The sequence below is a fragment of the Pangasianodon hypophthalmus genome, chromosome 12 (genome assembly GCF_027358585.1).
Source record: "Pangasianodon hypophthalmus isolate fPanHyp1 chromosome 12, fPanHyp1.pri, whole genome shotgun sequence".
Classification (NCBI taxonomy): Eukaryota; Metazoa; Chordata; class Actinopteri; order Siluriformes; family Pangasiidae; genus Pangasianodon; species Pangasianodon hypophthalmus.
This window is the reverse complement of record NC_069721.1, coordinates 2688908-2977265: the sequence shown is the minus strand read 5'-3', so window position 1 is coordinate 2977265 and position 288358 is coordinate 2688908. Positions and strand designations below refer to the sequence as shown.

Sequence of the window (288358 nt, the reverse complement as noted above, 5' to 3'; positions counted from 1 at the left end):
TGCTCTCACTCTCTGTCTCTCTCTTTAGGGAACTCAAAGCAGGGTCTGCGCTGCAAGACATGTAAACTAGCAGCACATCTGTGGTGCTCATCTGAACTTTCACAGCAGGTGTGCAATGGAAAGGTGAGTCTCTGTCTCTCACTCACACACACACACTTTTGCTGGTCCTCAAGTTTACATATTCTTTTTTTTTTATCACATTTACCAAACTTGATAAAAAAAAAAAAGTAGCCTCATTAGTTCCTCATGGACCAGAACCACCAAGAAGATATACAGTATGTGATGTTTTAGCGCAAAAATAACAAATATATTTATAACATACATATTAACAGATATTATCTCAATGTATTGTTAAAAATATATTTAAATATATTTCCGGTGCTTATGGGAACCTTAAACAAGCATGACACTCCTAATTCCTGCCTTGAACATTTAATACACACTCTTTGTGGGAGCATTTTTCATTCCCATGAAGAAATGAACACACACACATACACGCACACACTCTCTCTCTCTCTCTCTCTCTCTCTCTCTCTCTTTCTGACCTTATCAGCATCTTCTATTCTGTGCGCTGACAGTGAATCATCCTCCAAAGTGGTTTACTCCTGACACACAACCACACACACACACACACATACACATACACACACACACACACACACACTCAGTCATGCATAAAAAAGTCTATTTTCCGTGTCTCTTACGTTGATATTCCACCCTCTCCAGAAATAGCACAATTAATAACACCATTCTGCTTCCAGATCGCACTCCTATTCCTGACTACACTTGACTACACTAGTGTTTTATTTGTCTTTAGAAATACCATTTTAGATGGATGCTGCAATAACCAGTGTGTGTCCTTGAAGACTTATCAGACCTATTAGGAGTCACAGAAGAAAAACTGCTAACTAAAGAGCTAGGATAACAAACAAAATAAGACCTATTACTGTAAATGCTATAACATCTGCATTCAAATACTGGCTTTCAATTCAAAAACATTGACGGAAACTTTCTTTTTGCTCTTGTTCATAAAAGAACATAGCAGTGCTGAAGTTACTATTGTCAGAGAACACCTTCTGACCAATCAGGCTGACATGGTTAGACTTTTTGCAACAGAGGGCGAATACACCAATACTTTGGTGACCAGGGGGATTTTTATTATATACCATGATATTTGAGTGGTTTGGGGCTAGAGACCAAAACAGATTAGCCAAGGGTGAACAGCACCTGGAGCAGTGTGTTCAGTTTAGTGGGAAGTTTCGCTTTCCTGACAATACGATTTGATTTAAATTCAGCTTTTCGTGATAAAGCTGTAGCTCCAGGAGGAGATGTCTGATGTGATTTCTTTGTTGTGTTTACATTAAAGGATTTAATCTTGGCGTAACAGGTTTGGCAAACTGCAAAAGTCTTGTCAAGCTTTTCTTTACTGTCAGCCTCAGAAAACCCAAAGTGTTCCCAAATGTCAGCTTTTAAAAAAGAAAATGCTGGTTTGACTTCTTGCTGCAAATGTTTCTTACTACTTGCGGCATCTCTCTCCCTCTCTCTCTCTCTCACATTTTGAATGTAAACACGACTTCTGGAACTAGCCACAGGGGTTCCTGAATGGACTGAATTAAAAAAAAAGAAAAAAGTTAAAAAGCCTGTTGAGGATTGTGTTTTTAATAATCGATTCTTACAGTAAGTTTCTTGCAGAAACTTGCAAGAAAGCACTGAGATGCATTGTAAAAAAATTTTCAATACGTTTACATTCAAAACGTTGTTTATTTCCCCCTCTTTAAGTTGTAAGTGGCTGTTGTTGTTCATCTCTTTAAAAAAAAAAAAAAAGTTAACATAGGGCTTCTTGTACCAGTGGGAAGCAAGGGACATGACATAAATCAAAGAGACCAGACACTGAAATTGTGTTTTGGATGTACACATATTGAAAAATATAATAAAGAAGCTGTGGAGAATTAGCGTTGGGGTCAGTAATCCCAAAATAATAAACAAAACAACATTGCTGCCTGAGATTTGTAAGAAAACAAAAATACATCTTCTCTTTCACCTGATCTAAACCAAAAACATAAGAAAACAGCATGATTCCCAAAGGAAATGGCACCCCTAACTGTAAAGGTCACCACTATCCAGTATTTACAGAGTGCAACCAGTGATAGTGATATTTACAGAAGAAACTGATAAAGTTTTAAAGTTTATATATGTCAAGTATATGTGACTATAGTGCTTCTATACCTAATTCACATAGCTTGCATAAAGCTACAGAATTTATGAGCTGAAAATCGAGTGAAAAACCTAGCTCAAAGATTTGATAAAGTATGAAGCTAGCATAAAGCTGTAAAGAAATGTCAGCTGTTAGTGTGACTGATTTGGTGCGCTCAAACATGCTTTCGTTCTCACCAGCAATGCTTCTACATTTGTTTATTGCAAAGACCTCATTCCCAATCTGCCAGTTCCTGCATCGGATCTGGTTCTCTTCTTGGAAATCTTAAACACCATAGTAGAGAGAGAGATAAACAGAAAGCCAAAATACATCCAGGGATGTAATGCTATATATATTCCTAGTGTTATCTCATTGCTTCCATCGCCTTATTGTTCGATCTGCTGCGACTGCCTTACAAATTGGCTCTAACTGCATTATCAGTGTTTTAAATAATCCCGCTCAACATTCATGTTTATAGTGTCATTAATGATCACTCAGCATCACAAATTTTAGGGCATGTGGAGGCACAAACATGGAGAAATGTGATAAAAGTGATGTCGCCCTTCCAGATCCAGTAATGTCACCCTTCCAATTGATCTTAACACATTCTATGCTCGCTTTGATTGTGGAAACACAGAACCACCAAACAAAGCTGAGCTCCCACCTGATGACCTGCCACTCACATTCTCCACCAGTGATGTGTGCTCCACCCTGATCAGGGTAAATGCACATTAAGCTGCTGGCCCTGATGGCATCCCAGGCCGTGTGCTCAGGACCTGTGCAGAGCAGTTGGCTGAGGTCTTCACTGACATTTTCAACTTGTCCTTGGTCCAGGCAGTTGTCCCTACCTGCTTCAAGACCATTGTACCAGTACCTGAACATGCTGCTGCACTGACCCTCAACGACTTCCGCCCCATCGCTCTCACTCCTATCATTGCCAAGTGTTTTGAGAGACTGGTCCTCTCTCACCTGAAAACATGACAGACCCAACACTGGACCCATATCAGTTCGCCTACAGACCCAACAGGTCAACTGAGGATGCCATCACTTCAGCTCTCCACTCTGCCCTTACTCACCTAGACAATAGCAACACCTGTGTCAGGATGTTGTTTGTTGATTTCAGTTCTGCCTTCAATACTGTCATTCCATCCAAGCTGATCTTCAAGCTCATTGATTTTGGCATCAGCATCTGCAATTCGACCTTGGACTTTCTTACTAAGTCTGTTAGGCTTGACAACCACAACTCCTCCACCCTCATTCTGAACACTGGCATACCACAGGGCTGTGTGCTGAACCCAATCTTCTACTCTCTCTTCACCCACGATTGCATACCTGTGCATGGCACTAACTCCATAATCAGGTTTGCAGATGACACCAAGATGGTAGGCCTGATTAGTGGCGACAGTGAGACGGCCTACAGGGAAGAGGTTCAGCAACTGGTAGCATGGTGTGCCAACAACAATCTTGCACTCAACACTCAGAAGACCAAAGAGCTTATTGTGGACCACTGGAGGACAAGAAGGGGCCATACACACACCCATCCACATTGATGGGTTGGAAGTGGAGCATGTGACCGGCTTCAAGTTTCTGGGTGTCTATATCTCTGAGGATCTTTCCTGGGCACTCAACACATCCACACTGATCAAAAAGGCCCAACAGTGCCTTTACTTCCTTAAGAAACTAAGGAAAGCTCACTTATCCCCCAGATACTACTGAACTCTTACCACTGCACTATTAAGACCATCTTAACAAACTGCTTCACAGTGTGGTATGGCAATTGCACTGTCTCAGTTCAGAAGGCCCTCCAGGGGGTGGTGAAAACTGCCCAATACATCATTGGTGTCCAACTTTCCACCAAAGACAATCATCACAAACTCTGCTTAGAGAGGGCGAGAAGTATAACGACACCTCTACCATCTGGGAAACGCTACAGGAGTCTTCGCTGTCGCACTAGTAGACTCAGGAACAGTTTCTTCCCATCAGCTGTCAGCTTTCTGAATTCTGAACTCAGGCACTGAGTACACCCCTATTCTAACCCATGTTTTAAAAAAAATGTACTGTACAATATTAATGCTGTTTGCACTCTTAAATACCATCTATATCTTGTCATTTGCACTACCATGGTAACTTGCCCTTACACTTCAGTCAGAACTTGCCTCCTTGCACATTAATGTCTAATTACTACATGCATCTTCTATATTTGCACTGAGCTGGTCTCAACTTTCTCTACCAGATATATCTCTGTACAATGCACCTTGTATATTTGTACACATTGTCATTTGCACTCAGCTGGTCTCTACTTTCTCTACTTCATACCTTGCACGTGTATATACATAAATATATATATTTATAGACATACTGCTATTTGCACTTCTGGTTAGATGCTAAACTGCATTTTGTTGGCTCTGTACTTGTACTCTGCACAATGACAATAAAGTTGAATTTCATCTAATCTAAAAAAAAAACAAAAAAAAAAACAAAGAATTACTGCAAGAAATTGAAATGGACTCATTGCTCTTCTATCCCATAATCCCTTGCACATATATGATTTAGTGAATACAATGTTAGTGAGAGAGAGAGAGTGTGTGTGTGTGTGTGTGTGTGTAAGAAGAAGTGAGTGAGTGAGAGAGTGGCAGAAACAGAAATAATGAATAAAATTATTTGAAATGAGCATGAGTTTGTGTTGGAGAATGACAGACAAGTTCAGGTTGGACGGCTGATAATGAGACTCTTTTTATCATGCTCTTTTCCATTCTGAGCAGTTCTTTCTCTCTCTCTCTTTCTCTTTCTCTCTGTCCTTTCTCTCCTTGTCTCATTATCAGCACAGAGTGTCTCCAGTATCGCTTGTAATTCACAGATGGCCCACATTCATAAATTAACATGTCCAATTGTATTAAATTAAATAAATGTGTTTATTCCCAGGGAGGCAATTAGTTGTGGAAGAGACATGCATAAAATTGACATCACACAGTCAGTTTTTGTTGCACTAAATCAGCCAAACCTTTTTAAATGTAATCTTTTAAATGGAATCCTTCTTAAATGTGGATTTCCCATAAAAACATCAAAATTGTCAAGCAGAAATACAGACACAGGTGCACATAAATAAAAGCTTTATTTATCAAGCTTGCAGACAGGTCCAAAACATGTGACAAAAACAAGGTTAGAGAGAAAGCAAAGGTCAGACAATGTATGATCAGCATAAACAGGGCTAGACAATGAGCAAAAATGTGAAAACCAGAAATGAGATCAAAACCAGAAGAGACTATGACTAAATACAAGGCTTGGTAACAACTGGTACGAGAACACAGAGCATATACTTCGCAATGACTGGTTGGTGTGAGAGTACTGTGTGGCTGTGATTAGTGATCAAGTTCAGGTGTGTGTTGTCAGTAAGCTGGTGAACGTGAATGTGACAGTTTCTGTGATTGTTTGGTGTTGTAGTCTGTGGCGGCAATATCTGTAGGACTCCCCCCTGGGCTGTGGACCTGTGAGTCCATTTATTCATTGTAGAATCTTGAACAGACCAACGTAGTGACGTGCTAGCTCTACAACCCTCTGTGATGCAGATGTCCTTGGTGGATAACCAAACTCGGTCACCTGGTTCATAGGGGGTCTCCTGATCTGCGAACTCTTTGGTTACTTGGGCTGTGTGTTTGAGCTGTCAGTGGGCTTGTTCGCATACTTGCTCACTCCACCTGAACCATTCATCCACTGCTGGTAAGTCAGTCAGGTTGGCATTCCATGGGAACAGTGGTGGCTGGTATCCTAGAACACACTGGAAGGGGTTTAACTTGGTGTCTGGACACCGGAGGGAGTTCTGCACATGCTCTGCCCATGAAAGGAATTGTGCTTATCCTCCTGATTGTTGGTGCAAAATGTGCATAGGAATTGCCCTGTTTCTTGCTTGGCTCTTTCTACTTGGTCATTAGCCTAGGGGTGATAACCTGACATCAGGCTCACTGTTATGCCAAGTTTCTCCAAGAATCTTCCCCATAAACGCAATGTGAACTGCGCTCCCTGGGCACTCACAATGTCCTCAAAGATGCCAAAGTATTTGAACGCTTGGTTAAATATTAGTTCCACTGTTTCAAATGCTGATGGCAGGCCGGATAGGGGAAGCAGGCAAAGGGACTTTGAGAGGTCGATGATTACCATGATGACTGTGTTGTTCTGTGATGGAGGGAGATCAGTGACGAAGTCAATTTCTAGATGTGACCATGGTCTCTGAGGCATAGGTAGCGGGAGGAGTTTCCCAGTGGGTAAATAATGAAGTACTTTGGCTTGGGCACAGGTGGAGCAAGAGGAGATTAATCTGTGAATATCTCGGAGCATTTGGGGCCACCAATACTTGCCTTGGAGGAGTTGGTGGGTCTGGTGAGTGCCAATGTGTCTGGTGGCCAGGGAGCCATGAGCCCAAGTGATGCGGGGCAGGACATGGGAGTTCTCACTGCTGGGGTGTTCTCGATTTCTTGATCGATGTCCCAAGGTATCGCTCCTACAAACATGACTGTGGTAAAATGCACTCATCAGTGGTATCTTTGGTAGGGGCTGGGTATAGTCGCAAGAGAGAGTCTGCTTTGATGTTCTTCAATCCAGGCCGATATGAGATGGTGAAATCAAACTCGGTGGAGAACAGAGACTAGCGCGCTTGATGTGAGTTTAATCTTTTGGTTATCTTGATATACTCAAGGTTTTTATGGTCCATGAAGGTGGTGAATGGGTGAATTGCTAGTGTCACCATTCCTCAAGCTCCAGTTTGACTGCAAGAAGCTCCCAGTTGTCGATGTCATAATCGCATTCTGCTGGGGACAGCTTCTGAGAGAAAGCGGCCACTGGATGGAGCTTGGGCTTTTCCCCAAACCGCTGTGAGCAGATGACCCCCACCCCGTCTCAAAGACATCTACCTCCACTATGAAAGACTTTGAGGGATTGGGATATTTCAGAATGGGGCTGAGGTGAACGCTTCCTTGAGGCATTTGAAAGCTTGGTCCGCTGCAGAATTCCACTGCAGCTTATGGGTCCCTTCTTCAGCAGAGCTGTAAGGGGTGGGGCAATGATCCTGAACCCTCTAATGGACATCCTATAGAAGTTTGCAAATCAAAGGAAGCATTGCAGATCTTTGATAGTTTGTGGTGGAGGCCAGTTTGTGACACCTGAGACCTTGTCTTGATCCATGAGCCTCCCCTGTAGTCCAATGAGGGAACCAAGGAAAGCAACTTTCGACACATGGAACTCACTCTTTGACGTAAAGTTGGTTGGCGAGAAGTTTGGCTAGCACCTGTTTGATATGAGCGACGTGTCTTTGTCTGGGGAGTAAATAAGGATATCATCAATGTAAGTGATGAAGAATTTTCCCTGCCTGTCCCGTAGGATATCAGATCAGATAATGAAATACTGCGGGTGCTGAAGATAGCCTATACAGCATGACACAGTATTCGTAGTGGCCAGAGGTGGCACTAGTGGCCATTTTTTTACTGTGACTTGGTTGAGGCTTCAATAGTCAATACATGGGCATAGACTGACCCTTTTCTTCTCCAAGAAAAAGAAGCCGGCGGATGCTGTTGATGTCGAAGGGTGAATATATCCCTGATGTACTCATTTATGACTTGAGTCTCCTTGGTTGACAAGGGGTAAATGCATTTACGAGGTGGTGTGGATCCGGCCAGGAGCTCGATGGGACAGTTGTAGGGACAGTGTGGTGGTAGTCCACTGACTTTATTCTTGCTGAAAACCTCCTTGAATTTGTGGCATTCAACAGGAATTTCCATTTGGGACTGAGTTTTAGGGCTTGTAGTGGTTGTGGAGGTGATGCGGAGACACTTCATAGGTCTGCATCCAGGGGAACCTGAGACCCACAGAGAACTTGGTATTGACTGTGACGAGGAGTGAGATCCGTTCCTGGTGCATGGTGCTGACGTGGAGGGTTATGGGTTTGGTGCAGTGGGTGATAGACCCCCCTCCAATGGGGTCCAGTGCTTGGAAGGAATGCATGGAGAGGGTTTTGCACTGGCTGAAGGAGTAGCTGGAGCTTTTCGGCAGGGGTGCCATCTATGAATTTTCCAGTGGAGCCTAAGTCAATCCAAGCTGTAACAGGCATTCTCTGAGTGCGTGATCTGAATGGGGAGTACAAAATTCTGGTGAGAGAAGAATTTGGAGTGACTCACTGTGTGGGAGCGAGAGGTGGAGGGTGCTTGCTCGTGATTCAGCTGTGGTGCCTTGGTCTACGACCTAGAGGAGCAGTGTGCTACTTGATACTGAGGGCTGCCACAGTAATAGCACAGTTTCTCCTTCAGATGCCCTTGGCATTCCACAGGGGTTAGCTTGGCTTGGCAGAGTTGCATGGGTTCTGTGGGGTGGATTTAGGGATTCAGGATGGTCGTGGCTTTCATTCTATTAGGTTTGGTTTGGTTTTACACTGCACATATTTAAACAAAACAAAACAAAAAAAAACACTGTCTGCCAGCTGTATAGGGCTATAAACAATCTTCCTAAAATTCTTTCATTCATTGGTCAGAAATACAGTAACAAAGACAAACAATATTGTATTAGAATGAGCGCATTAATATAAACTTGTAAACGTGTAATGTAAACTTGCAGCTACAGTCCTGTCAGATCTGCTGTTATAGAAAATGAATCAACACCTTCTGACCAATCAGAATCCAGAACTCAACTGCTATGTATATAAGCAGCTTGCTATATTTTGGCGTAAGATTCACAAACTGAGAATTATTATGGCTGCATGGTTTTATATCAAATTGAGTGCGAGTTATTTTTCACACTGTAGTGCGTGAGGATTATAATGAAGAGCTGAGTAAGACCATCTAGAAACATCTCCCTCTCTCTCTCTCTTTCTCTCTCTCTCTCTCACACACACACACACACACATACACAAGCTTCTGCTTTATCATACACTTTTTTCTGTCCATATCAGCAGTTATACACCATTGCTGACCTCATGCTGTTTTTTTCCACCGTCCCTCATGGATGTTATTTTAAACAAGAGATACTGAGCTCTGCAGCTGCCTTCCATTATTACTCACTGATGTTTGGACTTTTTGCCTCTCTCTGTTTTTTTTTTTCAGTTACACCAAATCATTTGACACTGTTTATAAAACCTGCTGAGTAAGCATGTGCATGTGCTGATAATCCAGTGTGTGAGTGTGTGAGTGCTTCTAGGTGAGTGTACACTGCTGTCGCTTCTCACCAAACGTTTATTTATTTAATTTAATTGTTTTTTTTTTTTTTAAATTGGTGTGTTGTTTTTGGTCATTGTTGGTCGTGTCCCTGTTTGGTGCTGGCATTCTTCGAGGTTCAGGCTGTGTCATGGCTTCTCGACCCCCATGAAACATTTTCACTTTTAATCCTTTGGAGGCAGGGCCTAAGGGGCGGGGGGGCAGAATGTATCCAACCTGTGCAAATTCTGTGTTCACGTCGTATGGCAAAATAGGTTGACTTCACCTCGACATTCTGGCTGGGAAAAAGTGTCCATATTGAACTATGAGTTGGGAATTCCAAGTAAACACATTTCATTACTGGCCAGAGTGGTGGTTTATTGTAAAACATGAAAGTATCCAATTTATGTCATATTATTATATACCATTATAACTGCCTAGAAATGTGCATACAAGTAGAAACACACACACTGAGAGATACAGTATTTATTATTTATTTATATCCAGTTTCTCTCTCTTTGTCATTCTGTCACTCCTCATCCTGCTCCTCTCTGTCCTCTACCTGTTTTGTCAGTCAGGGACGTTCAAGCGGAACTTCAGCTCTCCATTGCTCACTAACGAGCTGTTTACAGTCATTAAGGAAGCCCCGCCCACTCAAGGTGAGAACTCTCCACCCGCTGATGTCCCTGTCTTCTTGATGTGAGCGCTGATCTCTTGTGTACGGTAATACATTATTGTGTGTGTGTGTGTGTGTGTGTGTGTGTGTATGTGTAGAACAGGGAAAAGGCACAGTGGACCCCGTATATGAAGCCTTGCGATACGGAACATCTCTCGCGCAAATGAGCCGATCGACATTCAATAGCATCTCAGAGTCGCCATGTCTTCAGGTGAGACTATCCTTCAAACTGGCGACATGTTTTCTTTACAAGGGAGTGAATTAAATTTCACAGAACATTGACATTATTTTTTGTTTGTATTTATATTTGTAAATGAAGCATGTTGTAATGAAATGTGTGTCTCTGTCTGTCTGTCTGTCTGTCTGTCTCTCTGGTCCAGAGTGAAGAAGGACAGGAGAAGTTGGACAGTGAAGCTGTTGCTGTAGAAGAGAGCGTTCCTGAATCTGAGGGTAAGACAACAATGTGATCCACTCACACAGAACTTCTTTAACACAGTGAACCCCTTTAACGGAAATCTATCTCTTTCTATTTCCTCTCTCTCCCTCTGTCTGTGTATCCATCTCCCTCTCTCTGTCGTCCTCTGGTTCTCACCGTCTTTCTGTAGTGTGTTTGGCTGAGAGTGAGAAGAGTGTGACAGAGGACAAGATCAGTTTACAGGTGAGAGATTTTTTGCGTGTATGTAGAAAACTTACGCTGTTTAAATGTCTGGAAATTTTTAATGGAGTCAGGTCCATAAGTATGAGGACAGTAACACAGTTTTTGTAATTCTGCCTCTGTACTCCACCACAGTGGATTTGAAATGAAGCAATCAAAGATGTGATTAAAGTGTAGACGTTCAGCTTTAATTCAAGGGGATTAAAAAAATACTGTATTAACCGTTTAGGAATTACGGCCATTTTTTACAGAGTACCTCCATTTTCACAGGCTCAAAAGTAATTGCACAAACTAACATAATCATAAATATTAGGATTATTTTTAATACTTGGATGCAAATCCTTTGCAGTCAATGACTGCCTGAAGTCTCCCTGGAGATGTTTTGCCAGGCCTTTACAGCTGCCTTCAGTTGCTGCTTGTTTGTGGGGCTTTCTGCCTTCAGTTTTGTCTTCAGTAAGTGAAAAGCAGCGCTGTCCTATCAGTTTCACAATATTTGACTGAGTCTGATCGGAAAGTATAGCTCTATACACATCAGAATTCATCTTGCTACTACTATCAGCAGTCACATCATCAATAAATACCAGTGACCCAGTTCCATTGGCAGCCGTACATGTTCATGCCATAACACTGCCTCCAAATGTTTGACAGATGATGTGGTTTGCTTTGGATCATGAGCCCTTACTTTCCTTTTCCATACTGTTCTCTTCCCATCATTCTGGTATAAGTTAATCTTGCATCAGAACTGGTCAGGCTTTGTTTAGAGGTTCTTTAGCAAAGTCTAATCTGGCCTTTCTGTTCTTGAATGTTACCAGTAGTTTGCATCTTGAGGTAAACCGTCTGTATTTACATTCATGAAGGTGTCTCTTGATTATAGACTTTGCAATGCCTACCTCTTTGAGAGTGTTCTTGACTTGATGTTGTGAAGGGGAATTCTGCGATCTCTATAGTTGTCTTCCGTGTTCATCGAGACCTTTTGGTGTTGCTGAGCTCACTGTGCATTCCTTTTTCCAAGAATGTAAAAAAATGGTTATTTGGCCACTCCTAAATTTTCTGCTATCTCTCTGATGGGTCTGTTTTGTTTTTTCAGCCTAATGATGGCCTAATGATGTACAGCTACCAAATGCAAATTCACTTGGAATCAACTCCAGACCTTTTATCTCCTTAATTTGTCATGAAATAACAAGGAAACAGGCCACATCTGGCCATTAAACTGCTTATCAGTCAATTGACCAATTACTTTTGAGCCTGTGAAAATGTAGGTACTATGTAAAAAATGGCTGTATATATATATATATATATATATATATATATATATATATATATATATATATATATATACAAAATATATATATATATATATATATATATATATATATATATATATATATATATATATATATATATTTTTTTTTTTTTTTTTTTTTTTTTTTTTTTTTTGTAAAAAGCATGTTCTGGTGTAACATTGAAGGCCATTAATGTAATATGACAAATTGTAAATTTGTGACACTCCATGGTAAACTTGAGCACAAAATATTAAAAATTCATTCAAACTAAATTCAATTTTCAAAATTACAACTAAATTCTTTTTCTGTTTTTATTCTGCAAAAAACTGATGATAATCAGACTGGCTTTAATGGGTGCTCGTAGTGACCAAGTCATCTGTGGAGCTATTTCTTGGCTTTTTTTTAGCCTAAGTGCATGAAGACACACCCGTGTCCTTTTTATGAACACTGTGAAAACCCAGGATCTAAATGTAGGGATGTCATGATGTCCCTAATTTATTAGTGCTCATTTCGGTGTCAGTATCGATATCAGTTTCAAAGAGTACCAAAAAACATGTACTAGTGGTCTGGTGAAAAAATGGTAATGATGCATCCCTAATCAGGAACATTTTGGAACATTAATAAACTTCATGCATTATATTCAAAACATCCAGAACAGATAAACATAATAGAATATTAGGCCAAATCCAACTGACACTTCTCAGGTCAGTTACATAATTGTCTATTTTTTTAATTCACACGTTGTTGAGGTTTATTATAATATTATAACAAATGTAAAAACAACTTTGTCTTGATTACAGATGCTATGAGTTTCCAACACATCCTCACAGCTCCAAACGTTAGGCCGTGTAGATACTACAAGAGTTTCTAAACCTCATAAGAACTGAAATGCTCACAGTACACGACAATCACCTGGAGAGATCCTGATTTCTCACAAATTTACACATGATGGCTGTCTATCATGCAATTTTGTGACTGGTTATTTCTGTACTAAGAGAAGTAAGAGAAAAATGAAGAGGAAAGATTGGTTAGGGAGATGCGGGCAGTGAGGATTGTCTGTTCTACAAAAAGAACATAGAGGTATAGGGAAAAGAAACATAGCCATTTTTATACTGTTCACCACCAGGAATCAGCAGTCATATCTGTTTTTATTTTTGCTGTTCCTAACATCCATTTGGGTATGACATGGCAAATCATTTCTTATAGATGCATTATTATTGGGCTTGCATTTTGTCCTTGCTCTCCAACACAACCAGCTGGATGATAAACTGGATTCAGGGATCTGCTGCACACGAGAGGAGATGAATTTGATTTCGGACTCTCGTTGGCTATTACACATAGTGGTGCTGTTTTTGCTGCTTGTCATAGAGGTGCTCATGCTACACAATTCATTGCTGAGAATGTCAAATATGCTTGAAAATATCAGATCATCTGAGACACCTCGCAGACAGTGAAAATTGTGTCGTTGACCCACTCACACTACACAAGCGATCAGAATGGGGGAGCACATCAATTTGTCACTGAGCTGTAGGGACTGTCGCAGATCCCCAAATTTATTCGTTGACAAGGAAATCAGTGCTAGAATCTTGTAGTGTGCACTTGGCTTTACTGACAAATACAGCGGATCTGTGTGTGTGTGTGTGTGTTTCCAGCCTCCCAGGCGTATTGAGCTTCGCGCCATTCACACCTATGTGGTGTTGTACAAGTTCCTGCCTCAGGAGAAAAACGACCTTGAGCTTCAGTAAGTAATACTGTGTGTGTCTTTGTGCATGTGTGTGTGTGTGTGTGTGTGTGTGTGGTTCTCCATGTGTGGATTTAGTTTTTCCCCCCTCTGTTTTACACACACACACACAGTCATTATCAGGGCTCATTGTGGTATGAAATTTTGATGAGGAAATAAAAAGTGACCTCCCAATAGAGGTTTTTCATTTGCATTTCTACTCTGAAAAAAATACCATCTCATCATCTCAGGCTGTTTCTGACAACAGCTGTAACCTTTAGGTTAAAATACCTCATTATATATATGCTGGTCAGCCATAACATTAAAACCACTGACATGTGAAGTCAATAACATTGATTATCTTGTTAGAGTGGCACCTATCAAGGAATGGGATATATTAGGCAGCAAGTTACCAGTCAGTTCTCGAATTCGATGTGTTGGAAGCAGTAAAAATGGGCAAGCGTAAGGATCTGAGCAACTTTGACAAGGGCCAAATTATGATGGTTAGACAACTGGGTCAGAGCATCTCCAAAACGGCAGGTCTTGTGGGGTGTTCCCGGTATGCAGTGGTTAGTACCTACCAAAAGCGGTCCAAGGAAGGACAACAAGTGAACCGGCGACAGGATCGTGGGGGCCCAAGGCTCATTGATGTGCGTGGGGAGTAAAGGCTAGCCCACAGAAGAGCTTCTGTAGCACAAATTGCTGAAAAGGTTAATGAGGGTTAAGATAGAACGTCAGAACACACAGTGCATCGCAGCTTGCTGCGTAACAGCAGACTGGTCAGAGTGCCCCATGCTGAGCCCTGTCCATTGCTGAAAGTGCCTACAATGGGCACCTGAGCATCAGAACTGGACCATGGAGCAATGGAAGAAGGTGGCCTGATCTGATGAATCACATGGCACCAGGAAGACATGGCACCAGGTTGCATTATGGGAAGAAGGCAAGCTGGCGAAGGCAGTGTGATGCTCTTGGCAATGTTCTGCTGGGAAACCTTGGGTCCTGGAATTCATGTGGATGTTACTTTGACACGTACCACCTACGTAAACATTGCTGCAGACCAAGTACACCCCTTCATCGCAAGAGTATTCCCTAATGGCAGGGGCCTCTTTCAGCAGGATAATGCTCCCTGCCACACTGCAAAAATTGTTTAGGAATGGTTTGAGGAGCATGACAAAGAATTCAAGGTGTTGGCCTCCAAATTCCCCAGATCTCAGTCCGATCGATGTGCTGGATAAACAAGTCCGATCCATGGAGGTCTCACATCGCAACTTAGAGGACTTAAAGGATCTGCTCCTAACATCTTGGTGCTAGATACCACAGCACACCTTCAGAGGTCTCGTGGAGTCCATGCCTCGATGGGTCAGAGCTGCTTTCGTGCCTCAACGGGGAACTATATACATATATATATAATTGCAAAAATTGTTTTTAGTTGAAATTTACCTTATAAACAAATAGAGGTCTATATGCAGAAGAACATGAACAGTCCCTGTGGATTATATCAGTTTGCACCAAATTACACTCCTATACACAGATTTGCCAGTTTTCTTGTGAAATCCCATAATGCACTGCATATAGTAAATAGGATGTGTGATTTGGGACAATATCAAAGTGTGCTCATTATATAATATTAGGTCACACCCACAGTTCAACTGAAGTTTGAGCATTTTATCACATTTCTATCTTTTGTTGTTGTTGTTGTTGTTTCATTCAAACTTTGCTGTGATGTGTAACAGAATGCAGAGGTCTGGTGTAATAATTTTGTTACTGTGTAACTCCTCCATTTTCTCTGTGTTTGTCTTAAGGCCGGGTGATCGTGTTCAGGTAATCGACGACTCAAACGAGGACTGGTGGAAGGTGAGAGCAGCTCATTTTCTTTAATGTACCAATTTTATTTAAATAAAACACATTTTTTAATTTAATTTGATTCATTTTCTGTAAGGTACCGCTATCTAACAGCTTGATGTAGCCACAACATGTCACCCTGAAATTTGTGTTTTGGCTATAAATACACTCTGAAAATTATGGCAGGCCATTTAAGACTATTAAATACATAAACGTGACGCTATTTATTAATTAATAGTATCATCCCTTTAAAGGCCATAAAAGGTTTTTTTCCTGTAGAGGAGTTTGGAGGACGTGCATCTTAATCAAAGACATTGCTTGTCAGGAGGAGTAAGTTTTTTATGAATAAATTTCTGAATTAACTTAAAGTGAGCTGTAAGCATGGCAGATGAGTGTTGGGTCAGCTTATCCTTTAAATTGTGTGAAGGTTTTCTTTGAATCGATTTAGCACTATTTATTCATTTTAAATATCAAAATAGTGAATTAAATGTGTGATGAAATAGTAATATCCCTCTTAAAATAAACAAGCTGTTGACTATTAATAGACTGTATTACTTTTTTATTGAATAAAACCTCTTTATTACAGTATCACAACTTTCCACAGCATAATGTGAGCATGTTGGTCTCCCAGGATTTAGTCAGGATCTCTAAGTGAATAGACGATTTCTGTTCCACCGCTTTTTTAAAGGTCTCACAGACTGTCTAGGGACTAAGAGGACTTAAGAAATGAAAATAAGTCTCACTCCCTGAACTCAATTCCTGAAGCACCATCTTTCTACTTTCAAGTAGAATCCCTTCAAATCCCTTCCAAATCCACCACCATTCAAGTCACACCTCCAGTTTTCATGATCATGTTACCAAAATAAGCTTCATGACATCACTGGTCTAAGAGCAGCTCTTTCTGTCATGCCTCCATAATCTGCTTCACCTCAGTGTAATCACTGTGGATGTAAATTTTCAAAAAAAAAAAAAAAACATTCCATGTTAATAACTAGAAGATAGAGAAATAAATTTTTGTCATTTTCATAGCTCAAATACTCCAAAATGAGTGATTGCTTTAATTCACAGGAGCTGATCACAACTTTATAAAGCCTGTTGTGTTTGTGCTCTAGCCAAAACTTACAGAACTAGCATTCAAAGTCTCTCTGCTAGTAACGCATCTTGTGTCTCTCTCATGTTTTAATTTTTTTCTCTGTAGAGAGAAATAACTTCAAGCTTATAACAAGAGTGGTCTTCATTAGTTCACAGTTGTGGAAGCAGTGACGCAATCAAAAGAAAACTCATCTTACCTGTTAAACCTAGACTACACCCAAGTCCACTATCTCTCATAGTTGTGCCTCTTTCACCGGCGCATGTTCTGTTATTTATTTATGCAGAACAGTTACACTGGGTTGCCAGGTATGCATAAATAAATCAGTCCTGCAGCTATTAAAACCAGCTTAAACCATGAATCAGTAAACATGTCTGTCACCACAGTCTTAATATATATATACATGAGAATAATTAGAACAGTTTACTGAAGTATAAAATAATACATTCATACATGTAAGAATGAAAGAAGAATATTAAGAAAAGAAAAAAAATATAGGAGTTAATATATAACATGAAAAAGTTAAAAAGGCAACAAATATAATTTAAAAAGAAAGAAAAAAATATTTTTGGTTGTGTCACGAAATGGTAGCGGAGGCAGATGCAAGTGCAGATAGAGTTTATTTACAGTAAAAACACACAACACAAAGGCTATGAACATGAAAACAGCATGGGCTAGGTGACATACAATGCGACTACAAAAGATAAGACAAAAGCTAGACAGTGAGTGCTATACAAGACTTGAATACTAGTGTTCATTAAACATAAACATGAATGAGGTGCACAGTCATGTGACGTGAGTGTCGTAATCATGTGATGTGCAGTGGCTGATGGAAGTCGTAGCCCTGTGCCGTATTCCGTGCAACCATGACAGAACCCCCCATTTAACATGCAGCTCCTGAAGCATGATATGTCTTCAAGAGGGGGTCCTGGGCAACCAAGCACAAAGTCTCTCCGTTTCTGGAGACCCTTGGGTCAGCAAGGAGTGGTACTCTCCACTGAGCAGTGGGGAGGAACGATCTCCTCCACATAGCTAAGGAGTGGCACGACATTCAAGGTGGCACCTGAGAGCGGGAGTGATGGCCACCGCAAAGCCAGTGGAGAGAGCGAAGCCCCAGGCAGAGGCAGAGGAGGGAGCAACATCCACCACAAAGCCAGAGGGGGGGGCAACATCCTCCGCAGAGACAGAGAGGGGATGACGTCCTCCATGAAGCAAGAGGGGGGAGCGTTGTACACCGCAAAGCAAGGGGAAGGAGCAGTGTCCTCAGTGGAGCAAGGAGGTAGAGTGACGCTCTTAGCCAAGCAAGGAGTCAGAGTGACATCCTCAGTGGAGCAAGGAGGCAGAGCAATGTCCTCAGTGGAGCCGGAAGGCGTAGAAACGCCTGAAGCGGGGCCGGATGGCATAGTGACGTCCAAAGTGGAGCAGCGAGACGAAGTTACACCCGTGGCGAGGCCATGAGCCATACTGGTGTCCTCTATTGGGCAGGGGGGTAGAGGGATGTCCTCTGCCAAGCAGGAGTGGTGTCATCAGTGGGGCAGGGAGGGTGGGAGACGGTTCCACCCTGGTCGGGAGCCCCCTCCTCAAAAAATTTCCTAAATGGGCACATGGCTTCGAGTCATTCCAGCATGATGCTGACCCATTCTCCCCTCCCCTGTGGATCCCACATCAGGCAGTTCTTCTCCAGGAGTTCCTGTTGGCCCTTGAAAAAAATCTGCTGCATCCATTTGTAGGTCTAGCTTTCTGTCACAGAATTATGGCGGAGGTGGATGCAAGTGCAGATTGAGTTTATTTACAGTAAAACACGTGAAAACAAAGGCTATGAACATGAAACAAAAACAAGAACTCGATACACATGGCAAGAATATGAACACAACATGAGCTAGGTGATGTACAATGTGACTACAAAAGATAAAACTAGACAATGAGTGCTATACAAGACATGACTTAAATACTAGTGCTCATTAAACATAAATGTGAATCAGGTGCAGTCATGTGACATGAGTGTCATTATCATGTGATGTGCAGTGGCTGATGGGAGTCGTAGTCCTGTGCCATATTTGGCACAACCATGACAGGTTGATACATATTCTGATTCACTTGGAATTGTCAGTGATGTAACACGGGGCCACCATCAAACACCCTCATCCTCACCCTCATCCGGGCGACCCAGCCAGTTTTGGTGGCTCAGGCCTTTCAGCCCTGTCTGCAACACTCAAGAACCAAGTCTGTATATTTTGCTGTTTTCTGCTCATCGGCCTCCTCTGTCCTCTCTTCCCATGGGACAGTCAGTTCTAGCATGACCACCTGTCTTGATGTTTCTGACACTGGGCTCATATCTGGCCTAGGCAGTGTTTACGAGAAACTTAAATTGTGGTCATAGCAATGTCTTAGGGAAACTTGAGAGTTGGTCCACTTTCAGTTGCCAGTCATATGCTCCCAGCATACCAGCTGAGACTGGACTAGAAACTTAATGGACTGGGTATTGGCCAGTCAGAGCTTAGACCATGTGATCTTGTCCATCGCAGGCTCCTATCTTATCCATGTTCAATGCTGGCTCCCAGCTTGCCCATTCTCTGTATTGGAGGGGAGCCCTAAGAAGTAAAGTAGTGGCTCTTCTTGAAGCTCTCGACTGTGGAGAGTGGGACATCATACACCAGCACAAGAAACGTAATGGGATGCTGTGCTGGTAAATCCAAACTTTTAACTTCCTTACTATACTTGATTTGTCCATTTCCAGGAGCTTGAGTCAATGTTGGATGGATACAGTGTCCCTCAGGGAGCAATTCTAGGTCTTCCCCAGACTCTTATTTGAATCATCAAAGATGGTGGGGACTGGGGTACCTCTCACAGAGAGGTAGAACTTGTTGACCAACTTCACTTTCTTCAGTACCAGACATCTTGGCAGACTTGAAGCACATTCATGCCCAGGTCATAAGCCTCACTAAACCCTGGTGAATCCATCTGCATCTTGGCACTGACCATCTTGGCACAGCTGTTAGAGTAAAGTCATCCACGAAGGCTTTGATGGGGAGTGTCAAATGACATGGACCAGAGTTCTAAAAACCCCTCCCACTAAAGATTTCCTGCCACCTTATACTGGCGCTTCAGTGATCTCAGTTCTTGCCATATTTGGCTGATATTAGCTGCTCTGTGGTTCAAACTACAGGGGGTCTTGGTGGTCTGCCTTTCCTCTGTGCCAAATGTGTTGGCTCTCAAACTCACAGTGATCAGTGTCATTACATGGAGCCTCTGGTCTGCATCGCCCTTTGCTGTAGCTTAAAGGATTCTGTCCATGTCCTTATCAGTGTGGAGTCAGGCCTTCTTCTTGCTAGCAGGTAGTCACTTCACCCTTCTTTGTAATGGCATTTATTCTGCCTGGAGCTGATGTCTGTGTTACACAGAGGTTCTTGGTACTGTGAGGTGACTTCAAGTTTGACTCTACCTGCATCTCACCAGGTTTTTGCAGATCTTGCTGCACACATGCTCCATGTTCCCCATCCAGCTGGGATGCTCATCCCCATTCCCTTTCATGGTCATCATCTAGCCTCTCCCTGGTGGTCAGGAAAAAATATTATAAATATTATAATATTAAGAAAACAAAGAAAGTAATAAGAAAAGAAAGAAAAATACTCCATACTGTTTAAATCCAGAGTTTGAACCTCCATTCTTCACTTGTGCTCCATCACTGATGCAGTTTGAGTCCTCGTCCATGATGAAAGAACATAATGGACTAAAATAGTACTTTATGAAATATGAATGAACATTTCTTCCCATTTAATGGAAGAAAGAAGTGCTGACTCTCACTGGAACAAACAGCACACTGAGTTATTTTCTCCCACTGCATCACTATCTGACATAATACCATACTATTACATGTGAGCCGGTTTTTGAGAACAATTAGGTTCACAGCAGATTTACTTCTTATACAGTTATCTGTTTTATTAATGTGCTGGTTTGATAAGCACGAGGTCTATTTCTGTGGGGGGTTTTTACCCAGTGTCTAAATGCCGGGTGTACAGAATACATCCTCTGACCATTTGCTTCGGCTCAAACATTACTAATGTGAGATGGAAGGGGGGGTCATGGCTGGTGGGGGGCTGTCAGAGAGTTTAAAACATGTTGATTGGCTCATCTGCCATTTTATTTTGGAAAAAAAGACTTCTCTCTTTGTTCATTAATAGTGATAGCTCATTAATAATAATAATGTTTATAAAATATAATAGTGAAAAACTTTATAATTAATTATTTTGGTAGATATAAAACACTTCATCATCTTATGTCTTATCTTTCTACAGTTATAATAAAACTGTATGGCAGAGTGTTCCAGACGGTTTGATTGACAGGTCTACATTGACATTGACAGTGAAAATGCAAACAAGACTGCAGAGGTTCTTTATTTTTGGCCAAGTTGTAGCATGAGGATAGGAAAAGTGCAATATTGAATGTACAGATTACTGATTCAATACTTATTACTGATTCAATATGGCATAAATAAAAAAAAAATGAAATGTTGAAATAGACGTTCCATTTGCATTTTAATTTTGAATTAGAATTATGTCTGAGATTATCGGAAAGCGAAATGTAATTTTAGATGCATGTGGAATTAACACATTCTAATTAGCATTTAAATTTGAATAAAGTCTGGCATATGCTGTCATAAACTGAGATAGAGGGATGTTTTCAAAGTGCTGTTTTTCTGATATTTTTCCTACACTTAACTCACCATTCACACCTTGCTGTGTAGAGAACAATTTCCCTTTTATTTCTCTCTCTCTCTCTCTCTCTCTTTCTCTCTCTCGCTGTCTCTCTTTCATTCTGTCTCTGACTTTCTCTTTGATTCATTGGCCGCATGATTGGAGGTTGGAAAAACACACATAAAAATGTTCTGCCAGCAATATACCACACACATATACGCACACAAGAGCAATAGGAAAAGATCACCATTGAAGAGTTGGAGAGGGAGATAGGAATACTGAAAAATGAAATGGTTGGTCAGAATCTCACAGGAAAGAAGTAAAGAACAATGCATTAGGTTGCTATCTTCACAAGCAAGCTAAAGGAGCTCTCATCAGAGCCCAAATTTCCAGCATGTTCCAACCATGGAGAACCAGAATTCAAAATCAGATGCTGTCCTAGAGTCCTGGAAGAGTCTGACTGCACTAAGCCAGGAGAAGGAAATCCAGTCCCATTGTCTGCTGCAGAGAGTGCTTACAGAGGTGATCCTGGCACTGCCTCCAGGACTTAGGGAGGATATACACTATATTACCAAAAGTATTCGGTCACCCATCCAAATGATCAGAATCAGGTGTCCTAATCACTTGGCCTGGCCACAGGTGTATAAAATCAAGCACTTAGGCATGCAGACTGTTTTTACAAACATTTGTGAAAGAATGGGCCGCTCTCAGGAGCTCAGTGAATTCCAGCGTGGAACTGTCATAGGATGCCACCTGTGCAACAAATCCAGTCGTGAAATTTCCTCGCTCCTAAATATTCCACAGTCAACTGTCAGCTTTATCATAACAAAATGGAAGAGTTTGGGAACAACAGCAACTCAGCCACGAAGTAGTAGGCCACGTAAACTGACGGAGAGGGGTCAGCGGATGCTGAAGCGCATAGTGCAAAGAGGTCATCGACTTTCTTCACAGTCAATTGCTACAGAGCTCTAAACTTCATGTGACCTTCAGATTAGCCCAAGTACAGTACGCAGAGAGCTTCATGGAATGGGTTTCCATGGCCGAGCAGCTGCATCCAAGCCACACATCACCAAGTGCAATGCAAAGCGTCGGATGCAGTGGTGTAAAGCACGCCGCCACTGGACTCTAGAGACGCATTCTCTGGAGTGATGAATCACGCTTTTCCATCTGGCAATCTGATGGACGAGTCTGGGTTTGGAGGTTGCCAGGAGAACGGTACATTTCGGACTGCATTGTGCCGAGTGTGAAATTTGGTGGAGGAGGAATTATGGTGTGGGGTTGTTTTTCAGGAGCTGGGCTTGGCCCCTTAGTTCCAGTGAAAGGAACTTTGAATGCTTCAGGATACCAAAACATTTTGGACAATTCCATGCTCCCAACCTTGTGGGAACAGTTTGGAGCGGGCCCCTTCCTCTTCCAACATGACTGTGCACCAGTGCACAAAGCAAGGTCCATAAAGACATGGATGACAGAGTCTGGTGTGGATGAGCTTGACTGGCCTGCACAGAGTCCTGACCTGAACCCGATAGAACACCTTTGGGATGAATTAGAGCGGAGACTGAGACCCAGGCCTTCTCGACCAACATCAGTGTGTGACCTCACCAATGCGCTTTTGGAAGAATGGTCAAAAATTCCTATAAACACACTCCTCAACCTTGTGGACAGCCTTCCCAGAAGAGTTGAAGCTGTAATAGCTGCAAAAGGTGGACCGACATCATATTGAACCCTATGGGTTAGGAATGGGATGGCACTTAAGTTCATATGTGAGTCAAGGCAGGTGACCGAATACTTTTGGTAATATAGTGTAGATGGGGAATCTGGAGATGGACAGTGTTTCCCTTCTCTCTCCATCTCTGCGGCAGTGGAACAGTAGGAGGAAGAAGAATCATTACTCTCTTTCAGAACACCACAGCTGACACTGTAAACAATTAAGTCAAAAAGACTTTGTATGCTGTCAGTGTTAAGGTCACCCATTCAAACTGGTGTTCAGGCTTGCTGGTGCCAGGCTCTTCTCCAAGAGGCTGCTGGAGGTCACTGTACAAACCCCCCATAGGGAAGTGATCATCGGCGCGGTCGTACATGGGGCCGTAGCATACAATATGCCTGTTCTGTGCCAGGGCGGAAATGCTAGCTCACTTATTCCGTGATGTTCATTACTCTGAGAGTTTGGGTGGAGAAATTTGGCAAAACACTGATAGGGAGCTTGTTCATTTTGGGCCAAAATATTCAGCTGCTCAGAAAGAAAGGATCTCTTTGCTTAATTTTCTAGTAAGCCAGGCCAAACTAGCCACCTGGTTCACACGGAGAAATAAAATGAAAGGCAGTCAGGCACTGAATCCTTAACTAATGCGTAAAAACCCCACTGAAGGTCAGACTGAGAACTGAATTTGCTTATTTCGTATTTTAACTGACACACAGACTGTAGGACTTCTGAAAGGTTTGGGGACCGGGTTGTATGCGCTTGAAAATAAATCCTTCATGTTGTTATTTTTTTTAACAGAAGTACTCATTCTTTAATCAGATGTTTTTATGGATAAATGTTGCATAGGAAAATGTGTGTGTATAGGAAGATTATTGTCTTCTTTCCTTCTATTTTTTCATCCTCCATCACTTTAATCATGAACATTTCAATAAATATATGCTTCTTGCAGGGCACTTCAAGGACTTTCCACACACTCAATTTGTTTCACTGATGATGGATTGCATAATTTATTATTTCATCATTGACTCAGACTGGAATGTTATTTAATATCTCTATAACTGAAGCACTTTTTAGTCTTTCAGTTAAATCAAGTATTTCACTTTGTATAAACACTATTTTCTGATATTAAACACAGTGGGGAGGTAAATGAATATGAATACGTTGCACAAAAAATGTGTTCTAATTGCATATAAATACAGATATGAATAGCAGGTGCAATATTTTTTTTTTTATTTGTTTGTTCTGGTTGGTTTTGTTTTTTTAGAAAGCTTGCGGGAGGTTTTTACTTTCATGTGATGTGGGCTTGAGCCAAGTTCATTAAGATTTTTGTTTTGTTTTATTTATTTATTTTTTTTGGCAGTGCTAGCTCCATAGCTCCAAAATAAAATCTTATTTATACCATACAAACTGGCACAAAATTCACATTCATTTAAATGATCATTCTCCATCATTATTAAAAAAATCTTCCTGGAAAATCATACCATTTTGACTAACAGCAGCACTGCATCCCAGCTTCTTAGTAGATTCTGATAGCTTGTTCATCTAACTTTTCTGATCTTTTTGGAATGTAACCAACCCCAAAACTGATGTAAATCTGCTAAAATATTATTAGGTGGCTATTGTTGTCAGCTATAAGCAAAAGTTCCCTGATTTGGGAAAGATGTTAAGATGTAGATCTATGTATTGGCATTGCAGAACCATAAGGGTTTTTTTTTGTTTGGTTTTTTTCTTTTTTTCTTGGTTTAATTATGACGCCCATCTTTGTGTCATAGAAACTTCAGTATTTCAGCTCAAGATGGTCCTGGCTCCTTGGAAAAAACAACTGATCTCTAGAGCACATTACAAGGTTTTTTTGTATATAAATATTTTTGCACGTTCTTGTTCCTTAGACTTAGAACTGAAGTTCGAATGCTCAAGATTGCTCACAGTTCCACTTTTAGGGTGAATTTATAATGGGAAGAGTCTTCATTTTTTTAGGGGTACCTAGGTAAGTATTGTGTGCATGCAGAACATTTCAGGTTTGAGATTTCTCTTTTTTTAGGGGGTGAGAAAGTGCAATATATTCATGCATTTTGAGAAATGAACAGTGGAATCTCAAACTCAAACATTTTATAGCAGAATGCTACTATAGAAGACTTATTTCTGTGAAAATTTCAGGTTCCCCACCAGAGATATTCAACCCGAAATTGAGGGGAACTTTAAAAAATTATACTTTCTCACCCCCATAAAAAAATAAGTCCATTATATTTGGACTTAAATTCTAATTCTAAGGAACAAGAAAGTGTAAAATGTTTATAAATGTCCATGTACCTTGGTAATGTGCGATCAGTTTTTGTTCCAAGGAGCCAGGACCATCCTGAGCCAAGATATTGAGGTTTCCGTAAACAGCTGTATAACCAAAATTTGTTGTGTGCCATGACACAAAGATGGCCATCGTACTTAAACCAAGTAAAATTTAAAAAAGAACCTGGTGGTTTTGCAATGCCAATACATAGAGGTAATCACTCAAAAAAAAATTAGGAAAATTAAAAACGTTCAAGCAACCTATATTGGAATGGAATGACACCCAAGTGTAAAAGCAGCCTTACTTGACTAAAACACAATATCATATCTGTGTATATTCTGATGATTTTTTGAATGTACACATGGGTTGATTGTACACACATTCAATCCGAAATTATGGGGAACTTTAAATTACACTTTCTCACCCCCATAAAAAAAAATATTATTGTGTTTTATTGAGGGACAAATATCAAAAGCAGGATTAGAATGAACTCGACTCCAGTGCTAGCCGATAATCCGAATGTCACAGAGAAAACACTGTGATTTTTAACTAGCCAGACGTAACGTTAATAGTTATGTAGCAAGAAAAAAAGTTATAGCCTACATACTGACAAAGTCTACAGAAATATAATTTCAAAAGGTTCACCTAAATAAAAATGTACATTTCCTGCAATTGCAGTTGCAACACTGTGACTTTCAGGTCAATATCCCTGACCCAGCATACTGAGTTTCCCATTATCAAGCCAATTTGGGTCACATCGACCCGACATCCTGAGCCAGCAAGCTAAGCCCCACACCTGAGCGGTAAAAAAAAAAAAAAAAAAAAAAGCATTTTTAGAGTGTAGCCACAATGCGACTCTGCTGATAGAAAATATCAGCTTTTTGTTATCAATTTTAATGCACTATTATTTTAAACAGTAATTGGCAGTTGGCTTCTCTGGAATTTTAGATAAAATTATGGTTGTATGTGTTTTTATACTGTTTTCCTCAGAACAAAAAACATAAGTTTGGCCATTTTGGAAGCTTCACTGCATGTTGTGATAGTGCTGATTAAGTTCATCATGTATGTGTGAATTCTTACTGTTTTTCTCTCTAATATAATGCAAATGACGAGTCTAATGCTCAAATACATTGCTAAACATGGGAAAACTTCACCTGCCTGTTTGCGTTAGCCATTCCAAAAGAAAAATCTCAAAATACAATACTAACAGATAGGAATAAAAGATAAAACTGATCTTTTGACTAATTTGATGCATATTTAATTTGAGGAAGTGTGTCATGACTCATACAATGTAGAGAACAAAAAAATCTCTGAACCTTGCTGGTGGGGGTTGCTATGGTGACTGTCTCACTTGAGCGTGTGTGTGTGTGTGTGTGTGTGTGTGTGTGTGTGCGTGTTTGTCTCAGGGGAAGAGTCAAGACAAAGTCGGATTTTTCCCTGCTAACTTTGTGCAGCGGGTGCGTCCTGGAGAACGAGTATGGAAGGTCACTCAGGGTTTCCATGGCAACCGCGAGAAAGGTCAAATGACTGTAAAAGAGTTACAGGTGAGCCCACACACACACCCAAAATTTTCATTTTCCATTTTCCTTTTAGCCTCTGTCCTGTTTGACCCCAATTTTTACTTTAGTGCACTTTCACACCTGTTATTTTGTTCGTTGAGTTCAAATCTGAATGAAATTAATACTTTGATTTCTTTGCTGTTTGATTCAATTAGGTTTCACATTGCACATAATTACATGACAACCAAAAAAAAAACAAAAGTGTTGGCTGAGAAGCATGTAGTGGTGAAAACATCTTTGTAAAACGGTGACGGAAAACTAACCTCGTGAATAGAGTTTTTCTTTTTCTAGTTTTGTGTAACCTACTTGTCATCTGTCAATCTTCTTGTCAGCCGCCAGCAGCACACTGTCATATATTGATATTAGGGCGATTTTATAGTAATTACATCCTATTTCTGAAGATTTGTATCACCATTTGTTTTGTGAGCTGCAGACCATTTAGGTGGCACCTGTCAAACAGCATGCGATAACCGTGGAGACATCCCAGTCTCTTGAATTGGCTAGCAGTGAAACTGACCACCTGTTTAAGATCACTAGCGTGTCCACAGTGGGATAGCCGCAGATTTCTAAGTTACCTTCTCAAGTGACAGATACTAATTTGAAAAATGTCTAGCACTGACAAACATACAGCTAAATAGATGGATGGACGAATTGATGGATGGATAGATGTACTTTATTGACCCCAAAGGGGAAATTTGGGAAAAAATAGGGTTGAATTCCACTGGGTCAAACACCCAGGACACTGGAGCTATAAGTCAGCAACATTATCACTGCGCCAGCTATTTCCTCTTATATCAGTCTCTGGTTAAAGTAACAACGGATGTGTTTATCCATGATGTACAACATGTATCTCTAACCATACATTTAAACATCTTGAGAATTTCTGAGTTCTATTTAAATCTACAGATCTAACGATTTTGGATTGTCACCCTCTCAGGGATAAAAATGTTATTGCAACTCATTAAAATCAAAGCATTAGCATCGCCTAATTCTCAGTATACAAACTATAGAATGAACTAGCTATCTTCCTCTGGATAAATGGAGAGTTGCCTTTCTCTGCGCTTCACATGATGCTTTTTCCGTTTACATTAATTTTCATTCATTCGCACAGTCTTGCCTGAAATTTCACTTACAAACCTCCTGAAGTGGCGGTGAAGGTGTTCCCGCTGAGCCACAGAGTTTCTCACCAGGCTCTTGTTTATTTTTGGATATTTGACTTTTAGGTTAGTCATTTTTAATCATAAAGGGAATAAAGTGCACTACTGCAGCTCTGGCTTCTGCTTGCCTCAAAAATGATGAAAAAAAAAACATTTCTTTTTTCAGTTCCTGTAACAAACACAAAATAAGTCCAAATTTACATTTGTTGTACCTATATGCCACACCTCTGTCTATACCTACAGCTGAGAGCAAAGGTTTGTAGTGATGAATCCAGCAAGACATTATTATTACGATTTTACACAGTTATCAGAGTAAAGTTAGAAGCTAAAACAGGTTCGTCTGCCATTTCTGAAAACTACATCAGATATCACAATGCTTTGGGAGTTGTAACGGTGGTCTAATGCACTGAACTTCAGCTGATACATTATCAGAGAGATTAAGATGAATGACTTAATGACTTAACCAAGGGGAAGTGAGTAGAAGGAGAAGTGGACGAGGGTATGTTGAAATTAAATAAGCATCGGGGCTGTAACTGCACTTGTTCTGTTTCAGATCTGCGTTGGGAAATCGGAGGAAACAGATGGATTTTTCAAGCTGACCAGCGGTAAGAAGAGAGGACTCGTACCTTCAAAGTGTGTAGTGGAGATATGAACAACCTCCTCGCCATACAGACACACAACAACGGCAGGGACACACTCTCACACACCAGCAAGCACCCTGGAATGGAAGTGCACTTGCTTCGCTCACTTCATTTCACACGGCTTTGAGAATGAGACATAAAGGAAGCCATCTGACTGGCCGATTCTGACCTCTGACCTCAGACACACATGACCAGTGGAACAGTTTTGGTTTGGATGATGGCACTGTAACTGTCTGGTGTGTGTGCGTGTGTTTGTGTGTGTGTGTGAGTATGTTCACTCAAACATTACAGTAGCAAACAGGATCTGTGTCAAATCATGTGTGTCAGTGAACATCACTGAGAGACAGGAACAGATGCAGTGCAGGAAAAAAGAGACACATGAAGTGATTTTGCATTTACCTGTCCCATCATGCACCACTGAATGAAATGGGAGGGGATTGTAGGAGACCCGTCATGGAGAACACTGGCTAAACATAAAAAGCTGTAAAAGGTGTTGGCTGGCTAAGGGAATGTTATTGAATTAGTTTAGTTAAACCTTAGTTAAAGATGTCCCACGTTATACTGAACAGTCTCTAATACCTGTGTGTTTATTACTGAGTTTATACACACTGTTCCACATTTCTGCACAATCATATGAACCACCTTTATACACTTAAAAAAAGTGAACGCTTCCTGTGTGTTAGAGATGTAACTGACTATGTTATTCGGATTGAATAGACGATATGCTCTAAAGCGATACCTTGAGTCTTCACTTCTAGGTACGGTCATGACTGGAGGATGTAGCTGAGGTTGAGGAACTGTGAGAGCCTGTCACACCATGCTGATACTGCTGATATTTATACAGGAGGTTTCAGGTGTTTTCCAGTGTTTCCTGGGGGCAAAGTGATTGGATTCATATTTAATTGAAAAAAAAATGAATTTAGGTTTAGGCCATGCCCACTTTCAATTTTAAATCTAAATGCAGATATTTGGATCACTAAACAGACACAGACACAGATAGTGTCATCGTGTTACACCCCTACCGTTTAGTCACAATGTGTACTTACCCCAGACAAACCAGAGCTTGATTCATGTGTATTTACGTGTGATGCATAAATCTTGAGGTGTAACATTACAGTTCCATGTGTAGTTTATTAGAGATATAAAGCTCTTGATATAAAACTAAACAAAATAATCTGCTGTCATTCTACAACAATCACCATCACCATCACTGCTGTTAACGTATTAACTTCGTCTGTTTACATTTAATAAACCCACTTTATGTATGTTTTTCTACATGACTACATGTAGTATTTCAGTATTAGATCACAGTGTGAGATTTGAGACACATCGTGTTATTAAATGAATAAAATAAAATTAAATTCTTTTTACTTTTTTTTTTTCTTTTTTTGGAGAACAAAGCATGGTCAGATTTTACACACAGGATTTCCTACACAGTGGGTGTGTCTGAATGTTAAGTAAGGAATAAAATACAATGGACCATGCTAATTTTCCTATAACCACTGCTGGGGAATTGTTAGCTACACATAGCAACGCTACTAGCCTGACTACAGTTTTCAGTAGTGTGGCAGTAGATGAACTATTTTCAGAATAATGTAGCTTTTCGAATACAAGGCTACTTTTTTCATCCACAAAAATAGAAAACTGTTTCAACTGAGTATGACAGCTGACCTGTCATATTAGGTATATAGCCTAATATGCTTAAACATAGCTATTTAATATTATATACTATAGATAATCGTCTGCACAGTAACATTACCTGTGTAGATTTTTCCAGAAAGCTGAGGAGGGTAGCAAATTTAAAAAGTCTTTAATATCTCGTGGTTATTCAGTCATTCCTAGAGTTAAAAATACGATTTAATTAGTTACAATTTTTATTAATTAAAAAAAAGGCACATTTTGAATGCTATTTATTTATTCATGTTGTGGAACATTCAAAAGACTAGTTTCTGTTCTCATTAACGTTATAGCAGCTGTAAACAATCCTTCCCTCACCAGCCTCTCTTTTCTTCACTCTCTTGTAGTTGATAGAACAAATAATGTTACAGCAAAACATTACTTAAACCTATAATTTGAATTACAGCTGCATTAGTGGCAGAGCTGCTGTTCTAGGAAATTGATCAACACCTTCTGACCAATCAGAATCCAGAATTCAACAGCGCTGAGATGATGAAATATAATCAGTCTTTGGTTTGGTGCTGGAGTCAGACTTTTGGACTTCAGTGTACACCATTAAGACTTTCGTGGGAATCTTTTTACTCCTGAATTTACTGTTTCAACTGTTTAAAGAAAAATCAGAAGATCTCAGGTGTCCAAAGGGTGTACTTACAGTATATATACTGTATACACACACACACACACATAATTTATATATATAAATTCCTGAATGTCTGTTCCCTTCGCTGACACATGGTTAAAGAAAATTATAGAAAAAAATACACTAAAAAAAAAATCTAAATATCTAAATGTGATGTTATTTCCCACAAAGAGTGTCTTTAATGCAAGGTAAGTCATTTATTTATTCATTCATCTGTCCATTTTCCTTTTCCTGGTGGCTGAGAAGGTCAGTCCAGTGTTCTTTATCATCAGCCACAGACTCCATCTCCTCCTGTGGGAGTCCAAGATGTTCCCAAGCCAGGTGTGAGATCTTGGGTCTTGAGTCTGCTCCAGGGTCTCCATCTAGTGGGACGAGCTTGATGCAGTTCTAGCAGAAGACAATCAGGGGTGCCCTTGTAAGGTGCCCAAACCACCTCAAATGGTTCCTGGTGCTATATTCCAACACACTTCCTGATTGCTGAGCTCTTCACCCTATCACAGAGCGTAAGTCCAGCAACCCTGTGGAGGAACCTCTTTTCTGTGTACGTGTATACACTGTGTGTACACACAGCCATACACAGTCACACAGAGAGACAGGCATCTATTTTATTTCTGTGCATGTGCACAAATAGTTAGGCACAGGCCGCGACAGTGTAAAAATGAAAAAGGGCACATCAGACTGAGGCAGTGATGCAGCTGTGGACTGAAAACGCTCCAAATTTAGACGAACAGAAAAAAACGCAACCACTTCTGCACAGCATTAGCATTAGAGATGATGAAAAATCCACATTTTCATATTAATAGCATGAACATGTTAATAAATGTGTCTGTCCCAGATGCTGTTCGCAGCTGATTCATTCATGAGGTTTAGAGAAAAGGACTGCACACTGGATTCACACTTTATCAGTATCAACATCAGCCCACTCCACCCGCTTCACTCAGCCATCAGTTGCTCCAACCACTTCTCTCAACCATCGGTTGTTCCCCCCCACTTCACTTAGACATCTCCCAGCTCCGCCCGCTTCACTCAGCCACCAGTTGCTCCACCCATTTCACTCAGCCATTGCCCAGCTCCACCCACTTCACTTAGCCATCTCCCAGCTCCACCCACTTCACACAGCCACTAGTTGCTCCACCCACTTCACACAGCCACTATTGCTCCACCCACTTCACACAGCCACTAGTTGCTCCACCCACTTCCCAGCCATCACTAGGCCCCACCCACTTAGCTACTGGTTGCTGTACCCTCCTGTCTTTATTTCTTTCCTTTATATATGCTGTTGAAATGCTGTGTAATATAGACACAATGATTGAACCTTTCAATATGCTCAAAGATTCACATGAACACACACACATACACATACTATCTCTCTTGTGCTGAGCGGAAAATGAGACACTTTGCAAGTCAATATGAGATTGTGTTGAATTACAACATAATAAAACCCCTGTTATTAGCAAGCAGCTTCACATAGAGCAGTAAACCCAGGCTCACCTCTTCACACAGTCACACACTATTCTTATAATACACAATGTTCTGATAACACACAGTGCGACTATAAAACTGCTGACTAGCACAATTTAAATTCGTTTGAAACAGAACATCTGGCTGCTGTAAAACCTTGACCACACAGAGAGAGACACAGCACATCCTCACACAGTGATCCAGAAATAATACACTTATCCATTAAAAATTCATTTTGAAAATGTTTATGGATTTATGAGCACAACGTTCGTACACAGTGTGTCTCTCTCCCAGGAATAAAAATTATTTATGGCCAGAGCACAGATCAGAAGCTCACAAGCACGTCTCACGGAGCAGATCCTCTGTATCACAGAGTCTCTGTTTCTAAAATCACATCCAAAAAGCACAGAAAGTGTTTTTAATACAGAAAACTGGAGCAGTTTCACTAAAACATGACATTAAAATGGAGCTGTGTTTTTTTTTTTCAGATTAGACCAATTAGGACAATTTTAGTAGTGTACCTCAAACTGGATACCATGCTTCCTTTTATACTACAGTGCTTTTTAGTTCTCAAATGTGATTGGTCAGAAGGTGTTGATTAACAGGGACTTAAAAATGTGTTCTTATTTAACAAGGAAGAAGCATACTTGTTAATATGGTGAAATTTTCTGTAAGGACACATTTATTAACGATTTGCGGTTTCTCAGTAACATGACTAGCTGCTGGCTTTTTTGGTCTTTTTAACTGCAAGAGAAAGAAAAAAGAGAGGCAGATGAGGGAATTACTGTTTATAGCTGCTATAACATAAGTGAGAATAGGAACTACCCTGTATTGAGCTTCATTCCATAACATAAAATGTAAAGATAAACAGCTAAAACACACGTCTCTTATTATGACATCATCTGTCTTCGTTTTGTGTTAATCTGCATGTGAAAGAATTCTGTTGTATTCTGTTGATATGGTGATGCATAAAAAGAGAGCACAGTGTTTTTACATTGTTCTGATAAACTACTGAAACTGTAAGCAGTGATCACAATGTGCACCTCTTTATTTTCTGTGGAATATAAATCAGGCGATTTTGGACCTGATTTGCTTCAGAAAAATGACAAGCAGCAGATCTTCCTCTTGTTCCTCTTGTTTTTTGGGGTGTTTTTTGTTTGTTTGTTTGTTTGTTTGTTTCAGAGAGAAGACACCTCAGCCCCACTCTCTGGTTTTCTTGACTTGAAATTACTGTAGAAGTTTCACTACAGCCTTACAGCTGTTAATATGGCCCACTTCCTACTTCTTAACAAGCATAAACTGAAGTGTGTGTGTGTGTGTGTGTGTGTGTGTGTGTGTGTGATGTAGGCAGTCACAGTTTGCTTCTTCATTAGTAAAAGGTAGCAACATTTCCCCAGCCTTAATGAACCTTAATTAAGCTATTAGTCCTTTAATTAGATTAAAGTTAATTAGTCCTTTGTGCTTTTCAGTAATTCACCATTGTGCCATAATGCCAAGGAGAAGACCAAAGCCAGAAACTTTGTTTCTTTCTATGGCTTTCTACTTTCTTTCTTCAGCTTCACATCTGAACATTTAGAACACCATTTTATGAGAAGGCATGCTGTTTTGTTGCCCATATCAGATTACTTCAGAGAAATATCTAGTAACTAATCTTGGAAAGCTATGGAAGATGTGGTTGAGGAAAGTGTGGAATGCTAAGGAACACATGCTTGGAACAGGACCCAAGTGTGTATACTCGGCATGTGTTTTAACAAAACAATTGACAAGACAACAGGGTATAAATAAGCAAACTAATTAACACAGAACAGGTGCACACAGTGAGGAAGAAACCAATGACAAGACAGGGGTGGAGACAGGACTGGAACCAAAAGCAAATGCACTTGGAGGATGAAACACAAAAGCAAGAAGCATTCACTACACTGGGAACCGCAACTCAGACTGAGAGAGGGAATTCATGGCAGAATGAAATATAGAACATTTCTACAGAGTTCTTTTAGAACTTAAAGGATTTTGAAAAATCTGCTGAAGGAGTTCCTTCGGGAAGTGTGATCACTCCAACAGAAATTTTGTTGGTTTTTTGCTTTCTGCTATGAATATGCTGAATGTGAGTCAGCAATAAGTCAACAATAAATACACACACCGCCGTATTTGCATAATTAGTGATTGTACCCCAAACAATTTTACCTCAGTACGTAAAGTTCATAAAGTTACAGAGAAACTGAGTGTTTCAAACAAATATTTGTAAACTAATAATCAGGCAAGAAACACAACCAGGCTATTTTGTCTGACCTAAGTATCGCCAAACAAATAAAACCTTTATGTCAGGAATAAAACATTTTTAAAAAATCCTGTGATGAAGCTAAGTTACTGTTACTGCTCCAAAGTTGATCATTTTCCAGTAACAGTACATCTTCAAATGTTTTACTCCTCTTATACCAAAGCAATTTGCTAACAATTACAATTTTTTTCATTGAAGAATGACATGTACTTTTTGTCCATTTATAGTTACATTTAATGTTGTCGAACACAAAGCATAAACTCCTCTGGCCTGAAGAAGTTGGAAAACTTAAAGTTACAGTTTTACCTCTGAATGTTACAAAGCACCGACGCTGGAGAAATGGGCACGGCTGCATGATTGGCCACCTCTGGCCACCAACCAGTCCCCACCATCACAGGATCTAATTAGCCACCCTAGTGGCCCCCACCTTCCAAATGGATTTATGAATGTGGAAGTGTAAGCAGTAGCGTTTCAAAATATCCAGCGAGATAGTGAACAATGGCAGCAAATGCAGCTCGCAATCACTGCAGCATCCCTAAATACACAAATAATTCCACAATCCACTAGCCATAAACACCAGAAACATGGGCTATACCCTCTTGATTTGAACGGGCAGATCAAATATCTGTTGTCCAGCAAAATGTTTGTGACAAACTCAAAAAGCCAGCAGTGTGTGTGGGACCTGTTCCTGCTGCAGACCACAACTATGCAACTGTTCCTCCTCCAGATAAGTGAGCTAACTAAATATATACACCAATCAGGCATAACATTAAAACCACTGACAGGTGAAGTGAATAACTTTTATTATCTCATTACAGTGGCACCTGTCAGGGAATGGGATATATTAGGCAGCATGTGAACAGTCAGTTCTCGAAGTTGATTTGTTGGAAGCAGGGAAAATGGGCAAGCGTAAGGATCCGAGCAACTTTGACAAGGGCCAAATTGTGATGGCTAGAAGACTGGGTCAGATCATCTTGAAAACGGCAGGTATTGGTGGGGTGTTCCCGGCATGCAGTGGTTAGTACCTACCAAAAGTGGTCCAAGGAAGGATAACCGGTGAACTGGAGACATTGCTGCGTGTGGGGCTGCGTAGCCACAGACTGGTCAGAGTGCCCATGCTGACCCCTGTACACCACCGAAAGCACCTACAGTGGGCATGTGAGCATCAGAACTGGACCATGGAGCAATGGAAGAAGGTGGCCTGGTCTGAAGAATCATGTTTTCTTTTACATCATGTGGATGGCTGGGTGCATGGGCGTTGCTTATCTGAAGAAGAGATGGCACCAGGTTGCATTATGGGAAGAAGGCAAGCCAGCGGAGACAGTGTGATGCTCTGGGCAATGCTCTGCTGGGAAACCTTGGGTCCTGGAATTAATGTGGATGTCACTTTGACACATACCACCTACCTAAACATTGCTGCAGACCAGGTAAACCTCTTCATTGCAACAGTATTCTCTAATGGCAGTGGCCTCTTTCAGCTGGATAATGCTCCCTGCCACACTGCAAAAATTGTTCAGGAATGGTTTGAGGAACATGACAAAGAGGTCAAGGTGTTGATTTGGCCTCCAAATTCCCCAGATCTCAATCAGATTGAGCATCTGTGGGATGTGCTGGACAAAGAAGTCCGATCCATGGAGGACCCACCTCGCAACTTACAGGACTTAAAGTATCTGCTGCTAACATCTTGGTGCCAGATACCACAGCACACCTTCAGAGGTTTTGTGGAGTCCATGCCTCAACGAGTCAGAGCTGTTTTGGCGGCACATGGGGAACCTGCACAATATTAGGCAGGTGGTTTTAATGTTATGGCTGATTGGTGTATGTTAAAAATACTATAAAGTGACAATTTCCATCTCACTCTGCACAGGCTAGCTATAAAAGGTTGCCAAAGATATAAGCTAACTATAGCTACCACTTTTGTTTGGTAAAATGCATTTGAAACCATGTTAAATTGAGCTAAATCAACACCTCCTGACCAATCAGAATCTAGAATTCAACAGCATGTGATTGCTGTTATTAGACACAAGTGTTCCATGATTTAAAAAAAAAAAAAAAGCTTTTATTTATTTATTTATTTTTTAAATTAAGTTCTAAAATGTGTATGGATTATAAAATACTCCCTGCGTAACATCTTAGTTTCTGGCCCTGTGTTAAACCACTTCTCTAGCTAAAAATATCAAAAACAAACATTATGTTTTCACTGATGTAACACAAGGCTGATCACTTTTATTTTCCTTGTATAGAGGATGGAGTCAGTGTTCATAGCTCTGGAGGTTATTTACGGCTCTATATATCTGTAACTCCAGATAATGATTCTGAACTGGTAACCTGATGATCCAGCCTTGTTTGCCAATTTTCTAAGACTAAATGAGGAGAAGTCATCAATAGTAAAGTGTGGAGAGAGAAGGATTGGAATTCTGACTCTTCAGATAAACAGTAACAAACAGGGGTTGAGTCATGAGTGAAATCATTTTGAAATAAATAACCCATGAGTATTTATCAGTTGCATTTGGGAGCATCATATTTTGAAATAGTTGCCTCCTCTTGTCAGGATTGCAGTCAAGGTCAGAAACAAGAACACACAGAGGAAAGTCATCCTCAGCCCATTTAATTATTACTCGGGTTAATCATGTTTCCATTTCCCTGAGCTGCACTTGGAGGAGTTCTGGTTTTTAAAGGAATATTGCACTGTTTTTCAACCTGATCTCTATGTTTCCCTGTACTGAGTGGGAACAGAAAACAGAAGATCATGTATGTAAGCATGATTATATAATCTGACTGAGTGGAGGACCGAGTCACCTTCAGAGCCTTCAATGGAGTTTTCCGAGTATCAATAATACATTGTGTTATACGAATAGCCTATTAAAGCTCTTCGTTATTCCCCGCTCTCTCCTGGTCATTCTTGTCAACCCGAGTGACCCAGGGGGCCCCGGCTGTCCTCCACTCAGTGGCAGAAACACAGCTACATATGTAACCTTCTGTTTTACTTCTTGTTGTTCCAGACTGCCAGGGCAGTTTCCTTTGGAATAGTGTTGTCGTCACAACAGTTCATAATGTGTCCTGATCGTGTAGCCTGGCAGACTATAACAACCAGCGTGCATAAATAGTGCTAAAAGTTCTAATAGTGTTCTCTATTGAGAATAAAAATCACCACAGCTATGGACAAACTGGAATTTTGTGGACCCCCCTTCTGGGATGCAATTGTCACCACACTTCACCCCAGTAGTGACCCTGCCAGAATGTAAGTCGAAGTGGTTGAGAGTATTTTATAGAATTTTATATTTTAATTAACTCTTCTGTATATATAAATAAAGCTATAAATGTGTAGAGTTCTTTCCAAAGAATTTGTGGTGTATGAATACCACCATATGCCATGCCTTTCATTACCATATAAACAAAAACCTCTCTTTAAACCTCTCTAATGATCCTTTTCACTATTTCCTGGGTGCGATTCCCCAGAAGACAAACATTTAGGGCTCCCCTTTTACCTCCTTCAGCTTATGTTGCTCATTATATATTTATTTTGTGAGAAAAACATCTGTTCGTCTCTCGTCTCTAGGGAACTACAGGCGCAAAATGTCACATGCGGAATAATTCCTTCGTTCTTTCTGTTCAAATGTCAAAACATCAGAGAAGAAATGAGAAAGAAAGAAAAGCCGTTGCACCCTTTTTTTTGTTCCATAGGAGTCTGTCTCTGTTCCTTTTGGAGTCATTAGCCTAGTTTTCATTGACTCTATGTGCATAAAGCATTAAAAATTTACCTTTTTGAACTGTTCTGGCATCAGCTCATTTCCAATAAATAGCCATTTTGTGATTAAAGTGCTTTACATAATGGCCTCGATTCCTTCAGAGGCCTGCTTTGCTTTGTCAGTAAAAAAAAAAGTTGCATTTGACACATTTTCATCAAGACTGTCACAATCTTTATGATGTTTTTCCTGTGATAAAAAAAAAAAAAAAAAAAACCATAATGGACAGAATCTAGAGACTGCAGATTTACAGCACACTGATTAATACTGAACAGTCATCATTCTTCTGTCTGCAGAATTTTCACATGACTCCAGATGACACATGAAATTACAAACACTATTTGTTTAACGTGCTGTAGTTTACTATCATATAAAGACAACAAATGGAATGGAGGCAACACACAGGAAGATTTCAGCACATCATTGGCATTCTGTTGCTTTGTTGGTTTGTTGTAGCAGAGGCACATCATAAATGATGCCATATGACACTAAATTTATGGATATTCGCTGTGCTTTTCCTGTCAGAAATGTTTACATTAGCATGTCTCACACTATAACACGTATCAGCGTCTGAGTGGCACGACACGAATGCATTCACCCTATCATTCGGAGATCATGAGTTTGAATCCTGATGCAAAATTGCCCACACTTTCTGGACGGGAGGGATAACATTCCTTCTCTCCCCTGTCGGTCAGAGTGACACTAACAAATTGTGGGTGTCTTTGAGCTCATGTACGCAGAAGAGGGCAGATTGCTCATCCTCAAACCGAGCAGTTCGAAAAGTTGTGGTATTGGATTCACATGCCTCAGAAGAAGCATGACACATGATTTAGCTTTCACTCTCCCTAGGTGGTAGTAAGAGGGGTGAGCGAGCTGGTGGGTGGGTGGAAACTGGCAGATGACCAAACTAGGGATTAAAATGGGAAAATGGACATGGCCAGGCTAATAGTTTGTTTATATTTTTGGAAATGCAACCAACTAAGTTGGTTAAAAATATATTGCAGGAAAGTACAAACAAAAGTAACTGTGAGAGCGGGACTAAGAAAACAGTCCCACTTACATCTCTAGTTGAGATCACTTATAAACTCGAGTGACGTAGCTGAGGTTGAGGAACCGTCAGAGCCAGAATTCACTCATCATGCTGACACTCATCTTGGATTTTTCCAGTGTTTTCCTCAGGGGCATAGTGGTAAGATCCAGAAAGAAAGAAAGAAAGAAAAAGAAAGAAACCATCTGTTCTGGTTTAGGTCACACCCACTTTGGGTTTAAATACAAATCCAGAAACAGATATATGGAGCATTAAAACAGATACAGATATAGATAGAGTGGTATTGTGTTACTTCACACAGATATAAATCAAAAATAAAAAACCGTTGCGCTGCTGGGATCTGCTGCACTTGACATATTGAAAAGTTCAGCATTATAACTGCAGTGCTTTGAGATGTCTAAACAACAGCTCATATGCAGTAAATGTAGACTTGTTACTCATCAAGTCTCTCAAATGAATGTGCTACACTGTGGTGAATGGCTGTTTGTCATTTTCTTTTTTTATTTCCTCACAAGCTTGTTCTTCTTCACGACATGACGTGGTTTCATCCCCTCTTCACCTCCTGCTGCTTTCCATTAAAGGTAAATATTTTCCCAGAGGAGAACAGGAGGAAATGACAGGCTCTGAGCTGACATGTCTCATTGCAGTCAGCTCCGTATGATTTTTTTTTATTTATATGGAGATGCAGCAGTAAAAATGGCACACGCTGAAACACTGAAGAGAAATATGAGCTTGGATGCACACAGTGTTCTGAAGAAGATTTTTTTCATAATCTTCATAAGAAACACACATTAGCGGAAACATCTTGTGTAACAGCGTATGTCTGATGTTTAAAATCTGTATTTATTTATTTATTTATTTATTTTAAAAGGACTAAAATGCCAAAGATACACATATAATATTTACATTACCCCACTTTCCAATGGAAAAACTTAAGCTGCTTCAGATAAAAGTAGCAGTCAAATGTAAATGTAATGAGAAAAGGAATTTTTTTTTACAAATGCTTTTGTATAAAATTGACTACACTGTTTCTACAATAATCACAATAAACATTAGCCTGATTTTTTTCTGACAGTCTATTATATATAAGAAAAAGAAAAAATTATTTTACACATACACACACACACACACACACACACACACACACACACACACACACACCCCTGTTGATGGCAGATGTTGTGAAGTAAATAAATGAAATATAAAATTTATATCCTGAATTTATATATCTCTGTAATTGTAATTAATTCATTAATCAAATAATTTTTATATGTTGTAATTTCACACTGAAGGTGGGAAAAGTTCTGATATGATTTAACTTGGTTTCATTTTTTTTTACATCACAAAAACCTGCCATTTTTAACAGGGGTGTGTAGACTTTTCCTATCCACTGTATATCAGTGAGTAAAAATGTCAGGTAGCTTTGGGTCTGAAACTGAATGTTAAAGTTGCAATGGCGAAGGACGTGAAGGTTTAATGAAATAAAATTAAGCCTAAATGCTGAAGTTCAGCTGGTGCACTAATCGAAGATCTTTCAGCTCGTTATTTTTAAGGGTTATTATGCAAATGAATTCAATGTGCAGGTGTTTCCTGAACCCCGCTGCGTCAGCTCTGCGTGCTCAGTGTACGCGTCTCTCAGAAACACTGAAATATAAAAATCACACAGGACCATGGGGTTTAATCTGTAGTGCTGCTTCAACACAAACAAGGTAACCCCAGTGAACTGCTACGCCTCCATACATCCACAACACGCCTCACATTCATAAAGCACTACACACCAAAGTTATGATTGGTTTAGCACAGGGTGGGAGGCGGGGCTAGTGTAATAGGCTTAATAATAACAGTGATGACTAATTAACTAGTAAAAATTAGTGTTTTCGTGTGGGCTTATACTGTTGTAGTCGAGCCATTTCTAGGTTTGGTGTGCTCTGAGATGCTTTTCTGTTCACCACCGTTGTAAAGAGTCATTATTCGAACCACGTCTGGCCATTCTCCTTTAACCTCTCTCTTCCACTAGGTGTTTCTGCTCACAGGACTGTCTTACTTGATGGCTTTTGGAGGTTTTTTCGCCTCACCATTCTGTGTAAACTCAAGAGATTCTGTGTTCTTGACCTGTATCTGCATGATTTTATGCATTGTCCTGCTGCCACATAATGAATTTTTTTTTTTTTCTTTAAAAGAGGTAATGAAACAGGGTCCAGGCCTGGGCCAGGGGCTCGAGTTACATACATAACCTTGTGGCAGCATGAGCTACTCAAGTTATTACATATTTATGTAAAAGTTGGAAAGGAAATGCAAAGCAGTTTTATTTCTGTTTTGTTTTTATTCAGCAAAAAATAGGAGCGTATTCCCTCGGTTAATGTTCAGGAATGGCTGCTCACCACTGTTTACTATACTATTAATGAAATCCCCAGGACACACACACACACACACACACACACAGAGTTTGTTTCTTTTCTAAAGACCACTGTAATTCCCACAGGAAATGTTGGTTTTCAGTGCATTTCAGTAAAGTAAACAGACTCAGTGCTGTTTCTGAAAAAGTCAAGGTCACTTAGTTTTCTAAAGGGACATTTAGCATCTGTGACGAAGATGAGACAGGTCTCTCGACACATCTGCATCTTTATTACACAGTTAATAGTCTGAGCACTCAAACACCAAGACTGTAATTACTGTCGCCAAATCATCACAGCACTGAAACATAACTGAAATAAACCTCTTCAAGGGATAAAACCTGGAGAGTCACATTCAGCTTTAATGAGCTGCTGTTTCATAGCAGACAGGATTGTGTATCCTGTTCAAGGAAAACACAGGAGTCTGTAAAAATGAAATAAAAATAAAGCTGGACACACAATACAGATATGTAGCTAGGGTGGAGTTCATGTCTGAATCCCCTGAAATATTTTCTGACAATTCTGACAAATGCTTCCAAACACATCAGATAACACTGTTTTTACCCAGTAATGGCACAATAATGATGCTAAAAGCTAAAGCTACTCAAATGCTGCTCAGAGTTCTCCTCAGCATGATTCCCCTAACTGTTCCATCACTGAGGCACGTTTGGGTCTCAGCCTTTATCCTTTTCCCAGCTGTTAGAAGAGATTTGAAAGACTCCCGTGGGTTTAGACGACTCCTCCGACGCTCACCGCTCTTTTCATTTGGCTGAAGCGTGAGTTCGTTGTGCAGTGAATAAAGTTAATTAGCGAGGAAGGTGTTATGAAGCTCGGTCTGGTGACTCAGCAGTGATTCAGCGTCTGCGTGGAGGGAAGGAGCTCACAGGTCGCGCGCGTGCGGATCACAGGGCCAACGTTTAAGGCTTAGCATGATGAAATAGTCAAAGAATTAGACAAAATGATCTGAGAGAAGAAATGAAATTTTAAAAGATTTAAAAATAGGGAAAATCTCAAAGTGTCTTGATTGAGGTTTGAATGGTTCCTTGTTCACTATTCCTCACATTGGAAAATTACATAGACCTGCATAGACCTTTATTCTAGGGAACAGAATTAGTGGCTGAAGTAAATGATTTTGTAGACTTCATTACACTGTTCAAGATTAGATTGGATTCGATTAGATTTATTATATTTTTGTGCAGCGTACAATCACAAATCCAACAAAATGTAGTTAGCATCTAACCAGAATGGCATGATGTATGAGTAACATACATGAGTCCAGAGACATGGATGAATGTCCCGAGACAGCACAGTACACCTGAGACGAAGGTGTACATTTAAACATTAAAGCAATAATGACACTTGTCATGAGGTGTATGGAGGAAAATTTCTGACTATATTACATTAATATATAAAAGTTACACTTCTGTAATGTGACTAAATAATTCTAAAATGCAAAGTGAGCATAAACAACAAAATGTTGCACAATATTTTTCTCTGTCTGTTCCCCCAGAAGTTAGGTGGGTCTTGTGACATGAAACTTCCCTGCTGAAAAAAATTAGAAACCATCAATGATTTCTGGCAGTTCATAATGGATTTTTGTTTTAGGTCATCTGTAATTGTTCATAATGGATTTTTATATATTTTAGGTCATCTGTAATTGTAAATTAATGGAATGTGTTATTTCTAACAGTTCCTAAAGACTTATCTACCTCTCAGGTAGTAAACACTTATCGTATTTTATTATTTAATGTCACAAAATAAAACCTATGCTGTTGAAAAAAAATCATGCGTCCTACACTCCATCTAGTGGCTCCACTTTATAACTGCAGCTGATATTAAACCCCAAGACAAAACAGCAGACAGAACCTGTGTTCAAAGCTCCATTTTACACACACCCTTGCATTTGCAACATTGTAAAGCCTCACATTTATACCATCTGAAGGAAAAAAAAAAAAAAAAAAAGTCAATGACTTATGTTTTGAAATTTTAAATCATGACTTCATGTTTTTTTCCCCCCAAATGGCACAAACAGGTTCCCACAGCAAGGCTAATCCTGTTTTTATATTTCTAAATAAGTGTGAATAAGAAAGATCACACAACTTTCAGCAAATCTGAGATATTTTAAAAAGTTATGCTCAACCACAAAAAAAGTGTTCACATCACTGCTCTGTGGCACTCAGCCAATCAGAAACGGAGGTGGTCATTTCTGATTGGCTGACTTGTTCAGCCACAATGTAATAGAGCAGAATGTAACAGAACAGCTAGCTTAGATAGTGACAGCGAATGTTGTTTCGACAAGCATACCCTAGAATGATCGCACCTCAGTAGCTAGTGCAGTACTAGTACATGATCTGAGATGTAGCCATGTTTTTCTATCTAGAGGGTGCTGTAGGGGAGAAAAACCCCACATCAGTTGTTATCCATGTACTCATCACAAAACGATTATAGACGGTGTAGGACAGGTTTGGATTCAGTGTCAATAAAGAAAAGACTCAGACAGATGAGTTTTACTTTTGTGGGTGGTTTATTAGAATAAACAATGTATGGAGGTTTATTTCTTGCCCTCCTCCTCCTTGGACAGGTTCTTGATGATCTCTTCCTTCTTGGCTTGCAGTCGCTCCTCACGGCGTTTACGTGCCTCACGGGTCTTTGAGCGACGAGCCTCAGCCTGGTCACTGCACAGAGACAAGAGATACGTTAACGGCTGCTCAAATGCAATTCTAAAAACTCAAGTAAATGTCCCCCTTTTTGCCCACAGGCTTCAGAACATTGAAGATAGCAGTCTGACTCTGTCCCTGCTGGAAATCATTAACAGAAGGGTGTATACGCTGAAATGCGGGGAACCAAACACTGAACATTTCTGAGCAAGAGTGAATAAGCCTGCAGGAAAAGTCTGATTGGTCATGAAACATCAAATTGCCTGTGTGAGAAAGTGGTTCTTGATCATATTTTTTGATTGCCTCTAGTGACTCACCATTCTGAATAGCGAGACTACATATAATGAATCTAATGCTTAAAAAATTTAACTATGCACAGAAATAAATAACTACACATGAGGAGAGAATATTTTTATAAACTACGTCACGCTGTGCAGTGCTGGCACAAAAAAACACGGCACACTGCTTTTCTGTTAACACACAGTTACTGATTCACAAGCTCGACTGCATCTATTTTTCTGTCAACCACAAGCCTGTCCCCTTCCATGCAGAGGTGCATGATGCCAAAATTAAGTGCTCCAACATCAAGAAAACGCTAAAACGCTTTAAATTCCCCAAAAATCTGCAAAGTGCCCCTTAAGCTTAAGATGAACTATATTGGTACTTCTGTAGTACCAGAGATCCTGATTCTGTACTTAAACCTGTACAGTTTAAAGAAACCTATTTTTCGTTCCAGCTCTTAGACAAACGTGCAGCTAACTCGACTAAACGTGACATGTTAGGACCACAATGTTCTTAGTCTCCCATCGTTCTTATCTTTGTGCTGATGGTAACCAGCGTTTCAGCCGTGTGAGATGCGAGACCATGTGCAGGACATGGACTAACGCTACGGGTCTGATGTGAATCGTAGCTAGTGTGAATAATGTTGAGTAGCAGCGTATTACAGGTCGTTTCAATATTCATTTTTTCTCCTACAAGTTCCTGCGGACCGAATGAGACGTGCCTCGAGTTTGACGCAAGTGCAGTGAGCTGTGTGGTGCAACTTACGAGAGGAGCTTCTTGCGGGCTCGGTCAGCCTTCAGCTTGTGGATGTGCTCCATGAGGATGCGCTTGTTCTTGAACACATTACCTTTAGCCCTCAGATACAGGCTGTGGTACCTGCACACAGGTGAGACATTTACATAGCATTAATTAAACACTACCACAGGCTTCAGCTGCTACATGCTGTTCAAAAAAAATAGTGTCTCTTCTGATTTTTATCTAACAATCCCAAGATCCCATCAGATCATGTTTAGCCACCTGTAAGACGTGTTGGGCTTTTATACTCTTAGCAGCATACAAGCTTTGAATTATCCACATAACTTAATATGCCAATTAATATTCATCACAGCAGCCGTGTTTCTTGACTGTTGAAAGTGCACTAACTATCACACACAAGGGTGAACCAGTAGAGGGCTCTGAAGTGCTGTTTTAAATTTGGCACAGCAAATACAACTGGATGGTGTTTTCATGACCTGCAGTGAAGTATGGATGAGGGCTGAGCAATGTGACCATATAATAGTGATATCACGATAAATGATGTTAGAGTACACTGTGCTGAAACAATGCAGGTCTTGATATTTTAACATTCAACAATTATAAACTGATTAGAAGCAGCTGTTGTCCTGAAGTTTTACAAAATTCTACATTTGAAAATATCTCTCTCTCCACCTCAGTTTTAAATTAAATTTATAAATGTAATTTATTTTTTTTAGGTAAAGTTTTTGGGGCTTTTTTTTTTTTTTTTTTTTTTTAAAGAAACATTACTGTTTGGTGGGCAGTTTGTTACATTTGTCTTAAAAAGATCATATTGATACTTTTCTATCATCCACACTTACTGTGCACATTAATATTTTCTAAGCACCTGTGTGTGAGACAGAGCGACCTTTAGCCTGAAAGCTACAATAAAGCTATAAACTAACCTAAATAAAGTACACTAGCCCTACCCTAACCCCCACCAATGGAGACAATTCCAAAACTTTGTGTCTAAGTCGGTCAGATACTGGGCCATACATGTGCCTGTCGATCTTCTTGGACTCCCTGTAGCGACGCAGCAGGCGGCGCAGGATTCGCATACGGCGCATCCAGCAAAGCTTCTCGGGCATACGAGCGTTTGCTGTACCCTTCCTCTTACCTGCACACAGACACACAGAGAGACATCAAGAACCAATATCAAAGGCAGTATGGTAACAGAATCACTGCTCTCAGATCAGTATTGCACAGACCGATGCCCATGTGGCGACCCTTGCGGCGAGCCAGCGTGTTTTTGCGGCAGCGGGCGCGAGAGTGCACCGTGACGGGCTTCTTGATGATGAGACCATCTTTCACCAGCTTCCTGATTGCCTGACCTGCAACACACACAAACGCGTCAAAACACAAACTAAACTACCGAAGATATATAAGCCTTTCACACGAAAGACCGACTGAACTCTGAAACCTGATTAAAGGGCCAAAAGACAATTAGCGCGGGACTCACGAGAGTTGGCGTTGGCGATCTCATTGGTTTCATTGGGATCAAGCCAGACCTTCTTTTTGCCACAGCGCAAGACGCTGGAGGCCAAGCGCTTCTGGAGCCTGAGCATGCTGAAACATACACACAGCAGTGTTAAAGAAACGGCAACCACATTTATCTGCTCTGAATAAAAAAAACTCTTATATTAAAAGCATTTCAGCATATTAAAGTGGGGGAAAAGCAGGTCACTGACATTTGGCACCAGTCCTATAGCTTATAACTGATTATCTTTACACGCCTAAGTGCTTTGCTCCTTCACACTGAGGAAAATGAACACTGCAGTGTTTCTAACGCTACAGAGACAAGAGTGACACAGAAAACGGGTTTTTAATACACACACCCAACATGCGCAAAAAATGTGATGGCTTTACTGTATACTGATGCTAACTGTGACGTAGATGATTACACAAACGTAACACACACTATAGGCACCGAATTAACTATTAATAAGTGGATTTTTCATGCCGCGAGAGACTGGTGTCTGTAAAACTTTCCTCACGCTCAACTAACCCGGCTAAGCGTCAGGACTGCTAGCTAGCAGAAGCTAACGCGGCTAGTTGGGGAAATAAGACGTCAACATTAGAAAGTCGACGCTGTACAGGTTTACAACATATTAAAAACCTCAGGTAAATCCCAAACCACTCCACAACACTTTTTTTCGACCCAAACATGCTTCAGAAAACACCTTCATCTGACAGGAATAAAAAGCCGTTAGCTGGAGAGCTGCGCGAGCCACGATACAACTCGAGGCCTTGCGCGTGCGAACCTTTTTTCGCACTAAAAACATTTTCCAGTCAAATCTATTAACTGCTTAAAGTCAAATTCAGTCCACATTAAGTATAACATTCATATTTTACAACAACTTCTGAAGTTAAGTGACGTTTTAAACATATTTGTGGGCATTTTTAGCCGGAGCTGGACACAGCTTCTTACCTCATGGCTGCAGATCTTAGAGAGAAAGGAAGGAGCATGGGCCCCGGAGCCTACCATTATAACAGACAGGCGCACTCTGCAAACGTGAAACGAGACAGAAAATCATGTAGAAAGATCAAAAAGTGAAAACAGCTTTCTAATGATATTGTTTTATGTGGGTAAAACTTGAATATATCCACATTTCATATTAAAAAAAAGGAATAGCGTTCATTTTAAACCGTGAGGAATGGTCTTACCCCCTATGTTCGGTCAAAGTGGTACGTTCCAAAAATAAAGTCTCGCGAGGGGACCGGATGAGGAAAATTCTACTAATCCCCACAAGGAGGCGCTTTGTGCTGGACTTCCACATCCCTACACTTCTAATAAATAATAGATAATAAAATAACAAAATAATAAAAAATGAATAGATTAAAACGATATATATATATATATATATATATATATATATATATATATATATATATATATATATATATATATATATATATATATATATATAATTATTTAATATATACAACTATTCATTACTTTCTATCAATTCTATCATAATTGTGGCATATTTAGATTTCATTATTTTTAAGGAACAATGTAAATTAATTGAAGGAGGTAACAAGGAGGGGTATGCTTTTACTAAATCTCAGCCTGATTTCTATAATACATTCATATAATATGACATTTATACAATCTCAAATTTCCCCTTGGGGATCAATAAAGTCTATCTATCTATCTATCTATCTATCTATCTATCTATTTATCTATCTGTCTGTCTGTCTGTACACTGATCAGCCATAACATTAAAACCACTGAGAGGTGAAGTGAATAATATTGATTATCTCATTACAGCAGCACCTGTCAGCAATGTGAACAGTCAGTTCTCTAACTTGATGAGTTGGAAGCAGGAAAAATGGGCAAGCGTAAGGATCTGTGCGACTTTGACAAGGGCCACATTGTGATGGCTAGACGACTGAGTCAGAGCATCTCCAAAACGGCAGGTGTTGTGGGGTGTTCCTGGTATGCAGTGGTTAGTACCATCTGGTCCGATCACACAGAATTCAATTCAATTCAATTTTATTTGTATATCACTTTTAACAATGGACATTGTCACAAAACGGCTCTACAGAAATAAATACATTCAAATTAAATTAAACCAAAATAAATTGTAAATATATGAATTTATCCCTAATGAGCGAGCCAGAGGTGACGATGGTGAGGAAAAACTCTCTGAGACGATATGAGGAAGAAACCTTGACAGGAACGAGATTCAAAAGGGAACCCATCCTGATCTGGGTGCTAATGGATAGTGCAATTAAAAATAAATCCCTTCTATAACTGTGTACTACATGGACAAATAGTGCAATTATGCAACCAGTAAATTCAGTACAGTTTTCACAAGAAGTCCAGTTTGTTAAACCTATCCACTGTCCACTGATGGAGTCCTGAGTACAAAGCGGCACGTGGCAACCGCAGCCCCAAAGCCACCACAGCAATCGCAGTCCCAAGCCATTACAGTACAGCTCCCCATATGAGATCCCCAAGCCATCTCCATGGCACCCAAGCGGTACCATCCCCAGCAATCCTCAATGATCACTTGTGTCTCAGGAGTAGCATGTGTAGCTTGAGAGAGAGAAGGAGCGAGAGGGAGAGAGAGGGAGAGAGATGGAGAGATTGTTAGGTAAGCTTTTTTCCCGTAATGGTTATGGACAATGTACTTTGCATGCAGGGTGCAAGCAGGGACTCCGACAGGACTAGCTCTGACAGCATAACTAAAAGGGAGAGCCAGAAGGTAACACAGACATGAAGGCACCCTGGGACATAAGTCAGCCAGCCACTCCACCGTTGACAAACCTGAGTGAACGCGTGAGAGTGGGGGGGCGACAGCATCCAAACATCCCAGTTCACCACAACACTCTATGCCTGTGAAACCTCCAGACCTGCCCCTGTACCTAAGAAAAAACTATTCACAAAAGGCTTGACTAAACAAATATGTTTTCAGCCTAGACTTAAACACTGAGACTGTGTCTGAGCCCCGAACACTAAGTGGAAGGCTGTTCCATAACTGTGGGGCTTTGTAAGAGAAAGCTCTACCCCCAGCTGTAGCCCGCACTATTCGAGGTACCAACAAATAGCCTGCACCTTTTGATCTGAGTAGACGTGGCGGATCATAAAAGACCAAAAGTTCACTCAGGTCCTGTCCGCGAGACCATTTAGTGCTTTATAGGTCAATAGTAGTATTTTATAAAATGCAGTGTGGATAAGATAGGGGTGATGTGGTCATATCTTCTGATTCTAGTAAGGACTCTCGCTGCTGCATTCTGGACTAACTGGAGCTTGTTTATGCACCTACTGGAACATCCAGACAGTAAGGCATTACAATAATCCAACCTAGAGGTAACAAAAGCATGAACTAATTTTTCTGCATCATGTAGTGACAATAAATTTCGTATCTTAGCAATATTTCTGAGATGAAAGAAAGCTATCTTGGTAATATTATCTACATGAGCTTCAAATGAAAGACTAGAGTCAATAATCACACCAAGGTCTTTTACTGCTGCACATGAGGAAACAGAAAGGCCATCCAGAGATATGTAATCAGAAAGCTTACTTCTAGCTATATGTTGTCCTAGTACAAGTACTTCTGTCTTGTCAGAGTTAAGTAAAAGGAAGTTAATAAGCATCCAATGTCTAATGTCCTTTACACATTCCTCAACTATATTAAGCTGGTTTCTGTCATCTGGCTTTGCTGAAACATACAACTGTATGTGGGGAAGTGGTAGCTTAGTGGTTAAGTCGCTGGACTCCTGATCGGTTGAAGGTTGAGAGTTCAAATCCCAGCACCACCAGGCTACCACTGCTAGGCCCTTGAGCAAGGCCCTTAACCCTCAACTGCTCAGTTGTATAAATAAGATAATTGTAAGGGATAAGGGCATCTGCCAAATGCTGTAAATGTCATCAACATAACAGTGGAAGCTAATGCCACGCTTGCAAATAATTTTGCCCAGAGGTAGCATATATATAGAAAAGAGCAGTGGGCCTAAAACAGAACCTTGTGGAACACCAAACTTTACCTTAGTATGCTTAGAGAAGTCAAATTTTTCCACAAGCAAGGAGACACAGCCCTGATCAGAGGCCAGTAGTAGGTCATTTACCACTTTAACCTGACAGATACATTTCATGAATGTTATTCCTATGTAAGTATGAGCATAGCTGCTGTGCTACAACCTTTTCTAGGATCTTGGAGATAAAGGGGTGGTTTGATATTGGCCTATAGATGGACAATTGACAGGGGTGGAGGTTACGTTTTTTTAACCAGGGGTTTGATCACTGCTAGTTTAAAAAATTTAGGTATATAGTCAGTGCTAAGGGAAGAATTGATTATCTTTAGAAGAGGTTTGAGTGTTTCTGGAATTATCTGTTTGAAGAAACATGTAGGTAAGGGATCTAGTACACAGGTTGATGATTTTGATGATGAAATTAGTGAAATTAGTTCAGGCTCCCTAAGGGGAGTAAAACATTCTAATTGTTGATCTGATATCATTATGCTATTACATGCATTACAGGGTTATTTATAAAACTGTCTGGTTTTAAATTAATAGTTTGAATTTTGTGCCTGATATTTTCAATTTTACCATTGAAAAAATTCATGAAGTCATCACTGCTTATCAGTAAACTCTGGGAGATTACTGATAAAACTCTGTGCAGTTGCTGACATGAATGTATGTTTGACATGGTGACGTGGCAAGGTGCATATATTATTATTGAGATACATTTTAAATGAGATGAGATAACGATCTGAGATAGCTTCAGACTGCGGAAATGTGGCTATATTTTCTATATTTAATCCGAATGTTAGTATTAAATCAAGAGTGTGACCAACACTCTATGAGTGGGTCCTATTACATTCTGATTAACTCCTACTGAATCAAGAATGGACACAACTGCTGCTCTCAGAGGGTCTTCTGGATTATCAAAATGAATATTAAAGTCTCCAACAATTGTGCTGGCTGTGTATTCGGTATGATTTAATTTTATGTTAATTAGGTTACTAAAACAAACTTTCTGGGTATTTCTACATTTTCATTTAGCTCAGGGAACAGACACTGCCTCAATATGTTGGAACTTGAGTGTCGACTCAGTGCAGCTAGCAGATGGTCGGTTTAGCCTGCTTGTCTGCCCCCTGGCCTTGGCTCTGGATTGTCACTGATTAACTAGGCCTGTTCTGAGACTATGTGCTATGCTACAAGAAATGAGAGCAGCACCTTCCCGAGTGGGATGGATATCATCCTGCCCAAACAGGCCAACTTTGCCCTCAAAACTACTCCAATTATCTATAAAGCCCACATTGTTTTCGCAGCACCACCTGGACATCCAGCAGCATTGGGATGGGGCCAGAGCATACTACTGCATCGGACATCGCCTTCACTAATTTACACACCTCTTCAATGTTACTCTTAGTAACCTCTAACTGACGAAGGCATATATCATTATCTCCTACATGAATAACTATCTTTGAGAACCTGTGCTTGCCTAAGCCCTAAGATTACCTGCTATGTCCGGCACCCTGGCTCCCAGTATACAACTAACTAGTGCTGCTGGTGACCCTAAAGGCCTAGCTAATTTCACATACCTTAAGATAGAGTTTCCTATAACCAGAGCCCTTTCAGGTTTCTCAGCGTGTGCTTCACTGAGGAGAGCAAACCTGTTAGACACATGAAGCGGAGAGGAGTGGTGCTCCTGTGGGTGAGCCTTAGAGTTGTCAGTGATTCGCCCCGCTGTGAGGGCTCTAATGCCGGAGTTGGGGGATTGCTAATGGCTAAGGCATCCAGACTTTCCCCTACAGAAACTACACTGCTCTCACTCTCACTAACCCTCTCTAGAGTCTGGATGTGCACCACTAATGCTGCAAACTTCTCCAACAGAGAGCTAACTAATATACACTTAGCACAGATAAAGCTATTACTAACGATGGAGGAAGAATGACTAAACATTCTGCACTCAACACGCTGAACAAGCTGAATTTTTGACATGTTTAACGTACCTTAGTCATGGATTAGTTGATATTATTTTAGATGGCATGGATGGCCTCCGCTCACTATCTTGACAGAAAAATAAAAAGCGTTCTTTGAAAAAAGGAAAATATGGCAGAAGGGAAAGTGAAAAATACAGCAGATGAAAGAAGCAGTATAGTTTAAACGCAGACATAGGCAAGAAACTCCTGGCAAATGATTCAAAAACGGAAGAGCTTCTGTACCACAAATTGCTGAAAAAGTTAATGCTGCCTATGCTAGGAAGGTGTCAGAACACACAATGCATCGCAGCTTGCTGTGTATGGGGCTGCGTAGCCACAGACTGGTCAGAGTGCCCATGCTGACCTCTGTACACCACCGAAAGCACCTACAGTGGGCACGTGAGCATCAGAACTGGACCATGGAGCAATGGAAGAAAGTGGCCTGGTCTGATAAATCATATTTTCTTTTACATCATGTGGATGGCCGGGCGCGTGTGTGTCTCTTACTTGGGGAAGAGATGGAACCAGGATGCACTATGGGAAGAAGGCAAGCTGGAGGAGGCAGTGTGATGCTCTGGGCAATGTTCTGCTGGGAAACCTTGGGTCCTGGAATTCATGTGGATGTTACTTTGACACGTACCACCTACCTAAACATTGCTGCAGACCAAGTAAACCTCTTCATTGCAATGGTATTCCCTAATAGCAGTGGCCTCTTTCAGCAGGATAATGCGCCCTGACACACTGTAAAAATTGTTCAGAATGGTTTGAGGAACATGACAAAGAGCTCAAGGTGTTGATTTGGCCTCCAAATTCCCCAGATCTCAATCCGATTGAGCATCTGTGGCATGTGCTGGACAAATAAGTCCAATCCATGGAGGACCCACCTCACAACTTAAAGGACTTAAAGGATCTGCTGCTAATGTCTTGGTGTCAGATACCACAGCACACCTTCAGAGGTCTAGTGGAATCCATGCCTCGACAGGTCAGAGCTGTTTTGGTGGAACACGGGGAACCTGCACAATATTAGGCAGACGGTTTTAACGTTATGGCTGATTGATGTATGTCTATCCAAGCTTAAGCCTGAGTTTCGGTCATTTTTTGACTATTATATATGACTATTATATATATTTTTTGTATTAATAGTTTCTACATTATTAGTCAAACTGCCATTGTGAAGTCCAAGACAAGTCCGAGACCAGGACTAGCCGAGCTTAAGTCAAGGCAGAGGTCTTAAGGGAGTCAATATCGAATCCAAATGAAAGCGAGACTGGGTCAAGATTGAGACCAAACAATATCAAGATGTTTTCAAGGCCAAGCCTTTACTTCAATTTGATGGCTTCATTTGTGCATTGCACCAATGATTAGGCTGTTTTCTAGAAGAAGAAATGAATTCTGTTCAAATTAATTGTGAATGCAAAAAGAAAAGACAACACAAACATTATTTTTATGTATTCATGGTCAAGACCAAGACCATATTTAGTGAGACCGACTGAGGCAAGTCTAGGTCAATACAGAAAATTTCTCAAGAACAGACTCGAGTCCTACATCCTTGTGTTCTACATAAAACTGGTTCTGTGTCTTTAGTTGAATACCATAAATCGTTTAAGGAATCATTGGATATTTGAGAAGCTTGTGCCTCAGAGTATTGTTATATTCTTTATGAGTAAAAACGATATTTATTAAAAGATCAGGAATTTTTAATGCTCTATTAAAATTACGTTCATGCAGAGATCTCACTGGAGTCATCCGGCCATCAGTGCATTCAAGGCGAGCTTACCTTCAAGACATGTAGTACTCCCACTGAAGTAATCGTTAGCAAAAATGCAGTCTTTAGAGAGACTAATTTCATTTTGGTATCCTATAGGAGCTCATAAGGGGGGAGGTCTTATGGGACAAGAGTGAAATCCCACACTTGGCTCTTGGGGAGTGTGGCAGAGGAATGTGACTCACACCCTTCAGAAAGGCTGTGACAAGTTTCCGACCCCCCAGCAAGACACCATCCATAGTTGTGACACTCTGCAATCTCCACCACATATACGTTCAACGTAAATGAGGACTTTCCACTATCTAGTAGTCCCTGCAGGAAGGGTACTTCTTTGGGAACTGGGCAGTGCACTGGATTCAGACGACAAAGTGCACACCATTCGCAGAACAGTTTCCACCTGAGAGCACTAGGAGCTTTCGCATTTCCCCAAAATATAAACAAACTTGTAGCTAAATTTAAAAAACCGCAACCCTGACCACGCAGTTACTATGGAAGAATGAATGAAGTCTGTAAATACATTGTGCAAGCACAGCACGTTCATGTTCATGGTCTTTGTCCTGCGAGCTTCATATCTGATCACTTGCACCTGCATAAAATCATTGGCTTCCGAGTGTTAACAGTAACTCTACTTCATTATACACATTTATTTATTTAAAACCAGTCAGGACTGTCACAGTGTTCTGTTATTGTGTCAGTGTAAGAATCTTGTCAGTGTTACATCTATTTTTTGGCCCATTTACATGTTTATTATCAAAGCACGTTGGCTTTTTTTTTTTTTTTTTTTTTCCTTTTTTTCTTAATAAAGTGCGAGACTTCATACAGTATCATATAGCCACCATGTCAGAACGGTCTCCTCACCTGATAACATGTCTGGTGTTAACATTAATAATAACTGTGAGAGTATAGATCTGCTGATGATTGCACAGTCTGAGCTCGTTAACACAAGTGATTTAATGTTGATCTCACAGTTTAACGGTATTAATCGATCATTTAAAACACACAAGTCGGTTGTGAAAATGAAAGGAAAAATTTATTACAAAATCATTGTACATCCTTGTATATACAACAAAACTCAAAAAGAAACAAAAAGCTCAAATCCCCTAATTTTTTTCTTTCTTAGAAAGACTTTTTCATAAAATCTCTTAAAATGTCAGCATTTGTCACACTGCGGTCATAATCTGAAAAAGACAGCGCTGTGAAGAAAGCCGGCACGCTGAGTAAAAACAAAACAAAACAAAATAAACCTCCACTGTGACACCAATCCAGTCTTGCATCGTGTATGTTATGTTCAGTCCGACTCCAAATGTCCAAGTAAACACACCTCCTATACTCTTAAACTAAATTAGCACCCAGACTCTGGGCGATGTGAGTCTGCTGGTGTTTTTTGTAATTGCTTGAGTGGCTGAAGCGTTTTCCACACGTGCTGCAGGCGTACGGTTTCTCTCCCGTGTGGTAGCGCTGATGGATCTTCAGATACCCCGACTGGCTGAAACGTTTCCCACACAGCGTACACAGGTACGGCTTCTCGCCAGTGTGTACGCGCTTGTGCTTCTTAAAGTCGCCGGCGTGGCTGAAAGTGCGGCCGCAGAGTGCACAGCAGAAGCGCTTCTCCGCCCGCCGCACGCGGAAGCCACACCCACTCCTCCGGTACGATAAACCGTTTAACAGCTCGTCACGTCCCGCCTCTGTGCTGTCTAAAACGGCGCCGATCTGCTCCATGTCTTCAGTCATGAGTCTCTGTAAAGAGCCGTTGAGTGCAAACGGGACGATGGCGCAGGACGGCGGCGTGCTCTGCGTCATCTGCTCTGTTTGGTAAATTAAAGTTTGTGAAGCGTAATTGTGATACTCCTCACTTTCCGCTTCGGTTTTGATTACACTCAGTGTGTGATCTGTAGCTACGTGCTTTGTTGGTTCAGGTGATGGTGCATTATGGGAAATGTAGTGCGACATTGAGACCTCGGCTCGGAGACTGAATTGCGATGGAGTGGTTGGAACTTTTGGCTCTGAAGCTTCAAAGCAAGGCTGAGATGAATGCACGACGTGAGAAACCACAGGACTTGTGTGTGGTCCATCTTTGTCAGTTCCCGTCTCATGCTTGACCTCGTCGTCCTTCTGAGTGACGTTGTTTCGTCCGCTTAATAAAGAATCTGATTCGGTCAGTTTCACTACATTATGGTTAACGGCTTCCTCTGTACCTGTAAAACACAGAGACAGTCACACCATATAACCTGCTAATAAGTGTAGGCTATTGCCTGAAACGTCACTGATTCTCACCGGAGTGTCTGTTGGACGTGAGCTCCTGCAGCTCCTGTAACCGTCGCCTCAGTCGCTCGTTCTCCCTCTGAGTCCGAGCCGTTTTCTCCTGATACTCGGACACCGTCTCCCTCACGGCCTCCAGCACCTCCTGCACCGCCACCGCCAGCAGCTTACTGACCCGAGCATTCAGACGCTCCACCTTCGACATGACTGAAGTTTAATTCACACAGCGATAACAGTAATTCCCGGTATCACACGGTACCGCCGATGACGTCACAGTACCAGCGACTGAATCGTACCGGACCTCGTCTAAAGCTTTCACTTTCCTGAGTGCGCTGTTTTTTTACAGTACAACGTTAATATTTTAGCATTAATCTCCTCACGTATATTACACAGCAAACGAAGCACGAGGACCTAACGAGCTGTCTGGTCGGTTATTGTTACAAGCTAAACTAGCTAGCTAGCGTTATTTGGCTAAATTGATATCGTGTTAACCACGAAGCTAGCTTGGCTAAAAATAATGGAGAATTATTTTAGCTTCTCACGACAAGCATCTTCCTCTTTCTATTCTTATTTTGGGGTTATATGTCTCTAAACATGTCGTACTTTCAGCTAAATAACATGAAATTAGCGCCTACTGCAGCTTTTGCTCATTTACTGCGAACTAAAACCATCTCCGGCTAAAGACCACGGCCGAATCCTAAAGAGCTCCGCTTTAAATGAATACTGAACTACTTAGGATGCAGAAGCAATGATTATTTCACAGCGATAGTGCACATGTGTGAGGAGTAGACTGCCATTTGGGACACGGCCTCTCGCTGCTCGCCTCAACGGGGCACCGCTGCCTCCAAGCCGGGGTGGGTTGCCAGATTATTCCAAACTAAATCACTCAGTTGATTTAAAGACGCCGCAGGGTTGCCAGTGCGTGTGTAAAGTGATACGAAAATAATCATGATAACACCCCGAAGCGGATTATTTTCATATAACCGCAAGTTCTGGAGTGTTTTATTCATCTTATATCACAGAGATTACAATTGTCTAGTTTGTTAATGAACGACACATTGCACTCTTTAACAGATTATATTTAATGCTGCGGAACATCCGTGAGACATGTCCGTCCATCCATCCATCCTCTGTACCGCTTAAACTACACAGGGTCACGGGGAGCCGGGAGCCAATCCCAGGGGACTCAGGGCACAAGGCACTGGACAGGGTGCCAGTCCATCACAGGGCACAATCTCACACACACACTCACACCCATTTACACACAACAAACAATTTAGAAGAGCCAATCAGCCTACAGTGCATGTCTTTGGACTGGGGAGGAAACCAGAGTACCTGGAGGAAACCCCCGAAGCACAGGGAGAACATGCAAACTCTGCACACACAGGGCAGAGGCGCGAATCAAACCCCCAACCCCTGAGGTGTGAAGCAACAGTGCCGTGAGACGTGCTAGTTCCTGTTATCACTTACATTATTGCAACAATAAACACTCTCTCTCTCTCTCTCTCTCTCTCTCTCTCTCTCTCTCTCTCTGTTAGCTGTTATTTTAAAACCAGTGCATTAATACAAACCTTCCTTTCATGTTACAGCCAGAACTATTGTCCGAGCCGTGCTGTTATACAAAATAATGCACACCTTCTGACTAATCAGATTTGAGAATTCAACCATGTTGTGACATACACATGTTTTTACACCATTTATAGTTTTTATATACACCAATCAGCCATAACATTATGACCACCTGCCTAATATTGTGTTGGTCCCCCTTTTGCTGCCAAAACAGCTCTGACCCATCGAGGCATGGACTCCACTAGATCCCTGAATTTGTGCTGTGGTATCTGGCACCAAGACGTTAACAGCAGATCCTTTAAGTCCTGTAAGTTGTGAGATAACTGCCATTAGGGAATACGGTTGCCATGAAGGGGTGTATCTGGTCTGCAGTAATGTTTAGGTAGGTGGTACGTGTCAAAATAGCATCCACATGAATGCCAGGACCCAAGGTTTGCCAGCAGAACATTGCCCAGAGCATCACACTGCCTCCGCCAGCTTGCCTTCTTCCCATAGTGCATCAAGGTGCCATCTCTTCCCCAGGTAAACGATGCACACGGACCTGATGCTCACCTGTCCATTGTAGGCACTTTTGGCAGTGGACAGGGGTCAGCATGGGCTCTCTGACAGGTCTGTGGCTACGCAGCCCCATACGCAGCAAGCTGTGATGCACTGTGTGTTCTGACACCTTTCTATCATAGCCAGCTTTAACTTTTCAGCACTTTGTGCTACAATAGTTCTTCTGTGGGATCAGACCAGACGGACTAGCGTTCACTCCTAGTTCACTGGTTGTCCTTCCTTGGACCACTTTTGGTAGGTACTAACCACTGCATACCGGGAACACCCCACAAGGCCTGCCGTTTTAAAGATGCTCTGACCCAGTCATCTAGCCATCACAATTCGGCCATTGTCAAAGTCTCTCTAATCCTTACGCTTGCCCATTTTTCCTGTTTCCAACACGTCAACTTCGAGAACCGACTGGTCACTTGCTGCCTAATATATCTCAACCCTTGACAGGTGCTATTGTAATGAGATAATCAATATTATTCACTTCACCTGTCAGTGGTCATAATGTTATGGCTGATCAGTGTATTTTATTAAACCCAGCTCCAGGGTCCTGGGTTACTGTCAGTGCAGAGTATCGCATATTCTCCCTGTTTGTGTGGGTTTCCTCTCACTGTCCAAAAACATGAAAGTAACTGGATTAGCTATGCTAAATTGCACCTAGGTGTGAATGTGTGTGTGTGTGTGTGTGCGTGGTGCTATATGATGGACTGGCATCAGTGTTCCCGATCTGAATTGTCCATACTGGCTGGAAGATCTTATAGTCATCAACTGGCAGACCGTGGTCTGGATTTCTCCGGTTTACACCGAGCACTCAAAGATACCGTTGCAGAGCCGATCAATGTAGTCTATAAAAAACTGTCTGTAGTTCAGCAACTCAAGTTTTTAAACATGAACCATCACAGCTTCTGTAGATCCTCTGGTGCAGTTGATCCAATTTCATGCATTTATAGAAATTATTTTCCTGAAGGGAGGTTATTAGACTAAAGAGAGTTAGAGAGAATGTTTATTAAACCGCAGGATGGTCAAGGAGCTCTCAATGAATTAAATACAGACTTTTGTGAAGAGCTAATTGGATGGCTTCTTCCCTAATTACCGTGAGGTCTTATTTAAAAAAAAGCTGCTTATCTGTTGATGGTTTTGTTGTGTATCGTGTTTTACAATGGCCTGGTGGTCTCAGTGTTGTGGTCTGCAGGAGATCTGTGGTGTGTTCATTTGGACAAAAACACACTGATTTGGCAAAGCAGCAACACGACACAGCGCAGATGAATTTGATCTTTAGTCATCAACAGCTTCACAAATGATACACAAGGGTTAACACAATCATCACAAAAGTCCACATTTAGAGTTTAAAAAAACCCAGCAACATTAGATGCAATTCACCATTCTGACATATAATACAATACAGAATACATCTTAATCTTTTAAAGTCTTTAAAAAGAAAAAAAAACAGCAAATGAAGTCTAAAATGCCAGAAAGCTGAAAATGTGTGAAGTCTTTACAACATTTTTCTGAATGTTTACAGTAACTAAATACAACGCATTGTCTTGTTACGGTTCGCTCTCTAGAGAAGCTTCGTCGAAGAGTGCGAGCAGGTTTTTGGGCTCGAAGCTGCGTTCAGAGTGTTTCACGGAACTCAGGCAGATCGGACTGAGCCTGGGCGAGGGTGTGTTTAAGGAGGTGTGTGAGGGAGTGTGTAAGGAGGTGTGTAAAGAGTTGTGTGAGGGAGTGTGTGTAGGACTGCAGGTCAAGAGCGGCGTGGAGGTGCTTCCTACTGAGAATCTGTCCTGGAGTCTGTTGAGACAGAAAGAAAAGCACGAATTTAATATAATGATTCATTATTCTCATTTTAATGACTCATTTTAATAGAAACAGATTGTCCTGTCCTTCGTTATAAATGCTTGTTGCACGACATGACCATAACATTTCTGTAGGCTGTGCCTATGTTAGAAACTCAGTAACCTACCTAAAATCCCCAGAAACTTCACTTCACTGACGCATCCTTTTTTTGGAACTAAAAGCCTAGTAATATTCCAGTAGTAATAATAACAACAGTAATAATAAAACCTCCCCATGTATAAATAATCCAGGCCGAATAGGGCTTTTGGTGAACGCGATGAATTGTAACGTTTACACATCTTTCTTGGCAAAAGTCCAAAAGTAGTAAAAATACTGTTGTCTGTGGTAAGGGAAGAAACACTACAGATGCTGTAGAAAGAGATTAGGTTTAAAACTGCTAGAGCGTTCTGTTAGGAACCTTAAAAACATCTAAAGTCAAATTTAAGACAATTCAAAGCTTATTAAAGGCCTTATATTAAAGTCTGATTGTCACGTCACACAAATTACAGCTTTTAAAGAACACATGATTTATAAAGTTCAGTTGAGTTGGATTTGCGTTTCCACATTTATACATTATGTATACCATTATCGTCCAAAATGTAGTGCTGTGCGTGTTATACCTGTCCGTGAATGAACAAGGTGAGTGTTCGAGCCTCAGCGTTCCTGGCACAAACAGCGGATCATCACTGGCTGAGTCAGAGAGAGCGCTGCTGTGCTGCAGGGCGCTGAGGTCACCGTCTACTTCCCAGGGATCCCGAGGGGGCGTACGGGGTGCAGGGGGGTCACAGCGAGGAATCAAGGGAAGATTTAGGGACAAGAGCAGGCTGAAGAGTGCAGAGAAGACAGACTGAAAGAACACAGAGGGACAGATTATACATTGTGTTGACACTAGGGAGCTGACAATAATCAATGATAAAGATTGACAGTTATACAGCGTTTAATATCATTCTCTCTGAAAATGGCAAGTAGACACTGATGTACTGATAGACACAAAGAGATAAAAAGATAAACAGATAGATATGTAGACAGACAGACAAATAGATTGGGAAATAATTAGATACATAGTTAGACAAGCAGGTAAATAATCAGAGATTGGACAGACAGACAAAGGGATAAATAGATAAACAGATAGACAGACAGAGAAAGAGACAGAGACATATAAAGAAATAAATTGATAGAGATACAAATAACACATAGTAGATAGGGTTTTAAAACAAACAAGCAAAAAAAAAAAAAGTATGTCATGATTGACTTGGCCACTGCAGAACGTTCCACTTCTTTGCCTTAAAAAAGAAGAAGCCTTGAGTTGATTTCAAAGCTTCGGCTCATTGCACTGAGAAACACCATCCAGTGAGTTTTGAAGCATTTGCCTGAATGAGCAGATAACGTAGCCCTATACTTTATTACACATCCTGCTGCTTTTGTCAGCAGTCACATCAATAAATACAATGGAAAACATGTTCCACTGGCAGCCACACACGCCCATGCCATAAGATGAGGTGGTGTGCTTCGGCTCATGATTAGTTCCTTCCCTTTTCCATGCTCTTCTCTTCCCATCATTCTGGTACAAGCAGATCTTTTGTTTTAGTTAACACTGGCTCATCTGCCACTTGTACTGAAAGACTACTCTTTTACGTTTTTTTTCTGAGTGATAATTCGTAGCAGCACGCTTCAGTGTTAAAACGCGGAGTACACAAGTCTGAGACAGAGAGAGATGGATTGAGTTTTGAAAATTGAAACCATGATTTTGGGATGTGGATTTATTTCAACACACAGGAAGTGTTTACCTGGCCGAAGGTGAGTAGAGACATCCAGCTCTCTCGGAGACGGAGGGAGAGTTGGCGTCTCCATCTGTGTTTGCGGACGGAAGGCAGAGACAGGAGCTGCTCCACTGTTGCTCTGTCTCTGGGCTCTGGAGCTAACATCAGCCTGAGGACACGCTGCAGCTCCGGTGACAGGGCTACACACACACACATACACACACACACTCCTTTGTTAACATTTGACATATTAACTCTCAGCGTGTGACAGACATGAGCTATCAGAATACAACATGACATATCAGTTTGAGTAATTTCTAATGAGATCACACATTAATTATGCGTTGTTATATGTGTGGATGAGAAAATAAGAAATACACAAACCGTTAGTAAATTCTGAAGGTAAGTAGCCCTTTCTGAGTTGCTGCCACCCCTCTCCTCCTTTAGGAACCTCAATACTACATGCCAGCTCCAGGATGGACACGCCCAGGCTAATGGGATAATAAACAAATTAGCACAAAATTCATATACTGGGGAAAAAAAAAGTAATAGTGGCTTTGTAATAGCGTTTTGCTTCCTCATAACTGTATGATATGAAAACAGCAAACGTAATAAATAAAAATAACAGATCTCACAGATCACACACCGGTATAAACACATAAACACATATAAAGAATAATATATCTCATGCACTGGAGTGAAATAGACCTGAAGACGTCTGCTGCGGCTCCGTATTCGCCCCTGAGCAGCTCAGGAGCCATGTAGCGTGGATCTCCTTCCTGTGCATCGTCCTTCTCCTTCTTCTCTCGCGCCATCACTCGCTCCTTCTCCGTCCCTCGCTCCAGCTCCAGCAGCAAGCCGAAGTCCCCTAACTTGAGTCGGCCAGAGCGAGTCAGAAACACGTTGGCTGGTTTAAGGTCAAGGTGGGCAAACCCTTGCGAGTGCAGGTGACTCAGAGCTAGCAGCAGGTCACACAGGTAATCCCACGCACACTGCTCACCTACGGGGAACACAAATATATGAACAAAAGTGGATAACAATAAGATGAATTAGGTTTTATATATTAGATATATATATATATCACCATGTCTACAGATTTGTAGATGTGCTACTGTATAATGATCACTGACAGGAAGTTTGGGGTCTCCGAGCACTATAAGGTGTGTAAGTGCACAGTGTCTCACCTGCCGTCGTGGGCTGGGTCTCGGCGTGCAGCAGCAGACTCGTGCAGCACAGCTCGGTCTGGATGTAGAGCCGCTCTGCCTCCTCCCAAGCGGCGAAGAAGCCCAGCACGTGAGGATGAGGATGGAGACGCTCGTGATTCAGAGCCTCCCGGACGCAGCGTGCTCGCTCATTATCACCGCGGAAACGCTGGGCTGAGCGCTTCACCGCGTACTCACGCCCATCTATGACGCTACGGACCTGAATCACAAACCAGCACCGGGAACTGTGGAGTCAATAAACCTCAACCATGGAAGAGTAAATATTTTTAAAACAATGAAATGTACACAGTGTACGCCCTTTACAACAGAATGCAGCTGATATCAGTATCGTATCAGTGCATCCAATATTGTACAACTGTTCAGCATCAATCATTTATTACTCAGCAACATGGTCAGGTTAAGTCTTTAGGAATATAAAATTATAATTATGAGAGATGGAAATAATAGAAGGAGGGAAAAATGTGATCTCTCTCTCTCCCACCTTGTAAACCTCTCCGAACGAGCCGTGCCCGATGAGGCCGAGGTTGATGAAGCACTGGCTGAAGAAGGACTGCGGCTTGCCCGGGTCGTAGACGGAAACGGGTGGTGGGCTTTCGATGAGAGCCCGAGACAGCGGCGCCCAGCGGGACCGGCGCTGGGGAAAGACTCGGCTCAGGGGGGGACAGCCTTTGGACGGAGGCCGAGGAGGGAGCAGGTGAGAGAGGGGTCGAGAGGGAGAGACGGACGAGGAGGAGCGAGAGGACGAGGAGAACGGGAGACGGCGCTTCTTCAGGGAGAAGGACTGCTCGGCATGGGAGAAGTGGACAGGGAGAGGGAGTGGAGTCCCCACGGGTTTGGTTTCCTCACCCACAGCCATGGATCTGAAAACACACAGAATTATTCTCATTAGTTCAACAGTGTGCAACAAAAAAGTATGTAATAACCAGATAAATAAAATTATATTATAATAATTATCATTTAAATTAGAAATAAAATTACTATCTTGGACGAAGGTTATCTTGTTGATGTTGAGATAATATGAGATTTAAATAAAAAAAAAGGAAATAAAATATCTATTAATTCAGTTTGTTTTATTATTGACCAATGAGTCGCTGCAGGTCACGTGACTGGGCCGCTCGCGGCAGCTCAATGACTCAAACGTCAAATAGTCGAGTGACTCTATAGACAGCTTCTATTTCATTTATTAATAATATAATTCCGTATAAATATAATTTTAAATAAAAGACTTACCGCGACACCGGGAGAAAACGCTGTAAGCAGTTACCGTTAGCTAGCTAGCGCCGCGGACTTCAGCTGTTTGTCAACAACATCATTCTTCTGACAAACCTCTCATTCTGACAAGCACGTGTCGTTATTATCCATTCATAATGCGCTTTTAGTAAGTTATTAACGACATGTGAACGCTGTTTAGCTGTAAAATAAAGCTGAAGTGCTAACTTGCTACTCTCCGCTTTTTTTCTGCGCTCGCACCGCAAACAAGTTTCAAAATTCTCTCCCACGCGCCAAAACATGCGATGACGCAAGCAGTCGGGAGGTGGGCGGGGTTAACAAGAACATCAGAGTTGCCAGATTGGGAGGGTTCACCGCTCGCACTGTGAAAACGTTTGCGCTAGCAAAAGATGAAGTAGGGTGTAAGATATCATCTTGTTTCAAAAGTATCTATTTCTTAAAATCCCATTTTTAAAAAAAAATATTTAATAACGATTTCGAAATGAAAATTTTATGGTGAGTTAGGAGCGTTTTAAACCATGTTGTTACCAATCTGGCAACCCTGGTAACTACAGTACAATGAGTGACTCTTTCTTTCAGCAGAAAGTCAAATAATTTTTAAAAAAATAGTTTGTGTGGAAGCATTTATTTCGACACTTTAAATAAATAGTCTGCTTTCGGCTACTATATACTATTTTGTTGTCTATTTCAGTGACTTAGACTATGTCTGTGTACCCCTTCTAGCTGACTAAAGAAATCACACCTCTTGTTTCATTCTCAAAGTAAATGTGAAGAATAAACATTGCGACAGATAAGACAGCTTTTAGTTATCAATGATTAGCCAAACGCTAAGGGTTGAGAGCGGGTGGTTATGGGGAAATGTGGTGTCTGGAAGCTCAAGCTAGCTGTAGTAGAAACTGGAGTGCGCGTATATACCGGGTTTTACGGTAACCACCAGGCGCTTGGAAGGGAAAAAGCGGCTTCAAATGTGGTAAATAAACTCACACATAAAATATATAAGAGCAGATAGTACGGAAGTCCACAAGGGCCATGAGTTATTTATTTTTTCTGTACTGTTATCTCGAGATCACGACTTATTTTCCTCGTGATATCGCGATAACACACGTTGTTTTCCGAGATTACGTAGCATAGCAGCGTTACGTCACTGTGGCACGGTGTCACACATTTCCAGAGATTTTAACGAAAAAAAAAAAGATGTCTGATGAGCTGCAACCCATTTAAGCGGCATCTATCAAACAGCATGCGGTAACCATGGAGACGTCCAGGTCCTGACCACGTGATCAGGAACACTAAAGTGTCCAGTAGATTCCTGAGTCGCTTTTTTTTCTCTTATATCAGTTTCTGATTAAAGTAAAAATAGATGCGCTCATCCATGATGTACAGCCTGTGTGCCTAATCATGCATTATTCCTTAAAAAATAAGTTGTGATCTTGAGAAAACAGCTTTTATTATCTGAAGATCAGGAGGAAAAAAATAAGTTATGATTTCAAGATAAGGGCAGAGTGAAATATTAATGTGTCATGGTCTTTCTATAGGAAAGTTATTTGCAATAATAAACTGTTTACTTTCTTACTGAAACCTCACCATGGATGACGTCACTGTTTCTTACAGAACATTATTCCTTGCCTTTTATTATTTTTAAACTGTCACATTGTTAGAGAGCAATTAATAAACCGTCTATTTTATCTAGTTATTGTAAATTCCTGTGCTGATGTTCTAGTCTGACTCCCCATAAATCACTAAAAACACATTAAAACTGAGCTTTAAAGCGCTTTTTGGTAACCACGGGGATGCGCGTAAATGACGTCATGTCGCGGCGGTGCATTGTGGGATTGCGGAGGAGTGGGGCGGTGAATGGTGCAACACAACTTCAGAAATGGTGAGTAAACGTTAGCTTAATCAAACCGTATCATTAAAACAAACTCTGGGGTTTATTTAAATCCTTTCTCACGTTTGAACTGTTAATGGACCTTTAAAAGAAAAAGAAATCCCCTTCGTTCATCTAAATCATAAAGATTTGGCGTTTGTTGCTTTCAAAATGGGCCGAATCCCAAATTTCCCGTTAATCCCTACATTGGTTGGCTTAATATGGCGTCTTTCCTGCTTCACGTAGTGCACTCAGTATTCAGTAAGGGGCGGTTTGGGATGCAGCCACACGGAGGTAGCTAAAAGGCTACAGGCTCGTTGGCTAGCTGTGTGTTTTGTGGTTGTTCATAGAAACGCGCTTTGGATTTAACCGCCGACATTTTGTGAAAATGTAGCGATTAATTTTTATTTACTTATTTTTGTCAGTAAACGGCTTTATTTTTGTCGTGTTTCTTGAACAGCACCTCAGCGCACAGGGCCGCTTTAGCATAAAGCTAACGGGTCTTTTACTTCAAGTTTCTCCCCGCAATATGGAGACTTCTGAATAAAATAATAATAATACAACTTCAACAATTAAAACAAACATTTAAAACATTAAAAAGCGTTATTCTAAGAGCTAATAATGTGTCAAGGCTTCAAAAGGAGATTAAAACTAAAGAAGAATAACAGAAAGCAAGAACTAATTATTTATAACTAGAATCTAGTTATTAAAAACGTGTCAGAAACTTCAAAAACAAATATTTATGGTAAATTCATACTAATGTATGAAAGCAAAACAGATTTATCATGACAGAAGATACAAGAGCAAAGAACAAGTTAATAAAATCCGTTAATCATGATTTTAAACACAGTTATTGAGCTGTAGAATGTTCCTGATGTTCTCCAGAAGCCAATTCCTGAGTTTGGAGTGATGGAAAAAAGAAAACAAGCAAGCAAACAAACAAACAAATAAATAAATAAATGATCCTCAGGTTTATCAGCAGTCCTGAGTGAAGTGTTCAGGATGTACTGTACTGCTTCAGGAGTTCAGCAACATACACCAGAGATTTTTGATGACTCATCCTGTACTAGTCCTCTGTTCGTCCAATCAAAAGCTTTGCAGAATGTCTTTATCACACCCCGGGGGCGTGTCTTGCTCTGTAATAGCTGAACGTGATTTCGTGTTTGTACACCACATGGACAGGGGCTTGAACGTGGCTGGCTGTTGTCTAAATTAGTCAAGCACTTTAACACACCATCACTCTGACATCAACATACGGAATCAAATCACGACTTGCAGGCCATTTCATGGGAACTCTGAAGCATCACGGGACAGAGGTTCTGACAGCATACGCTTGTTTCTCATGACTCACGTAATATAACTGGGATTTAATGACGGATAGCCTACTTTATTACACAGTTTGAAAAAGAGTGTGTGTTTGTATGTGTGTAAATATATATGTATTTTATATATATATATATATATATATATATATATATATATATATATATATATATATATATATATACACACACTGACACTCTGGCACCAAGACGGTAGCAGCAGATCCTGTAAGTTGTGAGGTGGGGCCTCCATGGATCGGACTTGTTTGTCCAGCACATCTTGAGCTCTTTGTCATGTTCCTCGAACCATTCCTGAACAGTTTTTGCAGTGTGTCAGGGAGCATTATCCTGCTGAAAGAGGCCACTGCCATTAGGGAACACCGTTGCCATGAAAGGGTGTAACCTGGTCTGCAATAATGTTTAGGTAGGTGGTACGTGTCAAAGTAACATCCATATGAATGCCGGGACCCAAAGTTTCCCATCAGAACGTTGCCCAGAGCATCACACTGCCTCCGCCAGCTTGCCTTCTTCCCATAGTGCATCCTGGTGCCATCTCTTCCCCAGGTAAACGATGCACACGGACCCGGCCTTCCACATGATGTGAAAGAAAACGTGACTCATCAGATCAGGCCACCTTCTTCCATTGCTCCATGGTCCAGTTCTGATCCTCATGTGCCCACTGTAGGAGCTTTCAGCAGTGGGCAGGGGTCAGCATGGGCACTCTGAACCGTCTGCAGCTACGCAGCCCCATACGCAGCAAACTGTGATGCACTGTGTGTTCTGACACCTTTCTATCATAACCAGCATTAAATTTTTTCAGCAGTTTATGCTACAGTAGCTCTTCTGTGGGATCGGACCAGACAGGCTAGTCTTCGCTCCCCAAGCGCATCAATGAGCCTTGGGTGCCCATGACCCCGTCGCCGGTTCATATTTATAAAATATTTTCCCTCCACAGGACGTGTTTTTAATGATCCGGCGTCATAAGACGACCATCTTCACTGACGCAAAGGAGTCCACGACTGTTTATGAGCTGAAACGCATCGTTGAGGGCATCCTGAAGAGACCACCTGAGGACCAGAGACTTTACAAGGTATAGCGTTTACATTTCCCCATCAGCACTAGCTGCTCGACCCAATGCCCTGTTACAACTGTGTAGACTCTCCTCGGTGATGTTCACTCTGCCTGTGATGCAGTAATATCATAAACTCAATAATACTCACTCTGCACTCATTAGTATTCACCGTACGTTCGTTAATATTCATTGCACTCTATAAATTATACCTTATTGAATATTCACTACACGCTTGTTAATATTCACTATACACTCATTATTATTTGCCATACGCTCATTAACATTAACCATACATTGATCAGTATTGACCACATGCTCATTAATATTCACCGTACTCGTAATATTCACTACACACTCAATATTCTCTCATTATCAGTATGCACTCATCAGTATTCAGCATGGGTCTGTTAACATTCACTACATACTCATTAATGTTCACTATAAACCCATTAAAATACACAGCACACTCATTTTCACTGTACAGAGGTAGTGTATTATTTAGTAAAGTAGAGTGTGGTTTGAGACGTGGTCCTGTGTGGGACTGGGACTTTATTAATGATAAAACCAGGTGTGTGCTTTGACTAGATAGCTAAATCATTAGCTTTAACTGTGTGTGTGTGTGTGTGTGTGTGTGTGTGTGTGTGTGTGTGTTACAGGATGATCAACTGCTAGACGATGGTAAAACACTGGGAGATTGTGGCTTCACTAATCAGACGGCTAGACCTCAGGCTCCCGCTACAGTCGGACTCGCCTTCCGAGTTAGTGGTACGTCTCGCTTAGCACGACGCTAACCATTGTGCTGTGTTGCTTCTGGTCAAAGAAAGGCCATGTTCATTAACACGAGAGCATGTATGATGCTGAATCTAAATTAAAAAATGAATGGGATTTATTTTAACTTACAAGATAAAATATTCAAGGTTAAACAAGGAAATAAAAGCTGTGTGTATGTGTGTGTGCAGACGATGCATTTGAGCAGCTCCAAGTGGATCCGTTCTCGAATCCTCCCGAGCTGCCTGACGTGATGAAGCCTCAGGATTCGGGCAGCACAGCCAATGAGCAGTCGGTGCAGTAAAAACACAAAGAACACAACACAGCAGGAGGAGGAGAAATCTGCCGCTCCGTTACAAGGAGGTTCCACCCGGACTGAGCACTCAGAAGGGGTTAGGGGTTTCAGAAACCAAAAACAGGACACAGCCGACCCCCCCGTCCTCAGCACACACACACACACACACACACACACACACACACACACACACACACACACACACACACACACACACACACTGAAACATCATCATCTAGCTTATTAAATTTCCTTGTTAACTCTGGACTGACGCTCATTTCCACCTCACTGTGTCTGTGACACACACATACACACACACACACACACACTTTCTTTAAACCTGAACACGGCTTGTTTTTGCAGTGTAAAGACTTTTATGTCGTTAGTGTTCGTTAAAACAGAAAGAAAGCAGCTCTTGTGTTTGCAGTAAGAGAGATTGTGATGTTCGAGGGAGACGCATGCGGGAATTACAGCGTATTTTTCACTCGAGTCTGCATCCATAGTGCATTATGTAATTTATCTTTCATTTTTTTGTTTGTTTATTTTTTTTTTTTTTTATTATTATGAATTAAGCAACCCTTTTAGGCACTGATATTAAAGATCTGAATTTTACATCTGTTATGCTTCCTTAATTTTTCATATTGTGTGAATGTTATGTTTTATACATTATATTAGCGGTGATGAGGAAGTACAGTGTATATGTATTAAAAATCTATTATTGCCTAAAAACTGGGTATGTAACAGAACGCTAATTAATGCCTCCTTGATTTCTCAATCTTATGTCCTTCAGCCCGTGACCCAGACATCAATCAAATCCCTCACAGCTGAATGGGGGAAAATGTCTGGACTCTTTCCAAAGACCAGTCGTGTTTTTAGTGATCCAAAGTTACTGTAGCCTTCCTTTCAGCCTGGCCATTCTCCTCTGGCCTCTCTCATCAACAAGGTGTTTCAACCCTTAGAAATGCTGCTTACTGGTTTTTTGTACCATTCTGTAAAAACTCTATAGATTGTTGTGTGTAAAATTCCCAGGAGATCAGATTCTGAAATATTCAGGCCAGCCTTTTTAACTGGCCTTTGACCTGTATCAGCATGATTTTATGCTTTGCACTGATGCCACATGACTGGCTGATTGTTTTATATACAAAATTCTGTATCAACGAGAAATAGGACAAACTATCAAAAGACAATTCTAGAAATGATCATCTGGACCCCATTATTGATATATTCCTTAACAGATCCATGAAAAAATGATGTATGTCAGATTTACTAATTATGGTCATTTACTCTAATTTGGTTCTTCAAAATGCACATGAGAACTGGAATAAGTTTTAACTGATTAGTTATCTGTGATAACTACCCACTCCTGTTGTGCCTGAAAAGGACATATCAAGACTAGAACACACAATCAGTGAGTCAGTGATCTGCTAATGAGAATACTGTAGCAGCCTGGAGAGGACATTGAGGCTAATGTTGCAGGAGCTCTTAGAGCCGCAGTGTTCCCCAGTGATGATGTGCAGGCGTCAGCCAACTACTGCCTTGTGAGTCTGCGGAAGACAACAGGCTAGTTGAGCACACCCTGACGCATACAGGGTGACCATACCCTGACCACTTCGCATACTACATAAAGTTTGGTGTTCTGCAAGGTTCTGTTTTAGGCCCACTGCTCTTTTCTTTATATATGCTACCTCTGGGTAAAATTATTTGTAAACATGGTATTAGCTTCCACTGTGATGCTGATGACACACAGTTTCAGCAAAGCCAGATGACAGACACCAGCTTAATAAAGCTGAGGAATGTATAACGGACATTAGACACTGGATGCTTATTAACTTCCTTTTACATAATTCTGACAAGACAGAAGTACTGGTACTAGGACCACATGCAGTTAGAAGTAAGCTTTCTGATTACATAATAACTCTGGATGACCTTTCTGTTTCATCATGTGCAGCAGTAAAAGACCTTGGTGTGATTATTGACTCTAGTCTTTCATTTGAAGCTCATGTAGATAATACTACTAGGCTAGCCTTCTTTTATCTCAGAAGTATTGCTAAGATAAGAACTATAATGTCATTACACGATGCAGAAAAATTAGTTCATGCTTTTGTTACCTCTAGGTTGGATTATTGTAATGCCTTACTATCTGGATGCTCCAGTAGGAGCATAAACAAGCTCCAGTTAGTTCATAATGCAGCAGCGAGAGTCCTTACTAGAACCAGAAGATATGACCACATCACCCCTATCTTATCCACACTGCATTGGCTCCCAGTCAAATTTCACATTGATTATAAAATACTACTATTGACCAATAAAGCACTGAATGGTCTCATCACAGTAGCTAATTTCTCGTCTTTTATGATCAGCTACTTCGATCAAAAGGTGCAGGCTATTTGTTGGTACTTCAAATATTGAAGGCTACAGCAGGGGGCAGATCTTTCTCATACAAAGCCCCACAGTTATGGAACAGCCTTCCAATTAGTGTTCGGGACTCAGACATAGTCTCAGTGTTTAAGTCTAGGCTGAAAATTTGTTTAGTCAAGCCTTTTGAATAGTTTTTCTCAGGTAAAGGAGCAGATCTTGAGGGTTATCGGGCATACCCCTTGTGTTGTGATGAACTGGGATGACTGGATGCTGCCGCCCTCCCACTTTCACACGTTCACTCAGGTTTGTTGACGGTGGATTTATATTTTTCTTTAAAGCTACTTTGTGACAATATCCATTGCTAAAAGAGCTATACAAAGAAAACTGAATTGAATTGAATACCCTGCAGCAGGCTTGGGGAGTAACGGAATACTTGTAATGGCATTAAGTAATCAGGATACAAAAAACTGGTAACTGTAATCCATGACAGTTATATCAAAAAACAAAGTAATCCAATTACAGGTGCATTTTGTAAAAAAAAAAAAAGGGAATACTGTAGACAATATAGGCAATATAGACAGCTGCTTGATTATAGTTCTGGTTCTCTCTTGGCAGTTGTGAGTCACATGAGTCACTTCCTGGTGCATGCGCAAATAACATGTTGAGGCATGTTGAAACGGCCCGCTGGAAAAAATGCATTACAGTCGTGGTAAAACAGGGGTATGTGTTGTCCACTTCAACATCTTCCTCTTATGTGTCACCTATCTTCTCCACAAGGACTTTGAGAAGAGCAGTGGTGTTAGAGTAGATTTAAGGTTGGCTGGGAACCTCTTTTACATCAGAAAGTCCCAGCGATCACCAAGCTGTCTAGACAGTAGGTCCTGGGGCTACAGTATGCTGATGACTGTGCTCTTGTGGCTCATTCTCCACAGGACCTTCAGTCTATCCTGGGTGCCTATGCACATCATATGATGTCCCTTCAGCGCGTCATCACAGGATGCCTGCAGCATATCTTGGGACTTGCCAAGCATCATACTGCCATACTTGCAAAGACCAACTGCAAAAGTATTGAGGTTATGTTCACCCAACACCAACTAGGCTGAGTAGGTCTTTCTATTCAGATGGCCCAAAATCGACTGCCCCACACAGTGCTTTATGTATAGTTACATCATGGCCTGAGAACCTGGTACTGCTCCTGGTAGCACACCCTCGATAGGACTTGCAGTGCCTTGCTCAAGGGTCTCCCCTCAGTCGTGGTATTGAGGGTGGAAGAGAGCGCTGGTCATTCACTCCCCCCACCTACAATCCCTGCCGGACCTGAGACTCGAACCCACAACCTTCAGGTTCACCTTCAAGTCCGACTCTCTAACCATTAGGCCATTATAACCAAATATGAATAGATTATTCAGATTGAACAGATAATGCATCCTAATTGAATACAAATTCAGACACGAACAGATTCATCTCACAGGATGAAACAAAAAAGGTTTTTACAAAGGCAGGATTTTTTACTTCAGTGTAGAACTTTAAACGTTCAGTTTGCCTAAGCTTGGGGGGAGAGGTGCCAGTTTTCAGCAAAATTTCCTCCCCAGCTACAAGTCAAATCTGCACAAATGACTTGCAACTAGCCCAACATATTCAGGCATTTCTGATTTGCATGTACACTATATGGCCAAAGGTTTGTGGACACCTGACCATCATACCCACATCTGCTTTTTTTAACATCCCTTTCCAGATTTAATCTTCCCTTTGCTGTTATAGTAACCTCCACTCTTCCAGTAGATTTTGGAGCGTGGCTGTGGGGATTTATCCATACAGCCATAAGAGCATTAGTGAGGTCAGGTGCTGATGTTGGTGTTCCAGTTCATTCCAAAGGTGTTCAGTGGGGTTGAGGTCAGGGCTCTGTGCAGGACACTCGAGTTCTTCCACTCCAACCTTCTCAAACCATGTTCTCAGGGAGCTCGCTATGTGCACAGGGGCATTGTCTTGCTGGAACGGGTTTAGGCTTCTTAGTTCCAGTGAAGCGAAATTGTAAAGCTACAGACATCTTATACAATTCTTTGCTTCGAACTTTGTGGCAACAGTTTGGGGAAGGCTCACATGTAGATGTCATGTTCAGGTTTCCACAAACTTTTGGCCATATAGTGTATACCTTTCGTGTTTTTGTATTTGTGTATTAGTATTTTAGTTAATGCTATGCTCTTACGGAGATGAAGTAAAACAATAAAGTAAAATAAACATACGATGGGTTGATTTTAAGGACGGTTCTCATTTCAAATAGCCGCAAAACCCTCCACATCTGGCCATGATGTCTCCACACCATTCTGCTATCTGAGTCCAAATCTTAAACATGGACTTCCTCACTGAACATGATGGTTTTTTTCTGACTGAATAGTCTGGTTATAATAATAATAATAATAATAATAATAATAATAATGATTGCCCACTTCAGACTGACCTTTAACTCCATCATTGTGTGATGAAAACACAATGCTAGTGAATAAAACCCTTTTTTCCTGCAGCTGCTTGCTAATTCAATTAGTTGTCCATGATGAGTTTTATAGATTTCAGTTTATTGTGTAGTGATATGTGCTCTATTTTTAGAAGCTGAAGCACCACAATTTTCGTATAAAACATTACTTTTTCTTGTCTGCATTACAGGCGGTGACCAAGTCACTTTTTCTGCCCCAAATATGGGCTTGGAATGTGCGCCATGACGTACCCAGACAGAGGGCGGAGTCACGGATCATTAGACCACGCCTTCTTTTCGAGGCGACGCTCCAATCTGCGTTGTAGAGCGCTTAGCTCGCGCGGAGAATTCATGGATAAGGTTCCACAAAGGGAGCGTAGATACCGGAAGTGTTTGTAATTTTATACTTATTTGAATTAGAAACGTGAATTTACAGGTACAGTTAAGGTGTCAGCTTGTTTCTACTGGCTAATGTTCACACACTTTGAGCCTTATCATGATATTTTTTAAATTTTGTTTTGCGTAAAATATCCCAATAGGAGTGTGATCTGTAACTTTTACACAGAACAGTGCCCTTACTAGTTTAGTGTACATGGATGTGTATTAGAACACAGCCGCCGTCTGGAGCCGCTGCAACAGGAAAAGGGGGCGGGGAGGAAGAGGGAACAAGGCCACGCCCATTTCGTCCACAGCAGCCGCGCGCGCCGTCTGGGAATAACGGTACAAGCCTGAAGAGTCGCGCGCGAGCCGTTAGGAATAACGGGCAAGTTCACGAGCGCGAACGTTAAAGCGGAAATCCTGCATATTAACGCCGTTTTTTTACTCTGAGGAGTGAAGATGGATGATTTGGGTACGTACTCCTTCTGATTTCTCATGTATGTATTTATTTATTTATTTGTTTTGCGCAGTCTGGTTGGCATCCAGAATGATGAGGAAGAAGGAGGGAGGAGTGAAGAGAGAGAGAGAGAGATTGAGAGAGAGAGAGAGAGAGAGTGAAGGAAATGAAAAACAATAATCAGATGTTTATGAATCCCGGTCGCGTCTCATTTCTCATTTCTATTCCATACAACCCGGACAGACGCGGTGCGCGCTCCCGTCCTGACCAGGCGCGCGCACGTCTGCTCTGGGACCCTAGAAAACTTTAGCAGACTTCACTTCCCTGCACACTATGTAGTGCACTAGATGGGATGTAAGGGAAGTTTTGTGCACTATATAGGGTGTAAAATTACTGGCTCACTATTCTATACACTACACATTTTCAAGCTCCATGATGGACGTGTCCCAATCCACGCTCCCTTTACCCTTTATAGACAGCATACATCTCACCATCATTATCAGCCCACTGTGGGCTCGTCCCAAACCACACACTTTATTCACTACATACCCCTCTATGGTACATTATAGAGACACTAGCTGTTGCAGGGCATTGTGGGATTTTTCTGTACTTGCTCTCAGAGATGTTTAAGTGCACTATGTAGTGAACAGGTTGTGGTAATGGACTTATGTTTGGACAAGATTTCCAGTGTATCCCAGTGCAAGTGCACTACGTAGGGTGTGAATCAGGGCACGCGTGTTGCCATATAGTGCCAATTTTGGGATTCAGCTCCCTACTCACTAAGTGCACGTATATAGTGCACTACACGTGAAGCCGTTTGGGTTTCAGCCCCTTACTCTTTCTGTAGCCCACTGGTTGTGGCTGCACTAATAATGGTATACACCCTATGTAGTGCCCTAAATCTACCGAAAGTGCACTGTGTATGGTATGTAGTAATAGTTTTTACATCCTCTGAAGTACATAATGTGTGAACTATCTGTGATTCAGCCTCCTACCCCCTGTAAAAGTGCACTAACAAGGGCCCCTCCACCCTACATAGTGCAATATTAGTGTTAGTGCACTAATATGTTAGTGCACATATGCTCTTTCATACTCTATGTAGTGCACTAAATATAAGGAAGAAGCTTTTATGTGTAATGCTTGAAGGTGCAGTAGGGAGTGATTTGGGACACAGCCTGTGTATGTGGTAATTACAGCTTGAGTTTGTGTGTGTGTGTGTGTGTGTCGGGAACAGGGAGGGCGGAGGGACACGCCACATCGCCTGTGCGCCCTTCTGAGGCAACCAACATGGCCAATCTCTCTCTCTCTCTCTCTCTCTCTCTCTCACACACACACACACACCCACCCACACACACTTACACACGTAATGCAGAGGTCGGGGTTTTACAGCCACATGGTGATGAGGTCACTTCAGAGTTTAAGAGTGGAAACATATTACTCTGTGTGTGTGTGTGTGTGTGTGTGTGCGCATGTATGTGTGTGTGTGTGAGTGTGTGTGTGTTGAGAGACACAGGAAGAATGCTTACTAAGCACGGTGAGTCCTGAACCACACACATCTGGATTAGATTGGGACTGAATCTGCTTTCTTTACTCTGGGTGTGTGTGAGTGTGTGTGTGTGTGTGTGTGTGTGTGTCACGCCAGCAGAGTGTACAGCTCTAAATATGGTCAAGTCCTACAGACAGGAATTTTAGCTCCTTATATGAGCACATTAGTGTGTGGTTTGTGTGTGTGTGTATGTGTGTGTGTGTGTGAATCATCACACGGCTTGATGCCAAACACACTTGAGTTAAACACTGATCACTGCCGTCTGTCGATGTTACACAACCTGACAAAACATCCAAACTGCATTGTCTAATCCAACACTGGCTCCCTATTCCCAATCTAGTGCACTAACAGTGGGAACAGAGTGAGTGATTGACAGTGATCCTCCATCTGTGGACGTGTCCTAATCCACACAAAATATTCACAACGTAGGGCACATAAACAATATCATCGGTCCACTGTGGGCGTATCCCAAACCATACAACCTGTTCACTATATAGGACACTTAGTCAATGTCATTGGTCCACTGTGGCCGTGTCCCAATCCACACACATTATTCACTGTATAGGCCACATAAACACCACCATCGGTCCACTGTGGGCGTATCCCAATCTACACACATTATTCACTATATAGGCCACATAAACACCACCATCGGTCCACTGTGGGCGTATCCCAAAACATACAACCTGTTCACTATATAGGACACATAGTCAACGTCATCGGTCCACTGTGGTTGTGTCCCAATCCACACACATTATTCACTATATAGGCCACATAAACGCCATCGTCAGCCATTTTGGGTGCATCCCAAACTACACACCATATTTACATAAACACCATCATCAGTCCACTGAGGATGTGTCCCAATCCATATGCCCTATTCACTGTACAGTGCTCATAGACACCATCAATCCACTGTGGGTGTGTCCCAATTCACTCACCATATTAACACCATCATCAATCCACTGGAGACGTGTCCCAAACCACACACCCTATTCACTATATAGGCCACATAAGCTCATAAACAGTCCATTTTGGACATGTCCTAATCCACCCTACTCACTATAACAGGGCACATGAGGCAGTTAGTGATTATCACCAACGTTGTACTGTTCTGAAGAGGAATGGCGTTGATCCTGTTGGGAGCCGAAAGAGTCGACTCTTACTGGTGATCTGAATCAAATGATTTGACTCAGTGAAAAGATCCAGAATTCCAGTCACTACGTCACTGAACTCTGCATTAGAGAAAGTTGTTTAGGAAGCGATTCCGCGCTATCAGGCATCCGGCATTCTTTTCCTTTTGCCTGCTGCTTTCAGTTTGATTCTCTTCCTGTGTGTGTGTGTGTGTGTGTGTGTTGTAGGAGAGCCTGACTCGTCTAACTACCCTCTCAGTCCCCGTATTGTCGTGTTTGGTATGTAACTGTCAACCTGTCAATCTTTCTCATTTTGTGTGTATATGTACGCTTATAGTAGCACTTTTTCTCAGCATTGCCTCTACTTCCATTTCTCTTTACCGTCTCCCAGCATGCTTTGCTTTGCTGATTGCATTTCTCGCAGAAACGTTGGAATAAACCAGTGGCGGCTCGTCTGTAGGAGCAAGTGGAGCAGAGCATTCGTTCAATTATGTCTTTTGAGTGATCAAAGATTTTAAAAAGTTTCTATTGGAGAGAGATGGGAAGATTGATTTGCATGTCTTTCTAGCATGCTCGCTGCCTCATCTCACTCCACAGAGTTATTATTGCACCTAGTGGTTTAGAAATTTAACTCCAATAAGCACTAATAGAGGCCCATTGGGGCGGGAATCACACTGCCCCATGCTCGCTCTGTGAGTGTTTTCAGTGGAGCAGCAAACAGGATGGATAATGACAGCAAAGCCAGATTTTTTTTTTATGCCAAATTGGCCTAGTTTAAAAATATTCCACGGCTTTAATTACATAAAATTTCCACAAACAAAGGCAAAGTGTAAGTGCAGACGCTGTGTCTATGACCTACAGATCCATTTCTGTTGTAAGATGTATTGAAGAGATTGGGAGAGGGAAAGGGGCATTATGGCATTGTTAATGTTCAGAAATGCGTGCGCACCACGGTGACCTTGTTTCCCCACGCAAAGGCTGAGAAAAAGAAGAAAGACGTCCGCCTTTTCCAATGCCTGAATTTTTTTCAGGGTTTCTTTGTGGTTTTCGAGACGTAGTTGCGCTGGAAATCTGGCAACCCTGGTTAATGATATTAACCTCCAAAACCGTTTCGGCTAAAACCTTGGACTAGACTGTACGCTGGATGGAAGTTAAGTCTGATGAGCTCTCAACTGCATTTTGTTTAAGATGTTATTTATGTGTCATGCAACACCAAAATCTACGGTCACGAGCCGCTACTTGGGAATAACACAGTATTTCTCATCATGTAATAATCATAATAATAATAATAATAATAATAATAATTGCTAGCGGTATTCCTAAACACACTCCGCTCTTCGTTTATTCTCATAAACACTATTCCACTATTTATGACTTTTTTTATGTTCAGTACATGTGTCAGTCATTTCCACTGGAAAGCCTCAGAGTCAGCTGGAATTGTTGGAAATTCCCTTCTCCTTTCCACCAGAGAGATTTTTTATAATCTCACTCTTTCTCACAAAGTATTATAATTTCTCATAACTTCTAATGATTTCTGTAATAGAAAAGAAGTTTCAGATTACACCTTGTTTCTGATGATGTTTTTCCCCTCAATATTTTACTTTCACATCCTTTAGTAATAGTTTCACTTTCATAAAATCATTTCTCCAGTAGAGGGCGGTGTTGCTCTTGGGAGTGTATAAATATATATTTCCCTTAAAAGCCTGGCTGGATGTGCATTCATTTATTTTTTTACTTCTTTTTTTTTCCTCGCAGTACCCAAGAGATCAACTAAAACAAATCTTTACTACTTAAAGTATAGAAATCTCTGTGTGTGTGTGTGTGTGTGTGTATGTGTGTGTGTAGATGCTCTCCTGGCCGATCTGGAAAGCTCTGCTTCTCCTCTCGCTCGGTGCCCTGTCCTATTGACCTCTGACCCTCCAGTGACCTCTGACCCCTCACCCACATGCAACCAAGACGCCGCTCAGAACCGGCCTCCTCCGCCTGCATACACACCTCAGCAGGTGGGCAACGAAAACACACACACTTACACACTTTCTGACTTTCTGACATTATTACACTGTATATGCGGAACATGCATTATTTATTCCGTTACTGTTTTATTATTTCATTATTTAAATACTATTTTCGTGTACAGTTTATTTTGTTTTCGTCTCTCTCATAGACAGTTTCAGCTGCCATGAAGTCCAACGGCTCTCAGAACCCAGACAAGCTTTACAGGTACATCAGCGTCCAAAACAGCATCTGATTATGAGTCAGGGAACGAAAGAAACCCACTTTAGTTTTAAATCTGAATTCAGATACTACAGATGGATATTTCCAGCTCAACTTACACCCAGAGTGTGTTCATAATGATCACATTGTGATAATTTAATTCCGAATTTCAGTCTGTGATTTTTCTCCGTGTGTCGTCCCTCAGCACGGTGTGTAAGCCTCGTTCTCCGCGCTCTCCTGACCCTCCTCCTGCGTTCTCGTCCTCATCGGTGTTGGGTGGAGGCCTGAGTGAACTGGACCACCTGCTGCAGGAGCTCAACGCCACGCAGTTCAACATCACCGGTGTGTGTGTGTGTGTGTGTGTGTGTTCTTCAAGTGTTTTATTCTTCATATACCACTGCAATTTGCCAATGATTACATTTTTTTTTATTAAAGAACAACATGCGCTTTTTATCTGTTTATAGTTACGTTTAACATTTTATCTGTGATTCAGGTTGGGGTTAAAGCTTTTCATCCCATGGAAGCAATTTTTTTAAAATAAAACTCTTAATTTATCTGCATTTATCACGTACTCAAACCTGAATAAACAGAATTTTAAGAATCATATTTATTTAATTATTTTCTTACTTACTTACTGTATTAAACAAAACCTCAGGAAGGCTAAATATTGTGATGTGTAGCGTGTATCATATCAGTCTCCAGTTTAATGATATTATATTTAAGCTTTAGCGCCTAACACTAGTTTGTGTATGTGTGTATGTGTGTGTGTGTGTGTGTGTGTGTCCTGTCTCACACTGATGGTCTCCTAGATGAGATTCTGGCTCAGTTCCCTACGACTAAGAAGGAAGACAAGGACAAGGAGAAATCAGGAAAGTCGGCTCCCTCCACTGGGTGTGTTCTCTCCTACAGTTTCTCAATTAAACATCTCAGAAGCGTGTACGTTCGTACGTCGGCCATCTTGTTTGTGATGTCACGCTGAGGGTGGAAAAGGAGTCAGTCAGCAGGTATGCGAGCAGATATTTCGGTTTCTAGCGCTGCTGCCTTGGCCATGGTACCCTCCGTTACCAGACTTCTTGTCAAGAGGTATGCAATGCCTTCCCACCCTGAGAGTGACATCACAAAGCAACATGGCCGACGTCTAAATATGGAGTGTAGCAAGAGTTCAAGAAATACTTCCGTTGAACTTTTTGTAGCATCATAGCACTTCACTCACCAGCTAGCATGCTACTAACTAGCAGAGTAAAATAATTACATCGGAAGTTCTATTGCAATGCCTTCTGGGTAGCTTAATAAGCAACATATCTGTAACTGCGTCGATTGTGTGTGTGTGTGTGTGTGTGTGTTTAGGTCAGTGAAACCCTCCGCCACTTCGGCCACTCTGGAACTGGACAAACTGATGGCATCTCTGTCAGATTTCCGTGTGCAGAGTGTGGTGCGTAGCTACGTGTCGTTATTGTATACGCTAACTGGTGCTAGTCAGAGCATCACATCACAGATACCAGTCGCTTCAAAAGAGCTAAACATCTTTATCACAATATATTAACAGTTACATTATTTTGTCATGTCTTGACTCCACCCATTCTCTATTATTAGCCGGCAGCTCAGGCCAATCCTGCACCTGTGCAGCAGCCAGTGTCCCCGCCCCCGGCGTCCTCCGGCGGCTCACTGGACAGTATGCTGGGCCTCCTCCAATCAGATCTGAGCAGGCAGGGAGTGTCCACTTCGTCCAAGGGAAACTGCTCCGCCTGCCAGAAACCGATTGTGGGACAGGTGAGGTTACGCTAATGCTAATGCTAATGGATAACTGCTTTATATAACCTTGTTTCAACACTCCTGTAAATCCAAAAAAAAAAAAAAAAAAAATTTAGCTCAAGTGGTTATAAATGATTATATATCAGCTTGCATATGGTGACTTCCATATTATATATTCCTGAATACAGACTTTAACCTGAAGTATTTCATTTTTATATAATTTTAATCAAGAGAGAGTTCATTTTATTAACATCCGGTTATTACCCATAATACCTCAGGGGTCTTGGGTACTAATACACCATACAATTTATAATACATTAATACACTAAAGTGTAGATTTGTGTAGATTGAGGAAAAAAAAGGGTATTTATTTATTGATGTAATATATATGAACGATAAGATTTGCTAAGCGTATGCTAATTCATCTCGAACTCCTCTGTTCCCACAATCCCTGTGAGCTGTAGGTGGTGACGGCACTGGGGCGGGTGTGGCACCCCGAACACTTTGTGTGCTCGGAGTGTGAATGTGAACTGGGGAACCGTAACTTCTTTGAGAAGGACGGGCGTCCGTACTGCGAGCCGGATTACTTCAGCCTGTACTCGCCTCACTGCGCACACTGCAATAAACCCATCCTCAATGTGAGCCTCTCATTTCTCTTTCCTCTTAAACATTCTCCCAAAAAAAAAAAAACTTTGACAGGTATTGATCGGCTTTGTTTCGTCTGTAGAAAATGGTCACAGCTCTCGATAAGAACTGGCATCCCGAGTGCTTCTGCTGTGTGAAGTGCAGCCGGACTTTCGGAGATGAAGGTGCGTATAAGACTCCGTCACGCTGACTTCAGAAACGTGTGTTCTGATTGGCTGAAAGCAGGAACATTAGCACTTTCATCACACCGATGATAAATTCTCAGATCTGTAGGGGTGGCTTAGTGGCTTAGACACCACCCTGTCCTTCAGTTGTGCATGTGATTTTGAGCTCTGGAGTGTTTTCTCTCAGGGTTTCATGACCGTGAGGGACAGCAGTACTGTCAGCAGTGTTTTCTGGCGCTGTTTGCGTCGCGTTGTGAAGGCTGCTCTCAGCCCATCGTGGAGAATTACATCTCCGCCCTCAACGCCCTGTGGCACCCGCAGTGCTTCGTCTGCAGGGTGAGCCGACTCATGCACATTATTCTAAACTACATCCAGTGCACTTACTCCTAAAACCTTCTTACACAAACTGTGTGATTTGTGGAATTCTAAATAAACCCCCTTTTTTAAATTGAAGTTTAGTTTTTGCATGTTGTGTTTGATGTGTTTAGCATATAATGTCATGCTATAATTAGCATAATACTTCTACAATATTTGCCCAGGAAAAAGAAGTCATTTTGTTTTTCTTCACCATTCCTTAAAGGGGAAAAAAATTAAAACCTTTCTGTGAAGACCTTTTATTTGATGTTGTAAGACAGCTTTTCCATTTACCAGGTAGCTTTTTGGTCAATTCCACATGTTCTATATGTTTATAAGGTAAAGAAAAACATCTTTGTAGGAAATTTATATAAAATTTTTATCTAAACATGTATTTTTTTACTGTTTAAGAATCTACATTTACAAACAATTACTGTTGCTTTATGTTTAGTAGATGAAAAGGTACTTCTATAATTAACATGTGAAAAGGGTGTTTTTGTAGTGAATTCTTTTATTTCAGAAGGTAAAATTTAATTTTTCTTTCATTTGAAATGATTAAAAAATTTACTTTTATACAAATAAAAGGTAAAAAAGTACTTTTGTAGTGGATTTTTTTTATTTTAAAAGGTACAAATGTATATTGGTAGTAGAATATTTCATTTAAAATCTAAAAATCTACTTTTGTATCAGATTATTTCATTTGAATAGGTAAAAATCTACTTTTGTAGTGGATTATTTCATTTAAAATGTAAAAATCTACTTTTGTAGTAGATGATTTAATTTGAAAAGAACCAAATCTAATTTGTAGTAAATGCTTTCATTTTCAATGCTTCAATTTTAAAGGATAAAAACGTACTTTTATATTTTTTATTTTAATAAACGTTTGTAGCGGATTCTTTAACGTTAAATGTTAAAACCTCAAGTTTGTAGTGTATTCTTTAATTTCACAAGGTACAAACGTTACATTTGTAATATATTCTGTAATTGTATAAGGCAAAATTTTACTTCATTTCTTTTGTTTTAAAGGGTAGAAATGTAGTTTTGTAGTGAATTCTATAATTTTAAGTTGTAAAAAATTTACTTTGGTAGAGTCAGTAATTTTCAAAGGGAAAAACATAATTTTGTAGTGGATTCTTTCACTTTAAACAGTAACAAGCACTTTCATTGTGAATTCAAAAGTTAGCGCATGTGTATGATGTTCTGTATGTTCACACCTTTGTTCATTTTTTAACCCAGGAGTGTTTCAGCCCTTTTGTGAACGGAAGCTTCTTCGAGCACGAGGGCCAGCCGCTGTGTGAGGCGCACTATCACCAGTCTCGCGGCAGCGTGTGTCAGGCGTGCCAGCAGCCCATCGTAGGACGCTGCGTCACCGCCATGGGTGCTAAGTTCCACCCGCAGCACCTAGTGTGTCAGTTCTGCCTTAAACCTCTGAGCAAAGGCTGCTTCAAGGAGCAGGACAACAAGCCCTACTGCCACCCGTGTTTCCTCAAGCTCTTCGGCTGAATTTAAAACGGGGATGTCCAGTACATTCACCATAGGAAGCTTTACAAAGTCAATATTATCTTGCATCTTTTATCCTTATTTAAAAATCAGTAATGTGCAAAAGAACAAAAACAAGTGCAATTTTATAGAGTCAAGTCATATCCAAAAAAAAAGCATTTTTATAAAATGAGGAAGTGCTCCAAACACATTTCAGTGATGCAGATATGCAACATGGATGACCCTGTTAGCTATGTTTACATGCACACAATAGCCCAATGGTATTCTTAGACAGAATGAAGAAACAAAGTTGAGCCTGACGCAGTGATATTTCTCAACAGTATATTCGGAACCCATGGAAGTTTGGTTAGCAATTGATGCTAAGTGGAATTATGTTGGGATTTTAGCCGGGCAGAGTCTTTTTTATAATAATTTACCAACACATCCGAGTAAAATGTTGCTATTTCCAACAGGTTCGTCCCATTTTCATTGTCATTGTGCCTTTACATTAATAGCTAATGGCTACATGTCAGCTAGCATTTCCGTTAAAATGTCAGTGAGGATGTCCATTCTGACTGGTTGCCTAGCGACTGTGTTTTTGTGTGTTTGATGTCCCGTGTCGTAAGCAGGAATGATTTATTTCCATTTTATCACAGTATAATGTTGGACTATTGATGTGCATGTAAATATAATTATAGAGGCTGAAGGATTAAACACACACACACACACAGCTATTATTTAATACAGTGAACATTCCTAACATGTAGCATGGCCTAAGCAAGTAAGCATGTGCCGATGTTAGATTTAGCCGTCATGCTAACTGCTAACCTTTACTACCTATTCAGACTCATTATTTAAATAACTACCTGGACGTGAAGCTTCTTGCGCAACATTTGTGACATTTATTTACCTGAAATCACTCATTACCTTCTTAGCTATGATTAAAAACACAAGAATACTGTGACCTTATAAGCTAACACTAGCTAGCTGTTAGTGAAAGCGGAAGCTGCAGGAGTAATTATAGTTAATTCCTAGTCTAAGGTTATCTAGCTTAATAAGTCTAGGTGTTTAAAATCGAAAAAGAAGTGAAGTGCCAAACACAACCAGCTAAAGCTAACTAATGCTTAGTCTTCCATCAAATTATGTTAACTAGTTCAGGTTTTTAAATACACTTGGTTTATTTTTAAGCACTGATTATCGGCACATGCCTACATGACGGCCATGTGAACAGCCAAAGCTTTCATTTCCTGACATATTAAAAAAATAAATAAATGAAGTAAACCCCTCATCACTTGCTGACAATCACCAGCTGTCTTATTTAGCTTTACAGAAAAAAAGAAGTGCTCATTTACATAAATGATTTCCAAAGATCCTTTTGTTCTTACTATTTGGATTAAATATAAACTTAATTTTGTTTCTTTAAAAAAAAAAAAAAATCAGAGAAACAAGAAATGATTTCAGTCTAATATATTTGCTTTATGCAGCTTATAGTCACTGCTATTGCATATGTGGTTATAGATTTTCATATTTTAAGTCTGTGTCTTTTTTTTAAAACGTGATGATATGATATACTGCCAAAGATTTATCTTAAAAGATGTTTACACCTTGTTGTTATGCAGTCTTCATATTCAGATAAGCTGTTTTTTTTTCTGTGTCTCCGCTGTGTTCCTGCCACACAATGAAGAAGACAATAAACACTTTTCTTTGTACTGGATGGTCTGTCAAATAATTTCATTATGTCTCAATAATCTGTTCCCAGTGTCACTGTCAGTGTTTTTTTTTTTTTTTTTTTTTACAATGCAACCTGGGATTCAACAGATCATGTTTTGGGCATAAGCTCAAACTCAGCCTTATGATGATGATGAATAAATAATAACACAACAAAATATGGTTAATTCTTATGCAAGACACTTTACACTACACAATGTGTGCATTGTGAGATGGACAATGTGCACTGGATAGTCTCCACTGTGTTTCTGGACACCACTACAACATGGTGGACCCTGGAAATTGTGCACTATACAATGAACAGGACATAGTTTTGGACACAGCTTTGCAAAAGTGCATGAAAACACTTTTAGCTCAAAAGATTCACAAATAGCTCATGTATGTGACTAAAAGTAAAACATAAGAATTTCAAACATGCAAATTTTTAAATTTCGGACAAAAATATATTTAGATAGCTGCAGAATAACCATATTTCATTCCCACTTACTCAACACTATATATGAAATTGATTTTTATATATATATACATATATATATATATATATATATATATATATATATATATATATATATAAACACTGACAATAATGGAAAGCTCTAAGTTTCACATTAATGTAACTGTTGCATATGTTCTATTTTTATATGTTTTATATGTATGCATTATATTCATTTATTTATTTATTTATTTTAAACTATATTTAGTATTTTTCTCTCATAATCCCAAACTGCATATATTGTATCATAAAAATAAAAAAATAAAACAAAATAAAAACCTAAGAGCTTTTCCTTCATTCACATTGTAAAGTACAGGTATTTCCGCTTACAGGTATTTCCGGGAAGCGCGTGAAGGTGGCATGGCGCTAAGCCCCGCCCCCAGCAGGTGTGTGCATTTATAAAGGCGTTAATGAGCTTTCCAACATGTCGTACAGGGAAAAAAAAAAATTGGCGGTTGGAGACTTTAGCAGCGTGACTTCACATATTTAAGCCAAATGAGTGACTCTGAGAACCCGGTAAGCTGTTTCTGGTTTACTTCCACAGTATAGCAGTATAGCCTAATCCTAAGCCTAGCTTTATTTATCACTTCCGGTCGGGTTTGAGTCACTCAGGTGCGCTGTTCGGGTTTGTGTTTACCTGTGATGGGGATTTCGACTCGTTTCAGTGAGTCAGATGAATCGGCTCAGCTCACTAATAAGAGTCGACTCGCGTTAAATGTGACTGTTAAACTCTTGATCAAGATGAAGAGTTCACACTAACAGCTAAAATACTGAAAAAAGGTTTCCGTGAAAATATTTTGATTATATCACACTGCAAGAGAAATGGCAGCGCCTACATCTATTAAAAAAATAAAAATAAAAAAAAAAGCCATTTTTGAGTACACTAGCGATGTGTCGTTTACAAACTGAGTCGGCTCTTTCGGATGAACGCTGAGAGTCGACTCATCACTAATGTCTACACAAGAAAGATCCATATGCTGTTATATTGTTGGGTGGCTGGTTAGACATAAACCTTTAACACAGAAAGCTTGATGGTGACTTGATATAGGCCTATTAATCTCAAATGTAGATGAATTAAAATATTGACAATGAGTAATGATGTATTCAAGGCTTGAAAAGAGGACTGGCACTTAATTCAAGCCTTGGCTAGTCTATCAGTTTAATCTTTTACTCCTGAGGGTGTACACCTGACATCCACAAGGATGTTGGATGAAAACTGATCTATATCTGAATAGATGTGGCAGCAGAACAATCTATCCATCTTGTTAGTTTTTCATTAATAGTTTAATGGGGAATGGAGAAGTGATGCTCTAAAGATGGTTGAATTTCACCAAGACAGCTACTGATGAGGTCAAAGGCTTCAGTTTTTGACTAAGGTGCAGTTGTTGTATGCTTTACAGGAGGAGAAGGGTGACTCTGTTCCCGAGGCCAGCTGGCCTGAAAATGGAGATCAGTGGAGCGATGGAGAAGATGGAGGAGAAATGGAAGAATCTGGGCTCATTCAAGAAATGGTGGAAGAAGATGAAGAGATTGACCTGTACAATGAAGAGACCTTTGGATTAGGTCAAGTGGCATCTCTTGTTCTTAGCAGCTGTTTGGATATTTAATATCCAGCCTTGGATGTTTATCTGAAATGGCTGTCCAAGCCAAATCTCAACCAATCTTCTGAAGTGGCTTTGCTAATAAATTGGGTGGGATTAGGTCAGGACAGTGCAAGTTTCAAATATGCCTTTTTCAATCATCAGCTTGAGGCTCTTGTTATCAGTGGACTGTGTGTGTGTCCATCCCGGTGCATTATTAGTATTGTGTAGCCACCAAGATGCATCATTTAGGTGTTCAGTTGTTGCTGTACTTTTGTAGGTGTTCAGTTGTTGATTCACTTTTCTCTCAAAATGGTACATGATGTAATTTAAAGTATAACGTTTAACCTTCTTGGCTTTTCTGCAGACCTAAATGCTGAGGATCTGGAGGCAGATCCTGTCGATCTTCTGTTAATGGAAGGAAACGAGTCCCCCTCACCCCGTCCTCCATCACCACACAAGCCCTCTCCTCCCAGCCCTAAAGCCGAAATCGAGCCCCAGGCTCCCGCGGGCCTGAGTGAAAAGTCCCGCAGCCGAAGGGAGCGAGTCGGTAAGGGGCAGCTGCTGGATGACCCAGCTGTGATGAGGACTGTGGAAGGTCCACCAAGTCTCAAGGTTTGGCTTGGTTCTGTTCTGTTCAAGCAGGAAGTTCTTTTCAGTGTGCACAGCATAAACATGGACATTATATTCTCCTATCAATCCCACATGTCTGGATTTTGCTGAGTGTTGTCTCTGGGTCAAGAGGTTAAATCTGATTACACCATAGTGTTAGATTCTGATTGGTCAGAAGGTGTTGATTAATTTTCTATAAGGATGGGCAGTTCTTAAGAAATGAATATTTAAGATCATCAAACACAAGCTGATTTGTGCTGTAACTGTGTTTATGGTTCAGAGTTTGGACAGCGCTATTGTGGACTGTGGACGCAGTTCAGGCTGGGGAGATCTCAACGCAAACACGGTTAGCTGCTTCCGTTTTTCCTTTTTTTTTTTTTTTTTTTTTTTTTCTGTTTAAAGTATGATCATGTTTCAAGCCCCATCTATCCATCCACATGGACACCACTACAGTTTATATATACTTATGATTTGGTGGTTTGTTTTGCTCATGTTTCTTGCTTTAGCAACATAACTTGATGTAAATCAAAGTCCACACAGGAACAGCTATGCAGCCTCTTTCTCCACTGTAGGGCAATATGACCTATGATCTAATATGCTTGTTGTCACACCAGTGGTGTTGCTGTGGAAGGTACAAACCACACGTTTGTATCTTTGAAAATATCATTAACATTGCTGGTGAAATCTTATACCTGCTTTGTCTGTTGCATGCAGTGGATGATGTCACCTTACGGCCCAATGAGACAAACGCCTCTCTTACAAGTATGAATACTAAGTGCCATCTATGAATTAGGCAGTTCCATTGTCACTTCCTGTTGCCTTCCTCACTTTTTTTCTTTATCACCCTGTATAGGACAAAGCCATTGTGCGAGTGATCGACAGGTCGTCTCGTGGAAGGCTGCAGTTTGCGTCTCCTACCTTGCGATCCCCGCTGCAGAGGGCTCTCCCTCAGCAGGCGCCTGTGTGTCCGGTGATGCCTAGATCTCCACTACGCCCTCAAAGTCCATTCTCAATTAAACAGCGTTACAACCAGGTGACTTCAGTTATCTCCAAGCGATACACTTATCTTAGCGTATTGCTTAAATAAAAAAATCTGGATCACAAATGTTTCAGTGGACGTTATACATTTTTTTTGTTTTGCTTTTAATTGAAATATTGTTTAAATCTATATATTAAAGCTAATCTTGATGTGTAAAAGGGTGGGGGGGAAGCTGTGCGTCAGATAGCACGCTAGCCTGCCAGAATCCTCTTGCAATTTCTTTTTAAAACTTTAGTGTTGTAATATTTAAGTAATGCAAAATCGCAGCCTAACAGGAAAAAAAAGAGAATGGTAGTTTTACAAGAGATTTTGTTTTGTTTAATAGCTAGTTGCCTATCTGACCTGTTGCAATCTGACTGGCTCTCTGCACTTACGTGCCAGTTTCCAGCTGGAACACAGTGAGCTTCATGAAACAAGATCTAATCCCTGGACTGAAAAAGCTTGTGTGAAGCTTTAACCAGTGGATAATAAACCTCACAAACTCTTTTTGTATTAAAAGGTCTGATTGTTCACCAGCCATGCCTGTCAGATTCCCTTGTCTGTGAAAGTAGGTGGATCTTGGAAGCATTTATTAACCAAATGTGTCAGACTAGTGCATGCTAGCAGTCTGGCTAGTAGCTAACTAGCTAATTGGTTAACTAAAGTTCAGTGCAGGAGATCAGCATGCCATGTAAATCTGCACACTCAGCAGAAGGACACACAGCAAGAGGTCATCTGTGTATGCTGGATAGAAGGCATCTCTGTATGGTGCACTTGTGTTAAAGATAATGATTTTTTTTTAGTTTTTTTTAATGCTATGTAATAATGTGTATATATTTTCTAACCAATTTGGGTTGGCTCAGGAACACTTCAGGGTAGTACTTGAGCTCTTCTCTGGTAAGAATGTGAGAGAAACTGTGTTGAGAAACGTCCACTTTCTAGGCATCAAATGTAGCTGTTGGATTAGAGCAGTTGTATATTTTGATCCAAAAAACAGTCTAGAAGTTGTGACCTGTCCTGAATGAACCTTACCATTTTACGCTTGGTATTCCCAATAGGGTAGCTCGAAGTGTTGGTGTGTAATTTTACTCCTGTATTATTTTTTTTGTTCTTTAGCCAGGCGTTTATCTTTCACCCTCCACACCACGCTTCCACTCTCCCAAAATGATGCCGCTGCAGTTTGGACCAAACTCGCCCCGGCCCGGGCCCTGCTTCAGCCCTTTACCCAGTCCCCTCCCTCAGAGATTCAGGTTAGCTGTTTCAGCAGGGCTTTTTTTTTCCTTTTTCTAAATTTAGACAAAATGGATGAAAAAATTTTGCCTCTTGAATATTTAATACCTGAAGTGATGGAGTGTGACCTTTTGACATCTAGGTTCCCAGTCCTGGCGACCCAGCTCCATCCACAGCACAAGAGATTGCTGAGTCAGCGTCCTCAAGGCTTTCGGAGGTAGAACATTGTTTTTGAAAAGATGCATTGTGTTGGCATTAACAATAATTGTTTGCAGATTAAATGCTAATTGCTACATTCACTGCAATGTGAACAAATGTTTTGTTGGTGTTGCCACCCTAATTATTTTTGCTAGTGATGACATTTATTTATTCAGAAAGCCAAAGGATTGGGATCATTATGCTGAGCTTATGTCAGCCAAAGAGAAGGAGTGGATCATTAAGTTGCAGATGATCCAGCTACAAAGTGAGAACCCGCATCAGGATGATTACTACTACCAGGTACAGTGCCCCCAACTGGTTATTTACAGTAATGACTAGGTCACCAATGATGTGTACCATTGCCCTGGGTCACCTCTTTAGATTAAATAGAAAAAAGTGTTTATTTAAGTTTAGTGGTCAATATTAACCAGTAATCCTCAAATGGTGAACTTTGTGTGGTGAATTATTAGCAGTCTGATGTATGAAGATTCAAAACCTTTCCCATGAGTGGGAATTAAAGCACAATTGGTTCTGGGGAACATTCCCATGCCAAATGTGGTGTCTAATCTCTCCAGTGGGTCCTGCATCTTCCCCAGGGTTCAATCTAGCCATGTCTGGAACAGCTCTATTAGTAGTCAACCAGTGGGAATCTTTATGAGGTGCCTGAACTTTAGTTGGCTACTTTCAATTCAAAGCAGTAACAGGGAATGTATGTCTACTGGGTTAAGGAGTTCCTTCAAGTGCTTTTTGCACAACTCTGCAATATCCCTAGTAGAGGTCAACGCTTCTGTGCACTTGCCTAGCACAAGTTGCACAAGGTTTCACCTGCCCCTCTGGAGCTGATGAATGGTTTGCCAGAAGGGCTGTTTTCCTGCATGTCCTAAGTGTTCTTGCCATAATGGATACTAATGGCCACCAGAGACTCCATTCCATTCAGACTCAATTACTGCATTCATGTGATACAAGGAAGGAGTTCTTTTTGCAGATAGAAGTTAAATTGTTCACCAAAGCCTCTTCCAGAGCTCCCAAGCATCTGCTAACCCATGCAATGATTGCAGATCCTCACCAACTGGTGATCAGTTGTCCAAAATGGTTCTCTCTTGATCGCTCTTTGTCTGACCTCTCGCCTCAAAGCTGTTCACCGAAGGAAGTATTAAGCTTCTGGTGGCATATCCTGGGCTTCACCCAAGTACACAAGCTCCTCCATCACCAAATTTTTGCTGTTGAAAAGTCATACTGCTTTGGTCATGGTCATGGTCATGACTTGATGAAGGACAAGTATGGGTCCTGGGGCAAGACCAAGACCAGAATTAGTGATGAAAAAAATACTAGTGGAAAATGGTATTTTTCTCATGTTAAGGAATTCTTATGGAGATGACACGTTTTATGTTGGGGGAAAAAATTTGTTTTATTTAGACAAAGAGTGGAGATGTAAGATACAAATGTATGTGTAAGGTACAAATGTAAGGTGTGTTTGTAGGAGTACTACCGGAGATTGGAGACCAAATTGGCTGAGGAAGAAATGCTGGGTGACCGCTCGAAGAGGGAACCACCCAAACTCACCACACCATACATCAACAAAACTGTATCATACACTCCAGGTTTGAACTTGTGTCCCATGGCTCCCTACTCACTATTTACATATACAAGGAACAGAAATGGTGCAGCTAAACTACAGACTTGTCACTACATGGTTTGCATGTTCTAGTGGTTCATATCGAGGGCTCGCTGGGTCAAGTTGCCGTTTCTACGTGTTACTCACCACGTCGAGCCATTGATGCTGTCCATGGTCACACTGTGGAGGTGAGGGAGACCTCAATGAAAATTCAAAGCGGTATATAATGTTAATATTTATGAATTCCTTATTTTAATTTTTTTTAATTCATTTACCAGGAACAGAAAGACATCAGACAGCAGAGACTTGAGGTGCTGAACACCATTGAGAAGGTGAGGAGTATTTTCATTGATCATTATGGTGGGCTTGCCAAAGTGTATAGCCTACTGTATAATTTCTACAAATCAGTCCAGGTTGATTAGCTCAGCACTTTGTTCAGGTGTGTTGGTTCTTCAGGATATGTAATTCTGCTCCTCCATCTGCCCTGCTCTCAGTGCTACATCATTTTGCTGGGGGTGGAGGAAGCTGAGAGAATGAAGGCTAGCGTTTCGGATGAGGAGGAGAGGCAGAGAAGGCTAAAGACCATTCAGAGAGGAGTGGAGCAGATCAGCAGCCAGCTATGCAACCCCAACTCTTTGTAGGACACATGTTTGGATTCCTTACATTTTCTGCATTTTTTTTTTTTTTTTTTTTTTTTTGTACATTCTCATGCATTTATTTATTTATTTATTTTAAAGGGAGTCTGCAGAAGAGTTTCTACCATGCCTCTTGGTTTCAAAAGGGAAAAAACTGCTGGCAAGGCTCCTCCCATTTCTATCCCATGATGCGTCACTGCAGGTTCTGAGAGCTATCACAACACACCTGCCGGTGCTGATGAGCCGAGATGTAGATGAGGTCTGGAGCTTTTGGTCTGTTAATTCTGTTTTAGTGATTTAATTGACCAACTGTTGTAATTTATGCATGCCTAATTACCAACAATACCATGCTCTTTTACTTGTAAAATACTGTATGCTCCGATACCAACATCTGATACCATACAGTGTGTACCTTGTCCTGCTAATGAACAGATGACGGCAAAAAAGACTGCAATCTGGATGTATTTCCTGATTAATGAGCAAAGCAAACTGAAAACTGTACTATATGAAAATACCAAGAAGATAGGCTATAGCATCTCCTAAACCTGATAAAACCTCTTTATGCTGTTTAAAGCGTGTATTTAATTGGAGTGTGCTGGGGCAGCTGATGCCCCATCATGTTTGTGTTGTCAGCATAAGATCACCATGAGGAAACTGGGCCAATGGTATAAGAAGTAATTGAATTGAACTTTGTTCCCTCAGGCTCTTCCTGTCCTCTACCCATCTCTCCGAGCTGTGATCGGCACACTGACATTCTCCCAGCTGGTCAGCATTCTCCAGGACTTCACCACACCTTTACCTGACTCCAAAGACTCGCGCTTAACGCTGGCCTGCCAAAATAAGGTTTGTACTTTTTTATTTTTTATTTTATTTTTTAATCCTTATTTCTACAGGAATTCAGCCTGCTCTGGGGCTATATGGTTTACTGTCTAGAAATGAGAAACTGACGTCATTAAAAAAAAAAAAAAAACCTCTCTTACGTAAAGTATTTGCCGGAGTTGTTACTGTAGAAGCCATAATGTATTGGAACAAGTGCATTAATATAAATCTGTACTACAGTCAGTCTGCACCAAAATGTTACAATCATGGACTTCTGTTTTTTTTTAGTTTGGTCTGTCGTTGCTGTACGTGTTACTTTCCCAAGGTGAGAGACTCCTGACCTCCGACGTTCCCATGGAGCCAAGCATTGGCGATTTCGAGACCTGGTAATGCTGTGGGATTTCGGGATGGTGCATATATTTCAAATATGGTCGAATTTAACCTTTTTGCATTCCTCCCTGCTAGGACGGACACGGTTTTCCATGTGGCGCGGCAGCTGTCCCGCTCGTCCCTCATCGAACCGCTCTGCTTGCCCTCCAATCTGCTCACACTGTTCTGTCGCTATTTGGACAAACGCACTGTCCAGCAGCTCAAGAACAACATGGAGTAAGTCCATTCCTGTGTTAATACCTTTTTTAATGCGTTCTTTTCAACGTTTCTTTGGTAGAATCCCCATGTCAGGTGCCATTTGGGAAGTTTCTCAGCACGCATGATGTCCGTTTGGTCCTTCATCTAATACACATCACTGTACACTTACCCAGAAGGCATTACTTAAATCTAGTTCAAGGTTAGACAGCAAGACACCTTCCTGGTTTCTCTTTAAAACTGCTGATCTTAATAATATGCAGATAAGGAAATACCTGTTTTTTTGTTTTAACATTGTAAAATTCTGCTTTTCTTTTTCAGGTCTTCAACTGGCTATCTGGCTGTAGGTTCCTGAGAGCAAATTTCCTTTTGTTTCCTTTTTTTTTTCTTTCTTTTTTTTCTTTTTCTTTTTTTTTTTTTTTTAAGCCCCTCTGTAGACAAACTCCTCACATTCCTCATCAGCTCCTTCTGCTGCCAGCAGATGGTGATGCTCCACTTACCCACTAAACCACACATTAAACCTACATTTGCATAAATAGCCATGGGAAAAATGATTCAGCTCTGAGTGAAAAATATCAGGATGGATTTAAGTTTCACAAAAAGGCTCTTTTGGGTTCTTTCTTGAAGGGAAAAAGTTGCAAATGAGCCATTTTTCTTTAATTTAGGAGAGATTCATTTCCACATTTGTCATGTGTTTCCATCACTGTGCGAATGATCATTTTATTTATTGTATCTTTATTTCATCACTTAAGTGATATTTAAGCACTGTTGTATAGCATCTATAAAATGCAAAAAAATGAATAAATGCAATTCCAAAAATTTACTACTTTCTAAAACAGAGTTTTTATTTGTAATTGTAATGTCTTTAAAAAAATTATAAACAATAGAGTGCATGCTTAGACTAGTGTTTTCGGCTGGGAAGATTTGTCGATCTTCCTTGATGCAGTGTTCAATCCATTCGTTACTGAGCTGCAATAAAATAGGCTAATCGCTAAAGGTGAATTAGCAAGATGGAGAGGACATGTATGTAAATGCTTAGTGCTCAGACCTATGGCTCTGTCTTCCATGTTTCTCACTGCAGTGACTTTTTGTGAAGAATGCATGCTACACTTCCTTCACATTTGTCCAGTTGTTCTGTCTCCTGAACATGGATGTGTGGATGTATACCAGGAGTGTGAACACGGTCAAAAATGCCACCTCTTGGACATTGTGTGTTTGACTGTAGTACGTGACTGTTCCTACAGTGTGGATTGGGATGTTAATCACTAATGGAAACTTGGCCACTTGTGTTTGTCCCTTTTTGGTAGAGACACAGAGAGAGGAAGTGAGGGACATTGTGTCTCAAAACTGAAACATGGCCTATTGCATTTGAAAAGAAAAACCTACAACAGACATAAAGGCTGACATTAGAAGTTGTTATTAACTCTGACTCTACCTTTAAACCCCCGGGGCAAATCAGCACATTATTGCTTTCCTGATGTTGATGGTCCACAATCTGCAAGCTGAATAATTGATGACTTGCCAATGACTACATTTAAAGTGGGTGTGGCTTATCATAGGGGAAACTCCTCGGTCCTGAAATCTGTGCTGACAATGGAGACTCCTTCCATAAATTTTAAATAAAATGATCTGCCATACAAATACTTGTGAATGAGTATGCATTGATTAACATCTTTTCATACCACGGATGAGTACATTTTTCTTTGGCACTTGTTGATACTGATCTTGTAATATGTCATGTGTGTTATGGTACAGATTATTTAGCTCTGTTTATGTTGGTTGCTAGCAATGAGCTCCTTGTTGGTTTATGTTTAAGCTCTTATGGCCTTTAAACTGTATCTTTAATAGCATGTGAGGGTGGCCAACCTAACCTAAATCTCGCTTTCTGAGAGTTTGGTTTTTTTGGTCAAGTTGAGTCACTGGTGTATCATGTTATGAAAGATCCCAATCCAAGAGCAGGTGTTGACGGAGAGAGTAAAAAGTGATTGGTTAGATGTCTGCCTTTAGATTTATGGTTCAGCAAATCCTCAGTTTGTTAATCTGACTTTGACGAGAGAGAAACGGACGGACACAAGCACGTAGTCTAAACATTTACGTCATGCTAAAACTCCTGAGACTCGCTATGGCCTCCATATGAATGTCTGGCTTTCTGGTTTGGGCTTCACATTCCTGGGCGTTCTGCTGGGGTAAATGTAAAGTGATGGAAATGGAAGAACCTCCGTATTCCTCCATTCCAGCATTAAACTAGCATTTGACATTCATGATGTTATGTTGTGTAACATCACAAGGTGTCCACCTTCTAGTAGAATTCAGGATTTTGTATTACTGTTTTTCAGAACATCACTGGGTTAAAAACACAAATGTGTGACAAAAGCCATGGAAAATCTGTTACTGCCATGTTGATCAACCAATCCTGACTGCTAGCTACTCATTCATCTTCAGTACGTGCTTCATCCTGGCTAGGGATCCAGAGCCTATCCTGGGAACACTGGTGCAAGTTGGGAATATGTAGTGGGTAGGACGATCTGGCATCCCCATCAAGGTGTATTCTCACTTCACCCAATATTCCTGGGATTAGGCTCTGGACAGGTCTATAAAATATATATTTACATGTTAAGTGCTTGCACCATAGAGCCATTAACAATTAAAAAAAATAAATAAAAAAAAAAAGCACCATACACAAGGAACTAGCAATTTAGTTTGGGACATGGTATATCAGCACCACCCAAACATTTCAGGTGGATGGAGTTGTACCTTGATGCCCAGCAGTTTACCTTTAACCAACAAACGCTAACCTACATTCATATGGCCATCGCTGTTCTGTTCCATTCCTTCATTCGTCTCGGGCTTTTACGATGTTTTTCCATGTGTGTGCTTCCCCAGATGGCGTGTATAGATTGTACAGTTGGCAGACAGAACCAATATTGTCCCCTCGTCTCCCGCGATGAGTAAAGACACTGGAATGGACTCTGAGGACGAGTTATGTAGGGAATGTTTGAATAGAAGGGGGCTGTGAGTTTGGTGTTCAGACACTAAAGAAAAAGTGAAGTTCCTGGTTTAAGAATAAATGCCTAATGCTATATCATGTAGTCATAGAGAGTAGATGTGTATATATAGATATTCAACATGCATAATATCATTACTACTAATCTTTTATGTTTGGAAGAAACTATCATGTGTATTTACCTGTACTTCACTCACTATGGCCAGTTGTACCAGATAAATGTTTGTTCGTAGCCTGATGTTTGTCAATCGCTACGTTGAGGCTTATGAGCTATTTCCAAAACGGGAAAGTCTTCATGACAATTTACGCTTTGTGGTTTCTCAGTAACATGACAAGCTGTGCTTTTGTCTTATTAACTATAAGAGATGAAGATGATGCAAGTTCAGTTCAGCTTGTGGTGAAAAGACAATAGCCAGTTTTAGAGTAACTTAGGAATTGTTGCACTAGGATGAAAAGGTACTTAGCATTCTTGTAATGTCCTGATATTAGCATGTGACACTCGTCCCTGGGTCAAAAAGGGTGGAGTTTAACTTGATTAAACAATCGCTAAACTGCACATACTTCTTAGCATAAAATACCAGCAGTGTAATATAATGTTATCTAGCCTACCTAAACACAACACTACACTAGCTTTAGTAAGCTAGCAAGGCCATCATAGGCTAATATATTGCGCAATGTATATAATGTTGTCTAGAAATATTGACACCCTTTTAAAAATTTATATATAAAATAAATATTACACAGAAAATGTCAACAATGCTACGTCCTTTTTTTTGTCTCTTAAAGTAATATCAAATTTCTGTACATGCCTAGGCATACTATTTCTAACTGCAAATCAAGATTAGATTTTTTTAAAGGGAAAAATTAAAACCATGAGGATCGAATTGATGTTGGATTGAAGGCTGACTGTCAGCTGGTGTGGAATGTGTGAATGTGGAATAAAAGTTATACAGCATTGGTGCAAAGCTGGTGAAAATACTTAGCAGCAAACCCATGTTAGCGTCTTGGCATGATTTTCAGAGAAGCTGTGTTTGCAGGGGCCAAGCGAAGGGAAAGAGAGGAGGATGTTCACATGGTGGTGAAGACGAAGTGAAGAATGAAGAAGTGAAGTCTCTTGTCTTTCTTTTTTCTTTCTGCTAACTGGAAAACAATGCCGCCAAGTGTAGCTGTCAGTAAAAATCTAGTAGCTGAGGTTAGTTTATGGTGAAAATGCTAATTGAACTCAAATAAATTACTTTAAAAAAAAAAAAAAAAACATGCTAGCTGAGCTTAGCTGGTGATAAAAAAAAATAATAACTAACCAAAAAAGATGCTAGCTGAGATTTACTGGTGGCACAGACATGCTAGTTAAGCATAACTAGTGGTATAAAGATGCTAGCTGCGCTTAAAATATGAGATTTAGCTGCTAGTTTTATTTCTCCCTCAGCTTGAGGCCCTCACACATGCACTCCTGCACATGCACATGAGCTATACTGTGTGTGTGTGTGTGTGTGTGTGTGTGTGTGTGTGTGTGTGTGTGCACGCATGTGCTGTCAAACTGTAGCATCTTTGTGTTCTCAGCCCAATTTTCAGCACGCTACACAGAGCGCTAAGCTAACATCCTGTCAACCTTGTGTAGGGCCCATGAACTTCCATCGCTGAGTGGTTATCAACATGTTCACTGCTCTTCTCTTGAAGTTGTTTTTGCCCAGTTAGTATAGCGGGGTTGCCTTCAGCTTTTGCTAGCTCCTCCATTACTCCACAGTTACAATTACTCCACCATTAAAATGATCATATTTAATGAATATTTCTCATAAGCAGGAGTGATCTACTCAGTCGAGGTGTCAATAGGTTGACAGCGACATGCTAATTTAATCAGACTAAATATTGCCCATATAGGATGTTTTTACTGCAGAATCTTGTGGGCTGTGATACTAAAATAATAAAATATCACAAATTCTAAGTAAAAAAAGAAATATATATAACAAATGTGTGGAAAATTGGTTGTTTTTCATGTTATATGCTAGGTTTCATACTAGCTTCATTCTCAGATTAGATTAGCAAAGCAGGCTAACTGTACTGGTTATATACACTCACCAGAGACACCAACGCTCTCTAGATCTCTGCTACTTCCTTCCTAGCTTGACTTTTCTTCCTAATGTCTTTATACACATTATTTAGAGGTTGTATATGACTGGATAATATTTTAATATCAATTAAATATCTAAATACCAAAATCTCTCGCTCTCTCTCTCTTTCTCTTTCTCTCTCTCTCTCTCTCTCTCTCTCTATATATATATATATATATATACATACAGTACTGTGCAAAAGTTTTAGGCACCCTATTTAGTACAAACTTTGTTATAGATTTTTATTTTAAGACTTCTGCATTATTGATTCAGTACAAAAACATTTTAGATTCCAAACATTAGTTTTAAATGTTACAGAAAAATGTTTGTATGTCAGTAAAGAAAGCAGCAGATTCCATAAGAGACACTTTTCAGATAAAAACATAATGAAGGCTGCTGGGTTTCGCTGCAGAAATAAGAAGCGAGTCGACAGTCAAAGTCTCCATAAGAACTGTGGCTGCTTCTGCAAGATGCTCAGTAACACTTCCAGCTCATTTCCTTATGAAACTGTACACACTGCACCTGGGGCTACTATATATATATATTTTTTTTTTTTATAAATGAAGGATCGTCACACCAAATATTGACTTTGTGTCATTTATATAATTTTATTCAGCTGTAACTAGAGACTGACTTTAAAGACTCTTGACCTGATTATTTTTCTTTACTGCGCTTGGCCTTTTACCGAATTCACAACATCACGTTTTTTTACACGTGTCGCCGTTTGTGTAAAAAAAAGTTGCTGTTAGTGTGGTTGGTCTGCATGCATGATAAATAATCACATACACAAGATGTTCACATTTCTGTTTTTTTTTGCACACAGGTGTGTGCCAAAAAACCCAAGCTGACATTTCAATTAAATTTTGAGTTTAATTTCATGAAATGAGTTTCAGAGTGAATTTCAGAGTGATGTCCACACCAGGGCACCATGCATACACTCATTCACAACAAGAGGCAATTTAGCATAGCTAATCTGCCTAAAATCACGTTTTGTTAAAGGTGAGAGGAAACCAGAGAACCCAGAAAATTGTGAAACTCTACAGAGTAGTTATTTAATTAAATCTCACCTGATTGTCTATTTAGTTTAACTATGCTTTAGATTGTCTTCTCTGAGAAGGACATATGCGGTGCTCCTTCAGATTTGTCCACAGTGAGAAAGAACAGAAGACAACTGCCCATCCGAGTGGGACAGACTAGTAGACTAGTATATTCACTAGACATGTCGACTAGTCAGTGGTAAAAAAAAACATTGAGGCAGACAGTAATTTTTTTTTATTTTCCTTTGCTTTAACACTTTGATATACCTTCGTATAAAGTGTAGAGCTGTCCCACTTCTGCTTGCTCCCAAAGGATTTCCTTTTGCAGTTATATTTGTTAAAATACAAAAACCTTGCAATATGGCAGAGTGAATCCTGTTGTGACCAGCGCTGTGTGATAGAGCACTTTTGGAGAATTGGGATGCACATTAGCTAGTTTAGCATCAGATCAGTGATGCACGCAAGCTCACAGAGGCCGATCCAGACTCTTTTTTAGACTCTACTGAGGAGTTGAACATGGTGGAAAAACCTCCCAGACACTACTGTAGACATTTCATCCTCCACCCAGCATTAAGCTATAAGGCGTTTCTTCACAGCGCTGCACACTCTCAGTTTCAGAATCAATAAATTCAACTGAGCTACCAGCTTTTCCACTCGAGCTCATTTTAATAATTGGTATAATCATAAGAAGAGTAATATCCACAGGTTCATTATTTTGTTCATTATTGCATTGATCTATTTACTTTCTCATTAACAGTGGTCAACTTGTAAAAATGAGTAGTTGTGTAACCACTACTGGTTCATTATAACACAATCCTTGATATCCCAAGCTCCCTGCCTAAATCCTGTCATGTGACAGGCCTCAGGGGTCAAAGGGCACACTCTTAACTCCCCTTGACCCCTCTCTACCTCAAGGGTTTGGGCGCAGGATGTGGAATGTCAGTCCAAAGTGAGATGTCTTAGGCCTTCCTGTCTTTATGTTCCTCTTTCATGTCACCCGTTCAAGTGAGTTCACAGAAAATCCAACTTGTGGCCTAAAAATGTGGACTTTAGCGGGAAACTCCATACATCCATTACATAGCTTTTACATATGATTTATTAAATCATATTTCAAGTGATTTAGAAGTTGAACATTTGAACAAATGCTAATAAACACATAGTTATTTGTTTATTTACATTTATTGGAAGTGTATTATGTTGAGATGGTGGTCATTTTTATTTAAGATCTACTTCAGGCAGCTCGTCCACTTCATTACTGACGTTCTATAGACTGCTGTGTGTTTGCACTGTTTAACAAAGCTATTAGTGTGCGAGTGATATATGCTGGTGTTGACCTAGTGTCTGTCTGCGAGGTGGCTTTTCAAAGACTGCACCCAGTGTCTAGCTTTGCTTTCATTTTTCTTTGCTTTTTTTCTTATATGTCTAAGGATAACATCTTACAGATATACTGAAAAGATTTAAAAAAAAATGAAGACAATAGATCACGAGTGTCTTGTGGCTTTACCTTCAAGCGCTGACACTGGAGACTCCTTCCATAAATGTTAAATAAACGTCTCTTTACAGAAAACTTCACAATATCAATGATTACACCTGTTTTTTTAATCCGTTTACATGGAGTGTCCAGCGTACAAGTCCCTGTGAATGGGCTGTTAGTATAGAAATGATGCCGTATTAGAAAGAGTGCACCTATTAACTATTGTCAGAGCTGCTGTTTTAGAAAATTAATCCAAACCTACGGACCAATCAGAATCCAAAATTCATCGGCAGTCTGTGTGTGTGTGTGTGTGTGTGTGTGTGTGTAAAATGGTATAAAGAAGAGAGGAGGAGCTTATGAAAGTGAACAGGATCAGTTATAAAGGTGTGGAGGAGCTTGAGCATCCTCTGTCTCTTCGCCTCTCTCTCTCTCTCTGTCTCTCAAGATGTTGGGACGAGCGTTTTTCAGGGCGGCACTGCTGCTTTGTTTGGCTCAGCCGACGATTCAGGGGGGAACAGGTGGGTAAAACACACACACACACACACAGAGAAACACACAGACACTCATACTGTAAGAATAATGTTATTCTGTTATTCTTCTTGACATTCAAAGAAATGCTGTTTAGACTGGAGAAGTAGTATGAAGTATGGCTTACTTCATTTTTCATTGACTGACACCTGACGCATTGACTGCATTAACGTGTGTGTGTGTGTGTGTGTGTGTGTGTGTGTGATGATCCTCAGACTTTTGTTCTGCATTGTTTAGTCTGCCGTAAATGGGATGTCTTTTTTTAACACTAATAATCACATGGTCTTTATAAATATGTGTGTGTGTGTGTTCATTGAATCATTCTGTTATTTCAAAGTAAAGCATTTTTTTAGCCAAAATCTGGACTGTTTATTGGAAGGCTTCTACAGCTCGATATTTGTTAAAGAAACTGCTTTAACAAGAAACTGGATTATCCTGAATATTTCTCCAACATATCCATTGTGTGGGCCAAATTTAAGAACTGTACCTTTCACTCAGTCACTATAAACACGATGTTATTTCAGATATTTTATTTAATGGATATGTTGGAGAAATGTTCAGGATTTGGAAGGACATGGTTTAACACTATGCTGATGTTGTTAGGTTTCAAACTTTTGTTTTTTTCCCATTTAAAGTCTTTGACAGACTTAGCCTAAGTCTTGTCTAAGAAGCCAGTTTAGTTTAATAATTAAGGTAGTCTGGGTTGGACAGAAAAGTTTTTCCGTCCCAAACTGCTGTTTGCCTGCATGTCTTACTGAACTATCTGCCGTCTTCTGCATACATGAGCACACAGACACCTGTGATTGGCTAGTATCAATGCGATTGATAGGAAGAGAGAGTGCAGCCAGTTTTGGTCATGCAAGTGAGGTATTTACGTTCATAAGGAGCTTGAAAGGCTGAAGCTTGCCAGATTTCAGTAACATTCCCATCCCAACTACAATGCAAAAACCCCACATAAAGTTCAGACTTCATAAAGTTCAGGCTTTGAGTAAGGGAGATGTATTTTACTTCTTTTTTCTCAGTATTTCCATGGGAAACAATTTAACAGTGGTGCGCACGCATTTCTGATTTCTGATAGAGCCACTGCTCCATATAGCTCCATATACTGTAGGCTATTGATTTCTACTATAAATAACAGTTTCTTGATTTTGGAAAGCCATCATTGTTTTGAAACATAGTTAGCTTGCTTACTCAGTCACATTAGGTAGAAGATGGAAAGCTTGCTGGAAAGTTCCACAGGACGTCTGGCTCAGGAGCTTAATAAAGCTATAGTACATTTTGCAAATTGCTATTTATTATAATTTCAGAATGAAAATGACTTCTTTTTCCAGCAGCCCTGTTTTTCTTTTTCTTTTTTTAAAAAAAATTGTTTTCCAGTGCTTCCAGGGCATAGTGGTAGGGTCCACATTAAAAACATACAAAAAAACTTCTGGTCTAAAGAACGCTCAGTAAAACAGATACAAATATTTGGAGCACTAAACAGATACAGGTAGAGATATTGGCATTTCATTACACCCCTAGTCTAATCTCAAAATCATTATCTTGGAAATCCACTTGCAATAATGCCGTTTTAATGTGTAAAGTCTGCGTCTCAGGCCTTTTGCTTTGAATTTCCTGTTTAATGTAATAGCTCAGTTTAAGACATTATTTTTATCTTGAAATTAAAATTTTGCTCTAATAAAATACATTTGATTATATTTAGAGTCGATGAATTATATTTAGACAGATGAACCATTACTTGATGTTTCAGGATTTCAAAATTTTGCAGTTGAATTTCTAATTTAAAGTCCATTTTTACGCTTTATTTGTCTTAGAAACACATTATTCAGGATAGGACCTAATTCATTTCCCTCGTTTCCCTCATTATAATTCTGCTTATATCTCAAAGCTTTGCATCCAAATGCACACTTCTTGTTTCAGGCCAATATTGAAAATTGGTTCTATATTTGAAATTATTATACTGAATCAGAGAAAAAGAGAAAAAGTCAGTCTAATGTTTATGCCTGAATGCTTTACTTTGGCTTCCAAATTTGAATTTGTATTTTAAAATTCTAAAACAACTTTTAGATATTATGAAATATGCTGGACTACATTTAGATTAGATTGAAATAGTTCCTATGTTTCAGGATTTCTAAATTTTGCCTTTGAATTTGTAACTTGAAGTTAATTAAATTAATTAGTCTTAGAAACACACTTGGGTGTAATAATTAAAATATCAGAGTAGTCAGGGAAAATGTTTAAGTCTAATCCAGACTAATCTGATATTAAAATTCTGCCGGTCTACATCTAAGGACTTTGCTTTGACTTCTGAATTTTAATGGCGGTTTGTGAAACAAGGCTTTCTTCCATGTCTTTCTTTACTGAAGGTTTCCCAGTGCCTGTCCGAATTTGACATCCAGCTGTGAGAAAGAGATTTTATTGCTTGTACACAGTCGCTCCATTGATGCGCCTTTCCTCAGCTGTCTCGCTCAAACCTGTCTCAAGCCCATGTGGTTGTGTGGAAAGGCAGCTAAATGTGCCTCTTCATATATCTTTTTTTTTTTTTTACTGAGAGCAATTAAACTGTGATTGCAAATAGTGTCCTGGACAGCAGTGGAATAAACACAGGTCTGTTTTGTTAAATGGCCCACTGTTGTAGCAGTAATTTCATTTTGAGAAGAGAATTTTAGTTTTTGCTTTGACATGGAATTTTGCGCATTGTGTATTTTTCAGTTTTTCCTTCGGGTTCCAGTGATTTCCTGTTTACAATTATTCACAGTCTGATGGTTTATCACAGTACTGATAAATATCTGTTTTATTTCAGGGTACAAACCTCAAAATGGTGGTTTGGGCCAAATGTTAATGCCATCCAAAGGTAACAACAGTCTCTTTAAAAACAAAGCTTAAAATCAAAATGATGTAAAATATGAATGACATTTATAATGAACATTTATCTTAAAATTGTTTCTTGCTTTAGGATACAGTCTCGGTGCACAGAATGCCAACGCTTACCAACCCAACACTAAAGCACAAGGTGAGAAATAAAACACACCCTTTTTCATTTGGGTTCTCACATGAATAATCTTCTCCTATTATCACACTATTTCCTCAAGCTTTTATAAGTGAAAATATTGCTAGCTAGAAAGTTTTACATGCTGCATATCAGGTTGGTTTATATTAGCTAGCTAAGTCCAACCATGGAAACAGCTTCAAATACAACTATGACTGTTAATCAAAACAGTAAAGAAAAAAAAGTTTTAGCTTACAATTGTACACGTATTTCTTATTCCTTAAAGCTGTTCTGTCTGGCAAGTTTAAAAACTCTCATTTGTATTGAAAGCTTGAGTGAGATACACCTGTGGTGTCAGAAAATTATTCTAAAAAGAATTTGCTTTTTAAAAAAAAGGCAAATATCTATTCATTTTGAAATCTTATAATTTGTATGTAACTTATCACTATTGCTTTTATTGGTGTTAATTAAATTTTAAATTTTAAATTATTAAAATTTCTTATTTTTGGTAAGTGATTTATCTATTTATATATTTCAGTTTTTCTGAATATATAAATATATAAATATATAAAATTAATATATACAATTTTTCAGGAATTTTCTGATGTTCAATATTTATTTATTTAAGCTCATTTTTGTTTGTCTCTACAGAAGATATTAGCTTAAATGTTTAGAAAAAAGCTTTTTGAAATAACTAATTTATAAGTTCATTCTAGGTACAGCTCTTAAATAATAACTAATATTAAAATGTAAAAAAAATATAATTAATAATAAAAAAATATATTATAAGCATGTTTGTTATCTTTTTATCAGGTTATGGACCTGCAGCTCCTCAACCCAATGGAAATGGAGCCAAAGGTAAATTTAAGTTAATTCAAAAGTTAATACTGATGAGTTTGTGCAATGTTTATAGAAATCTCTTAAAGAACTCTTACAATGTTTTTAAAGGTTATGGTGCTGCACAGGCTGCCGGAAACAGCGGACAACCCAGTGGTATTTTTTTTTTATAAATTTTGTTTATCTTAATTAATTCAATTCAATTTCAGTTCACTTTGATTTGTGTAGAAATTTCAACAATAGCAATAATATATATAATACAATAATATATATATATAGTATATAGTAAATATATATATAGTAATAATACAATAATAATACATGGTATAAGATGTGATTTTTAATTCTTTTTAATTAATTGGATTGAAGTTTATGGCTTTTGTGAGTTTGTGGTACAGAAGTTTTAAATAATGAAATAATTGTATGTATCAGGTCCGTATAAAGGGTACGGCGCTGCACCTAATGCTCTCGGAAATGGAAATGGAGCCAAACCTAATGGTGAATATAAACATGTCAGAAAATAGAATTTAAATGTAACCCAGAATTTAAAAGTAATTTCTATATGAGTTTCTCATCCTAATGCCAGCATGATGTTATACAAATCTCAGTAAAGTACAATTATAGCTCTAATTTAGAAAATATTATATATTAAGACACCAGGTGATATGAAATTTTATTGCTTGCTAGTTTAACTTGTAGATTTCATTAGGAACTTTAGAATATTGAGAAATGAATGTTGGTATAACGTTAACATCTTACTCTTAATTATTGAGAAATCCTTCCAGTGTGAGGATTCTGTTAATACACGCAGTAGCAAACTGCATTATCCTTATAATTTATGAAATACTATAGCAACAGTGATATATATATATATATATATATATATATATATATATATATATATATACAGTAGGATTATATTAGTTCATGTTTTACTAAGTGTATCTCAGTACACATTTTTGTGTTGAGAATTATGAAAAAGTTTGCTAATATGAACAAAAAATGAGTATATGTAGTATATACCAGCTGGCTTTATTTTGTCATAGAAAGATTTTTGTTTCCATACACAGTTTGTACTATAGAGTTTTTAAATAATGAAATAATTGTACGTATCAGGTCCGTATAAAGGGTACGGCGCTGCACCTAATGCTCTCGGAAATGGAAATGGAGCCAAACCTAATGGTGAATATAAACATGTCAGAATACACAGTACTGTACACTAATTCTTTTATTTTATTCTATTTTTCAAATTTTCAACATAGAAATTAGTTTTTAAATAGATTTAGAACAATTTAGAGATAAGTTATTATATAATAAATAGATATATATGTCTAGATATATATGTGATCTATATGTTTTATGAGCATGTGCATGAGTATGATTGTTTTAAAATGAGTACTTTATAATATATAAGCTGTTAGTGTTAGACACTATTATATTAGTTTGCTACTTGGGCAATTGATTAGCTTCTAAATTATAACTAGATGGGCAATTATGAAATAAATTGTGTTGTGTGAATCAGCTATAGGTAAAAAATTGTAAATTTATATAATGGGATAATGGGTTCGATATTGGAATGGGACCTTTAGAGTTTATGCTACATTTACTGGCTTTTTACAAATTCTTTCATTTTGAATATTTTATTAACGAGCGTAGTATGAGAATGTTGTATAAGAACCTATGTAGTACGAAATGTAGCCAAATTCCAATTATAATTCATAAAATATTTGATGTACCAAGATACAAAAGATTGTACTTCTTTTTATATTGTTTTCTTTAATGGGGTCTTAAAATGGAATGAATAACGAAATGAATTGGAGAAGTTGGATGTTAAGTTGAATAGTTGGATGAAAAGTAACACCTGAGCTACTAAATAATGAAATAATGTTGTGTATCAGGTCCTTATAAAGGGTATGGTGTTGTACCTGCTTCTCTCGGAAATGGAAATGGAGCCAAACCTAATGGTGAATTATTAGATTTTTTTATGTTGGAATTTAAAATTGATGTGACCTTGAATGTAGGTGTAATTTCTTTATCAATTATTACATAAAGTGAGCATGATGCTACATGATTGTTGCATTTTAGTATGGCTTACATGTCAGATAGTTACATGTATGGAAATGTAATTCATATTTTTATAATTTACAGGTTATGGAAATGGCGGCAAACCCAATGGTAAATTTTATATATTATAAGCAGAATTATATTATATTTTAGAATCATAAAATGTTGTATATCTTGTGTGTTTTGTTGTGCTGAGATTTACATATATTATTTACATATATTGGAGATTTATGTATATTGTGTAGTTTCAAGTTATAGTTTCATATTCACTGTATTGTAAAATGCACATTTGTTAGGGTATTTACGGTAGCCTGCTACTATAGCAATTATGGGAAGATTAACTACTTTTATCTAGGCACAAAGAAAAAAATTGGAACAATTCCATAACAGAAATCAGTGATATCGTAGTGAACAAATAGAAGCTCATAATAAGACAAATAAGGAGGCTGTGATATTTGCGCTTTAATAATTTATTGTTAAATGCTTGATAATTTTCCAAACCTAGCAAAGGGATTAAGATCAGGACTCATTTATTGACCTATTACTATTATTATAAATGTCTTCAAAAGCAGAACATCCATTAAACATTTAAAATTTAAAATTGGCTGACCCTGAACAGTTAAAAAGTGGCATCATAAACACGTCACTTATGAAGGAAACTGAATTTCTGTTTCCAGGATTTGGTGCATTTCCAGGTGCGGCTAAAGGAAATGGAGGTAATACGAAACATCTACAGAGATTGAATCAAATCTAAAATTTATTTTAGTTAACTAAATTAAGTTCACCTCTTTATTTATTTTTTGTTTGTAATTTGTTGTACAGGTTACCGACCTGCACCTGTAGCTTCTAAAGGACAGGGGCCAAAACCCAACGGTAAATTACAATTGTATTTATTCAGCATATGTTACATTTTCATATTTATATTCAAAACATTCAAAATTCAAAAGGAAACACACAATTTTAAAAAAATTTAATGAAATTTTTAGCTCTTATATACAGTATGTGATACTCATGCATTTTATTCTGTTTATTTCCACCAGGCTATGGAGCTTCACCTTTTACATCCAATGGCCAGCAAGCCAAGGCAAACCCAAACGGTACCACTGTTCCCATTTCCATTATATTACATCATATTACATTACGATATATTACATGACATTCCATTCCATCATTATATTGCATTAAATACAATACACTGAGCCCAGTTAAAGTCCTGAAGTTTTAAACTCACATTTCAGAACCTTGAGTTACTACTTCTCTGTTTAACCAGACAAACTGAAAAGGTCATATTTGGAAGAGGTTTATGCTTGAATTATTTCATCTTTATACTTTATATGACAGGAGGTTATGGGTCCAAGCCAAATAAGCCTGGATATGGAGCACAACCCTCGTATGGTATGAAGGGCATTTTTATATATTTTTATTAGATTAAATACAATTAAATAAATAGTTATTATAAGCATCATATTTCCTTGTATGACTATTTTTATATCTTTTTTTTTTCTTTTAGGTGGATTTGGAGCAGGGATGAGAACGGCACCACAAATGGCCAACAAGGGAAGAGGAGGTGAGCTTCAAATTAGCTCATTTATACCTGTGACCGAAACTGACAGACGATAATTAAATACAGATTTTTTGCAGGCTATGGGAAAGGCAATGGATTTGGCCATGCAAATTCTGCATTCACAGGTGAGCTTACTTCCTGTGTGTATTAAAAATATATGGAGTGTAATGCTAAATCATGGTATAGATTTATATCACGTTTCCCTGTGTCAACTCGGTATAGATATAAATGCAGTGTTTAATAACTGTGTGTCCAGGCTACAGAAACGGACCTGCTGCTTATCCCCAAGCTGGAGCTGCTGCTTATCCCCAAGCTGGAGCTGCTGCTTATCCCCAAGCTGGACCTGCTGCTTATCCCCAAGCTGGAGCTGCTGCTTATCCCCAAGCTGGAGCTGCTGCTTATCCCCAAGCTGGACCTGCTGCTTATCCCCAAGCTGGAGCTGCTGCTTATCCCCAAGCTGGAGCTGCTGCTTATCCCCAAGCTGGACCTGCTGCTTATCCCCAAGCTGGAGCTGCTGCTTATCCAAAAACTGCCAAACCTGGTAATCACTTTCACTCGTAGCCTAATATCTAATAAAAAAAAACATTGCAGTTTTTCTTATTGTAATAAATAATTATAATAAACAGCGTGTCAGTGCCTGCGTATGATAAATGATATTTTCCAGGTTATGGTGGAGGACCTTTGGCGCCGAGTGGACGACCGGCTAAGCCCAAGGGTACAAAAGTTTTTTTTAATAGTATAGTAAGTTTAGAAATGTGCTTCTTTTCCTCGTACAGGTAAAGAACAGCACCTCATAGTTTTTATCCATCCATCAGAATCCAGGATGAATATCCAGATGAATATCTATGTGTACTTACTTTAATTCACAAACCTGAAGAACTGACTTCTCATAGAGAGGAACACACGTTTTTAGAGATTTGTGTTTGAACTGCAGAAAAACAGAATATGGATTTGGACTTTTATTTTTTTTACAGGCTATGGTCCAGGGAATGGTGGTCCGAATGCACAGGGAGCAAAACCTGCAGGTATTACAACATTTACATTAAATATCACAAAGGTTAACTACATTTAAAATAAGGATGAGGATGAGGAGTGGGGTTAAATAAACGTTAGTAGTAATAATAAAAATTGGTGCTGATCTGTGATTAAGTTGACGGACAGAATTGGCACTTGTAGTTTTAATTACAATGTCATTTTGATGTAGTCTAATCTAATCAAAAGTGAAACTGGACTGTGTGTATACATCCATCCATACTGGTCTCTCGTCATCTCATTCTCAGGATACGGAGGCACCACAGGACCCAAAGCAGGTAAATTAGAGCTAAACACAAAAAAAAGTTTCTGGAATTCAGAACTCTAACACAATGCACTTTTCATGTCGTCACTGATTGGATATTTGTGTTATCAGGATATGGTGGATATCCCAATGGAGGTGGAATTAATGGACCAAAACCAGGTAAAGTCTGCATCCCTGGAAAATAATTTAAAGCTTAAAATATGGGTTTGGGGTCAATTTTCATATTCTGTCTGTTTGATGTTCTCACTATGCTAGGTTATGGTGGTTTGCCCACAGGATATGGACAGAGACCCAATGGTAAATATGCAAAATTGACCTTTTACACATCATGTTAAGTTATAGAAAATGGAATGTATTGATATTAGATATTAGTAAGGATCTAATTTGGTATTTCCTCATTTCTCACAGGATATGGAGGTTATCCCAATGGGGCTGCTAAAGCACCTAAACCAGGTAAACTGTCTGTCTTTAGAGACGATTGTGGTCAGGGTCAGCATTGGTATAGACTGATGAAGATAATAAACACCCAGTAAGTAAGTATGAGAATAAATCTGTCTGTAATCTCCTGCATAGGGTATGGTGTTGGTGTTGGAAATGGAGGAGCAAGTAATGGACAAGGAGCCAAGCCTTATGGTAAATCAGCCAGAAGTCAAAAAAGTCATTTACAGAACTTTTGGACCTCAATTTAAATTTTTTTTTTTTACTATTTGTGTATTTTTATATCCATTACCTGAATTGTGCACGTCACAAAACCATCTGTTGAAAATTCTGTGGTTTTCCCCATTGTAAGGGATGAAAATTTATTTATTTTTTTTTCTTACATGTGTGCAACCTCATTTGTATACCCCAGGGAAACGGTACATGGTAAAGGGCAGCAGCAGAGTTCTTAGGGACTGAGAATAAATAAATTTAATTTGTTTTCTTTTTTTAAATGTTCCTATTTGTTGTTAATAATCATAGCACACATATTTTTGAGAGAAAATACTAGTATTTGGGGGAAAAAGTAGTTTTTTGATTTTTTTGTTAGACTGAAGATAAATAGTTTCTTATATTATTAGAGTGTGAGGTTTGAATTATTGCATGTAATGTTTATTTTATGCAGTAATATTTATATGAAGGGTGCCAATAATTTTGGAGAGCTGTGGTGGGAAACAGTATGCAGGTCTCCTGAACAGAGTATTATTTCTCCTGTTGCAGGGTATTCCCCTGGGTATTATTTCTCCCACTGCAAGATACTTAATGTGATTTTTGCTAAATAAATATTTGCTAATTATTAATAATCAGTATTTCCAATATATTTTATCCATTCATCTTGTGGTTCCCAGGTTACGGTGTTCCTGCTGCTGGTGTACCGAAAGTTAAACCTGGTAATTTATGCTTTATATATGTGTTTTTTTGCAGCATGTACCTCAGTTTTGTCTTTTTTTTTTAAATGGACACAACATTGTTAGCAGGATACAGCTGATTTGCTAATGTTGATTCAGTTTGTTAAAAAGCTAACCAAAAACCTTAATCAAAAAATGTATGGTTGCTGCCTGTTTTTGTTTGTTTGGGCATTGTTGGGTCTGTGAGTTTGATATTGAGATTTTCTGCATTATGTACACCATATAACACATATTCAAACCATACAGAGCATGAATAACCTCTGTATTTCCTTTGTATTTTGTGTTCTAACTATAATGTGCATGTTGCAATTGTTCTGCTAACATGGAAAGGTCTGTTTACGTCCACCATATTGTATGTTTTGTTTCATAAAATGAATTATGAATTTTTGTATTCCCCATGGTAATGGTTCTCAAATTTAGTTCTTTAGTCAAGCTCTGCACAGTTTAAAGTGTTCCCTGCTCCCAACACATTTCATCTAAACCATGTAACTGATCAATAACAGCTGGATTAGTAAAGATTAAAAATGTGTGTGGTGCTGTGACAGGGTGGTGTGATGAATCAAAGGTACTGTTACCACCCTATTTATTTATTTATGCTGCACTATTGTCAGAGCTGCTGTTATAGAGAATTAATCAACACCTTCTGACCAATAAGACGCCACCATTCAAAAACATCATAAGTTAGGGCAGTGAGTCCCCATGACTGAATTTGAGAACCACTGTACCATGGAGCATGATATTTTTTTTTCCAGTTTGCGGTAATATTTCTTCGACTTCTAGGATATGGTCCTGTAACAAATGGAAATGAGAAAGGACCCAAAGGAAAAAGCCTTAGCCCTGAAGCCCCAAGTCTTCCACCAGTAACAGGGTACACCAAAGGAGTTGTACAGCCAGCTGAACCTGAGCCTACCATAGGAGTACCTACTGCGCTGCCACCCACCAAGGGAATGCCATTACTTGGAACGAGTTGGAAGGGCCCAAAACCTCAGTTTCCTGTGGTTCCACAAGGCTACCCATCTAAGCCAATAGTGCCAGAGCAGGCTCCAGTGATTCCACAGAATAAAGGACCCAAATCTGCACAATACATCCCACAAGGACAAGCCCTGATCCCAGAGCTTGCACCCATCATTCCTCAGGGTAAAGGTCCAAAGCCAGCTGCCCAACCAGCTCCAGAAATTCCTCAGGGAAGTCCTCAGAAACCATTTGCTCCTGCTTTACTTCCGTTTGCTCAACAAGAAGCCCCAAAGCCAATTACTCAAGTACCACAGCCTGCTGCACCAGTGTATCCACAGGGGAAAGGTCCAAATCCAGTCGCTCTACAACCAGCTGTTCCACAAGGTAAAGTTCAAAAACCTACTACTCCAGTGCTGCTTCCGGTGCTCTCTCAGACCAAAGGACTCAAACCTGTTGCTCCAGTTCCTGACAGTCCACAAATGAAAGATCCCAAACCTGTAGCACCAGAACCAGCTGCACCACAGACAGCAGGTCCTCCACTTGCCCTTGAACCAACCCCTGCTATGCCTCAGATGAAGGGTCCAAAAGTAGCAAATCCTGGTAAAAGCCTGTCAGTTGATAAATAATGCATGTCCTCCATGTTAATGGTCTTGATTAAAAAGCATCATGGATATTCTTTAACCCTCAGAGTACAACCCTGTAAATCTAATGTGGTTTTTTCTTCTAATCAGAGAAGCCCCACTTTTGCTAACTTATTTAATTATACTAATCACTTTTATTCAGTCAGACGTTCACATCTTGGGATCCTTACTTATTCTATTTGTATGTTCTGTTCTTGTCTGAAAATGGTCAGGTTTTGAGCATACTTCTTTGCTACTGCCATAAAACCACAAACAAGCCCTTTTAATTGAAATATGACAAATAGTCCTTGGATGTGTATCCTTCCTTTTCGTGTGTATTCTACTGCTCTGAGTTCATTTTGGTCTTCGGTGATTGTGAAGCAAACCAAGACTCCAACATGTAAAGCACTAAATATAAATCAGATTATATTCAGCAGAAAGCTTTATCTTACAGTAGGCTGGTGACTACAGTGGTGCCCCATGTGGGGAACTTATAAAACCAGTTCAGATCTCTTATTGGACTGTAACTGATATAATGTATTATGTTCACTTTTAAATAATTTGACAGTCAGTGGTATTGCAAGCCAGACTTCTAGTTATTGCTAGAGAGTCTGATACTTCAATAAACATGATAAATAACCACTTATTTCACAGGAGCCATGTGAGCAAATACATGAGGGTGTCTTGTTTACTCGCCACTAGACATATGTACAATAAGTATTCACTTCCTGGGCCATGGGTGAAGCGTCTGAGGTTGAGAGTAGTCAGTGCTGTTGTTCTGTGATTGACATGGTATATACTATATATGTGGTTATCTTATGGTGGTCCTCTTGCCAGTGATTTTATTTCTAACCAGGAGTGAGTTAATGTACTGGTGTAAATGTGGCCCAGTCCATGTCCGGTCTTATATTTGGTGACTTCTCTTATATATTTTTCAATATCTCTGTCTGTCCTCTCTGGTGTGATAAAGCATGGCAGCTTAGTTGGATGATCTTGGGTTGGACATGACATTTTAACCTGGTGTGATAAAGCTCAGTTAGTGTTACCACCCTGAAGTGGATTATTTTCCTATAACAGCATGTCCTGAAGTGTTTTATTTCTCTTTTACCACAGCTATTTGCCAAGGATTACAGGTTTTTTTTTTTTATAATATATTAATATATATACATATACATTAAAAATATGTCATACTTTTTATCTGTTTACAGTTACATTTAATGTTGTGGAACATCCTCAAAACAAGTTAGTTCCTGTTATCACTATAAACAGCTATTAACAGCTAAAACAGAGGATAATGTTCTCTTATATACGAATGTAATCGCAATTTCATGGTGGTTTGTTAAGCTGTTGTTATTTATATAGGAAGTTTTATTATCCCTCTTACAACTGACAGTTCTCAAGCAGATTAATTAGCAGGGGCAAATCTATGCTCAAAACCTGGTAAATCCACACTTGAATTATAAAGCACTAATTTAACGCATTAAATCAGTTACAGAAATGAAAGAAATGCACATTTTTTTAATGCTACCCAATTTTAATGGATGTTATGTAGATTGTGGACTTGGAGTGTCTGGACAATGGACTAAGCTGCCCAGTCCTGGTAAACACTGATCATTTCAATCGTTTTTTTTTTTTTAATGTTTTTTTGATTGTTTTATTTATTTACGTTTTTTGTAGTAAAGTGAAAGAGCATGTTACTGACTTGCATGATCACATTTCATTTATTTAGGTTGGTTTTATGCATGATGTAATGGGTTCTTCATGTTCTTAAGAAATGTAAAATTCTTGAAAATGTCATACTGTTTAAGGTTCGGTTAAGCGCTAGGTGAACTTCTTGTCATTCATTACTTACTATTAAACTGAGTGTTTATTCGTTTTATTTGTATACTGTACTGATCTTCATAACTTATGATCTAATTACACTAAACTATGGTGTTTTTCCTGTTGTATTTTTGCCTTTCAGTAATAATGACTTTATTTTTGTTTTGTAATAATGAATTGTATGTTTTACAGTCTTCATTGTAAGACACTGTCCTGTTTTCGAGTGAATAACATTGTGTTTGCTGCATGTATGTTGACATTGATGAATTTTCTTCCTAGGTTCATTTTGTGTCTCTAATGTGTATCTCTTGACCTTGTAACAGCATGATAAAATGTTTCACAGTGGATTTTGTGTTAATGTATTTTGCTATAATAAATATGCATATGTATATAATATCTACAGGATATGGTCCTGGACCATGGTACCCAAACAGTGGAGGAGCCAAGGCCTCAAAACCAGGTCATACTCATCACTATAACACATGTTGATACATTTCTAGCCAAATTCAGTGAACATACACTAACTGCATACATGCTTACATCACTCTTTACTGCATCCTTTTTGATTGAGGATGAAATGAGAAGTGAAATGAGATGAGATTGAACTTCTAAGATTTTGTTTAAAGTTAGAAATTACTGTTTTGGCAAAGCATCTGTGCTAACAGGGGGAATTGGCAGGTGGTAACATTAGCACTACTACACTAACATTAAAGTGTGCTTGAAAATCTCATTGCCATGGCAGAATTTAGATCATTGCAGGAGCCTTTATTTTTGACCACGGAAAAAAACCCTGAAATATTTACGCCAAACCAAAGCAGTAACACACTAGTATTATTCAGCAAATTTACTCTTGTGTATGTGTGTATATATATATATATATATATATATATATAAAATCAGGTTTAGCTCATCAGACATTTTTATTTGAAAAAAATTTGATTCCCCAGTAAATGTGCCCACGGTTTGAAGGATAAGCTTACCAAGCACTCATCTGTTACACTTACAGGTCACTTTACGTTCATTTGTAGTTTTATATATGCAAAAAAAGGTCCCTGAGATAAACTTTTAAGATGTGTCTCCTCCAAAGGGACAATACTATTAATTAATTAATAGTCATATTTAATATTGGCCTCAAATGGCATTCCACCCATTTTACAAAAACTCTGCCCTGTCCGAGGTCTTTTTCTGTATTAAATCCTAACTACGCATGCTTAACTCACTTTTGAATACAGTCCCTCATTAATATTGCCAAAGCATTCACTAATTTATGACCTCATAACTCTAATAAGTGATTTTACTTTGATTTTTCTCTATTATTCAGGTCAAGGATATGGCCCTAAACCCAATCAACCAGGTAACATAGCATTTTCCACCAACATACACTGTACTGAACATGCTTTTTAATAACTTGGATTATACATAAGCTAACTGGACCACTATATAATGTAATATGCCTTTGTATCCAGGCTATGTTAATCCAGCAGCAGGATATGGATATGGCAATGGTGAGCCAGAGAATATATCCTATTAATTTATTTAGAATCACAATTATCCATACAGAGCTTTGGATGTATTACTGTTAAATATTTATGTTTCTTGTCTCAACCCTTAAGGTGCAGCCAGCCTTGGTGAGATGGTCAAAGGCAAATCTGGTAGGATAAACACATTTTTTTTAGTTAGTAAGCGTATAAGCAGTAGTTCATAGTGTACATTAAGAGTTACTTAAATTAAAATATATAAATCTTAATCTTTTATTATGTTGTTAAAAGTGGAGCATTGGAGCACTGATACTAAAGTATACTTAAGTCTCAAAAGTGAAAGTAAATGTTTATATTTGCACCATGGCCATACAAAACACCTACAACTACATACTAGCTAGCTAAATGTTCATTTAAATCATACAGATTCCTAAGATAAATTTCTCAGGAATTTATCAACACATCTGAGGGAAATGTTAATGTTCCTGATGGCTCTGCTTCTTTTCCACTTTCTGATTATTTATGTGAAAGACTTAAAAAGCTAGCTAGATCAATCTTTGTGCTCAGTCATTAGCAAATTTCATGCTAGGTGTCCATGTTTCTCAGTTGCCTAGTAACAGTGTTCTCACAACTCTGCCTTCACAATTTCAGAAAGATATTAAACTATAATTTAACTATAACTTCCAGGAGTGAGTGGTTATATAGGTTACAGATCAAACACCAACATAAGGAAACCATCTGTAGGGTTCTTTTTACTCGCTAATATTTGTTATTAGCAGAAGTGACAACAATCATCGATGCTAGTTGTACTAGTTTTGCTATTTGTAGCTTGTAGTGTAGCTTTAGCCAACTGCGCTAAACCTTTTCAACATGTAGTATAAGTGAGATTGGACGCTTTGTTGGATGTTAGCGCTTAGCAGAGAATCCATGTATAATGTTAACTCATACTGAAGGGTGAATTTCAGTCTGAAGGTTGGAAACTTTAAGAATCATCGTATCTATTTCCAATCTTAGATCAGATCACCAGTTTACAGTAAACCAAAATTAAATTTACAGTCTGGGAAAATATGGAAATGACAAAAACAGTGTTTTGACTTCATATAGCTGGAAGTATTTTATTTGCCATAATTTAACTGATGAGATGGTCTTCATTTGAAAGTTCCATTATTGAAAAAAATATACTATTTTAAATCTGGATCTCTTTTAGGTGGAGCAGGACAGCTACCGTATAACGGTGCCCCCATCATCCCTGCTCGACTGGATGGTAACATATATATGATTTGCACTGTATATGTATATAGTATATGCGTGTGTGTGTGAGATGGTCAGAATATGAGTGTGAGCCTTGTTTTGAAGCAGGAACCAGTCCAATCCAACCGCAGACAGCTGAACTCGGGCCTGAGGTGAAATCTGGCCATGCTTACGGTACGTTTATGCTACATATTTTAAAAGTTCATATTTTCAGATATCCACAGCTTTATTTATTGGTAACTGTCTGTATTTTGCTCTGATAGGTGGGCCGTATGGAGCTCAGCCAATGGGTTTAGGCTCTGAGGGAAAGCCTCAAGTCAGATATGGTAAACTATGTAGAATAATTCACTTTAAAATAAAATGAATTTGCCTTACAATTTGTTCAAGATAACTCTTTCCGTTCTCTCCTAGGTATTGGTGGCATTCTTTTTGGTGGCTCGCCCATGGGATACAACTCCAATCCATACGGAACATATGGTGTGGCTCGTAACGTTCATATTCATATATGAAATATTATATAAATATTATATATCTTATATAATTAAATATTAGCACATCAGCAATGAAAACAAAACTAGCTAGCTAATTTACGAAATTTAAATAGCTAGCTAATTTAACAAGCTAATATACACATCTTAACTAGCTAATTTACCAAAGTTAAATTGAACTCCTTTGTCTTGAAGAAGTTGGAAATCCTAATGTTACAGCTTTACCTCTGACTGTTCAAAGTGCTCACACTGGAGACTCCTTCCATAAACGTTGAGTAAACCCATACGGCCTCATACAGATATTTATCAACCTTTATGATTATCATGTTTTCTTCCCTCAGGTAATCCCTATGCTGCACAGCCTTATGGTTCTAAAGAAGCTGGAAACTACAATCCACTTGAATTTGCCAATCCCAAATCTGCTGCAAAATACAGTGAGTTCATGTGACACGTTTACCCCATCACTACTTCGAACTGCAACTAAGTCCTATCTATGAGTCTCTATCCCTCTCTCTCTCTCTCTCTCTCTCTCTCTCCGTCCTCAGGGATGGGAGGCTCTCTGTACACTGCTAGTCCTAGTGAAACTAAAGCATCAGGAAAATATGGTTATTGCTTTAAATTACATTGTTTATCTACATTTTCCCCTCAGTATTTGTCTAACCTTTGACCTCTGACTCTAGGACCTTATGGTGGCCAGCAGCTTGGTTTGCCAGCTGTCGCTGGGAATTCTGGGAAATATGGTAAGGCTTGGTGATTTTAAAATTTAATGGTGAAATCACAGAGAAATGTTACCACATGTTGCCCATCAGTCTCAGTGGTGATGCTAAATCATCTGGAAAATACAGTAATTACATCAAATGTGACATTCGCATTATTTGTCTTTGTACCACAGCACTGCTGAATTCTGATCTCTGACAGTAGTGCAGGTCCAAAATCAGAGGTTTATATTAATGCGTTCATTCAAATACGCTGTCATTTCTATAATAACAGCTCATTCACAGGGACTCGTACAGCAGCCGATCTACATTACCTGAGACTAATAAAGAATGGATTGAAAAACATGTTTCTGTTAGGAGACATTTATTTAACATTTATGGAAGGAGTCTCCAGCAGTAAAGCTGTGACTTATTAGCTTCAAGAGAGAGAAAAAAGGGAGGCTAGAGAGGGAACAACTGTTTACAGCTGCTGTAACAAAATTGAAAACAGGAAATAACTTGTTTCACTGCTGTTCAAACACATTAAATGTAACTATAAATGGAGAAAAATTCCAAATACTATATGTTTTCCAGGCAATCCATCGCTTCCCTTCGGTCCAGTCACTGACGGTCAGACCATTGATCAGTCCGGTATGACACTCACCTAAACCTTGTACCACATGCCTCCTAATCCCTACTCCCTATTCCCTACGTAGAATCATTACAGTCCCAAACCACACACCCTATTTACTACCTAGGCCACATAAACACCATCATCAGTACACTGTGGGTGCATCCCAAAACACATGCCCTATTCACTATATATATAATCAGGCCAAAGTATTTGGACAGTGACACACTTTTCGTAATTTTGCCTCTATATTACCACCAAATGGATTTGAAATGAAACAATCAAGATGTGTTTGAAGGTTAGACTTTTAGCTTTAATCCGAGGGGTTTAACAAAAAGATTGCATTAATCTTTAGGAATTACAGCCATTTTTTACATAATACCTCCATTTGCACAAGTTAATTGGACACTTGACTGATAAGCAGTTTCATGGCCAGATTAGACTGCTAGAAAACATCTAAAAAAGCCTGCCCAGTTATGGAAGAAGATTCTTTGGACAGATGAAACCAACATTAACTTGTACCAGAATGATGGGAAGAGAAGAGTATGGAAAAGGAAAGGAACGGCTCATGATCCAAAGCATACCACATCATCTTTCAAACATGTGGAGGTAGTGTTATGGCATGGGCGTGTATGGCGTGATGACGTGACTGCTGATAGAAGTAGCAAGATGAATTCTGAGGTGTATAGAGCTATATTTTATGCTCAGGTTCATTCAAATGCTGCAAAACTGATAGGACAGAGTTTCACAGTGCAGATGGATAACTACTAAAAACAAGAGTTTCTTAAGGCAAAGAAATGGAATGTTCTTAAATGGCCGAGTCAGTCACCTGACCTCAACCCAATTGAGCTGCTTTTCACTTACTGAAGACAAATCTGAAGGCAGAAAGACCCACAAACAAGCAGCAACTGAAGGCAGCTGCAGTAAAGGCCTGGCAAAACATCTCGAGAGAGGAAACTCAGCATTTGGTGATGTCCATGGGTCCCAGACTTCAGGCAGCCGTTGACTGCAAAGGATTTGCATCCAAGTATTAAAAATAATCCTAATATTTATGATTATGTTAGTTTGTCCATTTACTTTTGAGTCTGTGAAAATGGAGGGACTCTGCAAAAAATGGCTGTAATTCCTAAACTCTTAATACAATATTTTTGTTAAACCCGTTGAATTAAAGCTGAAAGTCTACACTTCTATCACATCTTGATTGCTTCATTTCAAACCCATTGTGATAGTGTACAGAGGCAGAATTATGAAAATTGTGTCATGGTCGAAATACTTATGGACCTGACTGTATGTCACATTAACACTATCATCAGTCCACTGGGGGGACGTGTCCCAAACCACACACACTATTCACTATGCAGGCCACATAAACACCATCACCAATTCACCATGGACGTGTCCCAAACCACACAGTCTATTCACAATGAATCACTGTTCATGATTTTATGAGTGCTGAGAATTTTTTTAGCGTGCTTACAGACATGTCTATATGAGTGCACTGAGTAATGCACATGGCATCATATCCCATAATCCTTCACTCTCTGTGTGCAGCACTGCAGTATGAAGCTCCTGCTATTGACGGTGTGAAGTCTGTAGATCAGTTCGGTTAGTCGTTATTCATACTTTAATATTTTAACGCTATTGCTAATCCTCAACCTGCTTATTAAGTGTGTGTGTGTGTGTGTGTGTGTTCAGGAGATGGAGAGGTGCAGCCCCAGCCTATTGCTCCTCTAGTAGATGGAGTTGGAGAAGGTACATAGAACTTACCAGACCAGAAAATTGTTTGTTATTTAGTCTACGTTTAGCTGTTCATCAAACGATTCCTTTTTTTCAGGATGGTATAATCCAAATTTGTGGTGTGCAATTTTCATTTACAAAAAATTTTTTTTCTTTTTTACAGGGCCAGCCTCTTACGTCAAGGGAGGAGTCCGAGCTGAAGGTAAACACTCACACTGTTGTACACAAGACACACACACACAGATCTCACTACAATTTTTAGCAATTTATTGCACAATAATTTTTAGCATGAAATGAAACTTATGGTTTTATTTTTTGTCCAGACTTTAAAGATGCAGTATGTAACTTTTGGAGTATGTGAATTTTGGAGACCTCTCTGGTGGAAATACGTTATTGCAGGCAGCTCATGGAAGAAAAGTTCACAACATTAGTTGTTTGTCACGTGACAATAACATAATCATTTTTTTTATAGCAGTTGTTATGTAATTAAAATCTGTTGGCTTGTTACCATAATTTCACAATAACAATTTTTAATTTTAGCACATAACCATTCTGTGATGATTTTTAACTTAACATTTAGTGGCAATTATTACTAAATAATTTTAAAATGTAAAATTTATCATGTGGTTATCTTTAGCATGTTTGTTCTCTAGCATGTTAAAATGATTATGGAATTTTACCACATGAGAAATATGCGTCAATTACAACTACAACTGATTCCATGATCATTTTAACATGAGACCATTATTACGTATTAATGATTAGTTCATGACAATTATTAAGCAAGTATTTTTTAAGTATGTTCTAATTATTGTGTAAAAAAATATATATATTTCAGCTAATTTTTAGCATGTAACTTTAACTGCTTCATTTTTTTTTATATGACAGCTGTTGCTTAATTGCATTCAATTCTCTTCATTTTTCCATTTATTTATGTATTTTTTTGACCCCTCCCAGCTGTCTCTTTGCCCGCTGCCCCTACCGACGGCCCTTTCACTGGCTCCGCAGTGTCTCTAGGAAATCCCGCCTACTGGCCAGTGGACACGCCCACCGAAGCAGTGACACCGCAGCACATTCCGGTTCAGCAGAACCTCAAAGGCCCACAGCTGCCTCAGGATAAGTCCTGGACAGGTATAAAACCCCAGATCATCTCTAAAAGCAGCTCATTATCTTTAACAGCATTTTGTATTAAATATTCGCTCTGTTTAGGAGGCAAGGAGCTGAAACGTGACCTGAAAGGATTCTTCGGCAACGGATATCATGGTAAGATCTCAGATGCTGTGTCCATTCTTGGTCTTTATTTCATTAAAAATAATAACATGACCAAAATAAAATGTACACATTTGGTTAAGCTTCAAGGCTAGCATACTGTAGCTAACAATTAATTGATGCCTAAATATCACACACTCCCTCACATGGGCTTGATGTATTGAATAAAAAATAATAATAATTAATGTAATTTTTGACTGAACTTTAAAGATGCAGTATGTAAATTATGGAATATGTAAATTATGGAGACCCGTCTAAGTGGAAATATATTATTGCATGCAACTCGTGGAAGAAAATTTCATAACATGTAGATGTAGAGTTTTTTTTTTTATTATTAATTATGCTATGCTCATGTATAACAGAAAAAGTTATATACTGCAGCTTTAATTTATTATCCTTAATAACATCTAAGCATTTACATCCAAAAAATTAACATAATTTTATCTTTTTCTTGTTTTTTTCAGGTTGATCCTGAAGAAGAGTGAACAATCATGTGTCCTGTTGTTGTTCATGTTTTTAGTAACTATTGTAAATTTAATCATTGTCTATTTTTAAATTCTGAACCTATATTTCTTTCCCCCAATTCAGATTAAATTAAGAATAAAACTTATTTTTAGGGCCACTGTTTAAAATGAAGAGAATGAAAAAATGATTATTTTTTCCCAGAACTAAAGTAGTGATATTGCAGGTTTATTATATAAAAAAAATACTCAATATTTATAGAAATTAATATTTAATGGTTTCTCAGATCATAAAAAACTACTTTACTCTCAAAATTCAAAATCAATTTTTTAGTATTTTTAACAGTAGCCCTAAAATGCCATTTTCACTGTATTTGTGTCTTTTTAAAAAAAAAAAAAAAAAAGCCCCCCACTGAGCAGCCAGATAATTTGTGTCCCATACAGTATATAATGAACACAAATGTTTTTATGCGATATTGTTCTGTTCTGCCTTCATTTCCTTCTCAAACCTTTCACTGTATCAGAAATGCATGCTTTACTGTCTTATGTGTATTATTTTGTAACTAAGCACGGGATAATTTATTGAGTATGGATTTCTTTCTGTGGCGAGGCGCTCGCTGATTTTTATAAAGTTCCGTTTTTAATAAAAAAAGAAAAAAAAAAGAAAAAAGGAGGGACACTGAAGACTGCTCTTGGTTATGAGTGCTTTATTGTTTTACACAGTGAAATCCCCAGGGCCATATTCTAAAGTTCAAAAATTATGTCAATATTTGTCAATATAACTAAAAAATAAAAAAGACTACTACAATGATATATGAATGAGAAAATGAAAAGCATTGAAATAAATCTGTGTTTAATATTTTGCCAATATATTGCTGCATTAATAGTCCTAGTTGTAATGATCACATAAATCACTGCAAATTTGGTTTAATTTAACAATATGGCTTCACACTTATTATTCATCAGCTTATAAAATAGCACTTGATCCAGCACACCCTATTATTATATATTTTATTTTGGTGTGTGGTGTGATGAAGCGGACTTACTTATGTTCCTATAACAGCAAATCCTGAGGTGTTTTATTCCTCTTACACCACAGCAATTCACCATTTAATGTTGTGCAACATCCACAAAACAAGTTAACCCTGTTCTCACTTACATTATAGCAGCAAACAACAGTCACTTCCTCATCAACCTCTCTTTTTTCTCTCTCTGGAAAAAAATACACAACTTGTCATGTTATCAAGAAACCACAAAGTGTAAACTCAAAATGTAAAATTACAGTTTTACAAAGCTGACACTGGAGACTCCTTCCATAAATATTTAATAAACTTCTCCTTACATATCACCAAATCAATGAATACAAGTTTTTCTTTGTTAAATAACAACTTGTAGTTCCCTCTGAAAGTATTGGACCAGCAAGGACAATTCATTTGTTTTTACTATACACTGAAGACATTTGGGTTTGAGAGCAAAAGAAGAATATGAGGCAATAGATCAGAATTTCAGCTTTCATTTCCTGGTATTTATCTCTGTTAAACAACTTAGAACAATGCACCTTTTGTTTAAACCCACCCATTTTTCAAGTGATCGAAAATATTGGAACATGTGACTGACAGGTGTTTCTTGTTACGCAGGCATACCCTGTTAGATTGACTGTTTAATTAATAGCTCTGAATGTCTAATCTTGGTTTGAACCCTGGGTTTCACTTGTGAAGACTGTATCAATTGTTAAAAAGTATAAACCAATATGAAAACCAGAGAGCTGTCAATGGGAGAAAAGAAAGCCATTTTGAAGCTGAGAAAAGAGGGACAACAATACAACAATTTGGAAGGACCACTGGTTTCTTTCTTTCAGGTTAGCCAAGGAAAACAACAGCAGCTGATTGTGAGACATTGTGAAACATTGTGAGAACTGTGAAGAAAAACCCCAAAACAACAGTCAGTGTCATCACCACCAACCTCCACAGGGCAAAGGTGAAGATATTACAATCCACTGTTTGAAGAAGACTTCGAGAGCAGCAATATAGAGGCCATACCAAAAGATGCAAACTACTCATCAGCAATAATAATCATAAGGCCAAATTGGGATTTGCAAAGAGATGAGCCACAAAAGTTCTGGAATTAATATTAACCTCTACTAAAGTGATGGGAAGGCCAAAGTGTGGAGAAAGAAAGGATCTGCTCATGAGCCAAAACATACAAGCTCATCGGGCAAGCAATGTGGAGGTAGTGTCATGGCTTGGGCTTGCATGGCTGCTCCTGGAACCGGTTCACTAATCTTTATTGATGATGTAACTCATGATGGTAGCAGGAGAATGAATTCAGAAGTCTACAGAAACATTCTGTCTGCCAATTTACAGAGCAATGCATCCAATCTAATTGGAAGTAACTTCATCATGCAGCAAGACAATGATCCAAAACACACAGTGAACACAACAAAGCACTTCATCCGCGGAAAAAGTGGAAGGTTTTATACTCGCCAAGTCACTCACCAGTAACCAAATTAAGCATCATTTCACCTCCTGAAGAGGTGACTGAAGGTAGAAACCCCCCAAAACAGACAACAACTGAAAGAAGCGGAGGTACAAGCCTGGAAAAGCTTCACAAAAGAAGAATAAAACAGTTTGGTGATGTCAGTCATTTGCTGGCTTGATGCAGTTATTGCAAGCAAGGGATACGCAACCAAACATTAAGTGTTATTTACTTTAAGACTATCTGTTCCAATAGATTTGCTCACCTAAAAATTTGGTGGTCTGAAAAGCTGAAATTCTGATCTATCCCATATTCATCTTTTGATCTCAAACCCAAATGTCTTCAGTGTATAGCAAAAACAAAAGAATTGGCCTTGCCTTTCCAATACTTTCTGAGGGGACTGTATGTGGAACCGCCATTATAGAAAATTAAGCAACACCTACTGACCAATTAGAATTCAGAATTCAACAATGCTTTGGTATAAATATAATTAAATGCTGGAGCATGATTTGTGATCATTTAATAAGTGTAGGTGAGTAAAAGATGCATAAAGATCATTATGCAGAATAAATAAGAGCCTGGACTGACTGTTGGATACAGAATAAGGAGCCTAGTATGTAGAGGTCAGTGTGAGAAGCACTCTAAGCCTTATCCACATAAATACAGGTGGAGGACGGGATTGAACTTCTCCGGGACGTCCCACTGCAAGTCCTGAATGATAGATCAGTCATAAGGGAGACTCAAATCTGGAGCCTTGAGGACAGATGGGGACTGAGAGTGCACAAGTGGAGTGGTGTTCATCCAAAGCCATGGTTATATGGAACTGTAGTTTCTGCTGTAGATTCAAGCATATAGATCAGTAATAAATGGTTAATTCGCTGTATGACTACTGGTTGGTGTACATGGTGAGGGTTTTGAGAGTCACCCCAGAATGACAATGGTGTTTTTCAGTGTGCCAAAACTTCTGGACTTCAAGAACTCTCCGCCGCACCTTCAATTCAACAGGTACGTTTTGACCGGATATCGCCCTGCGTCCACGTGCACAGGATGCTTACGAAGTCTCTTTTACCTGCACAACGAATCTGGAAACATCTACACACATGGTAAAGATACAGAATTTCATTGACACCACCACACTGATCTTTCTTTTGACAATTCTATGGAAATTGGAAGCTATTTTCACCACTTTGTTTGGTTTTACATACAAATCTTTATGCAGTTTTATACTTAACTCAAACTTTTTGTGCATTCGGGCATATGCATATTATGCATTTATGGTTTAATTAAACACTTCAGACATCCTATACATGTATATGCTTATATTAATTACATTTGATTATTAGAATGTTTCCATGCATTTAGCATTATATGCAATTTTCAGTTTTACAGTATAAATGCTTTTACAGGTAAATAAATAGTAAAAAAAAAAAAAAAGGTAAAATTCACTGCCAAATTCACACAGATCACGTCCTTATGGCTTATTCAGGCTCATTCTTTCTCGTAAGAATATTTTCTAACACACTGGTATGTGTTAGTGGCATTAGTTTGGATTAGCAGTAAATCTGTGTGTGGGGATTCTAATCAGCATGTAATCACAGGGCTGAGTTCAGCATACAGTCAGCACGCACAGCATAAAACACTGAAATGCTAATTATTGAATTATCATAATGGCTAATATTACTTGCCAGCTAGCAACGTGGTCTATTTTGATTTATTTGACCTGTAAAAATTACCAAAGTTTCCACCTGACTTCCTACATTTAATTTTAAATTTTTTTTCCATTGTGACCCACTGTGCTCAGGTTTGGTTAGCGGTCAGCGCTAAGTGAAATTACAGTGTAATCTAGACATTTTCTCAGTAATGTACCAACATATCTGAGGTAAATGCTGACGTTTCTGATAATTCTGTATTGTTTTCACGGTCGCTGCACCTTTACATTGTGCTTATAAACAAATCAATGGCTATGTGCTAGCTAGCTAATTTATTTTGCTTGCCATCCACACAGCTCTTCTCCAAATACAATTTCAAATGTTCAAAATGATATTGGAATACTGGATTAAAACTTGCGTATAAAAACCTAAAAAAAGCATATAATAGTACACTAGCATACTTCTCTCCTAGTAACCCAAGACTTCCCAAATATATTAGACATTCCTGTATATCAAACCTAAACATGGCTACTCACGCCTCTTCCAGTCTGAAAACTGTAACTATTAGTAAAATAGTAATAGTATTAGATTAGAACTTTTAGAAAACACTTGCGACTGTTATTACATTTACTTAACACATTTCTATTGTCAAGTGCAAAACTCTGAACTGATCTTTTAGATTACTTTTAAGTACTAGGTCATAGCACCCAAGTTGAGGTGAGAAATCTGGAGGATAGTTCACTTGGCTGACCTTCAACAAACAGCCCTCTTTAAGCACATTACGGTGATTAAGAACATTAAGCTTCCACATAGGAGCAGGATTACCTACACGTCCACGATGTGGTCACTGTACTGTGCACTTCACTATCTAGTACCTGAATGTATGTTCAGGGTTCCACACCTCCTTTCTTGGGTGTTCTAGCATATCATCTGGGTATTAATAGTGCATTCGATCTCACTGAGTGCACTAAAATTAGCTAGTGCACTATGGAAGGACACAAACCCAGACATTGCTATGTGTTCTTTAAGATAAACACCGTAACATTCTCTTCCACTTTCGTTGTATATTCTGGTCTTTCGTACAGGTGTCCCATTCGTGTGCTTTCTGCTGCTACTGCCTCTCAGCATTCCCTGGTCCGAAGTGGACGAGCAGTGGCTTTGCCTCGTGCACTACCTAGCCTGCCTCTCTCCCACTGTCGGCTCCGTCCTCTATCACATCTTCATGAATCATGAAGGCGGAGCTCGAGTCTATGACGCCCTGCTCTACTTCGACATGTTCGGCGTCTGTCTCGTCAACACTCTGGGTGAGGACATTTTTATCACCTTAAAAGCAATCAATGAAACAGGAAGGGTTTGATGATTAGCCGAGCTCTTTACCAGGTGTGTTTTATCTGTCTAACAGCATCCGATATGAAGGAGAGATGTTTAGGACATGGATAAGTGATTCATTTCAAGGTTTTTATCAGAAAAAATAGAAAGCAGTCCACAATTTTGTCAACTCAAGAGGTCAGAAACCAAACTATTCCTTATATAGTACACAATTTACACCATGTGCTAAATGTTTTTACACATATGCCCAATAGGTCCAACAAAGTATCAGCTTGGAGGTGTACCACATGGATTACGGTGATACATGGCTATAGAGAATATCCAGTACATTCAGAAAATCCCACAATGCACTGCAGTAGGTTAGCACCTATATGATGTACCCTAGTGCTTTGGTGCTTTGGACACACACAAACTTTGGCTCTCACACTCATAAAAAGCTCCACCACACAAAATGGTCTGAGTCAGAAACAAAAAAGCTTGCGCATTCACACCAATTGCTCTTGCATTTATGCAAAATGCCCTCATATGTACAAAAATTTGCACATAAACATCACAATTACACAAAGATAGATGCATAGACATTTGCCCAACAGAACACTCAAAAATGACATAATATGCTCTCGTTTCCACAAAGCACTCTCACTCATACAAAACACATTCGCACAAAATGTTCTTACATTCACACACTGAGACAAAACACTCTACTATTTGCACAAAATGATCTCACATTCACACAAAGTGCCCCCTGCATTTTCACAAAACTCTCTTGCAGCCGCACAAAACACTCACTTTCACATTAAATACTCTAGCATTCGCACAAACTGCTCTCATGTTTGCAGAAAACATTCACCTTCACACAAAACGGTCTCACATTTTCAGACAATGCCTTCACATTCGTGCAAAAAAATTTGCATAAACCCTCGCAGTTACACATTCGCACAGAAGTGCTCTTGCATTTGTGCAAAACACTCTCATAATAAATCCTTTCACATACTCAGTGTTCTGAGAGCAAACAGCTAGTGCCTTTTAAAAAAAAATCACCTCATAGTCCACTCATTTTTCTCCATTTATTTATTTATCTGTAGGTGCTTTGCCAATCGTGCACATCACTCTCCTGTGCCAGCCCTTGGCTCGCCGTGCTGCCATGTTTGGCTACGTGCTTTTCTCATGCCGTGGTGTCCGTGATGCTCTAACTGCTCGGAGCGGTGCTCGACGTCTACAATCATTCGCCCTCCAAGCCTTGTTCCGGGCTTTCCTCTTCTTCCTGCGCTGGTTCAAGCTCGGCACGGGAAACCCCGAGTCGCTCCATCTCTATGTCATCATGGATGTGCTGGCATTGATGGGTGGCCTGGTCAATGTGTGGCGTGTACCTGAGCGCTTCAGCCCTGGCACCTTTGACTACTGGTTCAACAGTCACCAGATCATGCATGTAGCTGTCGTTCTGGCCATAATGTTCCTGCACTGGGGCACCATGGAGGATTTGGCATGGCTGAAGGACTACCAGTGCCCTGTGAGTTGAACAAAATGGAAGTGGGTACCCGCTAGGGCTGGAACAATATGACACATACAGTATATGCAACCTATCATTGTCTTCAATATGTCATGAATCACATGCAGTGGCTCAGAGAGTGAAGTTGCCCTATAAAAGTGAACCAAAAGAAGTTGATGGGTGTGTCTGGGATATTTAAAAAAACTGCCTAGGCTGTAAACAGAGGTGAGAAGGAATTCACTCATGTCTGAATCTAAAGATTGCATAAAATGCTGCCTTATGAGAGCCCTTAATTTGTCTGATTTTTTGAGTCCTATACTGTCCTACATATCCCATAATCCATTAAAAAAAAAAAAAAGTTGTCCCAAAACCATATATAAATATGTATAAATCTCCATTACCAGTAATTGTTTTGACTCAAGATTTTATTTCTTCTGTCTTGGCGTTGCCTAATATACTATATAACTCACAGAAAATAGCCAGCTGGCTAACACAAGCTAATCTGGCAGGATTCTGAGTGAATTGTCTTATATTTTATAATGGTTATCTTCACTTCTAAGGTTAGCTAGTTGGCTAACCAGATGGCTAATCTGACACGCTTTCTGAGATTTTTAGTATTCATAAATGTCTTTATTCTCTATTGCTAACTGCTAGTCAGTTAGCTATCATGCTAATTTGACAGGATTCTGAGGAATTTTGAGGTCATATTCTATAATCTTCATTATCTTCAATTCTGCTGATAGCTAGCTGGCTAAACTGAGTAAATTCGACAGGTTTGTGAGATTCTAAATATTCACAAATGTAAATATCCCTGACTGCTAATTTTTAGCCAGCTAAAATGAGCTAACATGACAGGATTTCTGAGATGTTTAATATTCAGAAATTCATATTTTATGATCATATATTCACATGAATCAAATATTCATGCTAATTGCTAGCTAACATTAGTTAACCTTATAGTAATCTAAGTGAACATTGAGGCCGTACTGTATTGTCTTCATCTTCACTTCTCATGCTAGCTAGCTGAAAGAAAATAGCCAACAAACTTTATGAAATCTTTTTTTTTTTTAAATAAAGATTCATGTCATCACTCCTCACTGCTAATTGCTATTCAATTAGCTAACACAGGCTAACTTGACAGGATTCTGAGAGAATTTTGAGATCATATTCTATAAAGTTCATGATCTTCACTTGTGCTGCTAGCTAGCTGGCTAAAATGAGACTTGACAGGCTTTCTGAGAAGATACTTACTGCATATTGTTAACGTTCATGCACAATAAATCCAAGACTTCCTTACGTTTTTCAAATGCTGCAGCTGTTTTATTGAAAGTAACATATTCATATTATTTACAATAGAAATTAAAACAAAAGCTACATTTGCTCAATTTGTTCTTTCCATTTCTTTCCTTTGGCACCCAAAAAATCCAGGTAATTGACTTCTCTCTTAATAACGAGGTTATTAAACAGTTAAGCAAAGCAGAGTTTTTTTTTGTTTAAATCACCTGGTGACTGACTGAAGGGGAAAATGCTAAATTTATTCCTTGTTTGTTTCAATAATTCCAATGACTTGTGTTATTGTGACACAAAAGAAAGTCTATGAATAAATCAAAACTGCGAGACCAATATACCGATGTATCAGTCCAGCACTTGGGATCATTTGACCACATTGGGCATTAAAGGCACGTTTCTTCTAGCTGTTATAAGGATGAAATATCTATGTTTAAACACATTAGTGAGGCGTTTATGGTGTTAAATTTCATGTTGGATGCCCTGTGAGTTTCTCTCCATCAGTCTTCATCAGAGCTGCTGTTTTCCTCGGCGTCAGAGAGATCAGCGATGGGGAAGCGCAAGATGGCTGCCACGCCGCTGAGCTGATTTAGTTCTGTAAAAGACAGGGAGAGAACATGAGGTTATTGGAGTTTTTAGCCAATGGAAGGTGTGGAAAAGTGATAAACTTACGTTCTCCGGAGACGTGCAAGCTTGAAAATATCCTTCAGAAAAGACGAGAAAATAAAAAATATAAATAAGTTAGCAGTAGACAATTTACAAAAATTAGATATACACAAACATACACAAAGTATTCAGACCCAACTACTATATTTCAGTTTGTTGGTTGGAGAGATACATTTTTTTATCCATTAAAAGTGAACCTGTAACATAAACTGAGGAAAAAAAATAAAAAGGGATGAATACAATACAAAAAAAATACTACTCAACATACTTTAGAAAAAATATAAACATGTTTACATATCACCATAGCTTTCGTAATGTAGACCGGGTCAGAAACGCAATCACGAAATCAACTCTCCGCATACTGTGTAACCATGGCAACAAATAATGGGTTTCCTGGTTTCCACATTCGCTATCATGTCGGTTGATGAAAACGTGTAATTATGATATTACCATAATTAATTGAATTACAGTGCTGCACTGAAGGAGTGGGTTCATCAAAAGCGACAAGAACAGAGTGAGATGAAAAGACGTAGCCATAGCAACAATCGTATAATGTAGTCTATTGATATTGATATGTTAGAAAAAAGTTGCCTACACATCTGACCGCAAAATGTATTTTTTTTTTTTTTACCTGACTGTTCCTCCGTTGTCCCTCACGTTATCCACAAGCCGGACGTATCGGCTCCGAGTAGCTACTTCTTGATGTCTAACACAAAGACCACATAAATGAAAACAGTGATGACATCATGGCAGCAAAACAGAATGCTTCAGTTAAACCATGTACGGACATTTTCCAAGCTAACAGTAGCCATGCTAATATAACAGAAATGCTAACGTGTGTGTCACCTGAACAGTTTGTCGCTGATCAACAGGATGTCGACGGCTAACGCTTCGCTCGCTTTTTCCACGTGTGCCAGTCTGTGTATAGAAAAATCCAATTCATTTCTATAATAATAAGGATAGAATACTTTTTTCTTACACAAGAAGATTAACTGATTACACACACACACACACACACACACACACGTTAGAGAGAATGAGAGTAAAATGGCGGCTGACCCGTAGAAAGCTCGATCGGGTTCATGTTGCAGCATCTTGTAAAAATCCTCCAAGGCTTTTACCTCACCTGCAGCCTACACACACACACACACACACACACACACACACAGATTTTAGAATTAAATTATAAAATGAAGATATGCTCTGAATTGTACATAACCCAGATGTTGAGTGACCTTTGTATCAGACAGACGGCTCGTGACGGCCGGATCAGAAAGAACCTCTGGGGAAACAAAATCAAACGTTTAAAATGAAATAGCATTTACATCTTTAAAAATACAGTCAAGATACGCTAGTCTCAGTTTAACTTCTTGAATGTAGCTAACAAGTAACCATAGCTAGAGATAATAATGTTTAAGACCAGAAATCCTCACGCAATTCTTCTGTAAATGAAATGAACAAATGATCAAATTAACACACAGATTTAATGGTGTTTTTTTTTTTTTTTTTTTTTTTTAACCACAACCATACTTGGTGTGCTAAATAAGTGCTAATGCAAACCTTTGAGAGAGTACTTGTGTCCGGATGATGCGTGCACTAGCATGAATTTGGACCTGTTCTCCAGCAGAACCTTGCACTCCTGCCTCACTGCTTCTTTAAAGAGGTACGAGATGAACTGATCCTTAACGAAACCTGGACTCGCCACCAGTATACACTTCACCACTGAGAGAGAGAGAGAGAGAGAGAGAGAGAGATGATGATGAATAGAGACGCAGGTTTGATAATAACTTCTAAAAACTGGAGCCTCACCGTCAAAGTTGAAGTGTCTCAGAATTCCCTGCATGACGGCTTCATAGAATCGCTCCAGCGCCTGAAAGGGAAAAAGAAGTGTTGAATTCTGGATTCTGATTGGTCATAATTTTCTATAAGGAAAAAGCTGCAAATCACAGGGTTATATTAATATGCTAGCTCTAATACGTTAGTGTTTCTATATTGTTTGTGTATGTTAATGTGTTAATGTTTGTGTATGTCTGTGATTAGTCTGGACTAGTCTCCATTATTTATTTATTTGTTTGTTTGTTTATTGTTTAAATCTTCATTTCTCTGAATCTAAGACTTTTGGACCCCCTGTTGACCTTTCACCCCTGACATGACTTTTTTTTTTTGGCTTTAAAAGAAAAAATTATTTTTAAAATATAGCAGTTAGCAGCGATTAAGGGGCCAAGCACTTTTTGGTGATGGAGCAAGCCTAGAAGCAAGCCTTTGGGACCATCAGGGCTTGTTCCTAAGGACATATATACTAAATTTAATGGCGAAACATCAAGCGCTTGAGGAGTAGCCCTCCCAAGAACTCGAAGCATGTTTGTTACCTTTGGGTAACGTTGCTAAACACATGTGAGTTTGGTTTGCTGTCAATACGTAAAAGCATTGCTGAGATACAGCCTCAGTTCCTGTTTGGCTTATCCATTGCAGATTTGTTTGCAGCTTATAGATGAAACATCCCGCAAATCAGAAATACGAGAAACAGGTTTTGTTTGGATTAGTCTCAGTATGATTCACATTTTGAAGGAGGAGGAGTGAAAAACTGGTTTTTGACACATTTCAAAATGGCTGACTTCCAGTTTGGCAAATTACAAATTCTTTCCAACAACAACAACAACAACACTTAGCAGCCTCTAGGGGTTCAAGAGAAAGAAAAATCATGATTTGCTGTTGAATGGTTCAAATGTTAGGAGCAGTTTTTACTAATTTATGAATATTAAGATAAAATTTCTTGGAAATTTAAATAAAACTTCTTGGAGTCCTTTAGGTTGAGTTCCTTTCCCCAAGTTTGATCTGTATACTTCACACTGATTAGAGACTTCCCCATCAAATTCATTTGCACATCACGGACAAACTGTTCGTAGACTCTTATTGTGAAAGTATAATAATAATAAATAAGAAAACATACAATTCCAATAGGTTCCAATTCCAATTAGGTGCTTGGCCCCCTAATAAAAAGATGGAGCTTATCAAAAGAGTCTATTTTTTATTCTCTCCATTTTACCCATGCACTATATTTTTTCCTGGATCTAGATTCCATTTTTGGACTCCTGGTTTGGTGTTTTTTTTTTGTTTTTTTTTTTAAATCTTTGCTGCATTTCGTGCCCTGGCTTGACCTTTTCATGCTGAGCGCAGCTGCCCCTCCTCTTGCGTGGGATGGTGACCTCCACTTTGGCTCGCAGCAGCGTCATGGCCGGAGTCACCAGCACCAGGTTGGCCAGACCCTCCTGCATCACCACAGCTGCCACATCTGCCTTCTGCGCCGGGTCACACGCCTGCTCTGTGGGGTCAGAGGTCAGAATCAGAGCCTAATACCTGCTCATTGATAATAATAATAATAATAATAATAATAATTTACAGTTAATAGATTATGACCAGTTTGTTTCTTTATCAAATTATTAATTGTAAATGGGATTAACGGATCACAAAGCAGCAACTTTACCATGTTAAATGCGTGTGTTTACAGCAAAAGTTAATTCACTGATACATTACTAATAACTGTATTTTACAGAAATACTGATGAAGCTGTAATGTACCGATGCGATCGAGCACCACGCTGTCCCACACTTTCTTGGCCAGAGTGAACTTCCTGTTGAGCTCCAGCTCGATGGTGTGGTAGGCGCCCATCTGACCAATGAGAGACATGGGACATCACATCAAACACACACACATGAAAGAGGAAGTGATTTCTACCTTCTTACAGCAGTTTGAATGAAAACAAAGTGTGCTACACACACACAGCACTGATATTTACTTTTTACACCACAGCGCTGTTGAATTCTGGATTCTGATTGGTCAGAAGGTGTTGATTACTTTTCTATAAACAGTAGCTATAAATGAATCTTTATGTAAACACACCAGTGCGTTAAAGTGACATAGCTGTCTCATATGGTTTGGATTATGTTTTCAGACTTTTGTAAGGGTGCCATTAATAATGAAACCTAAGCCAGACCTTGACATACTGGTTCTCCTCGATGTTGGTGCCTTTGACTCTCAGCTGGCATGCCTGTGAGTCGAAGTCGATGGTCTCGACGCAGATGGTGAGCATGGTGCGCACTCGCGAGCTTCCCACGCTGCCTGTGGACGACTCCGTCTGCACCTTCCTGTTTGGGACACGAGCAGGATTTTAAATAAATGGAACTATGCCCTTATTAAAGCATGTAACAGTGAAGTGAGGCCACTGTGTGTGTGTGTGTGTGTGTGTGTGTGTGTGCGCGCATGGGGCTGTGCTACCTGATGGTGGAGGCTCTCAGGCTGTCACCCACTTGCACGAGATTATAAGTGTGCCACATGTCCTCCGCCTCCTCGGGGATCAGCGTCACCTGACTGACAAACACAATTACACCAACACACAAGACCTAATTAAAGAATAAACCATGATAACATTGTTAAAAGCTTTTGGATTTATCCAGGATCAGTCTCCAACAGCTGTCTATTTACTATATAAGTGCACTACATAGGGTACTAAATGCAGTCATTTACATCCTGCACTTATATGTCCAATAGCAGGGATTGTTTATGTTCTGATTACCTGGGCTCAGTCCCAAATAGCTCCCTACTTCCTATACATGTACACTACATGGGGTAATCAAAGACCATCATCATCGCTCTACATAGTGCACTATATATCCACAAAGGACACAATTTGGAACAACAGTGTGTTTGGATTAACCAGGCTCGGTCCTAAATATCTCACTATTCCCTACTCAAGCGCACTATGCTTTCCATTTCTATATGCTAACTAGTGCACTATGTCATGTAAAGGAGTCATTGTTCCAATAAGTGGCATAAAGTGAATTATGTCTGGATTGGGCTCGAACACAAATAGCTCCCTAAACAGTACCTAGTGCACTAAGTGTCCAATAAGGAAGCGGTCTGGGAACAGCTGTGTTTGGATTAGCCGGGTAAACAAGTGCACTACATGACTTCCACACACTACGTAGTGCGTATATTCTATATGCCCAATAACTGAGCAATGACTATGTAAGTTTCACACTGTATGTAGTGCACTATATGTGTATTTGGGACACGAACTGCACACGCGTCCACATTTTCACTTGTCAAGTGCACTTACCCGGTATTATCCTTCTCGATGTCTTTATGAATCAGCTTCATACTCGCTCGATATTTCTGTTAGTTTATAATAATAATGTTAATAATTTTTAAGCGTGTTAATCCATTGGGTTCATGTTTTTCGATCGTTTTGCTTGACACATCCCGGCATCGCTCCAGAATGAATCACCAACTGCTCGAGCTGTCGCGGAGGCGTTGCGTCATCTGGACGCGACACGGAGCCAGAAGCCGGAAGTAAAATCGCCTGTTTATTTCGGTCAAAACCCATTTTAAATGATTTTATTTACAGTGTACATGCATTCTTACATTATAACATAGCTTTGTGTCTGCATTAGCATGAACAAAACAAACAAAAATTCTTAAAATACATGGGGACTAAATACAAACAAACAAACAAACAAACAAATAAATAAATAATGGCCCCAAAAGTATTGATTAATAGCTATGCCCTGTTAGCCTGATAACTGTTATGTTTTTTCCCTATATCCTAAAGATTTAAATGTGTACAAAGCTGCTATTATTATTATTATTATTATTATTATTATTATTATTATTATTAATGAATTAATTAAAGTTTTTTTTTTCAGACATTAAGACATGTCAGACCACATCTGAGACACAAAGGATAAAGAAAAAGAGCATTTTAAAGTTTCTGTTGCTATATTACAGTCTCTGTGTTGAAACAGAACTATCACAGTACACTATATAAATGTAAAAGTTACTTATTTGGTTTTATACCACAGCGCTGCTGAATCCCAGATTCTGATTGGTCAGAAGGTGTTGATTAATTTTCTGTTACAGCAGCTCTGACAGTAGTGGAGCTACAACCAACAGGTTTCTATTAATACACATCCTGTAATATGTCATCATTTCCAGAGACTTGTACATAACCTAAGATTAATAATAAATGCATGCAAAAGTGTGTGATTGTTGATACAGTGACATTTTGAGTAAACAGATGTTTATGTAACACTGATGGAAGGAGTCTCCAGTGTCAGTGCTTTGTAACAGTCAGAGGTAAAGCTGTAACTACATTTTCTGACATCTTCAGGACAGAGTTTAGTCTTTTTGTGCTTTCTCTAATATGACAAGCTGCATTTTTTCTTTTTAACTTCGAGAGAGAGAGAGAGAGAGAGAGAGAGAGAGAGAGAGTGAAGAGAAACAATGAAAAAAGAGAGAGTGAAGAGAGAGACTGAATAGAGAGAATGAAAAGAGAGAGAGAGAGAGAGAGAGAGAGAGAGAGAATGAATGACACACAACTTCAGTATTTGCTTGGAGAAAAAAAGAGACTGCATTTCACTAGCAGCATGGTACATCGGTGCCTGCCATAAAAAGAGGGAAGAGTCCACCAAACAGTGATGCGCTCATGAACTCACACACACACACACACACACACACACACCACTCATAGCCCATAGACCATACCTTTTGTTTTTTGTCTTATTTATCCATTTATTCTTTCTTTCTTTCTGCACTTGTTGATCTTATCATTTGGTCTCTGTTCAGGTTTTCTTCCTTACTCATACAGACGCTTTGGCAATACAATGTACAATTTGTCATGCCAATAAAGCTCATTTGAATTTGAGTGAAAAGAGAGAGAGAGAGAGAGAGAGAGAGAGAAAAGAGAGAGAGACTGCTGTAACGTAAGTGAGACATTCCACAAAACTAAAGGTCGCTCATTAACACATTAAGCTGCTGAGGAAGACACCACACTGCGGCCTGTAAGAGGAAATCTGCTTCATCAGCCACCGTGCCGTTGATTATTTTCCTATACCAACAGCCCCAAGTGTTTTATTCCTCAGTTTTTTCCAGGTTTTTTTTATTTTGTAAGATGGATGGTGTACAATATTAAAATAATGAACTAAACTTTTGACTGCTACACTTCTTACGATGATGAATTATATAAATTCTCTCATTAATTTAAAAAGTGTTAAATCAAATTAATTTAAAATGTTACTAAAAAATAATCAATTTCGGGGTGGTAACAGTACCAGTTACTTATATAAATGCTGTTTCATTATTTATTTGTTTATTTACGGAGCAACAGTTGTGAAGTGACGCAACCGGAAGTGATATAACCACAGAGCGCCCTAAAGCGGTAGGTGAGACCGGAAACGGCTTTGACGCGCTGGTCGTGTAGACGGCGCTGTTTTTTTTATACGGATTAACTAGTGAAAACGACGGGACTTTATATTAATTGAACATTAATGCTGTGAGTCAATCGACCAGGGTTATTTCCTGTAAGCTTATCTAGTTCTGTTCAGCTCTGTTTTTTTTTTTAAAAAAGATTTTTATCGTTTTTTAAATCGTGTATCGTGAGAGCGAGCCAGCGCGAGGCCGGGTGTGCGCGAGCTTCCTCCTGTTGCGGGCAGGTTAGCTTGCTGGCTAAATCCTGAGGTAATCGTTCAGATAGAGGAAAAACAAAAGGAAAAAAACACGAAAAATGACCGAATCGGACAAATTAAACATCGATTCTATCATCCAGCGTCTTCTGGAAGGTAAGTCGCTCTTATGATAGATACGTTAACCTTCGCTTTTTTCCCATCCTCCGTCCTTCCTTAGCTATATATAGGCTTAGAGTTGTTACGCGTAGAGTCTCAAATAGACTCCCGCCCACTACACCAGTGCACTCGGCTGGCCTTGAACCTGCGCCCTACCTAGTGCACTATGTTTAATAGTGAAGGGAGTTTGGGATGCGGTCGTGGCCGGGTGGTTGTGTAGAATGGCGGGCGCGAAGCGCATAAACCCTACAAGTGTCTTTCATTCACCTGCCGTTTAATAAAGAAGACAGAAATATGAGTTATTACAAATATCTCGGTTTTACTAGTTTACTAACTTAAGTTTTTTATTTATTTAATTGAAACAGCTAGCTAAGCTTAGCCTAGTCAGTAGAGGCATGTAACATGTAACTAAATATATAAATATACATAAATATACCTAAACTTCTCTCTGTGTGTGTGTGTGTGTGTGTGTGTGTAGATATATATACGGTCTGTGTTATGCTTATTTATCATTATGATGCTCCACTTCTGAACAATGTTTTAAATCATGATTATAAATTGTTTTTTTTATTTATTTATTTTTTATTCATTTTTTGTGCCTAGTGAAAGGCTCCAGACCCGGTAAAAACGTGCAGCTGACAGAGAATGAGATCCGTGGGCTGTGTCTCAAATCCAGGGAGATTTTCCTCAGCCAGCCCATCCTCCTCGAGCTGGAAGCACCTCTGAAAATTTGCGGTAACCTCTTCTTCTAATCCCTCAAAATTCTTTGCATTTACACCAGGCCTGAAGTGATGTTATACATGAACAGTGTGACAGTGTCCCATCAAATGACCTCCTGATTGTGATTATTACATCATTATATGTCCACCTGCATGCCACACTGTTACGTGCCCCTTTTTATGTCTAGGGATATTGAGGCACTAACATGAGGATGGGAAAGGAGAGACACAGACAAAACCCGTTAACTTATTTTACTGTGCACTGTCACAGGTAGATACTACAGTCTGTATCCAGGGGTTCGGTACATATATAGTAAGGGAAAAGAAAACTATGTACAAGTAAAGATGTGTGAGGATTTTACAAAAAACCATAACCAACACCAACAATGGCCAGAAACATATACACGATGCCCAGCCAGGCGACACAGGTGGACTCACAGACGGTGCCAAATAAAAGAACAAAAAAGAAACTAACTCCTAACCTGCCTAGCCAAAGCTAACTGGAACAAAGGTACAGCGGGAGGCACACGCCTCTAACCTAGTGTCTCTGGACAGAACAGTATTCCTATCGTGATATGCAAAGGCGCGCCCAGAACTACCCGTCCATACAGTGCGCTGGAGGGGAAGACAAAACGGACTAACAAATAACACTCAATATTTTTCACTAGTCACAAAGCAAAGTTGCAAACGTGAACAGCGACTCCCAAAACCTGCTTCCCGTTTGTCTTCCTCGGTGGTGCCTTTATACTCTGAGCTCCGCCTCCTTTGGGGAAATCACAGCGCCGAGTGGTGGAGTATCACGCATCAGCGGTCCAATCACTGACCCAGGCGCCACCTATGAGCGAATCAGGGAGAGAAAACAAAGAGGGGAAAAAAACTAATATGTGCCTTGTTGGCACGTAACACACACCATGAACAAAATAATCTTTTCAGAATTCGCAGTGCGAAGTCACGGCAATACATCATCGCTTCCCGGACTTACACCTGAATATGATTGAGTCAGGAGTGAACTTGTTTTTGAACAGAAATATTAGAGGACCATGTTGAAATGAGTTTAGTGCAGTGTAACATGGTTCGACCCTTGGACTTTGGACTCCGGGCCACGGATGGCCTCGGCATCTTCGGGTTTCAATTTCCTGATGTATAAAATTCACAGCTTTGATCGCGGTCTAGTACATTTTCACTTTGGTGCTTGTTCTATAGTGAAGTTTCTCTGTCCCTCTGTTTTACTTTCTCTTCTTTAGGTGATGTTCACGGTCAGTACTACGACCTGCTCCGGCTGTTTGAGTACGGCGGATACCCTCCGGAGAGTAACTACCTGTTTTTGGGAGACTACGTGGACCGAGGGAAGCAGTCTTTGGAGACCATCTGCTTGTTGTTGGCCTACAAGATCAAATACCCAGAGAACTTTTTCCTGCTGCGAGGGAACCACGAGTGCGCCTCCATCAACAGGATATACGGCTTCTACGACGAGTGTGAGTGTGTCTGCTCCTGTCACGTTTACTACATTTTATCCTACTCATCGCACGTCAGTGTACGAAGTGCCCGAGGTGGTGGTGGTGATGATGATGACGATGAGCTCATCTTCATCACTGTCGCTCTCAGGAAGGCTTTTTGAACAGCAGATAATCACTTGACCAATATGGCTGCTCAGTTAGCTAGAATGTAAAATATATACAGATTATCTATATACTGTAGTTAGTTAGCTTAATAACTTGTGCTGATTATTCCATCCAAGTTAACTACCTGTTGTTGCTGGGCGATATCAAAAAATTAATTATAACATATAATTTTAAGTGTGTTTACAGTATGGTCGTCATAGTAACCCGTTTCTCGTTGATCATGCTGGTTTCCTGCTCCCATCCTCACCAGTCAGAAGTCCAGTCAGATCCCGTCATATGCTGTGTTTGACTCAGGATTGAGAAGTCGGGGTTTGAATTTTTTTTTTACGTCATTTGCAACAAATTCTTGATTGAGCGCAAAAGTGAGGAGAAAAACATGGACGTCTGAATGAAAGCTTGTCTTTGGGTTCTCTCTCTCCAAGCATGAAAGTGTACACTTAAACAAACTAACGTTTATAATTTAATGAACTAATGTGTATAATCTGATTTAAAGCTAAAGAAGTGTAACTGTATTCACGTTGGCAGTGTGAGCAGCCATGTTGAAGTGACACTGAACTCGGGATTCAGGAGACCCTTTCCTTTCACGTTTCTGAAAATTCCAAGTTCTGAGCTTTAGCAAAGCCTGAACCCTCAGCCTGAGCAGAGGAAATATTACAGACATACAGGAATAGATTATTTTTGTTTTGCTGTTTTGTTTTTTTTTTTCCCTCGTTGATGAACACTTTAACAATACGACCTACGTCTTGGTTTTCTTTCTAATGTGCGATCACTTTGTGAGGAATTTATTTAACCTTCCTGCTGCCATACAACAATCACTAGATTCATAATTCAGGATATTTTTAATAAGTTGCCGTTACTTTTATTTGTTTCTACTGTAGATATGTAAATAAAATGAAGTTGTTTAGCACAATATTAGACTATTTTGTGGAGAAGTGTAGTAATGTGAAAGTATTTCATTTGTTTTCTTCCCAAAATGAGTGATGAAAGATTAGTGTTAGTCATCACCGAGACCCGATTACATCATCAAAACCCGATTACATCATCGAGACCCGATTACATCATCGAGACCTGATTACATCATCTTGTCACCTAAATATAACAATGGAAACATTAATGAAACTCCGGTAATTTCCTCTCAGGTGAACAAGCCTTGAGTTGGATTTTTGCGTGACCTGAACGTTAAGGCATTACAAGTTTAGTGGGTTTAAAAGCTGATGACTTCATGTAGTTGCTGTAACTTTTCAATCATCCAGTGAAACAATTTTACGTGATTCTTTAGAGTTGCAGTGAAATGTTTCTCATCCGTATTTTTCACGCTGTTTGTTTCTGATTGCAGGTAAAAGACGCTACAACATTAAACTGTGGAAGACGTTTACAGACTGCTTTAACTGCTTACCCGTGGCAGCCATTGTCGACGAGAAGATTTTCTGCTGCCACGGAGGTAACGTATAACCCAAAGTCCACTAACAAGACGACAGAAGTCTTGTTCAGTCTCACGCTGCTGCCTTAGAGAAGCGACAGATGTCTCTGACTAAACGGTTGTGTTGTAAGACTATTTGCGTACTTTTTCCTCGCCCTCACAGCATGCTTTACATGTAATCCTCGTGGAACTGGCTTCGAGGCAGGTGGAACGTGGCTGCTTTTTAAAAGCAAGGCTGGCTGTCTGTTTCTTTTTTTTTTTTTTGGTCACAGCAGAGCTTCCAAAGTTAAAAAAAAAAAATTTACATTTTCAGAAAGGTGCAGGATGTTAGAAAGTGTTCAGTCAGTGTGACCAATCGGATCACAGCTCAGATGCTGAGTGAGGAAACCGAACTCTCTTTAATTCAGTGTATAAAGAGGGATTTACTTTATATATAAGGAGATTTGACTCCAGTAGTTAGTTTGAAATAATTGAAATAAAATATAAATGATGTTAAAATGATATTTTCTAAATTCTACATCACTATTCCTTTGTGAAATTCTGTTTCAAACAGTTTTCTGTCCTTTCAAAGCGAGACTCGTTCCACAGGACATATACAGATTATACCCACGTTTCTATGATGAAATCATAAGTGTTAGAGCAACGCCATTTCCTCATCCTTCTTCAGACTCCTCTAGGGGTTTTTCGTAACTGTGTGTTTGTTTCAGGCTTGTCTCCGGACTTGCAGTCGATGGAGCAGATCCGGCGGGTGATGAGACCCACGGATGTGCCGGATCAGGGGCTGCTGTGTGACCTGCTGTGGGCCGACCCTGATAAAGACGTGACGGGCTGGGGGGAAAACGACCGCGGCGTCTCCTTCACCTTCGGCTCTGATGTTGTCGCCAAGTTCCTGCACAAACACGACATGGACCTCATCTGCAGAGCGCACCAGGTCTGACTCACAAACGACACCTCGCGTCTCGGAACCAGATTTGCATTTTGTGTCTTAAGACAAAAAAATATAAAAATTGTTCAGTAATTTTTTTTCTGTATTTTGAAAACTAAACATTCTTTTGTAATTTTTTTATAATTAAACATAAACATTAAACACACACACTTAATATATATATATAGATAGATAGATATTATTTTCATTTTCAAAGCGCATTATCAATAGAGAAAACGTCTAATGAGAGATTTCATTTGTAACAATTTTATTTTCAGAATTTCCAAATTAAAATATATTTTTACATTAGTTAGTGTGAAGCTACTGATGTTTGTGTGCTTCAAATGATAAACCCGTGCGTGTGTGTGTGTGTGCGCGCACGTGTGTTTTCAGGTGGTGGAGGATGGATACGAGTTCTTTGCGAAGCGGCAGCTGGTGACACTCTTCTCCGCCCCGAACTACTGCGGCGAGTTCGACAACGCCGGCGCCATGATGAGCGTGGACGAGACGCTCATGTGCTCCTTCCAGGTCATTAAAGTTCATTAGAATCTCAGCGAGGCAGGAATTTTCACGCTCTTCTTCCCACTTCATTTCCCACTTCTGAGCAAATGTTGTTGTTCAGAAGTGCACAGTAGTCACCGGTTATTTTTGCTACACTGGAGTGTTTTGACTTGATGGTTGATTAGTATTTGTCTGTTACAAGTGCATTTGCCAGAACTGTTTTACACTTTGACCTTAAAGGTCGACTTGTGAGAGTCGTTGCGTCATGATGTTATGAAACAGTGACCGATGTGATTATGGCGCTCTGCACTGACACCCAGTGGCTATAGAGGAACGTCTCTGGTGCTTTGGCTCTGTGTTCTGCTTCCTGTTTCTGGATGAAGGGTAATGGTTAAAGAGATTTAGCCATTTGTTCGCCAGTCTTATTATATTACTGGCATTAATTAAAGAATATAAACAATACACAAGCCCATAAATTTAGACAAATAAAACAAATCATTTAATTATGACCAACCGAAGAAGTGGCACCATATAAACGGAGGATAAGAGCATAGTCTGCCTGCGCAGAGCCGTAAGCCATAAACCATAAACCAATGCCCCAGCTGACGGAAGACTGAGCGCACGCTTTTTATTGCTTTTATTGTATATTATTAAATATTTTATTACTCTCATTGTTCGTTTCATTCTCCCATCTGTCTGTGCACTTGAACTTCTATGGAGTTTTGTGGGTGCCACTAAATGCAAATGAACTGTGGCAGGACAGGTTTTGTAATCTGGCGGAAAGTTTTAGTTCGGTTTGCCTCACGCAAACATTTACACACAGCTTTGCTAAGAGATTGTTAAATGAGTCAGTTTAAGTGCATTAATACGGACAGGAATGAATATATAAATTCCTACTTAGCAGGTGATTCGGCCAAGTGTCATCATCTAAGAAAGTTTCTAATATTAAATGTCGTTTTTGTGCCTTTGATTGAAAAGTCAGCAAGTCATTTTGGCGAAGAGATGTGGAGTTTTCTCTTTACATCGCATTTAAATCATTATTCAATGTATCGCTATTGTCCTCAATTTGTTACTCTGCTTTTGCGCATGTGTATAAAGGGTTGCTTGTATTGCCTGTGAGATTTGTCATGTCTTGACCAGTCAGTTAAATCTCTAATAACAGGACTTGTTAAATCTTCTCACTAAACTACTCCTTTAAAACCCAATAACGTAACATTTTCTGTCTTTTTTCCTTCCTTCTCTCAGATCTTGAAACCTGCTGACAAGAAGCTGTTGGCGTACAGCGGTGCTGGAGCTTTCGGATCTGGCCGACCCGTTACACCACCAAGAAACGCTGCCAAGGGAGGCAAAGCCAAGAAATAACACAAACCATTACACAACACACACTCACACACCGTCTCTTCCTCTCCTTTTTCCTTCAGTCTACCTCTCCTTTTATTCCTCGTCTTTCACATTTCTCTCTTTTCTCGCTATGAATGTGTTTTTTTTTTAAATTTTTTTTTTATTTGACCAATTATGAGCATATAATGTTTTAGAGTATGTGTGTGTGTTTGCGGGGATTGGGGGGTAGGAGTTTAAGATCCCTTTATCTTTACCTTCTATCACTTTTCTTCATCATAGATGTATAGAAATAAACACAAGTCCCTTTTAGGGATTTTTTTTTATTGGACCTAAGCAATTTTTTCCCTCTTGAGTCTCAGGGTCCGACACACCTTTATCTTCTGAAGCAATCGCTATAATTGTGTGGGCGCGCGCGTGTGTTTTATCACTGCCACTCTTAAATGTGAAATGCGTGTTTTCCTGTTTCATCAGCAGATGGAGTGCTGGAGTTTAGGACAAGATATGCGTGTGGTTTTTTTATTTTATTCTTCATCTTAGAACTCATGTAGACAGGCAGGGCCAACATTGACCCATTTGTACAAAATATCTCTGGCATTCTCTCTCTTCTCTTCACGTTTACTTCCTTTACTGATGTGAGCGATCAGCTTTACTGTCTCTTTCAGTAAAGGTCTTTTTTTGTTTGTTCAACATCACACATTAGATTTGTACAGCGCATTACTTGAATAAGAAAATCTCTTCCTTGTTTTGTAGTTATTCATGAACTTGGACAATAAAGTGAGAATCTCTTGCAAGAAAAAATGCACGAATATGGTTGTTTTTGTTCCTCAGGAAGTGTAAAATGACAAAGTGGTGTGCAGTTAATTGGTTATGCAATACTGTATATGTTGATGATTAATGATACTTCTTTATATAAAAAAATTTATAAAATACATTGCAAATTTCCTAACCTTTTATTACAGCTTACAATATCATTAATTGAAATGAATGGTTAAATAATCACATCAAATTGACTGCAAATTATCCATAATCCTCTCCTTGTGATATGTTAATGCTAACAATAAAAAACAAACAAATTCAGCCACACCCTGCTAATAGGTGCATAAAATCAAGCATGTAGCCATGCAATCTTCATAGACAAACCCTGGGAGTAGAATGGGTTGTACTGAAAAGCTCAGTGGCTTTAAATGTGATGTTATAGGATGCCGCAAGTCAAATTTCCATCAAGATTAATCAGACAAGGCAATGTTTTTCTAATCTCCAAGTGCCCAGTTTTAGTGAACGTGTGCCCACTGTGGCCTTAGAGTCCTGATCTTGGCTGACAGAAGTGGAGCTCGCAGTGTTGCGCCTTCTGAAATGCTTTTCTGTTCACCCCGGCTGTAAAGAGTGATTATTTGAGTTACTCAGGAGATTAGCAGTTTCTTAAATACGCAAACCAGTCTGTCTGGCATCAACAACCATTCCATGGTCAACATCACAGAAATCATATTTTTCCTACATTCTGATGTTTGCTGTGAATGAGAACTGAAGCTCTTGACCTGTACCTGCATGATTTTATGCATTGCAGTGTTTCTACATGATTGGGTAATTGGACAAGTGAATGAATGTTTCTAATAAAGTGGCCAGTGAGTGTATTACCTTTTATTTTTAAGCTCCTTGACTCATCAGCGAGTGATTTATCCCTATATCAGTTTAGGCTATCCCAAAGAGACATGCAGTTTTAGAAACACATGTTTATACATGATGCACTAAATACTTATGAAGGTGGATTTTAGTAGTATACATGAATAAAACACATAGTAAGTGCTGATGTATTCTAAGCAGCAGGTCATTTCCCATGCAAACATGTTGGCTAACATCAAATCTGATTATGTCTGTGCTGATAGTGTGCATGTTTATTCATTCATTTATCGTCTGTTAGCTCTTTATTCTGGTCACAGTGGATCCCAGGAGCCTGTCCCAGGAACACTGGGAGGAATACACCCTGAATGGGATGCCGGTCCATCTCAGGGCATCGCAGGTCCATACACACACACACACACATACACACGCATTCACACACTCATTCACACATAGTGGCAATTTAGAGTTTTGGGATGTGTGAGGAAACCCACACGGACACAGGAAAAACATGTGAAACTCTGCACAGACAGTAACCTGAGCTCAGGATCAAGGCGGGGTCCCTGCAGCTGTGAAGCGACAGAGCCACCCACCACAGAGTTATGAAGTATGGGAGAAAGTCCATGCCTGAAGCACCACTTTCCTCCTTGGTTAACTTCCTATAATTTCCCATTACTCTCTTTCTCTGCTAGTGGGTCCCTGGATGACTAGTGGCTAGGCTTCAGCACTCTCACCGCTGCAGTCTGGGTTTGATTCTCGGCCAGGGAACCATCCCCAGCCACAGGGGTTGTACACGACAGTGCGACAGTGCTGGTCCCGAACCCGGACTCGCCAGAGATTTTACTGAATACCCTTCCAGATGCAACCCTCCCATTTAATCTGGTTAAATTTGGTTAGATTTACAACCTCATACCGCTTGACATTTTAATGTTTTTTTCAGTTAGAAGAGCAAAACTTGCTTGTCTCTCTGGGGCACAGGGTTTCCCTTGCAGGAACCACTTTAGGAAGCTTGAGGAACCTTTGTTGAGGAACCTTTGTATCACACCATATATCATTTTGAGACAAATTCACTGTTGCCAGAATTCATTGGACCCAGTAGTAAAAATGACGCAACAGTGGGTTTGGGTTTTAACAAGACGGCCATGAATTGTCTTAAGTCTTCTAGTCAGGGTGGAGAATGCTAAAACAAAATCCTTTGGTGGCCCAAGCCTCCTGGTCTTGTGGTATTCTGGTAGTTGGAGGTCCTTTGGGATGACGTGGGTCAAAGTCTGATTTATTTTGGTCTTTAGGTCATTAGGTTCTTCCTCAGATCCCTTTGGCACCGGGGAGGTTGTATCGCAAATTGGATAGTCCATGGAAACCTAAGACAATTTTGTCCAATGGGCTTCTCTTGCCATGATTTGGGAGTCCACGTACTTGCAGAATGATGAGCACATGGAGAAAATATTGAAAAACTAAATAGCTAGTCAGGATTTTGGAAAAAAAAAAAAAAAAAAAAAAGAACCAGGACTGCTTCACTCACCTCATTGGTTCGCAGATTCTTAATTTAAGCCTTGCCTGCCTTGCTTCACTTGTTCTGCAGGAAATGGAGTCTAAAAATGATTGGTTAAGCAGCAGCCATGCTAACGCACCTCATGAGAAAGTTACATGTACACAGTTGAACTGCTGTTAGGTCATTTTTATGCTATTTAAGGTATCACTTTGTTGAGTGTCATCAACATATAATCAGGTACAGCTGTCTGTCAACAGCTAATAAATTCTTGCCTGGACATGCCTAATAAATAATAGATCCTTGATCGTAAAAACGTCAACTTTGGGTCCAAACATCCTTGGAAATGCTACACGACTGAGATTTTGTTCATTAGTATTTGGAAATAATTTGATCAAAAGCATAGACCTTGCATCTCACTAGATTTTCAGTTCCAGCTTCAGACTGGATGTAAGGCAGGAATACACCCTAGATAAAATGCAGACATACACATCTGCACACTTATTGAATGAAGACCAATTCCACGTACTGCCGCAGGAATTGTGACCACTCCTGCCCAATCCCACAGTTATCATTTTTGTTTGTACTCACGCATGATATTTTCTATTTGCATCTACACTCTATGGCCAAAAGTATGTGGACACTTGTCCATCTGTCCCATGACAGGAAGCTGACCCATATGTGCTTGATGGACATCCCGTTCCAAAGTTGGTCCCACCTTTGCTACTATAACAGCCTCCGACTCTTCTGGGAAGGCTTTCCACTAGACTTTGGAACATGGCTGTGGGAATTTAGTGAGGTCGGGCACTGATTCAAGAAATTTGAATCAGTGGGCAAGAGATTTTGGTGCACAGTTGGCATTCTAATTCATCCCACAGGTGTTCAGTGAGGTTGAGGTCAGGGCTTTGTGCAGGCCACTTGAGTTCTTCCACACTAAACTTGGCAAACCATGTCTTTATGGAGCTCACTTTGTGCACAGGGGCACTGTCATGCTGGACCATGTTTGGGTCTCCATACATAGGGGAAATTAACACCTTTTAGCAAACTGTCTTCCAAAATTTTTCATACTTAGTATATATATATATATATATATATATATATATATATATATATATACTGCACTCCCACTCATTCTACCAGCACCATCATCAAATTCGCTGATGATACTACAGTGATTGGACTTATCTCAGGAGATGATGAATCAGCCTACAGAGATGAAGTACAGAAACTGGAGGTGTGGTGCTCTGATAACGACCTGACTCTAAACACCTCGAAAACAGAAGAGCTCATTCTGGACTTCAGGAGGCGCTGCGTTGACCCAGCCCCACTCTACATCAATGGGGACTGTGTGGAAAGGGTCCACGCCTTAAAATTCCTGGGAGTCCACATATCTGATGACCTCTCTTAGTCTGGTAACACCTTAGCAACCATCAAGATGGCACAGCAACGGCTACACTTCCTCAGAGTGCTGAGGAAAAACAACCTGGAGTGCAAGCTGCTGGTGGCCTTTTACCGCTCCACCATCGAAAGCGTGCTAGTATACAGCATTTCGGTGTGGTACTCCAGTTGCACTGCAGCAGACAAGAGAGCCCTCCAAAGGATAATCAACACAGCCCAAAAAAGCTAGAAGATATTGCCTGCTCCTGCTATCTCACTAGGGCCAAAAACATCATCAAGGACACATCACACCCAGGCCACCACCTGTTTGATCTCCTGCCCTCGGACAGGCGCTACAGATCCTTAAGAACAAGGACCACTCGCTTTCAGGACAGTTTTTTCCCAAATGCTATCAGGACTATAAACTCACAAATGCACTAAACGTAAATTGTCAAAGTACAGTACAACCTCTGATCACTGTGTCCAACTACAGTGATTTATTTCAACAATCTCTACTTTTGTCTACACTTGCTGTTTATATCATATGTAGAATGTCAGTGTGCAATACTAGTCACTTTATTTATCCGGACTCTAACTCTCAATGTACTAAATGTAGAATGTAAATGTGCAGTTACTATCTCTGGTCACTTACTCAACTACGGTCACCTATTCCATTTCAATCTGTACTCTGTGTGTCTATAGTAAACTGTTTACACCACTGTAAAGGGTAATGTGCAATACTATCACCGGTCACTTTTCAGAATGTTCTGAATGTTCAGTGTGCAATATTATGACTTAGTCACCTGCTGTATATACTTTATACTGTATACTTGCTGTACATACATACATACTTTTATACTATATGGTATACTCACTTTATAGTCTATTTATTGTCTGATGTTATTTGTTTTTTTTTTTTATAACACTAGTCAGAAGCAGTGCTCCTAATTTCATTGTATACAGAGATATACAATGACAATAAAGGCTTTCATTCATTCATTCATTCATTTCATTTATATATATATATATATATATAGACAGCCTTTAAGAATGCCTTTGAAAAAAGAAGAATGTATTGAAATCATTCTCGGATCAACCGAGAAGTGGACGTGGACGTCCACGAACATCCAGTGACGAAGACACAACTGACATGGTGCTGGCAAACACAGTCCCCTATGTATGGAAACTTTTGGGACACCGTGTTATACACTGAAGACATTTGAGTGTGAGAAAGAAACAAACGAGCAACAAGAAACATCTTTCAGTCACATGTTCCAATATTTTTGATCACTTGATCAATGGGTTGGTTTAAACAAAAGATGCCATGTTCTAAGCTGTTTAACACATCTAGATGTAAACATCAGGAAATGAAAGCTGAAATTCTGATCTATTATCTCATATTCATCTTTTGATCTCAAACCCAAATGTCTTTGGTGTATAGCAAAATACATCTAGCGATGTATTATTTAATCTACTGTATTAAAAGTCCTTCACATTCTTTGTTTCTTACAGTATAAATGTGAACATGAGATTTAACTTAACAGGTATGATTTATCTATAATGGCTCGAGCCAAGGACTGAAATGTATATATTCATTGAGTATTCAACTGTAACTCAGTTATGAGTGCGTATTACCTCATGTATACAAATAGGGCAGTTAATGTAAACTGCCGCAGCAGTTTGAAAAGATATTTCATGTGTTTTCATGTCAATGAAATGGGGTTCATGTGTCTGAGAGGAACCCTGTGTTAGCCTTTGCCCTCTTGGGGTCACTAGCTGTCTGTATATATAACTAAAGCCTGACAAACCTTCAGATCTTTGTAGACAGTGGAACAGATGTCCGCAAAGTACTCGTGAGACACTTGCACTTCTCGCTCTTCACGTGTCTTCTCCTACTGAAAATGTCGTACGGCCTTGAGTGAGAGGGAAGGTGTGAACAACTGCACCAACTGGGAATCGTGTACATTAGAGCTTGGTGTTCAACATAATTAGAAAAATGAGACTGCTGACCATTTTTCTCTTCGAACAGCATTTTGAAGCAATACAAAATTGATCACATTTGCTATAATTAGCATGTGTGAATCCATAGTGTGTATGCCATTGCCTGGCTTGTCTTGGGTTATTTTTAACTTTTCCACGAACACAAGTGTTGCAAAAGCAGCTGCCGCCTGGTACTCCCTGATCCTTATCCTAGAATTACTACAGCGCCATCAGTTATACAATACTGCAAAAGAAACAGAAATAACAGGATGGTGACACAACTACAGAGCAGGACACACACACACACACACACATCCATCTCTGTACCGCTTATCCTACAGAGGATCACGGGGTAGCCTGGAGTCTATCCCAGGGGACTCGTGGCACAAGCCTGGACGGGGTCCTCATGAGTCTTAGTACCTTTAACAGTGATTATTTTCCCCAGGTATACCTACTTGTATAGTAATTGGTTATCAACCTCTCATTCATTTCATCTAGTTTAGAGAAGTGATCTTAGAAATGCTAATTCTTGACAGAAATGTTTGACGATGGTCAGATGAAAGCAGGGCAGGTGAAACAGACAATTTCCTATGGAAAAAAGCGGAGCAAGACTTGATCCCTGACAAACTCCTTTTTAATAAAGGGACAAAATTGATCAAATCTCGTTAATTAATTCATTCATTATTTGGTAACTGCTTTATCCTGATCAGGCTTGTGGTGGATCCGTAGTCTATCGTGGGAGCACTGGGTGCAAGGCAGGAATACACTACATATATACTGGGAGATATTTCCGAACATCATACACACATTCACACACTCATTCACACCTGGGGGCAACATTTTTTTTCTTGGGGGGTGAGAGGGAACTGGAGAACCTGAGGAAACCCACACAGACATGAGGAAAACTTGTGAAACTGTACAAATGGTAACTGGAGCTCCAGATTGAACTTCAGACCCTGCTGCTATGTGGTACGAATATTACTTGCTGCAGCGCTGAGCAGAAAATGATTAAAAAAACCTTTCATGATGCAATTTTTTTAAATAAAAAATTAATTGCTAAACTATGCTGCAGATTCTGTTCTGTTTTAATCAAAAGAAATGTTTGACGAAATTTTGGGCAAAGAGTTGTGATAGAACAACACACAATAGGTTATTGCTTACTTAATATATAAGGAGCCTTGATAATGAAAGATGCATTGAATGATATACATGAAATACATATAATTACTGACATACCTGACTCAGAATAGTTTCCAAACCAAATCTGCACATGGAAATGCACATGTGTTTGTGAATTCCCTGCAATTTGTTCTTGCACAGATGGAACCACCCTCCCATTGGCAGGTCTAATGAATTTCAGAAGAAACTTTCCTGATTGAGCTGGAAATAAAAGCTCTATCAGTTTGGGATGGTGAAGGTTGTACAGTATAGTCACAGGTTAGTCAGTAGTCTGCATATTGACTGAATTTGCATTATTATTGTAAGTATTATTTTAAAATTTTATGCAAGTTTAAATTGCACAAGAAAAAACACAAAAACAGAAATTCTGACGAGTGAGATTGATTCAGTTGTGTTTCATGTGAATAAAGGTGGAATTAAATGTATTATCGTTGATCCTGTTTGTTGGCTTGCTGTAATTTACTATTATGAATTTCCAATCATTAGAACATATTGTCTGAACGGATCTGTTAATTTCACTAAACACCATGAGATTTATTCATCTTTTTTCGGTTGATAAAATTCAGAATGGATTTAAGACAGAATGCATCATTAATCGATTGTTACAATTTGCTCATCTTTCAAATCCCCAAGTGCAAACTCCACACATGCTTACTTTACTATTAAAAGCGCCACACAGACACTGAATGAGCATCAGCGTACCATGTGCTGCACATGGAAATGCACGTGTGTGTACATGTAAGTGCTATCCATAGTGGCGTTGAAATGTGTATTAGCTGCTTTAGGGTTCATCTCTGAGGCTCAGTATATCACTTCATAGTCTTTCGCATTCCCCTCCCTGTAAAAAAAATAGAAATAAAACATGATCCCGCGCTTCCTTATGTAGGCTCCCATATTGAGTGACAGTCCTGCATGCTTATGTTCGTCTGTTCGTCTCCTCCTTCTTTTTTTGCGTCTTTCTTCTACCTAACCGGCCACTCTGGCAACATTTAACACTTTCTTTCTCTTCTTCATCTTCTCTCTATACCACTATTAACCACTATTAGTAATTTTTTTCTCTCCATGTCCTGTCCTGGATTTATGCGGTGCAATGTAGGAATTTTAACCATTTTGCCCCTACATTTCATACCAGTTGTAATTAATGAAACTTCTAACACCTTTCTACCAGCTAGCACTTTCCCTCTTTCCCCTTTGACCTCCTGAGGGGCCAGTTGGGCCATCACTCATGTCTCCCCCCTCCATTACCCGTCTTCTGTCTCACTCTCTCACCTTCTCCTCTCTCCTTATTCCACTGACCATGCATGTTCCAAAAACAGCTCTCCTTTTCATTTCGGCGCAACCCCTCAGCCCCCTCTAAGTCCTCGGGGTTCCTGTCCAAGTCTGACTCCTTTGCTGTAACCACGCCCCACAAAACCATAAACGAAGAGCCGGAATTCAGGGGCATGACCACAAGCTGGCTCTACCAATAGGATGAATAGCCGTGGTATAAAATCCTACACAGGTTTGCGTTTGTTCGCTCTTTCTGTCAGTCCAGCACTCCTGTAAGGAGGGGGGTCAAAGTAACAGGGACAGACTTCTTGGTCCAAAAGAGCATCACAAGCAAAAGAAGCACAAACGGATAGATAAACACTTTCAGCAACACCTATTTTGCTCCTGAAGATCCTTCAGCCCTAGCAGGATGGAGGACGCCCACACCAAGACCCCCGAGGAAGTCATAGCCTTCTTCGGGGTCAGTGAGACCTCCGGGCTTACACCTGACCAGGTCAAGAGGAACTTGGCCAAGTATGGCCCCAATGGTGAGAAAGAGAGAATGAAGAAATGGGATGGAGTTAAACCGGGTCAAGACTAGGTTGGGAATAGGATGTGACTAGAAATTAGCTTGCGCTTGAGTTGGTTGACAGATGAAGTCTTGATTCCCCCTAATGAAGCATTGTGAAATCATGCAAAATCTCTGTGCAACTTGGTACAATAACGCGACAAAAAGACATATGGTCTAAATTCTTGGGTGAAGCTTGAAATGACACCAACAGGTTGTGCACCAGAAGTTGAGAAGCAGTGCTTTAAAATAGCTCAGAAGGAAAGCAAAAGGAGACAGGTGATGGCGCAAGGGCCTTGCTTTGGTGATTCGAGAAGGCTGATTTCATGAGCGGTATTTCTGCGGAGGGGAGGAGGGAGCTTCTTATAGGGTGGTCAGTTTGCATTTTCAGTAATGCAGCTGGCATTGCAAAGGCATGATGTACACACCAGTGGAAGGAGCCTGGCTTTACAAAAGCTGTTTAGATGGTGGTCATTATAAAATGAGCTTGTAATCACATGGGTTGGTGAAAGATGCTTCATTTGTTCTTCAAGTGTTTTCCATCCAAGTCTTGTAATAAATGTGTGCCTTTCAAAATATGTTAAATCTATCTATCATTGAAACAAAAAGACTAATTAAACATGTATCATACTTTCATACTTCCTGTAAGAAGTAATTGTCAACATAATCCCTTAGAACTCTAACTTGGTATGTAACTGTATTTGAAGTTCTTCTTGAGCTGAATTTCTGGTAGTACTCAGTTTGATCACTTGGCTATCATCAGTGGATATAAAATTAGCAGAGTAACAATCAAGTAAAATGAACAATATAACGCCATTATTATGCATATTAATCTACCCTTTCTCTCTCTCTCTCTCTTGTTAACCCGATCTCCAGAATTGCCAGCTGAGGAGGGTAGGTATACACATTTGATTGTGTTTCCATAAAATAGACTTAATATGCCTTAATATGCCAATTAACTATGTGGTTTGATCTGTTATTAAATAATGGCTAAACAACTCTTTGGTCCTCCAACTAGAGGTCCACTGGTTTCATTATTTAATTGAAACAGATGCTAATACACATGTTTATTGAATTTGACTCTCACAATCTCATCCAACCTCTTACAGGAAAGTCCCTCTGGGAGCTGGTCATTGAGCAGTTTGAGGATCTGCTTGTGCGAATTCTGCTGCTTGCTGCCTGCATCTCATTTGTAAGTAACCACGAAACCAAGTCTTTGCTACTCACAAATCCAAAACTGAAAGCATAAATCGTTGCTAAATCATCACTTACAACAGCAAGACTAGCAAATGGTTCATCAGTCTGTCTACAGCGAAGCAGCTTAAGAGATCTAGGAGATCTAAGTGATGCTCTGGCCACTTGTGTCAACTTTCTTTTCTAGCCAAGGTTTACCTAATAATAATTACAGACATGCTGTTATGAGTAAGGTCCAGACATAGCAACAGGTGTATTATGGTGAGTCCATAACCTTGATAAGATCAGGTGTTCCTGTACAATAAGTAGCTTTACTGATCAGTCAGTGTTAAGATCTTTTGTGCATTTTGGTTGATTGACTGATTTTATAAAGGCATTTGTTTGACTGACTGTTGAGGTCACAACTGACGGTCGACTCAATGCATTTAGCATTTATCCCCTCATTTTCCACACACTTATTGCATACTGCACACTGATACCATCTATGGTGGTACATTTGTGCTTCACTTGCCAATTTGGCATATGGTGTAAAGAGTTATGTTTGTGTGCTTGCCAAATTGGCATGGCTGTACAGCAAACATAAGCAACTTGAACGACAGCTGTGCATCGCGCAACATAAGACCATCCAAGATGGCGCAGATTCTCTACTATGCACCTGAAATAGTTTCCTTAAGAGCTTATCAATGTCATTTGGGTGTTATGTCATCTATCTCCACATTCTCTCGTCTTTCAAGACATCTTGAAGTCTGCCTCTTTTTAACAAGGGTGCTTCTTTTAGGGAAAGGGGTTAAGGTGGGTTAAGTTATGTTGGGGGGTGTTAAGAAGTAAGGGCTAGACATGAGGTGGTATCGATTGCTTCTGCCCTCCTCCCCATGCCTTGGCCAGCTGTCGCAATGGCCTTAGAAGGAGAATATTGAAGAGCAAAGGAGACGGGCAAGAGGTGTTTATTTTAAGAAAAGCCTCAAGCTGGGCAGAGAAACTTAATCTCTCAGCAAAGGTCAGGACCAAGGGAAGACGGGATACAGAGTGCTAGAGAATGAGGTACAAAGAAGGGAGGGCCAGTGTTAAGCATAGACTCTGAGACATAAAATCTGACAATGTTATGCAACAAGATACTATGAAATATAGTTTTCAGTGTTGTATTTTTGTCTGCATTTCACAAGAGCAGGGTAGATCACTAGGATCACTCAGGAATCCAATTTCTGCCATGGATCTAGAGATCAGGGTTACAAAATAAACCTCCCTTGAGACATAAATAGTCTACTATGGGGATCATATTTTCTGGTACCATTAAAACCTTTCTGGTGATAAAGTAGTTGTTGTGGACAACAGTGAAATCATTAGTGTATGAATTATGAAGCTATGCACCTTAGTACCTGCAGATCCAAATTTTCATTTTCTTTCTCAGGTGCACACCAATTTATCACAGTGAAAAGACCCTCAGTGATGCCTTGATTGATATAACATTCATTTAAACCTAAAGTCACCTTAATGGATACAGAAGCACAATTTTCACAAACATCTTTGTGGTGTTTGAAACAAGTCTATGTGTTCCTCTTGAACCCTAATCCCATGTCTCTTCCTCTGCAGGTGCTGGCTTGGTTTGAGGAAGGTGAGGAGACTGTCACAGCCTTTGTAGAGCCATTTGTCATTCTGCTTATCCTCATCGCCAATGCCGTCGTCGGTGTGTGGCAGGTCAGAACAATGAGTACAATCTAGTAGACGTTATATCACAGTTTTCAAATTGTCAAATTGGCAACTTGACATACATGTGTCATTGTGTCATTGGAACTAAAATGAAGTGTTAAATATGACAGGAGCGTAATGCTGAAAGCGCCATTGAGGCTCTGAAGGAGTACGAGCCTGAGATGGGCAAAGTCTACCGATCTGACAGAAAGAGCGTACAGAGGATCAAGGCCAGAGAGATTGTCCCTGGTGACATCGTTGAGGTTTCCGGTGAGGCACCTTTGCTTTTCCCTTCTCTTCCCTCCTACTCTGACTGGCAAACTAGCAGAAGTATTTAATTGCTCTATAAGAAGGTAGCACACTAGTGGAGGCCTGCAGGGTCTGCATAAGAAGTTAGCATCCTAGCAGAGGCCTGGAAGAGCCATGTAAAATCTTAGCTTGCTAGTGGAGCATGTGTCAATGACATGCTCAGGTTATTTAAGGTACCGTGAGAGAGGGAGGGAGCAAGAGAACCGAAGAGGCATGTAGGATGGCTTTAAAAACATGCTGAGAGAAGGAAAACAAACTCTTGGGTATAAATACTTCCCTGGCACCTGCTTGTTGCACTGCTTGCCTCTTTCCTTAGGCCTTCCTGCTTCCTGCCTATTCAATCTAGTCTATATGAAACTTGATTTAATCACAAAAAGGAAAAAAAAAAACAGGAGGTTGCTGGAGAAACCTCAGGATCAATGTTAGATGGTGGTGTTCATACTGCAACAGCTTGCAGCATATAATATTGCAAACTGTTATTATATGTTAATTTATATAATAACAGCTTGCAGATCTTTGCCCACTGGATTCCCCTGTTATTACCATTTTATTTCTAGACGTGGGAGTTACAAAAGCTAAGATTTTTTACTAAACTGATGTAGTCTGAGAAATCTCTTTTCCCCCCAACACATATAAATTATAATTACTGTACAGAGTGACATTGAGAACTTGTGTCTTTACTCTAGTTGGTGACAAAGTCCCTGCTGATATCAGGATTACCGCTATCCGTTCCACCACCCTGCGTGTTGACCAGTCCATCCTTACTGGTAGGTATTAATGTTAAGATTCTAAAAAAGATTTTGAATTGATATTGGTTGATTGATTATTCATTTATTTTAATCATGTGAAACTACAATGTCTCTCTCAGGTGAGTCTGTCAGTGTGATCAAGCATACCGAACCCGTCCCTGACCTCAGAGCCGTCAACCAGGACAAGAAGAACATGCTTTTCTCTGTGAGTTGAGAATAATCCACCTGTCCATCCATGCTCATTATTTAGTCATCCATCTATTCTATCTCATTTTTTTCTCTCCTTTCATACATTAACTGTTCTGGCAGCTGAGCCAGTGGATTCCGGTTGTGGTCCTGGAAAACCCCAGACTAGAAAAATAATCTTTGTACCATTTCTGACCAATAAGGGTTGGTTAATTATCTGATGAGTTGGATCAGATGTGCAAGAGCACTAAAAAAGTGGCAAGAGGTTTTGCACGACCAGGATTGGGACCCCAACCATCCTTTTCTTCACACACCATTATTCCATTAGTTCATTGATCTATCTGCTCAACTAAACAGAGCATACATACCTTGCATTCATTTCATCTTCTTTTCTCCCTGTCGGAAAAACCATCTATCCATGCATCCATCCATCTGTCCATCCATCCATTCCCAGTTACCTCATAGGTTAGTCTTTCATTCCATTTCTATTGTCTCCTCTCAACCAGGGCACCAACATTGCTGCTGGCAAGGCTATCGGCGTTTGCATCGCCACCGGCGTCTCCACCGAGATCGGCAAGATCCGTGACCAGATGGCTGCCACTGAGCAGGAGAAGACCCCTCTGCAGCAGAAGCTGGATGAGTTTGGCGAGCAGCTCTCCAAAGTCATCTCTCTGATTTGTGTCGCCGTCTGGATGATCAACATCGGCCACTTCAACGATCCCGTCCACGGTGGCTCATGGATCCGTGGCGCTGTTTATTACTTCAAGATTGCCGTTGCCCTGGCTGTCGCTGCCATCCCTGAGGGTGAGGATATTGAAATCGTTTTGTACAAGACGTTTGGTTTGAGAAATCTTTTTCAAACCTGAACTTCGGTCCTGGGGTACTGTATAGTGGGGTCTCAACTAGACAGGGGCCCAAGGGAACACACCTAGAACTAAATTTGTCAAAAGGGAGGATGGGGGGGCAGTACTATTGAAAGCGGCTTCAAAATTCCTGCTTGTCTAGGACAATTAGATTTACAAGAAACAAAGAACCAAAAACCTGGAAATTACTTGCTAGTAAGTAGTTGAATCATGAACTAGCATGTCATTTAAATAAACCTAATCAGCTAGTAAAAACTAATTTACTGATCAATGATGGTGAAGTGGTAAAATTAAGAGGTACATTGGGGGAGTGGGTTGTTGCTGTTGTTATTATTAGCTAGAAAGAATATTACCTTGTGAACTGCCAACCAAAATATTTTTGCTAGTTGACTTAGAGCCTAATCTGCTCTGTACTGCCACATTTGTGATCCTATTTTGTGGTGCCAATACACAACGCAAACAAATTAGTGAATACAGAAAGGGGGAAATGTGATGGCGAGCTTCGTGTTGTATGCTTGTAAACAACTTGTTTTGTCCTTTTTTTTTAGCTCGCTAGTATACTAAACCTAGTGTACAGAGATAACATAAACAACATGTAATTTAAATTTAATTTAAACCTCCTTTTTAACTTAATCACCTAGTAATGCTTTAGAGGCAGCAACATTTGCTAATTTACTGATGATGATGGGGCTGTTATTATTAGCAATCAGGAAAATTACCATGTGAACTAGCAAGCTAACAGTTCTTGGGATGCAGGCCACAGATTCTGTCACTTTTCATATAGGAGTATGATTTATATCAGCATTTTGATTTCATGTCTCCAGGTCTGCCTGCTGTCATCACTACCTGTCTGGCTCTCGGTACCCGTCGTATGGCCAAGAAGAACGCCATCGTCCGTTCTCTGCCCTCTGTGGAGACTCTGGGCTGCACCTCTGTCATCTGCTCAGACAAAACCGGCACCCTCACCACCAACCAGATGTGTGTCACAAAGGTGTGTATGACGTATTTGGCTATAAATTAGGGCATGTGTTCAAGCCTATTGGTCCAGTAATTATCAATATATTAATATATCAGTATAGTGTGTTCTGTTAAGATAAAATATAAGAACCTACTAGTTATTTGAACTACTCACATTTCAGATTAATGGTAAATGGTTATTAATAACACAATTAACATATCAAACATTGCTATACACATTCCTAAACAATATGAAGCAATAGTATTAATTTGTTACATATATATTAATTTTAATAAACATGGAAGGAGCTACAAATACCAAATTATCACATCTCAAAATGAAACTGAACCAAGACCATGATTAGACCATCTAATCATAATAAGATAAAATGATCATTATAAAATCAGTGCACAGATTTATACATTTCACATAAATGTGTACATATTTATATAAAACACAATAATGAATTGAATCATTTCTGATTATGCTTGATTAAATTTTACTCGGCAGATGTTCATCATTGACAGAGTGGATGGTGATCATGTGTCCCTGGATTGCTTTGATATCTCCGGCTCCAAATACACTCCCGAAGGCGAGGTGTAAGTAGCAGAGTAACTGATTATTTTCCTATAACAGCATGTCCCCAAATGTTTCATTTCTCTTATACCACAGCAATTTGCCAACAATTTTTTATTAATTAAAGAATGACATCATAATTTGTATCTGTTGAATTTCCAATTAATGATGGGAAATGTCTGCAAGACAAGTTATCACTTACATTATAGCAGCTATAAACAGGTTTTTATAGCTTATTGACTCTTGTGAAGTTAATAAGTTTAAAAAAAAATAAAACAACAAAAAAACCTGACATGAGACTTTCCCATCTCTGAAAACTTAGTATGGCTTTTATCTCTGATTGTTACAAAGCGCTGACACTGTAGACTCCTTCCTTAAATGTTAAATAAATCTCTCCTTATTATTTAGTCTAAGTGTGTATGAATGTTATTCTCTTTAGGACTAGAGGAGGTGCTAAAGTTGACTGCAGTCAGTACGATGGCCTGGTGGAGCTCGCCACCATCTGCGCCCTGTGCAACGACTCCTCTCTCGACTACAACGAGGTGAGAAATACACAGTTTCATTTGTTATCCTTTTACCTCCTGCTGTTTATTGCAAAAACGCCAGAAACTAATTAATGATTAAAGAATTAATTAAAATCAAGCAGCTCACGATCACTTTACTTAAAGTCTTATTCACTCTTGTTGACCAGCTTACACAAGAGTAAGAGTATGTAACCAGATAAAACTTGTTGCTTTAGATTTCCCTTAAAGCTCCAGTGCTATGGAAAGTAAATTCAGTCACCAAACATGTCATCATATTAACATGTTATAATATTGTGTGTTTATCACTGAGAGAGCGGTTCATGGTGTATGTGCATATTTGTAGTGAATACTGTTTTATGTTTTATATGTGTGCTCCCTCCACAGGCTAAGAAGATCTATGAGAAGGTTGGTGAGGCCACTGAAACTGCTCTGTGCTGCCTGGTGGAGAAAATGAATGTGTTCAAGACCAGCGTTAGCAACCTGTCCAGTGTGGAGAGAGCCAACGCCTGCTGCAGCGTGAGTCATACCAGTCTACACGGTTTAGTGTTACGCTCCAAATATGTTTTCATTTCATCAGTATTTAAGTAACTGTTATTTAGATCACTATAGTTTTAAAGAAAAACTGCTCTCTCCGCTCTCAGTAGATATGGATTTATATTTTATTAGCATTTTCTCACCTGATGAATGTCCTTCTTATTTTCCTGCAGGTTGTGAAGCAGCTGATGAAGAAGAACTTTACCCTGGAGTTCTCCCGTGACAGGAAGTCCATGTCTGTGTACTGCACCCCAACCAGAGGAGACAGCGGCAGCAAGATGTTCGTGAAGGTCAGTTCACTGTTCTCACAACTGTTTGTCCCAGTGTCTCTCTTTTCATGTCCACTTTTTTATTTTATTTCAGTTCCTTAGCTCTAATAATCCTGTTCTTTACTCTGGCCAATAGGGTGCCCCCGAGGGTGTGATTGACAGGTGCGCCTATGTGCGTGTTGGCTCCGCCCGTGTGCCCCTGACTGGCCCCATTAAAGAGAAGATCATGACCATCATTAAGGAGTGGGGTACTGGCCGTGACACACTGCGTTGCCTCGCCCTCGCCACTCGTGACACTCCACTGAAGGTCGAGGAGATGAACCTTGACGACTCCACCAAGTTTGCTGACTATGAGGTATTAAAAATTATCTTAAATTAATCACCATCAAACCACACACACTATTTACTATGCAGTCCACATACACACCATCATCAATCTCCATGCCTCAAACCACACTCCCTATTCACTATATAGGCCACATATACACCATCATCAGTCCACTGTGTGCGTATCCCAAAAAGGCCACATATACTACCATCATCAGTCTACTAAGGGTGTGTCCCAAAGCACACACCCTATTCACTATATAGGCAACATAAATACCATTATCGGTTCACTGTGGGTGTGTCGCAAATCACAAGCATTATTCACTATATAGGCCACATTAACACCATCATTGTGGGCGTGTCCCAAACCACACCCTCCACTCTCTATATAGGTCACATAGACACCTTCATCAGTCCACTGTGGGCAGGTCCCAAACCACACACACTACTGACTATACAGTCCAAATAAACACCATCATCAGTCCACTATGAACGTGCCCCAAACCATACACTCTATTCACTATAGGAAGACATAATCACCATCATACCTCATTTCATGGGTTTCTTCAGATAAAACCACAAAGCTAATTTTCTTGAAATATATATATATATATATATATATATATATATATATATATATGTATACACTATATTAATGCCTGTGTTATCTCTCAGACTGACCTGACCTTCGTTGGCTGTGTCGGTATGCTGGATCCCCCTCGTAAAGAAGTCACTGGCTCCATTGAGCTCTGCAGGGCTGCTGGCATTCGTGTCATCATGATCACTGGTATGTATCTTGAATCCAATTTTATTGTCATCTCTTCCTGTCTTCTATACAATGAGAGAAATTCTTGCAGGCTCAGCTTGTAACAAAACCACAAAACTACACCAAAATTCTAGACAGAAATCCAAAAAAAAAAAAGGAACAGTTAATTCACAGGAACTTGTAAAGTGGACGCTCCACATAAATGGATTAAAAAACTTGGGAACAACTGTTTATAGCAGATAAATGTAAATAATTTATAGCAGATAAATGTAAAAAATGTGTCAAATCTCTCGCTCTCAGGTGATAACAAGGGAACTGCTGTGGCTATTTGCCGTCGCATTGGCATCTTTGGTGAGGACGAGGATGTGTCTGGAAGAGCCTACACTGGCCGTGAGTTTGATGATCTGCCTCGTGCCGAGCAGAGTGAAGCTGTAACCAGGGCCTGCTGCTTCGCCCGTGTTGAGCCTTCCCACAAGTCCAAGATTGTTGAGTACCTGCAGGGCTACGATGAGATCACTGCCATGGTGAGCAACAAATTTCTGCAATTTGCACAATTTCCTTCTGTTCTCCACTTTTCTGCTTTATTTTCCATTTTTATTCCTCTCTTTTCTGATTTTTTTTAAATTCTGCAAATCCTCAATTTAAAATCCTAAATTGAAAGTGAAATGCTAATGATTTGTTTAACGTTTCTCTCCTTCCACATTTTTCTACATCTTTTTCTACATTTTCTGCATACCTTCGTTTTGCGAATTTGTAATCCTGAGACCTAGTTTAAAAAACTTTTTAGCCTAACTTAGCTAGCCTGTAGATTTAGTACACTCATTCTGTCCATCACTTTATCTTCATGATATCCTTCTTCCTGTCTTCTATTTATCATATTTTTCTTCCATTTTTCAAATGTCAATTCTGAGACCATGTTCTTGATATTGCTCTCCCCATAAATTCACCTTAATGTTCTTGTTTTCCCCCCTCCTTCATCCAGACTGGTGATGGTGTGAATGATGCCCCTGCCCTGAAGAAGGCAGAGATTGGTATTGCCATGGGCTCTGGCACTGCCGTTGCCAAGTCAGCCTCTGAGATGGTCCTGGCCGACGACAACTTCTCCTCCATTGTGGCTGCTGTTGAGGAGGGCAGAGCTATCTACAACAACATGAAGCAGTTCATCCGCTACCTGATCTCTTCCAACGTTGGAGAGGTCGTCTGGTGAGAGCACAGGAAGGGCTTGCTATAGATTTGCAAATACTGAGGGTGGACCAGTGGAAACATAAGAAGGTTAATAACCCCATCTTCAAGTCAGAGAGTTGCTAACTGTCACTTCTTCTCTTGACATTCTCTAGTATCTTCCTCACTGCTGCTCTCGGTCTTCCTGAGGCTCTGATTCCAGTACAGCTGTTGTGGGTGAACCTGGTCACTGATGGTCTGCCTGCCACCGCTTTGGGCTTCAACCCCCCCGATCTGGACATCATGGGCAGACCTCCACGTTCCCCCAAGGAGCCCCTCATTTCAGGCTGGCTCTTCTTCAGATACCTGGCCATCGGTGGTAAGTACATATAAATTCATGGTACAGTGAAGTAGGCAGTAATAGGGTAGCTATTGTGGATTTCCTCATCATGGTATACCATCACAACAATATACTGTGACCTCCTTAGTGGAGCACTTAATACTTTCCTCTTGAGTAGCCCACCCACCCAAGACAATATTTCATTTAAATTCAGGGTTAGACCCTGAGCATAAATCCCATGGATATGGAGAATTGACTGTTTTGCCTATATTCAAACATTAGGTTGTGCGAATCATCTACATATGACACATGTCCTGACTACAACCAAGGTTGGTTTGTTAGTGACAGACCTTTAGCTACTGAAATGAAATCACAATTAGCATCAGGATTTTTTTTGGAAATTAGCAATCCTTGTATGAATACTCATATTTTTGTAGGAAATGTGGTTCATGTTCCAACTGATAGGTTTGAACATTTGGTTGTAAGAATCATCTAAATCTAACACACATATTAACTATTAGAAAGGTACTATTGATTGGTGACAAAGGGACCACTTCCACTATGGGATATTCAAACTGCCAAGCAACATTAATGATACTGTAAAGATTAAGACTTGAGATGAAATCTCTTGGATTTTACTCCTCTCTGTTGTTGGGAGGAGATGAGCACAATTTTCCATGTTCCAGTCTTGGAGGGAGTAGGATTCATATAGTTCCAATAATTACCAAGTTCTTTATGGGTGGACTTTGTGTTAGAAGGTTCAGACCCTTCAGTACCCCCTTGGTGTTCTTTCCCAGTTTAGAAAGTCAGATGGTAACCAGTCTAGTGTATCAGTTAGTTTGTGCCTGATGAAATCTTGGCATGATTGGAAAAGTTATTTCTCTTGACCTTTAGGATACGTCGGTGCTGCCACTGTTGGTGCTGCTGCCTACTGGTTCCTGTATGATGACGAGGGCCCAAAAGTGACCTACCATCAGCTGGTGAGTCCTTATCTTCTCCACTCTGCTGTGTCTGCTTGATTTTTCTAATTTACACTGAAAAAACTCTCCAAAGTAATGTTCTTCCAGAATTTAATCCCTTTTCTTTGTTGTCCAGTCCCACTTCATGCAGTGCCATGATGAAAACGAGGACTTTGCTGGAATTGAATGTGAGGTGTTTGAGGCTGCTCCTCCCATGACCATGGCCCTGTCTGTTCTGGTCACCATTGAGATGTGCAACGCTCTTAACAGGTGAGAACCTGTCTTTCTCTTTGAAACCTGGCTGAGGTTTTGCGCTATGATTAAAAGGTTTTGAGATGAAATACTATAATTGTGAGGCTGTCATATTGTGCCCTTGAGCAAGGCATTACTACTTGTTGAGAAAGTCACATGTTTTAAATCATGGACTGCCAGATTTCCACTGTTGGGCTTTTCCTGGACCCTGGAGTGAGGACCTTAACCGTTAACTGCTGCAGGCACAAGTGCTTCAGTGGTTGTCTCTTAGGGTTAAGATACCAAATTCTTACTAGACTCATACTCAGACACTCTGGCTCCAGGCCACAGGGACTATGATATCTTTTGTACAGTTTTCTGGACGCAAACTTCAGGATCTTAGAATTTGAAAAGAAAAAAATACTTCCAGAGTAGCTCAATACACTTTATCCACATTTCTCCAGCTTGTCTGAGAACCAGTCACTTATCCGCATGCCTCCATGGAGCAACTGCTGGCTGTTGGCCGCCATGACCCTCTCCATGTCCCTGCATTTCATGATCATCTACGTGGACCCCCTGCCCGTAAGTCAGTTACTCCAACAGGGCTGCATCTCCAACACTGCTACCTTTCCCCTTATCTAATGTTAAACTAAAATTTCTCTCATTTTAACGTCCTCTAGCTGGTGTTCAAGCTGACCCACTTGAATGTGGATCAGTGGATCGTGGTACTGAAGCTGTCCTTCCCCGTCATCCTCCTTGATGAGGTGTTGAAGTTCGTTGCCCGCAACTATCTGGAGGGTAAGACCAGTAATGTAGAACTTTTTTTTTTTCTTTCTGAAATTTGCTCATTTTAATTTTGGTAAATAATTTGAAGTAATCCATTCACCAATCAACTGTTGAAAAATTATTTTATATGAATAGTTGTTTCTATAACTAATTTACAGTATAATAATAGATCGTATTCACTAAATCTATCTATCTATCTATCTGTCTAATCATTAAATATATCCCATCCTCATTCCATCTTTCCATTTTTAACTCGCTCACTCATTATTTCCATTTCATCCCTCATTCACTAATTCTTCTATTCACTTACAGCCTAAACCAGTTCCCTCCCTCAGTTACCAAGTAACAAAAGCAAGGTACCCATAAATGTGTATGTGGTCTGTCTGTATTTGTGTATTTCTTATATGTGTGTGTCTTAAAGAACACAGTGGGAGAGAGAGAGAGAGAGAGAGAGAGAGAGAGAGTGATGGCTGGATGCAATTCAGTGTATTTTGTTTGGAATTTGCTGCAGTTCAGCCCTTCTCCTGAAGGGGGAGCCTCTAAAAGTGCTGTTCATGCATTATTAAATGTGATGCATGAAATTGTACAAGACTTTATATGTGACTGTTGCTTTTCTATTGTAGCTTGTTTTTATTGTGTAGTCATGTGGCTGATCAGTATGCAAAAAAAAAAAAAAAAAATTCCAACTCAATATAACTGGTTATCTTTATCAGCTTAATCAAATTTGCAAAGAGGATGATGTTAAGTATCTTTTACCATTGCAGTGACCATTGGTTCAACTATTTGCTGAGGAAAATTGCTAGAATATTATTTAAAATGAACATCTTAAAAAGAATCACATTCAGCCTTCATCAGTTTATTAGAACTGTTTAGACACAGAAATTTAGACACAGAAATTTCTCTGATTTCTTTATGAAACAGGCCTCAGCATTTGGAGCCACTGTATTGGTATTGAAATTGGTATCCAGTGAAAATTATTTTCAGCAGATCATCGAGAAAGCAGATGTAATTTCACACTGTTGTTCAGTGATGATGTTTAAATGTGGACATCTGTGCACTGTTTTTATACAGATGAGGGAGGTTAGTGCTCCAAGTGTGTTTGCATGAGTGGCAGTTTGTAAAAAATGACAGACAGCAGGCGCTAGCAGCTTTCATGCAATGGCAGATAATTAGCTAGCTAGCATTAATCAGATAGAATAATCAATGCATGAAAATGAATTGCCGGTAATTTACAGGTTCAGTAAACATATTTAAAGCTGTGGTCCTGGCTTGCTTGAAACGTTCGTGTGTCGTGAATGAAGAGCTAATATCGACAGAATGAAAACTCTTGTATTTTTCCCATCCAGGTAAGAGTTCAATCTTGTGAAAGAGTGTAAGAGGCAAGAGAAGGAGACGACGAAAACTAGAGGAGGAGTCGAGAGATGACATCGAGCCGGAGAGGAGCCTTTTTATGAGCCCTCCACCTCGGGGAGAGAGAACAAAACACAGGAAAATCTATGAAAAAAAAAATCTATAAAACTGACTGATAGAAAATCTATTTAAAAAAACTGTTTATGGAAATGATTAAATTAATATATAGGGAAACGGTTCCAAATTAGTGTTTGACTGATGATTCATTTTATTCTTAAATCTAATAACAAATGTATTAAAGTTACATTTTTTGTTAAACTTGTACACTCTCTTCCTTGTCTTTTTCTTTTACACATGCTGTTTTACTGTCTTGTTAGCATGAGCATTAGCTGTACATTTGAACTATTATCATCTTTGAGCCATAACTTCGTTATTTACATAATTTTGGCATATAACATATAAATCTTCAAAGTAGTTGCTCATGGATATAGCAATCTTATTAGAATGGGTCTGCTCACTGGTTTAACTTTGAACATCAAAACCTGTATTACTGTATACGTGCTTACCTTAGAAAAAAATTTTACACCTTAGCACTGTTAAATTCTGGATTCTGATTGGTCAGAAGGTATTGATGATTTTTTTTTTTAAATAACTAATCACAGGTTTATATTAATGCGCTCTTTCTAAAATGTTCTAAAATCATTTAAACAATATTTAACATGTTTATTTAACATTTATGGAAGGAGTCTCCAGTGTCAGTGCTTTGTAACAGTCAGACGTAAAGCTGTAGCTTTATCTTTTCCGAAACGCGGAAAGTCTTCAGGACAGAGGTTACACTTTTGCAGTTTCTCTGTAACATGACAAGCTGCGTTTTTTTGTCTTATCGACTTCACAAGAGAGAAAAAAAAGAGAGGCTGGTGAGGAAACGACTGTTTATAGCTGCTATATTGTAAGTGATAACAGGAACTGACTTGTTTTGCCGACGTTCTACAACATTAAATGTAACTATAAACAGAAAAAAAAGTATGAAGTTTTGTTCTTTAATAAATTTTTTTAAAAATGTAATCGTTGGCAAAGTTTTATTGAATAAGAGGAATAAAAAACATCAGGAGGTGCACCAAACACAATTGTTTATTCCTTATGTATTAATTATTTGGGTCAAAAATGCTGTAAATGATTGTTCATCATCAAACGATTTTTAAAAATTGATGGGTTAGGGTTAGGGGTTAGGGTTGGGGTTAGGGGTTAGGGTTAGGGGTTAGGGGTTGGGGTTAGGGGTTAGGGTTAAGGTTATTTCCCAAGATAACCCAGAGATTGCTAAGGTTCTGTTTTCACAAATCCTTCATAAAGCAATACTTTCTGATGAGAAAGAGATGAGATGTGTCACAATAGTCGAAACTACCTTTTTTTGTATATTGTTTAATATAGTGTTTATCTCAGTGCAGGTTCTCGATGAAGTCTTTCATATGCTGGTGCGAAAGGGAATGTCAACGTCAGCCATTTGTCTGGCGTAGTCCTCATCAAACATTTGGGACTGAGCTGGTGTGAAGTAGTTGGTCCAGTCTCCAACCTCCCCTGTGGAAAAGAAGCATATTAATCATACATAGTGTAACACTGACTTGGGGTGAACCAGGAGAAATGTTATTAATGCTGTACATCCAGACCTTTTCTCATAAAATTAGAGATGGAATGGTCAAACACTGCCTCTGGGATGAACGAGTAGTTGGCCATTGGATTGTCCTTCAAAACTTTAAAGGATGTCAACTCCACAATCTTGTCAATGATATCATCAGATAGCGACAGGTCCAGGTACCGCATGATCCTCACTATTTCTCGACGAGGGTTCTGAATTTGGAAGGAAAACCAATAAGTAATGAGTATGAAGGTCAACCTATACCAGGAGTCCCCAAACTGGGGGTCATTACCCCATGTGGGGTTGCTTGAGTTACATATGGGGTTATTAGATAAACCCACAATCTCCTCTTTTGTTTCATTCAGTTAGACAGATATTGTGTGCTAATATTTTGAAATGTCAATGGGAGTCACTTTCAGACAAGTCATGTTTAAATTAATATATGCCATTTTACTCTTTTTCACTATCCTAAAATGGTGCACTAGTGTAGTTCACCAAAAAAAAAGGACAATTTTCCTGTCCATCTACCTTCACTAAACAAACTAGTGTTGTGTCTCAAATCGCACACTTATGTGGCCTACTATTTTAGACTGTTATTGAGTACTAACACTAACTGGATTTCCTATTATAGTTAGTGGTTTAATTTTAAAAACCTGTGAATGTTGTCTCCAAGCCTAACAACAGGTCTGTTTTGCAAACCAGTCTTCTGGATTTTCTAAATCAGTTAATGCATTTGAATATAAGCTTAGACTTTTCTAATTGAGATGCAGCTCATGACGACAATTTTATAATTGCTAAACGTTTTACAGCTCGACTTGGAAACCTGATGGACAGGGATGTTCTGGCTCTGATGTGCTGTCTAGTGGATGCCGCTTTTAAATCTTTAAATGTGTGAACAATGCCACCCGTGCTACTGCTGCTTCTGAACAAGCATGCAGAATCATGTATCATGTATAAACCAGGCTGCTTCAGGTCAAGCCACATAATACCACCCCAGTGTGGATTTTCCTATAACAACACAACAGTTCTTCATCAGACCAAGCCACCTTCTTCCATTGCTCCATGGTCCATTTCTGATGTTCACGTGCCCATTGCAGGTGGTGGACAGGGGTCAGCATGGGGCACTCTGACCGGTCTGCAGCTAGGCGGGGTGCAGGGTGCAATCGCAAGGGTTACAGACAATTTGGAAATGCCAAGCAGCCTACAGCACATGTCTTTGGACTGGGGGAGGAAACCAGAGTACCTGTATATATATGATTGGCATTTCCAAATTGTATATATATAATATACAAACACACACAGTAGAGGGTCATTTGCCCAGAAATTTTAGTTGCAGCCTGGAAGCCACCAAACCATGTTGTGAACTTCTACATGATATCAATGGCTAAGAAACCATTAAAAACATCTCATACCTCTTTCATGTCCTCATAGAAAAGGTAAAGAATATTCTTCTTCTCTCTTTCCTTCCAGTAACCTTTCACATGGTCATACCAAGATCCCCAGCCCACTGTGGACATATGAGTGAAGAACAGCAATTATCAGGTACTGTAATAGCAATGCATGAAAGCATGAAGTACAGCAGATCTTTCAGATTACTGAACATTGAGTCTCACATTTTCCCTTCATGAACTTCTGGAGATATTCTCCCCATGAACCCGGTTCTGGCTGAGTCAGATTCATTCTGTCAAAGTGGTAGTAGCTGACCAGGTTGTCTTTAGCATTTCGAGCCACGTAAATAACCTAAATAACAAGAGGTGTATTTAGAAAGATGACTATTATGGCTAATAATTACAATTTCTTCCTAAACCATTTTTGGGATTACTTTGTTGGGAACTTTGTTGGTCATAAATGTACCAGAAAAGCTAATAGAAGATGCACACCACATGGTACTACAGAAGCTCCCTAGTTTCTAAACCTGTCTAATTTCCACACATTTTAACACTTATTTTTCAATAAGTTTGTTTGCTAGCTTATGATTTTGATGTCTAAAGTAGTGCAAACAGAAGTGTTTGCCCTATCATTGTGAGACTGTGAGTTTGAATCCCAATGATGCCACAGCCATCTGTGCCTAGCAGCCAAAGGAGCAAATTGGCCGTGTTTTCTGGTTGGGATGGTTGTTATATGCTCTCTTCCTGTCTGCCCTGTGAGTCAGCATGAGCAGCAGTCCAAAAAGATACAGTTGTCTGGCTTCATGTATCTTGGAGGAAGTAGATTCAAGCCTTCATCCTACTCATTCTGGACTATCCAGACACCTGTACTGACCTGCCACAGTACTGGTTTACCAAACCATCCTACTTCACTGACCTGTGCCCAATATTCCCTTTCAAAGAATTGATATGGTCCTAGTCAACCACCTCTCCTCATCCCAAAGAATAGAGGTTGCCAAGTTGCAAGCAGAGTTTCCCTGTACCTGATCACAATAATCTCAAAGAGCACCACATTGGGACTCCACCAGAGATGGTTGTGTGCAGCCACCTGGTGTCTAAGTTTGAAGCCTATCCAATGCAATGGATTGACGAACTGCTCGTTTGGTTAGGCAGACTCACTTTTATTCAATACTGGATTTTGGCAGATCCCCTTTATTATTTATAGTAATGATTGACAGCGGCACATTAAGCATCTGATGCCTGTTCTGAGATCACTGAGACAGGCAGGGCTCCCAGCAAACTCAAAGAAGTGTGCAGTTGGATGGGTGGAAGTACAGGTACTGGGCTTCCACTTGGGTCATGGGCAAGTGCATCCCCTAAGTGATAAGGCAGGCTGGCAATTGTCGCATGGTTTTACCTAATTATATCAACCTCATCAGCTGTCTGACTGACTTCACTAAAAAGGGAGTGCCAGATCTGATCTAGTGGACAGAGCTGTGCCAACAGGCTTTTACTCAGGTACTGCACTTTACTCAGGTACTACAGTACACAGGTACTGCACTCTTACATTCTCCAGACTTCTCTTTCCCCTTTGTATTACAGATGGATACATTGGACAGTGGGCTGGATGCAGGAATTATTAAGTAAAGTTTTACCTCTGCCTAGTACAAAGCACTGACACTTCAGAATCCTTCCATAAAAGTTCAATAAACATCTCCTTACAGAAAACTTCACTATATCAACAATTACATACATTTTACATTTACACCAGGTATAACATGATATTCAATATTTACACTCACCTTGCATTTATTTTCCCAGAATCCTTCAGGCACCAGCTGTATGGGTAGATGCGTCTTGATGAATCTGGGAGGTTTCATTGTTTTTATTAGGTCCAGTCCTGGAGAACAGGTGGACAAAAGCCAGATTTCAGCAAGTTCTGACTGCTACATTTGGGCATAATATTAAGGAGAAGGGCAGGAATGTTTAAGCCCTCTAGTACACTATATGACTATGTATGTGTCCATCACTCCCACATGTGCTTGTTGAACAACCTATTACAGATTTATTCCCACCTTTGCTGTTATAATAACCTTTGCTGTGGGGATTTTCCCCACTCAGCCACAAGAGCATTAGTGAGGTATTTGGTGCGGTTGAGGTCAAGGCTCTGTGCAGGCTACTCAAGTTCTTGGAAACACCTTGGCAACTCATGTATTTATGGACATTGTTTTATGCACAAGGGCATTGTCATGCTGGAACAGGGTTTGGCCCATTAGTTCCAGTGAAGGGAAATCTTAATGCTACAGCCTACAAAGACATTCTAGACAACTTTGTGGCAACAATATGGGGAAGGCCCACATATGGCTGTGATGGTCAGGTGACCACATACTGTATGTATCTGTGATGGAGATGAGTTATAACAGTGTTATTGACATTGTAATCAAATGTCAGAAGAAACACAAACCATGATCTTCGTGATAGCAGGGTCTAGTAAGGAATGCTTGCTGTAGTGGAAGTGAAAGATGTAAATGAGCATGTATTTGTGACCATGTATTTTTACCTGATGGAATAGGAGGAGGAGAAGTGATCTCCAGAAATGGGAAGCGTACAATATTTGGAGCTCTCCTGCAAATCTCAGCATCTCCATTATGCAGCAGCAGATCCACTATTTCCTGGGTCCATGTGGTACCTGTTTCATGGATGAACACATTTTTGACCATAAGCATATGTAGAACCCAGTGTGTGTGTAAAGGTGGGTGGGAAGGAGGACTTTAGACATGACATTTATAAATAGTATAGTATAAGTTTGGAATAGGATCTAATTGTCATTAAGAGAAAAACGCAGCCAGCCAGTACACCTGCTTCATCATCACTATAAGTTTAAAAAGTAGTAGGAGGACTAAACTACTTCCTTGTGGTTCTCGTTTTACAATGTTGTAGCAATAGCTATAAATGTGTGTCAGTGATGTAGAAGAAGTAGCAGAAAGGTTTTGATGTGAACTTATAAAAGATTTTCAAGATCATTACCAAGAGCAAAAGTCACATCAATAAACTAGAAAAACAAATAAGCCTATAAAACAAGGGTTAGGGTTAGGGTTAGACAGTAGGGGTTTAACTGAATATGAATATTCTCCTATTATACGAATACAGATATGAAAAAAGGGAAAAAAAAATTGTACGCTTGTCAGAAAGCTCCAGACTAGGTGTTCAGGCAGAGAAAAAGGTAGACTTGTTTTGTTCCTTTTCTAATTATCTCCAGAGGAAACAGATTAATAGTGGTTTGCATTTCTGATTGTTAGTAGATACAGTAGTAGTGAAACTGATCCAACTCCATTTCTTAGTCAGATTTGGAGTAAATCGGGAATTCATCTCACACCTGGAAATTAGTTTGTGCTCAGTAATTTGCACAAGGACATTGTGTATATGTAACATTCCAGATGTTCCTTGTTTAAATTTAACAATTAAAGAACAAGGCTATTACTCTTTGATGACATTTGTGGCATTAAAAGATAATAATTCTGGAATAGTAGCTGACATTTTGAGGATATCTTGCATACTGACCACAATCTGGCTGTAACATAAACGCTAGGTTTATATTAATGTGTTCTTTTAATATGTTGTTTCTATAGTAACCGCTCTTTCACAGGGATGTATATGGCGGACGCTCCACATAAACAAATTTAAAGACGTGTAATTGCTGATATGGTGAGATTTTTCTGTAAGGAGACATTTATTTCACATTCATGGAACCAATCTCCAGTGTTAGGGTAAAGCTACTTTTTGCTATGTCTATTCAATGCTTTTCTCATTTAACACAATAATGACTTTAAATGGGGAGTAATTTCTCAGCCAAAATTGATGTGCGATTAATTGCGATTAATTTGATGAACTAATCGGCACATCGTGGAATTAATTCGATTAAAAAAAACAGCCCTAATTATAATGCATTCCCCTTTAGAGATCATGAGCGTGACATCCTGAATAAATTCCATCATTAATTCCTGAATTAGGCTTTAAAACTGTGCGTTCTATATACTGATCAACAGAGACTGATCCTAATATGTAATGACTAAGTGTTTTTACCTGCTTTAGGGTAGGTGGAGATGAGAAAATCGGACGGATCTGGACAGAAAGCCCAAATGGAGCTCCAGTTTTGAGCAATCCAGTTCATGAGAGGTACGCCTCGCACCTCAACCAGAGGAAAACGACAGATTGAACTGGCAGCCTTGTTTATGGCTTCTTCATAACTCATGAGTTCTTCCTTCTTGTCCTTCTTGTCCATCTTGTCCATCTTGTTCTATTGCCAAAGATCTGATTCTCCACAAAGATTCTATTATTAAAGATATTTAAGTTTAAAATGCATGCTCTGCACATATCCTTGCTTAGTTCTTTAAAAACTTTAAAATCTTACTTCCTGTCCTTTGCAGCTTCTTTATTTGAAGTTCCAGTTGCAATGCTTATCTTCTCTCTTCTTCAAAGAAGTGATATTTATTAGATGTTTATACGAAGCTTCTTGTGGTTTTTCTCTCTAATCTGTTGTTAACCTTTTGTTTGCTCACTCTACTTTTTTCCCTCTTACTCCATCCACCTCTATATGTCCTTCTATTCTGGAGGTTCCTGAAGTGCAGAGCTGTTACATAATCCGTCAGGAAGCAGCGGTTAAATTCCACATTTTTCACTGTCCATATCTCAAAGCTTAGGGAGCGTCTGATGTACTGCGATTCATAGAAAAGTGGAGAGATGGCCAGCAGTGTGTGTACAAGAGCTAATTATGGAAAAGCTGTGGATAATTTTAGAGCAAATTACAATTTCCCCTGAATATGATTTGTCTTTTACTTATTTATTGCTGCTTATTGTAAACAGATGTATGTGTGTGAATGGACACACCAGCCAAACCACTCTGGGAATTCATGAAGAATGTAAATATATTTCCTTTTAACTATATGCAATCTAAACAGAAGCTCTAAAACCAAAAGGTTCAAAGTAACATAATTAAATTAATGGCTTGACTGTAATAAGATACTGTGTTAGCAATTCATTCTGCAATGACTGCATAATCTTTTAAATGATTCATCTATATGTGCTAATGTTTGTTAGTTTGATTTTTTTTTTTTTTACATTTTGCATCATTTCCTCTTTTCTGTGCAATTTCAAACATTCAGAGAACACTAAATATAAATATATTCAGTATATTCATGATTTCAGTGCATTTGGTGCTTTATAACCATTATATTACTGAATTAAGGTGAAGATCCAAAGCCTATTTTCCTACCAGTTTTAGACCCTTGTTTAAGATCTACTTCTGTTAAAATCATGTCTTTCCAGACTGTCCCTGGTACAAGTTAAACTTTGAACTGCTATGAAATCGGCTCTTGGGTGGACCAATCACTGAACGTTCCCAGAACCTTGGCAAAGATTCAAACTTCCCCCACAGGAAATGAGCTATTTTGCAGCTGGATGTATACCACATATGTACACACACACACACACACACACACAGTGTTGAATATTTTGAAATGCTGAATAAAATGTTTTTAATGTTACATTTAACCCCTGGCTATGTTACAACTAACTCTGTAACTAACCTATGTACATTTCACTTTTTCACATTTCACTGAACATACATGGAAATCCAATGTAGTGCTGAAAACAGAATGGGGAAAATGCATCATGCAGGATGACCAGCAGAGGATGCATATGTATCACTCACAGACAGCGACTTAGATACAGTAGGTCAGGTTCAAAATGGACCCGAAACTTTGTCTGTGGGAAGAAATTAATCCCAGACAAATGAGTGACAAGATTTTTGAGAAAATTCAGGGCGCTTCAGGCCTTTTCACTGGAAAACGCTGAAGAAACCAGTGACAAAAAGATGTCATTTTTCAATCATAAATTATAACAATAAGTAGTATTTTGCAGAACATAAATGCCACGAGTCAAACTGGGGTCCTTTAAGTATGAATTTCGGAGCACATTTTCTTTTAACAACAATGGAGATGTAGGAATATCAAAAAATACATACAATGAACATACACTTTTGACAATTTTTTAAAAAAATTAATTAAATGATTATTTTTTTGGAAAGGCCTGCAAAGATATGCACTATTTGTCCATATAGTACACAATAATAAGGGATTTATTTATAATCGCACTATCTGTTGCACCCAGATGAGCATGGGTTCGCTTTTGAGTCTGGTTCCTCTCAAGGTTTCTTCCTCATATTGTCTCAATTTCCTTGCCACTGTCGCCTCTGTCTTGCTTATTAAGGATAAATTCACATATTTACAATATATTTTTTGTGAATCCATTTATTTCTGTAAAGCTGCTTCGTGACAATGTCCATTGTTAAAAGCGCTATACAAATAAAATGGAATTGAATTGAATATGCTGCCTTGTGCACAGCGCATGATCTGCACATGCTGCAGTATATGGAGTGGAGGCTCAGTGTCTGAAAGCCTATTTATTTTGTTTGTACACGAGAAATGGTAACATGGTAGAAATATATTTTATTTTGGAGCTCTGTAAGGAAGTGGTAAAACCAATTAGTGTGTCTCCTATTAGTATCCACACATGGGAACCTTAGAGAGCCTCTCAGATGCCAACAGAATGTAAAGCTTGCAAAAGACAAGAAACTTTCTGTAAATCTTCCACGCCTTGTGGGTTTGATAACAGAACAGATTCTGAACTGCTAAATAATAGCAGTGATAAATATGTTTATTGCTTTTATTGCTTTTTTAGTGTCCAGTGGCTGGTGAGGCAACAAAACCGCAGACATAGAGAAGCAATGATGTAATACCCAGCAATAATCCAGCAGCTGGTATTAAGGCAAAATTCAAAGTTAGCAGTTCAAGATGCCCTGCTCAAAAAAAAAAAAAGAAAAAAGTTTTGACATTGTCATTTTTTAAAAAATTCCTTGTTTGGCTTGGTTCTTTATGGGGTTAGAACTGTTTCATATTTAGAAATAAATAGATTATGGTCCACAAATAAATGTAGAGAGATTCACAAAAATTAAACGAATTCACAAATAAATAGAATGAGATCCACAAATATATGTTAGGAGTTTCACAAAAATGAACACACACACACACACACACACACACACACTATATATATATATATATATATATATATATATATATATATATATATATATATATATATATATATATATATATATATATATATACATACATCATATTACAAAAATATATGATTTATTTGTTTAACTTACACATTAACACAATCTGTAATCTTTCTCCAACAGTTCTCTCTTGCTTTAGCAGCAGAAACAATATTACTCCGTGCCTGTAATACATTTTTGCATTCTTCATATTTGTGCGGAAAAATAAACGCATCTCGCTCTATCCATGTTGACTGCAATTGGTTGTTCGGTGCGGACATCACGCTTTTATGTGCACGTGCTCGTGGATTAATCATAGCTTAAGGATCAAAGCCTGAGCTGACAGAGGAAGTTGATGAGCAGCGTCATGGCACCAATAAAGCCTGATTGGATTGCTTTGGTTTTGTAAACTCGAAACTAATCCTGTAACCCTGAGTTTGTTCAACTACCATCATGGTGCAGGCCCCAAGTTGAGAAAATCAGAAACAAGATCAAGAACCAGGGTAACAATCAATATTCCAAAGGCTCGGTTGTATTCTGAGAACTGGAGCTCGACATCTATTCTGGTGTAGACATGACAAATATACACAAATCAAAAATATGTTCTGGATTAGACCACAAAAATACCAGTTCTAGGGTTATGTTTTATTAAAATATTTGAAAATGGTCACTTTCCATCAAATATTTATTAAGATTACACCTAATTTAGATGTATTATAAGACATTTCTCTTTGGAGACCATAGTGTTAATTCTTTAATTAGGATTTAAAACAGTGCTTTTGATATACTGATCAACAGAGACTGGTCGTAATTTGTAATGAGTCCGTGTTTTTACCCGCTTTAGGGTAGGTGGAGATCGTGAATCGATCGTGAATAGAGCTCCAGTTTTGAGCGATACACTTTGCACCTCAGTCAGAGGAAAATGATAGATGGAACTGGCCACCTTGTTTACGGGAATTGGTCCGGTTGAGGTCCTTATCTTCTCTCTTCTGCAAATATGTAGTATACGGTTTTACCTCTAACCCTTCGGACTGCTTTGCTCTTTCTTCCTTTTTTCCCCCACTATATCTGATGGGACCCCCACTATGCTGGAACTGAGCAAGCATCTGATGTACTGCGACAGAAAAGTTGGAGAGACGACCAACAATGTGCATAATTTCCCCTGGATGTGAACTGTTGCTATTACTGCTTAGCATAAACAGCAAAAACGATTTTAGGAATTCGTGAACAATGTAGATCAATTCCCTTTTAAATACATGCAGTGTGAACAGCAGCACTAGAAAGAACGATTCAGATGAACTTTAATGGCATGACTGTAACAGTTATACAGTATTAGCATCACAGTATTAGCATTCTTAATGCTTTATTGGTTAAATCACTAATTTGTTTATATTTTGGAAATCAGAACCTACTAAGTGTGTTAGAAAATACTGCAGGAGGGTAGCACAATATCAGACACACTGATGGGCCGTGGACAAAATGTCTGAGGCAGAGACTCAGTGTGAATGAATGAATTGTTTGTTTGTTTGTTTGTTGTTAGGTTTTTATTTTTAGGTCTCAAAAAAAAAAAAAAAGTATTGGCTAATTTTTTTTAGAAGAAATGATAGTAGACTGTGTTTAAACTAACACTGAACTTTTATATTCATTTAAATGACAATACTGGCAGTTTTGGACAAATTAAATGATCAGTTTAATTTAAAGTTAAATAATGTTTGGCAAAATGACAAAGGTCGACTATTAGATTAAGTTTTTCCTTCACTGTTTTGTTGTACACCTACTCTCTTATAACTGCTATAAAAGTTAAAAAACACATTTCTGCTAAATTCACGCAGGCACTCAGAGAGGGTTCGGCACTCTCTGATCCGTGACCAATAGGAACACTTGGTCTCCAGAGGTGGCCGCTATAAGCCCCGCCCACTTTTCAGATGGACAGACTGAAGAACTGAACACGGCAGAGGGCAAGTCAAACAACCGTGACTTCACCTGAGGAGAAAATAGTCAAAAGTGAGAATTTTTTTATATATGTAATATTTAGTGAAAGAATACTTAGTACATTCGTTGCAGTATATCATTGTTATAAGACATGATTATTATTAATATTATAACTGTTGTTATATAATATCTAGGATAAATATTTTCAAATCTGAATCCAATTCTATTAATGCACTCGTTCTAATACGTTATGGTTTCTATGGTAACGACTAATTCACGGGGAATTCTATGGTGGACACTCCGCATAAGCAGATTTAAATGAAGGATTTTATGAAGGAGTCTCCGGTGTCAGTGCTTTGTAACAGTCAGAGGTAAAGCTGTAACTTTAACACGGGAAAGTCTTCAGGACAGAATAGTTTACGCTTTGTGGTTTCTCCACAACATGACAAGCTTTTTTTGTTATATTAACTTCAAGAGTTAGAGGCTGGTGAGGGAACAGCTGTTTACAGCTGTTATAACGTAAGTGAAAACAGGAACTAACTTGGTTCACGGATGTTCCACAACATTAGGTGTAACTATAAACAAATAAAACATACGTGTTATTCTTAAATAAACCGAAAAATGTAACCATTGGGAAATTGCTGCAGTATAAGAGGAATAAAACACTTGGCATCATGGCAGTTTTGACCACAAACTTTGTCCTCAAACTTTCACAAAACTTCCTTCCTTTAATCCTTTCCAAGAAGGACTCCTTCAAACGGTGTCCTTATCCCGCCTTCTGAACAGAACTTCTCACTTGCCAAAAAACCTACCTACCTACACTTCCAAATGAAATGCCGGAGTGCCAATATTTTTAAGCGCCCATTAGATGTTATTAGCTGGTAATATTTCAGTGATACACACCGTCAGACTGTGGCGATCGAAGACCCTCAGTGCGTTAGCATGACCGCCGGCTGCTATTATATGATCTCGGCCCAACCACTGGCACGTGTAGATCTGTGATTAGATAATGATAGGAATACCTTTCAGTCGTAATGTGTTTGGGTGTGTTTGGGTGTGTACATGTGTGTATGTGTGTTTATGCTTACCATGCTGTCTCCGTGTGGGTCTGGGGGAACACTGGTCACTTTCTTGCCTGAACTGTAATCCCAGACCTAAATTTAATGAAGAATGTTTCATTTAAAATAGAGGGAGATTTTGTAGCTTTTTGTAGCTGATTTTTATTTATTTATTTTTTTTAATGTGTTGTATATTTTAGTTAAATGTTCCAGTCGCAAACTAGGTCATGTGACATTGCCACAACAGTCTACCTAATGTTAGCTATGCTAGCAGAAAAAGTGTTCTGATGACTCAATAGTTGTTATTATAATTTTTGATTTGATAAAGCAGACATATTTAATTAGTTGAAACCGAGATATTTTAAGAATTATTGTCAATAGAGCAGAAGCCTATTGGACTGCATGGAGTCTATAATTAGTAAGTATCCTCCCTGAGTTTACCTCCAAAGTGGTGTATTTCCTCCAGGAACCAGACAGAATCTGATTGGTTGACGGGTCAATGTCGAGGGCCTCGCCACACACATGAGGACCGTAAATCATTCTGAGTAAAGATAAAACAAAAAAACTTCATGCTCTTCGCACTTATTAACAGTGGCATTACTGTCACCATTCCAATGTTGATTACTTTCCCATAGCAGCACATCACTATTATACCACAGCAAAGACTCCTTCCTTAAATTACTCCTTAAAGAAACAACATATATCACCATTAAAAAAAAAAAAAAAAATCTGTTTATATGGAGCATCCACCATAGAAGTCCCTGTATCAAGGATTCTGCCTTTGTGTTGTGTTTCCCATAGCGACAATCACCATGTGCCTTTGTTTATATTTTACCATGTGGAATAACTATGCCTAATGTATCACTTCAATAATATATATTAAGTTGAATATAAATACTGTACCTGACTGCATGTTGCTGTCTGGTGTCCCAGAACTAAAAAAAACCCACAATGTGATTATATTACTGATTACAGACTCTTATTATATGACGCGATACTGCAACATATCAGCTACTATTCAATGATCACTCTTCAGTGATTTACTTGAATAGTGTTGTCCCATCCTCCCGAAATGAACTCTGTCTCTCTGTCAGGATGAAATGTCACGGCAAAGATGCGTGAGTCGTGGCCATCCATCACCGTCTTCGTCGAGCTAGGGAAGGTTGAGAAAATGAGGTTTCACAAACAGGATATAATTCCTGTCACATAAAGTCGAAGGAGGAATGGTAAGTGCATGGTGCACTGCATGATGGAAAACTAGGTTTTTCATTATTTACCTGGCCCTGCAGACCTGTATTCTCTGGTGTGTGTTGAGATCGTACAGATGGATGGCTGAATCGGAGCCACCGGTCACTGATTGTTCACCGGACGGAGAAACGGACAGACAGAGGGTCTGCCTCTGCATTCCTCCTTCACCTTCTCCATTATCCCTCGTTTCTTTCAGCCACCACACACACTGCCGGCCCCACACGTACCAGCACCTCACACACCCACTGGCGTCTGAAATACAGAGAGAGAGAGAGAGAGAGAGAGAGAGAGAGAGAGATTTTGCTATTCAGATTTGCTAATCAGATCTTGGTGAGGTCTTTAGCAAAAAACTAGCTAGTCACCTCCTACCGCACCATACTGGAGATTGTGCTGTTTGCTTATTAGAAGGTACAACTTCGTAAATCACTGTTATTTCACCAAACTTGACCTTCGTAGTGCTTATAATCTTGTTCGCATACAGGAGGAGAGTATGAGACTTGGCCAGTAGACACCCAGGAAACTCACACATAATCACACAAAACTGCATATAATGAGTTGTGATCCATTTACAGAGCCTGGACCATTGAGACTACTGTTAGGAAAAATATTCCCGTAAATCCGACATCCCCTTGTTCTGAATGCTCACACTTTGGAGCGCTGACTCATAAAATGGTTATAAACTGGTCCTGCTCTTTTTCAATGAAGTCCTAAGGGTATTAAGGTGGCTGTAAACCAACAGCTGAATTTAATTCTCTAATATAAGAGAAGCAGGCCATGCGTTTCCTCTTGCTCATGTTAAAAACATGATCCAAACCTGTAATTGTTATTACAGTAAAAGTAAAAGTGTTCAAATGTTGTGTGTGTGTGTGTGTGTGTGTAAGTTGTTCTCACAGGTAGCCAGGAGGATGCTGTGTGTTTGGCTGGTGTGTGTGAAGCATAGACTGGTGACAGGCAGAGAGCAGACCACGCTATCTTGGTCTCTCAGAGTGTGAAGCAGTTCCCCTCTGTCAGTGCTGTAGACCTTTAAACACAAACATTAACACTCAGTGTATCTGATCTTCATCTCTGTTAGTCCAAGTGCGCCCACACACACACACACACACACACACACACACACACATCAGTGTTTAAGGACATGGATGAACCTTGATGGAGCTGTCAGCGAGTCCAACAGCGAGTAGAGTCCCATCGTTGCTGAACTGGCAGGTCATGACCTCACAGTCGCACTGTCTGGAACAGAATAGAGGACGTGGATGAGTCCTAATATGCCGTGAGAGACAATAACACGTCATTATAACCAGGAACACTGTGTGTGTGTGTGTGTGCTGGTGTGTATGTGTACTCTTTCACAAATCACTGAGCTGCACTATTGACCAATCAGAATCCAGCATTCAGCAGAACTGTAGTGTAAATGAGATTAGGGCTCTACGTAAATCAGCTACACAACAACACTAAACACACAATTTTAGGCTAAAAAGGTTAAAAAACAAACAAACAAAAGAAAAAAAACACAAATTCTGGTTAGAACAGATTCTACACATTTTAGCATTTGGGACATTTTTTTTTTAACTCTAGTAAACACATTAACTAGGCCAAGATCCTCCACCTCAATCACTGCTAGTGGCCGTTTAAAGCAGCAGTTTGTAATTACAGACCTCTGCTGGTTGCCAAGTGAATTACAATGAATGCACTGACTAAGTTTCTCTTCCCTCAACTGGTCCCACGCCGTCTGCTGAAACTATGAATACTTTGTGAGTTGCCTTTTAAGTAAAAAAGGGGTGGAGCTGGTGCAAATCTGTTCCACTTTGAAGTGGAGGAAAATTCTGGGCCTGAAAAAATGTGAACACTCAAAAACTAGAAACTAGTGTGAGTCACTGCATGATGATTTTTGTGAATCCTGTGTTTTCTAAGGTATCTGTGCTCTTGAAAACTGTGATTATTATAGAGCTAGAAAAACAAATGCTACTAACTGCACCTTTAAAGTAATGTTACAAACCGCACCTTTAAAGTAATGTTACAAACTGCACCTTTAAAGGGACAAATTACAAACTGCTCATTTACAGCAGCATTACAAACTTCACCTTTAAAACAACATTACAACCTGCACTTTTAAAGCGACGTTACAAACTGCACCTCTAAAATAATGATACAAGCTTCACCTTTAAAACAACATTACAAACCGCACCTTTAAAGCAACTTTACGAACTGGATCTTTAAAACATTACAAACTGCACCTTTAAAGCAAAGTTACAAACTGCACTTTTAACGCAGTGATACAAACTGCATCTTTAATGGAACATTACAAACCACACCTTTAAAGCAACTTTACAGACTTCACCTTTAAAACAACAACATGCACCTTTAAAGTGACGTTACAAACTGCACCTTTAAAACAACATTACAAACCGCACCTTTAAAGCAACGTTACAAACTGCACCTTTAAAGCAATGTTACAAACCACACCTTTAAAGCAGTGATACAAACTGCACCTTTAAAGCAATGTTACAAACTGCACCTTTAAAGCAGTGATACAAACTGAACCTTTAAAGCAGTGATACAAACTGCACCTTTAAAGCAATGTTACAAACTGCACCTTTAAAGCAGTGATACAAACTGCACCTTTAAAGCAACATTACAAACTGCACCTTTAAACCTGTGATACAAACTGCACCTTTAAAGCAACGTTACAAACTGCACCTTTAAAGCAATGTTACAAACTGCACCTTTAAAGCAGTGATACAAACTGCACCTTTAAAGCAGTGATCTAAACTGCACCTTTAAAGCAATGTTACAAACTGCACCTTTAAAGCAGTGTTACAAACTGCACCTTTAAAGCAGTGATACAAACTGCACCTTTAAAGCAGTGATACAAACTGCACCTTTAAAGCAACGTTACAAACTGCACCTTCAAAGCAGTGATACAAACTGCACCTTTAAAGCAATGTTACAAACTGCACCTTTAAAGCAATGATACAAACTGCACCTTTAAAGCAACGTTACAAACTGCACCTTTAAAGCAGTGATACAAACTGCACCTTTAAAGCAGTGATCTAAACTGCACCTTTAAAGCAATGTTACAAACTGCACCTTTAAAGCAGTGTTACAAACTGCACCTTTAAAGCAGTGATACAAACTGCACCTTTAAAGCAATGTTACAAACTGCACCTTTAAAGCAACGTTACAAACTGCACCTTCAAAGCAGTGATACAAACTGCACCTTTAAAGCAATGTTACAAACTGCACCTTTAAAGCAGTGATACAAACTGCACCTTTAAAGCAATGTTACAAACTGCACCTTTAAAGCAATGATACAAACTGCACCTTTAAAGCAACGTTACAAACTGCACCTTTAAAGCAATGTTACAAACTGCACCTTTAAAGCAACGTTACAAACTACACCTTTAAAGCAGTGATACAAACTGCACCTTTAAAGCAACGTTACAAACTGCACCTTTAAAGCAGTGATACAAACTGCACCTTTAAAGCAACGTTACAAACTGCACCTTTAAAGCAGTGATACAAACTGCACCTTTAAAGCAATGTTACAAACTGCACCTTTAAAGCAACGTTACAAACTGCACCTTCAAAGCAGTGATACAAACTGCACCTTTAAAGCAATGTTACAAACTGCACCTTTAAAGCAATGTTACAAACTGCACCTTTAAAGCAGTGATACAAACTGCACCTTTAAAGCAGTGATACAAACTGCACCTTTAAAGCAACGTTACAAACTGCACCTTTAAAGCAGTGATACAAACTGCACCTTTAAAGCAGTGATCTAAACTGCACCTTTAAAGCAAAATTGCAAACTGCACCTTTAAAGCAACGTTACAAACTGCACCTTTAAAGCAATGTTACAAACTGCACCTTTAAAGCAATGTTACAAACTGCACCTTTAAAGCAATGTTCACATGACACGATGTTCACATGGGCTATGTTTTGCTTTTGCTTTGTGGTTCTCACAGTAAGGTCCTGCTCACTATTTAGCATTAGTGTGTCACACTGATCCCGGCTTTATGTTTTGATTTTACGGTCACCTCCTGTGAGCAGGTGTGTATCTAAACACTAGACGCAGGGAGCTGAACAGTGTTCACTACAGTGTGTGTACCCACAGGACAGCGTGTATGCGGAGGTCTCCGTCAGTTCTGGGTGGAGTCTGAGGGACAGATGTCTCTCTGTTGGTAGGGACAGGACTGGGAAGGTGAACGGAGAGAGAAATGTCCTGCTCTGTTTCAGACTCAGCATCAGCCTCGCTCTCTTCTTCTCCCTCCGTGTCCATGGGGTCTGCATCAGAGTCGGACATGCTGAGCAGACCTGGACCGTGACCTTTGACCTTTGACCTCGCTTGCAGGTCCCCATCCTCAACTACTGGAGTTTCCGGCCTGCTGTTTGACAACTAGATAGAAATATAAAGTCAAGTCATATTTTATTTTTGTCTCATTGATTTCCAGGAATGCAGTAGGACAAATCCTGGAGTCTCAAGATCATGCTGTAACATGCAAAATAATCCACACTCTAAAAGAGTGACTGAAATTAAATGCCCAGGATTACACTGCGCTCTGATGACGTCACTTCTGCTAAGTCTAAAAAGTATACATGTTATTTTTAAATAAATGATTTACCTGTAAAGTCATCTTTATTTCAGACTTTCTGGTATTCAGCTTCGACTTTTTTTGGTCTACTTTTTGCGTGATTAGCGACGCCAACAACAGACGTTGCTTAGCAACCACGTCACGTGCTCCTGGATTCCGGAAGTATCATGCTGTCAATTCCAGCAACGTCAACATTAATTATATCAACTAATTCTTTCATATAACTTCAACGTTTAACAGAAAAACAAAACAAAGCAAACAGAAAAACTCTAAAACAACACGTATTACAATATAATGCAGTAAACAGAGGCGTCATGTACATTAACACACTTCAAGCCCTTAGAGATGCACAGATATAAATAATTATTACAAATATTTTTAGATATTTATAGATATATTTTCATTTTCGATTTTACACTGAATGTGTAAATATTATTACAAATATTTTTAGATATTTATAGATTATATTTTCATTATTATTATTATTTTTTTTAAATCGAAAACTTCGAGTGACGCTTGAAAGCGCGTATTTTGGTGTATTGCGCTTACGTCATGACGTTTTATGTTTCCGACGCTGTGATTGGCTGCGCGACGAGAAAGGCGGAAGTTTCCGAACGTGATACTTCCTTGACAACGGTACAGGCGGCGTAACGACGCGCGCTAAGCGGTTACAATTTAGATAAATAAAGCACATGTTTTAACTAAATAATGCACATAAATAGGTTTATACCTAGCTAGTTAATATTAGTTCTCCTGCAGCGCGCGCACATGACTTTATCCGGTTAAACTACTGGATAAATCAGATGTTTTCTGTCTTATAATAATCAGGTGTGGGCTAAGATGCCGACCCGTCGTGTCGTCGTGCAGCTCGTCGTGGCCTTTGCTGTGATTGTGCCACATGCCCGAGGCTTTACAAACCAGCCGCCGACGGATCTGAGTGATTCTGCTTTTACAGATGGTGTGAATTCAACAGCAGACTTTACAGTGGATGTAAATGCAACCGAATCTCCGGATATCATCAAGCAGGAGCTCGGACCCAGAGCCAGTGCTGATGGTCCAGTCGCCTCCACAGTCCAAAGCCCAGTCACTGAGCCTGCACCAGGTTCTGATGGTACCGAGTCTTTGTTCAGATCACTTCTACACACCTCTGATCTGAGGGAGCTGAAAGCCTAGAAAACAAAACCAGGATTATCTCAAAGTTCTGACTCTTAAATCTCAAACCTTTAACTTTTTATCTCAAATTCCTGATTTACTTCCTTATTTTTCAACCTGTTATGCCAAAAGTTGAACTTATGTTGAAATCATAATTTTTTACAATCTCAAAATAGTGACTTTATCTCAGTTTAATGTATTATCCCACTGATCTCCAAATGTTTATCTCAAAATTGTGATTTATTATCTCAGAATTGTGATTTTATATTAAAATCTTGATTTTTTTTACCTAAAAAATCTGATTTGTTTTCTTATTTTTTTAACTTCTTATATCAAAATTTTGACTCATGATCTTGAAATCCTGATTTCTATCTCAAAATCATGACGTATTATCTAAAGTTTTGACTTCTTATCTCAAAATTCTTACTGATCGCACAATCCTGAGGTATTTTCTTTCTTTTTTATCTCATCGAAATTTTACCTTTTTATCTCAGAATAACTTTTGCTGTCAAAATGTTGAGTGATGATACTGAGATGAACATTTTGACTTTTCAAACATCTTGTTCCTCTTTACAATCCTTTACAGTGATCTTGTTTAGAAGTTAACGTTTCATGCGTATTTAACAAAGAAAGCACTCATGAGAACCTGAAATTAAGTCGTGTGAATAGTTACATACGAGTGATGGAACTATTTTTGATTTTGATTTTTAACTATTTTTGATTTTTTGATTTGAATTTTTTGATTGAGATCTTTTGATTCAGCACACCCAAATGACTCACCCAAATGACTCACCCAAATGACTCACCCAAATGACTCACCCAAATGACTTTTTCTACGTATTTTGACCATATTTTGATTGTTTTTCACCCAAACTATGGTTGAAATTGTTCGATGTGATCTTACGCTACGTTCTAATTAACAGAATAACATTACAATCCAATCGATTTACATCAGCAAGATGTTATTAATGTGCATTGAAATAGATAGTAAGCATCAGTGCGTTAATGTTATTGTGCTGCTGTGTCTGTGATTCATTTAGAAGCCGTATTTAGAGGCATTTAAATGCAGAGTTGAGTATTGCCACACCAGCGAGATAAATTTGTGACTAAACGCAGGGAGAAATGAATTGACGTTCTACTATCAGCCGAGGTGTGTATTAGAGAAGGTGAGTCTCGACACTGTGCTGGACTGCAGCTCATCCTCACACTGCTGTTTCACACTGTTGTTTGTTGTTCTTCAGGTTGCATCTGCAACGTCACTCCTGATTTCTGCGATATCGGCTGCTGCTGTGATGTTGCGGACTGCGGCATCGCTGATCTGAGTTCTGTGTTCAATAACTGTAGGCAAGAAACGAGGTGAGTTTATATTCCATTTTCTTGAATATCACTAAATATATATTTATATATATACACACATACATATAGCCTAACTTTCATCACAGTTTACGATATTATCATGTAATGGAAATAGAACGGAAAAGTAACCAAGACTTTAATGTCGTCACTTACCCTGACACGCCCATTGCTTTGGAATAAGGTAAATCTGATTTTATCAGACCACAGGACCTTTTTCCATTGCTCCACAGTCCAGTCTTTATGCTCCCTAGCAAATTGAAGTCATTTTTTCCAATTAGTCTCACTAACAAATGGCTTTCTTGTGGCCACACAGCTGTTTAGTCCAAATCCTGTAAGTTCTCATCACATTGTGCGTGTGGAAATGCTCTTACTTTCACTATTAAACATAACCTTGAGTTCTCCTGTTGATTTTTTTACGATGTGACATCACCAAGCGTTTTAAAGATCTCCGATCACGATCATTCAAGATTTTCCGACTGCATTTCTGCTGTAAAGTTGACGGTTCAGCGCTATCCCTTCCAGGCTTTAATAATGCACTGGACATTTCATAACCCAGTTCCAGTGATTTCAGCAATCTCCTTAGTTGTTTTCTTTGCTTGATGCAGACCAACAATTTTCCCCTTCAGCAACATCTTTTCAACGACCATGCGATACGTAATCTGCCGTGGTTGTTTAAGAAATGAGAAGCTACACACTGCATCAGTTAAGGTTAAAAGAATTGTTGCCAGCTGAAACATATTAATCACTGCAGTAATGATCCGATCATAGGCTCTTAAGTATTTGCTTATTTAAACCCAAACAGCAACCTTTTTTTGGCCAGGTAGTGTGTATATACATATATATATATATTTAACAGATATCTATCTAACTTTCGCTAACAAATTTCTAAATTAAAAAAGGAGACGAAGAAGCAAAGAATATGTTTTAAGCTTTTTTCGTTGTTGTTTTCATACAGTCAACTGGACGTTGTGCTCCAGTTCCTTCAGTGTGTAACTCAGAATCAATGTTTTTGATTTGTGAATGTGAAATTTAGCAACGAACAGAATTAAGTTTAGCAAGTTTGACCCTCACAGAAAGAGCAATTGATGCTGATGTCCTTTTTATACCTAGCCAGGAAGTTCAGGAAGTTCGTTACAACAATGTTAACTACAAGACAGACATATTTTTTTGCTTTGTTTGTAACTTTTATTAATCTTTAGTTTGGCAAACGGCTTCATGGGATCACCTTTACCAAAAGTTGCCTTCAACTTCAGCTGTCAGAAAGTACTTTAGTAGACAGTGAGCTTTACTCCTACCTGAGCACGTCCTCCTGAGTGTATCAGAGCAACTTTAAGCCATATCGTGTGTGGAATATCCTGATATATCATAGGAAACTTCTTATTGGTCCTTGCCCACAATGTGTGTATGGTGTTGTGTCTCGTCTGGTTTAAGGGCTGGAGTGTGCATCGAGAGCTGGCTGATGTTCCGAGCCAATGTGGACCCTCAGCTGGTGACGGACACGGGTTCTCTGTTCTGCATTCAGAGAGGGAACGGTAACGCTCGTCTTCTCTCACTCCGTCTCTCTACGTCTCCACTCCTCTCTCAGCCTCATGTAAACACATATGTGATGCAGTATGTTAATGAGCCGTGTAACCAATCCCTACACGTTTTTACACTGGGCTGCTGTGTATGCTGTTATAATATGCAAATGAGCCTTTAACCAAACGCTAAGTTTCATTTGTTTTCACTTATATGTATTTATAAAAGTTGCTGAGATAATTAGCATTATACAATATGCAAATATAGAAAAGATTGAATATAAATATAGTATACAATATACAATACGCAAATATAGAAAGTTGTATAAAATATAATTATACATATATATTATATATAATATATAAGTATACAATGTACACTATGTAAACTATACTATACACAATGTGTACCATATACAACGTGCAATATATAAAGTACACAATATGTAATGTATACAATATGCAATATGTAAATTATACGATACTCAATATGTAAAGTACACAATATTTAATGTATACAATACGCACTAAGTATACAATATACAATGCACAGTACTTGTTTTCACTCATATGCAAATGAGCCTCTAATCAATCCCAGAATGTTTGTGCACTGAAACATACAGTACTGTGCAAAATTCTAAAATGGATTTTTTATATAAATTTTGTCGTCGATGTTTATTTGAAGTCTTTAGCATTAGTGTGTCAGCAGAAAAGAACAAAGTTTAGCTTTCCAAATGTTCAATTTGTAAACACATTTAATGTTAATGAGAAATGTCTATATGTGGTTAAAGCGAGTGAGATATTCAGTAATTGAGCACTTTTCAGATAAACACATAATGCATAAAGGAGGCTGTTCTGGTATACAATTTTGCAATATGCAAATGAGCCCTTTAGCCGATCTGTAAATGTTGCATTGATGCATATATCTATATAAATATAAATATCATCTTTTGTGTTTTATTTTTTTTTTTAGATTCAGACAGCACAGCACAGACTGCACCTGCTGCCTCCGAAGGGCCGTTCTCCATCTTTTCTCCTCACTTCTCACTAGCAGAGATCCACAGCACTCAGAACCCGAGCATTTATAAGGTTTGATAATCATGGTGTACTCAAAAGCACAAATTCAGAAGTTACATTTAACATGAGAAGTGGTTAATGATGTAGGAACACTGTTGCTAGTCTCTTCGACTCTTCGCCATGTCCAGCTACATGAGATACGTAGCACGAAGCCATTAAGTCTTTAATGCACGCAGTGTGATGATGAAAACAAGACAGAATTATCACCATTTTGCTCAGATGTGTTGGTTAATTACTAAGGAAAGTCAGCCACAATAAACGTCCTCCTCAGCGATATGAGTTCGTATTCCTTCACTGTGCTCCTGGCTCTTTGTCACAATATGTTCATCTTCTGTGAAATGATTGAGCATCACCTTCATATTCTCTCTGTGGCAGGTTGATGATGTCATTCTGACATACTACAACACCACATCCATAGTGAGCGTGCTCAGACAGCCGTCATCGGGCGTGGCGTCCTCCTCCTGTGTCGAGCGCAATCCTGCGAGTACGGTTCCGTCGAATTTTATCCTCTAATTACAAGCACGGCAATTAAAAATTTTGATTTTTTTAAAAATGATCTGATTCTTTTTCAGGGTTTCTGCGTTCTGGCTCTTTGTCTTGTTCCCGAGTTGTGAGTGCTCAGTCATGTAGAAGAGACAGCAGTCTGAGTTTTAGCTCCTATTTCACAGGTTTCAGTCTCCTACGGGTAAGTGTTTGGAAGTGAGCTGTCAGTTAACCTTGATCCCAAATAGTAGAAGTTACAGTGGAATCATTCACTAATATCTATTGTATAACATATTGCCTGGAAATTGATATTAGCTCTAATGTCAGATCTCAAATTTTACAGGTTCCACGTCCCTCAGAAATGGACATTTCAAAGATTATGGTAATTTATAGCAGCTAAAACTAAATATTTATTCAAATTTATTCAATAAAATAATTTATTCATACCAATGCAAACATTATTATTGTACTGATAACCAAACATATCAGACTAAACAATCTGTTCATCCCACAACTTTAGATTCCCATTATTCCACTTGTCAACCCGCCCGAACTCAGTGAGCACAATGGTTCCTGTATGAACGTGGTGACAAAGGTCAGTGTGAGGATTTTCACCAAAATAGTACAACTAGCTAGGGGGTTTCAAGGATCTATGTTACAGGAACACTGAGTAATCATCATAAGAGAAGAAGGTACTGCTGATGGACATTGCATAGCTCTTAACAACGAGGTCGGTTGATAAATAATGAAGATTGGATACAGTAGATGCTATCTAGCCAGAGAACTGTCAGAACTTATAAGAAAATGGTTTAAGAAGCTGCTACTTCCTCTCTGTTGTGACTTTGGTACTCTGTTAGCATGTCCCAAAGCTAACACGCTTTCCTGTCCATCTCAGGTGGAATATGTGATTACGTATACCAACGCAGGAGAAATTACAGCAGCGATGGTAAAAGTCAGTGTTACAAATGCTACTTTCGGCATGCAGATACTGCAACAACACGCTGTGCAATATCAGGTTTGGATGCTTTCAGTGTTTTTCTTTATTTCTGTGTATAGTAAAATTTAGTAACTGACAGTAGAGTGCAATAACAGTAACAGCAGAGTACATTACACTGACAGTAGAGTAACAGTAAAAGCAGTGTATAGAAAAAGTAGAGTCTGGAAACAGTAATAGTAAAGTATAGCAACAACAGAGAATAAACAGTACAACAGTGTAGTATAGTAACAGTGTAGTATAGTAACAGTAATGGCAGGGTATAGCAACAGTAGCGTGTGGTAACTGTCGCATATAGTAACAATAGTGTATAGTAACAGTAACAGCAGAGTAGAGGATCAAACAAAAGAGTAACTTTAGAATATAGCAACAGTAGATTTTGGAAACAGTAATTTGTACAGTACCAATAGAGTATAGTAACAGTAACAGTAGAGTACCAAGCAACAGAGTAACAGTAGAATATAGCAACACTACAGTAGAGTATAGCAACAGTAATAGTATAGTAATAATAGAGTGCAGTAACAGTAGAGTACAAAACAATAGAGTATAGTAACAGTAACAGCAGGGTATAGCAGTAGTAGCATGTAGTAACAGTAGAAAACTAACAATACCAAACAACAGAGTATGACTAGAGTATAGTAACAGCAATAGTATAGTGTAGTAACAATAGAACAAAGTAACAGTAACTGTAGAGTATAGCAACATCGGAGCATGGAAGCAGTAGTGGTAGAGTGTTGAAATGGCAACAGTAGAGTATAGCAACAGTAACAAAAGAGTACAGTAACCACAGAATATGGTAACAATATAGAAACCAAAGAGTAGAGTACCAGAAAATCGAGTAACAGTAGAGTATAGCAACAGTACAGAAGAGTATAGCAACAGTAGAGTTTGGCAACAGTAATAGTACAGTAACAATAGAGTATAGTAACAGTAATAGTAGAGTACCAAGCAACAGAGTAACAGTAGAGTATAGCAACACTACAGTAGAGTATAGCAACAGTAATAGTATAGTAATAATAGAGTGTAGTAACAGTAGAGTACAAAACAATAGAATATAGTAACAGTAACAGCAGGGTATAGCAGCAGTAGCATGTGGTAACAGTAGAAAACTAACAATACCAAACAGTAGAGTACAAGTAGAATATAGTGACTATAGAGTTTGGAAACAGCAATAGTATAGTGTAGTAACAATAGAACAGAGTAACAGTAACTGCAGAGTATAGCAACATTGGTGCATGGAAACAGTAGAGTATAGCAACAGTAACAGCAGAGTATAGTAACCACAGAATATGGTAACACTATAGAAACCAAAGAGTAGAGTACCAGACAATAGAGTAACAGTAGAATATAGCAACACTACAGAAGAGTATAGCAACAGTAGTAGTATAGTAACAATAGAGTGTAGTAACTGTAGTGTACCAAACAATAGAGTATAGTAACAGTAACAGCAGGGTGTAGCAGCAGTAGCATGTGGTAACAGTAGAAAACTAACAATACCAAACAAAAGAGTACCACTAGAGTAAAGTAACTGTAGAGTTTGGAAACAGCAATAGTATAGTGTAGTAACAATAGAACAGAGTAACAGTAACTGCAGAGTATAGCAACATTGGTGCATGGAAACAGTAGTGGTAGAGTGTTGAAATGGCGACAGTAGAGTATAGCAACAGTAACAGCAGAGTATAGTAACCACAGAATATGGTAACAGTATAGAAACCAAAGAGTAGAGTATCAGACAATCGAGTAACAGTAGAATACAGCAACACTACAGAAGAGTATAGCAACAGTAGAGTTTGGCAACAGTAAAAGTACAGTAATAGTACAGTAACAATAGAGTATAGTAAGAGCAAAAGTGGAGTACCAAGCAATAGAGTAACAGTAGAGTATAGCAACACTACAGTAGAGTATAGCAACAGTAGTAGTATAGTAACAATAGAGTGTAGTAACAGTAGTGTACCAAACAATAGAATGTAGTAACAGTAACAGCAGGGTATAGCAACAGTATTGTGTGGCAACAGTAGGATATAGTAACAATAGAGTACTGTCACAGTAACAGTAGAGTACCAAACAACAGAGTACCACTAGAGTATATTAACTGTAGAGTTTGGAAACAGCAATAGAATAGTGTAGTAACAGTAACAGCAGAGTATAGCAACATTGGTGCATGGAAACAGTAGTGGTAGAGTGTTGAAATGGCAACAGTAGAGTATAGCAACAGTAACAGCAGAGTATAGTAACCACAGAATATGGTAACAATATAAAAACCAAAGAGTAGAGTACCAAACAATAGAGTAACAGTAGAGTATAGCAACATTACAGTAGAGTATAGCAACAGTACTAGTATAGTAACAATAGAGTGTAGTAACAGTAGAGAATCAAACAATAGAATATAGTAACAGTAGGGTATAGTAGCAGCAGTGTGTGGTAACAGTAGAATATAGTAACAACAGAGAATAGTAACATTAACAGTAGAGTATCAAACAATAGAGTACCAGTAGAGTATAGTAACAGTAACAGCAGGGTATAGCAACAGTAGTGTGCGGCAACAGTAGAATATAGTAACAACAGAGAATAGTAACATTAACAATAGAGTAACAGTACAGTACCAAACAATAGAGTATAGTAACAGTAACAGCAGAGTATAGCAACAGTAATAGTATAGTAACAATAGAGTGTAGTAACAGTAATAGCAGAGTATAGCAACAGTAGTGTGTGGCAACAGTAGAATATAGTAACAATACAGTAACAGAAGAGTACCAAACAATAGAGTAACAGTAGGGTATAGTAACAGTAATAGTATAGTAACAATAGAGTGTAGTAACAGTAACAGTAGAGTATAGTAACAGTAAAGTATAACAGTAATAGTATAGTAACAATAGAGTGTAGTAACATTAATAGTAGAGTATAGTAACAGTAAAGTATAACAGTAGAGTATAGTAACAGTAAAGTATAACAGTAATAGTGGAGTATCATAACCATAGAGTATAGTAACAGTACAGTAGAGTCACTGTAGCAGTAGAGTATAACCTGGGTATTACTAATATGTAATTTGTTAATAATAGTAATAAGTAACCTTTATTAATGAATGAACTGGGTTACAGTTGGCCACGCCCTCATCACCTCCTCCTAAATTGCCATTGGTTGGCTTGGAGGTTGGGACTCCAGTGATTGGCTGGTTTGGTGGACAAGCTGGACCTGTATCCTTTCACAATTTTCCTTTTGCAGAATAATGAAGAGATTGAGTAGACATGTGCTCTTATGAAACGTTTTATTATAATTTACAGTATTATAACTTATAAAAATGACTTGTTTTTCAGAACAAATTTACACTCGCAGTAAAGTGCTGACCCAACTGTAACATCCTATGCAGCTTCTACAGCACATTATTATTAATAACTTCTCTTCTTAGACAAAGAATAAAATATTATCAGATTAAGCTTTAATTCTTTATACAGTAAACAAATGGAATTTAGGGGCGGCGCCGATGGACCTGCCAATCTTTACGCATTTTGTATAAGAGCGCAGCTACAAGTGATCACTCCAAAAGAGTGATTTTTTTTCCCCTTCAAATCTCAAACACTTTACAAATATTTTAATGGTAATGATAATTAGAATGTGATTGAAAAAGTGTTCATCTTAACTAAAACAGATGAGTGGCTGTCGCACAAGCACCTGGTGGTTACCGTACAACCCAGTATATACGTGCACTCCAGTTTCTGCCATAGACAATTGAAATGTGAAAATGTACTGCGTATTTATTCTCCCCTGTCAGTGAGACATTATTCCACTTTGGGGTTGGCAGGTCTGCACTGATATTTTACATGCCTTGAATATGGCAGTATAATTAATGCTCAGCATGTGTTGTGTGATTGGCTTTGCACTTTGACTGAGTCTAAGCTGACGATGCCAGGACTTTCCCTGGGAGGAGAATGCTCTACTGACCTCACCAACCGGGCACCCATCCTGTTCACACATAACACCATCACCGGCTGCACCTTCAGGTATTTACTGTTATTAACTATGAAAAAACACCATTCTGTGTATTCAGCACTGGAAAATATGTAAACAAAATGGCCTCTGTGAAGTCTGATCATTCAAACAAATGAGCAGTTATGTCCATTTCCTGAGTATCATCACTGAGATGAAGATATATTGCTTTTTTAGGTCAATGTTGCATGAATGTGCCTCACTGAGAGCTCAGATTTACAGCATCCTCCGCGGGAAAATGACCCCCGACACAGTCGCCATGACAGCGGGGTCACAGCCACAACAGAGCAGGGTCGTCGTGCAGGAATGTCCAGAACCTGCTCCGGTAATTCCGCTAAACTAACACTGATAACTGTTTTAATTTCATCAGTGACGAACAATATTGTGATTATTGTCACGTTCTCTTTCCATTCATCTTTTAGGAATTAAAATGTTGGACAGCTTAAAAGTTTTACGTCTGACTGTTACAAAGCGCTGACACTGGAGACTCCTTACATAACTGTTCAATAAATGTCTCCTTACAGAAAACTTCATATCAACGATTAAACACGTTTAAATTCTGTTTGTGTGGAGCGTCCGCTGTACAAGTCCCTGTGTATGAGCTGTTGCTATAGAAACACTATAGAAACGATTCAGAATAATCTCATTAATATAAACCTGTTTTTTATTTCTTAAAGCTCTGCACTGCTGTCAGAGCGGCTGCTCTAGGAAATGCATCAACACCTTCCAGCCAATCAGAATAGCGAATTCAGCTTCTGCTACAGCTTTAGAACAATGCACTTGATAATATTAAACCTTGTGAGAACATTTGGTTTGCCGACACTCGTCTACAGAATATTGGGAACATCATTACATCATCAGTAGAATTTAAAAACAATAAAACGACTGATTTCTTAGGATATATATTTTTTCCCCTTTAAACGTGACCCATGTGTTTGTATGTATGTAGAGTTTTCTTGTTCCTGCACTCTACAGGGCGAGGTGTGTGAGACAGGTTGTCTGGTGCCTGTCTCTCTGTCAGTGAGGTTCCTCTGGGCTCAGACAGGATTGTTGGCTCTGCCTCAGAATCACATCCTGGGTGTCAAATACATCTTCAGCTGTCAGATCCTGAAGGTGAGATGTGTCTTCTGTCTTAACACTTGTCACGTTGAGAGATCTTGTTACTACACTGGAATTGGGTGTACAGGAAAACACGTGGAGATTTCCGTTCTGTCTGCATACTGTGTGTGTGTGTGTGTGTGTGTGTAAAACCTGTTATAATTCCAAACATGCCACATTTCTTGTTCCAGTGTCCCATCGTTTCTCCTCTTCCTCTGACCACTGAGGTGATCTTCTCTGACACCACCGTTTACCCACAACCCCCCCGGGGCAAACCCCAGCCTGAGCGGAAGTTTCCATTCGGGTTCTTCACCAGGGGGGCAGAAGAACTAGACAGGGTGTAGGGCATGATAAAGTGACCGAGAATTACCATTAATTCTTACTGCTAATTACATTTGAACAATAAAGTCAATTTTTTTATTACTTATTTCAGGTTTTATTTTACCTTATTATTTTAATTTTATTTTTATTATTATTTTATTTGATCATTTTTTAGGTAATTTTTGAAAAATTGATATTTTTTCTACCTCATTGTAAACATGTATATAGATTTTTTTTTTTTTTTTAAGATAATTTATTTCCATTTTACAAAATACAGACTTGTTTCCTAACACACAGTGTTAAGTGAAGTCCTTTACTGTAACAGTCTTTAGCAGCTGCTTATGGTTCTCAGTCCTGCGTGGTGACGTGTGTCGACTGTGTGATTGGTCAGTTTGTGTCTCTACGTCCGTGTCCTCTTGCTTGATGTTTTGCGCTCCGTCTTGCTGACGTAATTGAGCAAGTGGATGATGGCGGCTGGAGTGACGCCCGGCAGACGAGTCGCTGCTCCCAACTGAAAACACACACACACACACACACACTTTTCTATCAGAATTACCACTACGAAGACAAAATAAGAGCTGATAAATTCTAACATTTCAACGTAAGGCTTCAGGAAAGGCCATGATATCTGTTCATTAACATGCTCTGAAATCAGAAGTATTCACACTGTTAAACTTGTTCTACACCAGTGTCGGTAATTATTATCGTGAACATTTTTAAATGTGTGTACACTCACAGTGTCAGGCCGCGCTCGATCCAATACCTCTCGCACCTCGTCAGAGAGAGACACAGGAAGTGAGAGGTAGTCGATGTCCGGAGGCAGCGTGAGACTCTCCTCCTCCTGTATCCTCTCCATCTCTCTCTTCTGATTCTCACAGTGAGGACGGTACACAGCTACATGGGGAAAAGCAAATCATAGGCCTGTATATATATATATATGTATATACATACTGCCTTCCATAACTGTTCACCCCCCTTCAGCTTTTCCATATTTGTTGTGTTACAACCTGGAACTGAAATGGACTTAATTAAGATTATAGCTAATGAATCTATAGTCCATAATACTGAAGTGCACTGTGGAAAAAATATATATCAATACTGTGGAAAAAGAACTAAACATTTAAGCACAAAGCCCTATGTTTGTCAGAAAACCAACACTGATCATCACCCAGAGAACAGCATCCCCACTGCGAAGCATGGTGGTGGCAGCATCATGTTCAGTATTACTATATATATAATATAGAGGAATGAATGTTTTTAATAGTACTTAAACAATATAAATATTACGTTTCACTTTTTATGCCACGGACACAATCTCAGATCTAAATCTTTACCTTTAACCTCATTAAAACAATAAATATAATTACAAATCCTCCTTATTGTCAGTCAAAAGAAGAGGAAGTGAAGACTGCAAGTACCACATATTTATTACATACACATTAAGGAGACCTGGTGTACCACTTCCTGCTGGTCCGAATTCACCATTTTCAAGACCTAACCTCTGGTTTGTGTGTTTATACTGTTGCTCTTTAGAATATTCAACAAAACAGCATTTGATGAAAACATGCACTGATTCACATTTTCGGTGTTTTGATAAAATACTCACCTTCGATTTTAATCCGCTGGGAAAATTCTAGATATGGTGCAAAAATTTCAGGGAAGATGGAGGCCAACATTTCAAACGAGACCTCTTTATGCTGGAGCATCTCTTCTCCGCTGGAAAACACACAGTTATAATGATGATTCTTCCATCAGAGCCATAAAACATGTTATTCATTAGATCGACTTGTGGTTATCTCGATAGTGGTTTCTGTAAATCTGTTTAAAAACAGCATGGATGGCTGAAAGTTTTTTTTAACCGCAATTACCTGATGAGCGTGCTTTTCACCTCACTGATCCCGGCGTCTCGAAGTTTCTCTCTCCAGCGCGGAGAGGAGAGTGTGACGGACTGCAGGGCGACGAGAGCTTCACTCAGCCCACGACTCACTCGCAAAGCCTCGCTGTAGCGCCGTGACGACACACACCCCAGCTCTTCAAAGCCTGACAGAAACCACACCACACAGTTATTGCACAGAATTCACGGCTTTAAAATGTTCTTTAAGGTCATATTGAATTTTAGTCCATTTTTCTGTGACTAAATTGGTATATATTGGTATATTGGAGATTGAGAGTTCAAATCCCGACCAGGCCATGACCCTGCGTGTGAGCGTCAATCACAGTGACACTAGCCAATTGTGGGCATCTGTGTGCTCATGTATGCGGAAGAGGGCAGATGGCGCTCTCCTTTGAGTGCCCTGTAACGCAGCATGAGCAGTCACATTAATGAACTCAAAACATTCTCAATTTACCGTGACAGAAAGCGAGGGAGATCACCAGCCAAAATATTACTAATACGAGTTGGGGGAAGGGGGCGGAGCTTCCAGGGATCAGTTAATACTGATACATATGCAACTGTCAATACTTTAAATTCATATCTTGATTAGCTCATCTGTCGGTTTCATAGAGGGATAAAGATGGCACCTCTTTCTGTGTATTTTTGAGAGATAATTCATATCAGTGTACTCTGATTTTAAAAGGCTTGCATTTGAGCTATAAAATCCACTAATTTGAAGAAATTACGCTGTATATTTTGTGACCTGTAAGGTTAAATCATGCTAAAACAGTTTACTTAATTTGTGCTCTATTTATGGCACTGAGTACAATAAGCTATAGAGTTTAATTTCTCACAAGGAGAATCTGCAGAAACAATAACTCATAAAGACACAAACACCACACAAAGAAACAAATGAACTTAATTCACATAATAAAAAAATGAAAATACACCATTTTAGACTACATTAGTATTGTTACATCAGAGATGCTGATGAAATAAACTCAGTAAACACACAGTACCTCTGAGTGTGAGGCGCAGGTCTGCGTTATCGGGCCGGAGTGAAGTCCTGAACTCAGCACGGCTTGTGAACATGCGGTACGGTTCGGTAACTCCACGACTCACCAGATCATCAATCATCACACCGATGTAGCTCTCAGTACGGGACAGAGACAGAGGAGGGAGAGAGAGGGCGGTCCTTCCAGCATTAACACCCGCCCACAAACCCTGAAATGAGACAAACAGCACAATGCATGAACAGGTAAGTACAACCTAAAACATATAATAACATGAACAACACAGAGCTGCTGAATACTGGATTCTCTTCTGTAGGAGGTGCTGTGATTTGTACCTGTGCTGTAGGAGGTGCTGTGATTTGTACCTGTGCTGTAGGAGATGCTGTGATTTGTACCTGTGCTGTAGCAGGTGCTGTGATTTGTACCTGTGATGTAGGAGGTGCTGTGATTTGTACCTGTGATGTAGGAGATGCTGTGATTTGTACCTGTGATGTAGGAGGTGCTGTGATTTGTACCTGTGATGTAGGAGGTGCTGTGATTTGTACCTGTGCTGTAGCAGGTGCTGTGATTTGTACCTGTGCTGTAGGAGGTGCTGTGATTTGTACCTGTGCTGTAGGAGGTGCTGTGATTTGTACCTGTGCTGTAGCAGGTGCTGTGATTTGTACCTGTGATGTAGGAGGTGCTGTATTTTGTACTTGTGCTGTAGGAGATGTTGTGATTTGTACCTGTGCTGTAGCAGGTGCTGTGATTTGTACCTGTGATGTAGGAGGTGCTGTGATTTGTACCTGTGCTGTAGGAGGTGCTGTGATTTGTACCTGTGCTGTAGGAGGTGCTGTGATTTGTACCTGTGATGTAGGAGGTGCTGTGATTTGTACCTGTGATGTAGGAGGTGCTGTGATTTGTACCTGTGCTGTAGGAGGTGCTGTGATTTGTACCTGTGATGTAGGAGGTGCTGTGATTTGTACCTGTGATGTAGGAGGTGCTGTGATTTGTACCTGTGCTGTAGCAGGTGCTGTGATTTGTACCTGTGATGTAGGAGATGCTGTGATTTGTACCTGTGCTGTAGGAGGTGCTGTGATTTGTACCTGTGATGTAGGAGGTGCTGTGATTTGTACCTGTGCTGTAGCAGGTGCTGTGATTTGTACCTGTGCTGTAGCAGGTGCTGTGATTTGTACCTGTGATGTAGGAGGTGCTGTGATTTGTACCTGTGCTGTAGCAGGTGCTGTGATTTGTACCTGTGATGTAGGAGATGCTGTGATTTGTACCTGTGCTGTAGCAGGTGCTGTGATTTGTACCTGTGATGTAGGAGGTGCTGTGATATGTACCTGTGCTGTAGGAGGTGCTGTGATATGTACCTGTGCTGTAGGAGGTGCTGTGATTTGTACCTGTGCTGTAGGAGGTGCTGTGATTTGTACCTGTGATGTAGGAGGTGCTGTGATTTGTACCTGTGATGTAGGAGGTGCTGTATTTTGTACTTGTGCTGTAGGAGATGTTGTGATTTGTACCTGTGCTGTAGGAGGTGCTGTGATTTGTACACATGCTGTAGGAGGTGCTGTGATTTGTACCTGTGATGTAGGAGGTGCTGTGATTTGTACCTGTGCTGTAGGAGGTGCTGTGATTTGTACCTGTGCTGTAGGAGGTGCTGTGATTTGTACCTGTGATGTAGGAGGTGCTGTGATTTGTACCTGTGCTGTAGGAGGTGCTGTGATTTGTACCTGTGATGTAGGAGGTGCTGTGATTTGTACCTGTGATGTAGGAGGTGCTGTGATTTGTACCTGTGCTGTAGGAGGTGCTGTGATTTGTACCTGTGATGTAGGAGGTGCTGTATTTTGTACTTGTGCTGTAGGAGATGTTGTGATTTGTACCTGTGCTGTAGGAGGTGCTGTGATTTGTACACATGCTGTAGGAGGTGCTGTGATTTGTACCTGTGATGTAGGAGGTGCTGTGATTTGTACCTGTGATGTAGGAGGTGCTGTGATTTGTACCTGTGCTGTAGGAGATGTTGTGATTTGTACCTGTGCTGTAGGAGGTGCTGTGATTTGTACACATGCTGTAGGAGGTGCTGTGATTTGTACCTGTGATGTAGGAGGTGCTGTGATTTGTACCTGTGATGTAGGAGGTGCTGTGATTTGTACCTGTGCTGTAGCAGGTGCTGTGATTTGTACCTGTGATGTAGGAGGTGCTGTATTTTGTACTTGTGCTGTAGGAGATGTTGTGATTTGTACCTGTGCTGTAGCAGGTGCTGTGATTTGTACCTGTGATGTAGGAGGTGCTGTGATTTGTACCTGTGATGTAGGAGGTGCTGTGATTTGTACCTGTGCTGTAGGAGGCGCTGTGATTTGTACCTGTGCTGTAGGAGGTGCTGTGATTTGTACCTGTGATGTAGGAGGTGCTGTATTCTGTACCTGTGCTGTAGGAGGTGCTGTGATTTGTACCTGTGATGTAGGAGGTGCTGTGATTTGTACACATGCTGTAGGAGGTGCTGTGATTTGTACCTGTGCTGTAGCAGGTGCTGTGATTTGTACCTGTGATGTAGGAGGTGCTGTGATTTGTACCTGTGCTGTAGGAGGTGCTGTGATATGTACCTGTGCTGTAGGAGGTGCTGTGATTTGTACCTGTGCTGTAGGAGGTGCTGTGATTTGTACCTGTGATGTAGGAGGTGCTGTGATTTGTACCTGTGATGTAGGAGGTGCTGTATTTTGTACTTGTGCTGTAGGAGATGTTGTGATTTGTACCTGTGCTGTAGGAGGTGCTGTGATTTGTACACATGCTGTAGGAGGTGCTGTGATTTGTACCTGTGATGTAGGAGGTGCTGTGATTTGTACACATGCTGTAGGAGGTGCTGTGATTTGTACCTGTGCTGTAGCAGGTGCTGTGATTTGTACCTGTGATGTAGGAGGTGCTGTGATTTGTACCTGTGCTGTAGGAGGTGCTGTGATATGTACCTGTGCTGTAGGAGGTGCTGTGATTTGTACCTGTGCTGTAGGAGGTGCTGTGATTTGTACCTGTGCTGTAGGAGGTGCTGTGATTTGTACCTGTGATGTAGGAGGTGCTGTATTTTGTACTTGTGCTGTAGGAGATGTTGTGATTTGTACCTGTGCTGTAGGAGGTGCTGTGATTTGTACACATGCTGTAGGAGGTGCTGTGATTTGTACCTGTGATGTAGGAGGTGCTGTGATTTGTACCTGTGATGTAGGAGGTGCTGTGATTTGTACCTGTGCTGTAGGACGTGCTGTATTCTGTACCTGTGCTGTAGGAGGTGCTGTGATTTGTACCTGTGCTGTAGGAGGTGCTGTATTCTGTACCTGTGCTGTAGGAGGTGCTGTGATTTGTACCTGTGATGTAGGAGGTGCTGTATTCTGTACCTGTGCTGTAGGAGGTGCTGTGATTTGTACCTGTGCTGTAGGAGGTGCTGTGATTTGTACACATGCTGTAGGAGGTGCTGTGATTTGTACCTGTGCTGTAGCAGGTGCTGTGATTTGTACCTGTGATGTAGGAGATGCTGTGATTTGTACCTGTGATGTAGGAGGTGCTGTGATTTGTACCTGTGATGTAGGAGGTGCTGTGATTTGTACCTGTGCTGTAGGAGGTGCTGTGATTTGTACACATGCTGTAGGAGGTGCTGTGATTTGTACACATGCTGTAGGAGGTGCTGTGATTTGTACCTGTGCTGCTGCTTCCTCGTATCCTGTTGTCCCATTAATCTGTCCTGCCAGGAAAAGCCCCTGAACGCACTTCACCTGCAGCCACGGGAAGAGCTGCATTGGGCAAACAAAGTCATACTGCACCCCGTAACCTACACAAGTAGGTACAAATGCATCACGCTGTGGTCAGAATGCCTCCGTATACCGGAGTAAATAGTGTCATCATCAACAGGACGTGTCCCAATCCACAACATATACACTATATAGGCCGTGAAATCTGTAACCAGCAGTTTTCTGTGACTTCATAAGTGCACTAGATCATCTCCACTCTAATAAAGAGATCTTTAAGGTGTACCTGGTGTTCTAATCTCCACCCGGTGCAGGGCAGGAATTTCTCGGAGGAGACGGAGCTGCAGCTCAGGGGGCATCGTCATGGACAACCCCTGAGGGTACACGAGGTCAGAGGTCAAGCCCTCCGGCTCCAACCACACCTGATGCTGTCGCCCTGGGAAACGCAGAACCCGGGACTCGATGGAAGGACAGTACCTGAGGGAAAGAAATGAGCTGTTTACTTAACATTAAACAAAATCTTCCTGAATGGAAGGTATCAGACATCTGTTATGAGATTCCACCATCCAACCGTCGTTCCATAACATTGAGTGTAACTATAAAAGGATAAAAGTATTTTAATAAATACTATAAATGTAACTTTAATAAAGATATTTTAATCAATTGAAAATTGTAATAGTCGACAGACTGAAGAAAATGCTTGGGGACATGCTATTACACGTAACTCTGGTTCATCACACCATGCTGTCACTCAGTATTTAACTACAACGCAGTAGTACTACATTCTGAACTTTAAACGAAATAGAAAACAACTGATAGTGTTGTGTTTTTTTTGCCTGCACTGAGTACCTGGGTCCTTTGGTGTCCTGCTGTATGTGTGAGTTCATATGCAGGCTCTCACGCACCACTTCTTCTACCCCTGGTGTCGTGTAGGTCAGGTGACACGGGAGCTGATCCTCAGGCTACCAATCAAACACAGTAATGATGAAGAAAGCAGGAAGCACAGGGTACAATCATAAAATGGTCAATATGATCTTGTAGTAGTAGCCAAGCCAAGCAGACTAGATTTGAGGAATAATCTCAAATCTGTTTCGGATATGATCATCTTTAGTTTACTGTTACTGATGTATGCAAAACTACAAGTAGCTCATATTCAGAATCTTCACCTTGCAGTGCGTGTGTTTGTTAATGAAGCTAAACGGAGTTGGCTGTGGGTCAGGAAGGTGAAGCTCAGCGAGGGAGAAGTCGATTGTGTCTTTAATGAGCCGCGGTGGCGTCCCGGTCCTCAGCCGGCCGAGTTTTAACCCGAGCACTTCTCTCAGACTGTGAGAGAGACCAGCGCAGGAGGGGGGTTCGCCCATCCTCCCTCCTGGAGAGGTGGTCCGGCCCATGAAGAGGGAGCCGGAAAGGAAAGTGCCGGTGGTGATGACGACGGATCTGGCGAGTATTTCCCCAGCGCCATCAGCTGAGAGAAATACAGAGAGAATGCGGACGTGAATGGTGGTATGCATTAAGTGGAATGGGAAAAAAAAAAAAAAACAGGATCGTTCCTTACCCATACGAACTCCAGTCACTCTGTGCTTTCCTGGTTTTTCTGGGTCAGCAGCAGAGATGATCAGATCCTCCACAGATCCCTTGATCACAGTCAGTCTGGGCGTATTCAGCAACTGCGACTGAGAAAAGATAACAGAAATAAATTACTTTAATAATAAATTTAAAAAAATGGCCCAGGATACACTCCTCAACAGTAATAACAGTAATTCATCATTCATTCATCTTCAGCAGCCACGCTGTCTGAGAGGCAATGTAGGGCTGAAAATGTACTTGTAAAACTCTTTTACTCGCTGGTCAGAAATACAGAAGAAGAAGTTAAACAAACTTTTATCAGGTGCAAAAAAAAAAAAAAATCACTCAAGCACTAAGAACACAGAGCCAATGCTAAATAAATGATTAGATATTTTTATATATAACTAGTATAAAACATTATGAGGGTTGCATCTCTGGGATTTTAGTCCGAACCTATCAAAAAACGAATCACATCCAAATAGTACTTAATCTCTCAGTCTCAGTTCAACTCGGCATTGAGTGATGTAGGAACATAGAGACAAAGGGAAATACGAAAACAAGCCCAGGACACGTCCCTGAGGCATCCCGACAGATCACTGAACTCAGGCTGAGCACAGGTGACGAGCGCTACCTGTACGAACTCCCTGTAGCGTCCCCGATCCAGCTGTGCCCTCGGGCCCCACACTGCGGGTCCCTTACTGCGATTGAGGATGGAGAAGTGAACACCGGCGTAGTCTCCTGCTCTACCCATCAGGCCATCCAGAGCATCCACCTCCTTCACCAGCTGACCTTTTCCTACTCCTCCCAGCGAGGGGTTGCAGGACAGCGCCCCTGGGAGAAAAACACCGCACCGCTCGAAAACGTCTCAATAATCGCCTATCGTGGTTTACAGTATTAATGTATTTAGAAACCTTATGTGATAGCGATACTGAATTTTCTCATGCAAACCACAGCGCTGTTGAATTCTGGATTCTGATTGGCCAGAAGGTATGACAGCACCACACACATTATTTCTTACATATCGTATAACTGATTATCAGCACATACATGCATACTGACAAACGGCCCGTATGCCTTGTCATGACCTACCGATCGTTTCGATCTTCTGCGTAATGAGCAGTGTTTCGGCTCCGATCCTGGTTGCCGCAGCAGCCGCCTCCGTTCCAGCATGGCCGCCACCGACCACGATGACGTCATACTTCTGCTGAGCGACGTCACTGGCTCTCTGAGAGCGATAACTGGACAGGAAATGATGTCGGAAGAGCAGCCTCCGTAGTTGCAGCATGGGAAATTGATATTAAAGTATCATCATACAGAAAAAAAAAGCAAAGAGCTAAAGAAAGAAGGAAAGAATGAAAGAAAGACAGTTTAGGGCTGCGCGATATGACAATATATCGATATTGTGATACATGACGTCACGATACAAGTTTTAATTGCGTCACTGCTGTTTTCTAGCATTGTGTTAACAAACAAAGGTATCATAATATTCATTGTAGATTGTTAAAATGTCTTCAAATATCTTTTTTTTTTTTGCCAATATTTTGTTACACCTTATGAAAGGTCATTTTCTCGCTTATTTAATCCCAGAGTGTGACATGTAGTCTGTTTTTATTCATTTTACTTCACCAAATCTGACACAATGACCACTTTCACCACAGGAAACGTGTAAATTTCTCTAACAGATTTCAGCTAACATGTCCTTTACCTCAGCAAGACTGTTTCGTGTATTTAAACTGATAATCGTCTCATGTTTGACATCTTCTCTCGATGATTCTCGACGAGTGCGTCCCAAATGGCTCCAAATTTGACGTTTCGTACACTAAATAGGGTTTATAAGCCCATTAGTTTCCGACCCTTCTGTAGTGTGCTTTGTAGGAAGAACAGCGCCGTTTGGGACACAGCCGTTCTACCGGCGCGTGCAGTAGGCCGCCATTACTGTGAGCCGATAACCGTAATAACGGCTGTAGGCGCGACTCAAAAAGGGAAACATTCAAGTTTAGCGGCAGTTATACAGTTATACTCATGTGTTATGTATTAGTATTCTTCATTGTTCATGTTAAAAAAAAGACACTATCTTCTCTGAATACACTCACAAACACACCAATTCACAAGAAATATGATAGGATACAGGACAAATTTCACAGTTTTTATTCAGTTTGTCCGTTTTGACTTCATAACCTCTTGAAAGACAGCTTACGTTCTCAGAAAACCCCCACATGATTAGTTTCCAAATTACAAAAGAATAAAACATGTAAAATGGTTGTCTGTTCTGGAAAAAAGCTTTTACGCATTACTAAAGTGGTCACTGTGCACATACTGATAATCATATACTGCTATGTTTCATGTTAAATTTAGCTAGCTTAGGTAAAATAACCACATTGCATATGCAGTTTGTAAGATTTGGTACCTAGCTTCCAGCAGTGATATTATGCACATACCACAATACAATTTTGCTAACACAATCCGACTAAGTGCTAATATAACGCAATATATTAGCAGCTTATCATTTTTAGCTAGCTAATTATTTTTGACATTTTACACATATAACCATATTTAATACAAACTGATAGAGAATGCATGTAGTTTGCTAGCTAGAGTTAGCTAGCTAACATGCTAAAGGACTTCTTATAAGTTTCTATTTATGTGCCTATAACATACTGCTACATTACACCCAATCTGATAGGCAGCATATGTAACTAAGTTAGCTAGCTAGCTGGCCTACGATTTTAACGTGACTACCAAAATTGACACAGATCATTCCTCGAGGTTTAGCAGAAACATTGTGCACTGATTTAAGACTCTATTTTTCCTTTCTGTCTTCAGCCCAATGCAGTTAAGATTAGAGTATCATTACAAAGTAGCTGTGAAAGCTAGCAAGCTATTTTTCTAATAATTAGAAATAATTGACCTTTTCTTGGTTTTCATAAATCAAGTGATAGCTAGACATTTAGAAAGCTAAGAAGGTGTTAAAACAAAAGCATGATACTATTTCTGCAGATGTAACGTAGCCACTAAGTCTAGCTAACTGAAGTTAACAAGTCAATTTCCTTTTTAGGAGCTCGATTTGCCATTTTGTCTGGTGAGACGATGACAGGATGGGATGGTTTCAGTGTGATAGCGCATAAAGTTTCTCAGCACTGTTCTCCAGCCGGTTCCTGTACTCCAGGTTGGTGTAGTTACACTCGGGCACTCCCTCCATCCGGTACATCAGACCCCAACAGCAGCACGCTATGACCGCCGTGCTGTCGCTGTCTCCTGCACAGAACCAGAAGAACAAACAGATGGAGAAGATACAAACACTTTTACGGCTGACAAAAGCCTGCTCGTTCAACCTACAGCAGGCATGTGCCAATAAATAGTTATATGATATACCAAAATATTGAACATTATTGTTATGGGGACATTTAAAAATACCATCAGGAGGATAAAGTAAAGTCCAAGCGTATGGACAGCTACTTCTAAAAGCCCTTGTTTTTGACAAATTTGAAGGAGTATGGCAAGGAAATCTCACAATTCTGTTCGCTGGCCATGATTTCCCTGAACATATCCTTTCCCCTTTTCATGTACAGTCAGATTGGTGTTTGTAAAATGCTAGAACTTTATGGTTATATTTTCATAGTTAAATGTAGCTAGTTAATGTAACATGACCTGACAGGCAGCATCTTTAACCTGCTAGCTAGAGATACACAGTCAGTTAGCTATGTTAGTTAGCTCACACTTTGATATAAGCGATAGCCTAATTTATAAATTATATCCATCTTACCCTACATTCACACTAGCAGGTGACAAGTCGCTTGTGTTGCTTGCAGTTTGTCAACTGCAAATTAAATCACGCACTAATTAGTGTGAATTTACGTTACTTGCTTGACTTTGTACTAGCTTTGTTCTCAAATTAGATTAGCAAAGCGAGCTAACTGTACTGGTTACGTACACTCACCAGAAACAACAATGATTTCTGCTACTTCCTTCCAAGCTTTATTTTTCTTCATAATGTCTCTATACACATTTAATTAGTGGTCGTATATGACAGGATAAGATGAAGCCACAGTTATAAGGTTTTCTTCCATTTTAAGCTGCCTTTCAAGAAAAAAGAGCTAAACTGGACAGCATTTTTTCGGCTGGGGCAGAGCTAATTTCTGGGCCAGAAAAATGTAATCTAGGCAGCTCCATGGCAATATTTTGCATATCAACAATGACTTTGGAGTTACAGAACTATTGCACAATATTAAAATTGTTCCTTATTTACTTACAAAGATCCTAAAAGGGTTCCATAAAGAGTCTTTGCATGGGTAATGGCTAGTTTCTTCTCTAGAACAGTCTCTAAAAGTATAACTCTTGTTTGTAGGATACTACATAAAATCTTTGTGTTCCCCAATAGGGGTAAGAATCCATTAAAGAGCTTAATGTGCAAAATGACTTTGGTCTAAATTTAATCTAATCAGTATAAAAGCAATTGCTGACCTCCGTGGAAACCTGCACGGCTCATTAACTCCTCCCAGTTTGACCCCGCCCCCAGTAGAGCATCCAGAGCTATCATCGGTGCGTCGTGACCGCTTCGTCCTGCCCATCCAGAGAGGCTGAAGCTCTTATATGCCTCGTCGCGTTCGGCCGGTCCATATCGGTCAGGAAACACCACTGGACCAGTACCTAATGACAAACCCCTCAATTCAAGATACCTGAGAGAAGAAAAAAAAGTTCAAACATAGTCCTTGCCCTGGCATTCCACATTTTATATTATTGTATTTATAGATATTTTGTCAGTCATATTTTTCCATAGTTTTACACAGGAGTCTCACCATTCCCATTTCTCCGTGAAGTATCCCCAGTCTCTCTCCGTCTCAGGAACGGCGTATCCTGCCGACTTCACAAACTCCTTCGCTATTGGACAAGCTTCCTTCAATAAGCCCAGCCCCCAAGTTGTGATTGGACGGCGCTGGATGGCGTAAGCTGTGAACAGTGCAGAAGCAACGGCACCGAGGAATCCGGTTGGATGAGGGTGGGTCATTCTGCCGGTCTCCATGGCAACCGTGACCAAAGATGACAGCTGCTCCGGTTGAGGGTATCTGGTGATAAGAAATGGTGTTAGCTAAAATGTTATTTTGATTTGAATATGTCATTCCCATTGGGAAATTACTTTCTTGGTTGTGCCTTGATAATGTGAGTGTAGCATAACACACCAGCGTGGCCTCGTCCTCACCTCAAACCAATGCACATGGACCTCATGGCAGCTCCACATCCTGTCCCTTCTGGATTGTAAGATATTCTGTAGCCCCCTTCAGTACCTGGTCTTAACTGAGACACACCTATGGAGAAACCCGTAGTTTCCCTTTAGCAATGTTCTTCAGTCATCCAAGCTCCTACAGCTCCTCTAAAATTAGGCCAAGCTTCTTTACTCATTCCTCATTTACCCAGGATGCTCGATGGTCCCGGTTTCCTCCCCTCCATGTCTTTCATACCCTCCACATACCGAGATGCCACCTCATGCAGCAGGTCCTCTCCTTCCTTTCCTACGAGATAGTAACAATTATCCGTATACACCTTTCCAAAATTCATTGGGATTTTAATGTGTGAGAAAGAGAGAGTTATGAAAGCACACTATGAAATATCGCTACAACAGGAAAGGGTTCAGCCTTTCCTCCCATGGGAATACCAATAAAATGTACATTAACCCACTTATCACAGTACTGAAGGAACTTCAATCCAATCGATTCAAAATGTGAGAACAATCTCCACGTTTAGACATTGTATTACACAGGGCAGAACAGAACTGACAAGACAAAACTGCTCTTCCATTTGAGCCGAATAGTTTGGAAAGAAGCAGTTTGTAATGTTTAGACGCAGACTTGCAAACATGCTGCAACCCAAAAGTATAACCAGAACATTTTAAAGTGAATCAAACCTTTATGAAAGTCAAACCTGTGGCTAAAGCTTCAGCGGTGGCCAGGTGGAGGACCGTATCATCACTGACTGGCCAATCAGGAAGTTGAACAGTGATGTTCTTTAGTCCTCCAAGCTCCTGTAGTTCCTACAAAGTGGTGATAAAGCTGGTTATGTGTGTGGATTTATATTCTGGATTTTGATTAGCCAATGATTACTTATAATGTAGCTCTATGCATAGAAATCTTACTTATATAACGTGTGATAATTTAAAGGTGCACTAGCCAATATTTTTAATTTCTTACTAGTACACATAATGGATAATGGGGAGAATTATATAGAAATTATTGAAAAATTATAATAATTTAAGCCATTGTCTCAGAACACATGTATTATTGTATTTGGATTGGCCATTTACTGGCAGTCATTTTACAGACACGCCCCCACTTTCTTTCACATTCTCTCAAATCATTGTGAGGAGAATTTTGCAGGTTTATATGTTATGAGTTGTAACTTCAAGCATCTGAATGTCTGATGGTGCTTGAAGGTAATATTGAGACAGTCCTTGCTAATGGTAACACTGGTTAGCATGCTAAATCTAGTTGCACCCCAGTTTTGGGGCCAAGGTTTGTGTGCATGAGTGGAAATGTAGGTGGGCTCAGTGAGTAAAAAAAAATCATTCAAATCTTATTCAACTCCACCCATTTAACTATTAGGAACCTATTTTTCACAAATCATTCTTAATGCACCTTTAACTTGTCAGATTATTAAATACTCTTAAAGTGTTTGTGTAGAATGGGCTTGTACACTCATGAAAATAGTAAAATACAATATATGAACAAAACGAAACCAACAAACCCAAACATCTGCATGCATTTCGTTAGTTAGTTAGTTGAGCTAAGATGTGCACTTTCGACTACATCTCCTGAATTTGGTAAACTGCAGTGGTGTCTGAATTATAATATTACACAGAATACACTAATGAAAAGCTTAGTTTAGAATTAGAACTTGACTGTCACTTTAATGGGATGTAAGAAAGGGGCAAGACACAACGAGGACATCATTGTGCATTTATAATGTGCAATAATCCGTTCAGGAGACAGACCTGATGGATGGCTGGGCCGGACTGGTTGTATTCCCACAGCTGATTCCTGTAACCCAGAGCATCTCCAACTCCGCTCAGCAACATGCCGGCCTTATAATGCTCAAGTGCAGCAGGACTGGACAGAGGGACATACAGAGATTAGATCAGACAAGACAGACTCAATTATATGTTTCAATATAGTTTGACTAGATCATATATTTAGAATGCAGATATATTATGAGGACAATTCATAAATTAGACGTAAACACCATGGACAATCTGGGGTCAATGACCCGTTTGTCACTTTGTTACTTTATTTTGCTAGACAGTTAGAAAATTCGCTTTAATCTAAGATAATGAAAAACACGTTCCAATCAGTCACGACAAAATTTTTAACTGGTACTGGTACATGTGGGAAAATCAATAATGGCATACTGAAATCAGTGGGTTTATTATGTATTTAGAGACAGAGTAATTAACCTCTCAGAGATGTGACCTCAGAGTTTGGGGTGGCACCTGGGGTCAAAAGTCTTACTTTAAGGGTGGAACCTGCCCCCAAAGAATATTTATATGTTAAAGTTTTAATGCATTACTAAAGTATAAAGGTAAACATGATATACATAGTCTATAGTGTAGATTTGTGACTGAATTTAGAGGCATGTGGCAGATACTTGTTTTAAGTTTCAGTCTATTTCTGTCAGAAATCAATATATCAATAAATACTCAGAGCTCACACTGACAAAAAGTTTGTTCAATAAAAAATAAAGTGCAGATAAAAGTACAAATACTTTAATTACGGTACTAAATTCTTTTTACTCCATTACTACTCGACACTCTTGTTGGTTTAATTTTTTATTCTTCTTCTTTTTATTATTTTCTGTTTCTGCTCACTCGCTAACCCACCGGGCCATGCTAATGTTCTTCTGCGGGTTCAGTAGTTCGCCGGTCGGTTCAGTCGCGCAGGCGACACCGCGGATCCGAACTTTGCCCGCTGCGGCCTTCTTGTACTTTTCCTGCGCACGATTCTTTTCAGCGTTTTTTTTTTTTCCCACGTTTTACGGGACTTTAAAAAACAGTCAGGTGTCTCCAGCAGAATAAAAACTAGCTCCTGAGGTTTTGTGCTGTTTTTTTTTTTTTTTTTCCTCAGCGACTGGTCTTTCCAAAAATAGCAGCTGTAAGAAGAGGAGAACGCTGTCGGCTATTTTAGGATTAGTTACGGATCATTCAAATGAACGGCTGGGACCCAATCAGGGGAAAAATCTAGTGACTACAGAAACTCTGAAATCACTACAAAGAAGTTAATGTTTTATTTTCCTTCCTCAGTTTGAATGTAAACAACAGACAAATTGTAATAAAACTTCCTACAAACTGTCCTAATTAGTATACAGTCAAGTCACTCAAGTGTGCTAACTTTGGTATAATGCACTATATGTCCTATATGGATCTTTTTTTTTTTTCATAATAGTTGTATTGGTTTTAAAAATCCATAGATATTTTTCCAGTTTATTTAGTTTGTTATTACCTATATAAATGCACTACATAGGGTATTGTCACTTCAGCACCCTGTTGTGTATTGTTTTCACCAAACATCTTCACCTTGGCCTCGTCAGTACAAAAGATATTGTTCCAGAACTTTTGTGGTTTGTACAGATGCAAGTTTGCAAACCTAAGTCGTACTGCCATATTATTTTTGAAGAGAAGGGGCTTTTTTTCCCTAGCTACCATTCCATGAAGGCCATACTTGTTCAGTCTTTTTCTGATTGTTCTGTCATGGACATAAACATTTAATGTGCTTACAGAGGCCTGTAGGTCAAATGATGTAGCTCTTGGGTTTTTCTTTATATCTCTGAGCATTAAACGGTCTGACCTTGAACTGAATTTGCTGAGACACTCTCAATAAACAATCCTTCTCACTGTAGAGTGGCGAATTTCAAATTGTTTGGAGATGGCCTTATAACCCTTCCCAGATTAATGAGCAGCAACAATTGTTTCTCTGTGGTCATGGCTGATGTCCTTTCTTCTTGGCATGATATAGACACACACCTGAGTGCATGATGCCATTTTTTTTAATTCCATTTTTTTAAAATTATTACTTAAAAATAAATATCAAATCTAAATATTCAATTTAAATCTAAACATTAAATCTAAAGGTGAATCTTAAATATAAATCTAAATGTTATATGTAAATCTCCATTGTAAATCTTATATTTAAATGTTAAATCTAAATGTTTAATATAAGCCCTAAATATCAATGTTAAATCCAAATCTAAGTGCGAATGTTAAATCTAAATCCGAAATATAAATATGAATCCTATATGTAAAACTTATATCTAAATCTAAATGTTAAATATTAAACTTACATATATAAAAATATATATAAATATAAATGTTAAATCTAAATATAAATTTTGAGCTAAACATTTAGAGAACACGCAAATTTATACCGCCCCTGGACTGTCTTGACTGATGATGCTAAACCAGTGTGACAGGCTGCAGAGAACCGTCATTCAGAAGCGATCATCCCTATTTGCCCTATTAATTTCAGAGACTTTATCATCTAAAATTTTTTATTGGGAATTGTTTGAAACAATGACTATCATGATCATTACAGCATGGCTATCATGATTGTTCTCCCTTCGAAGTGCCCTCCAAAGGAATCACTTAAGCTGTTTGGAAGGTCACTCGTTAAATGGCTAGTCTCCAATGAGCAACCTAGCAAACAAGCAAACATCATTGACAAATGAAAATACAAATGAAATTTTGGGGAAATAAATGTTTAAATAAATGTTTTGGAAGTTCATCTTTGGTCACCAATTTGCATGTAAGTGAAATATTCAGTTGCATTTTAAGTGCCTTTAGATTTAGACTGTGCCGTTATGTCTGAACCTAAAAAAATGCAAATTATGATGCCATTTGGCGGTGACATGCTCAACATCATAGATATGAATACTCGACATGGTGTTCCCAAATGATCTGTCAGGTACCATAGAGCAGGCGGTAAGAGCCGCATTAAGGGGCTTCAGAGAAGCAGGACCTTCGACATCAAGGTGACTTCAACTCCAATCCAACCAGTAAGTGTTCTTTTAAATTTTATTTATTGTATAATTTATTTTAAGGTCGTGTTTATTAGCATGTGCAGTCTAGGCCTTAGATGAGATGGAAATATGTATAATTGTAGAGCTACTGTAACACAAATTGCTGAAAAAGTTAATGCTGGCTTTGATAGAAAGGTGTCAGAACGCACAGTGCATGCATGCTGCCTATGGGGCTGTGTAGCTGCATACCAGTCAGAGTGCCCATGCAAAAGTGCCTACAATGGGCATGTGAGCATCAGAACTGGACCATGGAGCAATGGAGGAAGGTGGCCTGGCCTGGTCTGATGAATCATGTTTTCTTTTACATCATGTGGATGGCCGGGTGCGTGTGCATCGTTTACCTGGAGAGGAGATGGCACCAGGATGCACTTTGGGAAGAAGGCAAGCCGGCAGGAGGCAGTGTGATGCTCTGGGCAATGTCCTGCTGGGAAACCTTGGGTCCTGGCATTCATGTGGATGTTAGTTTGACACGTACCACCTACCTAAACAAGGTTGCAGACCAAGTACACCACTTCATGGCAACGGTATGGCAGTGGCCTCTTTCAGCAGGATAATGCACCCTGCCTCACTGCAAAAATTGTTCAGAAATGGTTTGAGGAACATGGCAAAGAGTTCAAGGTGTTGACTTGGCCTCCAAATTCCCCAGATCTCAATCTGATCAAGCACGTGTGGGATGTGCTGGACAAACAAGTCTGATCTATGGAGGCCCCACTTCTCAACTTACAGGACTTAAAGGATCTGCTGCTAAGGTCTTGGTGCCAGATACCACAGAACACCTTCAGAGGTCTTGTGGAGTCCATGCCTCAATGGGTCAGAGCTGTTTTGGCAACAGAAGGGTGAACTACACAGTATTAGGCAGTTGGTTTTAATGTTATGGCTGATCGGTGTATATATGATATTCAAATATTAATGTTAATTACCAAATGAAGTATATGGGTCCCTGGAGGACTAGTGATTAGAATTAACACAGCTAATTCTTACAGTTTTTTCTGGAGTGATCTTAAAGTGTTGTTTTTTTAATGCATTTGTTGAGACTATTAAAGATGGATCTTTAGTCCCCACCTTGAGTCAGGGCTTGATTACTTTAATTCCTAAACCAAATAAAGACTCAAGATATGTAGTTAATCTTCACCCAATTACATTGCTCAACAATGATTATAAAGTTTTTACACATATTTTTGTAAATAGATTAAAAAATGGCAAAAATAATTTAATTAATAAGACGCAATCAGGATTCCTTAAAGAGAGATCTATTCATAATAACATAAATTTGGTTATGGATTGGGTGGAGTACTGTCACTTGATAGAGGATGATGGTTATGTTCTATTCTTGGACTTTAAAAAGGCCTTTGACTTGGGATACTTTTTTCTTTTTAAAACTTTAGAACATTTCGGTTTTGGTGAAAGATTCATTAATGTTATCAGAATGATTTATAAAGATATAAACAGTTCTCTATCTCTCCCTTTCAGGACACCACCAAGAGTTTTGATTGGCTGAGAGATAAGACGTTGGGATGAGGGATAAGGTTGCCCATTATTCCCTCTTGTTTTTATTTATCCATTTTGGTTAGTCATGATTTAACTGTCAAGAAATTAAATGTATGTTGGAAAACTTTAGCAATCAGTGAGTTAGCAGATGACACCACATTATTATTATTATTATTATTATTATTATTATTATTATTATTATTATTATTTTTACAAAATAAAGACCATCATTTGCCCTCTGGGGAACTTTATACTTTCATCTTAGAGACTACGAACAAGTGAGAACTTATGGCCCTACACCAGAATGACATAACTTATCTGTATAACATCCCAGTTAAAGATACAGTGAAATACTTAAATACTTACAATTACTAGAGATTTGAAGGTTAGTATGAAGGAAACATTTTAAAACAAGTTAGAAAAACCCAATAAAATCTTAAGTAGCTGGTTACAGAGAGATATTTCTATTTTTGGGAGGATTTTGCTGACCAAGGTAGAATATTTATCTAGAATAATTTAACCCCCTCTTTATATGTTGGTAATATTAAATTTAAGAAAGAAAATTGTACACATGAGACAGGCTGTAATCACAACCTGCTACCCTTGTCAAATTTTAAAAAATCAATTAGATAAAAACACTATTAAAACATACAAACACTGTAAACACTGTAAAAACACTGTTAAATATATTAGAACAGCTTATTTAAAATTTCCTCTTCCCCCCAAAGCAAAAGAAATACGCTTCAAAATCCTAAATGAAATTTATCCTTCTTAAACTCCTAAATCTAAACTTTAATCTTGAAGACGTGCCTTGTCATTTCTGTAATTGCTCTTCTGAAGATACAGAACATATTTTTTCATGCGATCTCTGGAGTGCCTTCTGGAGAACTCTACAGGATTGCTGTAATTGCTGTAATTGCAGGATTGTGGCTGCTGATACTTTTACTTTCACCTTAGAGAATATAATGTATGGTATAACCAAAGACCACTGTGTTCTGTTTTATTTGCTTAATAAAATAACACTGGCAAAATATTATATAAATAAATGTAAATTTCTTAAATCCCCCCTCTGTTTAGAATATTCAGAAATTAACTAAAACATTTCCCAGAGGCCTTTACAAAAATGAAAAGTCAAAAGCATTAAAATTGCTTGATCTTCTTCTAATATATAATTTATTGTAGAAAATGGGTTTGCCCCTCCTCTTACATTTTTTTTTTAAATTTATTGTTATTTATTCATTATTTATCTATTCTTTATCCATCTTGGATTTGATCTGTTCTGATGTGCTGAGCCTTCCATGTCAGTTTCTTGTTGAAAAAAAAAAATAGGCATAATGCTTATTTATGTGAATCTTGCAAAATGTATCTGTTTTTTTAGTTAAAGCTGACAAAATTGGACCAGTTTTTGTTACACATATTATTTTATAAACAGCACTCCATACAGAACACCATACTGCGAAAAGTTCTGAGGTAGTCACGCTTCTTGATGATTAACTAATCTTGTGCATTTCATTAGTAACACCTAGCTGCTAATTACTCTCTTAAGGATTGTGGAATAGGAAGGGTGTGCTTATTTTGTCCCACCTTGTTTCTGAATGGTGGTTTATTTTTTGGGAAAATGACTACATATTGAAATTTTTTTTTTAGCTGAGGTTGTTTGTTTATAGAAGTTGGTGAGGACCACATAACTGTTATTTAGGCCCTGATAAATAAAAACATAGAATTTAAGGAGGGTGTACTTTCTTTTTACTGTTTAATGCTCAGAGATATAAAGAAAAACCCAAGAGCTACATCATGTGACCTCTGTAAGCACATTAAATGTTTATGTTCATAGCACAATCAGAAAAACAGTACGACTTAGGTTTGCAGAATTGCATCTGAACAAACCACAAAAGCACAACAATATCTACTGGACTGATGAAAGCAAGGTGGAGATGTTTGGTTGCAAATCAAACACAGTGTGTCACCACAAACATCTCAACATGGTGGAGGGATGATGACTTGGAATTGTTTTGCAGCCACAGGACCTGGGAAACTTGCAGTCATTGAGACAATGAAGTACTCCACTTTATCCCAGAATATTCTTGAGACAAATATGAGACAATCTGTCCAGCAGCTTAAGCTGGTCCAAAATTGGGTCATGCAACAGGACAGTGATGCCAAGCAGACCAGCAAATCAACATCTGAATGGCTAAAAAAGAAAAAAAAAAAAGCAAGGTGTTGGAATGGCCAGACCTCAACCCAACTGAGATACAGTGGCGGGATCTTAAGAGAGCTGTCCATAAACAAATGACCTCAAACACCAATGAACTGAAGTAGTGTTATAAAGAGGAGTCGAACAAAATTTCTCCAGAATGATGTAAGTGACTGATAAACTCCTACAAGAAGTTACTGTTGCTAAATGTGTTTCTACAATTGTTATTTAGACTCTAATAAATAACAACAGAATTGAAGGAGGGTGTACTTTCTTTTCCCATGACTGTATATATATGAAATATAATAATTAATGTTTTTTTTTTAGAACTTTTGTAGAATTTTTGAATTTTTAATAATATCAGTTATTTTTGACATTAGAGATTAAGAAACATTACATAACATAATGTTGCATTAGACAACCTGATTAACGCCTAATAAAAGTAAATGCTAATTTACTAGAAATCCATATGCATACTCAATTCAGCCTGCGTTCATGTAAACAGAAAGAGAACAATAAGAAATCACTCTTGATTGTTTGAAATGTTTTAACGTTAAATAATGTTAAACAAATGATTTTATCTTTACATTCTTTCCCTACAGTGCTATTCCAAAATGAAACACTGCCTTTGCTAATCACTTGTGTTTCCAGGTAAATAATAGCTACACATCTATCTGCTTACAGTCAGCTTAAGAATTATTGGCACAGATGGGGAAGTTACAAACACATTTATGATGGACAAGTAATTGGGAAAAAAAACACTTTAGGAAAAGTGTGCACTTGTTTGATCCACCTTGGTTTAATACTAAGGACAGAGTTAGTGATTCAACAAACCCAACCTACTCCACTCAGCACCATGCCAGCCTTGTAGTGCGCAACATTTGCAGGACTGAAGGACGTAGACAGACAGATAAGATAAAATCAGTTTACTCTGTTTTATAAAATGGATATTTTCTAAAAAATCTGATTGGCTGAGGCTCATTCATAGATGTGGTAAAAGCTTAAATATACACACAGCTGTAACTGCATCACAATAATTGAATTCTGTATTAATGCACCAAATTTTCTGTCCATACACTGGATATAAAAAGTCTTCACATCCCTGTTAAAAATACTTAATGATTTATCATGAAACCAAGATAAATGTTGCTTGTGCTGTATACAATCAGTTGTCTCTCTGTCTTACCCAGAACAACCTCTAAGATCCTAACCAGTAGCACAGCATGGCGGTCGTTTGCTTCTTACCTGGAGGAACGGTCACATCATGTGTCATGGAGGGAATTCACATTTGCTCCATGCTGACTCTGCACTGGTGTACCACAAAGCTCAGTGCTAGGTCCCCTTCTGTTCTCCCTCTATACCTGCTGTCTCAGTGAGGTCATTTCCTTACATGGGTTTACATACAACTCATGATTTGTGTGGGTTATATTTACATTTATATTTGTTCTGCAAATTGACTACACCTTCTGTAAATTTGAGAAAATAAATGGATTAACATATTTATATTATATTTATACATTGTGTCATGGTGGTGATAGTGTGGTCGAGTCTCTGTTTGTGAATGGAGGGAGGATTCAGGGGGAATAAGTGGTAGGGTTGAGCACCCGTCTGTAATTTACTAATATGTATTCTGTGTTTCAGTGAGCAGTAAGGAGATAAAAGCAGGGAGTGGCACGGAAGCCGGGCAGCAAGAACTGAGCTGGAATGTGGGTGTTTGTGTGTGTCTGTGTGTGAGACTGTGAAAAGCATGAAAAGAAAATAAGGAAAATAAAGAGCCCTTCTGAGTGTACTAAGCCTGCCTCCAGTTTCCTCTTTTTCTTCTCAATCCATGAGAGTGTTACACTGGTGCCGAAACCCAGGATTTGAGGAAGATACACTGTCATGGAGCCCTCGCCACTCGCTCATATCAAGACCTTCGCCAACATCCACCACACTAAACATCAGACCCTCCTCTAGCTGCGCACAGAGCAGCACTTCAAGGCCCTTCTCCAGGCCCAGACCAAGCATCAACAAGTGCTTTGGAGCTTGGTCCAGTCGGCGAGTACTCCAGCAGTAGCCACAGTGGCTGCAGTGGCCATGCCCCACATAACGCTGTCAGAGAGGGAACTGCAAAGCCCTTTGAGCATGCTGTGGCAGCATGGGACTGGTCAGAGAACCTGCTGGGCTATTTTGCATCAGGCTGGCTGCACCCCTAAACAACATTGTAAGTGGTACCCATTACTGAAGTTAAGTGAGCTTGGCTGCCCCTTTGCATTATGAAGATGGTTGCTGGCAGAGGAGCGTGGCACCAAAGACGTGGTAGACCTTATCATACCAGAGCAGTTTGTCGCCAGGCTGCCTGAGTGGACAGTGACATGGGTCCAGTGCCACTGTCCAGCATCGCTGGAGGAGAAAGTGCAACTGGCTGAGGTTCACTTGGTAGTGTATCCCATGGAACACAGCATGTCCCCATCTCTCCCTCCCTATTGCTCTTTCCCTTCTACTCTTTGGCCCTCCCAGTCCCTGCTCCTCGGAAACGGGGCCCCTTTTCCTCCAAAACCACTTCCTCAAAACCAGTTTCCCCTCACCCCTCCCACCAAGACCCGTCTACTCCTCCATCTTCTGCTGTTTCTTTCTCTTCCCCACCTCAGTTCAGCTTCCTCAGGACGATGGGTGTAGGAGTAAGGCCTAGGCAGGTGTGCAGCTGTTGCAGGAAACCCTAGCATTACCAGGATCGAAGCCATGTAATGGAAATGGGGAATTGGTCCCCTTGGGGATTTCCCCTTGGAGCAGTCATGGGATGAGACCCTCAGGCTTGCCTTTGGCCAAATGAAAGTAGTTGGTGGTTGGCAAATCCAGCCAAACGCTGCACTGTCCTACCAATATTTTGCTTTTGTTAAGGATAGATTATATTGAGTGATGCAGGACACTCATACAAAAGAAAAGATGGCCAAGTTGTTGGCCCCAAGGAGCCACAGGGAAATGCTTTTTCATGTGGCTCACCATAATCCTATGGCACAGCAGGAGAAAACACTGAATCTCATCTCATAGTGAATCTGCCGGCCACCCCAAAAGCAACATTGTGCCCCCTTCCATTGATTGAGGCCTCCTTCAAAAGAATTGGGATGGACCATTAGAATGGACTGCACAAAGACATTGCTTTATGATAGTTTTAGTCGATTAAGCAACGTGATACCCAGAAGCCTCTTCACAACATCTCAGCATGCAGTGTTGTGGAGATACTTCAAAATAAGCTACCATGTCGGAATCCTGAACAAGATTCTGATCAAAGCATCACATTCATGTCAGGTACACTTTGAGAACTGTACAAATTATTGGGGATCAGATTGATTCTGATCAAATCATGGAAAGAGGAGGTCCCTGTGGCTTTGACAATGGTGGTTCCTGAGAGGGAGGGGCTGGGACCAGAGGTGAATCTAAAATGTGTGGCTCAATCCCACTCCGTCCCCTGTGGAGACCATTTCTCACCATCCTAAATCACAGAGGTTGCCAAATTGCAAGCAGAGTTTTCCAGAGTATTTTTGCTTCTAGCTGGTCATAATAATCTCATTGAACACTACATTGAGATGCCCTGGGAGTGGTTGTATGCAGCTGGATTGTTTAGGTGTGGCTTTGGTTTTATTCAACACTGGATTTGACTAAGGGATATTGGCAGATCCCCTTCACCCCAATGTCCTGTGAGAAAAAAGACCTTTTCCACTCTGCTTGGGTTACAGCAATTTGTCACTCTCTCTTTTGGGTTATTCAGATCCCTGGCCACATTTCAATGACTCATGCACAGAATCCTCCACCCACAAGCTGCCTATGCTACAGCCTATTTAGATGATATTATGACTTATAGTAATGACTGGAAGTAGCACCTTCAACATCTGAGGGCTGCTGGCTGACTGGTCAGGTGGAAGTATGGTATCTGGGCTACCACTTGGGTCATGGGCAAGTGCATCCCCAAATTGATAAGACAGTATTGATTGTGGCCTGCCCGAGATCCAAAACCAAATAGGAGGTGAGACCATTTCTGGGGCTAGCTGGCTTTTATCATATCATTTTATCATTTTTGTCACCAGCCCTCTCACTCAAAAGAGGGTGCCAGATCTGGGCCAGTGGGTGTATCCATGCCAGTGGGCCTTTATTCAAGTAAAAGCATCACTTTCTGGTGGGCCACTCTTACATTCTCCTGATTTCTCTTCCCTTTGTTTTACAGACAGATGCATCGGACAGGGGGCCATGTTGTCCCAGGTGGTGGAGGGGAAGGAGCATCCATATAGCGGAGCATTACTTATTTATTGAATACTGAATTTTATCATACTTTTTTGGCCACTTTATAAAAGCAATAAGCCAAAAAGGGCATGCATTATAGTGATTATGTGTGCATGATTATTTATTTTCTACATTTTTTACAATTATCTATTGTCAGTCTGTATGTACATCTCTCCTAACATCTCTTTGTACAGTATACTGTATATGCTGTATGTCTGTCTCCATGACATGTCTCCATGTTCTCCCACACCACTCCATTACTTTACTTCCTCCACTGGCTTCCTGTAGCTGCTTGCATCAGATTTAAAACACTCATGCCTGCCTAAAAAGCCAAAACCGACCAACATCTGCGTACATTAAGGTACTTACATCCCTCCCTGCCCCACGCTTTCTCCAAGCCTTTAGCATGACTCGACTGGACCCACCATCTCTCAGGATACAAGTACACAAGCCAAACTAGAGTGACACATCCTGCCTTTTGAATATGCAGAAATTTAATTCAGTTATTAACAGCCCGGTTGGTTTAGTAGACCTCCAGCTTCATAATTGTACCAATTCTATTTAAATCAAAATTTAAACTGTATGCATTAAACTCAATGAAGAATATAATTGAAACAATTCTTTGCAATTAAATCCTCAACTTGATTTGTTTTAAAAGAACAATATTAATAATTTTGGTGTGGTGTTTGTACCTATTGAGCTGAAACAATGATCATTTATCTCCTGGTTTCAAATTAGCCTGATTCTAACAATCTCTCCCTCGTTCTCCCTCTCTCCTCTGTGGAGCTACACATTCTACTCCTGAGATGCCAGTGATCCTAACCCTTTCTGCTCTCCGGACCTGCCTGACCCAGCCTGATGCCCTACTTCTGTTTGGAGTTCTCATCGGTTGAGTTCACTCGTTGCTGCTGGGGGTGGCCCCATATGGATGGCCTCGTTTGGATTACTGGGGATGGTTCCACCTGGGGGCTGTGGAGGTGGATTGGGGATCTCATATGGAGTTGTACTGTGATGGCTTGGGACTGTGATTGCTGTGGTGGCTTTGGGGCTGCGGTTGCAAGCTTCGTATTAAGCTTCGTATTCAGGACTCCATCAGTGGACAGTGGATCGATTTTAACCAACCGGACTTCTTGCGAAAACTGTGATGAAATTACTGGTTGCACATTTGCACTATTTGTCCATATAGTACACAATAATAGAAGGGATTTATTTATAATTGCACTATCCGTTAGCACCCAGATGAGGATGGGTTCCCTCAAGGTTTCTTCCTCATATTGTCTCAGGGAGTTTTTTTTTTTTGCCACGGTCACCTCTTGCTTGCTCATTAGGGATAAATTCACATATTTACAATATATTTTGAATCCATTTATTTCTGTAAAGCTGCTTTGTGACAATGTCCATTGTTAAAAGCGCTAAACAAATAAAATTGAATTGAATTGAACTTTCAGTCCTGTCTCTGTGTGGATAATTTCTAATAAAAGTCAAGTTTCTAGTTTTAATTATGACTCGGAAGCATGTGTCATGACAACCATTATGTTCGTTTACATGATTGATATTGAACAGAGTTTTAAACAATAATTAGTTGCAAAATACATTCTGTATATATTTCTATAGTATTTATATATATATATATATATATTTTAATATTTTTATTAATTTTATCCTCAAGTGTATCTTTTATACCTTTAGTGTGTAAGTATGTTTTACCTGGAAAGATGTATGTAGTACATCCTTAATGTATTACTTTAAAAGCTAATTTAAGGTACAAGAGTGAAACTTAAGGTCTAATAGTGTACTTAAAAATCCAGATTGAGGACCACAAGGGGAATTCAGTGTGATAGTGCATAAAGTTTCTTAGCACTCTTCTCCAGGCGGTCCTTGTACTCCAGGTAGGTGTAGTTACACTCGGGCACTCCCTCCATCCCGTACATCAGACCCCAACAGCAGCAGGCTATGACCGCCGTGCTGTCGCTGTCTCCTGCACAGAACCAGAAGAACAAACAGATGGGGAAGTTACAAACATTTATGGCCAACAAGTCAAGACTTGAATAAAAGGATGCACTCCACCATTGCAATATTGTGAAGGTGGAGTAATGATTCAATACACACAACCAAGAGAACCTCACCTAGAGTGAGTAATCCATGGGTTTAGGCACAAAGGTTTACACCCTAAATTCTAATTTGTCCATCTTGATTTTATTCCCACATGCCTTCTCAAAAGCTGCATTTACACCATGTGATTTCCCTTTTTATAAAAAAAATCATTTGGGTCCTCATGGCCAGACTGTGTAACGGTTTCTTCCCCCAAGCCATCAGACTCATCAATACCCAGAGACTTGACTGACAACACACACACACTCATACTCAACCGAATATCATCCCAATCCCTTTGCAATTTTTGCACATTTCTGTAGTTACCACCTACATTTTGTTTTGCTGCTACTGTATTTATAAAATATTGTATATAAGTTCTTGTCATTACTATACTCTCTACCTGGCTGCTACCACAATAACTGCTATGTCCATATACGGTATAAGCTTATCTGCTGAATACTATGCCATAGTTATGTTTACATTCAGCAATTTATTATATTGTTATTCTTTTGTACTACTGTTATATCTGACACCTTCATACTAGAACTGTGTACTGGTCAGTGCTGCACTGTCTCTTACTGTGTCTACTGTCCTGTTTTAGTGGTTATTGTACTGTTTTTTTTAGTAGTGTTGTACTGTCTTGTGCTGTTTGCACACTTCTGGCACGTGCACTTTATGTAGAAATGTGTAGTCTCTCGTAGTTCTGTGTTGTAGTCCTGGTGGACCATTATTTCATTTCACTGTGTACTAACTAGCTATATGTGGTTGAAATGACAATAAAGCCACTTGACTTGACTTGACACGAGAAAACAAGCAAGGGCCAAAACCAGGAAGTAGAAAGAGAAGCAAAGGAGGAAACAAGGCTTGACCTTAATGACATGAATGCATGATAAAACTTTGCAAACAGGAACTGAAAGAGCAAAGCAGAAATAACCAGAATAATCAAGGTGAGACACAGAACAGGTGACAGGGTAGAGACAGAACCAAAGCCAAAGCAAAAGCATGTCATAAAAAACAGAAGCACCTGGAGTGAACTTAAAACAAAATGACAGGAGAGCAGTGCTCATTGCACTCGTAATTGGGTGCCAAGAGGAATTTGTGATATGCATTGCTAATGGAAGCTAAAGTAACTAATCAACATTCTTCTTTCCTGGATAGTTGAACATGAGAGAAATTGCTGACCTCCGTGGAATCCTGCCCTGTTCATTAGCTCCTCCCAGTTTGACCCCGCCCCCAGGAGGGCATCCAGAGCTATCATTGGTGCATCGTGACCACTGCTGCCCCCCCATCCAGACCAGCTGAAGCTTTTGTATGCCTCGTCACGTTCAACAGGTCCGTATAGCTCAGGAAAGACCACTGGACCACTTCCTAATGACAAACCCCTCAACTCAAGATACCTGAGAGAAGAAAGTGATATCACTGATATCATTTTTATTCAAATATCTGAAATACTTCTTCAGATTATCTCAGGAGCTGCAATTACAAGGCAAATCAGGAGTCTCACCATTCCCATTTTTCAGTAAAGTAACCCCAGTCTCTCTCCGTCTCGTGAACGGCGTATCCTGCTGACCTCACAAACTCCTTTGCTATTGGACAAGCCTCCTTCACTAAGCCCAGCCCCCAGGTCGTGATTGGACGGCGCTGGATGGCGTAGGATGCAAACAGAGCAGAAGCCACGCCCCCGAGGAATCCGGTTGGATGAGGGTGGGTCATTCTTCCAGTCTCCACGGCAACTGCGACCAGTGAGGAGAGCTGCTCTGGTCGAGGGTATCTGGTGCAAAGGAAGTAGCATCGTTCAGATGAAAGGTAGTTTTATTACACAGTATACTGTACAGTAGTACAGTAATACTGTATAGTTATTTATTCAAACCTCAGGCCGATGCACATAGCCCTCATGGCAGCACCACATCCTCCACTTGTTTGGTCGTAAGCTATTCTGTAGCCTCCAGGAGCTCCTGGCTTTAACTGATTCACACCTATGATGGAACACCAGAAGTATGAAACAAAACACTGATATGTTGTGAACTTGTTGTGGGACAATTCATGCCTTGGTTTTTTTTTTTTTTTTTACCATGGATGGTCATCGCTCCTGGAGCCCTCCCAGACATATCCTTCATACCCTTTATGTAACGGGAAGCCACCTCATGCAGCAGCTCCTCACCTTCCTTACCTACGAGACAACAACAGGAAATGACATGTGCCTTTGGTCACTGTGGATTCAGACATGCTGTTGGAAAGGTTGATTCATCAGTCACAGGAGGAACCTGTGGTTAAAGCTTCAGCAGTCGCCAAGTGAAGCACTGTGTCATCGCTGACTGGCCAATGAGGAAGCCTAACAGAGATGTTCTTCACTCCTCCAAGCTTCTGAACTTCCTACAAAATTGAAAGATGAGAATGTGTTACTCTTTTGCAATCTAGTTGTAATGACCAAGAAATCATGGTTTTTCCCAACTGGTACAAACATCATGAGTAGCACTTCAGGTCCCAAACCTACTCCCAAGTTTGGCATCATTATACACTATATGGCCAAATTATGTGGACACCGGACCACCATACCCATATGTACTTGTTGAACATCCCATTCCAATTCCATAGGCATTAATATGGAGTTGGTCCCCCTTTACTGCTATAACAGCCTCTACTCTTCTTCTTAGATTTTGGAGCGTGGCTGTGGGGATTTGTCCATTCAGCTACAAGAGCATTAGTGAGGTCAGGCACTGATGTCAGGTGAGGAGGCCTGGCATTAAAATTGCCATTCCAATTTATCCCAAAAGTGTTCAGTGGGGTTGATGCCAGGGTTGAGTTTTTCCACTCCAACCTTGGCACAGCATGTCTTCACGGATCTCGCTTTGTGCACAGGGGCATTGTCATGCTGAAACAGGATTGATTTCCAGTGAAGGGAAATTGTAATGCTACAGTATACAAAGACATTCTATACAATTGTGTGCTTCTAGCTTTGTAGCAACAGTTTGGGGAAGAATCACTTTTGGCCATACGGTGTACCAAGGTGTTGCTTAGGTATGAAGTTTCTTCCTGCTTGGTGTCTTGAAATATAACATATAATTTTGTAATGATTGGACAAAATCTTTAGGAGTTTCAAATATTAGTTCAAGAAGTTAGTTCAAATGTAATTGGGCACAGCTAAAGGTTCCATATTTTGTGTGTCATTAGCTAAGAAATGTGTGTACGAAATTTGATTGGCTGCCTCAATTAATGAGATATATTTGATTTTGAGAATATTTAGCAGCATATATCATAGTCCAGTTACAACAGCTGTCAAAACTGCAACAGCCATCATGAGTTGCTCCAGTGGAGATTGAGGATGGAGTTTGATTTTAACAGTCACCCAAGAATTTAAGGAAAAAAAAAATCCAGATGATAGGCTTATGCTACAAAAGACTATTTTTAATTTTTGTTGCAAATGAACATTTGCCCATTTATTGCTTGATTAAACCGCCACTTTTCTTTTGGTCAAACAGTAAAGATGCTAACCATTTTACTTTGGGAACAAGTGTGTAATGATAATCATTAGCATAATCTCTAACAATCGGTAGAATGACAAGCTGAGTTTTTTTTCTTATTAACTTCAAGAGAGAGAAAGGAGACAGGCTGGTGAGGGAACGACTGTTTCTAGCTGCCATAGTAAGTGATAACAGGAACCAACTTGTTTTAGGGACGTTCCACAAATTCAGCTTGAAATGGATAAAAAGCAAAATGTGCCTTTCTTAAATATATATATATATATATATATATATATATATATATATAGAGAGAGAGAGAGAGAGAGAATTGCAGACTGGTTTTTAAATGTAGACATCAACTGGCCACAGCGGTCTGTGAGTCTAAAGGTTAGGCTCTAACTATTTTAAGGAAAAGGAAATTAGTAATAATCGTGTCTTATACCTGATGGATATTTGGTCCAGAATAATTAAACTCCCACCGGTAGCCGAGAGCGTCCCCCACACCGCTCAGCACCATGCCGGCCTTGTAGTGATCGACAGTCACAGGACTGAAGAGGACAGAGCAAAAAGTTATCATATCAGTTTTATACAAAGCCCTGCTGGTGATATCCCTACTTAAATAAATAATAATAATAATAATAATAATAAATAACCTGTGGCCATGATAATAACACACCCAGCCAATCCATTTTTTTACTAAAATCCATTTTTTTTTTTTAACTCTTGGGTGTTGGTCTGCCCTCTTGTTTCATTTTCAGTCTCTCCTCATAAATACAAGCATTAAAACACTTCTTTTTTTCAACATTAGCAGTGTCAACCATTTCATGCCAAAAAGCAGCTAAGGTTCTAGCTGAAGAAGGAAGTGACAGCTAGCTAAACTTATTAAAAACAATTTTAAGACATGAGAGCAAATGCATGCAAATTACTTTATACCTAAAGTTCATTTACAATATTTACAAATTACACCTAAAACATCCTCTAAGTGATTCCAACTGCTGCTAATATGTTGAAGTTATGCTAAGACATGTCAGTCATGTTCATTCCCGAGTTACTGATTGGCAGCTGGTTACGAGGTCCCGCCCCTTTGAGAGGATTGAGACCAATCATCACAAGGAGAAGCAGTGCGTCCGGGCGGGACAAACGAAGAGCGCGCTGTCCAATAAGCGTCGAGATGTTTTTTTTCTGCGTAAAAACTGACCCGCCCACACGCCATTCACTGCCAATGAAGCAGCGCTTGTGGGCGTGGCTCAGAATGACGTGTTGAAAGTCCATTTTTTCACGTTAATTATTTTCACTGTTCAGCGGAATGTGACATATTTAGTCATTTATTGAATTTCTAAGATTAATAAATAATACAGACACATTTCTTTAGCCCTTTTTAATGACATGTTGGGGAACTTTTACTTCCTGTGTAGTCTTCAAGCAATGGTGCACGCGCACACTTTTTCCTTCATTAATGTACATAAAAGAGAATTTTTTTTTTTTTTAAAGGAACTAAAACAAACCCATAATTTTAAGATGAGTTCAGTTTGAGTTTGTATTTGAACAGAAAGAAGCCTCACCTCTCCATGTTTAGGACTCTTTTCCACCTCTGGTTGAGTTCTTTGTCTTTTCCTCACAGACTTTAAATCAGATGATTAAGTGTTTTAGTCACAGTTTGAAGTCCTGGAGTGATTTCAGGAAGTCAGCTCTCTCTCACACACACACACCCACACCCCCACACACACACACACACACACACACACACACACACACACACGCCTACCTGCCTTTACATGCTATCATTCTGCAAGTACACAACAAGGAAGTGCTCAGTCTATAAACACGGAAGTGATTTCAGTGAGCAGCGTCATTAACACACACGTCCACTAGGAGGCGCTGTGTCCAAACTAAACAATCAACCTGAAGTGCACTTGGTTAAATCAGACCTCAGGATGAATTCAGCAGAGTATTGAATGAACTGACAAGAAATATACATGCACTCTGATTGATTTGTGTGTGTGTTATAGGATTTGTAGTATACAACTGCACATGGTAATACAATATGACTAACTGTATGTGTATAATGTTTTGCACTGATGTGTGAGCATTGCATGTCTGTGTAATGCTACCGGAACTTACATCTGAGCTGATGGACCCCATAATTCTGTGAATTATATATGAAAATATCAGCAATTTCATAGAAGTCGCACAGCATTCTCAGGAGAGATTCAGATCTGCCACTCACTGGATGTTTTTTGTTTTTCGCACCATTTCGTATATAATATATCTGTTGTGTGTGAAAATCATGCCACAGGATAAAAACACTGAAATTACAATTTAATAATAAATTGTTGCGTATATGCAGTAAAAAAGTTGACATTCAAATGATATGACTGAAAAAAAAAAATTGTAACTGTATTTTTTTAATCCACATAGTATTATTTATTGTGATATTGCTGTATTCTGTGAAATATTGGATATTTATTATGACTTTAAAAATGTAACCACATCACACTCGCCATGTTGTGAGTGTAATGGCGAATAACTCCCATTTTTCAACTTATTTTTCTATTTTTCTTATTGAAATTTATTTGCTGTTACATGCATTCGGCTGGAAATCAGTTAATAACTGTATTTTTCATGAACACGAACTTGCGGAATTGATTTTTTTTTACTTACAAAAAATCAATGCTGTTGAATGTCCACAAAACAAGTTAGTTCTTGTTGTCACTTACGTTATAGCAGCTATAAACGGTCGTTCCCTTAACAGCCTCTGTTTTTTTCTCTCTCTCTTGCAGTTAATAACAAAAAAATACACAACTTTTCACATTACCGAGAAACAAAGCTTGAACTCCTCTGTTGCGAAGATGTCGGAAAACTTACAGCCTCTGAACGTTACAAAGCACCAACACTGGAGACTCCTTCCATCCATGTTAAATAAATTACAGAAAACCTCACCATATATATCAACAATTACACACATTGTAAAATCTGTGTATTAGTCTTAGATTATATGGAGTGTCTGCTGTACAAGTTCCCGTGAATGAGCTTTTATTATAGAAAATTTTATGTATTAGAATCTGCACATTACTATAAACGTGTGATTTGCATTGTATTGTAATATTTCTACAGTTTTGTTTGTTATCAAGTTTGAGTTTTCGTAAGAAGGTTGTTAGCAAAATGTCAAGATTTGCTTTAACTTTAAATTTATCAGCCAATAAAAATTAAAAAAAAAAAAAAAAGATATGTAAAGCTAGGTAGCTTGCTAGTAAACCTGACCAGCTAGTTAACATCAGAGAACTAGTGCATTGTACCTGTGAGAACAGAAAACAGCCAACGGAGTTTTTTATAAGAAAACTTGATCAATATCATGGGCAGCAAAGTCATTTTGTAAAAGCCACATCAGCAACAGCGAAAGCTTAACTGGCTTCGTACAAAATTGCGTATTGTGCTGCACAATGCAAGAAATCACACACGATTGCAGAAGAGTTGATTCTTCCCGCTGCCATAGGTATGGTGTCAGTTATGCTTGATGAGGCGAGTGTCCTGAAATGAAAGACTATCCCAGTGACTAATGACACCATATCAAGACGAATTTTTTGATCTTGCGAACGACTTGGAGGAACAGCTCAAAGGGGAAATGCTTTACGCTTCAAGTTGATGAGGCCACTGACAGTGCCAAGGACAGTTTGTTAATAGCGTATGTGCGCTTCATGTGATATATGCACCCGATCATGTTCTGCTCAATGCTTCAGCAACACAATTGTCTTTTCAAAATTGTTAAAATTTTTCATTTCAATTTAAAAAAATCATTCAAATCAATGATTTTTAGTAGCCAGATTTTTTTAAAATAGGTTTTCAAAAAAGTTTGAGAAGCACTGTGTTAGGGTTCGCCACAGTGGCTCGTTGGTCTGCATATTTGATTTGGCACAGTTTTTATGCCAGATGCGCTTCCTGATGCAACCCTCCCCAATTTTATCCTGGCTTGGGACCGGCACTGGGAGTGCACTGTCGTGTGCATCCCCAGGGGCTGGGGTCCCGGGCTGCAGCGGTGAGAGCGCCAAGGCCTAACCACTAGTCCTCCAGGGACACCATGTTAGAGCTGGGAAACAAAATGCACAAATGGGATCAACCTGTAGCTCATTACAGAATGATGTCACCTGTGACTAATTCCACAGTGGTGTGGAGTAAATAAACAATAAATCATTTGTTACATGTCCTGCTGGTTTCTCACTGTCAAGTTCATAAAAAAAGGCAGAAATGTGTTTGTTTATCTGTTGAAGCACTCACACTGTGAAGATGATGAATGAATAATTTAGCTAGCCAAAAGATTTCCGCAGAGGCTCCTTTTCTCCTGCCAGCCGATCGCCCCCACAGCAGATGCACAATGGCGTCAACAAGCTGAGAGACACACGAGACGCACTCAGATCCCGAGCTAATGAACATTTACTACAATTACATCAGGAGAAGAACCAAAATACTCCACTGCTCAGGAGCTTTTCCTCTCGGCTCCACCACCAGGACATGTGATACACAGTGGTACTAATTTAGTGAATATGTGATATCTTTTTTTATATTTGATATGTTAATAGCTGATCAAATTTATCTTGTTGATGAAACAATGCTCCTTGAAGAAAAGGTGGTTTTTAGACACTTCTCATGCTATGTTTCAAATGTTTTTCACAGGTAGTACAAGCGTTTTCATTTTTCACGTGATTTTTTTTCCTCACACGATTCATTTATTCTCACGTACATTTTTCCCAATGAATAATTTAGTTTTGCATGTGTTATTTATTTGTTTATTTGCTTTTACATGATTCTTTTATTTTTACATGATTTTTACATGATTCTTTTATTTTCATGTTATTCATTTATTTATTTTATTTTTTTACATATATTTCATTTAGTTTTTTTACACGATTCCTTTATTTTCACACGTGATTTCCCCCAAGATGATTCATTTTTTTTGGTCATACTGCAAACATAGAAATAAGCCTACTTCTAGACTTAAATAATAATAATAATAATAATTTCAACCTTGAAATGTTCATTTTGCTTCATTCTAGAAATAAGTGCTTGAAATAAGCAATGGCAGTAGAAAGAGATTATATTAACCTAAAATATCTAGAAACAGGCCCAATATTGTATTTGTTTTGGTGGGACACTACAGGTGAAGAGAGTAATTAATAAAAAAAACACATTTAACACATTTAAAACATGCAAATGAGGCTACATTTAATTAAATATGCCTGCATTCATATAATTTATAATATATATATAGGTTTGATGATGTTAGAATTAAAATGGTTATTTAATAACTGAATAAAATAATGGGTTACTAAGTCAAAGATTAAGTTAAGTTACCATGTCAAAATAATGAGTTACTGAGATAAAATAGTGTCAAAATAAGTCAAAATAAGCTACTATCTTGAAATTATGAGTTTGTAAGTCAAAATAATGACTTACTAAGTCAAAGTAACAAGTTACTGAGTTAGAATAAGAAGATAATATTTTTATATAAAGAGTTACTAACTTAAAAATACTGAGTAATGCAAATTAATGAGATACTAAGTCAAAATGAAGAGATAATATTTTGAAATCACAAATTACAAGTCAAAATTTTGACTTACAAAGTTAAACTAATGAGTTATTAAGTCAAAGTAATGAGATAATATCTTGAAATAATGAGACATTAAGTCAAAATAACGCCATAGAACTACAAAAACCCTTTAACACCTTGTTGTTCAAGGCTTCTATAAATTTCCACTCTAGTCGATATAGTTTATAAAGTTTATAAAGGAAATCGACATGACAGGAAACAAGCTTTTCAGGGATACATGACATGATGTGATTATGAAGTGGGCGGAGCTTAAAGCCTTCTTAAAATTGTTACATTTCAGATAATGCTGTGATCACAAATGGACGAAAACAAAATCAGTGAAATAAAACATTTATAAATATAAATCTCCCAATGAGAAATATTACAGAAATGTATTCTTAGTGAATGAAATATTCAAGATTTTATTAGTTAAGATAGAAATTTTTGACAATAATCTACTGAAGCATTTACTAGTAAAGGTAGTGAGTAGTGATCTAATTATACAACAGTATAACACTGAAAAACACACTGCTAGAACTTAAACTAAGATGCATTCTTTTTTCTTGTTGAACCTTCAATGATTACTTTACCTCATAAGTACTTTGGAGTGATCTGGCCATTAGCTCCATCATTAGCAGAGTGGTGAACTGACTCAGCGTTGGTAATTGCTAAAGATCCAAAACTCATTTCAAAAGGAACATAGGTCAATGGCAAAAAAAAAAAAAAAAGACATATGCAGAATAAACCAATTCTGCTTGTGGACATTTGTAAATGTCAAGAGATTTGTAATATAAAATTGCCTTCTCAAACATCCTGTAAAGAAAAGCAAGAGCCTAGTATAGCACCTTGAGGGACTCAGTGTTGGGTTCTGGATTCTGATTGGTCAGAAGATGTTGATTCATTTTCTATAACAGCAGCTCTGACATTAGTGCATCTGCAAATCACACGTTTATATATACGCTATCATTTCTATAGCTCCCTAACAACCTCCAAGACATCAAAAATAAAATAAAATAAAAACAGCCTGTAGATTGCGCCTTGAGAGACATAGAGAAGTGAATTATCCAATAAACTACAATGAAATAAGAATAAAAAATCTAAATATTACAAATGTTATGTACGTGTACACAGCGCCCTTACACCAGAAAAGTTGTGAAGATATTATTTCCTATAAAATGAAAAATTGGTAAAAAATGGTACATTTTTACATCAGCCATCAATTTTTTTTTTCCAATTTAACAAAACTGACCTTGTGCCTCTTTTCTCCACATCCATAAGATTTGAGACAGACCAACAATGGATTTCCATCTGATTATGATCAAATGTCTGGAAAGCAGGGTCACAATGACAAAAAGATCAGATTCCAGACTGGAAAGCAGGATTATCGGTGGAATCCCCAGAACGTTTCTGAGTGTACAGAGAAAAACAGAGATGTGAAATGTGTATTAAAAAAAACCCTGACAGGAATGTGTGCTGCTCTAAACCTTGAATGATGTCTACTGAAGTTGTAAAAGGACTTCTAGAACAGGCGGCTCTTGCCTCTATCAGTGTGAGTGAATGCTTTCTGATGACCTTCGACACATCGCACTAATAAACTACCAGAAATGTGAACTGCTGGTCTTTCTTGCTGATGGTGTTGCTTTTATTTCATCATGGGATGCTGTTAATGTCGCTCCGCTTTGCACCTGCTCAAACACTCAAAACACTGCAGTCATGATCTCGATGGGTTTTCGAGGTCCCTCTCTGTTGCCTAGCAACTGGGCTGGCGGGGGCTATAGTGCAGAATACTATATAAAAGAATTAGCGTTAATGGTTATTATCGAGTTCCTTCTACACGTGTATGTGCAAGCATTTTATTGGAAAATGCTGCTTAATAGCATTAGGCTGTTAAAGATTTGGATTAGTGCGCTAAATGTTGAATTAACAGTCAGTATTAACAGAAAAAAAAAACATTATTAGAGAATTTTGCATATTTCCCAGTTGAACGCTCTCTAAGCATCCCTATGTGTTTATAGCTGCTAAAAACTATTTGGGAAAGGATGTTTTACCATTTTACCACATGATAAACCAAATGATGTTTTACCACATGATAAACCGGAGGAAAAATATGAAAATGAGTGTTTTTTCACCCTTATCAGAGGCGAGAAAATTGGTCTGCATCTAAATTACCTCCGATGCAAGTTCGAAATATAAATATCTACATTTTATAAAAGAGAAAAATCATAATCCTTGCTAAGTTGTCTTCCTGTCTGCCACAGGTTAATGAATAAATTTCTTTTAATTGGCACATAATGGCAAAAATGTCATTAACAGCATTGAATAGTGTGGTGATTATGGACTCATTTCACATCTATAATGCTCCATCAGTTCAATACTATTAATTGCTGTGTTTCATTGCCCATCACTTTAGACTGTACAACAATAGAATTGTCTAGAAACAATCATTGCAAGGAATGAAACAAGTGTGTGTGATGTACGAGCATCACAGTGCTGCTGAATTCAGGATTCTGACATTATCGTTTCTATAGAAACAACTCATTCACAGGGACTTGTTTGGCAGACGCTCCACATAAACAGACTCGAAACCGGATTATGGTGAAGTTTTCTATAAGGAGACGTTTATGGAAGTAACAGTAACAGGCAGAGGCAGAGCTGTAACTTTTCCGACGTTTCTGCAGGACAGAGGAGTTTACACGTCACGGTTTCTTAGCAACATGACAAGCTGTGTTTTTTTGTGTATTAACTTCAAAAAAGATGTAATGATTATATTGGTATAATGGTATATTGTGATTATATGCAAATGGGGATTATCCACATTAAAATGCAGGTGTTAAGGCAAAAACCTGACCTATGTATCAACTTCCTGTCTCACCTGTCAATCAGAGCAACACTAGCCAATCACACGCATCTATTAGCTCATGTTCAGCTGTCTGGTGATGTGGAGGAAGTGTTAGACCGCACTCATCCGGCGGGGATTTGTATGAGCTCTGTTATGATGTCATAAAAAATGTTTTTTCACCTATGACAGTTCAACATCACATTCTTTCAGGATGCACAAAATCTGGAAAAAAAAATTACAAAAAATATATTGTTTATTGTTATGGTAACTTTACATTTTTATTAGTTTTCCTAGCTATTAGGAATGGCAGGAGCAGGCTAATTTGCATATTCATGCATATTCATAGCTTGAGGATAAAAGGTATAGAACTGTTCCTACGTGGCAGTTTACTGGCCATAAAAAGATGTACAATTTATTATTCTACCGAATAATCTGATTATTAGGGTGGAGGTTTATTATACTGTGACTTCTTACTATCGTTTCAGCGCTAGTGCACTAAAATGGCCCCTTGGCAGAAAAAAGGGAGTGAGTGGGCATTGATGCTCGACATTCTAAGTGTGTGTGTGAGATAAGGAATGGGATGTGGGACGGTATCCCAAAAAAACCCACCAAAGCTGTTACCAGATGGCAAGAAATAGCACAGAGTCTGTCACTTAGACTGAGGTGCCATTATTGTAACTACAATTAGTGACAACAGAAAGAGAGAGAGAATGAGAGAGAGACGAAATGAGGAGACTTGAATGAGATTGAGAGTGAGACATATATATATATAGTCCATAAGTATTCGGACAGTGACAGTTTTTGTAATTTTACCTTCGTACACCACCACAATGAATTTGAAATGAAGCAGTCAAGATGTGATAGAAGTGTAGACATTCAGCTTTAATTCAAGGGGTTTAACAAAAATATTGTACTAAGAGTTTAGGAATTATAGCCATTTTTTGCAGAGTCCCTCCATTTTCATAGGCTCAAAAGTAATTGGACAAATTAACATGATCATAAATATTAGGATTATTTTTATATTATCCATCTGTCCTGTGAAGCGCTGTCCTATCAGTTTTGCAGCATTTGACTGAACCTGAGCAGAAAGTATAGCTCTATACACTTCAGAATTCATCCTGCTACTTCTATCAGCAGTCACATCATCAATATACACCAGTGAGCCCGTTCCACTGGCAGCCATACATGCCCATGCCATAACACTGCCTCCACCATATTTGACACATGATGTGGAGTGCTTTGGATCATGAACCCTTCCTTTCCTTCTCCCTACTTGTCTATTCCCATCATTCTGGTACAAGTTAGTCTTGCATCAGAACTGGCGTCAGCTTTTTTTTTAGAGTGTTTTTTTTTTTTTTTTTTTTAATTTTATATTTTTTTTAGCAAAGTCTAATAAGGACTTTCTGCTCTTGAGGGTTACCAGTGGTTTGCGTCTTGTGGTAAACCGTCTCTGTTTACATACATGAAGGCGTCTCTTGATTGTAGACTTTGACAATGATACGCCTACCTCATCTAGAGTGTTCTTGACTTGGCTAGAGTTGTGAAGGGTTTTTCTTCAGCAAGGAAAGAATTCTGAGGTCATCCACTTTAGTTGTTTTCTGTGGTCTTCCAGGCTTTTTGGTGTTGCTGAGCTCAGCAGTGCATTCCTTCTTTTTAAGAATGTACCAAATTGTTGATTTGGCCGCTCCTAAAGTTTCTGCTATCTCAGTCTGTTTTGTTTTTTCAGCCTAATGATGGCCTCCTTCACTTGCATCAACACCTCTTTGAACCGCATATTGAGAGTTCCCATGACCAGCTACCAAATGCAAATTCAAATTCAAACTCCAGATCTTTTGTCTCCTTAACTTTTCATGAAATAATGAAGAACCAGGCCAAACCTGGCCAAGAAACTGCTTATCAGTCAAGTGTCCAATTACTTTTGAGCCTGTGAAAATGTAGGTATTATGTAAAAAATAGCTGTAATTCCTAATGTGGCAACATTATGTTAAATTAAATTGTGTCACTGTCCAAATACTTATGGACCTGACTGTATATAGAGAGATGGATAGATAGTTACATAGATAGAAAGAGAGAGAGAAAGAGAGAGAGAGAGAGAGAGAGAGGGAGAGAGAGAGCTGAAACTCTGCTCTGAGGCATCGCTTCACGATACTGCAGTGAAGTGAACGAGAGAGCGAGGAGGAGTGAAAGAAGACTGGAGGGAGGGGGAGAAAAAAAGAAAGAGGGAGATGAGAGATAGTCTCACACATACAACACAACACAACACCATACACTCTTCAGGAATTTCTCTTCATTCTCTGTCCCTCTCTCTCTCTCTCTCTCTCTTTCTCTCTCTTGTCTCTTTTGTTTCCTTCTGTTGTTTCTTTCAATGCACTCTTAATTTCTCTTGTTCATTTTTAATTGAACTTCTGGTGCTGATGCTGAAGCTGGATGAAGGCTGAATAAGTGCATCTTCTCTCTTTTCTGTCTTTCCTCTGCCACCTGTGAGTTGAAGTCTGTTGGATTTCAGAAGTTTTACACTTTAAAGAGGTAAGAAAAAAGCGCCACAAGCTTTTATAATGTATTCTATGACATAAAACTATGAAATAGTGATTTCATAATTATAGCTGCTCAAAAAACCTTACAGAAAAGTCACATGAAAATTTCGACACATGACTCATTTATTTTTACATATGATTTTGACACATGACTCATTTATTTTTACATGTGATTTTGACACATGACTCATTTATTTTTACATGTGATTTTGACACGATTCATTTGTTTTCACTTGTGATTTTGACATTCATATTCAATTATTCATATTATTTTCTCTTGTAGTTTATTTGTACAGACAATTAATTTATATTCACTTATGATTTTGACAATGTGCAATTTCAGGGCATAACATGTTGCACCTTCATGTAGTACTCGTATAATCACATGTTTTCCATAAGGGAAACAATATTACACTATAAATATGTATTAATCTCATTATTTATTATGAAGGACTTTCAGTTCCTCATTTTTATTTCCTACTTCATGCACTTTTCTCTCATCTCATGCCTAGTGTACTGGTGCAGTCACTGCTGCTTCTCCTCCGTCTGGAGTTTGTCATTTGTTTTTCATCCCTTTATCCCACGGTCGAGCCTGGATTAATGAACTGTTGCCCTTATGCTTTACACCAGAAAACCATGCTGTTGAATAAATCACATTCCCACAAACACACACACGCACACATTTGAGGCATGCATATAATTAGACCTCATCACAAATAATCATAGGCTGTACATTCCTCCCCAACACACTCTTTCTTTGCTTCTCTTAATCCAAGGTGTCGTAATGTTCTATAAATAAGACCATGTAGTGACTTTGTAATGAGAATCAGAGAATGTGTGTGTCTGTGTGTGTATGTGTGTGTGTGTGTGTGTGTGAGTGCATGAGCGGTCAGATTCATGACTGTAAGAGCAGAGGAAACATGCAATCCTCATGAAAGCAGGAATCTGAAATGCAGAATATTATTAACCTAGCTGCAGGAGTTGTGACTCCGTCACTTGAGCTGAATTTAAAAAGACTTCATACTGAATCTATAATTGGATCTCGTGCAGTGAAGCCACTTCAGAGCGTCACGTGAAACAATCCTCTGGGATCAGTGATCCATGAATATATCCTTAGTGCAAACAAAGGAAAAAAATAATAACTACAATCAGTAGCACAGTGCAAATCTGTCATAATAAAGGAATAGACAGCTGGGTGTGTTGCTGTTATAGTAAAATACTGAGAAACAGGGTGGTGTGACGCAGCGGAGTTCCTCTTAACACGCCAAAGTTGATTATTTTCCTACTACAGCTACACGTTTTATTCCACTTATACCACAGCAATATATCGACAATCACTATTTTTATTTATCAAAGCATGATACTTGTGAGTTTTAGCATTTTATAGTAACTTTTAATTAAACATGTTTTTCTTTGCTAAATAACGACACATTTTAAATCAGTTTGCTATTACGCTTAGGGGCATCCGCCATACACGTCCCTCTCTATGAGCTGTTACTTTGGAAAAGATAATGTGTAACAGAGTAATTTGAACATTTTAAGGAACTCATTAACATAAACCTTGGATTTCTGATTTGTTTGAGATTATATTGTGAATTAAGCTAGATTCACCGGAACCTGAATTCAAAAAGGAATTTAAATGAAAAATTCTGGTTAAAAAACATTTCATGTCAAGAAAATGAAAGCAGTAGAGAAGTTGTGTGATGGAAAATTTGCATTGTAGAAATTCAGGTTGTTAATCCTTTGATTTCAGAGATTTTGATAATTTTAGTATTTTTGATTGAAGAAGTGATTTTCCGCAGCGTGAATCTGAATCTTCTTGACGTGTACATTCACAGCCACGTAAATGCAAAATGCTGAATTTCCCCTACCGTGAATTCTTTGAACCAAGTGAACCTGCTTCTCCTGTTTCTATACCTCAAATTTTATAGTGTTTAATGGTAAATACAGGCTCTGAGTATGTAAATAATGTAAATTTTGATTAGCTTGCTAGCAAATCTTGATGCCAGTTTTGATTAAATGAAGAAATTAGTTTACCTAATGTTAGCTGGCTTGATACTGACCTTGGTTAGCTAGTTAGAACCGGAAAGTTAGTCTTAATGTTAGGAAATGTTAGGTAGTTATCAGGATCAACTGAGTAAAAAGTGTTTTTGCTAACTAAGAAGATTTAAAAAAAAAAGTTCTTGGTAGTGGACTTGGATTTTTGGATCTGACGATCTGACTGATTATTCATTGACAAACTTGGCGATGCTCTCGCAATCTAAGAGTAACGTTATACTAAACATTATACTAAAACTGATGTAAAAACGAACAATAATGTGTCCAAATTGCAGAAATATTGCCAGTCATTTTTAGAAATAAAAAATCTGCCAATTAAATAACAACATATAACTTACACAATAGTCATAAAATGAACTCCCACATTGAATAATTACACACACAGAGCATTGACCTTGATTTTTCTCATATGCAATTACAGTGATTTTCAAAACAAAGCGTGCCTCATGCGTTGTGCGATATACACACGCTGACAGATTGTGTCTTGGGGAAAAAACAACGACATGATCCGATGCTCTCTCTCTCTTTCTCTCTCTCTCTCTCTCTCTCACTCTCTCTTTCATTGTCTGCCTCAGTCACTTCTAATTACACTCATCATTCCTGTTCTGTCACTTCCTCCTCAGATCTGTTCATCCTCCTACAGTGGCTTGTGTCCACAATCACATGCAGTCTGTCTCAGATCTGTGGTTTAGTGTTGTGTATCTCTGACAATATTGGAAACAATGCTATAATTATTCTGCGGCAGTACATAAATTCTGACGTAAAGTTGTACCCAAGACTGTTTTAATCCCACTCCCACACGCTCTATATCACAGCTATTTCTGTTGGTACCCATTCACAAAATTAGGGGTAGGAGGAGGGGCTTCCAGGGGGTCAGTTAATATCAAAAAAGTTCAAAACAACTACACAACGTTCGTATTTTTGAATGACGAGTTGCAGCAGCATACTCTGATGATAAAATGCAGCGTTCTCATGAAGGATAAGGTTGTCAGGTCTGGATTTCTCTTCATTATCTGTGAGTGTTCTCGATCTCTTGTAGCTTGATAGCATTGTTTGCTATCACCCTATTACAGATTTCTCTTGCTGAAGCGTGAAATCTGTTTTTCTGCCACTAGCCTGAGGGAGTTGTTCAATCCTGTAGAAAGCAGTGAAACTGATGAACAGGTACAGTATGAGTTCTATATTGACCGAGGTTAATGAAATACCATGAAGAGGTGCTTTACGACGACACACCAGCTTTCCCTCCTGTATGTCTGGATTCTTGATGATACTGTGGAGTCACATCAGGCTAATCTCTATGATGTGTCCCTACCATGCATAGTTAAGCCACGCTTCATTACAGGGTGTATAATTGTGGCCCTTATGTCATTTGAGATAACTTTGCGTCTTCGCCTCATTCGGTCTCTTCCTCATTGGCCTTCTAACGCCTCGTCCTTTTCTTCCCGGAAAGTAAAGTCACATGAACTTCACATGGAAATAATCCCATGATTCAAGAAAGAACGATAGATAAGAAATGTAAGAAATATCAAACTTGGGAACAACGGTGATTAGTTGTAAAGAAAATGATGGTGGTCTGTGATTGGCTGTTGGGAAACAATGGTGATCTGTGATTAGTCGTTGGGAACGATGGTGATCAGTGATTAGCCATTAGAAAACAACGGTGATGAGTGACTGGTTGTTGGGAAACAATGTTGGTTAGTGATTAGTTGTTGAGAAACAATGGTGATCAGTGATTAGTTGTAAAGAAAATGATGGTGGTCTGTGATTGGCTGTTGGGAAACAATGGTGATCTGTGATTAGTCGTTGGGAACGATGGTGATCAGTGAATAGCCATTAGAAAACAACGGTGATGAGTGACTGGTTGTTGGGAAACAATGTTGGTTAGTGATTAGTTGTTGAGAAACAATGGTGATCAGTGATTAGTTGTAAAGAAAATGATGGTGGTCTGTGATTGGCTGTTGGGAAACAATGGTGATCTGTGATTAGTCGTTGGGAACAATGGTGATCAGTGATTAGTCATTAGAAAACAATGGTGATGAGTGATTAGTTGTAAAGAAAACTATGGTGGTCTGTGATTGGCTGTTGGGAAACAATGGTGTTCTGTGATTAGTTGTTGGGAACGATCGTGATCAGTGATTAGTCATTAGAAAACAATGGTGATGAGTGATTGGTTGTTGGGAAACAATGGTGATCAGCTACATTGCATGGGGGAATAATCATTTATATACAGTATATTATTATTATTTATTGAACACTGTTTTTTAAAATGTTGTTTTTGTCGCCGATTTATAAAAACAATAACCCACTTGAGAACATGGGTTACATGATTTTTATCACAGCTAAAGGGGTTTTACTCCACTTCACCTCATGCATAAAAACACCCTTGATAAAATCGCATGATAAAATCACAGTAATACACACTTTGAAGTGGCTTTATATAAATGTGGTTTATGAAGTGAGTGATTAAAACACACTGCAGTTCCTCCTGAGCCAGTGAAGTCTCTTGAGAAAATGTATGGAGCTGATTGTGAAATGTACAGATTGCTTCATGTTTGTGTAAATATGTTTATTGAATACAATGAAGTGGAAATTAATGATCAGAAGACTGAGAATGTTTCAGTCTCACACCTTGGAAATACACCACACACACAGGGTAATTGAGGACAAATGACCCCTGACCTCACTGGGCTTTCATTCTATACACAAACTATACACTATACGTAGAATTCTCATGCCAAGGTCATCTCCATGATGTTGTCCTTATTTTCAGTTGTGTCACTCTCCTGAAGCTTTCTGGCACTGGAGTTCTCATTCCATTGGCGTGTCTCTTAATTATAGGACACTACATGCTCAGAGTCATTTTCATTTCAGTCAAGCTCCTCGGTACCATCTGTTAGCACAGCAAACCAGCTCAGGTTTAAATATTTCTTTTACAATGAGCTCATGTCTGCATTAACATACAAGAAAATCTTTCCTTTTCTCAGCACCTCGGCTATCAGACAGTTTCCATGTGAAGATGGCATCACTTTCTCCACAGAATCTTTTAAGGATATATTTTTTTTTGCTTTGAAAGATTTTACGTTTATTCTCTCAGCAAGTTAGCCTCAACATTAGCCTGTGACTAGCATATCAATTGTTTCTGTGCCCAGTACTCAGTATTTTTTTCACACAGCCATCAAAGGTCTAGTCTACACTAACACATGAGTAAATCTGAAACATTTCTTTTTTCATCCATTTTGCTTTGCCGACCACCAAAACACAGTTACTATTATTTTTGTTTTTACCGTCTGTGATATTTCATAATGAATTTAGTTAGCATTTACTGAATATGAGTGAATGAAAGCAGTAAACATGTCCTGCTCCAATGCTAACAGACATGTCCTTTCTTTGTCCACATCTTTGAGCTTCAGACCATCCTTTTTCCCCCTGGTTCTCTTGATATCCCATCCTTATTTATTTAAAAAAACACACTTGGCAGCACTACACACAGTCTTTGATTCTCATTTCAGACTAGAGTACTCTCCCCTGTGTGATGTGATGATGCAGATAGCATACCTGTGCAAAAAGTATTCTGACTTGAATCACTGTAATACCTGTATCATTCCCACTACAACAGAAATGGTTCAGTACATTGTAGATACACTGTCTGCACTTACACTGTCCCTTTGTTTGCCATGCCTGTGTTTGTGGAAACTGATTAAATTTCCTTTCAATTATTTGCTTTAAAACAAGATCTTGGATACCAAGAAAAAAAGTAAAAAAAAAACAAGCACCACTCACACACTTGTGTTTTTCCACCTGCCACCTTGGTCCAGAGCAATTTTTTAATATTGCCCTAGGTTAATCTTGTCTTCCTGTGCTCTTATTCCCAGTTGGAATTTTGACAATGATTCTTAGATTTCCCAAAATAAGCATCCCGCTGAATTTCCTGCCTTCACTCACTGCATGTTTCAGTAAAGTGATTTCAGAGATGTGGTTTTTAAAGACTTTTTAAAAAAAAAAAAAAATAAATACATTTTAATTTTTTTTTTTGCCAAGTCATTGGTGTAGGCAGTTTTCCAAAAAGCCATGGTAACACACTGAGGTTTTAGCAAGACGGGATGGGGAAAATGGGGAAAGTCTGTAAATGGCATTTAAAAGAAAGCTATTAATGTTTTGTCTTCCCAGAACGGGGTTGGAATGATGCATTATATAGCAAAGAATAATTTCAAAATGCAATGCACTCACATACTTCAGGGATGTTTAGAAAGCACAGCTTTGGCACTGTTAAGCATGATAAATAGTTGAATAGATTATATATGGATATGAAACCAAACTGATTTCTACCAGTTCTGATGACAAATGACAGCTGTGGTTTAGCATATTATGCAAAGTAAGCAGGACTATCAGGTTAACTTTGCGTATTGCAGATATCATAGATATCTGGCAGATTACTAACGTTTTGTGTCCTTACCGAGCTTTTAGTGGCTTTTAGCACTGTAAGACATCTGTTTCTGTGCTTTGCATTTTCATGTTTCTCTGACAAAGACCAAAATATTGGACATATTAATGTAATGAACCACTATTCTGCTTTATCAGGCCAGATAGTAATTTTTGACCAATTAGTAATACTGTTTGTAGTTATTCTCATCATAGGTGTCACTTAGAAAACAGCAGCACCAGAAGGCTTTTGAAACCACCCAGGTAACAATTTTAGTTTAGCAGAATATTGTCTGAAAGATCTAGGAACTTTTTAAAAAGCAAACAAATGTTTAACACAATATGTATAATGTTTCAACATTTCTGCAAAATTCTGAGTTGAAGGAATGTTAGCAGTTACATTTACATAATATTATTTTTTTAAACTGGAAATGTTGTGTCAATAACATTATGAAGCAAATCATTATTACATACTTTACTACAGCTCTGTTGAATTCTGGATTCTGATTGGTCAGAAGGTGTTGATTCATTTTCTATAACAGCAGCTCTGACAATAGTGCAGCTGCAAATCACAGGTTTATATTAACACACTTGTTCTAATATGTTATCTTTTCTATAATAACAAATCATTCCCATAGACTTTCCGACAGACAAGTTAGTTTCTGTTCCCTCTAGCCAGTACAAGTCCCTTTGTATGAGCTGTTACTATAGAAACAATAACATATTAGAACGAGCGCAATAATATTAACATTCATGCTACAGCCGGAACTACCTGTGCTGTTATACGAAAATAGTGCACACTTTCTGACCAGTCAGATTCGAGCACTAAACTACACTGCGGTATAGAGGAAAATAATAGCAGGAACTTTATTTCCTTAATGTTTCAGCTTGACCTGCTGAAAAAACACCCAATGTTGTAATAATGTTACTTGTCAGCTGAGTATTAATTGATTTCCAGTGAATAAAGGAGCCATTCTCAGAGCAAGTCTGCCTTGGATTTGGAGTACTAAAATAACAGTTCATGGGTTGGCCTCTGGCTCTTTTCAGCATACACTCAGATGCTGGAATTTCATAATCCAGCCAGTGCTCAGATTACATTTATGATGAGTTCAGAATCAGAAACATTTCTCAATTCTTCTTGTCGTAGTCAATGAAATCGAACATGGATTTTTTTTTTAGGTCAGTTTTATCACCTAGTAGTCTATGTGTCAAGTCTAAATCAGAGTGAAATCACCTTTAGAATGGGATTGAACTGGCTGTTTTAGTCTGAGTGTGATGGTTGTGTTCACATCTGGACAAATGAAATGCATTAAGATGGGAAATGCAGTCAGATTTAAATGGACTTAATAGTGAATACTGTGTAGATGCACCCTAAATATACTTGATGCAAATCATATTCAATTAATCCCACAAAACAGTAATTAACATGACATTCTGCAAAAAACTGTTTATGTCAAAGTCAAACTTAAGAATTGTTGCTGTAATCATATATGCACATGCTAATAATCCTTTCAAGACACTTACTATTATTTGTTTTTACTCTTCTACACCTATATATGATTTATAATCCCACCATCAAGTGTGACCCCGAGGGGTATGGCTTCCCATTCTCTTTGTAGAAGGTTTCTTCCATCATCCCAGCAAACCTCTGGCTTGCTCATTAGGGATCAAAATATTTATCTGAATTTCTGCAGAGCTGCTTTGTGACAATGTCTTTTAATAGTGCTGTACAAATAAAATTGATGTGTTTTGAAACAGGAAGCAAACAGACTCCTTAAACCTTCAGGCTGTGTGATTCAAATCAATCTCTTGTTCTATAGGAACCAGGCTTGTTTACAAAAAAATCCAATTAGAAAATATAATCTATTTACATAATAAAAGTTAATGGTCAATATACTCGCATGTTGTTGGACAGTCTCATTGGTCACTGTTAAATAAGTATCAAAATCTAATACCCATCTATATTTACTTGCTAGCTAGATGACTGTGCAGAAGGGAAAGCGGATGACCATCTCCATCCAGGAGCACATGGCGATTAATGTCTGCCCTGGCCCCATTAGGCCCATCAGGCAAATCTCTGCCTACTTTCCCCGCCTGTCCCCTACATCCTCTGTCTCTGATTCGCTGTCACCAAACCAGGCAGGGGTTCCATCTACAGCACTATCGGCTGGAGGTGGAGCATCAGGGGGAGGGGGACTCCTGTCCCCAGTGTCTCCAGGGACAGCAGCGGGTGGAGGGACACTGTCTATGATGAACAGCATGGAAACATCTGTGGAGATTGACAGCGGTGACAGTGATGATAACAGTGAGTCGGATATACAGCATAAAAACTTGCACCATCGTAAGATTTTTTCTTAAGAAATTTGCAAGGCATGGGTGCTTGGTAACGTATGGCATGTGCCTATCTTAATAGGAGTGACCACTTGCGCAGCACACCATCCAAAATTCTGATATATTCTAAAATTATTTAGTTTTGATACAGCAGAATTAATAAATTAAGTGGGTCATTATTTGATTTATTGTAATGAAATTAGTTACTTGTATTTGAAACATGCCAACTTTCCCTCAGATTACACATTTGTCAGGTAGTGTATAAGGTTTTAGAAAAAAGAACATGGTACACAAGATTTTAAAAATACCTTAGTACAAATACCTTAACCATCATATAACAGCTTAAATTCCCTCCTTTCAGAGGGTCACAACCATTGGTTTTAAACAAGGTCATACAGTAAGAGGCTTGCCAGTATTAAATCTGTTCATGACTGAATTCTCTTTATCTCTGTTGCAGCTTCTTTGGGCACTCTGGAGTTTGACCTGCTGTATGAGTCATCCACAAGTTCCCTGCATTGCACCGTCCTCCGTGCCAAGGTAAGCACGTTTCCTGCTCCCTGGCCCTGGAAACAGACTATTTTGATAATATCTGTAATGCTTGCGTCATTGTCTGGACCTGTGGTTAGTTTAAGCTGAATTGTGGACTAAAGTAAATGGTCATTTAAGAATCCCCATCTCGATTGTGGTCAGGCTGGGTTTTAGTCCACCTCAAGCAATACTCATCTTGGGACCCCTCTTTCATTGATGATCTATAGTGGATCTGGATCCATTACATTCTGAAAATATAGTGAACATGGGTGTATAGTTCTGGATCTGTGGTCAACCTGAGTTTATTCCCATAATCTCTTAGTCTACAATCAGTGTTGGTCTATAGTCCACCTGGATCTGTGGTTAGTTTGGGGCTTTGGTCAGCCTGGATCCATAATCAGTAGTTCACTCACCCAGTCTATGGTCAGTCTTAGGTCAAGGGTTTAAAATATTGTCCCAATGGGAAAGCCTCTAAAGGTCCTATAAAAAAACCCTACAACTGAGGGTTTGTACATCAGAAAGACTTCCAACCTAGCAAAAACCCTTAACAATTTGAAGAGACCTTGATTGTTGATTGTTTTTTCTAAGAGTGTCATCCATGTGGGTTGATTGTTCATTTGGATCCTGTAGAATCTGGTGTATATGTGTGTGTGGAGGAAAACTGGTGGAATTTCAGCAGAGCTCCTTTTCAGCACACTTTCAAAACTCTTCTTCCACAGCTGATGCTCACCCACACCACCAAACCCACAAAACCCCACCACCCCACTCAGGCTGGGGAGCTGTCTGCCCTGCAGCTGACTAACCACCTTGTGGGAGAAGTATTCTGCCACTCCAATCTGTACCTGTGGCCTGTGGACCACCTTGAATGGAACTTGAATGGCTGAAGTGCCAGCTGCCAGTGAGTGATCCGTGTGCTGGCGTCTTTCATGCGGTGGAGCCATTGAATCCAATGAAGCCATGCCTAACCAATAGAGCAGTTCATCAAAGCATGGCACTGGGTATGTGTCAAATTTAGTCACCATGTTGCCTTTCCTAAAGTCCACAAAAATATCCACAAAAACAAAGATGGACTGACCCGTCGGTCTTGGACACCAAGACCACAGCGCTGCTCCAATCACTATGAAACTCCGATTACTCCCATGTTGAGCATAGCCTTGTGTTCATCCCGAACCACATTTTTTTTTGTTTGGGTAAACAATACTGACGGTTGTGTACAACCATGCCTTGAGGAGTCTCAGTGTGGTGCTCTATGATAAAGGTGGATAAATGTGAAAAACACGTCGGAAAAATCCCCTTGCAACCTGGCAACCTGTGCTCTTTGGGGCAGTGAGAGGTGGTCTCCACAGGTGACCGGGATGTATTGGGCTGCACCTTTTAGATTTACCTCTGGTCCCAGCTCCTCCCTCTAGGGAACCACCATCACCAGAGCCACAGGAACCACCTGATCTCATGGTCGACTTGCCGTGTGGCCTCAAAATGTCCTTACCACTTCATGAGTAATTTAAAACTCGACGTAATATGTAGTCATAAAACAAGTACCTTACCTCCCAGTGCAAATTCCCATAGCCAAGTAACCCTTGTCGTACATTTGGGACTGTCGTTCTTGGGCCTGGTGCAAATTCTTCTGTGTAAGATGACTTAAGGCGTGGATTTTTGCTCTCAGTTCGAGAATGTACTGAATTTCATTTTCGCTGTTAGAAGGTCCATAGCCAGCCATGGGATTATGATGAGCCACATGGAACAGCAGTTCCCTATGGCTCATCGGTACCAACAATTGTCTCTTCCTTGGTCAAAGGTGTGCCTCAGGGTCTCATCACATGACTGCTCCAAAGGGAAATTCCTGAGGGGAATCCCTGCAATTGGGGGGAGGGATGGAGCCCTCCCCACTCTCCATGTCCCCCTGACATGGAGCTGACATTGACGGCCCAGTACTGCCTCCTCAGCCAATGCTGTGCACATTCCACACCATGCCTCGCTCCAGCAGGACTCATCCACAAACATTTCTTGTACTAATGCTCAAAACCCTGGGCAATTTGTCCCAAGAATTAGTTTATGGATGAGGCGAGGATGAATCGCTACCTCTACTCTATGTTTTTGCCCCTGGAATTTAATAATGACTGGCACTAGTGGATACTCGTGAACATCCCCATGCACACACTACACTTTCACCAGTTATGCATTATCCAATGCCTTGCTTTGACTCAGGCTTTGCTGGACAGTGGTCTGGTTACACCCTGAGTCCACTGAGATGTTCCCACTGCTATGAGGCCATGGCTCTGGGCACACTCCACAGTTCCTGTAGGGAGTACTGCTCCAGTATCACCAGCTCAGGGATTTGTTTCACATTCCGCTCCTCCCAAAGCAACCACCAACAACAGGAGGCCTTGGTTGCAGCTGCTAGGTGGCAAGCTGGGCTTCCCCAGATAGCAAGGGGAGGAGTCAGAAAGCCCATTCATCCTCCAGTCATTCCCATGCAGCTGCCATATGCTAGAAAAGCTCCTTGCCGTCTTGGTGAGATGTGTAAGGCTGCAGCAGCTTCCAGAGTGTCCTTCAGGCCCTGTGCAAGGGCTTCAAGTCATTATGCAGGTCAAGGAACGCTTGATGTTGTGTTCAGTGGTGGCTCACAAGGGACTTTATGATGTCATTGAGTGGGGAGGCTTCGATGGTGGTGTCTGAGTCCTGCTTGATCCCCCTTTAGCACCACTGTAAAACCCATTGTATATAAGTGTGGAGGAAGACTCAAGAGGCAGGCGGAATTTCCAGCTATGCCACTCTCTCTCTGGTTACGCCAGTTACTGAAAGCACAAAGAAACGCACATAAGTAGACTGGTGGTAATAAGACACAGTTGAGAATCATCACACATTAACTGCACATTCAACCCGCCTCCTCCATCTGCAGCAGATGCATGACCATGCCCCCGTTACCACAGATCCATAATCCAGTTCGTCTCAGTCTACTGTCAGTGCTGGTACATAGTCCACTTTGTTCTTTGGCCTACCAAAGTCACATTAAGGGATAGTCAATCTCTGTCTTATAGTCAGTATGAATCTTATGGTCCACTTGGATTTATAGTCAGCCATAATACTAGTCCACCTGGTTTTATAGTTATTCTGGCTCTACATCTTGTCTACTAGGGTTTGTAGTCCACCTGAGTCAGCTGTCAATGCTGCTCCATAGTTCTCCTAGGTCAATGGTTCACCTGGAACTGTGGTCAGCCTGTGTCTGTAGTCAAGGTCTGCAGTTCACCCAGATCCATAGTCCACATGGGTTTCTTAATTTACCTGGATCTGTGGCCTGAATTTGGGTCTATAGTTCACCTGAATCAAAAATTAATTTGGTCTATTGTCCTTTAAATCCAAAATGAATTTGGGTCTATAATCCTTTAAATTCATTGTGAATTTGGGTCTATACTACATCTGGGTCCAAAATGAATTTGGGTGTATAGGCCACCTGTATCCATAATTATTTTGGGTCTGTAGTCCACCTGGGTCCATAATGAATTTGGGTCTATAGTACATGTGGATGAACAAATTAAGACTATAAAACTGTTGCTGATCTGAACATCTTTATTCTTTTTAATATGTATAGTGCAAAAATCTGGACCATCTGGAGGGCCCTGAGGACTGGTCTAATAACCATTGCCCTATATTGTCTGTAGAGATCTCTCACCATGTAATTTGCCTACAGGTGACTGTTTGAACACTGACCATTGACGTGAGGTTAGATTAGACCATGGTTAAAGCCAAACCCTGCAAGGATGTATTAGTAAGGTGGAGTATGCAGGATCAAAAATATCATGATCTCATTTACAGACAAGTGCATTTTCCCTTACAGACTTTTCAGTTCAGACATCAGTGTAAGTGATTTACTTCCAGAATATTCTGTTTTGGCAAAACCAACCATTTGTAGGACAGAAATGCTGCTTCAGTTTACATGACCAAGGGTTTGAAAGTTTCTTTTTTTTTTAAAAAAAGATCTCACATACAAATCTATTTATTTTATTAATAAATTAATAAATAAAATACATTATTTCTTTTTGCATGTACCAATGAAACTATCGCCCTTAAAAAGCCCAGAAAAGAAGGACAACCAGAACATTTCTATTCATGCCATAACACCAACATTGAAATCTAACTAGAAAGGATTCCACAATAAGGGATGTGATATAAGTCAGTCCGAGATTAATGGACAGTGACAAGGCAAATATACCTGATGAATGTGAGCTATTAAATTCAAATTGACAGCACTGGAGTTTTTGTTCCATCATGCCTATCAGTCAAGGCATATTTCTGCTAATCCTTGTCACACAGAGTCCTTTGATCAAAATGGGGAAGGAATACAAATTAGCAACAATGTGACACTATAATAAAGAAGACTTATGAAGTACTTTAAGCCTAAGCACAGTGCCACTGAAGTTGGACAGTGAGGAAGTTAATAGATATGGGTGAACTCTACCTCCATGAAGAAAACATGGAGAATATCAATATGGAAACAGATGTGTTTAGAAGATGTGTTTATACCAGAGCAGTGTTGAATTCTAGATTCTTATTAGTCAGAAGGTGTTGGTTAATTTTCTATCACAAAAGCTCTGACCATTAGTGGTATGCATTTGTACGATGGACATTCCAAATAAACAGATTTTAAAAAAACATGAGGTTTTCCGTAAGGAGACAGTTATTTATTAGACATTTATGGAAGGAATCTCCAGTGTCACTTTAGGTTTTCTGACATGGGAAAGATTTCAGGACAGAGGAGTTTTTTTTTGTCTTCAATTTCAAGAAAAAGAAAAAAGAGTGGCTGGTGTGAGAACGTAGCTGCTATAATTTAAGTTATGGAAGAAACTAACCTGTTTCAAAGACATTCCAGAACATTAAATGTAACTATAAATGGACAAAAAGTATGATGCATCCTTTGTTAATAAATAAAAAAATTGCAATTGTTATCAAATTGCTGTGGTATAAGTGGAATAAAACACTTCAGGATGAGCTATTATTTTACCATAACAGCACCACACACACAGTGTACTTGTTTATTCAATGCTCTCCTTTGCGACTAGGAAAATAATTTGATTTTAGTCCCCAGATGCTAGCCACCTCTGATGCGTTGCATGGTTTCACTTGGCTTCCTGTCATTTCTAATTCATGAGAAATACTTTCTTAATATAAGTTTCCAATTTCTCTCATGAAAATCTCTCACTCCCACAGTTTCATTAGTGTTCTTGGAAACAATTTCAACAGTTGTCATGTAAAGTAATCCTAGGTGAAGTTAATAGATATGGGAGAACTCTGCCTCTATGAAGAAAATATAATATGGGTCCACTTGAAATTCAAGTGTCTTTTTTTAGAAAACCATTTTCCAGGACAATTCTTTTCATGATTAAAAACATGACAGCTTCTGCTCTGCAGGCTGCCTTAACATTAAAGTCAACAGTATAACCAATCAATTACCGTTTAATCCTCAGTTTTAATAAAACGTTACAACAGACATCCTTACTGTTATAGACTCATGGTTATATACATTTAAAACGCTGGCTGAGCTTAGAACTCTACCAAAGACCTAAATAGAATTTCGTTCAGGAAAATATTGGAACATTTTGGGACCAAAGTCCATGAAAAATCTCAAATCTGACTAGAATTCCTAATGCCTGATAGCATATAATAGCATATAATAGCATATTGAGATTGAAAGCAATGATGCAATCATAATGTATTACTCTATGAAACATATTTTGGTGACTTGGCTGTTCAGGGTGATCGGTTCTAGATTGATTAATGCATGTATAATGTCAAATGAGGAGAAAATATACATAAATATAATTGCATATGCACCAAGACATTGCTAATATATCTTGGACATTTTATCCATTTCTCCAGGACACATTTCCATTTTTTTTTTGCACTCAAGATGGACCAGGTACATCTTTCTCTCTCATCTCTGTGTCTCTCTGTGTTACAGGGTCTGAAGCCCATGGACTTCAATGGTTTAGCTGACCCTTATGTGAAGCTCCACCTGCTCCCTGGTGCCTGCAAGGTCTGTTCTACTCTCATTTTTCCTGTCCTCTGCTGATAAACTGTTGCCTGGGATAATCTGTGGCTGTTATTTACATCACACATCCACAAATCTCCTCAGGATAAAGAGAGACAGTAATAGAGAGATCTTTTCTCTCCTGGTTAAGTTCAGCTTTGGGGGATGGAGCTGATCTGTAATAGCACATATCAAGATATAGTTAAAAAAACACACAAAAGACCTGAAACTAGCCCAAGGAATATAAGCACTGGTAAAGGGAGACACATTTTATTATTTTTCTCAGCCTTTGAGTGAGAGACAGGGTCACCATGGTGCACACACATTTCTGATATATGGACATTATCTACACCCTTTTTCCCTCTCCCAATCTTTGCAATATATCTTACAATAGAAATGGTTTTGTATGTCAGAGACACACTATCTGCACTTACACTCTCCCTTTGTTTTTATTTACTAGATTTAATAGCCATTACTAAATGACCTCTAATAACCTTGATCAGACATGCACAGAGTTTGTTCACCATGCCTCCTAATGAGGACATCAGCAGGACTGGTTTCATCCTGCTGGTCAGATGAGGGCTTCATCCCACCCACACAGCCTATTTTTGGGCATGTGAGCACACAGTCTGGGGGAAAAGACCACTTCCTGTTCTCCAAACTCCGAGCCAAATGATGAAACGTGCCGGTGCTTTTGGATCGGTGTACCTACTGCTTTGACTGGCACAATTCCTAAAGCTTGTTTCTTTAACATCTTGTAAAAATACACTGCCTCTCACATATACACAACCCAGTTTGCCTCAATAGCTTATTCCTGTTTTAAGTATATTTTAAATTGCGTATTGCATGCATACAAATTAGTAACAAGAAGGACTAGACTTGCTGGCAGTGAAGGCATTCCCATTCACACTGTTGGCATTGATTTCTACTTGTTTTTTTAAATTATTTATTAAAGAATGACACCTAATACTTTCATCTATTTATTCTTACATTTAATGTCCTCGCAACAAGTTTGTTCCTGTTATCGCTTACGTAATAGCAGCTATAAACAATCGTTCCCTCACCAGCCTCTCTTTTTTTTCTCGCTTGAAATTAATAAAACAAAAAAAAAAATGCAGCTTGTTGTGTTAACAGGAAACAAAAAAAAAAAGTAAACTCCTCTGTCATGAAGACAAATGTCTGAAAAGATTGTTACAGAGCGATAACACTGGAGACTCCTTCCATAAAAAAAACTTAACCGTATCAATGGTTAAACACATTTTTCTTTGTTAAATAACACAAAATCCACCTATTATTGGAGTATGTAGAGCGTCCACCAAACAAGTCCCTGTGAATGAGCTGTTACTATGGAAACGATGAGGTATTAGCTGCACTAATGTGAGAGCTGCTGTTATAGGAAATTAATCAACACCTTCTGACCAGCGTAGAATCCAGAATTCAAACAGTGGTTGTGGTATAACTCTTAATCCGTTTCCCCCCAAAACACCAATTCAGTGAATGGAGTCTTAACTCTGCAGAATTAACAGATGCAACTCCAGCTATTCTGAGACAGAATGTCAGAGGCTAGTCATTGTGTTGGATTGTCCATGACAAGAAAAGAAATTCAATGTGGTACTTTTCTTTCTACCTAAATTGGTGTAGCTGGCAAGGGTGAATTAGCAGGATAATGCATGGTGTCTGTTAGCAGGCACTCTCTGACTAATAGTGGAGATTTCATCCTGTTTTTACTGAAGGAGCTAGACTGAATAGAGAAAGCAATTTTCTCTGGTAATTTTCACTTCTCATGCTTTTAAAAACCCAGAAGCACTGCGTCTTTTTACTGGGGTAAAATCATGCATTTTATTGAGTAATGATTTAAAATTATAGTGCTTCTTCAGGTTATCCAGTTGGAGATTGTGGTGTTAATTATACCCATTTGTCAATGTTTATCCATGTAGGCAAACAAGCTGAAGACTAAGATTGTGAAGAACACCCTGAACCCTGTGTGGAATGAAACGCTTACCTACTGCGGTATCACGGAGGAGGACATGTACAGAAAAACACTCAGGTAGCATAAATATAACCCTCTGTATGTCTGTCAGTCGAGTTTATTTTCCCTTCTCTGTGGTTCACTGATGATTATCACATTTTACTTTTGGTCCATATCTCATACAGCTTGGGCTGTCACTCTCACACTCCTCATTACTGCTACCCGTGATGGGCTTGAGGAAAAATGGTCTTGTGGCTGGTATACCAATATTGGACAAAACCTTAAATAGTACAGATGCATTGGACTTTTGGACAATTGGACTTTTGGTTCTCCAACAATGGTACAGTATCTGCTTCTGGTGTTGGTCTTATGTGATCCTTAAAGCAGATAAGGAACCTGGACTCGCTCTCCAGCTTGGAGTTTGGGCTTTTTTACATGTTAGTGGGATTGCATCAACCTGTGGTGGCTAGCACACTGATAACTCAGTAGCTCAAGCTGATGGCTAAAGAGGTTGTGAGCTCAAACCCCAGAGAGTTTGGCCCTTGAACAATACCTTTAGCCCTTAATGTTTTAGCTATGTACTTCTATGTATTGCCATACTTTCTTTGGATAAAAGTTTTGCTAAATGAATAGACATCATGGTGAATTCATGAAACATCTGAGATGGCTTGTAACTTAGTATCTGAAATATGGTCATTGCCAAATATGGCAGTGTATCACATATATTTGTTACTTATTACTCTATTTCTAGACATTTTTTTTTCCATTTTTTTCTAGTTTGCTTGAAATTGTCTTGGATTTACAGATAATTTGCTTCTTTATAGAAATAGATGCTTAAAATAAGCAAATATCTCCAAGGATGCCCTTTGTTCTCCAAAAATAAGCAATGTCTCCAAGGATGTCCTTCGTTCAATAAGTAATAGCCCCCATCCACCACTGTGACTTTAGTTTATTTACTGAGAAACAGCTTCAAAACTTCTTTTTTAAACCAAAGTAATTTCAGAAGTTTGTCAAAACACCCCACTGTCCAGTGTCTGACCTCTGAAAATCGACTCTAATGACAAACAGCCAGACCAGCTCCTGTTTATGCTAGCTCTGCTCCCATGCACCCACATAAGCTTCCAAAAATCTGGACATGCTGACATCGTGTCCTTGTGATGGCTTCAAGATGGTCAGCTCAAACACTGGGTAAAAAAAAAAAATGTGACCTTCATCATAACTTGGAAACACAGTGTGGCATCCTAATCCTCACTCACACTCAGACGATGATGAAAGCCACTGTAACATATTGACTGGTGACAAACATATTTTTGGATGAAACGATTGGATTCTGAACTCCTGGCAGGTTACACACTTTCACTTCACTGTCATATATGTCCAGAAGTTGTGAGGGAAAGATAATCCAGTTTTTAAGCTGTCAGTTTTAGATTATGTGGAGCCATACACATACACAGGTACCTGTGATTGAGCTGTTAAACAATAACCTATTAGAACGAGCACATTAATATAAATCTGTGATTTACTGCTGCACTACGTTTAGAGCTGCTGGAATAGAAAATTAATCAACCTCTTCTGACCAATAATAATCCAAACTCCATGATCTACGCGTTGGTGACAATTTGTGCCTTAACTGCTGTATCATGCCGTATCAAGGGAGCTGTATCAAGCCTTCAGCACCTTCTCTCTCTCTCTCTCTCTCTCTCCATTCCTCATTCTGCCTCACTCTTTCTCTCTTACTGTCTATTTTCCTCTCTCTCTCTCTCTCTCCCTCTCCCTCGCCCTGTCTCTGTGTGTGTCTCTCATCCAGCTGTAGTGACAGATTGAGGTCACTTTTACTTCTGAGGGGCATTTTATTTCACTGACCCTCAGAGCAGAGAGCTTGTGAGTAGTGAACAAGTATGTGTGTGTGTGTGTGTGTGTGAGTGTGTGTGTGTCAGACAGCTTGAGGCAGGTCAGAATATTCACCTCTGCAGAAACAGACAGAAAAAGCAAACACTAAACAAAGACGTCACACTGTATCTGTGTAAGAGATTTTATTTCAGTAGAAATAGGTAGACGTGGTGTGAACAACTTCTGGAGACTTTTTGGGGTGTTCTGTGTGTATGAGAGTAGTTATATATATAACCAAAAATATACAGTACTGTGCAAAAGTCTTAGGCATCCTATTTATTTTTTAGTACAAACTTTGTTATAGATTTTTATTTTAAGACTTCTACATTACTGATTCAGTACAAAAACATTTTAGATTCCAAACACTAGTTTTAAATGTTACAGAAAAATGTTTGTATGTCAGTAAAGAAAGCAGCAGATTCCATAAGAGACACTTTTCAGATAAAAACATAATGAAGGCTGCTGGGTTTCGCTGCAGAAATAAGAAGCGAGTCGACAGTCAAAGTCTCCAGAAGAACTGTGGCTGCTTCTGCAAGATGCTCAGTAACACTTACAGCTCATTTCCTTATAAAACTGTACAAATTGTACCTGAAACTACTATTTTTTTTTAAAGTGAAGGATCGTCACACCAAATATTGACTTTGTTTCATTTATTACTGTTTCCTGCTCTTTATAGTATTTTTTTATTGTAGAAACATTTAGTTACATTATTTTTGAAGGCATCTTTACTCTACAGCATTTCTTTGCAAGACTTTTGCACAGTACTGTACATTCGAGCAAAAATAAGTTATACTGAAATCCTATGCCAAACCGACCCCCATAAACTTCTCAATGATTTATTCATTGCATCTTAAATACAAAAGTTACATCAGTGTACGTGAGGAAAGTTACACATATTCAGAGATGGGTTAAGCACATGCTCAAGTTGATGTTCTATGAGCACCACTAAAGATTATGTAAATAACCTGACTGTAGTTCACGCCTACAAGGTCGCTGGATTCTTCTCGAGTAGAAGCTTCCAAGGTGAGGCTTTTCAATAGTGCCAAGGCCACTGCCTTTAAAAAACACTCACCTTTAAGTAAAAAAAAAATCAGCAATATAAAATGCAGACTGAAAGAAATAGCCTTTTCTATATTTGCTGTCAAATGTAACACAATGTAACATAAAAGAAAGATGTTATTTAAAACTAATATGATGATATATGAATGAAAAGATTGCAAGTGAATTAAATCTAGTATATCACTGCTGTAACGTATATTATATGTTGCTGTATGAATAGTCCTCGTAGTAACTTCCACCAAAATTATTCAGGATCTTATAAAAGAGCACTTGATCCAGCACATACTATTATTTTGTGTTTTATGTATTTAGTATTGTACACAGACAGTTAATTGTGCAGACAATTTAATGAAGCCACAAGATACTAAATCGAGGTTTTGAAAGTGTAACGTGTGTGCAAGATGTAGGCTATTTTATAATGATTTTAATTCACTACTTTGTCTTGTCAAATTAATAAAATACTGACAATATTTTTGTTGATTCAAAGTCGCTCCTGTTAAGAAAACGTGCCCATGTTTTGAAGGATAAGCTGACTGAGCACTCATCTTCTACACTTACAGCACACTCTCTATTACACACACTGTTTAAACCATAAGATCTTAAATATAAAACTCAGAACATGTTCTGTGACACTACTGATTGATTAATACTAAGTAGGTTTCTCATTTCAGTAATAGTATAAGTATTGACGAGTACCAAAGAACTGAAGAAAATTGTAGAAAATGGTACTGATGCATTCCTAACGCCACCTGACCATTCACTACTTTTATACCTTTTTTTAAATCTCTTTTGCCAGACGATCAAAAGTTCTGCATGTCTGAGTAAATCACATCAGAAGGATCTACACAGCATACAAATAGTCGACTTCACACAGACCCGGCTTCCTCTAATCCCCCTTTTTCATCTTGAAAATAACACCTCAACAGAAGATCGATCAATTACTTTCATGGAAAAGCTGAAGGACCTTGCTTGCTCCATCCTCACTACCTTTTCAACTCACTGACTTCCTGCATACTCATCATGAGTCTCTTTCTCTTTCTCTCTTACTCTGTAAAACCATGTTCTCATGTTCCACAGGAGTGACAGGCTGATGTGCTGCAAATTACTAGCCAGAGCTTGAACCACCATTGCGTTTGGTGGACCAGAGAGTTCCGGAAAGCTGCTGACAGGACCCAATTTTGCCAAAGACAGAGAAAGAGAGTGAGAGAGAATAAAATGAAAGAAAAAAGGAGGCTGTCTGAACAAAGAGGAACATTAGTCAGCATGTAGAAACCCTTAGAAGATGCATACTTATGCAGTTTTATTCAATGCCACTGCCAGCACTCTCTTACCTCTCCACTACATCACTCTATGCTTATTCAGCCTGTTTCTAATGTATTGTGTTTTAATTGTCTTAGAATCCTAAAGAGGTTTACTTCCTGTCTGAAGTTCCTCATCAGTTCCACATCATATAGTAAACTGAAATGAACTTAATTGGGTAAAAATTATAACATGGTGTTTAAGTGGTGTATCCGATTATCCACGTCTCTTTGATTTAATCAGTCAGGACAAGAAAGGTTCCTATTAGGGATGCGCTGATACTGATACTAGTATCAGCTTTGATAACAACATCCAATACCATGTGATACTCTGTAACCCAAACATAGTGTACATTGTCGGTAAATGAACAGATGACACCAATGACAGCAATGCATTTCACGATGAGTGCAAGGTGCCAGTGTGCTAGTCTTGCGTGTTTTCTTTCCCTATTTGCGATAAACAATGTAATCATTTTAGTTTCAGTATTAGTATCAATGATACTTACAGTCTCATCTAAAAGTATTGGAACAGCACGGCCAATTTTTTTGTTTTTCTGTACACTGAAGACATTTGGGTTTAAGATCAAAAAATGAATATGAGACCAGATAGATCAGAATTTCAGATTTCATTTCCTGGTATTTACAGCTAGATGTGTTAAACAACTTAGAACATGGCACCTTTGGTAGAAGACCATCCAATTTTTTCCAATTACTTATTTATTGTTTAAACTTTCAATCTAACAGGGAACACCTGGGCAACAAGAAGCACCCGTCAGTCACATGTTCCGATATTTCTGATCACCTGAAAAACGGGTGGGTTCAAACATAAGTGCCGTTCCAACCCTTTCAGAAGAGGACTGTACATATAACTTGTAACCAGTCAGAAAAAAATGGAACTGATAGGTCCTAATAAAGACCTACACTTGAAGGACAACCTTATTTAATTTTATTAAAAACAGCCTCCAATGTCCCCTGTGATTCTCCTTGAAGGCAAGCACCAAGCGCCATTTCACTGGAATAGTAAAAGAAAACTGTTTTCATTTTAATCACGTTCGTAACAGCCCTGAGGTTTAGGCATTAATGACAAGGAAAAGCTGTTGTTTCCTCACTGAGCCAAATTATTTTCATTTGTGCCACACAATGAGTCATTACTGCAACCTTGTTCAGTCTTGATAAGTCTGTGCCTGAAGCTTCTGTTTCCAGAACACAGTGAAGAATGCCGTTTGTTTGTCTAGCTTATTAATCTCACTTAAACACTTAAGTGAGAGTGTCTGCTTGCTTACTTGCTCAGGCAGCGGAGAATGTACAATCAGTTGCGGATCTTACTTACTAGATCAGGTGAAGTGAAACTGTAATGAAAGAATTTCCTTTTGTATTGTCTGCTGTGTTTGCGGTCAGTCTTTATGTGATCCAATATGACTTACATCCTCTTACATGTCTTATATTCTCTCTGTCTGTCTGTCTGGCTTACTGTCTCTGTCTCTCAGAGTGTCTGTGTGTGATGAGGACAAGCTGACGCATAACGAGTTCATCGGCGAGTCGCGTGTGGCCCTGCGGCGAGTCAAGCCTGATCAACTCAAACACTTCAATGTCTGCCTGGAACACCCACCTCCTGTGAGTGTGTGTGTGTGTATGTGTAGGTTTGCAATGCCCAGCAGCCGCAACATATGAATTATTCACCAATTTACCAACTGATCAAAGGTGCAGACAGAGAGATTGAAGAACTTTGCTAATAGTAATACAAACCACACTATCTTGTCTCCATTAAATTTCCCTTATTATTAACAGTGGACACACACTATTGAAAAAAGATCCCTTAAAAAGTTCTTTGTAGAATTCCGCAACAAATTGTTTTCCTTCAAGAAAAGGTTCAACTTAGAAACCCTTTAGAAACACTTTAGGAAAAAATGCTTTGTCATTTAGCAGGTTGAAGGGTTCTTCAGTTTGCCCCTTTTGGGATACCCTGTAAAACATCTATATAGAACTGTTAACTATTTTTAAAAACCTTGCAATAATCCTTTTTTTTTACTGAGAGTGGAATAGTTAATCATTCAAAGAGCCCTTGAGGAATCATTTTTTCTAGAAGAATAGAACTTTTAGCCATCCAAAGAAACCTTAAGGAGCATTTTTTTTCTAACAGTGTAGAACCATTAACTAGCCAAAAAACCTTTAGAAATCCCATTTCAAGAACCCTTGAGCAACCTTTTTGGGGAATGCTTCTCCTTTTTCTAATGCTTCTTCCCTTTTCTAAGAGTCTAGAACTGTTAACCATCCCAAAAACCCTTGAGAAACCTTTGGGGAATGCTTTATTGTAAGAGTGTCAAACCAATAACCATTCAAAGAGCCTTTCAGTAATCCCAGTTTCTAAGAGTCTAGAACTATTAACCATCCCAGGAACCCCTGAGAAACCTTTGGAGAATGTTTTTTCTTAAGAGTGTAGAATCATTCCACATTCAGTACCATTAAACATTCAAAGACCCTCTCAGAAATCCCTTTTTCTAAGACTCATTGAGAAGCGTGCTTTCTAAAAGTGTAGAAATATTACCTATCCAAAGAACAAACCCTTGAGGAACCCATTTTCTAAGAGTGTAGAACAACCGGCCACCTAAAGAACCCTTAAGGACTTCCTTTTTCTAGAATAATTAACTATCCAAAGAAGAGGTCCTGGAGGGACCTCTTTTTTTCTTCAACCGTAGGCCTATTGCTTTGTAGTAACATTATCTCTGTGTCTCAGCTGGCATCTCCTACTGCCATGACCACAGCACTGCGAGGGATCTCCTGTTATCTACGGGAGGTAAATATGCATTCTATTTAACTTCCTCTTGTTCTGTATTCCAATATCAATTCACTGAGTTAAGATGTTTCCCTGCCGCCTTAGTATGTGTCGTGCCCATGTTCATTGAGTAGCGAGAAGACGTTTAAGTATTGGTATCAAAGCATCCCTAGTTAATGGGAATTTGAGCCAGGAATGTCTTACATAATGTTTTGAGGAAAACACTGATGAGGAACTGCTGGAAAAATGTGCATCTTTACTTTGCACTAGTACTTTCCTTTACTGTGCATGTTTACCAAAAAATGATCTCTGAGCTCAATGTTCCATCACATGTGAAACCAAGAGCACATGTGCATCCTAAAATATCTTGCCACTGGAAGGCTATAAATACACACATCTGTATGTATAAGTGCTGCCTGTAGTCATGAGTGACTCACTCTCCACTGCTCTCTTGTTTTTGTCGCTCGCTTTTCATTCGTTTCCTCCTCCCCTCTCTTCACACTCCCTCATTCTTCTGTCTTCCCCTCCATCTGCCTCCCATCCGTCTTTGTCTGCTCTGGCCCTGCTCTGGCTGACAGCGTGTCGCTAATAAGCTATGTAACCAGCTTGTTAGGGAATGACGTGGACTTGGATTTGAGTGCAAATAAACAATGTGTTTAGTAACATGTGGTGCTGATGTAGTAGGGGAGGGGAAGTGAATAGAACACATTTCTCAGACGTGCTCAATCTACACACAAGTATTCTCATACAAGCACCAACACTCTCCATCAAACAACACCAAAAACCAATATTCTCCAATGTTAGCCAAACACTAACATTCTCAAACAAGCAAAAGCATTCTCCAACAAACAGCAACATTCTCCGTTCACCAGTCTTGTCAAACAAGCACCAACATTGTCCATCAAACACCAATATTTTCCATCAAACACCAACATTCTCCAACAAACACCATTGTTCTCCAAACACCTCTGTTCTCCATCGAACACCAATATTCTCCAACAAACACCAACATTCTCCAACAAGCACCATTGTTCTCCAAACACCTCTGTTCTCCATCGAACACCAATATTCTCCAACAAACACCAACATTCTCCAACAAGCACAATTGTTCTCTAAACACCACTGTTCTCCATCAATCACCGATAATCACCACCAACATTCACAGTCAAACACCACCATTCTCCATCAAACACCAAACACCAATAATCACCACCAACATTCACCATCAAACACCAACATTCACAGTCAAACCCCACCATTCTCCATGCATTAGTATTCTCCAACAATCACCACCACTCCAACAAACAACACACATGAATCACTGATATTCTTCAACACACAACAGTATGCATGTTCCATTTTTCTGTCTAAGCTGCTGTATTTATTGCTAAAACTGGATCTTTTAGTACCTAGCTTTTTGTCCTATAAAAATGAAATATTTTGCTACCTAGATTTTGTTAGTGTTATATTTACTACTTAGCATTTGCATTAGCTTTACCCATTCATTTTCTGGTCCTTCTTCATTCTCTTTGCCTCTTTTGGTGTGAAAGCTGTTGTCTTCACAGGTTTTGGTACTGAACATTACTGGTTCATGTATAAGGCACCAAAAGGAACCAAGGGAACATGGCACCTTCTGTTGAATAATTTTAGTGACACCACAGTCCCAGAGGCAAAGAGCACAACCAAAATAAGCAAACATGGAAACACTTCTTTTGTGGTTAAAATGTGCTCATAAATAAAGCACACACAACAACAAGTTAAAAGTCTAGAAACCCTCAAGGGAAGGTTCTGTTTGCCCTAGTTTTACTAGTTTGGTTAGCTTCTCTACAGAATGAAGATTCCAGCAAATAAACATCATGTAGATTTTTCACTTTTAAACTATTCTCATTTGTTATTCCAGCGCTGAACTGCCTGGGTCTTACAAGCCAAGTTTGTGAAGTTCAAATGATTCCTCTGGGGGTAGCAGGTGTTTACCACTGAGCTCATTACTGAAGTCGTGAAGTTTATTACATGAGATCAGTGTTCAAAGTTCATTATTACCTACACTGACTACAAATATAGCTCATACAACAAAGCTAAAGCTGTGACAGTGGTGATAAACTCCTCATGTACAGACTGTGGTCTAAAATATTAACAAATGAAATGACTAATCAAACATTGTAACTACAATAAATAAACATTTAAATAATTAAATAGCGAACAAAACATTACAAGCCATCTTTAATTATTTATGCACCTATTTAAGTCCATTTAAATGTAACTATACTGTATATTTAATTATTTAAGTATACTGTATATTTAAGTATACTGTATATATAAAAGGTGTATAAAGGCAAAATTACAAAAACTCCGTCATTGTCCAAATACTTCCAGACCTGACTGTGTGTGTATATATATATATATATATATATATATATATATATATATATATATATATATATATATATATATATATATATATATACATACACACACAGTCAGGTCTGGAAGTATTTGGACAATGACGGAGTTTTTGTAATTTTGCCTTTATACACCACCACAATGGATTTGAAATAAAACAATCAAGATGTGATCAAAGTGTAGACTTTCAGCTTTATTTTAAGAGGTTCCACAAAAATATGGCATTTACCATTTAGGAATTACAGCTATTTTAAGCAAAGTACTTCCATTACACTTCCAGTACTTCCAGGGGCTCAAAGGTATTTGGACAATTGACTGATAAGAAGTTAATTGACCAGTTGTGGTCCATTCCCTCATTACTTCAAGACAAATGAAGCAGATAAAAGGTTTGGAGTTGATATCAGGTATTGAGTTGGCATTTGGCAGCTGTTCAACTGGAGCTACCAATATGAAGTCCAAGGAGATCTCAATGCAAGTGAAGGAGGCCATCATTAGGCTGAAAAAACAACATAAATCTATAAGAGGGATAGCAAAAACCTTAGGTGTGGCCAAATCAACAGTTGGGTACATTCTTAAAAAGAAAGAAGCACTGGTGAGCTCAACAACATCGAAAGGCCTGGAAGACCAGGGAAGACAACTAAAGTGGATGATCACAGAATCCTTTCCTTGGTGAAGAAAAACCCTTTCACAACATCAACAGAAGTCAAGAACACTCTGGAGAAGGTAGGCGTGTCATTGTCAAACTCTACAATCAAGAGATGCCTTCATGAATGTAAATACAGAGGGTTTACAACAAGGTGCAAACCACTGGTAACATTCAAGAACAGGAAAGCCAGATAAGACTTTGCCAGAAAACATCTAAAAAAGCCTCCCATGTTCTGGAATAAGATTCTTTCGACTGATGAAATCAAGATTAACTTGTACCAGAATGATGGGAAGAGAAAAGTATGGTGAAAGAAAGGAACAGCTCATGGTCCAAAGTATACCACATCATGTGTCAAACATGGTGGAGGCAGTGTTATGGCATGGGCGTGTATGGCTGCCAATGGAACAGGCTCACTGGTGACTGCTGACAGAAGTAGCAAGATGAATTCTGAGGTGTATAGGGCTATACTCTCTGCTCACATTCAACCAAGTGTTACAAAACTGATAGGACGCTGCTTCACAGTGCAGGTGGATGACCCTAAACATACTGCGAAAGCAACTCAAGACTTTTTGAAGGCAAAGAAATGGAAAATTCTTCAATGGCCATCAGTCACCTGATCTCAACCCAATAGAGCATGCTTTTCACTTACTGAAGACAAGACTGAAGGCAGAAAGACCCACAAACAAGCAGCAACTGAAGGTGGCTGCAGTGAAGGCCTGGCAAAGTATCTCCAGTCACTGACTGCAAAGGATTTTCATCCAAGTATTAAAATTATGGTTATATTTACAATTATGTCACTTTGTCCAAATACCTTTGAGCCCCTGAAAATGGAGGTACTTTGTTGAAAAGACTTAAAGTTACAGCTGAAACTGGACACCCCTGTGTGTGTGTGTGTGTACATATTTTTAATAATATTTATTGTTTAAAAAAATGTCCTTATTGGAAACTACAAACGAACACAAGTTTTTTAATCCGTTTATGTGGACCATCCACTGCACATGTGAATGACCTGTTACTACAGAAACAACTACTTACTGTATTAGAATGAGTGCATTAATATAAACCTGTGACCTGCAGCTGGACTACTGTCAGAGCTGCTGTTATAGGAAATTAATCAACACCTTCTGACCAATCACAATCCAGAAAATTGTTATATTGAGTGATAATATTTATCCTTCCAACATTGTGTGTGTGTGTGTGTGTGTGCAGTGGGAGAGTGAGCAGCAGCGCAGTTTGGAAGAGCGTGGCCGTTTGCTGTTGTGTTTGCAGTTCCTGCTTCCAGCTCACACTCCTGAAGGTGGCGACGCTCCTCCAGAGGCTAAAGAAAGAGCGAAGGGCGGTTTATGCGTTGGCGTCAAACGCTGTGCCCATCTGGCAGCCATGGACGTCAACGGACTGTCTGACCCCTACGTCAAAACGTGAGTGTTGCGCTCATTTTGTCACATTCTCTTTTAAGATAATTATCTATTAATGCCAGTAATTCATTTATGCAAAATGCCCAAAATGTGGGGGGAAAAAGTTAAAAAATAGCTTCTATTCTAATAGCCTCTCTCTCCAAGGACATGTGGTACGATCTATGAAGACTGTCAATCCAGAAGCCTTTCTTTACATAATTGCATATTTTTAATAATATTTATGTAATTGTACTTCATTACTACTTAAGTAACATTTTAGCATATTAATTCTTCGAATTGAATACTGGTACTTTTTCTTAATTACATTTTCAAGGAAAAACAAACCTTACCTTTTTTTACCATTTTTTATTTAGACCTTCAAAGTACTCATTATAAACCTTGAAGGTCTCTTCTTCTCTCATGCAGACAATGACTGCACACTATACATCAATCTATGGGCGGATTTTACAATGTCAAGCATCCAAATCAAGTTCATCAATATAGAAACAACTATCAATGATGTAGCTATTGTAACTAGTTAGCACTAAAACTATGCGTGTGCATTTAATAGTGAAGGATAATTCACCAGACTGCAGTGTGGCAAGTATGTGTGTGTGTGTGTGGGTGTGTGTGCACGCACATGTATGTAGCTGTAAACTGTAATAGACATTGGATTCCCACTTGAATATCTTTAAGTTTGGCCCTAATTTTCCATTCTGACAATCCTTTCTACACACACACACACACACACACACACACACACACACACAACCAGTTCTTTCCCTGAGGCTAAATAATAAATGCTGCATATGAGAAGATGAGTTCTCTCAGCTCTGTTTCTTTCTTTCTACATCCTTCCCAGAATTGTGCGCGCACACACACACACACACACACACACTCACTCGCTCTCCATTTGTCTATCTTCCTGGTGTATTATCGGTGAAGAATGTGTAGGCACGTTCGCTGTATTAGGAACATGGGAAGAACAGCAACGGGGGTCATATAAAATAAATGAGCTATCTACTTCTTCATTAACCAAGAATCTCCCTCTTTATCTTTGTTTCATAACACACACACACACACAAACGCACACACGCACACACGCTGGACCTCAATCACAGGTACCTCAAGCCAGACGTGAAGAAGAAATCGAAGCACAAGACAGCTGTAATTAAAAAAACACTAAACCCAGAGTTTAATGAGGTATGAATATGTGTGTGTGTGTGTGTGTTTGTGTGTGTATACATGCATATGCACACCTGCTTACATTGCTTTGTATTCCACATGTGCACAAGCACATGGTTTAAATGTCAAGTACCAGATAATGCAATTCAAGTAACAGAAATGGGACAAAAACATGTATCGCTGCTTTGGACCTAAATATCATTCTTACTTTTCTAAAATTTTCTCATAACTTTTCTGTATGTACTATAAGGTCAAGTCTATGCAGCGGCCAAGAGGTTCTTTTTATAGTGAATCACAATTGATAAATGATTGCTAAACTATTAAAAAGATAAAGCAGTGCTAATCTTTATATTCTAATATATGCTAATGCTAGCTACCTAGTGATAAAAAAACCCCTACATCCGCCATTTTATCTAGCTTGTGAGTCAGAATAATGGGAAATTTTCCAGTCCTTGTGAATTCCCCCAGATGAAAATCGTTAGTCAGCTAGCCATTAACACGTTAGCAAGCATGAGCAACAATTCAATTTCTACCTAGCTAGTTAGCTAGCAAACTAACTAACTTACAAACTAGCAATAATATGCTGTAATACATACAGAACACATGCATTGTTTAGAATAAATATGCAGCAAATTAATTCTTTTTTATATATATTTATATATTTTTTGTCATTTTACTGTCATTGTTAACAATGAGGTTACGTTTTACAGAATGTATTACATAGCTAACGCTAAAAATACAAAAAAATGAATAAACCCTGAGGCATGGATATCCATTTAACCATTTGTATTACTATCAGAAGCCATGTTGGTTATTCATGAATAAATGTTTTGTATGATTTATTGAAATGTATCAAAAGTACAACTCCACTGTCCAGACATTTCAGCGTTTATTTCATTTCCTGCAGGAGTTTTTCTACGAGATTACGTTGAATGATTTGGCAACTAAAACGCTGGAGGTGAGCGTGTGGGATTATGACCTGGGGAAGTCCAATGATTTCATTGGTGAGTAGAATTATAAACCATTCTTTCTAAAATATTCATCTTTTCACACTATATGTTGTTCTTCTTTCGGCTGCTGGGGTCACCACAGCAGATCATTGGACTGCATATTTGATTTGATTTATTTTTTTTATTTTTAATATTAGATGCTCACCCCAAACTCATGTCTACACTGTTTTATATATTAATCTTAATATTGTTTTTTGTCACAACATTGCTTTTTAATCGGTGCTACACTCCATGCATAATTACGCAGGTGTGTTAAGTTTCAGTTTAACATTTCTGTCTCTTTGAGAACTGAGCTCACCACAGCTATAAAGAACATCTAGCATGCGTTATTTAAATAGCATTCTTCACCTTCTTAAAGTGTCTAAAATAAATTATGCAGCTATTCTTTTTAAATTCTCCACAACACTACAGATTGTAGACACAAATAAACATACTTGATCTTTCTTAGGTTTTACTTAGCTTTCTTAGCTTACAAAAACAGGGCTCTTTTAAGACTTATTGGATTATTAAGTGTTCGTAGCTTCCAAAAAGGGTGCTTTAAGGGTTGTTATCTTCCAAAAAGGGTTTTGTAAGAGTTCATTGGATATTAAGGGTTCTTGGCTGCCAAAAAAGTGTGCAACTTGAAATTCCTTCTAATAGGGAAACTCTGTTGTAGGGTGGTACATAGAACCTTTATGGGTTCCCCCAGTGCAGCAACCAAAGAACCCTTAAAGTACCTCACAGCGTTTATTTTGTAACTGATATTAACTCAGTCTTCCTGTCTTTAGGCTGTTGTGTAGACCAAACCACCTAAATCACCTTTGGTTTGTGTCACACAGGGGGCGTGTCTCTGGGCTGTCAATCACAGGGTGACGCCCTGCAGCACTGGATTGACTGCTTGAAAAACAAAGGCCAGAAGGTCGAGCGCTGGCACACGCTGACCAACGAACTGCCTGGATCCACTTTCTAGAAGCAAAATGACCACCTTTTGTCTCATTTTGCCAATTTCGATCCATTTCTGATTGGGTGCTCATCCCTGTCAGTTAGTGACAGAGGATTATGGGTAACCAGCAAGCGGCGACGCTGGAATGAATTCCGACTGTCGGAGTAGAAGTTGGAATGATTCCCATTTTGATGTGGAGGAACTTGATATGAGTCAGGGGAGCAATTTTTTAATCATCTTTATTTTAATTCCTCTAATCTTTGGGTTTTATTTGCAGCATGTTCCACTCAATAACACCTTATTCTGATTTGCAAAGCAATGAACCTGAAGCTTAAAATACATTAATATTTTTTTCAATGCAATAATAAATAAATGTCTTGCAATAACACCCTGTTTGATGATGCTTCCAGAAAATTCCTTCAAAAGTGGTCTTAAATTAAAACACTGAGGTGGTTGTAGTTTATAATTTCTTTTTCATTAAGCTGCACGCTGCTGATTTATAACTAACGACGATTAACAGAAGTCCTTGCTAACTGTCTGTTTATGTGTGTTTATGTGGGCATGCTCGATGTGTTCAGTATGGTTCCTCCTTTTCCAGATCTTCCTTATGGAATGCCACCGTGCCCGTAATGTGTTTCTGAGGATGTTCCTGATATGCAGATGTTATTTGTGTTTACTTTTCACACTTGGTGCAGTCAGCATTACTTCCTGCTTTCTCTGTCTGTGTTTATTAAAGGTGCGCTCTGTGATTTTAGGATCATTCTACCAACCTAACCATGTTGCAGGGGGGACCTGTTGAGTGGGTGGGAATTGGTGAAAATGACCAAACTGGGGAGAAAATTGGGTAAAAAAAATCTAAGCAGGTTTCCATGTCGGTGTGAGAGGGTAAACAAAACTATTAACCCTTTTGGTCCTACTCCTGAACTATTCTGGACTGGACAACTGATACAAGCTAAAAAAAAAAAAGGGGGAGAGAGAGAGAGAGAGTGAAATTGGCTCTCTGACAAGATGTGTGCTATCTGGATTATTACACATTTTGAATGAAGTTTTTTCTGGAGAATGCATTGCTCACTCTGCTTATTTGGTTCATCATGATATCACAGTTAGCTCAGGTGAAATCACACACCCCTCTTTTTTATAATAAAAAAAAATGTTTAACATACATTGACTTTGCTGTAAATAAGCTAGTAAGCGTTGCAACAAGGGGCTCACATTAGCATGTGTTAGTTTATCATAAATAGCTAGCTAACCACTGAGCACAGACAACATCCTCTAAATGTCTTTGCCTGAGAGTCAAATGATGTCCAGAACCTCTGTACAAGGTTCGACATGAGTTTTTTTTGGCATTTATGGTTTTATTTACAGCAAAAGAAACACAATTCCACACTAACTTCACTTAAAACTCAGCTTTATTGAGTGCTAAACTAGCCATGCTAAATTAGGAAACAGGAGTATGACTAGCCAGCTAGGTCAGACTATAGTCATTTTTACACTCCACAGAAAACTAACTCATAAATTAATATTATATTTGATTACTGTACACAATGTTTGTCTTTTTTTTTTTTTTTTTTTTTAAACCGTCCATAACTTGCCATCACTGAAGAGTTAATTTAGCTAGCTATGTACGTAACTAGCTAGACTATGTTTTCTAGCCGGTTAATTCCGTTAAGTGGTAAATAGGGCTCTATCTGCTTATCCCTATTTACCACACAAAATAAATACTACTTTACAAAATGCTGAAAATAAATTTTCTCTTAGTTTTTTCTTAACATTCGCTGCTCTCCCATGTTCGTTAAAGCACGATTTTTCCACCTGATGTGCCGTTTATTAGCATTTTGAATGGTGAACCGGTTGAACTTGTCTGTTATTGATCAGAAGGAGCAAAGGTAATTAAAGTTTTTGTTGGGATGAAAACTTTATTACAGTTTGTTTAATTTCATACCCAACAAAAGTTATAACTGGTGTTGATTTTTAGGAGTAAACAGCAAAACCTGATGATTATCCTGTACATTTGTGATAAATAAATTGAAAAATTTGTCCTATTATATGCCACTTTAACTTCTCTGGCAATAACAGTGTCCTCCTTTCACATCAACTTAGCACCCAACCACAACCTTCTCACAGGAATAAGAAAATACAGCATTACTTCACAGCACAAATATTTCACTATAAAAATATTTAATGTGTTTCAATGTAGAGGGTTCATTTCATGGCTAGCAAAGATGGAAGCCTACCACTCATAAGCTGGACAGATACTGTACGAGTTCAGGCTAGGTTATCTGGTTTACTGTAACTACAGAAAGGCTCCACAGTCAGAGCAACAGTTGGAGATTGCTCACACTGTGAAGGATACGTGATAAGTGTAAAATCACAGAGCACCTCTTCCATTTCTTTAGCATTTCTCCAGTGTTATAATGATTCTGTAAAGAATATAGAGTATTTCAGTTATGAGATTTAAACCTCTATTTATTTTATGGACTGGTTGTACAGTTTTATTTTTATCTGTCTATTCATTTGCCTTTTATCTGAAGAGTTACTTTTGTGAATGGAGCATGCTAATAATAAATTAATGTGTCTTTGTGTGTTTCAATGCTGTTATGATCCTTATGGGAAAAAAAACTGTGAACAATGTGATGAATTTCTGTACACTGGTTGCTCTTCGCTGTGTCTGGAATGATGCACGAATGTCGCTCTTTTTCTGACATGGACTTGTTCCTTGAATTTCAAAGACTTTTCTGAAATTAAATGGATATTTGCTTCAGACAAGAGCAGTATTGTGCTTATAAATATATCATTTACAAATATCACCAAAACATCTCAGGTTTTGTTGTACGTTATCACTGTTTTGAAAGGTTATAGGTAAGTAGTAATGCTTGGGTTTAGGTTTCCCACTTTGACAGACATTACATACTAATACTACTACTACTACTACTACTAATAATAATAATAATAATAATATCAAGGTGCATCCCCATCATAAATATGAAAGCAGTAACAGCAAATATATGTAAATAAAATACATTTAATTAGGTAAATATTATTAATATTTAATAATATATGTAATATTGAAAGTAAAAATAAATCAAGTAAATATGATGAAATGTTTAATTCTGGATACTGATTGGTCAGAAAGTGTTGATTACTTTTCTATAACTGCAGCTGTGACAGTAGTGTAGCTGAAACTTACAGGTGCATATTAATTCACTTGTTCAAAAATGTTATCATTCCTATAGAAACTCCCCCAGGTTTGCTGTCAGTCCCGCCCAAGGATCTCAGGACAGCTCTTAGATGTTGTAAATGCTGCTTCCAGTCACTACTATAAAGGAGTATATCATCTAAATGAGCAGTGGCATATGCGCTGTGTGGGTGGAGTATTCTGTCCATGAGATGTTGAAACATCACTGGGGCTCCAAACGAGGGTGACACATTGGAGCAACCTAAAAGGCGTGGAAAAGGCCAACTTTTCTTGGGATATTGGAGTCAAGGAAATCAGCCAACACCCCTTGGTTAAATCCGGTGTCAAATTAAAGCGAGCTGTGCCTAACTGATTGAGCAGTACATCAGTGCATGGCACTGGGTATTTGTCAAATTTAGACACTGCATTGACTTTTCTAAAGTCCAATGCAGAACTGGGCAGACCCATCACCCTTGGGCACCAAAACTACTGGGCTACTCCATTCACTGTGGCACTCCTTGATTATTCCCATGTCAAGCATAGCTTTAAATTCATCCCAAACTACATTTTCCTTGTGTTCACGTAAACGGGGGCAGCGAGAAATGGTCTGCAACAAGAGACTGGGGTGGAATGAGCCAAATTTTTTAAGGGCACCTCTAGTCCCAGCTACTCTCTCCCTGGAACCACCAATCGCCATAAAATTCTCATAGCTGAGCTTCCTTCTTATACAGTCCAGACTGCCTGACGCAAATTCTTCTGTGTTAGGCGACCCATGGTGTGGAGTATTGCTCTCAGGTCCAAAACCTACTGAACTTCATTTTTACTGATTGAAGGTCCCTCCTCCCAATTTCCTCTAACGACGTCTAAGATGCCACGGGGCTTGCGCCTCTACAGTAATTCAAAAAGGGAATACCCTGTGGAGGCTTGTGGGACCTCTCGTACTGCAAATAACAGAGGTTCAAGCCACTTATCCCAATTTCACACATCCTCATGAATGAGCTTACAACTCATGTTTTTTAGCATTTGATTAAACTGCTCTACCAGGGCACCTGTTTGCAGATGGTAAACACTCGTGCAAATTGATTTAATCCCTAATAATTCATAAAGCTCACGCAGTGTTTGTGACATAAACATAGTGCCCTGGTCAGTCTGAATCTCTTTCGGAATTCCACCTCGGCAGATTACTCAGAAAAGTGTGTCTGGAACACTGTGCTGAGATGTTGTGCAGAAGAACTGTTTTTGGATCTAGCATGCATAATCCACCAGGTCTAACACAAAGCGATACCTTCGCATGCACCTCCCTAATGACCCAACAAGGTCGATGCCATTTCTTTTTTGAGGGGACCTCAATTAATGGTAACGTGCCCAGTGGCGCATTTGGGTTGTACAGATTGAGACCTCTGGTGTGCAACCAGTGCAACTGCATTATATGCATCATTAATAGAATGCTGATTTCCACTAACCTGTTGCTCTTTAATAAAATAAAAATTGTTTTTGTTGGAAAATGTATTATATTTCAACATAATTGTTTAAAAATAATTTATTATTTTTCAGTGACTATTCAGGCTCTAGTTTGAACCCTACTAACAGTCTGTGGTCTGAATTAAATGACGTCACCAAACACAAACCTGAGAATACAGCCAAGGGAAATAATTATTTGGACACTTTTGTTTTCTAATATACTTCCAGTGCATATACTCACTTCAAATTTACACACATCTTTTGACTTTCAAAGTGTTTATATGAGGATAATCACCAAAGTGTTGAATTAGCACTTTACAAAGTGTTGCCATAATTAACACGAACACACTGTTATTAAACGGACACTTTAAGTGTAGCATATTTACATTTCTCAAGATTCCATTCGCTCCACCTCAGTGTTAAATGTTAATATTATGGGGATATTAGAAATTAGCACGATGTGGGTGTTGAAGGTCCACCAAGTGAGTAATTCAAAGTTGACATGTGGTTAAAAGTAATACTGTAGGAGTTAAATAATTACACAGGTCTGGTGTTACATAAACATTAATACAGATGATCTAACTTCTGTTCAACACTACTAATGGTTCAACTACTGATGTTTTGAAATGCAAGAATTCATCACACAAACAAGGTAGTACAGTCAAGCATTTAATTTAACTTTAATTTAACAACCAGTTCTTTGCTTTATAATATGACGAGAGTCATTTAAACAAACAAAATGCCACACAAGTAAGGTAATAACATATCTAAAAAGAAAATCTCATTTTGTTGCATCCCTTACATCTTTGGCTGATGAACTCTGCAACAACACTTCTTCTCTTATTTTATTCATTTAAGACAGGAACATCGTATCCGTAAAGCTGGGTGAGGATAGGCTTGTGAAAAAAGCTGCAAAAAAATGTGTGTTTAATATATTTTACCTAAATTGTTACCCAAACAAGGTTTCAAAACTTTAAGACAAAAATTCATTATTATTTATTAATAAAATGGACTGTGACTTACCATCATAGTCATCTTGGATAACAAAGGTCAGGAGATCAGCAAACACATCTTGGGCCACCTCTGTCCCAGACTCATCTGTCACTTTCAGCATTTTGTCATGGGGTTTAGAAAGTTTCTCTTTCATTAATCGAAATAAAATTGAAAAACAATTAATTAAATGTCCACAAAACAGTACAGCTCACAGTTTGCAGAAAATTTACTTTCTGTGATGAAATCTTGAAAAGAAGTCTTTAAGATCTTGATTTACTTTCTGTCTGTCCCTTTTAAAATCATGTTACAGAGAATGCGTGTATAGGCCCGATCAACCAGTAAACGCAACCCAAAAACACCCCCTCAGCTTGCAATTTCAACTCGTCAGTTTGGGGTGGTCTTCTCAACTACCAGTTCTTTACCCGTTTATGGAGTGACGGCAAATCAACATGGCCACGCACACTGTGAACAGTATAAAGTACTTTTAAGCTTTGTCTATTTTAAATTAATTTATAGCAGTATTAGCTTTAGATCAGTTAATATTACAGAGTATTTGGTTAAGTATTTGGTTTGACGGCTGAAGCCATGGTCCGCAAAGAGCTTACAAAGCATGCATGGTATCTCACTTGTTGAAAGGTATCAATCAGGAGAGGGGTATAAAGCATTTCCAAAACACCATGAAGGCCATCATTAACAAGTGGAGAAAATTGAGCACCACAGTGACATAACCAAGAACAGGATTTCTCTCCAAAATTTATAAAAAGACAAGACAAAAACTTACCAGTGAGGCTGCCAAGAGACCAAATGCAAAATTATAGGAGCTGCAGGAATATCTGACACGTACTGATTACTCTCTGCATGTGACAACAGCATCTCATATACTTCACATGTCTGGGCTATGGGGTAGGGTGGCTAGATGGAAGCCCTTTCTCACAAAAAACATCCAGTCTCAACTAAATCACCCCAACCCATTGTTTTTTTAGAGGTGTCAAACTAAATTGGCAGTATTTCAAACAGCATGGAAGGAGAGCCTCCAGAAATATAGAAAATCTCTTAGTGCTGCTAGATCAATGTATCTCTCTACCCTCCAAAAACCATGAAGATGGCTTTGGACCACAATTCATTTGAATTGTTTTGGCAATTTGTTTGTGCTGTACACCAAAGACATTTGGGTTTGAGATCAAAAGATGAATATGACAAAAGAGTTTAGGATTTCAGCTTTTATTTCCTGGTAATTACATCTAGATGTCTTAAACATCATAAAACATAGAACCTTTTGTATCAGACTACACAATAAGCGAGCAAAAGTATAGGAAAAAGTATAGTAAAGTAAATTAAAGTAAGTAACACTTAATATTTGGCTGCATATCCAAATATGCATGAGCCATGGGGGTCACAGTCTGTGAGCCATGCCAGTCACAGTCCAGTGACGTCTGTGCCGGTCCCAAGCCCGGATAAATAGAGAGGGTTGCGTCAGGAAGGGCATCTGGCGTAAAATATTGCCAAATTTACACATGCAAATCGTCAGTACTCTGAATTCCATACCGGATCGGTCGAGGCCCGGGTTAACAACGACCGCCATCGGCGCCGGTGACCTACAGGGCGCCAGTGGAAAATGGGCTACTGTTGGTCGAAGACGTAGAGGAGGGAGGAGAGTGCGTAGACAGAGAGAGAAGAGGAAAGGTAAGAGTGTAGGAATGAGAATAGGAACTCTGAGTGTTGGTACTATGACAGGGAAGCTGGCTGATATGATGGAGAGAAGGAAGGTGGATATACTGTGTGTACAGGAGACCAGGTGGAAGGGTAGCAAGGCTCGTAGTATAGGAGCAGGATTCAAGTTGTTTTATTATGGTGTGGATGGTAAGAGAAATGGGGTAGGTGTGGTCTTGAAGGGGGAGTTTGGGAGGAATGTTCTGGAGGTGAAGAGAGTGTCAGACAGGGTGATGAGTCTGAAGTTAGAGATTGAAGGGGTGATGTTGAATGTTGTTAGTGGTTATGCCCCACAGGTAGGTTGTGAGTTAGAGGAGAAAGAGAGATTCTGGAGTGAATTAGATGAGGTGATAGAGAGTATTCCCACGGGTGAGAGAGTGGTGATAGGAGCAGATTTTAATGGACATGTTGGTGAGGGGAACACAGGTGATGAGGAGGTGATGGGCAAGTTTGGAGTTAAGGAAAGGAACCTTGAAGGACAGATGGTAGTTGAATTTGCTAAGAGGATGGACATGGCTGTGGTTAACACTTATTTTCAGAAGAGGGAGGGGCATAGTGTGACTTACAAGAGTGGAGGTAGGAGCGCACACAGGTAGACTACATCCTATGTAGAAGAGGCAATCTGAAAGAGATTAGTGACTGTAAAGTGGTAGTGGGAGAGAGTGTAGCCAGACAGCATAGGATGGTGGTCTGTAGGATGACTTTGATGGTCTGTAATAAGAAAAGGTCAAAGATAGAGATAGAGAAGAAAACCAAGTGGTGGAAGCTGAAAAAGGAGGAATGTTGTGAGGACTTTAGACAGAAGTTAAGGCAGGCTCTGGGTGGTCAGGTAGTGCTGCCAGATGACTGGGAAACTACAGCAGAAGTGATCAGGGTGACAGGAAGAAAGGTGCTGGGTGTGTCATCTGGAAGGAGGAAAGAAGATAAGGAGACTTGGTGGTGGAATGAGGGAGTTCAGGACAGTATCCAGAGGAAGACGTTAGCCAAGAAGAAGTGGAACATGGACAGGACTGAAGAGAAAAGACAGGAATACAAGGAGCTACAGTGCAGAGTGAAGAGAGAGGTGTCTAAGGCCAAGCAGGAGGCATAGAGACGAGTTGTACACTAGGTTAGACACTAGAGAAGGACAGAAGGACTTATACAGGTTAGCTAGGCAGAGGGATCGAGATGGGAAGGATGTGCAGCAAGTTAGAGTTATTAAGGATAGAGATGGAAGGGTGCTCACAAGTGAAGAGAGTGTACAGAGGAGATGGAAGGAGTACTTTGAAGAGCTGATGAATGAGGAAAATGAGAGGGAAAAAAGAGTAGAAGGGGTGACCTCTGTGGAACAGAAAGTAGATAAGATTAGAAAGGATGAAGTCAGGAAGGCTTTGAAGAGGATGACAAGTGGTAAGGCAGTTGGTCCTGACAACATCCTGGTGGAGGTCTGGAAGTGTCTAGGAGAGGCAGCAGTGGAATTTTTAACTAGTTTGTTTAACAGGGATTTAGAGAGTGAGAAGATGCCTGAGGAATGGAGGAGTAGTGTATTAGTGTCGATCTTTAAGAATAAGGGTGACATGCAGAGTTGCAGCAACTATAGGGGGATAAAGTTGATGAGCCATACAATGAAACTATGGGAAAGAGTAGTGGAAGCTAGGTTAAGGAAGGTAGTGGAAATTTGTGAGCAGCAGTATGGCTTCATGCCCAGAAAGAGCACAACAGATGCAATTTTTGCTCTGAGAATTTTGATGGAGAAGTATAGGGATGGTCAGAGAGAGTTGCACTGTGTGTTTGTAGACTTGGAGAAGGCGTATGACAGGGTGCCAAGAGAAGAGCTGTGGTACTGTATGAGGAAGTCAGGAGTAGCAGAGAAGTATGTCAGAGTGGTGCAGGACATGTATGAGAGGAGCAGGACAGTGGTGAGGTGTGCTGTAGTTCAGACAGAGGAGTTCAAAGTGGAGGTGGGACTGCATCAGGGAACGGCTCTGAGCCCCTTCCTGTTTGCTATGGTGATGGACCAGTTGTTAGAGGAGGTCAGACAAGAGTCTCCTTACACAATGATGTTTGCGGATGATATTGTGATCTGTAGTGAGAGCAGGGAGCAGGTGGAGGAAAACCTGGAGAGGTGGAGGTTTGCCCTGGAGAGAAGAGGAATGAAAGTCAGTCATAGTAAGACTGAGTACATGTGTGTGAATGAAAGGGACGGAAGTGGAACAGTAAGATTACAGGGTGAAGAGGTGAAGAAGGTTCAGGAGTTTAAGTACTTGGGGTCAACAGTCCAGAGTAATGGAGAGTGTGGGAAAAAGGTAAAGAAGCGAGTGCAGGCAGGTTGGAATGGGTGGAGAAAGGTGTCGGGAGTTCCGTGTGATAGAAAAATATCAGCGAGACTCAAGGGGAAGGTGTACAAGACAGTGGTGAGACCGGCTATGCTGTATGGTTTAGAGACAGTGTCACTGAGGAAGAGACAGGAGTCAGAGCTAGAGGTAGCAGAGCTGAAGATGTTGAGGTTCTCTTTGGGGGTGACAAGGTTGGACAGGATTAGGAACGAGTACATCAGAGGGACAGCTCATGTTGTATGTTTGGGGGACAAAGTTAGGGAGACCAGATTAAGATGGTTTGGACATGTTCAGAGGAGGGAGAGTGAGTATATTGGTAGGAGAATGTTGGACATGGAGCTGCCAGGCAGGAGGCGAAGAGGAAGGCCAAAGAGGAGGTATATGGAGATAATAAATGAGGATATGAAGCTAGTGGGTGCTGTGTTGAGGATGCAGAAGATAGGGATAGGTGGAGAGTGATGATTCGCTGTGGCGACCCCTGAAGGGAAAAGCCGAAAGAAGAAGAAAATATCCCTTGCTTGCAAACCAATTCAAATTGTTGGTTTTCTCTTCTGTGATGCTTTTCCAGGGTTTTACCACAGCCTCTTTCTGTTGTTGTTTGTTTCAGGGGGTTTCTTCCTTCAGTTTCCTCTTCAGAATGTGAAATGCTGCTCACTTGGGGTAAGGTCTAGTGATTGATTTGGCCCGTCTAAAACCTTCCACTTTTTCCCCTGAGCAAGTCCTTTGTTGTGTTGGCAGTGTGTTTTGGGTCATTGTCTTGCTGCATGAAAAAGTTTCTCCCGATTAATTTAGATGCATTTCTCTTTAAATTGGCAGACAGAATTTTCCTGTAAACTTCTGAATTCATTCTGCTGCTACCATCATGAGTTACATCAATAAAGATTAGTGAGCCCGTTCCAGAAGCAGCCATGCAAGCCCAAGCCATGACACTACCTCCAACATGTTTCACAAATGAGCTCATATGTTTTGGATCATGAGCAGATCCTTTCTTTCTCCACACTTTGGCCTTTCCATCACTTTGGTAGAAGTTAATCTTAGTTCCAGAACTTTTGTGGCTCATCTCTGTATTTCTTTGCAAATTCCAATCTGGCTTTCTGATTCTTACTGCTGATGATGGTTTGCATCTTGTGGTATGGCCTCTATATTTCTGCTCTTGATGTCTTCTTTGAATGGTGGATTGTGATACCTTCACCCCTGCCCTGTGAATAT

At 39.3% G+C, this 288358-nt stretch overlaps 19 protein-coding genes across 31 annotated transcripts in view; 10 read left to right on the top strand and 9 right to left on the bottom strand.

Annotated features, from left to right (window-relative positions):
- LOC113547465 (SH3 and cysteine-rich domain-containing protein 2) overlaps window positions 1-30037 on the top strand; it is a 42973-nt gene extending 12936 nt beyond the window's left edge. Inside the window, exons 3-11 of the mRNA XM_026947817.3 lie at window positions 29-123; window positions 9941-10025; window positions 10141-10253; window positions 10423-10492; window positions 10648-10700; window positions 13633-13721; window positions 15503-15554; window positions 26716-26853; window positions 28579-30037. Of these exons, the coding sequence (XP_026803618.3) occupies window positions 29-123; window positions 9941-10025; window positions 10141-10253; window positions 10423-10492; window positions 10648-10700; window positions 13633-13721; window positions 15503-15554; window positions 26716-26853; window positions 28579-28677 (794 nt within the window). The 3' untranslated portion in view covers window positions 28678-30037. The remainder of the gene's footprint in view (window positions 1-28; window positions 124-9940; window positions 10026-10140; window positions 10254-10422; window positions 10493-10647; window positions 10701-13632; window positions 13722-15502; window positions 15555-26715; window positions 26854-28578) is intronic.
- A 14377-nt stretch (window positions 30038-44414) lies between these two features.
- On the bottom strand, window positions 44415-48095 carry LOC113547534 (60S ribosomal protein L19). Its single transcript, XM_026947915.3, has 6 exons — window positions 48051-48095; window positions 47082-47188; window positions 46831-46953; window positions 46619-46739; window positions 45614-45724; window positions 44415-44584 (listed from the first exon to the last, which is right to left on the bottom strand). The coding sequence occupies exons 1-6, from the start codon at window positions 48086-48088 to the stop codon at window positions 44461-44463; spliced, it is 624 nt and encodes a 207-aa protein (XP_026803716.1). The 5' UTR covers window positions 48089-48095; the 3' UTR covers window positions 44415-44460.
- Window positions 48096-55828: 7733 nt separating this feature from the next.
- LOC113547507 (zinc finger protein 287) lies at window positions 55829-57936 on the bottom strand. The gene is made up of 2 exons (XM_026947880.3): window positions 57095-57936; window positions 55829-57015 (listed from the first exon to the last, which is right to left on the bottom strand). The coding sequence occupies exons 1-2, from the start codon at window positions 57282-57284 to the stop codon at window positions 56153-56155; spliced, it is 1053 nt and encodes a 350-aa protein (XP_026803681.3). The 5' UTR covers window positions 57285-57936; the 3' UTR covers window positions 55829-56152.
- A 2576-nt stretch (window positions 57937-60512) lies between these two features.
- On the bottom strand, window positions 60513-65541 carry pkmyt1 (protein kinase, membrane associated tyrosine/threonine 1). The gene is made up of 8 exons (XM_026947879.3): window positions 65244-65541; window positions 64495-64873; window positions 63975-64212; window positions 63499-63790; window positions 63175-63281; window positions 62818-62990; window positions 61651-61877; window positions 60513-60985 (listed from the first exon to the last, which is right to left on the bottom strand). Exons 2-8 carry the CDS (start codon window positions 64867-64869, stop codon window positions 60742-60744), a joined length of 1656 nt encoding a protein of 551 aa, XP_026803680.3. The 5' UTR covers window positions 64870-64873; window positions 65244-65541; the 3' UTR covers window positions 60513-60741.
- A 1477-nt stretch (window positions 65542-67018) lies between these two features.
- LOC113547469 (elongin-B) lies at window positions 67019-71179 on the top strand. The gene is given in 5 exon segments (XM_026947822.3): window positions 67019-67100; window positions 67103-67122; window positions 69388-69522; window positions 70161-70269; window positions 70464-71179. Coding segments are annotated over 5 exon segments (444 nt in total). The 5' UTR covers window positions 67019-67033; the 3' UTR covers window positions 70577-71179.
- Window positions 71180-75750: 4571 nt separating this feature from the next.
- Window positions 75751-87226, top strand: LOC113547516 (transforming growth factor beta-1-induced transcript 1 protein). Of its 2 annotated transcripts, XM_034309531.2 has the most exons (12): window positions 75751-76245; window positions 79138-79188; window positions 80755-80912; window positions 81074-81129; window positions 81329-81465; window positions 81933-82014; window positions 82471-82555; window positions 82717-82893; window positions 83340-83513; window positions 83603-83684; window positions 83872-84020; window positions 85275-87226. In XM_034309531.2, exons 1-12 carry the CDS (start codon window positions 76233-76235, stop codon window positions 85539-85541), a joined length of 1431 nt encoding a protein of 476 aa, XP_034165422.1. In that variant the 5' UTR covers window positions 75751-76232; the 3' UTR covers window positions 85542-87226. The 2 variants fall into 2 exon arrangements, with proteins under 2 accessions (XP_034165422.1, XP_026803694.1); XM_026947893.3 differs by lacking the exon at window positions 79138-79188 and having other exon boundaries at window positions 75754-76245.
- Window positions 87227-87993: 767 nt separating this feature from the next.
- Window positions 87994-96840, top strand: patl2 (PAT1 homolog 2). The gene is made up of 18 exons (XM_026947889.3): window positions 87994-88254; window positions 89139-89301; window positions 89686-89933; window positions 90211-90276; window positions 90645-90692; window positions 90784-90963; window positions 92065-92198; window positions 92321-92395; window positions 92553-92676; window positions 93857-93977; window positions 94085-94179; window positions 94270-94323; window positions 94486-94628; window positions 94729-94885; window positions 95329-95469; window positions 95734-95831; window positions 95911-96051; window positions 96352-96840. Exons 1-18 carry the CDS (start codon window positions 88234-88236, stop codon window positions 96383-96385), a joined length of 2043 nt encoding a protein of 680 aa, XP_026803690.1. The 5' UTR covers window positions 87994-88233; the 3' UTR covers window positions 96386-96840.
- A 7194-nt stretch (window positions 96841-104034) lies between these two features.
- Window positions 104035-126533, top strand: cmn (calymmin). 12 transcript variants are annotated; one of them, XM_034309017.2, is made up of 45 exons: window positions 104035-104171; window positions 106985-107035; window positions 107138-107194; window positions 107984-108028; window positions 108119-108163; window positions 108440-108505; window positions 109124-109189; window positions 109906-109971; window positions 110156-110182; window positions 110749-110787; window positions 110894-110944; window positions 111112-111168; window positions 111413-111466; window positions 111582-111638; window positions 111713-111760; window positions 111892-112176; window positions 112300-112350; window positions 112610-112660; window positions 112916-112945; window positions 113044-113091; window positions 113188-113229; window positions 113341-113385; window positions 113506-113565; window positions 114258-114299; window positions 115098-115655; window positions 115734-115871; window positions 117444-117491; window positions 118116-118172; window positions 119034-119066; window positions 119179-119217; window positions 119326-119364; window positions 120398-120454; window positions 120547-120615; window positions 120705-120767; window positions 120853-120918; window positions 121271-121363; window positions 121475-121534; window positions 121610-121669; window positions 122219-122275; window positions 123807-123860; window positions 123951-124007; window positions 124156-124194; window positions 124950-125123; window positions 125202-125255; window positions 125726-126533. In XM_034309017.2, the coding sequence occupies exons 1-45, from the start codon at window positions 104099-104101 to the stop codon at window positions 125728-125730; spliced, it is 3276 nt and encodes a 1091-aa protein (XP_034164908.2). In that variant the 5' UTR covers window positions 104035-104098; the 3' UTR covers window positions 125731-126533. The 12 variants fall into 12 exon arrangements, with proteins under 12 accessions (XP_034164908.2, XP_034164910.2, XP_034164904.2 ...); XM_034309019.2 differs by lacking the exon at window positions 115734-115871; XM_034309013.2 differs by having other exon boundaries at window positions 115098-115871; window positions 119326-119340; window positions 120550-120615.
- Window positions 126534-128813: 2280 nt separating this feature from the next.
- On the top strand, window positions 128814-133267 carry paqr4b (progestin and adipoQ receptor family member IVb). Its single transcript, XM_026947912.3, has 3 exons — window positions 128814-129300; window positions 130932-131150; window positions 132261-133267. Exons 1-3 carry the CDS (start codon window positions 129129-129131, stop codon window positions 132692-132694), a joined length of 825 nt encoding a protein of 274 aa, XP_026803713.2. The 5' UTR covers window positions 128814-129128; the 3' UTR covers window positions 132695-133267.
- A 690-nt stretch (window positions 133268-133957) lies between these two features.
- On the bottom strand, window positions 133958-139938 carry pelo (pelota mRNA surveillance and ribosome rescue factor). The gene is made up of 13 exons (XM_026947840.3): window positions 139734-139938; window positions 138893-138985; window positions 138612-138762; window positions 138196-138286; window positions 137776-137939; window positions 136427-136487; window positions 136178-136339; window positions 135853-135899; window positions 135677-135750; window positions 135464-135535; window positions 135249-135323; window positions 134624-134655; window positions 133958-134546 (listed from the first exon to the last, which is right to left on the bottom strand). The coding sequence occupies exons 1-13, from the start codon at window positions 139772-139774 to the stop codon at window positions 134452-134454; spliced, it is 1158 nt and encodes a 385-aa protein (XP_026803641.1). The 5' UTR covers window positions 139775-139938; the 3' UTR covers window positions 133958-134451.
- A 1880-nt stretch (window positions 139939-141818) lies between these two features.
- ppp1cab (protein phosphatase 1, catalytic subunit, alpha isozyme b) lies at window positions 141819-149559 on the top strand. The gene is made up of 7 exons (XM_026947876.3): window positions 141819-142230; window positions 142837-142968; window positions 144197-144427; window positions 145911-146015; window positions 146702-146925; window positions 147313-147447; window positions 148666-149559. The coding sequence occupies exons 1-7, from the start codon at window positions 142176-142178 to the stop codon at window positions 148780-148782; spliced, it is 999 nt and encodes a 332-aa protein (XP_026803677.1). The 5' UTR covers window positions 141819-142175; the 3' UTR covers window positions 148783-149559.
- Window positions 149560-157913: 8354 nt separating this feature from the next.
- Window positions 157914-172311, top strand: atp2a1l (ATPase sarcoplasmic/endoplasmic reticulum Ca2+ transporting 1, like). Its single transcript, XM_026947883.3, has 24 exons — window positions 157914-158199; window positions 159096-159113; window positions 159329-159411; window positions 161004-161108; window positions 161231-161369; window positions 162095-162175; window positions 162277-162362; window positions 162850-163147; window positions 164031-164197; window positions 164675-164763; window positions 165180-165282; window positions 165649-165780; window positions 165972-166088; window positions 166204-166422; window positions 167070-167181; window positions 167461-167684; window positions 168143-168363; window positions 168498-168700; window positions 169556-169641; window positions 169757-169890; window positions 170316-170433; window positions 170532-170649; window positions 170950-170993; window positions 171984-172311. The coding sequence occupies exons 1-23, from the start codon at window positions 158082-158084 to the stop codon at window positions 170952-170954; spliced, it is 2976 nt and encodes a 991-aa protein (XP_026803684.1). The 5' UTR covers window positions 157914-158081; the 3' UTR covers window positions 170955-170993; window positions 171984-172311.
- A 367-nt stretch (window positions 172312-172678) lies between these two features.
- Window positions 172679-179649, bottom strand: sult1st6 (sulfotransferase family 1, cytosolic sulfotransferase 6). The gene is made up of 8 exons (XM_026947819.3): window positions 179399-179649; window positions 179071-179317; window positions 177548-177676; window positions 176790-176887; window positions 175234-175360; window positions 175033-175127; window positions 173652-173832; window positions 172679-173562 (listed from the first exon to the last, which is right to left on the bottom strand). Exons 2-8 carry the CDS (start codon window positions 179276-179278, stop codon window positions 173450-173452), a joined length of 951 nt encoding a protein of 316 aa, XP_026803620.3. The 5' UTR covers window positions 179279-179317; window positions 179399-179649; the 3' UTR covers window positions 172679-173449.
- A 3033-nt stretch (window positions 179650-182682) lies between these two features.
- LOC113547522 (uncharacterized WD repeat-containing protein alr2800) lies at window positions 182683-191074 on the bottom strand. The gene is made up of 11 exons (XM_026947901.3): window positions 190968-191074; window positions 190458-190741; window positions 187491-187575; window positions 187237-187366; window positions 186375-186597; window positions 186142-186250; window positions 186001-186032; window positions 185539-185638; window positions 185128-185193; window positions 184943-185035; window positions 182683-184090 (listed from the first exon to the last, which is right to left on the bottom strand). The coding sequence occupies exons 1-11, from the start codon at window positions 190977-190979 to the stop codon at window positions 183944-183946; spliced, it is 1281 nt and encodes a 426-aa protein (XP_026803702.3). The 5' UTR covers window positions 190980-191074; the 3' UTR covers window positions 182683-183943.
- Window positions 191075-191505: 431 nt separating this feature from the next.
- LOC113547508 (tectonic-3) lies at window positions 191506-203193 on the top strand. The gene is made up of 15 exons (XM_026947881.3): window positions 191506-191573; window positions 191766-192048; window positions 193331-193445; window positions 194877-194977; window positions 195936-196051; window positions 196415-196523; window positions 196612-196724; window positions 196866-196904; window positions 197043-197117; window positions 197418-197537; window positions 200615-200710; window positions 201411-201514; window positions 201678-201825; window positions 202476-202613; window positions 202790-203193. The coding sequence occupies exons 2-15, from the start codon at window positions 191778-191780 to the stop codon at window positions 202940-202942; spliced, it is 1698 nt and encodes a 565-aa protein (XP_026803682.3). The 5' UTR covers window positions 191506-191573; window positions 191766-191777; the 3' UTR covers window positions 202943-203193.
- Window positions 203169-213072, bottom strand: mto1 (mitochondrial tRNA translation optimization 1). Its single transcript, XM_026947847.3, has 13 exons — window positions 212790-213072; window positions 212174-212417; window positions 211716-211915; window positions 211074-211191; window positions 210685-210983; window positions 210368-210480; window positions 209805-209995; window positions 209471-209601; window positions 205812-206016; window positions 204788-204959; window positions 204526-204635; window positions 203656-203813; window positions 203169-203430 (listed from the first exon to the last, which is right to left on the bottom strand). The coding sequence occupies exons 2-13, from the start codon at window positions 212367-212369 to the stop codon at window positions 203320-203322; spliced, it is 2004 nt and encodes a 667-aa protein (XP_026803648.3). The 5' UTR covers window positions 212370-212417; window positions 212790-213072; the 3' UTR covers window positions 203169-203319.
- Window positions 213073-213216: 144 nt separating this feature from the next.
- LOC113547472 (ADP-ribosylhydrolase ARH1) lies at window positions 213217-219394 on the bottom strand. The gene is made up of 8 exons (XM_026947828.3): window positions 218949-219394; window positions 218067-218181; window positions 217001-217109; window positions 216493-216591; window positions 216282-216387; window positions 215881-216147; window positions 215546-215760; window positions 213217-214339 (listed from the first exon to the last, which is right to left on the bottom strand). The coding sequence occupies exons 1-8, from the start codon at window positions 218954-218956 to the stop codon at window positions 214191-214193; spliced, it is 1068 nt and encodes a 355-aa protein (XP_026803629.2). The 5' UTR covers window positions 218957-219394; the 3' UTR covers window positions 213217-214190.
- An 11037-nt stretch (window positions 219395-230431) lies between these two features.
- LOC113547477 (ADP-ribosylhydrolase ARH1) lies at window positions 230432-236420 on the bottom strand. The gene is made up of 8 exons (XM_026947841.3): window positions 236197-236420; window positions 235077-235182; window positions 233438-233546; window positions 233245-233343; window positions 233044-233149; window positions 232678-232944; window positions 232356-232570; window positions 230432-231057 (listed from the first exon to the last, which is right to left on the bottom strand). The coding sequence occupies exons 1-8, from the start codon at window positions 236202-236204 to the stop codon at window positions 230909-230911; spliced, it is 1059 nt and encodes a 352-aa protein (XP_026803642.1). The 5' UTR covers window positions 236205-236420; the 3' UTR covers window positions 230432-230908.
- An 8836-nt stretch (window positions 236421-245256) lies between these two features.
- Window positions 245257-280236, top strand: LOC113547488 (double C2-like domain-containing protein alpha). The gene is made up of 11 exons (XM_026947853.3): window positions 245257-245580; window positions 254042-254370; window positions 254854-254933; window positions 260881-260955; window positions 262887-262996; window positions 268653-268779; window positions 269900-269959; window positions 274194-274402; window positions 275500-275581; window positions 276471-276567; window positions 277392-280236. The coding sequence occupies exons 2-11, from the start codon at window positions 254046-254048 to the stop codon at window positions 277520-277522; spliced, it is 1296 nt and encodes a 431-aa protein (XP_026803654.1). The 5' UTR covers window positions 245257-245580; window positions 254042-254045; the 3' UTR covers window positions 277523-280236.
- Window positions 280237-288358: the final 8122 nt, after the last annotated feature.

Coding starts and splice junctions, on each gene's coding strand:
- LOC113547534 (XM_026947915.3), bottom strand. CDS start 48,088: ATGCTCCTTCCTTTCTCTCTAAGATCTGCAGCCATGAG. Junction 47,189..48,050: donor CTAAGATCTGCAGCCATGAG/GTAAGAAGCTGT, acceptor TGTATGTTTCAG/CATGCTCAGGCTCCAGAAGC. Junction 45,725..46,618: donor AAGAAGATCGACAGGCACAT/GTATGGCCCAGT, acceptor ACCTGTGTGCAG/GTACCACAGCCTGTATCTGA.
- LOC113547507 (XM_026947880.3), bottom strand. CDS start 57,284: ATGTCGAAGGTGGAGCGTCTGAATGCTCGGGTCAGTAAGCTGCTGGCG. Junction 57,016..57,094: donor CACGTCCAACAGACACTCCG/GTGAGAATCAGT, acceptor TGTGTTTTACAG/GTACAGAGGAAGCCGTTAAC.
- pkmyt1 (XM_026947879.3), bottom strand. CDS start 64,869: ATGGCTGTGGGTGAGGAAACCAAACCCGTGGGGACTCCACTCCCTCTC. Junction 64,213..64,494: donor CGTTCGGAGAGGTTTACAAG/GTGGGAGAGAGA, acceptor TTTGTGATTCAG/GTCCGTAGCGTCATAGATGG. Junction 62,991..63,174: donor ACCTTCAGAATTTACTAACG/GTTTGTGTATTT, acceptor GTGTGTGTGTAG/CCCTGTCACCGGAGCTGCAG.
- LOC113547516 (XM_034309531.2), top strand. Junction 81,130..81,328: donor AACCCAGACAAGCTTTACAG/GTACATCAGCGT, acceptor GTCGTCCCTCAG/CACGGTGTGTAAGCCTCGTT. Junction 82,556..82,716: donor ATTTCCGTGTGCAGAGTGTG/GTGCGTAGCTAC, acceptor CTCTATTATTAG/CCGGCAGCTCAGGCCAATCC.
- patl2 (XM_026947889.3), top strand. CDS start 88,234: ATGAGTGACTCTGAGAACCCG. Junction 89,302..89,685: donor TGAAGAGACCTTTGGATTAG/GTCAAGTGGCAT, acceptor GCTTTTCTGCAG/ACCTAAATGCTGAGGATCTG. Junction 94,180..94,269: donor TCCATGGTCACACTGTGGAG/GTGAGGGAGACC, acceptor TTCATTTACCAG/GAACAGAAAGACATCAGACA.
- cmn (XM_034309010.2), top strand. CDS start 104,099: ATGTTGGGACGAGCGTTTTTCAGGGCGGCACTGCTGCTTTGTTTGGCT. Junction 111,761..111,891: donor TGCAAATTCTGCATTCACAG/GTGAGCTTACTT, acceptor CTGTGTGTCCAG/GCTACAGAAACGGACCTGCT. Junction 114,300..115,097: donor TGTACCGAAAGTTAAACCTG/GTAATTTATGCT, acceptor TTCGACTTCTAG/GATATGGTCCTGTAACAAAT.
- paqr4b (XM_026947912.3), top strand. CDS start 129,129: ATGACAATGGTGTTTTTCAGTGTGCCAAAACTTCTGGACTTCAAGAAC. Junction 129,301..130,931: donor TGGAAACATCTACACACATG/GTAAAGATACAG, acceptor TCTTTCGTACAG/GTGTCCCATTCGTGTGCTTT. Junction 131,151..132,260: donor CTGTCTCGTCAACACTCTGG/GTGAGGACATTT, acceptor ATTTATCTGTAG/GTGCTTTGCCAATCGTGCAC.
- pelo (XM_026947840.3), bottom strand. CDS start 139,774: ATGAAGCTGATTCATAAAGACATCGAGAAGGATAATACCGG. Junction 137,940..138,195: donor CGTGGTGCTCGATCGCATCG/GTACATTACAGC, acceptor CTGACCCCACAG/AGCAGGCGTGTGACCCGGCG. Junction 134,547..134,623: donor CTTGCACGTCTCCGGAGAAC/GTAAGTTTATCA, acceptor TGTCTTTTACAG/AACTAAATCAGCTCAGCGGC.
- ppp1cab (XM_026947876.3), top strand. CDS start 142,176: ATGACCGAATCGGACAAATTAAACATCGATTCTATCATCCAGCGTCTT. Junction 144,428..145,910: donor ATACGGCTTCTACGACGAGT/GTGAGTGTGTCT, acceptor TTCTGATTGCAG/GTAAAAGACGCTACAACATT. Junction 146,016..146,701: donor GATTTTCTGCTGCCACGGAG/GTAACGTATAAC, acceptor TGTTTGTTTCAG/GCTTGTCTCCGGACTTGCAG.
- atp2a1l (XM_026947883.3), top strand. CDS start 158,082: ATGGAGGACGCCCACACCAAGACCCCCGAGGAAGTCATAGCCTTCTTC. Junction 167,182..167,460: donor TCGTGTCATCATGATCACTG/GTATGTATCTTG, acceptor TCTCGCTCTCAG/GTGATAACAAGGGAACTGCT. Junction 168,701..169,555: donor CAGATACCTGGCCATCGGTG/GTAAGTACATAT, acceptor CTTGACCTTTAG/GATACGTCGGTGCTGCCACT.
- sult1st6 (XM_026947819.3), bottom strand. CDS start 179,278: ATGGACAAGATGGACAAGAAGGACAAGAAGGAAGAACTCATGAGTTAT. Junction 177,677..179,070: donor CTCCACCTACCCTAAAGCAG/GTAAAAACACTT, acceptor TCCATGAAACAG/GTACCACATGGACCCAGGAA. Junction 175,128..175,233: donor GAAGTTCATGAAGGGAAAAT/GTGAGACTCAAT, acceptor ATATGTCCACAG/TGGGCTGGGGATCTTGGTAT.
- LOC113547522 (XM_026947901.3), bottom strand. Junction 187,576..190,457: donor CTCCGCATACACGCTGTCCT/GTGGGTACACAC, acceptor ATTCTGTTCCAG/ACAGTGCGACTGTGAGGTCA. Junction 186,598..187,236: donor CAGCATCCTCCTGGCTACCT/GTGAGAACAACT, acceptor TCTGTATTTCAG/ACGCCAGTGGGTGTGTGAGG.
- LOC113547508 (XM_026947881.3), top strand. CDS start 191,778: ATGCCGACCCGTCGTGTCGTCGTGCAGCTCGTCGTGGCCTTTGCTGTG. Junction 196,052..196,414: donor AGAACCCGAGCATTTATAAG/GTTTGATAATCA, acceptor TCTCTGTGGCAG/GTTGATGATGTCATTCTGAC. Junction 202,614..202,789: donor TCAGCTGTCAGATCCTGAAG/GTGAGATGTGTC, acceptor TTCTTGTTCCAG/TGTCCCATCGTTTCTCCTCT.
- mto1 (XM_026947847.3), bottom strand. CDS start 212,369: ATGCTGCAACTACGGAGGCTGCTCTTCCGACATCATTTCCTGTCCAGT. Junction 211,916..212,173: donor GCAGAAGATCGAAACGATCG/GTAGGTCATGAC, acceptor TTTTTCTCCCAG/GGGCGCTGTCCTGCAACCCC. Junction 211,192..211,715: donor GCTACAGGGAGTTCGTACAG/GTAGCGCTCGTC, acceptor ATCTTTTCTCAG/TCGCAGTTGCTGAATACGCC.
- LOC113547472 (XM_026947828.3), bottom strand. Junction 216,148..216,281: donor TCCATGTGCATTGGTTTGAG/GTGAGGACGAGG, acceptor TCTTATCACCAG/ATACCCTCAACCGGAGCAGC. Junction 214,340..215,545: donor CCGTGCAGGTTTCCACGGAG/GTCAGCAATTGC, acceptor GGTTCTGTGCAG/GAGACAGCGACAGCACGGCG.
- LOC113547477 (XM_026947841.3), bottom strand. Junction 233,150..233,244: donor AGGAGCGATGACCATCCATG/GTAAAAAAAAAA, acceptor GTTCCATCATAG/GTGTGAATCAGTTAAAGCCA. Junction 232,571..232,677: donor TTTACTGAAAAATGGGAATG/GTGAGACTCCTG, acceptor TTCTTCTCTCAG/GTATCTTGAGTTGAGGGGTT.
- LOC113547488 (XM_026947853.3), top strand. CDS start 254,046: ATGACTGTGCAGAAGGGAAAGCGGATGACCATCTCCATCCAGGAGCAC. Junction 268,780..269,899: donor GCCTGGAACACCCACCTCCT/GTGAGTGTGTGT, acceptor TCTGTGTCTCAG/CTGGCATCTCCTACTGCCAT. Junction 276,568..277,391: donor GAAGTCCAATGATTTCATTG/GTGAGTAGAATT, acceptor TGTGTCACACAG/GGGGCGTGTCTCTGGGCTGT.